Source organism: Nematostella vectensis, chromosome 1 (assembly GCF_932526225.1).
Source record: "Nematostella vectensis chromosome 1, jaNemVect1.1, whole genome shotgun sequence".
Classification (NCBI taxonomy): domain Eukaryota; kingdom Metazoa; phylum Cnidaria; class Anthozoa; order Actiniaria; family Edwardsiidae; genus Nematostella; species Nematostella vectensis.
This window is the reverse complement of record NC_064034.1, coordinates 12825649-13069441: the sequence shown is the minus strand read 5'-3', so window position 1 is coordinate 13069441 and position 243793 is coordinate 12825649. Positions and strand designations below refer to the sequence as shown.

Below are 243793 nucleotides of genomic sequence, written 5' to 3'. Positions count from 1 at the left end.
AATGGAACTCTCCGTGTTTTATCGGTGTGATGTCTTTAACAAACGTGTTCCTCCAAAAAGGACAGGAACAAAATAATGTAAAAAAGAATAACAAAATTACTTATGGAAATCCTCACACTTTGTGAAAGCCGTTATTTAATAGATACCTCTTTTCAAATGTAAACATTTTATAATGTGCTTTCTCATTCGTTTGAAACCATGTAATTAAGGGCCATTCTTATTTCACCTTCATCGTTACCTTCGATACAAAAAGGCGAATGATCTCTTCACCATTAGGTTACTCAAAATATGAAAACTGCATCAGGAGAGAGATATTCGCAAAGCACATCATGGCGTATGACCAGGAATTAAGGTGGAGTATTAATGATAAAGAAACTTTTATGGGATTTGCGCATAGCCCTGGAAACACTGGACATTTTAAACGATGTTATTTTAAACTATAATCGAGACAGTAAGCAGAAATGAGAAAACTTCATATAAGAACCACCATGTTAACTGAGGTAAATGTAAGTTAAACCAAATCCAAATAAGCTGTTTAAGCTCGCGATAAACGTTTTGTTTCCCTTCTAGCGTTTGTATTCGCAAATGGCGATGGCTTATTGCTCAGAAATAGTTGAAGCTCTGGATAGCGAGAAGAAATTCCTTCTGGTTAACATAACCATATACGATGAGGGAGAACGAGAGTTAAATATCACGTCTGTCCATGGTTTACTATGGCGCGGCCGTACCTGGGTCCAATTCGGGGTCAAACTGTCCCGTCTTATGGTTTAACTAGAAAGACTACAGACAAGCTGTAGAAAAACTAGATAGTCTGCGTAGGAGTGGTGTAGGCAAGGTAAAAATCAACACAAGGATAAAAAAGTTGAACGGCTCTGTGAAACAGAGTAGTCGCACTGATGCGAGCGTTAGCCCTTCGTCTAAGCAAAAAGACAAATGCGTGCAACGTACTTTTCAACCTTTTGTTGATTTATAGCTGGCCTCTATGTCAAATTATTAACGTCATATTTTTCTCCATTTTAAGAGATACTAAATACGTCCCTGCTTAAAAAAGAGCCTGCATTTTCAATTTCTCTTAATCGAAGACCTGAAGAGAAAGAAGAAGAGCTAAATACTGGTAAGCTTAAAAATAGTGTGAACGAGGCTCACGACGTCTTGGTTTTAACACCTCGATAACGAATTCATCGCAGTGTCAGCAAACTTAAGCACCATTCTCACAAATATCTAATAAAAGCATAACATTACTCCAAAATTCCCCTTGTATTTTTTTAGGATTTTCTCTACTACAAAATTTAATTGCAATCTTATTTCAATTTTCATTTACTATCACAGCTATTTTTCATTTTTTTATGACAACCAAGACGGCATAGAGTACTTTCACCAACAATCATCCCCCAAGCGCTATATTTGGCTTTGCCAAACGAAAACTCCTTAATTGGCTTTCGTAATACTTTAATTTAACTTAGAGATCAATGTAATTGTGTTTGTATCTTAAAAAATGCTAATGCGAAATTGGTAATAATAACCTTTGATCGCTCACGAGGTTTAATTTTCCCCTGATAAGAATACCCATACGAATGGAAATATAATCAATTATCCTATAGCAAATGGCGGCATTTAAAAGGCCTTCATTTTTATATTATATTTTTCGTTTAGATTATTGAAACGAGTAGGCAATTAAAGAATAGTCCTAAGGATTAATTATCACAGCGTTATACTGCATCCAGCTGGGAAAGACCTTTTCTATTTATCTGCTACTGTTCACTTGTATGATTACCAATAATCACTTATGGCTCCCTGATGTATGGATCCTCAATAGCCTTTTATAGGCCCGGAACTTGTGTTTGGTTTCCAATTACACACGCATCACCCACGGCGGCTAGAACTTCTCCGTTACCTTTTATTGAGCAGTGCTGTTTTGTTTCAGTGCTACTCTGTCTTCTTCCATCAAGAAGCGGGCTGATCTCGAGGGGTAAGGTGGTTCAATATCAATAATTGTCGTTGTTTATTTGTCGTTAGGATACGAAAATAAGGAAATGTAAAAACATATATCTTATTCTTGTACTTAAAAAAATTGTGCAGGAAAAAAATGTGATATTTGTATAGCGCATGTTTGATATCTTAATTTTTTTTATCGCAATCGACTTTAGGTAAATTAAACATAGTTCTAGCCTTTACATCATGACGAGGTCCGGCATGAATTTGCAAATGACCGTGTAAAGGCGATAATTAAAATTAGCGACATCTTGTGGACAAATACAACATTTAAAACTAGGTGGAGCCCACGCAATCAATAGACTAGACTATGCCTCGATCAGAATAAGTAAGGCCATATAGAATTCGCTTTCACATAAACAGTATGCAGCCGGTTTAATAGCCTCTATGGACATCAGGAATTGCCGTTATCAGCGATTTGACGTCGGAAATTAGAACGTTTGGCTGAAGTATTAACTATATGCGAATTCTATATATAAGGTGATGACGCGCTAGTTTTATGATTTCCTACAACCCTTGGGTCATCAGTAACTAAAATAGATTAACTATCTGCGGATTATATTAATGTCTAATAACTAGGAAAAAGTTGTTGATGCGCTTGTTTCATGATTTTCTACATCGAAACTTTGGGATATCACTAACTAAAATAACGTCTTGTAAGTATGAAATAGTTAGACCAAACCTATCTGCCATAAATCACGGCTGTCATCGATGATTTAAATTCTCTTAAAATATCTATATCACGGTATCGCCGACGGTGGCGGTCTGAGAGTGTAGAAAAAGATGATAGATGTGTGCTTTGGGCGAAATGAGATTTCCCCTGCTCTATAAAGACGATCTAAGAACATCACCCGAGTCCCATGCAGGAGCAGCAACATTATCCGCGGAAAATTACGAGCTTAAGCCCGTATGAATTTCATTTAAAATTTCATTCTTTGGTAGGAGGCATGTTTTTTTTACCCCACCCTCCCTGAAAGACTCGCCCTGGTAGATTCATTGCCTGTCAATTTCACTCGAGAACGATCAATATCGCGAAGTCGCAGCCCACTCTTTTGAAAAACACGAGAAGGTATATTTCATGGCGAAACAGACGCTTGCAAGGGCCAATGGGAAGGCGGAAGGCTGCGCACTTGCTAAGTAATCAATGTCAGGTTCCTGAATGTGCCATTTCTATAAGTTTTCCTACAGGTGCAAGGTTCCATGAAATTGGGCTTTGAGGATTTTGTAAGTAAGGCTTCTCACACTGGGCTATTTTCAAAAGGGTAAGTGGTTAGAGCCAAGGCGCCTTTGGATTTTGGCTGCTCAGGTTAAAATTCCTTCTCGATTGCTTTTCTAATTTTCTAAACTTCATTGTCGAAATTTGCGTATGTTATTTCCATTTCTATATCATTTCCTATCTTCTAAAAATACAGGCACTGAAATATCAGCATTTGACAGTCGGTCATCCCTTTTCGAACAGATGATACTTCATGTGTTTATTTGTTATTACGGCCTTGCTTCTACAAACTTTTTTTCAGTTTTCTCTTTTATCGCACGTATCGCCTATTTTTTTATTTTTCACGTTTCTAATTTAACCAAATTTTTTCAGTGTTTTCCATCATGTTATGTAAGGATTAATTCGCATATTGTCTTTATTGAATAACATATATTTTTAGCCAATTTCTTGCTCCGTTTTAGTCATCTTGTATTCAACAGTAAAATTATCAATTGGGAATTCTGCTTTGACACCTTCATATATTTTCTGAGCATATTTGCTGAACTCTAATTAATTTTCAAGGTTAGACAAATAAGCGTTTCTATATAAACTCGCAAAATGGTATTTACCCCTGAAAAATGCCTAAAGCAAGATAAAGTCCCAAAACTGTGCATCGCATACCCTTTATTTACAAACTCATAACATTATCTAAACATTCTTCATGATTAACATAACGGAAAGCTTTTTGCTTTAACTGATCTCTACTGCCTATATTATTGTACACAAATAAAGAAACAAACATGTTTTTATCTACAACAACACGACAATTGCAAACAATTTTTGAAACATTTGGTGGTAAACTCTTTATATATTTTTATCAACTTTAGAGCAAATTTTGGGCCTGAGAAGAAACTTTTTCTGTCGTATCTCGCGACCCTTGGAGACGTACATAAATATTTTCTTTTTTTGCTTAGTTGTGCTGGGATGGCTGGCTGATTTCTATGCTAATAAAACACAACAGCAAACACCACACCCAGCTACATTACAAGTTAGATATTTGTTTCCCCAAAGTTACCTTTCTTAACTGCTCCCTTAGTTTTATGGGCATTCGTTTTGTATCCTTTAACTATTTTCAAAAGCTTTTCTTTGTTAATTTTATCGATACTTATCTAATGTAACTGTTTACGCTGTCAGGTACTGTACAATCACTGCACGCTGTACACGTGGTCAGTACTTGTCAATCAAATCAACTACTCACTTTGCTATAAGTAGAACCATGCTGAAATCTTTTATCACTCTCGCACTTCATAAAGCCTATACTACTTGTTGGAATAAAGGTACGACCTCGGCAGACAGAAGTCCTCTTGCGTGTTGCTTTCTACATGGTGTCCCAAAAGTTCGTTCCTCTGCTTTTAATGCTTATATCACATGAACTAAGCTTTATTTCAAGCAAAATTTACACAAAGTGACTATCGTTCAAATAAATACACGTCGACAAAGTTTAATATCTGAATGCAATCCTTTATTTTTATCACATTTTCAGCCTGTGTGGCATGTGATGCGATAAGGTACGTAGTATAGACGGTTGATATATTTACATGCTTGTCTTAGGTCTTGTGACCCCATACAATGGCCCTTTTAATGTCTGGAATTTGAAAGAAATTTTTGGCGCTCCTCTGAAAAGAGGAATTCTTCCCTGTCTTCTGAATTGAGATGTTTAAACGCCTTAGCGGATTTGAGAAAAGCTGCCTGCTGTTTGCCTTGAACAGAGGTTTTTTACATCGTCCAGGAGCCCTCCATCCTTGGGTTTTCATTTACCCTCATACAGATTTCTTCCATCGAGGCCTTTTAAGCTGACTTACAAGCTGCCTTGTTGAATGACTTCTTTTGTATTTCGCTTTACTTAAACTTGTTGTGCAGCATCTTTGACCACCTTTGGTCTTCTTTGCTGAACCTCGAATGTATCTCCTCCTGCTGACCTTGTTAGCGAAAAAAATGCTCTAAATACTAAAAAAAAAGCTTGGGTATTTTAGAGCATAAGAATATACACAAAATTGGGCTAATGACTTTTATTGAGAAAAATTGCTAAAAAAAAAATCTAGGAAAATCCGAGTGCTGGGTAACCCAGCACTCGGATTTTCCTAGATTTTTTTTTTAGCAATTTTTCTCAATAAAAGTCATTAGCCCAATTTTGTGTATATTCTTATGCTCTAAAATACCCAAGCTTTTTTTTTAGTATTTAGAGCATTTTTTTCGCTAAGCAAGCTTAAAAGTCCAAATTAAATTTTGAAAAAAAAAACACCGAGATTTTGGCGGGAAAGGGAAAAAGGAATTAAATTTGAGCAAACAATAGTGTAGATGCTAGTTAGTAAGATGCTAGTTAACTAGAAGAACATTCCATTCAAATCATTGTTTAATCGAGTGTAATTTTTTTTTAAATCAAAGCCTGAAAGTAGAGGGACGAACTTTTGGGACACCCTGTGCATTTCCAAAGGTCGCAAACACGATAACAAGACCATGTCTCATTTTACAGGGTGTCCCTCTCAAGCTTTTTAAATTAAATAGGAACAAGAGACCATGATGTAAGAGAACGAATCCCCCGTATAAGGGTATGTTCCAAAGATGACGTCCGTGAAAGCTATTTTTAGAACAACCAGTTATTTTTAGATACGCCTCTGATTGGTTAGCGCTAACGTTTCCTAGCAACATGAGTCAAACGCGCAATCACATCATGAGCGATGTGAACCGGCAAAGGATGTTATGAACATTTTTTTGACAGAAAACCATATCCTTTTTTACTAACGCTGTGAAAATGATCTTCCATAGAGTACGCTGGATCCAATCAACCGTTTCTCGGACATTGAAATGCATAGAGTGCGTGATTTGAGGCTCGGGGAACAAATTCCCCAGTAAAAGTTTTCACGGCTGATTCGCAAATTATAAAACAACAATCAATCATAAATCTGTGTTTACAACACACAATTCTCTTCCAATTCCCTTTTAATGAAAAAGATACACCCAGAACATAATACCATTATATTCACACTATATTCACATTGTGGTTATTAAGACAGGTATTTCACAAATAAAAGATTTAAAGTCTCCAAAATGAAGTAATTAAATATTATTCCGGTGACAAGGGTTTCTTGATTGACATGATTTCTGAACATTTGCGTGAAGAATTGAAGTTCATTCATCTAAAAATATTGTAAATCAAAGAAAAATAAAGGCCTTCTTGTATTTAAATACATAACATAGACTGTGAATGCCTAGGTTTTGGTATTGAAGAGAAAAAGAACTTTTTAGGAGTCAGCCTGATGCATCTTGAATGAACTCCAAATTCGCCGTCTCCCCGACGTCTTCCCGTTCAATTATTTATATAACATTTAGATAACTTAACATTAGATAACTTAACAGATACCAGGACACCACCCTACGAGTACCATTGTAATCATGAGCTATGAGAAGCAGCTAAAAGGATAAAAACAGGTAGCGAACGAAGTCAAGAAGCGCAGAGGGAAAAAAATTGTGAAATGTACTAGCTCGCGGTGCCCATAACCAAATATGAGGCGATGAACCATATATGGATGCTATGATTGACAAGCTCGCGCAATCTAAAAACAGCTTTCATGGACGGCATCATGGGCCACGGGGATTCGTTCTCTTATATCATGGTCTCTTGATAGAAAACATAACCTGGAAAAGCTTGGAAGGCGTTTTCTTTTGTTTTGTATTATACAACTCGCATGAATGAGAATTAGCTGTTAGAGCTCTCTGATCGTAATTTAGATGCTATTAGACTTTATAGACCGTCTCTGATATTTGAGTGCTTTTCATAAACCGTTATTCACCCGTGGAACAAAGGCTAATAGTCAAAGCGTAGTAGTGAAGCACGACTGCCTTATAAAACCACTTTATCTAGCCGAAGGACTACGCTCGAAACGTCAGCAAAACTACTCTGTTTTTAAAGAACACTCCATTTAAGCCTTGTGTTATTTGCTTCCTTGAATATATGTGACATGATCTGGTTAATCTTTACTCGATTCCCAGACACTTTCCCAGTCACAGTCAGCGTTCCCGTAGAAGCATTTAAAAAAAGTGTAGGAATTTCATCTTTCATGTTTGCCCCGAAAAGAAAACAAACAGGGGATAATACAGTTTTCTTTGTCTTATTGGGGGGAACCCCACCCCTGAAAAGGGTTTTTTCACGTGCCAAGAATACGATAGAAGCAGCTATCAATTAGCAGCCGTATTGGATACGCAAAACTGACAATTGGGTTTAGATATAAAATACAACATCTGAGCCACAGAAACTAGAAACATATTATTTCGCATATAACAACCGTTGATATCCTTGTATCGATGCTAATTGAAGGTTGTGCATCAAAGGAAATGTCATCAATCGGCAGCGAAGTGGTGATATCGAATTGCGCTACCAGACTGTTATTGAAAAAAAATCAATTATGATTTATATCCTTTTTAGAATTATTTATTTTTTTGTTTATATTTATCTCAAGTAAGAGAAATTAATAATCAGAATCTATTTCTCAACAAAAGATATTTAAGGTGTAAACAAAGCCAAACAGATCTAACAACATTTCTAACATCATTTAATTAACGCACTCTAGCGACAACATAGCAAAATGAGCTCAGGCAAAGAAATGTAGTTTTTCGAAAGCTTGTCTGTAGTCTTTCTAGTCAGACCATATAGTCATGAGATTATGTAATGTTTGTTTTATTAACACTGCATTTGAAAAGAAAATGATAGCAGATAAGAGTGCGAGCGTTTTTCTGTCACTGGTGGGCATCAGATGTTACTCCACATGATGGTCGCGAACTTTACACTGAAATCAGGAAGAGATTGCTTAGGGAGAATGGACATAGTTGTGGCCAACATAATGCTATAAGGCAGGATGATCAGAAAGATATTTGCCAAGAACTACACCATGAAAACAATTTAGAATGGCTAAAACGGTTATTTTGGTTTCATGAGACAAACTTGAAATAATAAGTCAGACTTTTCTTCCCATATTTTAATCTTTTAATCTATTTTAAAAACCCATTTCTCTAATGTAACAACGAGAGCTCGACTGCGGGTGCCAGCGTCATTTGAGCCCCTAGCTATTGCGGTGCTCTTTAGCATTGATCAATTTTGACCTTGTTTCGTCTATGAGCCTAACTGGCAGTCCTGCTGTGGTGGGGAATTATGATCATCATTGGCCTAGGCGGTCCGATTGATTCCAAATCCACAGATGTCGAGTTTTTGCCACAAGATGTATTATGAGTTTGGGTGTAGATAACTAGTCTTATTAACATCAATTACTCGAATATACTAGATGAGGTCTCATGCATTTCAATTCCATGAAATTGTCGTGTTCAGTTGTTCAAGTCGTCATCACATAATTTTTAAATTAATAACTCAGTTGATGGGGGATAACAGCGCCATACTGACGATGTCAAATAATACGGAGAAACCACGATTTAAATTCAAGGTCGAGAGGGATTTCATACAAAAAGGGAGTAAGCATCAGTCAATTGTAGAAACTCTTTATCATATAGTGTTATCTCCGTCACTTTGTGATACCGTATATAGGTGTGATATATCGCCTATATTATCAAACTTCTAGCGGCTATTAATAATTAAGAACATTGAAGTGAATACTATGACACTTTCTTAAAAGCTTCCCATTATGAAATTGACTTTATTTTGAGTACTGATCCTTTTCTTGTTCAGCACTTCGCGATGTCTGAGATGAATGGCACAGAGCTGAGCATGGAAAAAAATGGAACTACGGGAAATGGCAGCTCCTTCAATCCTATATTCCCGCCGATGGCACGTGATTACACGTCCTTGACGTATCTCGTGCCCCTAATTCTACTCATCACTCTGGTGAACGGCTTGGTGTTCGTACTCTTTGCACTTCGCAAGCCTATCCGCACTCCCGCGAACTACCTACTGCTAAGTCTCGCAGTGTCGGACTTCCTAACAGGATTGGTGAACGTGCCACTGATAATCACGGTCATTATACCTGTGTATGGCCTCATGAGGGGCCTGATGCCCGCCATGCACACCTTTGTCAAGCTCACCGCCATTCTCACTTCATATCACATACTGGCCGTCACGGTGGAAAAGTATCTCGCAATTGTCAAACCTCTTCGCCATCACATCGCCAACCCAAGCAAAGCGTTCAAAGTGATCCTCGCGATCTGGCTCATCTCTTCACTGATCGCCGTGGCTCCAATCTCATGGATGCTGCTTCTGCCGCAAACTCTCGAAGCCCGATTGACGGGTATCAGGTTGCAGTTCGGCCACGATGTTTTCTGCTTCGTAGCCGTCTTCTTGATTCCCTACGTCATCATAACTTACTGCCAGACCGTCATGTTTCGCGCTGTATCCCGTAGCAACAACAAGGCTCTACTCGGTCGCACCAAGTCTTCCAGAAAAAGCGACAAATGGTCAAACGACCGAAAGTGCCTGGTTGTTTTCGCCATCATGGCGTTGCTCTTCGCCCTCTGCTGGCTGCCATGGTTTCTGCTTTCTTCGCTTGCTACGTTATCGGTGCTGTTCCCACAAGCCGGAATGGCTCCCAACGTCCCGATCACAGTGTTCATGAGCTTTCTTATAGTCCGTCTTCTGACGTCCGTGTTCAACCCTCTGCTGTACACGTTTTTCAAGCGCGATTTCATGCTCGCTCTCAAATCAGTCGTCACTCAGAAGAAGAATGTGAATGACACTCGCATTTTGTCCTGCTCAACCAACATTGTACAAAAGAACAATGCTGGGAAACGGAAATCATTCGGGATGAAGCCGAAGATCCGCGTCGTACGCGACGAGGTCTCTTCTACGGAGGACGGCAGGTATCTTGGTACCAATATTTAAAGACGAGGTCCCGGTATATGGAGGGTAAGATCACTCCTCTCGTAAATTTCGGCTTATAACTGATCCAGTGGTTCTTGGTAGGTCACTACATAGATCTTACTATACTTCACGCTGAATGGGATTTGTCGCGTCAGCAAAGTCGAGCAGGCGAAGGAAAATGGACAGTACCTTCCGTCCCTCAGACATTTATTTTCTTCAAACAAAGAGACCTTTCAATGTTTTTACTCAAAAAGGGGGTGGATATCCACCCAACCCATCCCTGTTTATCGATGTATAGCTCTGGCACCTACCGGTCCTGCAACTGCCATTCAAGGGACTAGACCTTTTGATATCTTAAGGGTGAAATTCCAAACCTAAAATTAAAACAACAAAACGAAAACAAAAAATCAGAAAAGCAAACAAAAAAGTCAAGTAGCCCACCGAGTGGCAGCAAAAAAAAAGTTATAACAAATAGTCAGCTACTTGTAAGTAGAAAGGTAAAGGCAGAAATGCTTTATGTGGCTATTTTACTGCAGTCTTCTATCATTTGCTGTCAAAAAGTGGACTAACAGAAGATAACAGAACGCTAAGCCAAACGATCCCAAAATACCTTTTACCATGTCTTTACAGCTCAGCTCCGAGCTCGTTTTTCAACCCGCAAATTGAATACTTCTGGCTAATGTTAATAATATGTTATTTTAGAACTTGAGTGTTTCTTGTAAAAGTTTGCTAAAAACGTGTAAAACATTCTCGGGGACCCAGGGCGTCGCGGAGATCGGGCACACAGGGAGCGCGCGAGAAAGAAAGTTTTCGCGCGCTCCCTGTGTGCCCGATCTCCGTGACGCCCTGGGTCCCCGAGGATGCATGTAAAAAAACCATTGTAAGATATCTCATTTTACGCATCGTATCGCTTTGATTCTTTTCCATCTCATTTTGCTGGTGTAAATTAAAATGTTAAGTAATTAATGCAATTTTAAGCGTTGTTACAATGTGAAAGTGAACGATTGTGTGAAAAGTATTTAACATTTATTCAAACTTCACTTTCACATTGTAAAAACCTGTTTAGTGTAACGAGCTCAATAGCCATAATCCAATGTAAAGATATGTGAACTTATTGAGATAGAGTGCAATGTAGCATAGTAATAAAAGCCAAATTAATAAATAAACGCTGAGCTACACCTGGCACAAGTCACGCGATGCGTTTCTTAATCATGTAGGGAGTGTTTGCCGATATTCGCAGTAAAATGGACCAAAGCCCGTTGCAGCCAAATTCGTTGTTGCGCGCGACCTCGGCGAATCAAAAATCCATGTCTCGTTTGGGAATAGCACGTAGTCAGACACAAGGTTGGGAGGTCTAGGGGTTGAAAATGCTAGTTAGGTGCTGGGGATCCGGAAATATACTTAGGTGCCAGAGATTAGGGGTATCTCCCGAAGTAGAAATTAGGAAATTGTGAAGCTCTGGTAGTCAGAATCGCCCAAATTATGCACATAAAAAAACACAAATAAACAAAAACAAAACAACAACGACACAACAAGAAATTCTCGTTACACAAGATGATTGAGCGGCTAACCTGGAAATAACAAGTACGTGCCGAACTAAGCAATTACTCAGAAATCTTTTAAGGTTAGGTTAGGTTAGGTTAGGTTAGGCTGCTCTAAGCTCATCACACAATGTGCCTGTTGAGGATAAATGTAAGCTAGACTGCGTTGCAAGCCTAAAGGGTAAAAGTGTTGATCGATTTGTCCGCGATCAAAAATGTCAAGGGGGAAGAGAAAATGCGAAGGAGCGCTTTCAGCCGAATAGGCGGCTTCCAGCCGTGATCCTCCACTGATGGGAAAAGATTATGGGCGCTCCACCGAAGCCACCACGGCTGAAAACCGAGAATAGCAGCGATCTGCCCCGAGCTTTTTACCGTACGCTTTTAGCAAGCACGGAGTCGACTACCAGTTTTTGGTGAGCCATATTTATACTCTGGTTACTGAACGGGACTATTTTGGTATTATTATTGATTCTTACTACCAGTTTTTAGTGAACTCTGGTTAACGAACACGACTATTTGGGTATTTTGATTTTAGCACGCAAAATGTAGCTGTTTGCACTATTCTTTTTAGCCTTGCATTTCAAATTAGAGCTTGCGCAAGCATCCTTTTAAGCGTTCAAAAGCAAGACTTTTCCGAATAGCCCCGAATGAAGGCCGGTAAGATTAATTTAGATTCACCTCAGAATTGGGTAAGAATCACGCAAAATTATAACTGCGCTAGTATGCAAGAATGCTAGTCCAACTGTTGGACGTAAACTGGTAGACGAAGCCTGTCAGAAGCTTGTTTTTCTTATTGCGAATTGGTCATCACCGGTACGAGGAATACACGTGGGTGAGCACACAGCACTATTGTTATACGATTAACGCCACGTGCCATACATCACATGACCTCCAACACGTGCCAAACACCGAGATGGCTTGATAAAGTTTATAGCGCGCTCAATTTGTTAAAAACAAAAAGGAAAATATGGAGAAAGTTGGTAAAAAAACGGACCTGAGAACCATTTGGAGTACTGTAGGCTTTGCTTGTTACAAGGTGGTCAATAAATTGGAATAATTTTATAAATGGAAAGAAATCCTCGGCGGACTCCCTTTTCGGTCGGGCAGAGAACGATCGTCTAACAGTTACTATGGCACCTTTGTTTAGGGACTCTAGCCAGCTAGCTTGAACTCAATGAGGTTACCGAGAGTTTAAGTGAGCGAGGCTCGGGAACTATGAACTTCTTGTATGAATAAGAATGATGTCTGTCGTCGCCTATTTTCACTAAACCTGAATTTGTTGACACTCCTACAACCTATGCGGTAAAAGTGATAGAGTAGCGGATAAAAGGATATGATGTATGCGTTGAGTCGTGGGTGTTGTTAGTCACAAAATACTTGTATATATCTCCAGTCAAAGGTTCTTATCTACTATCTTTTCTCTGACTATATTTCTAATCATCTGTCATTAGAAAAAGTCCAGATTTTTTTAAACAGCTTTATAAAAAAAGAGAAAAGAAAAGATGCGAAGACATGAGAAGCTAACAAGATCTCAAGTTCTTTTTTGATATGTTTGATTGCGATTGCATTATTCTATCTGTGGGATTAAAGAGGAAAGATTGCGATTCCGTCAATTATATTTTCATATTATCTTCTTCTATACAATTCTAGATTCTCAGAAGTGGAAAAATACCTAAGGCTACTGCTGCATGGCACCTAAAATACTGTAACCTACCTACCCGCATGCATAATAGCACTGTTAGACCCTAAGGGGTAAAATAGAAAAACCATGAAAATATATTGTATTACCCCGAAATACATTCATTGAGAAGAGCTTTAAAATACTGCTAAGACAATAAACCAAATTCAAGACCTCTTTTAAATCTCTTGATGAGAATTAAAGACCTTTAAGGAAAAGGATTTGCTGGTTTTAAGAGCGACGTACTAGAAGAGGGTCAAAACCACCGACTCACTTTCTTTTATGACTCGCGATTGGGCCACATGAATAAGCAGTTGTTATATTCAGTTATTGTAATGTTTATTTGAAATAAACTTCGCTTTAGACTTGCTTTTTCCGGATGCAAAAGAAACGGGCTGTTTTCTACAGTAGCCACCACGCGTGGCAAATTTTTAATCGGCCTGTAATATATTCTCAAGTATTTTTAACTAGACTTGAAAACGCTCGTAATCCATACTTTAGAGAGCATTAGGAGATTTCAATCTCTCTTTATGTTACACCGATTTCCTCAGAGTAAAATAAAACTTTCAGACTTGACAGTTGGAGACACTACAGGACATACTGAGGGGTGATAGGTGCATTGATTCGTGTAATCATATGTACGCCCCTTTGCCTTGTCGGGTATTTACCAATAGAGAAACTCATAACAAAACACAAGCCTGTATTAACGAGGCATAGCTAAGCCGTATTTGCATAGAACACCCGAACACAACAGAGTTGGCGGTGCGCTTCGGGGTTCTTGGGAATGATCGCAGGACAAAGTTGGAAAATACCTTGGATCGATTGTGTTTCTCTCTGATGTGATTACCCGAATACTTGATAATGACATCTTGGTGAAGTTTGAAAGTTTGTACAAGTTATTGGATTCAAATATGGTGTGTATAGCACGATATGTCATTCTGTGGATTACACTCACGCTGTGTACGACATTCATAGGGGCGAACGAGGAAGGTGAGTTTACACTCCAGACGGAGTCTATTTTCATGTTATTTTCTGCGTTAGAGTAAGGATTAAAGAACAAAGATGGCTATATATGGAATTGATATAGATTTTAAGAGCTCTTATTTTTATGACAAAAGGACAAAGGATCACAGCGTGGTGTGAATGACCTGTGGAGCACAAACGAGCTATTCCGGAGTGCCTTAGTGACAAGCCATGCCTTATTTATTCCTGCAATTAAACTTCTACTCTACTCCAATATAAACAACTACGAATTTCCATAAAGCAAAGACAACACGCAGATCTCGTGCTTTTACTTTGAAAACTTTTTAAAGGGGGGTATAGTAACAGTACATCCTGTTTCAGGATATACATTCAATATCGATGGAAGCTTGCCAATTGTGCGTAGATAGTTTTCCTTCCTTGTTCCTTTGTGCGACTAAATCCTACTGCCTATTTTGTCTTTAATCCAAGCAGGTGTTACAAGTTTAAATCAAGATAAAACGGAGCGCTTTTCTCTCTCCGTGACGTCACTAACAACATTATCTTCCTTCACAGGGAAGAAGAGTGTTACAAATGAGTCTGCGAGTTTAATATTTACGCGTGATAAAAACTCATTTCTATGTTTCATCAATTAGAAAATCTTTTAACCATACAAACTGGCCCGAGATTCATTCTATGGGAACATTTATTCTTAATCGATTTTTGGCATTGTTAGTTGTGTTTGGCTAACACTCGAGCATTGATTTTAGGAGTAATTTAGGGGCAGGAATAAATCATTCTTCATCCCAATCATACAGTAGCGGAAACAATTTCAGCATTTCTTTCTCTCGTTTCCGATAGCGCTCGCTCCATGCGCTCTCGTGTCGAAAACAAACAGCATTGGTTTTCCGTTTGATCCAAACAAATCAAAATTCTAAACTGAAACCTCCAGAGAAGCCATGTGCACGTGTCGATCCTTTCAAAGGCTTCGCAGCCTCAAACAAAGAATTTCTACTGACATCATTCGCGTCCGCCTTATGCTCGTCGGGTTGAACAACAACAACAACAAAAAAAAACGCACAGGAAATGTACGCCTTGTGCGAGTAAAAATACGAAGTATAATTTTGAATGATATTTGGCCTAACCTTATCATGATATTAAGCTCGGACTCAATGTGGGTTAATATTTTTGTATACTTTTTTGTTTTCCCGGCGTGCACTAAGCCATCTTTTGTACGCTTAATTGTTTAAAAGGACAGAAAAACCGCTCAGGCTAAGAAGTATGACTGGGCATCTTTAATTCTACGTAGTGATAAAAGGATCAATTAAACATTCACAAAACCGTCCGTGTGCTTTAATACCCCATGTTGCCAGATGGGGAAAACGGAGTCAGATGGCGACCTGTTTCCAGGTTTCCTTATCATTAGATAAAAAAAATCGAAGAGCCACCTTAACTCGAATGATTATCTTATTCGTTTCTATAACAAGTTGCATTTATGTCTCGGTTGCGTGTTAAACAATATTATAATAAATAAATGTAATGTATCAAAATCTAATCTTTTTTTCTAAATGTCCTTTCGATAGTGTCGGTGTAAAACATTAGTGTGTCATATGCTCTTTTCTTCTCGCTTACATTCTTTTGATGGGTGTATAAAAGCAAGTAAACATTCGACAAAGTTCTTGCTTTCTGCGCTTTTTTTCGACGTACATCATGTTTTTTTAATAGGGCAGCAGTGATTTCATTTATCGCAATTGAGTCTGTGATTTTTTTAGGGGGAGGTCAAGGGCTCTTATTTTGAGGGGCGAACATTCTTGGTCGCAGATGGGGGGCGCTTATTGGGGAGGGGGCGTTTATTTAAAGGAGGGCGCCTATTCGAATAATTACGGTATTTGATGATCCTTCAATAAGAGATCTCTCTCTTTTTGGCGGCAAGGGGGGGTACGCGCACCCCCCCCGCCCCCTATGAGTAGTAGTAGTAGAGGGTGTTGTAAAAAGATGCGATGGTCTTGCTATAATTCGAATCACATTCTGTATTAAGCGGGGATTAAGTCACGCAATGTTCGTGCCGTCAACGACGGCATCTCGTTAGAGGTATAACACTTAAAAGTGTGATATACTTACAAATTTTTTGGCCCTTCGAACAATTGGGGTAACGTTAAAAGTAGTAATTTGTTTTCACTATGCTAGTATGTTGAGAATAAACTTCTTTATATCCCAGTGATGAATTTTCACGCGCGCTCATTGGTCATCACGGGTAACGTGCACATTTTCACAGGACAAATATCAGTCGAAAACGTCCAGCCAAAGTGATATCTGTCCTGTAAACATTTTTGTGCAGTCAAAACTCGCTTTTTGTCTACCCAATAACTCCTTAAACAAACACCAAGGTTATCAAAACGCTATGAAGACACAGAAAGAATGTCTGATTTCTTTTATCCTCAAAATTTCAGTTGCCCTCGAAGCTTCGCTCCTTGGCCAACTGTTTACTTTTCGGACCCGATATCCCAGCCGCCAGAAGGGGTTTATTTACTAAATATTCCTAAAAAATTCATCATCCATCTGAGGCTTACAAACCTATCTAGATTGCTATCATCTAGGACAGAGTTCCAGCACATTTATATTATAGCACTCATCTTTATTTTATCTAGATTATGCATTAAAACGTCAAAACAAGAGGTTTACGTTCTATAAATTGTATAAATTTTTTTGTGAACAAAGACTCTTTTGTCCTCAGATTCCTGCATTTTCCACACCAATAGTACAAGTGGTAGCATTCGGAGCCCAAACTTCCCGCGGGATTACCCGCACAATGCCGAGTGCACGTGGACGATAACAGTCCCTCGCGGTCGCTACGTCAAACTCATGTTCGGTACGTTTGACGTGGAGACGTTTTACCATAAGGATGGCAGTGCCACTTGCATCGATCTCGTGGAGGTGAAAGATGGCGGGGACAAACACAAGCAGTTACTGGGTGAGATTAGAGTGTATAATATGATTTGCAACGAGAAGTTGCTGGTGGCTCGTAGTTCTTTATGATTTCAGTACGAACAGTGCGATAAGCGTAACTATAAGATGTTCCGAGTTTCCTACCTTTATATTGGTACCTACCGACATGACTTCGAAACTCGGTCATACTACCTATTTTGTTTCTTTGAGATTGTAGTGCTCAAAACCTAACATCCAGCTTTATAAAATAAACAAGCTTATTGTATGCTTTTCCAAACTAAGGAGGCGGGTATGGATCTAGACCAGGTCTTTTCTTGGATGTCCGAGCCCAAGGGCGTGTGCAGAGAAAAATGCATTATGGGATCAATTAAGTTAAATTCGCTCTGGTAATATGGCACTAGATCAAAATACACACAAAATCAACATTCTTCTTATCTACCAACGAATGACATGACGCGACGCAACACAAAATCAACATTCTTCTTATCTACCAACGAATGACATGACACGACGCTTCAAATAAGCCCATTTTACATCTAATAAGGCGGTAAATTTCTCTAAGTACTTAGTCAGTTACAGCAAACAAAATATCAAATGCGTATGATTGAAATTCGAGCTTTTCGTCCCTGAGCCCACAAATAGAACAAGGATGATCAGGGAAAATATATAAAATCTGGGTATGTGCATTTCGGCCTCACGCTTTTCTGTTTTGAAAATAAGTCCGAAATACAAGGAATCGATGGCCATTGTAAGAAATTGTGTCTTCTTTCTCTGTCTCGAATTACGCATTTTCCAGGTTTTTCCGTCATGTCCCAAAGAAGGGGTTAACCGAAGTCAAACTCATCCCGTCATATGAACAGGCTGGAGCCCTTATGGACACGCGCCTGGAGCCCTTACATCGTAGATAGAACTTGACAACCTACACGTATCGAGATGATAAATAATGATTAGGGACGCAAGAAAATGGTATACAAAGTCTATACCAAGTCTTGCCGTATGGTTTAATAAGTTTGGTCAGTTGCATGAGTTTGCGTTCTTTGTGTTCATACAGGAGCCTACTGCAACTCCAATCGACCTCCATACGCCATCATCTCAAGTAGCAACCAGATTCGAGTGTGGTTCAACAGCGACAGGACCGTCAGCAAAAAGGGGTTCAACGCGACCTTCACCAGCCACGAGGATAAAGGTGGGGCATTTAGTAATAAGGGGTTCAACGCGACCTTCACCAGCCACGAGGATAAAGGTGGGGCATTTAGTAATAAGGGGTTCAACGCGACCTTCACCAGCCACGAGGATAAAGGTGGGGCATTTAGTAATAAGGGGTTCAACGCGACCTTCACCAGCCATGAGGATAGTGGGGCATTTAGTAATAAGGGGTTCAACGCGACCTTCCCCAGCCACGAGGATAGTGGGGCATTTAGTAATAAGGGGTTCAACGCGACCTTCACCGACCACGAGGATAGTGGGGCATTTAGTAATAAGGGGTTCAACGCGACCTTCACCAGCCATGAGGATAGTGGGGCATTTAGTAATAAGGGGTTCAACGCGACCTTCCCCAGCCACGAGGATAGTGGGGCATTTAGTAATAAGGGGTTCAACGCGACCTTCACCGACCACGAGGATAGTGGGGCATTTAGTAATAAGGGGTTCAACGCGACCTTCACCAGCCACGAGGATAAAGGTGTGGCATTTAGTAATAAGGGGTTCAACGCGACCTTCACCGACCACGAGGATAGTTGGGAATTTAGTAATAAGGGGTTCAACGCGACCTTCCCCAGCCACGAGGATAGTGGGGCATTTAGTAATAAGGGGTTCAACGCGACCTTCACCGACCACGAGAATAGTGGGGAATTTAGTAATAAGGGGTTCAATGCGACCTTCACCAGCCACGAGGATAGTGGGGCATTTAGTAATAAGGGGTTCAATGCGACCTTCACCAGCCACGAGGATAGTGGGGAATTTAGTAATAAGGGGATCAACGCGACCTTCCCCAGCCACAAGGATAAAGGTGGGGTATTTAGTAATAAGGGGATCAACGCGACCTTCACCGGCCACGAGGATAGTGGGGCATTTAGTAATAAGGGGTTCAACGCGACCTTCACCAGCCACGAGGATAAAGGTGGGGCATTTAGTAATAAGGGGTTCAATGCGACCTTCACCGGCCACGAGGATAAAGGTGGGCATTTAGTAATAAGGGGTTCAACGCGACCTTCCCCAGCCACGAGGATAGTGGGGCATTTAGTAATAAGGGGTTCAACGCGACCTTCACCGACCACGAGAATAGTGGGGAATTTAGTAATAAGGGGTTCAATGCGACCTTCACCGACCACGAGGATAGTGGGGAATTTAGTAATAAGGAGATCAACGCGACCTGCACCAGCCACGAGGATAAAGGTGGGGTATTTAGTAATAAGGGGTTCAACGCGACCTTCACCGGCCACGAGGATAGTGGGGCATTTAGTAATAAGGGGTTCAACGCGACCTTCCCCAGCCACGAGGATAGTGGGGCATTTAGTAATAAGGGGTTCAACGCGACCTTCACCGACCACGAGGATAGTGGGGAATTTAGTAATAAGGGGTTCAATGCGACCTTCACCAGCCACGAGGATAGTGGGGCATTTAGTAATAAGGGGTTCAATGCGACCTTCACCAGCCACGAGGATAGTGGGGAATTTAGTAATAAGGGGATCAACGCGACCTTCCCCAGCCACAAGGATAAAGGTGGGGTATTTAGTAATAAGGGGATCAACGCGACCTTCACCGGCCACGAGGATAGTGGGGCATTTAGTAATAAGGGGTTCAACGCGACCTTCACCAGCCACGAGGATAAAGGTGGGGCATTTAGTAATAAGGGGTTCAATGCGACCTTCACTGGCCACGAGGATAGTGGGGCATTTAGTAATAAGGGGTTCAACGCGACCTTCCCCAGCCACGAGGATAGTGGGGCATTTAGTAATAAGGGGTTCAACGCGACCTTCACCGACCACGAGAATAGTGGGGAATTTAGTAATAAGGGGTTCAATGCGACCTTCACCGACCATGAGGATAGTGGGGAATTTAGTAATAAGGAGATCAACGCGACCTGCACCAGCCACGAGGATAAAGGTGGGGTATTTAGTAATAAGGGGTTCAACGCGACCTTCACCGGCCACGAGGATAGTGGGGCATTTAGTAATAAGGGGTTCAACGCGACCTTCATAAGCCACGAGAATAAAGGTGGGGCATTTAGTAATAAGGGGTTCAATGCGACCTTCACCGGCCACGAAGATAGTGGGGAATTTAGTAATAAGGGGTTCAACGCGACCTTCACCGACTACGAGGATAGTGGGGAATTTAGTAATAAGGGGATCAACGCGACCTTCACCAGCCACGAGGATAAAGGTGGGGGCATTTAGTAATAAGGGGCTCAACGCGACCTTCCCCAGCCACCTGGATAGTGGGGCATTTAGTAATAAGGGGCTCAACGTTAATTTTTTTTTAAATTAAAATTAATTTTATATTTTTAATGCTAACTTTTATGCTAATGTACAGCATGTGGCGGAGTACTGAAAGGCCCTCGGGGCGTGATGAAGTCACCCCGCTACATGGTGTCACCCTACCCCAACGACGCCAACTGTGAATGGGTGATCGAGGTTGAAGTGGGCAAGTTCATCAGGCTCAGCTTCGTCGATTTCGGGCTCGAAGTTCAGTGCGCACGATGTCTCTGTCCAGACACACTCGCTATCTGGGACGGCGCCCCAAACAACGAGACTTTGATTGGCAGGTATGCCACACCCACATACTTTGGGAACCGAGAGTATATCCAAACGCACTCTGTCCATGCCTAAACCCCCTAGCAAAAAACTTTGATTGGCAGTCTGGCAACATTCAAATACCCTAGCAACGAGAATTTGATTGACAGGTAAGGTACGCACACTGACCTTAGCAACCGTAAAGATCACCAAAAGCACGCAGTCCATGTCCAGAGCACTTTGGACGCACCCCTAGCAACGAGAATTCGATTGGCAGGTAGGTTACACACACTGACCTTAGCAATGGATACAAACAGCCCCCATTTAAAGAACTACTAAAGTCACTCCTGTCAAAATTCTTTGCAGCAATGAGTATGTCATCACCCATTCCAGTGGCGAGTAGTTTAATTTGGAGAAGAAAAAATAGCTACTGTCTGTAGTGTTACAAGTGTTTTTAGTGTTATGTCTTTAATTTAAGCCAAATTGAACATATGAATTGGAAGGTCGATGCATTTATGGTGATTATTTTGTTTTACAAAGCTACTGCCAAATGATTGAGCCAGCATTCCAATCTAAGAGTAACCGCCTTCGACTCAAGTTCGTCAGTGACCGCGAGGGCCGGCATCGCGGCTTCAAGGCCGAATATGCTACTTCTCTTACTCCTGGTAAGTAAAAAACAAGCTAGCTGTAGAATTTTGCTTATTAGACCTGCTTTACTGTCAAAGGATTTGTTTTCTGTGAATTAAATCAAAATTATATGCCTCTGCCATGTTCGTTGCATTGAGCATGGCAGAGGGAAGACTAAAGGCATTTTGTCTCGGAGACTTTCTATTGTTTCCATTTTATATCAGCCAGAGTACCTGAGTTTCCTTGCTATTCAAGGCTATGACCGTAACATGCCTACACACTAGACTGTTTCATTGAGGTTGTTGTCTCAAGCCGGTTTTCACGTGGTCTCACTCCCGCCACGTAGCAACTCGGCAGTTGGTCGAGGCCGAGTGGTATGATCACAATACACATAGCGTGGAAAGCTTTCCTCAAATAAGTTAATAATGTTTGTATTGCTTATCACAGGGTGTGGCTGGGACATCGAAGACTCCCCCAAGACAGCCATCACGTCACCTTACTACCCGTCCTTTTACCCTGCTGCCACGGAGTGCATTTGGCGTGTACGAGCCCCGCCCAACCAATACGTGTCCATACGGTTTGTTGAGTTCGTGGGTGTGAACGGGTCCACGCCCGCATGTCCTATGGACCACATCGAAATCCACGATGGGCACAAGACCACCTCTCCCTCTCTTGGTACGTATTAATGACTACCTCGTCACCCTCTTGGTACATATTACTGACCACCTCGTCACCCCGTCGTGGTATGTATTAATGACTACCTCGTCACCCTCTTGGTACGTATTAATGACCACCTCATCACCCCGTCGTGGTACGTATTAATGACTACCTCGTCACCCTCTTGGTACGTATTAATGACCATCTCGTCACCCTCTTGGTACGTATTAATGATCACCTCGTCACCGTCTCTTAATACGTACTAATGACCACCTCGTCACCCTCTCTCTGTACGTATTAATGACTACTTTGTCACGGTCTCTTGATACGTATTAATGACTACTTTGTCACGGTCTCTTGATACGTATTAATGACCACCTCGTCACCCTCTCTTGGTACGTAATAATGACCACCTCGTCACCCTCTTGGTACGTATTACTGACCACCTCGTCACCCTCTTAGTACGTATTAATGAATACCTTGTCACCGTCTCTTGATACGTATTAATGACCACCTGGTCACCCTCGTGGTAAGTATTACTGACCACCTCGTCACCCTCTTGGTACGTATTAATGACTACCTTGTCACCGTCTCTTGATACGCATTAATGACCACCTCGTCACCCCCTTGGTACGTATTACTGACCACCTCGTCACCCTCGTGGTACGTATTACTGACCACCTCGTCACCCTCTTGGTACGTATTAATGACTACATTGTCACCGTCTCTTGATACGTATTAATGACTACCTCGTCACCCCCTTGGTACGTATTAATGACCACCTCGTCACCCTCTTGGTACGTATTACTGACCACCTCGTCACCCTCTTGGTACGTATTAATGACTACATTGTCACCGTCTCTTGATACGTATTAATGACTACCTCGTCACCCTCTTGGTACGTATTAATGACCACCTCGTCACCCTCTCTTGGTACGTAATAATGACCGCCTCATCACCCCGTCGTGGTATGTATTAATGACTAACTCGTCACCCTCTTGGTACGTATTAATGACCACCTCGTCACCCTCTCTCGGTACGTATTAAGGACCATCTCGTAGTCTCTTAACGGGTTTTCTTCTTTAAGGTCGCTTTTGCAACTTCAAAGCACCTGAGGTCATCGTCTCAAGTGGCAACGAGATGACGGTTCGTTTTCAGTCTTCTCTCAGTGTATCTAATGGCAAGTTCACTGCATTATTCCTGACTCACTCAAGAGGTTAGAAACACGTCTCTATTTGAATTCTAAAATATACAGTGATTAAATGAGATTTGCAATGATCACACTGCTTCAAAATCACAGTCTTTAATAACTCATTTGATGCTGTAAACACCTATTTCAATTAACGTTGTCGGTGCAAATTGCGAATGGCAAATGCCAAACGGCAGTTCTACGGCCGAAAGGAGATTATGTGTATTTATTATTTGTGAAAATAAAGATGGTAAATAAACTCAAGCGATGACAGAACCATAAATTCATTACATTTATTGGGAAGCTGTATGTGTTATCGGTATGTTTTTTTTAATTTGGAATAAATATTTTAGGATTCATGGGTCCTTTTGGTCGTAGGACTGCCATTTGTCAATCGCTATTTGCCAATTGCACTGACGTTTTTTTAAAAAGGTGTATATTAATAAAATAAAACTTTTTTGTAAAACTTTTAGATACCCTTGCGTAGAAGTGTATAACAGATATCAATATGTCCTATCATTTTGTAATATACCATTATCAGCATTGCAGGATCGAGTAAATTCAAGTGAGTTTGTATTGAATATTTGCGGCACTAAAAGATTTTGTCTTTATGAAAGTTCTAAAGAATATTAAAGTCTGATACTCAATTTAAAAGCATGATTAAATTTATTTTATTCCTGATTATTAAGTAACTTAGTTACATAACCGATTGAAATGGATGCTTTGCGTGACTCGGTATTGGCCAGAAACCTAAAACTGCGGCCTGTTTGAAACTTAATAATCCAAGCTTATGATCTTTCAGAGTGTAACGCATCTCTTGGCTTGGCTGACGGGCGTATCAGCGACACTCAGCTCTCCGCCTCTTCATACTTTGCACGGAGGATAGGCATCAACCAGTTCTTCTACCACCTGCCGAGATTCGCACGTCTGGACGGAGAGTACGCTTGGTGCAGTCAGGTGATGCTGATGATGCTGATGGTGATGCTGATGATGACGGGAATGATGATGAAGATGATGTCGAAGTTGATACAAATGCTGATGATGACGGTGGTGATGATGCTACTGCTGATGATGACGGGGATGATATTGAAGCTGATGTTGAAGTTGATAAAAATGATGATGATGATGATGGTGACGGTGATGATGATGATTATTATTATGATGCTGCTGCTGATGATGACGATGATGACAAAGGTGACGACGATGATGACGATGATAATGGTGGTGATAAAGGAAGATGGGAATGCATATGGGTGTATGATTATTGCATTCTAATAGTAGGTTGTGGCTATGTCTTCAGAATCAAGGCTCTCAGATGTTTGGTGCGCGAGAGTACCTTCAAATTGATCTCTTAAACTTGACAAAGATCTCAGCTGTATCTACACAGGTAACACCAGCATGCCGCATCACATTTTCTTAGCATACTTTCAACCAAAAGCCGTTTATAGGCAATTCTAACTTGTTTTTTTCCGAGTAATATTGATTTAAACATGTTCAATGTTTCATGGATCCCCTGGACTATTATTGTTCATTCATTGCATACGTTTGGAGGCCAATATGCCAAATATTTATGTAAATCCGTACAAAACTACGTACAGATCATGTCAATGCCAAGCAACTGTATCGAGTGTCGATCAATTCTTTTTCATAATATGACGGCATATTTGCAAGAAAACTCCAAAATAAGCATCCACGAATGAAGTCCGATTCTTTTTTTTTTATAAAAAATAATCTAATTTACTCGCTTGTATGGACCGACTGAATTGGATTCTTTATAACTCGGTATTGCGTGGGTTCTTAAAATGGCGGCGCGATTGAACTTGTTTAATAAAGGCCAGTTGCTGCTTCATATCAATGTAGCTCAATGCCAAGCTTACTTTTGTTCTTGTAGGGTTACTGGGATTACGTGTCTAACAGAGAACATCTCGACTTCATCACCTCCTACAAGGTCGAGTACAGCTTTGATAGGTTGTACTGGATTTCCTATAGCAATGGAAGCAAAGACAGCATCGAGCGAGGCTATTCGGTAAGCAAAGGCGCTTTGTGCGGCAAAAAAGTTTGACGTTCCTCCAACCGGCGAATTCAGCAAAAGTATGAAGTGCTTTGGTATAGGTGCATACCTCACTGGGAAACGTTTGGACCGAATGCAGGTAGAAGCCGCACCAGAGGAGATAATCACAATAGATCTAGGCAGCTAATCAATCTACTTTCAGCAGGAATGCTGAATAACAAAAGGCAGATATAACGTGCTCTGGTCAGTCGAGTCGAAGGCAGAAATGGTGCTAAGGCAACCACTAAACGACTCATGTTTGACCATGAAACACAACTCTGATTGAAACCGTTGTTGATGTTGTTATTTTGGGAAAACTGGAGAAAAAAAAAACAGAGCAAAGAAAAGAACCAGCTACCAATTAACTTTCGGAACGTCAAAATTTCGTGATTTTGAGATGGCGATATTTCACGACACTTTCGCGATTTTAAGATAATAAAATCAAGCAAAAAAAGTAGAATTGAAATGTGCTGTAATCATCAAAATTGATACAATTTGTAACAAAAAGATGCGTTGGCTAACTTTAGTTTCATAAAAATCTATAAATACAAGTCCAACTCAACCCCTTACCGCCGTACTATATGTACACTAAGATGACTAAATAGACAAGGTGTTTCCATAAAGCTTATTAAACGGCCAATATTCCCCAAAGGCTTGATATGTACTCACTTAATTTTTGCGCATTTTCGCAACACTTTATATTTGCGAATCTTTTAAAATCGCGAAATTAAAGTGACGCGAAAATTAAGTGTAATTGGGTATGTCAACGCACGCCGGAACCGGGAATCGAACCCGGAACCCAGTGCTGAAAGGCAAAGGCATAACAGAGCGACGCTCTGCCAACTGCGCCACCAGTGGGGTAACCATACATAACAACTCGGGGCGTTAGATAGGCGCTCTTATTCCCTGACAACCATAGATGTCCATAGATATTTCACGACTGTGCACCATCTTCATACTAACGTTACACTGCTTTTTTCCCCCGGTCCCTTTACAGGAATTTAAAGGAAATTTCGACGCGCAGTCGATTGTGAAGAGAGCTTTGAATCCTCCGATAATCGCTAAGCTAATCCGTATCATCCCAACAAGCTATAACAGCACAATGTACCATATCTGTCTGAGAGCCGAAGTACACGGATGTCCCTACAACATAGGTAAGACAAACTTAGGACGACCCCTAGAATTTTCAGGGAAACAAACACAGAATTGTTGGTGTCAGCATGAAGCGTTTTTGCACGTGGCCTTCAAATTAGAAATATAGGCTGTGTGTACACGGAAGCAAAGTAGGATGTATATGGAAGCACGAAATTAGCTAGGAACACACCGGAATACGGATATTTCAACAGGGTCGCTAAATGACAGGACTGTTTCACAAAGTTAAAAAATGACTTAAGTATGCAAGCCAGGAATTTGATTCTTAATCATTTCCAAATCCCCTTTGCTTTGTGATTTGTGTAGATTGTGGCGGCACGATATCGATGAAGAAGCCGGGCAAAGTAGTGCTGCGAGGTCATCTGAGAAGGGAGACCGAATGCACGTGGGTATCTATACCCAGTCCACCAAGCATCCGCGGCCTTGTCTTGTTGCTGGACTTCACCAAGATGTTTGACGTCCCTTGCAGCATGGGATACGTGCAGATCGAGGTAAAAATCGCTATCATAAAAGTCATGCCACAATCATCACTTTCACCATCATTATCATCACTACCATCCTTATCGAATACGTGTAGATCGAGGTAAGTAACGTCATCATAAACGTCACCATAATCATCAATTCCGCCATCATTATCATCACTGTCACCCTCACCTTTTTCACCCCAACACAATCATTCACCCCAACACAATCATCACCTTTGCCTTCCTTTCTGTGAGTTGTCCGTCTTATTCTGTATGTCATGTATTGTTCAGGGTCAACATAAAATCGACAACAACAAATAGAAACCTTAATGAAAAGCGTTGTGATTAAACTTTCCAAGGCATCCTAAAAGGCCGTTCTTTTCTATATTGTGCTAGGAGGAAATAACGGGCAAATCTACAAGAATGTGTGATCAGAATTCGGAGGCGACGTACATCATGAGGGCGTCCCATCAGCTTGTCATGAAGGTCAAGCTCAAAGAAGGCACGGACAACATCGGCTTCGATATGATGTACAGCACCGAGTCGTTCGGTAAGACTGGCGAGCTGCTCTAATAAACATTAGATAGGGTTGCCTAATAAACATTAAATAGGGTTGCCTAATAAACATTAGATAGGGTTGCCTAATAAACATTAGATAGGGTTGCCTAATAAACACTAGATAGGGTTGCCACTGTGATCTCATGAGTTAACATGATGAAGAATACGCAGTTATTAATGCTGTGTTTACAATTTAGCGTCAACCTAGGTTCAGTTTGTGGTCAACTGAACCAGTTGTTATTCTTTGGTGGCTTCTGCTTACAAGATTCACTATAATTCAAGATGATCCACCTTGTCTGATGTTTTCTCTTAAGTTTAGTTTCGTTGAATTGTTTGTAGTACGTTAGGGACTCGCAGACCCTTGACTTGAAAACTAGTTTGTTGTAAAGTATTGTGTAAAATGTCCAGCAAAATGCGCGAATCTCAAAAACATGTGGCATTCTCATGACTATTGAGTAAACATTATTTGAGAAATGACTGACATCGGAAAGCGATAGCTGACAAGAACTATCAAGAGATTTCCCTGTAACCTCGGTTGAGGAGGCATGGTTGAGCTCAACCGAACCTAGGTTGTGGATCCTTTGTAATTGCCGTTACCCAATGTTTTTAAAATTTTGAATTGATTTGGTAACAAATAAACTACAATTTCCAAAAAGAATTTTATTTTTATCTCAAAAGAATCGCTAGTTACAAGGAAAGTTCGTTTTCCGTCGAATATAGACATAACACGAAAGGTGTCACAAATCCTTTAATCCTTTTAAGACACAGGATCCCACAACTAATTTGGTGCTCGTTATCCGGGAGTTTTCAAATCTGAGGTGACACAACACAGCGTTATTATAATTTTGGCGCCACTCTCGCGTACTTCTCAAACTATAATTCCTATAAGCATTTATTATCATACTGTGACTCCATCGACTTTTCCGAACTTCAACGTGGTAAAACCTAAAGCGAAATCTAACCGAAATCCGTGGCTATCAACCATCATATCTGGACAAAAATGGATCGTTCACGTGAAAGATTTTTAAATGAAGCGAATATCATTTTATCCTGAAAACCAGAGGCTCCGAGAGTTTTTCGAGCGAAGCGCCCCTAGCATACTGGGAAAAGCGGATATTCAGCCTCTAGAAGCCAGGGTGATATCATTTATCTCGTGGATCCAAAGAAGCGAGAGCATTTTCGATAACTTGGGGGGTTGCAGCACCACGTTTGTTTAGAGGCCTTAGCCATAGTGGCTTGCCTTCCCTTATTAAATCGAGGTTTCACGTTTTTTTTTTTGCTCACTCTCTTTGACGCATTTCATGTCTTTGCCATGGCTTCTTACTGGTTGCTATTTGTGATGAGCTACAACGCAGGCACGAAGAGTTCTCAGTGCTCATATTACGAGTTCCCTGTGAAAAATAGGAAGCCGTATCCCTCCAGCGGGGACTAGCTTGTCGGCGCTTGTGTTAATGGTGAAGAGGGTAGTGACAGATTGCCTCTTAATCCTCTTATCTTAACTTAGCTTTAGCGGCGAATAACTCTGCTATGAGTTTTGCTCCAATGTGCGTGCTTTAAGAAGCTATTGGCACAACACAATTTATCGTAAAGAGTTCATGTTTGAAACATTGTTTTAGTCGATAACTTAAAATTAATATCGTGTCTGCGATTTTTGAGAGTCCTTTCTTTTGCCAAATTATAAACTGTTATGTAACGAAGATCGGGTAGCAGAACGTCTAACGACTTTGAAAACCATTTCCTTTCGAACAAAACAACCAATCAAAATTCGCAGACACGATTTTGGTGTTTGTTATGTGCTTATTGATATTCTGCGTTTGAGCCGGTTTCACGTGGTAAACCTGTGGTCCTATAACTCGATATTTAAACACCACTTGTTTTATCAGTTTTCGGGGCCCGCTTCATACCGTATAAACAAATCACTAAATGTAGATATATGATAGTATTCTACATTTATGCAGCTTTAAAATAATATATTATTCGCAATATTTTGTTAAATATTCGCCCGTCAAGACGCATTCTACGAGAGCCGGTTGACGACCCTTTCCACTATCCTTAAGTGGATATTTGGAGCGTGTTCACACACACTTCAAATTTAACCTAGGTTTGGTAGTTACTCAACCTAGGTTCGACGTGTAAACACAGCATAAGAGTTATATGGAACGTATGGTACGTAATAGGAATGATCTCTTTTCAAAAGCTTGATAGTGTTGTTTCTCTAACTCATGAAAAACAACAGGAATAGCATACCATTTTTTGAGTATCATTTAGAACTATTTTCTATCTTTGGAAATGTCTAACTGAAAAATATCCGTTGTTTTATAGGTTGCGGTGATATCATCTATGTATCCGAAGACGGGACACTGGAGTCCCCACGGTACCCCTCCGAGTACGGAACGGACCACATGTGCACATGGGTCCTTTCCGCAAAGCCCGAGGCCAAGATCACCATAGAGTTCGAAGAATTCAGCCTACAGCCACCAAACAACGGCTCGAAATGCATTGACTTCCTGGAAATACGCGACGGTCAACTAGGTAATGTGAATAAGCTAGGGACAAGTGTTATGGTCATGTGGTACGTGCATACTTTCCCATTCAAACGCGCTTCTAGTGAAGTGTAAGGTCACGTAAGGTCACGTGGTGTAATCGCGTGAGTTACTGGCGGTTGAGTACTAAGGCTATTGCCGTTTTTAAAATTTGTTTACCTTAATCTATAGAGGGTTAGGCTAAGTTCAACGTCGTATATCCATGAGCCGTATTCTGGCAAATGCATTCAAATGAAAATTAAACAACCGACTTGAGTCATTTGCATGCATTGAATATGGCTCATGGATAATACGACTTAGCCTAAGACAGAAAAATGCAAGGAATTAAGTGTAGGTGCTTTACACGTTTACTCGGTTTATCATTCTGAACTTGTCAGGGTCGCGGAAAGATAGCGTTATTTACTAGTTACTACTTTCCAGACAGGGATACAGATTTTAAAGTATAACCATGTATTCTTTCTGTAGCCTCGTCTGCTTTGTTGGATACGTACTGTGGGACAAACACCCCGGCAAAGTTCACCTCCACAGCGAACTACATTCGGCTTACTTTCATGAGTGACAGAGACGTGACGGCCAAGGGATTCAAGCTCCTCTACACATACATCCCACCCATCGACGAGCAACCAAAAGGTGAGCTTCAACGCAAGGTATGGTAAGGCACCCTCAAGTTTTCCCAGAAGCATGTCTGTTCGAGCGTCGGTTTCCAAAGTAAGATCGCTATCGAGCACGTTCGGATGAGGTGTCGTGGTGCCAAGGCTACGTCCCTTGAAATAGGAATCCCGCGTAGTGACTATTCTATCGCGTGCTCTGGAAGGCCAAGGGTTATTTTTCCGAATTAATGCTGTTAACACGCATACAGATGGAGGTATTCTTCCCTGCATTAAATATTTCAAACTGCTAACATAGGGGTCTAATGTCGCGGTAAAATGAGAAAGAGAGTCCCCCCCTCCTTATTTCTGCCGCAACACAAATAACTTATTTAGGAAAGCTGGTGTGAATAATATGATAGTAGCCTTGTGGTAGTAAGTAGTAAAAATTTCCTTGCTTTGCAGATGATGAGGGAGAGGGAGAACGCGGGAAAAGCTCGACCAAGTCTTCTGCGTCAAGACGAGATCTACTTTACGTTTTGTTATGGCTACTTGCACTGGTATCACATTGTGCATGAAGACATAGAGGGTGTAAGAACGCACTTAGAATTGTAGCTGGTATAGCAAGAAAACAAGTGTCGCTTGTTATACAAGGAGCCACTGGACAAAAGAATGACATTTAAAGTGTGGTTTGGTTGGCAAGGAGACACTGGACAAAGGAAAGAGCTTTAAAACAACGCTTTGGTTTGCAAAATAGTGGAAGAAGAAAATATTTCTTTATAAAAAACACGAAACGCTATACAAAGGACATCATCAATATGATCAAATTAGTGGAGAAACTGCACCTTTGTAATAGATGCAACAAAAGACCTTTTGAGAAAAATATCATATATCGGTGTCCCATACAACTAACTTCATTTTGTACGAAAACCCTTTATACATAGAAACTTGTGATGCTGGAAAACATTTTCTCCAACAGAAGAAACCACGTTTAGGCTAACACCATTATTTTACCAGGGACGCGTGGACACGTGGAATCAAGCCCATAATATAACCAACAAGTCTGCTATGTAAAAAAAAGGTTTATTGTGATACTTTGTTCGGAGGATGATTTCTTTGTGCAAATATTTAACAGTTATAACGCCGAATAAGGCGAATTGAAAAGCGGTAGATTATACTAAAACCTTTTATACCTCAACGAATTAAAGCTTTTATATATTGAGATCAGATACGTATTATTTTTGTTTGCACTTGTGGTGACTGCATACCGTGCAATACGTTATTAGCTTTCATCTGTCAAAAATATTTATTTCATATCAAATTTTATAACATTATTTATGTACTATTCCTATACTTTACACATGAGACTTGGTATCGTATAGCATTTGATATTCCTGCCTCCCTTCTTATTCTGACCTGATTTGTGACGTCACTGCAATAAGTCCGGCTTAGAAATAGGTACTTGCACGTCAACTTGTTGCTTCCGGATGAGTGTCTGATGCTACATCTCCGTTCGTGGAACCCGCTGAAAGCAACAAGTATAAAATTATCAACATTTCGTGAAAATATGGATGAAGTTGACACAACGTGAAATGGGTTGGACGTTGACTTTTTTCACTTCAATGAAATGAAGTCTTTTAGGACGCTGTCTGAAATAAAGACAGCAGGAATAGTGGCCCTAAATTCTATAATCTATCCCTATTGCTCCTGAACTGGTCACAACCAGCCATCGGAAAGTCTGGCCTCTGGGTTAAAAATAACACTACAGAAAATGTAATTATTGCGTCAAATCTTAATAAACAAATAGAAAAACGATAAACATATATTGCAACAAAAAAAAGCAATTTAAACCAACTCGAAAGAAAAATTATTGCTATCCCATACCGGAATAGCACTAGACCACAAGAGAAACCTCAACTGTGACATCCAACAATAAAACCCAAATTTATTTCCCGCATGACGGAAAAACATGACGTGACGCTTCAAATAAGCCCATTCCACATCGAATAAGGCGGAGAATTTCTATGAGTACTTAGTAACTTATGGCAAACAAAATATCAAGTGCGACTTTATTTAAATTGATGCGACTTTTTGTAAAGTGTCATTAAAATTTGAGCTTTTCGTCCCTGAACTGATACACAGGGCAATGATGATCAAGGAAAAATTATCTTAAAAAGCCTAAATCTGGTTATGTGCACTTCGGCCTCACGTTATTTGTGTTTTGAAAATCATTCCGTAATACAAGGAACCTATAGCCATTGTAAGAAATTGTGTCTTCTCTCTCTATCTGGAATCCTGCGTTTTCCAGGTTTTTCCGTCATGTCCCCGGAGTACCAATTACCGTCACTTGCTGCCTTGCTGCCCTTCTCCTCTTTCTCCTCGCTGGCCGTCTTGTCCGCGCGGAAGAAGATCCTCGCGCTGTTTAGCGAGAAGTAGACGAGTTCAAACTCGCGCTGATAGGTGGAGAGTCGCTTTAACGTCAGGTTCATTGTTTGCTGAAGTTTCTCGTCCTTGACGCCCTTGGACAGCGCGGCACGGACATCATTCTACGCACAACATCGACACAAGAAAAGACAATTATGATAGACTACATTGGTTAAGGTACATATAAACTATAAATAAAAGCATCTGAAAATAAAATCATTTCATACCACATACGGAATAATAATGGACAAGGCGATAATCTCCTTGATTTTACATAGTAATTTTAGTGTACAGCTTTGTAAATATTCTGTAAAAAGCAATTCGATGCCGTTTGCCCAGCCTTGTAAAACATTTGGAATGCATATGGAGTTGAAACTGACATGGAACGTGATTCGAAAAGTGCAATTTTAACAGCTTCCAATAAAGATATTTCAAAGGGAACAGCACACATGGTAATTTCTCCTGGAAAAGAGAAGTAAAAGTCACCATGCTAATACCCCCGTCTACCCACCCCTGTAAAGCAATCCTGAATAGTGCAGAATATCTTACCTTCTCTTTGTTGTATTTTTCTTGCACTGATTGGAACCAGTGAAGAGAGTCAAACTCGTGGTATTGATCCAACAACTTGAGAATGTAAGCTACACCTGCAAAAACGTCAAAGAAACATGTTAATAACACATTCATGCTTGAACGAATGAAACTTTTATTGGAAATGTAATACCAAGTAGTACTGGATACTCAAATAGCTAGAGTCGCGGTAAATGGCTAGCAACTCGAATAGTTAGAGTCACGGTGCATGGATGGCAAATTGAATAGCCAGAATCACGGTACAAGGACTGGAACTCGAACAGATAGAGTCACGGTACAAGGGTTGGAGTTCGAATAGTTAGAGTTACGGTACATGGATGGCAGCTCAAATAGTAAAACTCATGGTACAAAGATTGGACCTCGAACAGCTAAAGTGATGGTCATGGGTTGGAACTCGAACAGCTAAAGATTAGAGGTACGCTAAAGTCTAGAGGTACAGCTACTCGGATAGCTAGTGTACAAGAGTTGGAACTCGAACATCTATAGTTTAGAGTTACATGGATGGCAACTCGAATAGCTCAGAGTCACGTTATAAGGATTATGAATTCACTATAAGTGAATCGTAGATCCGAGGAAAACTTCCTGGTACAGTACTCACCCATGACAAATCCGTCATCAGTGAATGCAGCACCGACCTTGTTCTTCTTGTTTAGCTTCTCTTTGCAACTCAACATGTATTCCACGAAATTCAGCGTCTAAAGGCACCAATTGGCAGTTAGGTAAGGCGTTACTTAAAGACCCTCTGATTTTCTTATTGCTCTAATCTAAAAGGCGCCACACCCACCCGACAACAATTTTGACTTACCAAAGGGGGGACGATGATATAAAAATTCCTGAGATGCATGTTCTTGACATCACGGAACTCAGGTGCAAATACGTCTACCAGGAGCTGACAAGGAAATACATCGTCCTTTAATATTTCAGGAATTTAAAGCATGTTAAAGTTAGGCTTCTTACCTTAAAGTATTCAGTCGCTCCAGCGAAGTTCTTTGCCAAGTTATCAATGGCTAAATCAAGAATTCTAGATATATGGATGGAAGAATTTTCGATTTAGTTTCAAATAAACCAGCTAGATCCTCTGCATATTACAGGTTCTTATAGAAGTCGTGCACATACTGTATTTCAAGTATTAGAACATCAAGTACAGCACATTGAAGGTTTTATATATGAAACATACATTTATGCTATGAGGCTACAGTTTGTGAAAACTAGATGTGGTTGAAACTTCTGTACTTGTGGACGAACTCTGTGTGGACGATACTGGTGGATTTCTTAACAAACTATCTTAGGCGGCAGATGTTGTAGTCATTCGCAGTTTTCTTTTTTTTTTTTTGCCTTCTTATTGTTTTGTAGAGGGGGGGGGGGGCTTATTTGGCGGATTGCGCTGATTGAAAGCTTGGCGTCAAAACAAGTATTTACGGTAACTAAGGGAGTGAAGGCTTACTCACTTTGCCGCTTGTTGGGCCTCGCCAGAAAGCTCCTCCTCCTTGACCAGTTCCTCAAACGAGACGATGTCCTCAAGATCGGGAACAAACCTTATGGCATTACTACAACAGTGCAGGCCTCCCGAGCGGATCATTCGGATGTAGCCCATGGCGTTACCTTTACACACCGAACCGATTAAATAGATTAAAGAGTAGAGTAGTAGTAACCCAGTAGTTTCACTGGGTTTACTCTTATAGTTTATAGTTTACTCTTATAGTGTCCGGGAATCTTGAATTCAGTTGAATAACCAAAACAACTATCCAAGTTTGAATATAGTAGTAACTGGATAATTCGACTATTCGTGGCACCCCTCCCATTTCTTAGGGGTGTCCCCTTAAGGACATTTCTTAGGGGTGTCCCCTTAAGGACGTGAGAGGGAGAGAGAGAGGGAGAGGGAGAGGGAGAGGGAGAGGGAGAGGGAGAGGGAGAGGGAGAGGGAGAGGGAGAGGGAGAGGGAGAGGGAGAGGGAGAGGGAGAGGGAGAGGGAGAGGGAGAGGGAGAGGGGGAGGGGGAAGGGGAGGGGGAGGGGGAGGGGGAGGGAGAGAGAGATTTGACTCACCGATCTGTCCAATCAGTATCCGGAACTGGTCGAGATACGTGAGACCGTCGGGGGACAGGCCCAGCTTACGGATGCCTTTGTTGAACTTCTCGGCACGCTCGAATGGGTACTTCTGGCTTAACTCTTCTTTCGCATCTTTAAAGAACCTGATGTCCTAGATAAGCATACACATAGTAATCAGCACAGGCGATAAAGGTAAAACACCAGGTAAAAACGACATCTTTGCTGGTAAAAAAAAATTAACGCATAGCATCATCGCGCACTATTCTGTGTCGCACGCCTATGTGTGCATTTTTACATGAATAAACTTCAAAATGTGATATTGTAAATTGGCATGCTTCAAAAAAAAAGTATAATAGCTCCTCAAAGGAATGTCGCGGAGGCATGTATACAATATAATAAAAAGACGGTGATGATGTTACGTGTCTTTTATATCCAAATCAAAAAGCCAATAACAGATTTTCACCACGCCTTACCTTGACAAGCCTGGCCTTGATGTGTTCGTCATAAAGAAACTGAGAAAAGATGAAAAACTTCTTCCTCAGGAACTGGTAGGTGAAGTTCACGGTGGTGTTCATGATCCCTGCGCCGTGAGTACGGATAGAGTTGGCGATGTTACGGATATTGATGGTATTCAGGTGCTTGTTGTTGGAAGCGCGCTCCACGAAGATCTAAAGAAGAATCAAACTTAGTATCAAAACAAGGAGAACAGTTTGGACTGACTCTCTAGAAACTTAATTGGCGCCGGACAGTAGAGGCACCGGGAGTTTTAAATACAGGCGAGCCCAGTTGACCTCTATTTTGCCAAGATTCTAATACAATTCGAGCTTTTAACTCAATTCGAGCTCTATTTAAACCGATGAGTTCCCTTTGCTTAATGACGTCAAATATTAAAAGACGATAACGATGATGGATGACGTCCGTGATGATACCATATTCAAGTTATAACCTATACCTATCACGGGCGATGACGCGATATTAAGGCTTAACAGGCCACGTGCCTGATGATGTGACCAGTTACCTGATCGGGATATTGTACAGATAGCGCGAGGCAAACACGTGGACGTCACGCATGCTTGGTGAAGTGACCAGTTACCTGATTGTTGAGGTTGTACAGATAGCGCGAGGCAAACACGTGGACGTCACGCATGCCTGGTGACGTGACCAGTTACATGATTGTTGAGGTTGTACAAGATAGCGCGAGACGAACACGTGGACGTCACGCATGCTTGGTGAGGTGACCAGTTACCTGATTGTTGAGGTTGTACAGATAGCGCGAGACTAACACGTGGACGTCACGCATGCTTGGTGAGGTGACCAGTTACCTGATTGTTGAGGTTGTACAGATAGCGCGAGACAAACACGTGGACGTCACGCATGCTTGGTGAGGTGACCAGTTACCTGATCGGGATATTGTACAGATAGCGCGACACGAACAAGTGGATGTCACGCATGCTTGGTGAGGTGACCAGTTACCTGAATGTTGAGGTTGTACAGATAGCGCAAGACGAACACGTGGACGTCACGCATGCTTGGTGAGGTGACCAGTTACCTGATTGTTGAGGTTGTACAAGATAGCGCAAGACGAACACGTGGACGTCACGCATGCTTTGTGAAGTGACCAGTTACCTGATTGTTGAGGTTGTACAAGATAGCGCGAGGCAAACACGTGGACGTCACGCATGCCTGGTGACGTGACCAGTTACCTGATTGTTGAGGTTGTACAGATAGCGCGAGACGAACACGTGGACGTCACGCATGCTTGGTGAGGTGACCAGTTACCTGATTGTTGAGGTTGTACAGATAGCGCGAGACGAACACGTGGATGTTACGCATGATCTCAAGGACGTCTAGTCCCTGTTCCAGTGTCTGGCTCGGCAAGTGGGCCTCTGTCATGTCGAGGTCGTACTTCTGTTTGGCCATGTTACGCATCTCCGCGTAGGTTTTCCAGTCATGCAGAGCAACAGTCGTCAGGTTATAGAACGTGGTGTCCAGATAATGGGTAACGTGAGCTGTGGGGATATCAGGTAGGGAACATACGTTTTGGATAAGTTTTAACACAAATATCTGTCCACATTGTGCCTCGTGGCACGTCTCCGAGACGCCCCCTCTTTTCAGCGGTTTTCAGCAGTTTCAATAAGCACCTCTTTCTTTGTCTCCTTATCTTTCCCTCTCAAAGGTTATATTACGTTTTCTCTCAGGCGCCCGCAGACAGTAGCTCGAGTGGTATGAATATTTTCTCGATCAAGCGCTTTCCAAATTATTGTTTCCTTTTTTCTTAGGAAATTAAGATTTTATTTACCTTTGATGTCAATGAAATTGTCGAAAAATCGGATTGGACGCAGTTTGAGAAAGTGTGAAAGATCCCTCATGCCAACCTGCGAGGAGGAAGGTTCAACGGCAAGTTGGAAAACAGGTGATAATTATTGATCGGCATGACATCCCTTAATCTAGGCCATCCCTAAGAAACGCAAACGCAGACGCCTACTGAATACAGTATTTTGTCGTGTAAATATGCCTTACCTTGAAGGGGTTGCGATCGTCAAGCTGCAAGTGCTGGTGGATGTGCAGTCGCAACTCAGTCTCGATATCACGACAAAGCGGGCGCAGAAAATGCTGCAATGAAAATGTCGTGCCACAAGCAAAGTAAAGCCATAAAGGGCGTCTTGAAAGGTAGATAGTTTTCCGGTGTTAGATTTAAAGAGACAAATAAGCGCTTATTCATCAAACATGTCTAGACCTAAGAAAATGTACTCCTCTTCACAAAATAGAAGGAGGGATTTTCCCTTCGACAAACATGGCAACTCTTCCCTCTCCTCTGTTTGAAGCAGGATGAGCCTTACCTCCTGAAGGGCTTCGTCGATCTCCTTCTCGAATGACTGGAGCATGACCTGTGGGGAGGCCTCATGCTTGACTTGCCGTAGAATGGGTACACAGTCTCGCAATGCACCCATCATGTACTGCAAATAATATCAGACTAAAAGTCAGTCTGTATGACTAGCATTGCTAAGCACTTATCCTGTACTGAGAATATAATATTCCAGTCATTAAGAGTAGTCTAGTAACGCATCCACGCAAAACCTGAAAAAGATATCCATGCAAAGATAAGTCATTCAGATGAGTCATTAGGGGCCCCCATACGACCATTACTTGTGCGATCTCTCTAATTATTTTAATTACTAATTAAATAAATACCGTAAATTATGGGTTCATGGTATGGGTTAAATCAAGGATCACGCCCAAGAAATATAACCGCTGGGCCGATCTTGCTGGACAACCAATAGAAGGGAAGACTTACATGAAGCCGGTGAACGTCAAGCGCGTTTTCGTACAGATCATCTAAATAGATCGGGAGTATTACCTAAAAGGTATGCGAATATACAGTAAGCAAGTACAATAAGAAAACAAACATTGATCAACGAAACGACAGGAAGGTGGTAACCCATCATTATAGCAAGGTGAAGGTGATGATAGAGGGTAATGAAATAAAATAATTATAGCACTTATACTAAGTTCAAACGTCGTATTATCCATGAGCAGTATTCAATGCAAATGCATGCAAATGAAGATCAAATAAACGACTCGATATATTTGCATGCATTTGCACTGAATAGGGCTCAAGGATAATACGACGTTTAAGCATAGCTTTAGAACATCTGCTCTACTAACGACTAACCCGATGCCAATGGATGAAGCCGCAGTCACTGGCTGCCTTGATCTTCGCGTTAAGGGAGCCTATGATGTCAAGCTTCTTCAAGACGTTATCCAGGTTGTTCATCTCGTCTTCTTTGAAAGCTTTCTGTGAAATCGAATTTAAACATGCCGTTGAATGGATTGAAAATTTCCAAAACGTGTTGACAAATTACGCTACCCGTCCTTAAGTACACACAGACCGATAATAAACGACCACAAACACAAAAAAAAATGCTGTGTTTGGTCGCGGATTCCCTCGAACCGCATAATAATTTTCAATCCATCGATTGGTGAGAAAGTCTGAAAAAAGAGCTGAAGTTTTGAGCAGCAGCCCATCGTTAGAGTCGTCAGAGGCGCAAAAAAAAAATTCTACCTCTTTTGATCTCATTTCCTTGGTCCCGTCTGCCTACGCAGAGCACCTAGTTCTACAACTTCTTTTTCTGATGGAATGAATGTGTAGTGGTTAATACGCCGGGCCATAAATTCCTAATTAACGTCAATACAGTATGTGTGTTCCACCTAATGGGAATAAATCCACTCACGGGAATGGGTTGATGGGATTTCAAAAGGATCTAATAAACTCACCATTTGTGTGCCTACATGAAGGCCAAGGTTAACTATTAGCCGGCGCTCTTTCGTGCCTGAGCGAGAGAGAAGGGTTAGCTGTTATGTAAGCACTAACTCGGAAAACGTGCACGTTGCCGAATGTACCTGGTCCGTTCAACGCAGTCTGGACCAGTACTAGAGCAGCTAACACATCCTGAAAAAAAAAAAGGTAAGACCTTAATGAACATGATCATCACCATATCATTACGAAAATTGCCGATAAAAATGTGGATACCTACCAGACGTTTATCGGTGTATTTCTTGTCTACATTGATACGTTTCTGAAAAACATGAAAATTAATTTTGTATGTTGCTTAAAAAAGCAACAGTTTCAATTTTCTGATGTCAATTTTCTGATAACCTTTTCAGTTTCAATGGCTGCATGTACTGCATTATACTAATGAACACATGTCAATCTGCTGTTTACCTTTGCAGTTTCGATGCTGCATAATATGATTGACACACGTCAATCTTCTGTTTACCTTTACGTTTCAGATCAAGGAATATCAAGTGCTTCATAATGTGATTGACACATGTCAATCTGCTTTTTACCTTTGCAGTTTCAATGGCTGATGGAACAAGGAATGTCAAATGCTTCATAATGTGATTGACACATGTCAATCTGCTGTTTACCTTTGCAGTTTCAATGGCCGACAGGGCAAGGAATGTCAAGTGCTGCATGATGTGATTGACACTCTCCGCTATCAGCATACTACGCCCATGGAAGGTGTGCTCAATCGCCTAGAACAGTGACAAAACACTGTATGAGCTCACATATAGCAGCATCCATGTCAAACAGTTTATCTGGGTATAATGGATACTAATTACATCCACCAACATGCAGTGTTGCTAGTACAGCCTTAGATCACCAGAACGAGAAAATGTTGACTAACACCTTGAAGGATACTGCATTATTTTATGGCAAAAAGCAAAGCATTACTTAGCCCAGCAATGTAAACGTTTTTTTTTCTTAACGATGTTTACAAGGAACACATACATACAATATTCATAACACATTTTCTCAATACAAAAGTGAATTGCATAACACAATCTAGGAATTTTGATGTCATCAATGAATAATGTACAATATCAGAAAACTAAAGTGAGTTTCAACGCGTAACAGACGAATCTTTGTATGTACTTTCCTGTGAACTACTGTACTATTGGCGATGCACACAGACATGAGCAACTCATGGTTAATATTTGCGATAAAACACATGTGAATTTGCTATGCACGATTGGATGCAGTCACATGTTCCAACTCACTTCTAGGTTTTGAGAGTACAGCATTTGCTGCAAATTAGACCCCTTCTCACCTTGAGCAATTCTGTGAGCCTGCATAGTGATAGGACAGCAGTCTTTGTCATGGGTTTGGACATGACGAGATGCATGTTCATCATTGTCCTCACAAGGTGACTTATGTTGTATGCATACAGAATGCCCTGCATAAATAATAATGATAAACTAGTGACTTATGTTGTATACATACAGAATGCTGTATGAATAATAATAATAAACTAGTTACTTATGTTGTATACATACAGAATGCCCTGCATGAATAATAATGATAAACTAGTGACTTATGTTGAATGCATACGGACTGCCCTGCAGGAATAATGATAAACTGACAAAAAAACAAGATAGAGTGTAGACTAGAGAAACAAAAGGTGCAGATATTTTTTAGGGGGGAGAGGAAGGGGTTCTTATTTCAAAATTCAATATCCAGGGGATTGCTCATTGGAGAGGGGGCACATTTTAAAGGAGAATGCTTATAATTAAATCATTATGGTATGCACAGTTTAGAAAGTTTTACATTGACCCAATTTTGCCGGCAATGTATGTAATACCCAAACGATGTAAAATGTTCTTGTTGAAAATGAAATGGGGTTGTATACCTGCACAAAGAGCATGCATCTAGTGTTGAGGTCTTCTACCAGTGAACCACCCTTATTCAAAGCTGATTCCATGTGCACCATCCAGGAACTGATTCTGATGTAGTACGCTTGTGCATCCCTGTAAAAAGAAAAACCATGAACACAAGACAAGAACAAATGTACTTTTTTTGTTTTTTGTCGTACTAACTTTGCAAGGTTCTGGTTACAGTTGCTGAGGTATGCCTCTCTGGATGCGTTCACAGCAGAAAGCTGCTTTCTGTCCATCGTTTTGTTTAGATGTGGAACCTTTCTTAGTAGAAACTCATTGGGGAAGAACATGATGTCACCAACCAAGTGGATGGCTGGTACCTAACATGAAACAGAACAAATCAATGTCCACTATTTACAACCTTTTTACTTTTGTAGGGTTCACTATAATTTTAAAATGACACTAGCATAAGCATGGCTGTAACAAGCAATAGTGATATGCTTTTGTATTTGATTCAATTTTTTTTTAATGATTTGTTAAAGTTTTATGCATTTCAATTTACTGACATTTTTATTTTGTATGCTATAGATCTCAGAACGCCACTAAACCATGTAATGTACTGTATACGGTAAGTCACCTTCTTATAGACTTCCCAAATCTGTTTGAAAAGCTTTTTATCCAGGCCTCTGTAGATCTGGAAATGCAGAATGAACAGCCCAAGCAATCCAACAAACCGCTGCCTTTGATCAACTTCACTGATTTCGCCTGCAAAACAACATAGTGTACTGTACTCAAACAATAGGGCACTGCATAAAGCTCATAACATAAAAAAAATTTAGTCAATTATTTGTTTCCATAACTTGGTTAAAGCTGAGCATGAAGCCTGATGTAAAGTAGCTACAGTATGTACAAAAGGTTTTATTCTTTAGGTCAATTAATGGAAAAAAATGCAAACACAATAAAATACAGCTGACCTGAAAGGTACATTTTCGACTTTGTTTACTTACCGAGTTTAGGTTCAAGTGTATAATAAATAGCTTTAATGTTGTATAGGAATTCCTCAGACAATTCTGGATTACGAGCAACTCGTGCAGGTCCATCATCAAACATTTGCTCCACACAATTCTGGACATCAACAACAGCATCAAATTTTGGTTTACAATTGACATAATTAAAATAAAAAACCTAGCATAAACAATATTTCATTGACAATATAATGTACATGTATATAATTACAATGCAGGATAAATTATATTTGATATCTGTGGACTGTTGAACAGGGTGATTATGTGAAATTGTATGTAGTGTTCAAACAGTACCAAGCTACTGTAGGGTTAAGAGTCGTATCAGGAATATATTTGATATGAATGAGCAGTGTACATTATTTGTGGGAGCATCTCCATTTGTTTTGATAAAATAATCTAGAAGGCTCAGGATAATTTTTCTTTCAAAACAACAATTCATTGAAATCTTGGATCAACGTCTGAACTCCATCACATGTAACATCACGGGTCAGGTAGTGACTACAGTATACTGATAACACGACTTCCACAAGTTTACAGGTACCTGCATAATTACTCCATCCAGAAGCTGACCTTCCAGACTCATCAAAAGCTTTTCAAATGGTCTGAGTTTATCCTCCTCAACCCCAAACATCCCAGTGTTGTTATATACCGACTTAACCATCCTGTCATAAAATATTTAAATTAAAAGATTGACACCAAACATGCTATCAGTACTCAGGCCCGTACCAAGGATTTTTCTTGCAAGGGACCTAATTTTTCCAGGATGGAGGGGGGGGAGGGGAAGGGGGAGGGGGGGAGATTTCTGATAAAAGTTTGACCACCCCTGAAAGAACATAAAGGGATTTGTTTATGCCATTTCCACAAGACGTTTGAATTTTAGAGTGCACATTTGCACGTACAGTATATTGCTAACTGGAAGTGGACTTTCCACAGTTGTGTACCCCCCCTGGGTATGGTCTCAGTACTTTGAAAACACTTCGTCAGAGGAATGTATTACTGAGTATTGTTTCGAATTTATCATCATCCGGTAAAAAGGTTCAATCTTTTAATGAGCAGAACTCCTGCATGGATTTTGGTGCGTGGAACCCACAGAGGTTCATGGACAAACTGAGTTGGTTCAGAATTCACTCAAAATTCACACAGAATCCACACACAGAATGTCAAAAACCTTTCAGTCTGTACTGTAGAAACAGCCTATTATTGACCTTGCAATAGCTCATTACAAAAAGTACTTAATACAAAAACCAAAGACATACTGTAGGCCTGATGATTGACACATCATTGGTGGGATTGCTCATACTGACAAGCTTTGCATAGCAAGCAAGTGGACCAGGGTTCAAACCCATGTCATGTCAACTTATCAGAGGTGTAAAAACCTCACTCTCTCTTGGTTTAGATTTCTGCAATAAATAACTGTTGTCTCATCATGCAAATCTAACTAACTAGCTTGTAAATTTTGGATCCTTGGAGGACCATTTAAGCAGTCACAGTCCATCTTCTCAGCTTCTGGGTGGCTCTAGCCTTTCTCATTGGATCTATGACTACTGCAATCAGTTTACCTTCTGTACAGTTTCCAGTGGTCTTTGAGAGTGTGACTGGCATCAAGTATTTCATCCAGGGTTATGAGAACTGTAAGTACTTTGCCAAGATGCTCAAAGACAGTCTGTGATACCATAAGATTATTAATATAAAGATGATAATAATGGTTATATCTTTAATCATAAGCATACATACATTCAGTACACATAATGTACATACTGTATACAGCAGACAAACAACTTTAACAGCATACAGTACAAACTTCACAAAGAAAAAAAGGGGCATATTGTATGTGCAGTGTTAATAGTGTCAGAATTGTTTTGAGGATAGTATGTAGGTGGTCAATATTTTTTTTATGAAACGAAAACCACTAGCTTGGTGAACAGAATTTACAATGAACTTTTTGGGTTCTATTGGCTCCACAATATCTCATCCCCACTTACAATTCTGAACAATTAAAAAAAATAGACTTTTAAAAGTATGTTCATGTGTAGAAAAATAAGACAAAACTTACAGTAAAGTGCACACCATTGACATCAATAACTTTTGGACCTCCCCTGTAATACAAAAATATAATGAACACCAACGCAACACACCTCAATATGAAATTGTGAAATATGAAGATATTCAGCCGCTACCCAACACATCACTCTATGACAACAATGTCAATCCCACCCCCCTCCTACTAAAACTCAAACTTAATTTTCCTGATGCCTTATGTTTAATCAACACTAACTGTCCTGGTTAAGGAGCTTACTTGTTGTGTAAAGACCCAAGTTGCTGAAGTACACTTTTGACAACATCATAGCAGCGTGTCACAAAGCTTGAAATTTCCTGATAAAGTTTTGGAAAAGTTTTCAGTATTAATTTTTTTCATGTTATGAATCTATACTCTAGAAGGACATACTGTATGTAATCTATATTCTTCTATTCATTACCTGTAATAAAGGAAGCATGCGGCCAAGCCTGACTTGTGCCTCTCCTTCTTCAAGTTCCTGCTCTGATCCTGGTTAGGTGAACACAGCATACAGTCAGATAATAATAGCTTTTACGAATAACAAAAAGTACTCACTTGAGTCAAACAGCAAATATACAGTACCTACAGTAAATGCATTTTGCAATGTATACGTACATTATCTTTCGTACAATACAGAATAATCTACCTGCTTCTTCATACAGGAGAAGGGGTGTGTAGAACTTAGTCACAGCCTGCAAAATAAAAACAGAGATAAATAAAGCACACTCTTTTTAATGATTTATAAACAATATAAACTTATTTTGGAACAGGCCTTAAAAATTGGGGTGTGCATTAGACAAGAACATACACATAATACATGTAGGCCCGTACCCAGGGGGGTGCAGGGGATGCGAACGCACCCTCCCCCACAACGGGCGAAAGTCAACTTTTGGTTTTCCATAGACATGCTATTTGTAGACAAAACTAAAAATCATAAGCTCTGGCATGTAGTCAAATTCGACAATAATAGAGAGAGATACTGTTGGAGGTTGTTAGATTTTTATCAGAGAACTCCCTCTCTCCCCCCGGAAAAAAACAGCTGGTCCACTTTTTCATATTTCACAACCCCCAGATAAAATCCTGGGTACGGGCCTGGCATGGGTGAATAATGGTAGGGCTGACTAGCACGTATACTGTACCTCATGGCAAAGCTCATCCATCTCCCCACATAATGCTGCAAACACTGTGATAACCTTGTTAAACACCTAAAAACATTAAAAAACATTATCAGCACTTAAATTATAAAGATATATTCAAATAGGAATGCTACAATGTTACAAACCTTATTATCTGTTTTTACAAGTTCCAGGATTCTAGTCTGCTCATAGGGAAGCACCTGGTAAAAGTTAATAAAGTTTTATTACCTCAAGAAAGGGGATCTTGGACTAAGCAAAATGGATGTATAAGCTTGTCAGTTGACAGCAAAACTGGGCAGCAGATACCTGTAGGCTGATTGGATCAAGCGTGAAGTCCCAAGAATCTCCAACAGAATCATCCAAAGCATCTTCAATGGCTTTCAGCTGGGATGCGTAATCTTCAAGAAACTTGCCATACTTTCGTAGCTGAGTTTCACTTACGATTTCTAGTGACAAATAGATGAGGTAGAGCTACAGACATTTTCAAATCTTTATGCAGGCTAGGGCTGTCAAAATGTACTGAAGTAGCTGAGGGCTGTCAAAAATGTACTGAAGTAGCTGAGGGCTGTCAAAAATGTACTGAAGTAGCTGAGGGCTGTCAAAAATGTACTGAAGTAGCTGAGGGCTGTCAAAAATGTACTGAAGTAGCTGAGGGCTGTCAGAAATGTACTGAAGTAGCTGAGGGCTGTCAAAATGTACTAAAGTAGCTGAGGGCTGTCAAAATGTACTAAAGTAGCTGAGGCTTGTCAAGATGTACTTAAGTAGCTGAGGGCTGTCAAAATGTACTAAAGTAGCTGAGGCTTGTCAAGATGTACTAAAGTAGCTGAGGGCTGTCAAAAATGTACTGAAGTAGCTGAGGGCTGTCAAAAATGTACTGAAGTAGCTGAGGGCTGTCAAAAATGTACTGAAGTAGCTGAGGGCTGTCAAAAATGTACTGAAGTAGCTGAGGGCTGTCAAAATGTACTAAAGTAGCTGAGGGCTGTCAAGATGTACTTAAGTAGTTGAGGGCTGTCAAAATGTACTTAAGTAGCTGAGGGCTGTCAAAATGTACTAAAGTAGTTGAGGGCTGTCAAAATGTACTGAAGTAGCTGAGGGCTGTCAAAATGTACTTAAGTAGCTGAGGGCTGTCAAAATGTACTAAAGTAGTTGAGGGCTGTCAAAATGTACTAAAGTAGCTGAGGGCTGTCAAGATGTACTTAAGTAGCTGAGGGCTGTCAAAATGTACTTAAGTAGCTGAGGGCTGTCAAAATGTACTAAAGTAGTTGAGGGCTGTCAAAATGTACTGAAGTAGTTGAGGGCTGTCAAAATGTACTAAAGTAGCTGAGGGCTGTCAAAATGTACTAAAGTAGCTGAGGGCTGTCAAAATGTACTAAAGTAGCTGAGGGCTGTCAAAATGTACTAAAGTAGCTGAGGGCTGTCAATATGTACTAAAGTAGCTGAGGGCTGTCAAAATGTACTAAAGTAGCTGAGGGATGTCAAAATGTACTAAAGTAGCTGAGGGCTGTCAAAATGTACTAAAGTAGCTGAGGGCTGTCAAAATGTACTAAAGTAGCTGAGGGCTGTCAATATGTACTAAAGTAGCTGAGGGCTGTCAAAATGTACTAAAGTAGCTGAGGGATGTCAAAATGTACTAAAGTAGCTGAGGGCTGTCAAAATGTACTAAAGTAGCTGAGGCTTGTCAAGATGTACTTAAGTAGCTGAGGGCTGTCAAAATGTACTGAAGTAGATGGTTCCTTAAAAAAGTAGCTAGTTGTGAGAGGCAGGATGGAGAAAACGCTTTTAGTATGGAGATTGATGCTATACTCTTAATGACAAACAACCAAACCAATATATATCACTGTGCTAAATAGAACCGTAATATGGTGATTATGAGAGCGAGGGGGAGGGGGGGGGGGGGGGGGGGTCCAGAGGAGGAAGGGATAATCATGTATGATTTTCTACTGTAATTTACACTGTTGCTCATAATACATCGTTGCCAAAATAGAAGAAAGATAATTATAACACATATTGTTAGGTAACGCGCATATTGTTGAAGTTAAAACTGAACCAACCAGACATCGCTGGCTGTCGAAGATCGGTAAAATAAACTGTTACCCAGGCCAGCCTTCTACTTTTACATAACAATCATGTCTGGGTTCCTGCAAAAGTTTATACTATAACATAAGAGATCGAAGCACGTGTGAACTTACTGAGCGAGCCATCGTCAAACGCATCCAAGTGCCAGCCACCGTCTTCCATCTTGTTTGGCACCTTCCGCTTAAAGTCACGTGAACATGGGTTCCCTGTGCTATCTGAAGCGTGACTCACGATCGCTGGTCTTCCTGTGTAATGTTAAAGAAACGCCTGGTGCAAACAAGACAATTTTATTACAACAGAACAAAGAACCGGTTTGGGACATCTTTTGTTTTTTTACAATTCAAACAAAAAGGACGAATCACCGTAGTTCATTAGATAAAGAAAATGAAGGGGGATATATAGAGAGATAAGGAAGACTCAAGAAGTTCTCCTCGTCAAAGATGATTTATCACCCGTCACTAATTTTCGTTCTACGTGTTGCTTTCCTTGCTGTGTAAAAGACTCCTAGAATGCATCCGAGCGTATTGGCGTTTGGATTAACGGCCAATTTATGTGCCTCTATATGCATCGTGTTCCTCAACAAGTGGATCTACGTCCATTACGGGTTTCCGAACATGACTCTGACTTGCATTCATTTTATCGTCACTTTTGCCGGGCTACAGACATGTGCCTTTTTTAAAGTGTTTCGTCCAAGGAAATTACCTTTTCTCAAGATGATCCCCCTGTCCTTGACGTTCTGCGGGTTTGTTGTGTTCACGAATCTCAGTCTTCAGAGTAACACTGTCGGTACCTACCAACTGTGCAAAGCACTTACTACGCCTGTGATCATTGGTATTCATACGTTGTTCTACAGAAAAGCCTACTCCACCAAGATTAAACTGACTGTTGTAAGTTCACTACATTATCATTTACTAAGATCCGAAACAAGGGTGTTGCCAGGGGGTGGCTTTAGCTCTTAAGCTCTTATTTGTATTAATAAGAATGTTGTTATTAACAAATAGATTTCTGATGGGACACCCCTCTCTCAACAGGAGTGACGGTGGGGAGTTAGGGGTGAGGGAATGATTCCCGGGGGGGGGGGGGGACTCTCCTCTCTCAACAGGAGTGACGGTGGGGAGTTAGGGGTGAGGGAATGATTCCTGGGGGGGGGGGGGGCTCTCCTCTCTCCAAAAAAGTAGACAGGGTAGCTCGTCCTATCTTTAAGGGTATAAAATTCTTACAAACTTCTGTCTCTTAGGGGGTGTTTGAGGATGTTTCTGATTCGGCTATCTTTTAGGGGTTTTCACACCCCGGGGAAGAGGATTTTTCCGAATTTTAGGGTATCTCATGCTTAATGGTGGCCCAACCACTCGAAATGTATTTTACAATTAACCACAAGTCAACTGATCGGTTGATACTTCCAGCTTTATTGTCAGTGACATAGAATACAGGATCCGTCAGCCAATTAAAACAGGCATTGTTTTTAATGCTCAAAGGGTTAAAAATTCCTTTGACCACACCCAATGTGCTATCTCTTAGGGGTAAGAATTGTTTTTGACCACGCCCTTTGTGCTATCCCTTATGAATAAAATTTATTTTGCTGTCGAGAATAAACGGTTTCCAAGAATCATGCAAAAAAATTTCCAAGCTAAAATAAATGGTTTCCAAGAAACAAGGAAATCATTTCCTAAATTGCAAATATATAACATAAAAGCAAAATGTGAAATAATAATGCAATCAGTAATAATGAAATAAACACTATTTCTACTTTCAGATCCCTATCACACTGGGTGTGTTTTTGAACTCTTACTATGATGTCAGGTTCAATATACAGGGCACGGTCTATGCTAGCCTCGGTGTTCTTGTTACTTCTCTTTATCAAGTTGTAAGTTTCTGTGGTTGTTGCTATCATTTGTGTCCATTTAATGGGAAATTCAAGCATTATTTGGCGTTTAGTGCGACATCTGTAAACAAGACACTTTATTTATTATGAATCAGATATTTATGAAAGCTTTAGCAATCTTTGCTATATTTTGTGATTTAATGTAGGATATGTGATATGATTGGTATAGATTGCATACCATCCAAATGTACAGTTGAAGTCCATTGCTTTGTGAAAACCTCCATGGCAAGAAAGCCTATCAAGAAATTATAAACAATATTATATTTTTTGTTTGCTTGTTTTAGTGGGTTGGAGCCAAGCAAAAGGAATTCCAAGTTAATTCGATGCAGCTTCTTTACTATCAGGTTTGTAATAATTCCTTCTTTTTATACTTTTACAATATAACATAGATAAGATAACAGTTTTGTATTTTCTATTGAAGAGCCAGTTGGTTTCACTAACCAGTGTTTTTTTTATATGGCCCAGGCTCCCTTGTCTGCCATTCTTCTGGGTTGTGTGGTGCCCATGTTTGAGCCAATCACAGGTCATGGAGGAGTCTTCTCATCTTGGCCACTTGAAGCAGTTGTAAGTTTGCTTCGATAGCAGAGCCCTATAGAACATGTATGGGGACTGGGGACTGTTTTCTTTTTTGTCTGTGAGAGGGAGGGGTGCTTATTACAAATGGGGGGGGGGCTTCATCAGAGAGGGAGCTTACTTCAATTTTTGTTCCAGTTTTTGGCATTTAGGTATTTTTTTGCCCCTTCTTGTCTCTACATAAAAAATGACATCTGGTATCCGTTTTATGTTGAATTACTTGTTCTCTTGGAGACATGTCACTTATGCTTTTAAAGCTTATTTGAAAATTTTGGCTCTATAGATATTGGAGCGTATCACAACATTCTAACAATAATGAACTTTTAGATAAAGAGAAGCAGAAAGAATCCTTGGTGTTTTGCAATATCCTGTTTGTGATTTTGTTGTGATCTCTAGCTTGCAGTACTAGCATCAGGAGCTGTTGCATTCAGTGTCAACCTCTCCATCTATTGGATTATTGGAAACACCTCCCCTGTGACGTATCCTTAAGCTTACTTAAGCTTAGTGTTGGGCAATGTCCCCTGCCCAATCTAGCTGGCTCTCTTTTGGGGTTATTGAAACAGTTTTATTTTTTAACACTGGGCATCCTTTGGAGCCAGAGAGGAACACTGGGTTGGTTCCATTGACCTGCTTACATACCCCAGCCCCAGTGAACCTCTGCCTTCACAAGTTAGAAAACAAAACATTTCAGAACAACTGAAATTGAGAGTTGGTTAGCTGGCTGCGGTGTCCCTGGGGGTATTATTGTACTAACATGTGCTCTAGACAGAGCTGAGGCAGGGGGGTGGAGCACTGGGGGCACGTGCCCCCCCCCCCCCAATATTTTGAAAAAAATATAAGGAAATGACCAGAAGGGCAAGGCTGTGCCCCTTAATATTTTCTTAACGTTTCTCCCCCCCCCCTCCCCAATATTTCGAGGCCTGCTAGAACAAAAACTGGTAGAAGAGGTGAATGGCGCTTTACTGTAAAAACTACACATGGCTTATTTATAGGACGTCTGCATCTGTTGGAAAAATATATTGAGCACAGTCCATGTCCATCTATGTGATTTTGATCTGTGCAAACAGTGCCAACATCAGCCAGCATTGCTGGTACAGTCTTGTTTGCCTCAGCCCACCCCCCAACATGGTATACAAACAGAGCTTGCATTATTTGGCCAGCATCTCGCCAGCAATGTTGACCATGTCTCCATAGGTTTTAGTTGTCCTATTTATGTGCGCATTTTCTTAACCCTCTCGATCAGATACAACATGGTGGGTCACTTGAAGTTCTGTATCACACTACTAGGTGGCTACTTCATCTTCCATGACCCGCTAAAGATGAACCAGATGATGGGCGTGGCCATCACGCTCGCCGGGATAATGACTTATACTCACTTCAAACTTGAGGAGCAAACCAAGCAGGTTTTGCCTACAACAGTGAAACCAACAGTTAAAATGTGAACAGAATTATTCTTATTTTATTCATATATACATCGCCATGTATAATATATGCTACATGAAAAAGATTGGCGTCCTACTTGGATTTTATTTAAATGGGCTTTTCAGTTACAGATTTACTTCTATTGATTCGGTGCAATTCTCTTACCGGAGAAGAGCGAGGAAGATTTCTGGAATGAAAGCTGTCAACACACTACATGCTTGTGACGTTTATCCTTTATATGTATCTCCTCGGGAACACTGTTTTTTTCTGACTTGCGAACCCATGGGTTTCCGAGGATTGTGCTCTCTATATTTGCTGTTTACTGGCAATGAAAACGAAGGTATCATGTACACAGAGTAGCAGGGATTTGCGGTCTATTTACAGGTTGATAGAAAGGAAGACACAAACACTAAAAGCTCTGTAGTTTTGTTTACTGACTTATTCCCCACACAATTATATACTGTAATGATTCGAAAAAGCGCCGGGGCGGCTATTCAATTTATCGGCTCTTTGGGGGAAGGGGTGCTAATAGGGAGGGTGGATTGCGAACTAAACTTTATTTGCGATAAAATTAAACTACAGTAAAAATGTTGTTTGACTTAATACAGTACATTCATGGTGGGGATTTTATTGTTTTTAAATCAACGCCTTTGTAATGTGAGAATTTCAATGCGGTGCTTTAATTTATTGGGACATTTTTAAGGGGGAGGGGAGAGGGTGCTTATTCCAAACCCAGGACGAAGGGGGGGGGGGGGGGGGGGCGCTTATTGGGGAGGGGGGGTATTTAAAGGAGAACGCCTATTCGAATCAATGCGGTACATTTATAATAGATCCACTGTAACTAACCTTGTGCTACCTGTTATCTATTTGATGAATAAGGGTGCAACCAGTAAAAGAAAGGCCATTTATCCTCCTCCAGGCGCATAACTTGGGCGCCATAAAAACACTCGCCAAATAGTGGGTAACCTCTTATTGAAGGATTGCCAAATGTTATACTTATTCCATATTGTTAACCATTACTACGCTCCCCCCCCCCCCCCCCCCCCCCAACCAGCAAATCCTGGATACGCGTCTTTCACTTAAAATCTCGTTTATCATAATTACTGCGTCACCCGAGAAAATTTTTATCGTCCTTTTAAATTTCCGCACGTGGAGACTTGTAGCCTTCTCAAGTTGTGAATGACGTGCAATTGGTTGACCCATGGCCTTGTAATGAAATCTGTTTTTCTGAACGTTTTACCTCATGTGACCAATATAACCTCTGTATCTAGTTGAAATAAGTGTTTGCCATCAGCGGTCCATACACTAAACAAGAAACACTTAGTTGTTGCTTGCTGTACCTGATTTCGAGATCTTGAAAATACCAATCTTCCCATTCAAGGTAAGAATTAAGGTAAGAAGCCTTCCCTCCGGACCAAAGCTTTTAGATGATTATATAACTCGATCACAGAAACAAAGATTCTCCTCGGAATGGGACCCTAATATTTTAGTGCAGTGATTTAGTCTTAGAGCTTGGATCTGATTTATTATTTCAAATAAGTATACACTATTTTAAAAGAGCGTCTAATGGACCGCTAAAGTTCGAAACTTTATTTTTAATTTTATGCAAAACAAAGAGACATGTTAGTATGTATATATTGTACAGGGTGGGATCAAAAAGCCCAAACTGTCGCGATCTCGTACCAGAACAATGAATACAATACACCAAAAACTGGAAATCGACTCTGCCAAATTTTCGTCTTTAATAAGACTTCTTCAGGGTAGACTGAACAGTCAGTCTTCAGGCAGTCTGCCCTGAAGAAGTCTTATTAAAGACGAAAATTTGGCAGAGTCGATTTCCAATTTTTGGTGTATTGTACAGGGTGAGGGTATGATATCCTAAACATACCCCGTATCCGCCTTTGAATTAGCTTTCCCAAGAAGGTGACCGCTCAAAGTGATTCTTACGTGTTCTCGTCTAGATGCCGCGACAGCTACTCCTGCTCTTTGCTGCTGCTGTTACCATAACAACAGTCACATGTCAACTAGGTAATAAAAAGTTAAAAACTGGAAGGGGCGCACCTAGTTCTGTAACCCCTGTGTATCTCAGCCAAATAATAAGGGCTCAGAGAAGAGCAAAATGGATCCGCTGCTTCTTTTAGTCAAAAGAATAGTGCCTCTCCCAACACATCCACATGACAAAACGACGATTAGATAAGGCCCATACCTTGTTCTAGTGTAATGATTACACGCTAGAAATTCTCTCTCATGGTGAAACTAAATTTCTTGTTTGGCGACAATTCTTAACATCAGGGAAAGTCAGAAAAAAAAATTTACTTATACTTTGCATATTTCTTGTGAAGGGGATTACTGTGAAGGCTGTTTAAAGGTGAAATGTGTGGTTGAGCCCAATCGAAAGCCGCCGACTCACAAAACATTACCCATCTCAGGTCACGTGACCCTGACTCAGAGGGTAAGTTATGTGTGAATGCGATGCTTTAAAGAGCCTTGTTCAGCCACGTTATTGTTTTCATTAAATATTGGAAGACGAATTATGTTATGAAATCTTAAAACAACTGTATGGAAACAATGAAAACAAAGTTTTATGCTTCATTTAGCAAACTTTATTTATTTTATTTATTTACTGAATTTCCATCAGTTATACTGGTGCGGAAGGCACAACAGAGCTAGGCTCCAAATCGAGTACCCACTTGAATGTATTGTAAGCACTCTCACTGGGGGTCGGACAATGCCAAACGGTTTATTGCGTCCCCAGTGGTTCTTTTACGTCCCCTGTCAGTCGTTGAAATTGAATGCTTTCTCGCATTTGGTATTGTGCTCTGTTTTGCTAGGATGACAAAATTACGGCTGACAGGACTCTAGTTAGCGTGTTGCTGTAAGCGTTCGAAAGCGTATTTTCGTGCAGTTATTTTTGTGTGGTTAGAGTTTTAATTGAGTATCCGGTAAAATGTAAACTGTGTATGTATCTTAGGGAATGCAAAGTGAACGGGCAAATAAATCATTAAATGTAAGGTGAAATTATTTATGGATTCACCTTCGTAGCCTTTTATGTTGTTTTTGTATGTGTTTTAATAGAATATACCCCGATTTGAATTTCATCCATTTCTCTACATCGATATCACTTATCAGTGATTTCGTCACGGTTGGTCACGCATTACTGACCGTGACGAATGACGACAGGTGAGGATGATGCAACAGCGTTCAATGGTTTCATCATGTTTTATGAATATAAATATTGCCTACTATTGTGAGTTATCCTTGTGGAAAGCAGAGTGGCGCAGTGGAAGCGTGCTGGGCCCATAACCCAGAGGTCCGAGGATCGAAACCTTGCTCTGCTAATTTTTTTTTTACTCTCTCTTAAAAAACCTTGCGGAATACTGGGCTGATAGACGGTCTTTGTAGACATTAAGTTGTTCAAGCAATTTAGGGTTTGCCTATAGTCGGGATGGCCAGTTTCAAAGTAATTTTCTCGCTCAAAAAACATGCTGGTTGTTTTATCTCGCGAGGACTCACCAAGGACCATTTGACATCCTATTATTGACTATACATATTCATGTAAGGAGTTTTGAATTATGATTTCATTTAAATTGTGTTAGCTACAAAAGAGCTAAAACCAGACCATACTCTCTTGGGTTTTAATACACGTACAGTTATGTCCAGCCGCTCACGGACACTTTTATAAAGTAGATGGACACTTTTCAAATCCCCGCTTTTAGAGTTCTAAATTTGTATTTATTTCAGGCAATGGGTCAGGCGACATTTATCAACGTTCGCCTGCGAGGAGTGCCCCCCTTAACCGTGCATGGGTTCCACATCCACAAGTCTGGAGACATTATTACCAAGGGTGAGTGTCGAAGAGTATGTGGGGGGGGGGGGGGAGGGGGAGCGTGTTTGTTGTACGCCACTAGGACCAGGAAGAGTGGGCTGGGAAGGGAAGGTTTGCAGAATGCTTCGCAGCGTTTTCAGGCAGGCGTCCCTCACTGCGAGGGAGGCTGTCTATGTTAGCGGTGCATACTTATAGCCCCAACCTTATGTCAATGTGTCACGTGTCACATACAGGGTGCCAAAGTGCTAAAGGACATTTCAATCCATACGGCAAAACACACGCCGGACCACGAAAAAGAGACCGGTAAATATGTGGTAAATCAACAAAGAATGTGGTAAATGTTATGTATTCCCTTGAAATGCCCTTTTTAATTATTCTCTTACGTCGTTTCTTGTTTTTGTGATCCTCTATGTCACGCGATCCTCTATGTCACGCTGTGCCCGATAGTGGTATTGCAGGCCCGTACCCACGAGGGGTGCAGGGGGTGCGAACGCACCCCCCCCCCCCCCCACAACGACCGAAAGTCCACTTTTAGTTCTCAATAGACGTGCTATTTGTAGACAAAACTAAAAATCATAAGCTAGACAATTCTGATATGTAGCCAAATCCGACAATTAACGTCCCGTGGAGATACTGCAAAGGCATAAAAAAGGTGATTATATTTTTATTAGAGAACTCCCTCCCTCCCACTTCCCCCATGGAAAAGTTAGGTCCACTTTTTCAGATTTCGCACCCCCCCCCCAAGAAAAATCCTGGGTACGGGCATGTATTGTATGCAAATTTCTCGGAATTTGCGGTTCCTTTTGTACTGAGTAAAAAACAAGGCGTCTAGCTACGAAGATTGGTCAGTTGGTGATATATTTAAGATTACCCAGAAAACCCTGGATAAATATGTATTTTCTTGGATCTCCCCCTTTTTCTTTACACACATACGTCGTTATTTTCGATAAATATTCAATTTTGAAAAGCTTATGACTGAGGTAAGCTGAAATCTTTATTACACGATATATCAAAAATTCCCAAGAGACCCTGGGGACGAAGTTGAAAATACCTAAGTAAATAAGTCACATGCTCTATATCCGGTCACTTCGGGTGTTGCCGTGTTACGACCATCAGATCCACTAACGTGGCACTGAGGGGGTCAATTAAAACGCCGGCAACCGCGCATAGACGAGTCTTTGTCCCCTATGCGACAAACGAGGTTTTGACTCCTGTTTCATTCTACTCTAGTCACGTGGGTGACCTTGGGAATGTGTGGTCTGATTACCATGGCAACGTAAGAACCTCATTTTTCGACCACATGGTTTCCCTGTATGGCCCTGACTCTGTGATTGGTCGATCCATCGTGGTACGTACGTAGTCAAGTATTCACTAGCAAATACAATAAGTGGCCGACCTTGAGGGGGGGGGGGGGGGGGGGGGGTGATGGACGTTTATGGGTGCGTTTATGGGTCCCTCCCTAAGAAGTCATATGGTCGGCCGCTAAGGTCTAGTCGAAGGCATATATGAACGCACCTTTGGCAAACGCCTTCCAATGCCTTTTTCAGGCGCGTACCCCGGATTGGCTGAGGGGGAATGCGCAGTCATAGGTATCCTATGGAAAAAGCATAGTATTTGACGATTCCTTCAAATGAAATGATCAACCTTTTGGACCCTGTGTACACGCCTGTGTCACACCACGGAACACAGCTTAAGGTTTGAATGTGTTAGCTTTTTTTGTGGAGAGAAAAGGGCTGGAAAAGAACCCTCGGCCCAATAAAGGCGAGAGTCAACAAACCTAACTCACTCACATCGAGGCGACCAGGAGTCGAGTCCATCGAGTCGACCAGGAGTCGAGTCCATCGAGTCGACCAGGAGTCGAGTCCATCGAGTCCATCGAGTCGACCAGGAGTCGAGTCCATCGAGTCGACCAGGAGTCGAGTCCATAGTCGACAAGGAGTCGAGTCCCAATGGCACAGGCACTTAAAAACGACTCGCTGCCAACTGCATCGCCCAGATTTGTCTAATGGCTCTGAGCTTATCTCTTTTTTAATATGTTTCGATAGCTCCACGCCGAACGAGACGATCTAGGGCGAGGGATTGGGGAATACCGCACTGGAAGCTTGGCAACCGGGAACGCGGGCGCACGTCTCGCGTGTTGTGTCATTGTACACGTCTAAACGACAGTTAGATTAGCACACGTCTAGACAGTCGACAGATATCAGTCATAAATCGCGCTTTGGTTGACGATAAAACAGCTGATACTACTGGCAGGGTATATCGTTCTTCAAAAAACCATTGAAGCGGGCTCCAGCATGTATCTCAGCTTCCCATGCGATCGTCACACTTCGTGATAAAACTTATTGGAAGTCTTTTGGAAAAAAAACCGTTGCCAAACGAAGTAAGCCTTGTATTGATTATCACAGCATTAAATAAAAAGCGCGGAGTACTTGCTATCATTTCCATGCTGGCTTAGATTATTTTTGTAAATACTTTTTATAATCAAGAAGCGCAAGAACCGTCAGGGTCACGTGACCTGAGATGGGTAATGTTTTGTTAGTCGGCGGCTTTCGATTTGGCTCAACCACACATTTCACCTTTAAACAGCCTCAACAGTAATCCCCTTCACAAGAAATATGCACAGTATGAGTAAATATTTTTTTCTGACTTTCCCTGATATTAAAAAGAATTAGTTTGTGAGGAAATGGGTAACTGAGAACACGAAGCGGGAAAAAAGATAAATAATACGGAAATGGTCCGTTCGAGGCATTGCCGGACCCTCCTATGAACACCTAAAACGACTTAAATTCGAAAGAAAACGACACAGAGACTTCTTGTAAGCCTTAATTATACACCAAAATCCACAACCAATTCTTTTTTTTTTTAAATATGTTTCTATGTCCATATTGACTTTAGTATCGAAGCGCTTTTAAACGAGGAGACCACTGAACTTGGGACGCCTGTGGTGCGATCATGGCCTTTGACGTCCACTATGGGATGTTTGTTACACCGGGCTCACAGAACGGGACCTCAATTTAACGTAATTATCCAACCCAAGATGGATACACTATATAAAGACTCCAGAAGGCCAAGTGTTTTTGCACCTGAAAAGTATTTTTTTTTTCGAATAAAACCCGAATATATTATATTTCCTTTTGAAAACTTATTTTTTTAACATATTATTCCTTTTTGTACCATTTAATAAGTTAAAACTAGTTTATTAACGTCCGTCGCTAGTTCGACCTTAGTTCCGGAAACATGAAATTAGTGAAAAAGTAATGTCCTACTTACTGCTTAGTGGCGAAGTGTAAATATTAAATCTTGTTTCCGTGGTGCTCTTAGGAGGGTTTGAACAACCGGTCTGCCAATCATGACAAAACAATTGACAAAAAAAAAAGCTTTTCCAAATATTGAAGGCTAAGACACTTTTAATCTGTCATATGCCGTTTTGTAAGGCGTGAAGACAGGATATCACAGTCAAGAAAGAAAGTCACCAAAAGTTCATTTATTCTATAGAGCAAAATGGCTAACAATACAAATAGCTCTTGGGAACATTGCTTCTTTATAACAGATTTTGAATTTAACAAATTATCAAACACCATTACATCGGTTTTGAACTGCGTGTCTGCGCCAGTTGCGCTGTTCGGGAACCTTGGCGTTTTGCTGGCGTTTTGTTTGAGCCGTCGCCTTCGTACGCCATCGAACTTACTGCTCGCTGGATTGGCCTTCTCCGACATGCTGACAGGATTTATCGTACAACCACTTGACATAGCGAACGCCCTCCAAGAAAACCTCTACGGGGAAACATCATGTAGTTTATACATGAGTTTTGAGCTATCGACATGGCTTCTGTTAATGAGTTCGTTTCTAACGTTGACAGCCATCAGCTGCGAGCGTTTTGCGGCTCTGACATTGCATCTAAGGTACCAGCAGATGTTTACAATGAAGCGTGCAGCAATGGCTCTCATAATGATATGGCTTATCAGTCTTTCACTAAACGTGATACGTCTCCTGCTCCTCGAGTCTTTATTCTGGTGTATCACCCTAACAACTGTTTCTATCTGTCTGGTCTTGATATTGCTCACGAATTATGTCCTTATCAAAGCAGTGCAAAGACATAGGAAACTCATTCGCAGCCATCAAGTTGTACAGCGTAATAAAACTCCTCGTAGTCGCGACGCGGCGGTTATTTATGTTTTTGCTGCGGTTCTCATCTGCTATATTCCAGACTTTGTAGTGATCATTCACACATTAATAACAGGGGGTACAGATTTAACCAAATTCGTCGCTAACATAGCAGAGTCGGTGACATTTCTGACGTCCTCAATTAACCCCGCCATCTACTGCTGGAGAATCGAGGAGATCCGCCGAGAGATTGCGCGACTTCTTGGAATTCGCGAGTCCCACCCTAGTTTCAAGAACCTAGGATCACGAAGTAGCAGGCACGACGAGGGAGCGATTAATGGGAGTGCGTGGTCAAATAGAACGGAGAATACAACGGTAAACTATAGTACAACCCCGAAAGAGCTTATCATCGACACAAGATGCTAATGTTGGGAGTCGCATATAACGAGCGCCGGGTTCCTAGAAAGCATGTTAACGCTAACCCAAGATAAATGCCCTTTTATCCAATCAAATGTCAAGATGGCCGTACCTATCCCATGGTTTGCGCTTACCTGCTTTCTTGGAACCGGCCCAAGGCATGCAAAGGTATGATTACCTTTGTAAAGGTAATCATAAAGGTAATCATACGATTTCTAGTTTTTTATTTGGAAATAATTTGCACGAGTAAGCTCAAATTGCACGAGCCGCTTCGGCGAGAAACCGTATGATTACCTTTTAATAATATAAAATGGCGAAATTTAATTATAGAAACAGTGACATTATTTGTTGACAAAAAATCAGGCGCGTAATATGTGATGGCCTTTTTTTTCTAATTGGTTCTTAGAAAGTACGAATGTAAATCGATAAACTTCAATCGATTGAATGACCGTTGTAGAAACGTTTTACAAATTTCAGTCGGAAAGAACACAGTCAATAAAATGCGTAAAATGCTGTTTTGAACAATCATTTCAGTTCATTGTATAGATCAACTAAGCAACGAAATACGCGGTATGTCAATACATTTTTTAAAATGATTTTAATTTCATTTTCGAATTTTTAAACAATCGTAACGCTATTTGTTCCGCTGTCGCATTTTCCGGATTTACAGAGAACAAACTGTATTTTGTAATTGTGCAAATCAAAAAGAAAACCCTACAACGATCGTGATATGTAGGATTAAGAACTCAAATGATGGCTATATACCTATATTGCACGACCTATGATCCTAACTGCCATTATTTAAGATCACCATCAGGACCAAGACTTGTACCGTGGGGGACACGACGATGCCCATCGAGATCGCGCCAACGGCTCCTTTCTCCTCTTCTGTAGGCGATAGCGGGGTGAAGCCCGTCGAATTGGTTTGTAGAACTGTAGTAATTGTTGTCATGTTGAGCTGCGAGGTGTTGGTGGGTGTTGTTTGTGTGGTAGTGGTTGCATGTGGCGAGCTAGTTAGAGGCATTGTGGTGGTGATAGCATCAGTCGGCGGCTCTTCGTCGTAAATGTCACACGCTGTGTCTTCTGCGCTAGAGCATTTCTTTGAGCACGACTTTCCCTTGCATTTGGCGTAGCACACCCCACCCAAACACGTCTGATCACAGAACCTGACTTCACCTGTGCATATCATGGTGCAATTAAAGCACCTCTGAAAGCACCGCTGGGCCGAGCATACAACCTTGGGGCACACCTTTTCGGGATTCACGCATTCTTGTGAACAGGATTGCTTTGCGTGACAGTTGAGAGAGCAAGAGCCGGTGTGACAGTTTTGAACGCAAGTGTCGACATTGGTACATTTCATATCTAGGCATTGCGTGACATTGCTTGTTATAGGACTCTTGCTGTCACACTGCTGCCTGCAAACTACAAAACAGAAACGTTTCCATCAGGGCCTTATTTACGCTTTGCTACATCCTTATGAAGCCATTAGGCTCATTATTGACAAATATTTTTATTAATACATGAAATATGCAGGGGGCGACATTTTTGACGATCTTTATTTTGTATTGTTATACTAATAAAATAAATAATTTTCTTATACAAGTGAAAGTGTAAAAAAAGATTAGAAGGACATCCCTATACTTTCTCCCTCTGTTTTTCAGCACTTTGGTGACTTAGTTTGGTTAAGTTTATCGTTTCTGACAGGTAGCCATAGTAATAGTGGATACCGTAAACTGATGAAAATGTTATTTTATATTTTATTTCTGTTTCATGACATTTATGGCGATGGTGACCGAACGGAGATAGAAGAATAGGACACGGGGTCCCTTACAAGCTTTAGTCTCCGGCGATCAGCGGACAGTACATACAAAACAAAGACGTAAAAATAGAAACAAATTGATAAATGGTAAAAAGCTAGCATGATCATGTTGACAGAAGATGACCCCTCTGCATATGGGACAGATAAGCGCTAGGTGCGGATATTGTCTGGGTCAAAGAAAAGTCGATGTGCAAGGAAAGCGTGCGTAAATAATCAGCTGAGATAAAAGAATTCGACATAGCTTTTATCTGAATCGGAAACGAAGAAAAACTACTTTTGGTCTTTCTAGTCTTCGCCCATGTATATGCTTCCTGTGTTCGACAACCCCCCATCCCCTTTCCCCACCCCACCCCTACTCCCTTATAAAGGATAGAAACGCTTTTGTCTTCTTGTTTTTATCTATATGGATAATGATACCAGCAGAGAAAGTGTTCGTTTGAGAACTTACTAAGGCTTTCTTCGTGAGATGGAGTCTCCCCAGAGCACAAACACTCTGCCTCTCCACAGCTCTGATCACATGTCCCTTGCAAGGTGTTTTCCAGCCCACCTTTACAGATCTGCGCACGCGCACATGACACAGTGACTAATACGATTAGCACGAGATCAATAGCTCCTCTTGCCATCCTTGAAAGAAAATACGTGACACATTGCTCCAATAACTGATACCGAATGAGAGGGATTCGGGCCCCAAGAGTCAGATCATGTTGGTTGCTTGACGCATATTGTCTATGGCTATATACAGTCGAGCACGGAGTCCACTATCTCAGCCCTATCCCCTACTGACTCATCTCTTGTCCCTTTCAACACTCATATTCTAGCGCGCATATCAGGCACGTAGCTAGGGGCACGCGTACCTTCTGACCGCCAAAATGCGATCTATCATATCGTTAGGGAAGGGTCATTATTTTACGGGGGGGGGGGGGGGGGGGGGCTGCTATGTTTAGTGCGAGGGTTGTTATTTTTTGAGCATCGATTTGTGGGAGGGCCTCATATTTGGATACAGGGTTTAGGGGAGGGCCTTATTTTTTGAACTGATCAATTTTTGTTCTGATCAATTCCCGAGCCTGCTAAAAGTCTGGAATTTCAAAAGTTTTCTGGTGAGAACCCCTGACCCCTACAAAATTAATAAACTAAAGTAATGCTCCTTCTGCTTTCACTTTCATGACTCGTTTGTCTGGCGTTGAAAACAATTATTCCCTAAAGTGTGGCCCCTACTATTTCCATCTTTTGCCGTGTTTTGGTTTTATTTACTTCCACTAATGAATTAACGAATTTCGATCCATGTCAAAGTCCCCCCTTCCTACTAACTATTCAGACACACACAATTTTAGTTTTTTTTTGTTTTGGGGGAGGGCCCTGATTTTTGGTCGCCTTTTGGGGGGAGGGTCACTATTTTTGTGCTTTAAATTGGAGAAGGGCTCGCAATACCAGAAAAAAATTCAACTTAGCAGCCCTCCCTCCCAAAAAAATAATGACCTTTCCCTTATTTAGGAGGTCCAATAACATCACACCATTTGGGATGATATCTATGCAAAACTCCTCGCCGCATCACCTCCCATACCATCAAGCCCTCAAGGAAATCGCGGAGCCTATAGACAGGCTCTGCAAATGCGTATGCTCCTCGATCGTCAAAAAATCCCAAAAAGACAGCGTTTTCCCTTATAAGTGTCCATTTTTGATTTGTGAAATGTTTATTCTGTTATTTCAAGTTCGTCCGTGTAATGTGATTTACTCCGTTTCTATCCTATTCTTTTTCTTTTTGCTCACATTAGCATGCAGTAACGGCCGGTCGATTAGAAAAAAGAGATTAGTTTATCAGTAGAAAGTAGCTTCTCTAACATTCCAGTCGAACATTTTTGCAGATACCACGATATAAATAGGTTTCCTCTGTTTGTAATAAACTTAAAAATGGATACCAACAATATACACAATATACATTATATTACATAATAACAATTTACCGGACTCAAACATGACGTCAAGCATTGAAATACCTTGCAAAACGGATATATCTACATTTGCTACAATTCACGGGAGGGAAAAAAATCAGGCCTTTGGAGAGCGGTAGGCAAAGACCATTATATCTCCGAGCATGAGTCGAAACGATAGACCCTGCTTTGCCTTTCACACGACAATGAATACCCCTGATAATGGCTTTTCTTACCTTTGACTTGTCCAATGTGAGAGCCTAAGGATTAAGGTACCGGTGAGGATAACGTTTGAATGGAACTCGGTGACCTAGATCAGAAGGGCCTGTATAGGCTTTATCACGGGTCCGTTATCGAGATATGCAGGGGGACGCCATCGAGATATGCTGGGGCATTATCATCATGGCATATACACGGCCCTTTTAGGGACGGGCTTTTATCTAGGTGTAAAAAAACCAAGAAAAAACATAAAAAAATGTGATTTCGATTACACAAAAAATAATACCCCAATAGAAAATTAGAAGAAAGCTGTTTAACATTTTCTGATAACGCACATTTATCCGAATCAGCCTTCTTCTCCCCCTGTTTCCTGTCAGATACCTGTATCGATATTATTGTTGTGGTTAAATATAATGACGGTCGTTGCGATGGTTACTGGTATGCTGTTCTAGAAGAGTTTATTCAAAGTTATCGGTATTTTTTTATCAGAACCAAAAACTGTATAACTGTCGCCAAACATGAAAATCTGCTAATCAGACAAGGGCGTGGTAAAACTAGTCTCAAACTAACTCTCTCGAGTGAAACGGCTGCTGCAGCTTTCCTTCCAAATAAATGTTAAAAAGAAATATATATGTTACATAGTCAGTAGTTTGATCGATGCATATTCAAGTGTCGCGTGCTGTATCACGTTTTTGTTTTCAGTAATCTTCGTATTGGAATTGATAACCTGCAGCTGTTTCAGATATCAAACAATGATCAGACAATCGTTATATATACTCGTTGATATTTGCATACCACGGAATTGTAAAGCATAAAAAATATATACTCTCTTCCAGGCGTATGCTTTCATTTTTCATGTGTATGCCACTTAAAAGTCCGCTTCATGCAGGCCGATTTGTTGGGCCGATTTTATGTGCGTTCATTTGGTGTCGGCCCGACATCGCATTAGCTTATTAGGGCGAGAGAGGGAAGTTCCATAGCTATCCCACGACAGGAGCGGGGGAAGGGGGGGGGGAGGGGGCGTAGGCAAACACTGTTAAGACTCCTGCATGTCTTGGTGGTACACTTTTGTTAGAAAGCACACGCACACGACTAATCAATATTAATAGGGGTGCAGCCTGGATTTGCTAAAGGAGTGGGGGGGAGGGGAGGGGAGGGCTCTGCATATTGTGCTGGATTTCAATTTTAGAATCAGGTTATTTTTATTTTCATGGTTTATGATACAATGCACTAGGAATATTTTGGCCAACTGTCATTTTCAAAAAATCAGTATTTGAATTGTTATAAATCAGAATATATTAATTATTTCGTTATTGCTACTACTTAAAAATACCTTTAAAAGTAATTCTAAATGATGATGATCACTATATTCTAATAAGAACCGTAATAAATGTTTGACTAATTTCAATGATTTGAATATGTTTAAAAAAATTAATGTAAAAACAAAATGGCACTATTAAAAGGTAGTATAATAATATGTACAGTCCCCTTTTTTCCATTTGAGAGAAGCAGGAGCAATACTCCAGCTATCAATAATGTTTCTGCCTAATACAAGCTGCATCTAGATGTTAACAAATCAGGAGAAGTTCCAGAATTCTTAAAAGACACGAGAATGTAACATATTTAAAATATGCTGAGTAAGGAAAGTTTATGACACCTATTAATATTTCTTTCAGTTGTTTCAGGCATGATACATTTAAAACAAAACAGGGCTGTATCGCCTATAGGGGCAGGGCTGTGCCTCCATGGTTGGGGGGTTTAGTAACTGGAAGTTATAAAAAATTGGTTAGATATTTAAGATCAATTTTGGGTTCAATGTAAAATGGTTTTACCCATCTACAGAAAAAGGTTAACCCCACTGAGTACAGTCACAAGCATAGCATAGCCAATCACAGAAGAGCCCGAGGCAGGTAATGTGTTGATAGTAGTAGTATTTGAGCCAGGACTTGGCGTTGGTTTACCAGCAATCACCTTACATGGCTTGCCTTGGAGGCCGTCATAACATTTGCTCTCGCATTTTGCACCCGCAGGACACACTGCATAACACACACCACCATGACAGGTCTGTAGGCAATTCTTTACACCAATTGCACATTCCATAGTGCACCCGTAGCACTCCTGAAGACAGGTTTCTGAGGAGCAGAAAACCTTGCTGCATTCCCTCCCTCTCACAGTACAGGCTTGGGTGCAGCTTTTTTTTGCAGTGCAGTTGAGAGAGCAGGAACCAATGTTGCAGAATTGTTGACAGTCTCCAATCTCCCGACACTTCATGTCATCACACTGTGTGACATTTGTAGTGTTTGGAGAGGAATTGCTACAAATTTGGTTACATCCTGGTTGGAAAAAAATAAGAAATACAATAAGTGGCTGCAGTGGGGCCTACAATAGGCTAAGTATCCTTTTATTTAACAATTAGACTACAAGTTTGAGTTTTCTATGAGTCAATAGATAGTCAACAAGGCGCGTATCGCTGAGTTGACTATTTGACTTATAGAAAACATGAACAAGTAGTATAATTGCTTTGGTATAAATCCACTCACATACTACCTTTGAATAACTGACGATTTTAATAATAATTTATGTTGTTTTTGTGAAAAATGCCGTTTTTTTTTTTCGCTACTCGCTATCTATCGCTCAATAGATAGTGAGTATGGGAACCAATCAAATTGCAGAATTTGTGAGTAGATTTATACTAAAAACAAAATATAATGTACTTACTAGTGAAATTATTGATATGGAATGGAGTCTCGCCAGAGCATAAGCACTGTTTGTCATCACATTCCTGGGAGCATATGCTTGAGTCTGCGTCATTCACAATACCTCCACTACATGAGTGAGTCACAGAGTATGGTACAAGCAGAACAATGACAAACAAGGCCAGAGCTAGCCACACAGAAAACCTCTCCATGTCTGGAAAAAAATATCATCCAAAATATTATTCATTATTGTTTATTATATTTTCTCTCTTATAGAATGCATCAAACAGCATATCTAACAGGCCTAATAATCTTCTATAACAATATGATTTAACTTTTTAACTCTTTTTCCTAGAGACAGTTTTTCTTTCTAATCTAAATAAGCTTGCTGCACAACTACTTGATAACATTTACAAAAACCTCCTGGAACAGCAACTCATTAGATTTGATACTTGGTGAATAAATAACACAGAATTCACAACTTTTTTCTGTGGACCTTTTTTCAGCAAAGGATTGTATTCTATTTTATTGGATAGTGTTTGGTTTTGGTAATTTTACTTTGCTCGATTGCAATATAAAAGGCAGCTTGATCTTTTGGAAATTATGACATAATTTAATTAAAGCTGAGTGTTCAAATGTGTTAGTAAAATCAAACCTAGTACTGACTCGTTTTTTTTTTTTTAATGTGAGGTAGTTGCCTATAGTTTGCATTCCGAGGTGTAGGGTAATTTGACTGCAGTTATCCCGAGAGCGTGGGGGCTTTTCTCTGTTTTGTACATGGTCAAAGTCTAATCCCCCATCCTTCCCTGGGACCATAGGGGTGGGGTTTAAATAGACTAGTTTAATACGTGTTACTAGCACTTTAATTAGGGATGCAAATCTACTGTAATTACAGGAAAGTTTAAAAGATTACTGGTGCGAAATGATCAGGGATCAATCCTGTGATCAACCAAGGCATACCTGTCAACCTTCAAAAATCTCAAGGCTTGAGAATTTCTTTTGGGGGGGATGGGTATATTTTTTGGGGGAGGGGTGGGTATACCCTCGCAGGCGTTTGCCGTACAGAAAGCTCTAGCGCACAAATCCACTTATAGATCTCACGAGGGTGTTAGATAAATTGCGCAAAATGTCGACTTTCTACAGAATATATTTTTTATCGGAAGCGATAAAATCGCTAAAAAAGCGGGTGATTTGGTGCTCGCGGGAGAGGATGTCCGAAATCTTGAAACTCCTGCGGCAGAGTTGACAGATATGCAAAGGGCATACAATGTATTCTAGTGAGTATATTCTATTTATATCTTGAATTATTGGGGAAAAGTTTGGTCTTTTGGCATAGTAGTTTACATTGTAACTGATTATATATAAACAAACTCTGCGGAAATCACTTAGTTAACTTAAGTTAGATTTTGTTCGATTACCGAACACAATCGAATCCAAACATTCGATTGCGTGTCTGATTCCGAGCACGCTGAGAAGGTATCCTAGGTAAACAGCATGAATCAATACAATAATAACCTTAGTCTTTCTCTAATCGATAAAAAAAGAAACGTCTAATAATCATAGGCAAATTTTGTTTCTTATTTACCTTATTAAACGCCTGGCGCTGGCTTTGGGAATGAAGTGGAATAAAACAGTCTGTGATCAGCGGTATTCCGCAAATTTGACTAGATGACAAATAGAGCGGCTGCTAAGTAGCTCAGGATCAGCCCCGTACCCAGGATTTTTCTTGGGGGGGGGGGGAGGGTAGGGGTGCGAAATCCGAAAAAGTGGATCTAATTTTTACGGGGGGGGGGGGGGGGGGGGGGATAGAGGGAGTTCCCTGATAAAAATCTGACCACCCCCGAAAAAACAAAAAAATGTTTTATAGTTTTTTTTGCTACAAATAACACGTTTATTGAGAACCGAAAGAGGACCTTCGGCCGTTGTGATGGGGGGGGATGCGTTCGCACCCCCTGCACCCCCCTGGGTACGGGTCTGCAGATCCATATAAGTAATACTTATTACACTGATAAATCGAATAAACGTAAAAAATCGAATAAAATCTTACCTACTCTATTCCAATTTATCATTATTCAATTTTATGTGTTCTCTCTTAGAATCGCCGTCAAAGGTAAGACATTCTAATTCGTATGTAAAATATATATAATATCGAGAAAATCTAATCTGACACAAATACAGTCGTTGTTGTTGATTTAACCTCGCAAGTGCTTCATCGAACTGTGCCTAAAAATTTGCGTATTTCCTTGACTACATACAATTACAATATTTGATTACTTGGTCGTGCACCACATAACCTAAACAAACACTGCTAATAACTGTAGGAAACTAGCGTTGCTTAACCCTTTTATTTAATTTCCCTGATACTTTCAATCTTGGCATATATCATAACATCCTATGCTTTGGGGTATCTTTTTATATTAGACCATATAAATTAACCTGCCTTCACAAAACATAACACAAAATAAAGAAAAACAAAGAGTGACTCTCTACTTTTGTTCTATGGTGCGTAACGCAGTCGTAGTCAAGGTGATCCAACAAATCACTGGTCTTCCTATTTCCCCTATTTGAACGAAGGCACTGTTGATCACTGGAACAAAGTGGTTTTACGTGCGACACACAATGCGAAATTTAGCTTCTAGAGGACACCGGAACAATTTTAAGTAGAATTGGGAAGCATAGAAAGAAGTATTATCTCATCTACCCTAATAGGAATCGATTATTTTTCTTGGAGATTGCAACGACCTCACTCCAGTCTCAAGTTCGATGATTTGAGCGTGTATACTGCACGTTGTAGGAAAGAACAAATTTATCTTTCAAAATTCGTTCTTCTGAGGGATATTGAAGACTAAGTTGAAATCATAAAGGATGTCAGACGCTATGGCAGTCGACAATGAGGGCCAATCTACTGAAAAACACACAGAAAATGAAGGTATTTTGATATTATGAAATGAGTTAAAGCGATTTGCACAGTAGACAGTCGGCATGCGGTCACAGGTTCAGCATTTTGAAATCAATGTACTTCCTTCGCAGGCAGGGAAAAATTTGCCATAGAAATCCCAGGATTGCCAAGAGAGAAAACAAAGATTATTGATATACTTGGCGATACTTTCGCTGAAAAAATGTCAGACGTTCGACCTAAAAGCTTATATGCAAATTGAGCTAGCAAAACAAATCGATAAATTTTACTAAAAATATAGGACCTACATCACGCCTAAATAGCTATTTGCTATAATAATGTTTTAATTGAGGTTAAGTCTTTTTTTGTTTTGGTTTCTTGAACATTATTTATTCTCAGGTACAAAAATAGTTACGCCGAAATAGTTAAGACCAAAATCATGGAATTTGAGAAATTAGAACTGTAGACAAAACAACATGTAACATGAAGCCATGCAGTAAGAACCGTTTCGGCTGTTCACCCCTGTAGCCTTTCAGCACCAGACGGCTGAGAAACAAAAAGTCTGCTTACGGGCCTATGGTGAAAGTTGGGGGGGGGGGGGGGGGGGAGGGGTGAGTGGTGGTTTCAGGTGGAGGTGGTTTGTGGTTTCAGATTTTAAATTATTAACAAATTTGTCCCCGGTTGCATATGTACCGCTTGAAACCCGTTGTTGGTTAACGTTCACGTTCATGCATAATATGCCCCCCTGCCCCTACCCTACCGCCCCTGTGGTTAGAAACCTTTTTCTCTTGTGTAAAAAATGTAAATGTAAAATGTAAGAGAAAAATATCAAATCTGGTATGGAATTTGTTCCCTGAATGATTTTGTTTCTTCTCAGGAGGCTTGATTTTTTTTTTTTTTGGGGGGGGGGGATTTTCTTGACAGCATCACATGGTCATAATGGTACGACACAGTTGTTTTGAGCATAATGGCAATATTTCAAGACACTCCATAATGGTCAAATTTTCGAAAATAATGTATCCGACCCTACAGTGGCACTTTGAAGTCGCACTTTGAAGTGAACAATGAGCCAAAAAAGTTTTTTCGTGGTTGGTAAGATTTTTATCAGAGATCCCCCCCCTGGAAAAATTAGGTCCACTTTTTCGGATTTCGCACACCCCCTCCAAGAAAAATCCTTGGTACGGGTGGAAGCCTATCTGTAGGCTTTGGATGCTGTTTTCTGCAAGAAAAAACCTGAAAAACCTGAAATCTTATCTTGTGGCCACCATCTTGGATTTGAGTGAAAAAAGATGTGAGGTGCCGGGGGGAGGGCCTCCTCACCCTACCCCTCTGGCACCTCTCATTTGTCCCACAAATCCAAGAAAACAGCATCCAAAGCCTACAGGTAGGCTACTAACTTGGAATGTCATCATTTGCCTGAGTCTTACAAATGGAGTCTATATTGGAGTTATTCATGTTTCCTTAAAAGTCTGTTTGATCAAACTTTTTGATGATACAAAGCTTTAATTTTAAATTCAGGCATGACTGTAAACTAGATGGAGTAAATATCTGTTTATAAGGGAGGGGGAGCTACTGAGGTGTTTATGTTTACCTCTGAATTGTCTTGCTATTTTGATAAAATTGCCTACAACAGCAACTCACTCATCACCGTGTTTTGATTTTACCGGGTATGTGGGTTTTTACCCGAGTCCAGTACCTGGACTCTCCCACATGCCTGAGTCTACCAGTACAGCACATTTAACCCTAAACATACACCCCCCCCCCCCTCAAAAAATGGCCCTTGTTTAGTATTTTTGAAGTATAAATAATAAAACCACGACTACAGTAGACAAATATATTTATTTTATCCCAGACATAATTTTGCTTGTTTAAGGGTAAAATCTACTAGTAGACAAAAACAAATCCCATACCCTCCATCTCATGTCTAAATAGATCATGCGGGGTACAGGTTATTGGCTTTTGCTTCAAGCAGTGCGCGCACAATACGAATTTCTCAAAGACGTCCCGCGAAGGTTTGGAGTAACCGAAACAATTTCACGTTTTATAAATAGTTTGTCGTATTTTTTGTGTGTTTGGTATTGTCAAGTATGTTTTATTTTGACTCCCTGTTGTTCCGTTGCTAAACAAGAAACAAACAATCCAACTATATATAGAGCATCTTGCGAAGTTCGTGAATATTCTTTGGTATTTATCACTAAAGGTAATGCTATGCCTTTTATGCCACCTGAAAATTCCAACGTTTATAGTTCAATTTCAATTTACGATAAACCTTATTGACTGAGTGCGGGCGCCGTGCGGAAACTTTTAAATCCGAAATGTTTTCCATTGTTTTTATTACTGTTCGCGTGATAATGTTTTCAGTTTCCTTGAAGGATAGAAATAGCAATATACTTTTTTGTCGTCTTGTTATTTTCTCCGGCGTCGCTTTGGTTCCCTTTGGTTTCAAACTTTTTCACAAAAAAAGCAAATATATTTTTTGCAATCACTTACTTATTAATTTAGGTTTTGTTATCAACAGGAAATTCAAATCAGGATTTGTCTGTCAGTGGAAATGAAACGGCGGAACAAATGGAGAAAAGCTTAAAAGAAGGGGAGGAAAGTGTAAAAGACACAAGCGCTAGCGAAGACCCTGTAGAAAATACAGACGGCATTAAAGAAAGTGAAATTGCAGCGCCCCAAGGCGCATGTGGAGAAGATACCGAAAAACCTAGTGAAAGTACCGGTGAAGCAGAGCAGAGTGAAGAGCCAAAAGATTCAACTGTGGATTCAAAAGCAACACCTGACAGCGAGGAAAATGCGACAAAAGAAACTAGTGATCAAGTAGATCCACAAGGTGATGCTGGGAGTGATGTAAAAGGAGAAAACACAGAGTCGGAAGGCGCTAAAGAGGCTGAACCAGTCGCAGAGAAAACTGAAACAAGTGCAACAGAAGAGGTGAAAGCGAGTGAGCAAGTATCTGAAAAGGAAAAGCCAGATAAGCCTGTTTTAGAGGCAGAAAAACCTGCTGAACTGGTCTCTGAACCAGATAAAACACCTGAACAGGACTCAGATAAACCAGCTGAGCAGGCTCCAGTTGAAGAAAAACCGGTTGAGCAGGAGGACTCGGAGCAAGATAAGGCAGAAAATCCTGCTGAACTGGTCTCTGAACCAAATAAAACGCCTGAACAGGACTCAGATAAACCAGCTGAGCAGGCTCCAGTTGAAGAAAAACCGGTTGAGCAGGAGGACTTGGAGCAAGATAAACCGGCTGAGCAAGACTCAGAGCCAGATAAACCGGCTGAACCAGAACCTGAGCCAGATAAACCGACTGAGCAGGCTCCAAAACCAGATACACCAGCTGAACAGGCTCAGGAATCAGACCCTACCCCAGATCAACTCGTAGACGCAAATAAGCCAGATGAAGAGACTTCTCAAGTTTCAGGGAAGGAAAAGCCTGAGGGACAAGAAAATCCTGTTGACTCTCAGCTAAGCGAACCTGCAGAGCAGGCACAAGAATCAGAAAAAGCCGATGATAAAAAATCCACAGAGCCTGCAGAACCTGTTGAACAAAGTCAAGATTCCGGAGTAGCTGAAGCAGAGAGCCCTGCTGAGCAAGATTCAGAGGAAGGCACACCCGGTATGAGTCCTCCGGTTGACGAGACGGATGGGAACAAAGTACACAGGAGTACTAGTAGCATCAGTGACGATGGGCATAAGAAGCGGAAACTGCAGTTAGAGATTGACCGACTAAAGGAGCAGGAATTGGAATACCAAAAGAAGATTCATGCTTTGCAAAAAGAGAACGTGCGACTGAAAAGCGGATCGCTGCAGAGTCAAGGTGAGCCCAGTAAAGATTTGTACCAATACGCGACTTGCACTAAGAAATCACGTGATTTTCAAGTCTGTGAATGCATTCCGTTAGCCTATCTTCCGGCTTTGTAGAATGGCATATTTGTAATTGTGTAACCAAGTAACAAAATACGGGTTGGCGAACTCGCGCAAGAATAAAAACAAAATTGACAGCTGTCACGCAACTGCGCGGACGAAAAATATAATTCTATGAAAATAAGCCTTTTTAACAAAGAAACATTTTGGTTGATTCGTTGAATAAGTTATTCTCTGATTCTCTGAAAAAGAAGTGGCTTTTGTTGTTGTTATTGCCGCCAAAAGCCGGAGCGCACGTGAATTTGCCATCCATTTGGATTAAAAAATCGTCACGTGATTTTTTAATGCAAGTCGCCAATTAGGGTAGGGTTGGGTTAAGCACGTGTTATAAGCGCCAGTATGTGAGTTCTGTTTATATACCAGCTGTGCTACTGTAGTTTAACTGGGTCCACAGGGACTTTAAACCTAAGTCGCATCGCACATAAGCCCCATCCTTAGAAAAGAGTTACACTGTTTTAACAATTTTCCGTCTCTATTTCTGTTCTAGAGTCGCTAGGTGCTGGAGGAAACTCCGATAATTACTGGCAGCAAAAACATAACGTGGTACAGAGGGATATGGAATCATGCGAGAGGAGGGTTAAAGATCTACAACTGAGACTCAAGCGGACGACCAAAGATAGCGAGATAAAGGATGAAAAACTCTCTTTCCTTGAAAAAGAAGTTGTGGATTTACAGCATAAGTTACGTGAAGAAGAAGGCAAAAGATCGACATTGGAGCAGACACTGAACAATAACAACAGCAGCAAAACGCGAACTGAAGAGAACTCTAAAGTGTGCGTTATTTTATAAAACAATATGTGCACGCGTTTTATAGAAATATTTTATTGAAACCCATTGTTGTCGACGCTAGACTATTGTGAAGAAGACGCGTGATGAGATGCGATCTTCTGCTATCTGCTGTATCGCATGCTGTTCGTATTATAACTTGTATTATTGGTTGAGTTCTAAGACCTGACAAAGGGACTTCTCAGATGTAAACTAGTCCACGGTGTAGAGGAGAAAATCTACCGCCAATTTTGGCCAACGTTGACCGTTGATAGATGACTTCTTTTCTGGTACAAGATTTCCGCACAAAAAGCCCATATCACCATGCAGTGGAACCCCGATAAGTCGAACTCGGCCATAACTTGAACTCTTTTTTAGAGATTTCTACCCGAATAACTCGAACCAGGAAAGTGCTCGAACTTAAGATCCATAGAGACTCTCTATTCATTCCTATTCGAATAATTCGAGCTACCCGCTGACTCTAATCGTTGTTCGTCCTCGTTGGGTTCAAGTTTTGCGGGGATTAATTATGTGTGATTCAGAAGTGTGGCGAATTAATAATAAATTAGTATTTATTTTGTTTAATTTACTGTTCTTGTTTTGTTGTTCTGTTAGATTAATTCAGAAATAAGTCTACTTTCTTTCTCCGCGAGCAACAGAAACCCAAGTACTCTTAAAACTAGAGAGCTAGGGCTCTATATAATTATAAAGAACACCCCATCACCCCTATGTAGCCATACCGTAAATAATCTAATAAACGCCCTCTATCTAAAGAACGCCTCCTATCTAATGAACCTCCTCACCCTAAGCTTACAAGTTTCTATTGAACGCCCCCCTCTATTAAACAACCCCCCACCCTCCCTCCCAGCTTGGAATCAAACGACATAGAAATTCCGGTAATATAAACCAACTTTAATTGCTTAATCTGAGCTGGCTTTTATACCGGGGCAGTGATTGCAAATGTCAAGAAACGCTTGCTACCAAGGTTTGTAAAATTGGTATAGTTTATAATAAACGCCCCTCTCTAATTAACGCCTTCTATCTATTGAACGCCCCCCCCCCCCTCCCCCTCGACTACCGCCCCCGGCGTTTATAAGGTAGTCTTTTGTATCATTGCGTGACGAAATCGCTTAGTGTGACGTCCTATGTAACGTAACTTAATTTACATTTTCCATATAAGGACTGGATGTTGTATGCATATTGCTCCCCTGCTGTGCGATCTAGCACATCGCTGTTCTATCGTATAGTTTTAGTGCGAAGAACTACTAAAACTAGACCTCGGCCCCTAAGGTAAGGCCCTATAAGTGAGAGATTAATTTTGAGTAAATTGATTCGGCTTTTTTCGTGCAAAGTAATGCCACGTTGCCTTGATTGAATCGATTAAATAATACGAGGCGTTTATGTGGTATACTATGCAGCTACACAGTAGAGAAGTAGAAGTTAGTAAGTAAAATTCAATTTATATTCCATTTGTCACTAGATTTGGCATACTTCCGTATTGCATCGCTTTAGCGACGTTGATTAGATGTACAGAGGCTTTGCGAAATGTAAACGTTATCGTAAGGCCCTTCGTGTGGATCTACTACCCGCAGGATTTAGGAAACAAATATTGCTCTAACCATTGCTATGCTAGTCGATAGGGCACTGAAAATGGTAAATAATTATTATCAATATAATCGGATTTTCTCAGAGTTCCATCTCAAACAAGCATGTGGTCTGTTGTGCTTTGGTTTGTTACCTCGAGCTCCGGAGTCTCGTTTCTCACCTGAGACACCGGGGGCATAAATGACGTAAGAATTCACTCAAAGATAAGAAGATACATGAAAACACGTGTTACGTCTTCATTTTCTTGTATGAACTAAAAAAATGACACGTCTTTATTCATGTATATCAATTATTCAACTTCTGAATAACCCATAAGAAGCAAAATAGCCTCCTTCCCACAAATGCTTCTCTTAGTAGCTGTTCTTATGCTTAGAACCCTTAAAACGATCATCCTTGGAGACCCAGGGCGACGCGGAGATCGGGCACACAGGGAGCGCGCGAGAAAGAAACCGATCTTTGCGATGCCCTGGGTCCCCCGAGGATGGAAGCGACAGTACGCGCGTACCCCAAAAATGCTAAACGACACGATAAGCCTTCCGAAAACTCGCCGGATACCTTATCTTTTGCGTGAGTAGCCAGGAAGGTGGGGGTAAATATTGTTTCCATTACGATTGTTTTTATTGATTTTTTAGGTTAATTACTCCATAATGACAAACAAAGGGGACCCGGACACAGATGGACGCGCCAATGCGCGTCGACTGTCACCTGCCCGTAACTTGATCGCGGGCTCAGTAAGCGGCATGCTCGGGTGCGCTGCCGGCCAGCCCCTAGACCTGCTCAAAGTCCGACTGCAGGCCATGAACCAGGTGAAACCTGGTGAAACCGCGCCCTTTAAAGGAGCTATGGACTGTTTTATGAAGACGGTTCGTCTTGAAGGCCTGCGTGGCCTGTATAAAGGAATGTTATCACCACTGCTTATGGCTACACCGTCCACAGCTCTTACATTCTACAGTCTTTCCGTGGGAAAAAGGATTCAGCTCTCTGACCCTTACCAGGAGCCAACGCTGGTCCAGTACGGGAACGCAGGACTTTTCTGTGGATTCTGTGTTTCGTTCCTGTTTGCCCCTGCGGAACGGATTAAATGTATTCTCCAAGTAGAAGCTGGTGCCTCGGGCTCCACGCAAAGTGGTCCATATGCAATAGTCAAGAGGATATACGCGGAAGAAGGCGTTAGAGGTATCTTTAGAGGCCTCCCGCCTACAATGATTAGGGATACCTTTGGAACTGGAGTATGGTACCTGACATATGAAGGGCTGCTGATGCTAATGAGATCCGAGGGAACGTCAAGGGATGACATTGGGACCCTTCAAATCGTATCTGCAGGAGGAATAGCAGGACTTGCATTATGGGGCCTTATGTTCCCTGTAGACATGCTGAAGACCCGTGTTCAAATAGCCCCTATGGGACGATATCCTAGAGGTGCTAGAGATGTCTTGAAGGAGGTCTTGTGCAATGAAGGACCAATGGCTCTCTATAAAGGCTATGTTCCAGGAATGATTAGAGCCGTTGTCACCCATTGCGGGTTGTTTATAGGGTACGAGTTCACGATGAAAGCGATGAATTACATAGAACCTTGAGGATTTTCGAATAGACGCAAATAGTAAATTCGTGACTGATATATCATCCTTGGTAACACCGGGCATCGAGGTCACAGGCGCGTGAGCGAGGCGTAACAAGGCCGTGGAGGGGGAGGGGGAGGGGGAGGGGGAGGGGGAGGGGGAGGGGGAGGGGGAGGGGGAGGGGGAGGGGGAGGGGGAGAAGAGCTCAATCCTTTTTTCTCACCCTCACCCTCCCCTCTCACCGCCTCGTTCTTGCGCCTCGTTACGTTGACCTCGGTTATGTTTTTTCTAACCACTCCGATTCTGACATAGAGCTCATACCTATTGAAAAAATAACAAACAACCGCGGCTCCATCCGCAACCGCAAAGCAAGAGAAGCCACACTGATAGCTGGTCGGTCGCCGGCAAAGGATGTTTCGGAAATCTTTTTGACCGAAAATACCTTCCTTTTTTACGAACGCTGTAAAAATGATCTTCCATAGAGTACGCTGGAACCAATCAACCGTTTCTGGGACATTGAAATGCATAAAGTGCGTGATTTTAGGCTCTGGGATCAACTTCCCCAGTAAAAGTTTTCACTGCTGATTCGCAAATTACTTATAACACAACAACACACAACACACAATTCTCTTCCAATTCCCTTTTAATGAAAAAGATACATCCAGAACTTAATACCATTATATTCACACAGATATTACAAATAAAAGATTTCAAGTCTTTATAATGAAGTAGATCTTATTCCAGTGACAAGGGTTTCTTGAGTGACATGATTTCTGAACATTTGCTTGAAAAATTGAAGTTCATTCATCTAAAAATGTTATAAATCAAAGAAAAATAAAGACCTTCTTGTATTAAAATACATAACATAGACTCTGAGAATGCCTAGGTATTCTATCTCACCGAATTGCAGAGAAAAAGAACTTTTTAGGAGTCTGCACGATGCATCTTGAATGAACTCCAAATTCACCGTCTCCCCGACGTCTTCCCGTTCAATTTATTTATATAACATTTAGATAACTGAACATTAGATAACTTAACAGATAACAGGACACCACCCCATGAGTAGCATTGTGATCATGAGCCCTGAAGAGAAGCTAAAAGGATAAAAACAGGTAGCGAACGAAGTAAAGAAGTGCAGAGGGAAAAAAATTGGTGTGAAATTGTACTAGCCCGTGGTGCCCATAACCAAATATGGCGCGACGAACCATGTATGGATGCTATGATTGACAAGCTCGCGCAATCTAAAAATAGCTTTTTTGGACGTTATCATGGGCCACGGGGATTCGTTCTCTTAAATCATGGTCTCTTGTCCTTACTCAATTACTATTTTTATCTTTTGTTAGTTAATCATCAAATGATTAACTAATGCCTAGTGCACACTAGCAACATAACAACATAACGACATGGGCACTCGCACTATGTTTAGCCAACGACATGGACATAATGACATAAAAGAAAAAACATGTTTTTTCTCTTATGTCGTTATGTCCATGTCGTTATGTCGAAGATAAGAGTGCGCGCGCCCATGTCGTTATGTCGATATGTTGCTAGTGTGCACTAGGCATAACAATCTTCAATTAATCATCAATGAACTTATACTCATTTATAACCTGAAGAAGGCAGGTATTGGCCTGCCGAAATATCGTTTTTAAAAAAAACAACTCTGCGTTGTTGTCGACTTTTTCTTTTAAAGGTTTTATTTTATAATCAGCTGTCCGACGCAGACCACAAGGTCCGACGCACACCAGCAGATAGAGGCTGTCCGGTGGTTTCTTTCTACGTTTTTGTAAAAAAAAAAAAAAAAAAAAAAAAATGACGTTCTTCTTCTTTTGTATTTCGGGACGTTGGAAGTGGTTTTTATTTGTGGGTTTTTAATTTTCGCGTGCTAAAGAAATTTGATTGCTATTTACTTTTGTTTTTAGCTTGTTAACGGTTGTTCTTTTTTATGAGGAATGTAAATTTGGCGCAAAAACACACCACACTAGAAATACACCTTGTGTGACGGAAGTGACTGAAGACTGCAGTTCGTGACACATGCCGACACGCCAACAAAACAAACCGGAAGGACGTGTGTTAGATATCACATTGACATTTGGGACTCTCCACCTTGTTAGCAACACACACAAGGAAATATCAGGGAAGCACACTCGAATTCCACGAATGTTACGATCATAATCAGCGGCAACAATGGCGAAGGGATTATGGCTCATTGCAGTCGCCCTAGTTTTGTGTACGGGAGGATTCGCGAAGGGATATTTAGACGTGATCAGACAGCAACGTGGTGATTTGTTCACGAATCCGCGCTGGTCGGTCGCGATGACCGAGAAGGGATGTTCAGGATACTCGCATTATGAAGCTTGTGAGAACTTCGATGGAAGACCTACCGGGGCTTACTGTTACTCAAACGAGAACTGTTGTAAACATTGTCAATGTTCGCTCGCAGCGCCTAATTTTCTCATAAATGAGCGACGCTGTGTAAGCGACTATAACTTCACCTCGCACCTCTTTCGGGGATCTAAAGGTAGGTTTGATATAAATAGAAGAAACAATACTTTGCGGAGTAGATATCCACTGGAAATCGGGTTTGGCCTTATAACATTGTAGGGTGGAACAAGGAACGAGCAATTTAAGACTGGACAGATCAGTCTTGGCCCTGTGTACACAAAATTACTCTCAAAAGCGCCTTGACGTTTTCAATTGCAAAGGTTGATCATTTACAAAGCAACGAAATCCCCCTTATGTTGATTTGAGTATAATATCTTAACAATAAGGGTTAAGATAGGCTAGTTTTGTCGAATAGGACATAGTTGTTTATCTTCAAGGCAATCAAACATCCCGTTTTGGGCTGTCTCGTTGTACGGTAAGATCTCGACAAACAGTCGAACAATGCTGAGCTTATCTTTGACTTTGATTTCATTTTGTTTATAGTCCTATCCTACAGATTTTACGATAATATAATTCCGCATTTTGTCAAGAAATAATTAGCTTTAATATGAGCATAAGGAACCCTGAGGAATTATTGACAGACAGCAGTTAAATGGCCCCTTGGGGGTCCAATCAAAGATCAAGAAGACTCTAAATTGACATCCACGATACCTTTATTTAGAAACTCGATAGGCAATAGACGTCTTTAAAGTTATCTATCTCTAATGTATTGATTATACTCATACCGGTAATGCTATTTTAACTTTTCAAGGGAGAGGTAATCCTTAAATTACTTCCATGTTGCCGGACATATCTGAGACCTTTTACCGGACATAAATATTGCATCACATGCGTTTTAGAATTTTGCGTAATCAATGAACCCGGTTCAGCCCAACGTGCTCATTATTCCCCGCGTTAGATGTTTTTTTAGGGGATTGTTCATATTCACTTTTACCACAATTATAGCTAAATGACAATGACAATGTCTCTCATTTTTTCTCGTATAGTTTTTTTTTATCTTACAGGATAAGATTAACTGGCTCATGCTCTGTATATTGCCAAGAGCACATAAAATACAGGGAAACCATCCGTACACAAAGTAATGCCCTGAATTACCGGGGTATCCTTATTAAACGAGTGTGAGTGATACAGAATGTAAAGTAACCAGAAAGTTTTCTTTTATCTGGATTTGACAACTATCCTCTGAGGTATCCTTAGCAGGCCGGTACGCATGATTTTTCTCGGGGGGGGGGGGGGGGGGGGGGGGTGCGAAATCCGAAAATTGGGTCTAATTGTTCTGTGTGTGTGTTAGGGGGGGGGGGGATAAAAAGGATTTCTTAGCCTTTGCATTGTCGGATTTTGCTACAATAAAGTCTGATGACATACCAGAGTGATCTAACTTTATAGTTTTGTCTACAAATAACACGTCTATCGAGAACCGAAAATGGACTTTAGGCCTTAGGCCTTAGGCCTTTTTCCACCTTTGTCAAAGGCACCTTTGCCAAGTAACTTGAATACGACACTTGTTAGCCTTGTATCTGCGCGAGGTCCAGTGTAACGCAATTGGAAAGGTGGACCGTTCACCGCCTTGAAGAAGGAAAGAATGAGGGCACATCCCTTTCATTTCTTTAATTTTTAGCTTCACCCTGACAAACAAACAAACAAACAAGAGTAGTACTGTATAAAACATATGGGCCAACTAAGACGAGGACAGCAAAGTGTGTTGTCACATTTTCATAATTTCAACTAAGTCAAACCTCATTATATCATTGGTCCCCAGGTTGCACTTTCAGACTTGTACCAGATGATTTCCACGACCCAGAATCCCGAACGTCCGAGCCGTGTGAATTCAATGACTTGAGCCTGCCTGTACTCAACACACAGACCAGCGGTAGCCATAAGATTGACATCTGCGATATATACACGTGGAGCGTATCAGAGTGCTCGGTGAAGACTGGGGCCTACTTCAGCAGGGCGGGTCGATGGGTGGACACGTGGGACGCGGGGACCAATCAAAACGTGTTCACTCTGTCGACGAGGAACAACTGGATGACTGTCATGTATCTTATGGTTAGTACTTAGGGTAGTCTTTGTAGTCTCTTTTACGGCGCGCGTCCCTTATAACATCGAGAGATGATGGTCATATATCTCCTGCTTAGCGCTCGACAAAATTTGTTTTAGTGCCAAAAAGTAGAGAGCCTTTATTACTTCCATTGTAGCGGGCAACACATTACGGACGTCTGGAAAGTTAGCATCCGTCACGGTGATAATGGGAGATACTTTTAAGTAATTTTTACTTCTCGCCGCTTGCCGTTATTGCGGGGTGTCTGTAAAGCGTGAGTTGACTGTGTCAGGGAGGTCCAAAAGTTGACGCCTTTCTAACATGTTATCTTGATATGGACACAAATGAAATTTATTTATTTCCATTTCTTACAGTGGAACAACAAACTCCCCACTCGTTACCATGGCTACCTAATGTCTCTTGACGTCAAGTGCAAGCGGAAGTTTAACAGGAGTACAATCTCTTCTTGCTTACTCTTTAAAACCAACGGCACTCAAAAAGGTAAAGATAAGTGAGATGCTTCTTGCTTCCTATAACAGGCACTCCTTACATTTTAAACCAATGGCACTCCAGAAGAAAAGACCAGTCAAGAGCAAAGCGTTACAGGTGTTACAATCATTTTAGAACTCCTCACATTTTAAACCAACGGCATTATAAGGTAATACGGAGCGGGTAACGAACAGTCTTACCTCCAATGGCATGCAAAGAGTCACAACTCAATCTATATGACAGACAGACTGTTACCAGTTAGAAAATTATTTAGTTACGAAGAAAGCATGACAGCGGAAGTGTTATTTGGTGTTATTTTGAATGCGACTCGGAGACGACGCCGCGTAATAAGGTGCGAGTCGGAGAGGACGCAGGCTTTGGTGCGACTTCAAGACGACTCGAATACGACCCGGGGTTAGGGTGCGACTTGAAGACGACTCGAAGACAACGCGGGGTTGGGTGCGACTTCAAGACGACTCGATGACGACGACGCGTTAGATGCGAGTCGAAGACGACGCAGGGTTTGGTGCGACTTGAAGACGACGCAGGGTTTAGTGCGACTTGAAGACGACGCGGGGTTGGGTGCGACTTGAAGACAACTCGAAGACGACGCCCAGTTAGGTGCGAGTCGAAGACGATGCACGGTTGGGTGCTACTCGAATACGACGCAGAACTAATAATGTCATCTGTCCTATAATACTAGAGGTGTTGCGATATTCATGTTTAAATATTCATCTAAAAAATTGTTTTCTTTTTCTTATACAGAAGCCCGTCCCACTACCCTCCCCCCGTTAAATGACACCATCGCTCCTGGATATGACGAGAAGACCCCCAGCGGAGACACGAGTCACTTGATTCTCATCATTGTACTCTCGCTAGTCTGTGTCTTATTCCTGCTCTTGTTAGTGGTACTCCTGTGTATTTTATATCGAAGAAGACTAGGGAGGAGGTAAGTCTTCTCTTTGTAGCATTTGAAAAAACAGACATACGTTTAGCTGAGTTTCTGGCTCTAAAATTATGCTGTCTGTATTTTAGGCAGTCTTATCGACCCAAGAGAAGACGGAAAGCACCAGGTAATCAATTACAGTGCGACGCGCGCTGCCGTGGCCGACAACGATCAAGGAGGGGTCAGAATATCTAAAGTGGAGGGGTGGGAGAAACAAAGATTTTTTCAAGGAGGTTATCAAAATAGAAAATGTTCAAGCTTTGAATTGTGTTATTACAGATGAGGGGGCTGTGTCAATTGAAGTGGCCCAAGAGCCGTCCTCGTCCAACCATGGGAACCTCGGGACAGTATACGACAGTATCAAGAGCCCAACAATACAAAGCCCGGACTATGCAACTCCAGACGAACCTGCTAATTATCAGGATCTGTTGCCAAGACAACCAGGAAGTCCCGGATATATGACACTTATGAGGACAGACTCAGAGGTAGGTCTTCTTGTTTTGTATAGCGACGTTAGCTAAGCGTAAGTCCTCCATCAGCACTATCGGTGCACCGCGTATTAGGGTCTCACAATGATGTAGGTGTGATGGCGGCTTTTTTTTTGTTCTGAGGTTTAATTGCTGTTTTTTGCTCTAGGGTTACCTGCTTCCAATTGATGCTTCTCCCCCCGCTGACATTTCACTTACAAGGCCCGAGTCAAGGGCGCCTCCGAGGTCCGAGTCAAGGTCGTCTTCAAGGCCCGAGTCGAGCGGGAGCTTAAGACCAGGGACGAGTACATCTTCCAAGTCCAAGTCTGGTACAACTTCAAGGCCCGAGTCTAGTGCGACTTCAATACCCAAGTTCAGCGCTACCTTAAGACCCGAGTCTAGCACGACTTCAGGATCCGATTCGAGCCCGACTTCGAAACCCGGGTCGAGCCCAAATTCAGGACCCGAGTCGAGCCCGAATTCAAGACCCGAGTCGAGCCCGGATTCAAGACCCGAGTCGAGCACGACGTCGAGACCCGAGTCGAGCATGACTTCAAGACCCGAGTCGAGCCCGAATTCAAGACCCGAGTCTAGTGCTCCCCTCAGTCCTCATGAATATCACGTGTTGGAAGAGCCATAGGTTCTAGACAAAAAGCCATACAAGAAGGCCACACAAAAACGCTTAGGCGACAAATTAAATAATTGTACTCCTACAGATCAAATTGGCGCCGGCCAGTAGAGGCACCGGAAGATTTAAATACAGGCGAGCCCAGTTGACATATATCTTGCCAAGATTATAATTCAATTCGAGCTTTTATAGCCAAATTCGTTTTTGCGCGACCTCCCAGAATCGAAAATTCTTTTCTTCGTTTGGGAACAGCGCGTAGTCAATCAAACCAAACAATCAAAACCAGACAAACCGCCCCCAAAGCTTGTGTCTGACTACGCGCTATTCCCAAACAAGACAAGGATTTTGAATTCGCCGAGGTCGCGCAACAACGAATACGGCTGTAACACAATCCGAGCTTTGTTTAAACCGCAGATCACATATTAAAAGACGATGACGATGATGGATGACGTCCGTGACGATACAATATTCAAGTTATACTTTATACCTATCACGGGCGATGACACGATATGTAGACCTACCAGGCCGCGTGCCTGATGATGTGATCGGTTACCTGATCGTGATATTGTACAGATAGCGCGAGACGAACACGTGGATGTCACGCATGCATGGTGAGGTGACCAGTTACCTGATTGTTGAGGTTGTACAGATAGCGCGAGACGAACACGTGGATGTCACGCATGCTTGGTGAGGTGACCAGTTACCTGATTGTTGAGGTTGTACAGATAGCGCGAGACGAACACGTGGATGTCACGCATGCATGGTGAGGTGACCAGTTACCTGATTGTTGAGGTTGTACAGAAAGCGTGAGACTAACACGTGGACGTCACGCATGCATGGTGAGGTGACCAGTTACCTGATTGTTGAGGTTGTACAGGTAGCGCGAGACGAACACGTGGACGTCACGATGACACGATGTCATCGCATGGTGAGGTGACCAGTTACCTGATTGTTGAGGTTGTACAGATAGCGCGAGACGAACACGTGGACGTCACGCATGCATGGTGAGGTGACCAGTTACCTGATTGTTGAGGTTGTACAGATTGCGCGAGACGAACACGTGGACGTCACGTCAGGTTATACAGATAGCGAGTATGGCTGGTACGAAATAGCGTGTGATATAAGACCTAGAGAAGGTGTTTATGAATAGCCTAGGTAGCCAGTGAGGAGTGCTTACTGTCGCCCCTTGTTTGGGCAAATCTAAAGGGCCCCAAAACCATAAGAAAAGCGATAAAAAGGCTTCCATTGAACCAGCAGAGTAAACAAGGAGAGGAACAATTTATGACATAAAAGATAGGGCATTACAAAAAATCTGCGATAATTTGGACCATTGGAAATTCACATTAAGTCAGCGATTTGCTTTGCCTCTGATCAACAATAGTTTTCTTCCGTTTGCGTTTGGTTGAGAAAAGTATGTTTGAAATTTTTAATTCAAACTCTGTCACTTAATTCACACCTAAAAATACTCCCAAAGATCTCATGGTTGCTAGAGACAAAGAATTTATTTGTGAGGTTTTGGTTATAATGTTTTGTTTCAAAGCAAAAATCACAATACTCAAACACCTTACTCGTACACCATACGCGGTAGATAAAAGGTCTTAAAAAGGGATAGAATATCCAATTCCGTGAATACTGGTCACTAAGGCATATCTCCGTGTTGCTTCGAATTTTTGCCAAAGGGGAGAGTGTTTTAAGGAATAAAGATGTTGCCATTGATCACAAAACGTGTCAAAATTATAAACACTTTAATAGGTTTACTTGTTTTGAAAACCTGTGCTAAGCTGTCAGTCTCCCTTGGTCCCTTGGTTTCCTGAAAGTTTATATATCGCCACGGTGTAGAATACTTGGTTACTAGGTTGACCGCGGTAGCCATCCCCAACTCCGTGGTTTTGCGCCACACTACCTGGGTAAACTACCACTGCCCACCTGTCCTTGCCGACTCCTTTGTTGAAGTCGTAGTCTGCAATATCATCGTACCAGTCCTAGGCGGGGAAACAACAGAAAGTAATTGGATATTGTATTAACACCACATTTGGTTCAGCTTAGTCTTGTAGATAGTCTGCTTGGTGGTGTTTACTCAATTTTAAGGCGATGCGCCGCCATCACTGGGAACGCGACTAAAAGTGCGCGAAAAACTTATTTTTTTCCAAATGATACTTAAGACTGCATAACAACCCCCCTACATCCACCCCTCACAGCGTATCCTGGGTACAAGCCTGGGATGGCCTTACCATGCGCATTCATAGAAGGTTAAAGGTCTGGCAATGTCTGCATTTTATTCTTGTTTAATACCGTCTGCCAAATAATTCAAGTTACTGGTAAAATCTATGATATTTGATTTCGCAATGCCCCTATTCCCTGCTTTTTTATAAGTATTACGCGCACGCATGTGCTTTTAATGTAAAAGAATGTTCACAGACCATTGGAACGGAAAAGAAAGCGTTTGAAAGCTCTTACCTTGACCATCTCTCCGCAGAGAACACATGCCGTGTCTTCCGGTCCCTTGCACTTACGGCTTGCCGGCTCGAAGTAAGCCAGGTCCTCCCGTGAGTGTCGAGGCATTCCTTCTCGAAGCCTGACATAAGTTTTTTATTCACCCGGTTTAATTTTTATCCGATAATGGCTTGTTCGTATGTAATGGTCGCATGTTATGGTCTACCTTGACTAGACGCCATATTGAAAATTACCCAGAAGACCCTGGGGACGAGGTTGGATTTTTGCAAAAGAAAAAAGAAATATGTAATTTTTACAAAAAAGTATTTGCATTCATGTATTATTGCTCATAGAAATGATAAATGCATAATGTTAGCTTTTAAAGTGTCATCTAGTGACATTTTTAGCAATAGCTTTGGGAGAGCAAAATTTACCCACCCCTCCCCCCAAATATCCGTGGTAATAAAACTCTAGCGTTGTTGTGAAACTTGTCACCTAAACAAACTGATAAAGTCAGTTAAAAACATATGAAACATTTACCTTTGTTTGTGTTATTAAAAGGAAATTTACATTAACTAAAACTATAGTATTAAGATTTTAATATACGACTGCGGGGGAAATACAGTGGTTGAGTCAGAAATTGGGGTCAACTTTACAGGACCCGAAACGATCCCCAAAAGTTTCCAAACTGATCCCGGGACCCGAAACGATCCCCAAGAGTCCCCGAAATGAACCCCAAGGAATTACAGTAATGGACAGCTAAAGGAATGTGTAAGGATTGGCTTTCAGTTTTAAAAACATATGAAACATTTAGCTTTGTTTGTGTTATTAAAAGGAAATTTACATTAACTAAAACTATAGTATTAAGATTTTCGACTTCGGGGGAAATACATATCATGAGATCATGCCGGGGTGTACGCACGACTACATGAAGAAATTCAAAACTCACATAATATTGCTTTCAACAAAAGCCACATCCTCTTAATATTTTGCATCGGTAGTAGAAGGGTTGTTCGAGTGTATTACTCAGTGTGCTTTTGTCATTCCATCTTCTCGGCCAAACCGGCTGCCTAAAATGTTTCGGTAAATATTCGCTCGTGTGAACAAGGATTTCTTGGTGAAATACATGTTTGGTTGTCAAATGAATATTAATTTTTAGGGGTGATGTTTACCGGAAATGAGATTTATAGTGTCATAGTCATGTGTCGGAACCGCAAAATGTTTAGAGTGTGATGGAAGGTCAAAAGTTTGGTTGATCTGAGCAAAGCTGTGCTATGTTTATGCTGTATTCCTTTCAGTAGCAATTTAAAGTTGTTTATTTGTTTTGGACTCTGTTTATGGGTTTAACGCCGGGCAATGTAATAAATAGAAGTATTGTGTTGGAATTTAATATTTTTAGATCACGTTGTTTAGAAATCGAGTCGCTGTTAACCCTTAATTATGCTTCAAGAATTGCAAGTATTTCTTCTGCTTTTTCTTTGTCCATTACCGCAATTCTTTGGGGTTGATTTCGAGGACACCTCGGTATCGTTTCGGTTCCGAGGATCAGTTGGGGTACTTTTGGGGATCATTTCGGGTCCTGGGATCGTTTCGGGTCATGGGATCATTTCGGGTCCTGTACAGATCTCCAAACTTACATAAACGCGCTTGAAAAATATTGCGAAGAATGGGGTCTAACCGTAAATCTCGATAAAATTAACATTATGATTTTTAATAATACAGGTAAATCTTTAAACAATCACCGTTTTAACTATAAAGGCCAGAGCTTAAAAAACGTAAATTCATATAAATATCTCGGACTACATTTCAGCGCGTTTGGGAATTTTACTCTTGCCAAAACAGAAATTAAAAAAATAGCCCTAAAAGCACTTTACAAACTAAGAAAGGAAATGGGCTATCACTTCAGGGACAATGTTAAACTAACAATAAAACTATTTGACACTTTGATATCTCCGATTCTTCTCTATGGTAGTGAGGTATGGGGTACAGAAAAAGATATAGGTGAAAAATAACCTATGGAAATAGTACACGTCAAATTCTGCAAGTGGCTCCTCGGAGTCTCAAAATTTTGTTCAAATAACGCGGTTAGGGCTGAACTTGGTAGATCTCCATTAAGAACAAAAGCAATATGCAGAAGCGTCAATTTTTGGCTAAACATAAATCATCCCGAGGAACCAAAGCTAGTTAACCAGATATACGAAGCCATAAAAATAAGTGATAACCCAGAATTTTGGCACCAGAAATTGAAACGAATTTTTCAACAAATAGGTGTCGGCGATATATGGCAACAGGTAAATGCGCAGAGCGGGGACTTGCCAATTAAATACATTTTATATATAATCAAACAAAGATTGGAAGACATTGAATTTCAAAAGTGGATATCAAACGTGAATAATTATAATAGAAATAAGCAAGGACAAAGTAATAAATTAAGAACGTATAGGAAATTTAAATCAAAATACATTATTGAAGATTATCTGAGCCAGGTTGTCAATCACAGCCATCGAATATCTTTAACCAAATTGAGACTAAGCAATCATCGCTTAGCTATTGAAACTGACCGATTTTCGAGGCCCTATAAGGTACCGGATGAACGAATTTGCGAAATTTGTAAAAATGGACAAATAGAAAATGAAGATCATTTCCTTCTTCCCTGCCCTTTGTATAAAGGAAAGAATTGACTAAAACCATAGAAGAAATAGAAAATGTAAAATTCACTAGAATGTCGGATGAAAGTACTTTTCATTTTCTTATTAATTATTCTGGTAGTAACGCCACAGTGCAAAGAAAAATCGCAAAGTTAATAAATGAATGCTTCGCCCCCCATGATCAATATCGCTGCCAAACTTGAAACACCGTACAATTATTTGTCTTTTTTATCTATAATATTATTTGGACGTCAATCAATATACAAGGACATTGTATACGATTCCAAATAAAATATCTGTCTGTCTGTCTGCCTAATTTTTCTGGGGGGTGGAGGGAGTGAGTTCTTGATAAAAATCTGAACCCCCACCCGAAAGAACAAAGGTGATTTTTTAGTGCCTTTGCACTATCTCCACGGGACGTTTATTGTCAATTTGGCTGCAAAAAAAGTCTGACTTATGGATTGATGACATACTTTATAGTCTATCGATATAGTCTATTGATGACATACTTCATAGTCTATCGTTGCGTTCTCATTTGGTGGGTGGCTTGCATTTAGAAAAAAATGTTAGCTGATCTATTTATTTCCTATGTAACAATGTATTTATTTATACATTCATGTATCTATTTACATTTGTTTGCAGCCCTGGCCGACAAACACCAGAATGATACATAATGATTAAATTGTTTTACATTTTCGGATGCGATGACTTCGTATCTAAGTAACAACTCTCATCACAGGACGAGAAGACAAATACCCAAAAGCAGTACATTCATAAGAGGCAGAAATGTCAAGAATTTTGAAAACTTCTCAGAAATGTCTAACTATTTTTTTATATTTCTTTAATTGATATTGTGTGCATTTTGTGGTAATTTATGTACACACACCGAGGTGTTTCACTTCTAAAGTCTCTAAAAATTATGATTGTTACTAATTAACTATATCTTGGCCATTTGGAATGGTAAATAAATACCCTATCACTCTTTGGAAGGAGAGCTTCTGTAGCATTAACGGAAAGCGTGTACACACTTTTTTACATAAGAACGTCTAAGTTTCAAATTTGGCCTTTTCATTTTCGGGGCATTAACATTAAAAATGTTCTCAAGGATCTAAACAAATAAAATAGACAAATGTCAATAACAATGATATTAAAGGTTGTTTTTGCGAACACAATTTGATTCTGCAATTAAAGCATATCACTGTTATTTTTAGCATGTTCTTAGAATATGGTGAAATCTCAGACTTTTTATTTAGAAAAGAGTGTATTTGTTTTGCAAACTGTATCACGCTTCGATAGGTCTGTACAACAAACATCTATTCATCTTACGCTATGCTCCCGATTATTATAGTCATTGGTCTTTTTTGCAAATTTTTTCTCTTTAGATCTTAAGAAGGGTTTCATCGCCATTGTAGCTGTTTTCTGCGTCAACAACTAGAAGCGGTTTGTCGTCGGTCAATCCAGAATAGAGACCAATGGCGTCCTCGTATTCCAGTTCAAGAAGATCGAACAGGTAAACGGGGAAACATAAAACAACGACAGAAAACAGTTCCATCACATGAAACAGGCTATTTAGTGATTCCATAGGATCCTTTACATTCTGTTTCGAAAAGATGACAAATGAAGTAAATACGACAGAGACAATAGTGATGGTGTGGACAACTGCATCGGTCGAATAACAGTAGCGATGAGATGTGATCAACGGTTTTGCGGCCGCCTCTTTGCGAACGTTTTCGATCACAATCATTATCAGTCGGTTGACCAGGATTGCGGCCGGAATAATGAACTGTAGTAAAAGAAACCACGGGGCATATGACGTGACCTTAATGAGGAATGTGTCGCTTTCTGGAGACAATAAACCTTCGTTGCAAAGACAACCCTCGCACACAAAGATGGGAACACCTGAGTCAATTGGATAAACAAGTGCCGGCGATAAAGTCGTGGTTGTGCAGGCAATAACTCCGAGAAGCGAGAGTACCACAGTCTTTTTAGTAATTTTCCTGCCATGCACGACTTCAAGGTGTTTGACGATCACGAGAGCAGTGATGTTGAACACGGCCATTGAGACAAGTACGACGATGAGGGTCGGTAACACGCTACACGAAAGAGCACTTCCGAACCGTGTCATTGTAGCAAGAATAATGAAAAAGTTTAAGAAGATGCATATGACTGACAATACTCCCTGGACGGCAATGAGATACATCATAGGACTGAGGACTGAGGACCAACGTTTACAAAAACATCGAGCAAGGAGGAATAAGTTGAGTATGATTCCAACGCCGAAGACGCAGAGATGAAGCAAGCCTGAAACCATCATTCCTTCTTGACGTGAAATCGTCGCCAGCAAACAACAGTGAATTAAGTGTAAGGCAAAAGCAAATCGCTTTCTTTACCGCGGTCTATTTTATGGGTTATGAGTTCTGTTATGAGTTTTCCAAAGACTTGAAATTATATTCTTTTTGGTGTGACTTCCCAGCCAATCAACTAGCGAGTAGAATAATAAAATATTCCACCTTAGTAGACGATTCTCGGATCGCTTCAGAATCACAAAGTTGCTTCAAAATCCATATCCCGATTTTCAAACTCAAATAACAAGAATTTAAAATAAGTGAAGCCAGAAAACGTGACGTCCAAACCGTGATGTTTGTTTTAATAATAACTATATTTACAAACTTGAAATTTATGCATTAGCGTGTGCGGTGCTCTGAATAATGTCATGCAGGTTGCTATGACACGAAACACGACACAAAGCGCCGCATGCGCAGAAATAAGAAGGGCTCTGGGAAAGAGATCGAGCCGGCTGCATCCCACAAATCAAATTCAAGGACTTTTTCAAGGACGTTTTGTAGAAATTCAATAATACCAGTAATTATACTAGTATATTAATACGATAGATTCATAGAGACAATATAGAGCAAACATATTTTTTCAAGTTTTACCAAAGTTTTTATAAATTCTACATAGTCTATTTTTAAAACGATATTCTAAAACACTTGCGCGTAATCTCGCTTTCTGGTTAGTTGTTAGTCATGGTAAATCATTGGATACGGGAAGACTTTCTCGCTAAACAAACAAGAAGTATCATAAGCCCGTACTAAACGATGAAGATCGTGACAGAAATAAATACGAAATACTTTTTCGTTATAGTTAAGGGATTGATTTCATGTGTGTTATGTTGGGATACGTAATTCAACGAGCAATAAAGACGAAAGTTGTTTCATTGACTGTCGTTGTTCTAGTGTTTTTGTAAAACAACGGCATGTTTATGTCGGCGGCGACTTCAATATGTCAGTTTACGCTCGCTCATAAACAAGCGCATCAAACAGATCCCACAAAAAAGATTCCCCTATATACTGAGCTTTAATTTGACATAAAGATCGTGGCAATCGGGGTTGAACTGTGAGAGTTATTGTCGTACGCGTGCAGAATAATCGGGTTCGGGTTCACCCAAGAATCAGGTTCATTCTAGTTGTTCCATGAAATATGCTCGCTCATAAACAAGCGCATCAAACATGTCTTCTGAAATATAGTCCAGTTTATCTGTGGTTTCAGGTGGAACTTATTGCAATAGAATTTCTCTCAACGGATTTTGAACAAGTGATACAACCTATTTAACATACTAAAAGTCCCCAAAGTTCCCGTGGAACATCCTGAAATTTATGATTTTCCATTTCGGAGCAAAACCACAGGGAACCCGCGTCGCTGAAAAACCCGGAAACTAAAAAATACACGTCTCAATCAGTACATTTGAAAGACCATTGGCCAAAGTTGATTAACTACCCAGTTTGGATATCAAAACAAAGCAAATTGCCCCTGTTTAAGATCTTTTCCAATATTTCCGTATTCCAAAAATCACAGGGTGCCCGCGTCGAAAACACTAAACAAATTGAAAATTATGAATCAGAAAATTTCAAAGGTCATTGGACAAAAATTACTAAAGACACAAATTCTAGTATCGAAATAAAGCAACTTGTCCATGTTTTATTTCTATTTTAAATATTTTCTCCACAAATGTATTTCTGCATTCTGGCGTCAGTGACTGAAATTAGTATAGAAAACAAACTTACATGTGACAGCAACTCAGTAGCTAGGGTTGACATGGCCTCTTGTCACCTCCCAGTGACTTCCAGGGTCCCTCAAGGAAGCCTAATATCCCCCTTCTATCCACAGACAAAGGCACACCGCTATATACTCAGACGACACAAAGCTATACTGAAGAATCTCTTCGATAATGGACTGTGCTGAAGCTCTTCAGGATGACCTGACAAGTCTAACAAGTGGAGCGACGAAACAAATGTAAACTTCAACGCTACCAAGTGTTAATTAGGTCTTGAAAGTCTCACTTAAGAAATCGCCCACACTGGTTGACTATCAGCTTGGCGCCACCAGTCTTCAGCACATCAACATTGAAAAAGATCTCGGGGGCACAATATCGAGCAATCTCACATAGGATATGATCACACCCACATTCTATTTGTGGTGTCCAAGGCACACCCACATTCTATTTGTGGTGTCCAAGGCCAACTGAATGCTTGGTCTGCTCAAGAGGACGTGTCCTAATTACAGATACAGGGTCAGGTGTACTCTATACCTGTCCCTGTCAAGTCGCAGCTATGTTTCGCCACTGAAGTCTGGTCCCCCGGCAGCGTAAGACTTAAAATATCCTCCTAGAAAGAGTTAAAAGGCGAGCCACCAGTTGAATTCTAAGACCCAAGATCGGGGACTTGAGCTATAGAAAGCGACTTCTGAAACTCGATCTACTACTTTTGAGAGGTGAAAGACCTAATCTTTTTTTAGTGTACCTAACTAGTGTAACTTCGAAATGACCTACCTGAATGTTCAAGCTTTTGTCACTTTTGTAAATCATAATCGTACTCGTAACCTGAACCCAAGCTTAACTTTATTTCCGGCTCTCAGAACAACTACGTTTCAATCATCTTATTTCAATCGTTTTTTAAAAGCCATAGGGATCTAGTATGTAACTTAAACTCAGTTCAATAAGTTCTCTGTCCTACTCGCGTTTATAAATATTTCCTGAAAAACCATTATCAGACCCTACTTGCCCATGTTTTCAACGTAGACTTTTCCTGTACATGGTCCATCGCACGGAACTATGGCTGCCACCACAGTTAGTTGTTATATTATTCTATTTTCAATTTGTTTATTTAGGGGTACGTCCTGCATGGGCTCCGTGCCCGTTTACGTATGACCCCATTGGTCACCTTTGTTGTCTAATAGAGCTATTGAAGACTATTCTAGTAATCAGTAACATTTTTTAGGTTTTACACCAGCCTAAAGAAAGCAAATGCAATTTAATTTGTGCATTCACCGCACCATTTCTAGCAGCGATCCGTGTGTTGGAGGCAAGTCTGTCCGCTCTGGACCATCCCCAAGGATCGCTGATAAATATAATGCGATACAAATGCTAATCGGATTGCAGCACCAGAAGATGAACCTGCAAGAATAATGGTCTAGACTGTAGTGCGACGTTTGGAGAGTGTAAAGGTCAGACTTGTCACAATTCTGGACTAATCGAGCTAGAGCTAGACGTTTAGTTTCATTAGAAGTGTAACTAGCTTTCTCTAGGCTGGTGTAAAACTTCAAGAAATTACAATAGTGTACCTGATTACCGCTGTATACATGTATTGAATAGGCTACCTACTGAGCTGATGTCATATATAAGTTTGTTTTCTAGACAAATTTCAGTCACTGACGAAAGTGCGAAGAATGCAGATGAAATACATTTGTGGAGAAAATATTTGAAATAGAAATAAAACATGGACAAGTTGCTTTATTTCGATACTAAAATTGTGTCTTTAATCATTTTTGTCCTGATTTTCTGATTCAGACTTGTATTTTCATTTTTTTCAGGGTTTTCGGCGCGGTTACCCTGTGGTTTATGGAATACAGAAATATTGGAAACAGATAATTTGCTTTCTTTCAATATCCAAACTGGGTATTTAATCAACTTTGACCAATGGCCTTTTAAATGTACTGATTGAGAAGTGTATTTTAATTTTTTTCCGTTTTAACGACGCGGGTACCCTGTGATTTTTTTCCGAAATGGAAAAATCACAAATTTCAGGATGTTCCACCAAAGGGATTTTTGGGGACTTTTAGTATGTTAACTAGGTTGTATCACTTGTTCAAAATCCGCTGAGAATAATTCTATTGCAATAAGTTCCACCTGGGCCATAAAAATTTCATAGATTGACTGGACTAATATGCCGGTTTTAGCTCGCTCCTTAACAAGCGCATCAAGTCCCCTGAAATATGACGGTGCTTTTGCTCGATCATAAGATTATGTCAGATTCCCCTATATGTGAGCTTTTATTTTTCATATGCTTGCCGCTTGCCGAAAAATCCGTTATAAGAATTTAAGAATTCGATTTGGGGCAGAGTTACCGGGCTATCAGGGGTATTGAGTGACCGGATACCATCAGAGGACATACCACGTGATTCGTGATTCACACAATCCTTGCAGGTTCAAGTTTGGTTCTCAACCTTTTTAGTAAATGTATTTTCCATCCTTACAATGGGACACTAAATGTAACGAAGACTGTTTTGAAGCTAAAGTTTCCAATTTTCGCTAATCTATGCGCGCTGCAAACACCGGTCACGCACCGCTGTTTTGATTTTCAAAAACTGTTTTCATTGTTGCAGAAAACTAATTGCCAATAGTTTTCCGTGGTATGTACTCAAATACACCACATATCAATATTTGGGTGACCTTAAAACTCGCTCGGACAATCTCTTGGAGGCCTGGGTCTAAGGGCTTTTCAAGATTTGTGTGATAAAGATTTGACCAAGCGATAAAGTTTTTTTGACACATTTTTGCCTCGAGTCTCAAATTTACAGAAATCAGCATTTTTCACCATGTTTTCTGGAGATCAGGGAGCGGGAAAACTTTGGCTCTTCTAAATATGGGCATCAATGCCCATATAAGGCAATGCATACGAAGGACACTATCCGTGGGGATTATGTTTGATATGGACATTCGTCATCTCATAATAAAAAATGTTGTGGAGTCACGAAATAGACAACCATTGGAACAGGGTGGTGAGAGTGTTTTCGTGATTCGTGTCTGTTTTGCATATTTTATGTGTATTTGTTTTGCAAACTGTATCACGCTTCGATAGGTCTGTACAACAAACATCTATTCATCTTAAGCTATGCTCCCGATTATTAGTCATTGGTCTTTTTTGCAAATTTTCTCTTTAGATCTTAAGAAGGGTTTCGTCGCCATTGTAGCTGTTTTCTGCGTCAACAATTAGAAGCGATTTGTCGTCCGTCATTCCAGAATAGAGACCAATGGCGTCCTCGTATTCCAGTTCAAGAAGATCGAACAGGTAAACGGGGAAACATAAAACAACGACAGAAAACAGTTCCATCACATGAAACAGGCTATTTAGTGATTCCATAGGATCCTTTACATTCTGTTTCGAAAAGATGGCAAATGAAGTAAATACGACAGAGACAATAGTGATGGTGTGGACAACTGCATCGGTCGAATAACAGTAGCGATGAGATATGATCAACGGTTTTGCGGCCACCTCTTTGCGAACGTTGTCGATCAGAATCATTATCAGTCGGTTGACCAGGATTGCGGCCGGAATAATGAACTGTAGTAAAAGAAACCACGGGGCATATGACGTGACATTAATGAGGAATGTGTCGATTTCTCGTGGCAATAAACCTTCGTTGCAAAGACAACCCTCGCACACAAAGATGGGAACACCTGAGTCAATTGGATAAACAAGTGCCGGCGATAAAATCGTGGTTGTGCAGGCAATAACTCCGAGAAGCGAGAGTACCACAGCCTTTTTAGTAATTTTCCTGCCATGCACAACTTCAAGGTGTTTGACGATCACGAGAGCAGTGAAGTTGAACACGGCCATTGAGACAAGTACGACGATGAGGGTCGGTAACACGCTACACGAAAGAGCACTTCCGAATCGTGTCATTGTAGTAAGAATAATGAAAAAGTTTAAGAAGATGCATATGACTGAAAATATTCCCTGGACGGCAATGAGATACATCATAGGACTGGGGACTGAGGACCAACGTTTACAAAAACATCGAGCAAGGAGGAATAAGTTGAGTATGATTCCAACGGCGAAGACGCAGAGATGAAGCAAGCCTGAAACCATCATTCCTTCTTGACGTGAAATCGTCGCTAGCAAACAACAGTGAATTAAGTGTAAGGCGAAAGCAAATCGCTTTCTTTACCGCGGTCTATTTTATGAGTTATAAGTTCTGTTATGAGTTTTCCAAAGACTTGAAATTATATTCTTTTTGGTGTGACTTCCCAGCCAATCAACTAGCGAGTAGAATAATGAAATGTTCCACTTGTAGACAATTCTCGGATCTTTCCAGAATCACGAAAGCTTAAAAATCCAAAAATCCCAATCCTCAAACACAAATAACAAAAAATGAAAATAAATGAAGCCAGAGAAGTTACGTGACGTTTAAACCGTGATGTTTGCTTTATCACAAACTAAACTTACAAATTTATGCATTAGCGTGCGCGTGCTGAAAAATACAGTAGCATGCAGGTCACAACACGACACCATCACCCGGCTGCATACATATTTTAAAATAGCATTAGTCCTGTGCGTTTGAACCCCGACCCCCTGGAATTTCCAATCCCCTCAATGGGAGGGGGAGGAGGGTGGGGGGAGGGATATTTTCTGGAACTACACATGTCTGCAAAATTTTCTCGCTCCCTTCGAAAAACTCTAGCCTTTGTTTTCCAGGGTATCCCACACGGATTCCTTAAAGGGGGGTGAATAGGGGTATGTAAATCCGCCGATCCGCAACATTTTCGGGGCAAATCCGTGGATCCGCAAATATTTTTAGATCCGCATGGTTTGACAGATAAACAATAGCATCGATTGAAAACCATTTAAAATCCGAAATTCGACCGTCAAAGCAGTCAAAATCCGAAATCCGTGCCCAAATTGTCAACAGATCCGTGATCCGCCGTATTTCCAAAATCCGCCAACCCGCTGAAATAATCATCAAAATCCGTAATCAGTGAGCATTTCGGGGCCGAATCCGCTGATCCGCGAACCTATTCACCCCACCCCCCCCCCCCCCAAAGTCCATATAAACTTTCAGAGTTGATAGCACTTTGTCAATTCTTTTATATTTTCATCTTCCAAATGTTATGTGGTTCGTATGTACCCTATAAAACATGCGTTCGCGCGAATAACTCAAATCTGTAATATTGAGGTATTTTGGTCAACCTCCGGAAAAAAAGGCCGTGAACTGAAAGGCCCGGGTCCAGTCATTTGTGACGTAGATCGCGCGCGCTAAACCGGTTCACGTCTTCATGTCTTCTTAGTTATTGCTGAAGAACGTTGCAACTTTTACCGCCATCTTTATATCTCCACCTGGTAGAAAAATAATTATTTAATTTCAGGAAACAAATCTGAAAAATTTAGCAGATATTTTTTAGTCTTTGTTTTTGTTTTTGCATTGTGCGCGCGCGCTGCATTCGCAATCAAGAATGGCGACACTCACGAGCGCGCGCTATTTTTGAAACCTATAACAAAACGATATTTTCTTTTTTCCATACAATTCTCGACTTTAAATTATTCTTCGCTTCATTGTTGGTAGCATTGCAATAGAAAACAATTCGCCAATATTTTGTGGTATTGCTATCTCTAAATTTTAAAGGATTTAAGGAAAATACGTTGTTTAAAGTTTTCCCGCCAAAACTTATTATTCACTCGATTCAATCTCCTTTCGCGTGGCCAGGAAAATTTTCAAAGATCTGTAGAAAATTCAAATTTCCGTTAGTGTTACAGGAAAAACCGTGTGTGTGATTCGAGCAAATCTACTTGACTGGTAATAACCCAGTACAGCTGGGCGTGGTAGTCAACGAGATCAAAGCCCTTACAGAAATCAGCAGATCTAGGACATAATATGTATATATATATATATACTATATAGAGAATACTACATGGAAAGTGCGCGCGTACGGTTTTTATTTCCGAGTTGTGCAGTATCAAAAAACGAACGAGTTTTTTTGAGTTTCTTTTATACAAAACGAGTGAATAAAAATTGTACAAAGCACTTTCCATACTGCATTTTGTTGATTAAATACATGCTGAGAAATTTATAATAAGCTTATTACACAGGCCCGTAGCTTGAAGGTCCGCTCAGAGCAAACAAAATTATATAACGTTTGGCTGGAGATATATCGTGCACATCAATATCTCTTTAAACTGACTATAAAAATCTTTTTATAATAATTAGTTTTATTATTATCGGCTATATATTAAAAAGTACCCTATTAATAATTTTACAAGATGGCTACGGGCCTGTTACATAACATTTTATTAGACTTGCCTGCAGAGGCTCCGAGGTTTGTGCTGTTCGACGGTTCAGTTGAAGACAGACGGAAACTTTCATTGAAATGAATCTGTCTCGCTAATGTCACGAAACTGTGGCTTATGTTACACAAGTAGTGCACTTTTTTAATCTATAAAAACTGGACATCTATGAAATAAATAAATTACTAAATGGAAAATGCTTGTACGATTTTTATGCACTTGTTGATGAGTTGGGAAGCCATTCAAGTGCAGTGAAAAAATAGCGTTCGTCCAATCAGAACCGCGAACGACATTTTTTCACGGTGAAAAAACATCGTTCGCGCCTCTGAGTTCTGAGACCAGTGAACGAACGAAAATGTACTAAATATGTTTTCAGTGAGTATTTCTCAGTATGTATAAAATAAATTATAGTATTAGATGCATGGTGCATGCTTTGTTGATTTGCCACTGACAGTTAAACTTACCTGACTTGAGTTTCAAGCCTTCTATGACTTTAGCGAGAGACGTAAACGTTTTTGGTCATGAATCATTCGATAACTTTAGACGGGTATATCATTTTGGACAGGAACAACAATATCAGCTGACTGTCTTGCCTTCGTTTCACTATTTAAAAATTTATTGCACACAACCATCAGTGAAATAGTCACGGTTGATTGTCAAATAGTGCTCTTATTCAATTCTCAAGGCAGAACATTGAGATAAACATTCAAAATCGAGGCAAATCCACATGAAAACATCAAAATCATTTTTTTAATCTCTACTACTGAGTATGATTTTGTTTGAAAATCAGCACGACAAACATTGAAATCTACGTAAACAAGAAATTAAGACTTTTCTGAGAAGGCATGTTAAGGTCCGATGCTGACAACAAAAATTTACACAAAATAGAAGTCCTAATCATTTATATTTCATTGAAATGTTACAGACTTTTTAATTTAAACCTGAAAACTCTGACAAAGATATCAACCTATGTATAATCACTATATATAATCATTAATTTGAATAGATACCAGGGGTAAAGCTCACGGGGGTGGGGGTGGGGGTGCAGGGTGCCAAAAGATGAGTAATTTCTTAGTAAAGATGTCAGATAGAATCCTTTTTACGATAACTCTGACTGTCCTCTCCCTAAAGCAAATCCTGGACATGCACCTGGAGGTCTAGAGTCCCTAATAGAACATCAATAAAGGAAAGGAATAAGTGCTCTCCTTTTTTGGGGATAATCAGGAAATCTGTCTTTGTACCATTTGTGATTATGCATTGCACGTGGAATGAAAGTACCACAACCAAACAGAAACCACACAAGACCTGCAGCAGACCAAGTGCATAGGGCCCATCCAAACCACTCTAGCATCTCCCCAAAATAGTTAGGACATGACACAAGTTCAAATGGACCACCCTTAGGCACAGCATACCCAGAGCTTTCATCAGGACGTAGCATACGCAGTTTGATGTCAGCATATCTATTAATGCAAAACCCAAGCAAGAATAAAGCTGCCCCTAAAATAAATCTAGGATCCATGTAATAATCGCCTACATAATTTGCAGAACCGAGCCAATCTGCATTCAGGTAGCTGTAGAAAAGATTAGGGAAAACGCCAGCCAGGGAAATACCAACGGGTGTCTTGGGAGAACTATACTTCATGACCCATGGATGGATGAAGCCTCGGTGCACATAGTGGCAAAGCCAGAAAGTGAAAAACACAATGTTAACATATCCTCTTTGTGTTCCATACAAAAAGAAGACAAGTGAGAAGAACACAACTCCAGGAGGTGCATCAGATAAGGTGTGAGCGACACGCTGGTGGACCATTGGGCCCCAGTTTCCACCTCCGTTTCCATGCCGACCATAGGGCGCAGGCTTGACCAACTGGGTTGCCATAGTTACCAGTGCAAGTAGAAGACCTATGCAGCATAAGCTGTAATGGACCCAGAAATGTGTCTGATCATCAGGAAATGCAGTCCATGGCAGTGGGGCAAACATTCTTGGCCTCTCAATGAGTGAAAAGAAAACCTGGTAATAGAATGGTTTGATAAGTGAACTCTAGCGACAGAATGTAGGACTGTAAGCGAATTCTCAGGTGGTTCACACTTGGATCAAACTCCTTATTTGCTGATCTGCATGATGAGTTGAGACACTATTGGATATGCTTCAAATATTACACTCACGAGGGGCCGGTTGCACAAAGCCTGGATAAGTCTTATCCACCGGTTAAATCCTTATCCAGACCTTTTCATAATCATGCCACTACATTCCTAAGAGAAACTTTTCTTAGGTGAGACATCCTCTTCATTTTTTTAATAGATCTTTTGTATCCCCCCCCCCCCCCTTCATTATGCTCTATATTGCCTCTGCTTGGTAATACATGCTCTGTAATTTATCTATCATAAGCTACCCTGAGGGGCCGACCCTCAGGGATGCAACAGGGATTAAAATATTGAAAAATTAATCTTTAAGATTTTTCCTTCGGGTGGGGATTTTTTTCAGTTCAAATGTCCCTTAGTTGGGATCTTTCATGAGTTGCAATCCCCCTGGTTTGCATTGACCTGCAAGAGGTGTAGCTAATCGGGGATGAATCATATGAGAGACAATGTTAACAAAGCCAACGTAGTTTATAAATTTACAGCAATTCACTCAGGAACTGGAATAATTTACGTGCATTCAGGATTAATCTCAGTTACGTTGATTTTTTCAATTAAGAAATTAAAGATCGGAAAGAAAAAAGAGGATCCCAAATGTTGCTTATTTGGCAGAAAGAAGAAACACGAACAGAAAGCCATTACAGTTTCCCCAACCAAAACTTGTATTGCAAAATCAAATTTGCCCAGTCCCAGGGGCAAAGTCTACCCCCATCCCCCTAATATCCCCTACATATCCCCAATAATAGGTGCATTTAGCCTTGGGTGGCTGTCATGGTCTTTTCAGCATCTAAACATGAATGGGTTATTGTTATTTGGATGGCTAGGGAATGTTTTTTAATGAAAATTCTCAAGGATATAATGTAAAGTATTACAAATAGTGATTTAACTTAATATGGCATTTTACATCAGTTTTTATCATAATTAAATGTGTTTTTGAATGGTAGAAAAAAGGGGACCAAAACAAATTGCAAATGCACATGCAATCCACAGGTATCCCAGTCAACCCTGCACGCATGGTCTAGTTTTAAAGCCTGTCGGACGTAAAAATCCCCCGAAAAAGGTGATGGTGGTAAAAAGCAATTCAAAAAAACATAGGTGATTCAGCTCTCTTCCCAAGAAACAAAGGTGATCTAGAAATACAAATTCCGAAAAAAGTAAACATTTCTAGGCCGACCCCGAAATCCGTAGGTGACCTTGCTTCCGAACAGATATTCGACCGAAAATGGTCGTTGGGTGCCCTTGAACACTCCTGCAATCCTCCACATTCAAATCTTTGCACTTCAAGCAGAGGAGATTTTTAATGCAAATCTAAGATATTATAAATCACATAAGAGACTCACCGAAAAATAGCCTCTGGATTTGTCACAATGCTGCTGATTTCGAATATCGCAGTACCCTCCTTGCCCTGTCTCGTCCGCCATCTCTCACTTACTTGGGCATTGTGGGTAACACAGGAAACCCGTCGTCTTGGGTATTTGTGATGTTGTACATAATTTACTATGGTTTTGGTGTATTGTTATTTGATCCATGTATTTTCCCTTCTTAACCAGTCCAGTATAAGTATTTATTATAACAATTTCAGTATAAGTATTTATTAATTGTCTTTTTCGATGCCCATCTTTTTTTCGGTAAGGCTACGGGTCTGCTGATGGGTTTCCTGTGTTATTATTGCTTGTACCGCATGGCATGGCGGGAAGGCCTTCAAGCGGGAAAATCGAAACGGTTGCAAATCCGAATACAAATTAGCATAAAAGCTACATTTTATCAGTATTACCCTTAAAAATACGTAATAAGAAGTGTTCCATGTAGTAAAAGAATACGACTTTTTCATTTCTTACACATTTTTGGGTGGTTATATTACGTAAAGTTCCAAGATGGCGGCGAGTAGGCTTCTACGAAGTCAAGTGAGTAAAATGATCAACAACAGTTTCTATCTTCCAATTTTTTCTCTCGAACTACCAATCCTGGTGATGGATAGTATTGGCTCTGTATTTATACCATAACATCTACCTTGGTATCATCTGAGAAGTGTCTTTAGATGAATGTAGCCAGTATGGCTGTTAAACATCATAAACTAAAGGTTGATTTCGATTTGTGATTATTTTATTGTCATCTGAACTCAGAATTCGAATAATTTAAGTTTATGTACCGATCAAACAATTGAAAAATGCTTTAAGTTAAATGGGTTTTATTCTAACATATACTGTTCTGAGCAATGACTTGTAATGAGTCTCCTGACTTTCTCTCTTCACATACTGTATTTTAATCTTTCTTGTCATCTTTTGCAGACTAAAACAACCCTGACGAATACACACAATGAGAAAGTTTTTGTGGGGAGGTAAACATATTGTCAATATTTATTATTATACTTAATAGTCATAAGATCAAGTTGATGGTAGAATGCCTCCATCTAAGCAAATTTCTACAACAACACTCATAAATCTTGTGCTATGATTGGTCTAGGGACCATGTGTTATAAGAGGACACACACATGCTTGGCGTCAGCATGCACGCACGCTCCCCAAAACTAGATTGTAACATAAGAAAACATTTTTTTTATATTTGTATAAAAAAAATGGATCTGAACTACGTCTCGTTGCATACTTTTTGTTCATGACATGCTGTAACGTCATATGTGCATCTATTAGAGGACAGACGCATGCAAAAATGAAATCTGTTTGTTAAACTGTTTGTGAACTCTATTTCAGGAGTGCCTAATAGTGATGAAATCTAATGATGTTTATTATTAACATTGTATTATATGTTGGTAGACGAACTGGACAAGTGTTCAGGGTAAAGGCTTCCAAAAATCCTGATGGTTTTGATAATATTGATGACTATTTTACAGATTCAGGTTTGTAATTTTGTTTTGATCTTGTATTTCTGTAAATTGTACCTCAGTCAACGTTTGCTGTATAATGTATTAGGTTCCTGTAGGGGGTGAAACAGGAACTGGGATTAAGTTTGCGGTTGTTGTGTCACAAGTAACTAGATTTTTACTTTCAGGAACAGAAATAGGAACATAATTGGCATAATTTAGCTACCAGCAAGAAATGGTTGAAAAACAAAAGTGGCCTGGAAAATGGGATCAAACCCCCCTTCAGGACCTTGATACATATATAAGAAGTTGTGTTTGTGTGTGTGTGTGGGGGGGGGGGGGGGGGGTAATAAAAAGAGGGTTTTGGTTTTCAGAGTTGCTGGGTTGACTATGATTTTTTCGTCAGTTAGGCTTGATTGATATGTTGCAGTGCTGAGTCTATTTATCTATTTGTATTGACACAAATACATCAGGCTCCTTTTTGATTCAGACTTTGAACTAAATGAGTCACACTTAATAGAGAAGTCGTAGTTTATTCGATTTGGAGTTTCTGTTGCACAAGATCAAAATGAATAAGGCATTTGATTCAGCACATTAATACCTCAAATCGGTGTTGGGCTTTTGCCATACAGTACAACTGGTGCAGCAATTCTCAGTACCATGCTGAGCTTTCTGGTGCTTAACTTAATTGATTTAAACTATTGATGGCTACAAAATAGGCCATTCTAGCTTTTAGTTTTTACGAGGATAACCATAGAAACCTACCTCAACTACCAGAATGCAGCGCTTGCTTTTTTAAGCTTACATTAAACAAAGCTCCTGCTGCATGCCGGTAGTTGAGGTACGTTCCCATGGTGAGTGCACGAATGGCCTATTCAAAGAATTAGATTTAGCATGGCATGAGTGCAAAATATGAATTAGACCTTATAGTACTTATTGCACATATGTAGAGAGAATGTTGGTGTTATAGTTTTAATATTTAATATTGATATTTTACTGTTTAGAGGCTCTGGAAGACTATGAAGAACCAGAAAATGTACCACCTAACCCATGTGATGAGATGCCATCTGCTGGGAATAAATCACAGATACAGAAGGGGCAATACATTGGCAGGTATGTACTGTATTACATATTTAACTACCATAAATGCTCTATTACGCCCCATTCTCTAGTAACCCCTCCCCCCTCCCCTCCAGAGCTAAAATGCTAATATTTTTACTTTTTATTATCTGAGATATTAAAAAGAAAATGTTGGCATAAACTGAAGCTTACATTTATAACTAGCCTAGCCTAGGGTTAATCACCTATGTATTCCATAGTATATTAGGTAGAGTAAAAGAGTATAGTATTTTAAGTGCCCCTAGCATCAAATTCAAGTAACTTGTTTTTAATATTTACTTATCCTGAGATGAAGAATAGGTCAAGAGTTGACATATGATATCAGAAAAAATCTTAAAAAGATACAAACGTTTAAAACTAGATCTTTCTTATCACAAGTTGACCCCATAAAACGAGCCTGTGCGCAGTGAGAACAGCAAGCGCTTGCATCAAGCTAAAATGTGCAAGAAATTTTTCTAAATAAAGGCTTTTTAGGGGATGTTGGCAATTAAAAATTATTCGAACATTCCTTCGTTGTGAAAGAAAAGGACTGGAAAAGAAAAAGGAAAAATAAAATAAAGAAAACGAAAAACAAAAAAGAATTGTATTCGAATTCAGACGCGCTATCCGTTGGGCCATTGAGGCAAACAGGAAACTACAGCGAAGGGGGTCGTTTTTTACAGTGTTGAGCATAGTGACTTACAATTATACAGATGATCATATTGAATAAGAAAAATAATGATATTGCTTTGGTAACAGGGTAAAACCTAAAAACCTAAAATAATAGAAAATGTGCCCTTCAGGATTCCTGAACCAACGAGGAATGCCTGGCGCTTTAAAAAAGTGGGGTCACTTTTCTCTTTATGGCTTGAAAATGCCATATTATTTACCGGCAAAACCCCATGAAAACCCGTCATATGGCAATAAAACTTGGTATGGTTTGTTTTCAAGACCTAAACTACTGATATACTGGTATAAACCCGGAAATTAAGAGTTTGATGCTACTGGGACTTTAAGACAGGCACCTCATTATGTTGATTGTTCAGTTGATTTTTTATGATTTATACAATACTGTTACTGTTTGCCGTGCAAAACAAGCTGAAGGCATAGTGGCCCACCCCTTTTGGCCCTGTTCAGAACACAGACACCAACAAGATGGTAAACGTTTACTCAATATTTCCAGGAGAACTGGTGCTCTCATTACTATCAATGCCAGAGTTAACAAGGATGGCTTCGCAAATGTTGATGACTTCTTTTCAGAATCAGGTAAGAAATGATACATTTTGAATTTGTGAAGGCTTATCTTTAAGCATGTCAGATGTGGAACCACGGGTGCCCTAGTGTGTGTTACCATGTCGGCCTCTCACTACTGTATCCAGCATTCAAATCCTGGCTCTACCTGGGGACCTTCCAAGATCATGCTGTGGTTTAAATTTGTGCGGTTTTCAGTCTCCTTGTATAAGGAAACTAAAGTGGGGCTCTGGTCTCTTCAAGGTGCACTACACTAACTTGATTTGAAGGGATGTTAAAGAATCACTAGGGACACAATAAACCCTCTGGTGATGACAATTAAAGTACTACACTATATAAACAGTAGTCTATTGTTTATACCTTTTTTATTTCCTATAGTTATTTCAAGTGGAGGAAGCTCATTTTCTGTGAAAGGTAGGATCTTAATCCACTTCCAGTAGTTTCGCAAAAGCAAACTACTCATACAGTTATAAATGCTTATCTGGAAGGGATAGCATGTAGACATGCCAACATTTAAGAATTGGTGTATGTACTGTAGAACATTGTATCACCTGTGTCTACATCTGTACAATACTGTAGCTGAAACCTGCCCTTGCGCAATGCCATTGGTTTGTAGGCCTAGGGTTGTTATACACTAAGAAGCTCCAATTTTGCAGCACCTCCCACATACTGTGTTTTCTGAGTAAACAAAGAGAATGTGTCACAAATATAAGAGCGCAAATCACAGTTCAGGGAATTTAGATAGGTTCTCCTTGTTTATGTAATAAGAATGTAGCAAACAAATGCCTCTCCTTCCATTTTAGAGAGTTATGAGCATTGTACGTGTTAGGGTTCATTTTCTAGTCAAGCAGAATTTACAGGTTATTCAGAAAAAAACAATCATGTTTACTCACATACTTTTCCCACACATCGTATGGTTGCAATTCACCACATCATATCCATATATAAACGATTAAAAATACAACTTTCAGATTAGAAAAATTGCTTTATGTTTCTATTGAAAATTAGCTCTTTTATTTAAATGATTGATTCATTGAACAGGAATTTCAGTCAGAGAGTCAGAGGCATTCCAGGTCTTGTATAAGAAGATCCACATTTTTATATAATTGCATTCTTTTCTGTTGAAACACCAATCACAGGGAAGCATAGAAACACACTAAGCTCCCTAGAAACACCCAGCCAAGAAGACGAAAACCTTGATGCTGCTGAAAACAACGCCCCATCACAGGCAGATGAGGTGACTCCTTTAGCACAGACACAGGCAGAATCCCCTAACCTAACAGGCACTGCTGTCAAATCTGGTGCCGCCAAGGAGCCCACCCCGCAGGTGCATGGTTCTAAGCGCAGGTTGTTTGGCTCCACTGACACCCCAAGCAATGAACTATCCAACCAGCAGACACTAAGGTGTGTAACGATGTAAATAGGGGACTTGCACTAAGAGATCACGTAACTATTTGGGTTTGAATTTGCTACCTAAAAAGGTCACGTGATTTCTTAGCGCAAGTCCCCTATTGTATATCAAAACGAGCTCAATCCATGAATGGATTTTAACCTAATTTGCACTCACACTAATTTTTTTCTATTTAGTGAGAACTCAAAGTTTCTTGAGGACACAGGAATTAAAGATGAAGGAAATGGTCCTCAAAGTAACGATAAAGGCAATGCTGCGTTCAATGTAACAGAGGTCACGCAACATAAAAAAGATAGCACCTCTTATGTTGACGTGACGGACGTTACCCAATGTCGCAGTGAAGACGACACTACTGATATTGACGTGACGGAAGTCACACAACAGCACAGCAAAGATAAAACTGTCGACATCGATGTTGCTGAAGTCGTGGAAAATCCGAGCGAAGAAGATGTTGATGTTGAAATAGATGCAACACATCATGATGCATCACATTGTGAGAATGATTTTGCAACACAGCCTGGTGGTGAGGACGTTAAGGTCGGTGAAACAATTGATATAGATGTCTTGGAGGTATCTCAGAACAGCGACCAGGAAAGCGATATAATAGACGTTGACGTGGCTGAAACTTTACCTATTGCTGGCTCAGCAATGGCATCATCGAAAACATCAACATACCCAGTAGAAGATGAAAGCGACGCAGATGATGAAATCGTTATCGCTAAAGATGAGGAATACGAGATAGAAATGGCAGCAGCAAAGATAAAAGGAAAGGGGAGAAAATCCAAACAAAGTGTCACCTTCACAGAAAGCAGCAAAGATGTGTCTGCTTTCGACGTGGAAGAGAGTACATTTGTTAGTCTTGGAAGCACCAAAAATAAAAGCAAATCCGTGACTTTGGGGGATACCCCCGATGCCGGGAGCTTCATGATCGACGAGAGCATTGTGTTAGAAGGAACTCGTCACAAAGATATGTCAACAGATTTCGAGTCATCGCACAACACGAAGGTTGAGAAAAGCCAACTGGAAGGCGGGAAGAAAGGTAGGAAGTCTGGAATCAAGAAGTCAAAGAGCGAGGTTAATGAGAGCAACACATCAAGAAAGTCCATTCGAGGTAACAAGTCACAAAATGTTTCTGCGGTTTCTGAAACTGATACCACTGAACCTGAAACAAGGACAAGAAGATCTACCCGCAATAACAAATTCAAAGATGAAACTGTACTTTCTGACAAGGCTGGAAAAGTTACAAGGAAGTCTACTCGCGGTACCAAGGCCGACAATGACCGTGTAGTCTCTGATACAGATTCACAACAAGCAAAAAGGCCTACACGCAATAACAAGAACACCAAAGATGACACGACAGTTCCTGATATAGATAAACAAGAAACCCGGTCTTCACGCCGGACAAAGGGTCATAATGACACTGTAGATTCTGATACAAATACACAGCAGAAAAGAAAATCCACCCGCAATACAAAGGTCGATAATAGGGCTGAAGTATCGGATAATAGTGCCCTGAATTCTACTACTGGAGCTGCTATAGGTAAGGGAAGGAAAAGTCAATCCGGCAGGTCACACGGAAGACGAGTTGAAGAGGATATTGAAGACGAGGAATTCGTCCAGGGCCATGAAACTGATATTGACGATGTGGCGACATCCGAAATGAGCAACACAACCTCGCAAATCCCCATAGATAATAAAGAAGGAAAGAAGCGAAATAAATCGACGACACCTCTTAATCAGTCTCGGAAGTCCAAGACTAACCAATCACGATATGGAAGTGACAACGATGAAACAACCGCTGGTAGGAGTGCTCGTGAAGATGCAAAAGGCAGGAGATCTCACAATCAAGCACCTAGCGAAAAGGACGCTGATGACTCTGTAGTAGAAGATGGCAACCCAAATTCCATTTCAACCACGGCTGTTGACCATGGCGTTGAGAACAAGAGCGGTAACGTTGAAAATTACAGTAGTAAAGATAAAGTTAAGGAGAAAAGTATGAATCACACAAGAAGCAGGCGTTCTAAGGGCTTGACACTAAGCCATGTAGAAGAAAACGATGGTACCAATCCTTTGGCAAGTGAAGACTGTCAACGTGAAGAGGCGTTAATTGGCGAGGAGGAAGGCGAGCCCTACAATAGCACACTGGGCACCGCTGCTAAACTACCTTTCTCGGTAGTACCGTCCATAGATGACAAAGATGTGAGCGTTGCCCAAGGAGGGAGGCTTGATAAAAGTAAGATAACGGTGATGGGGCAGGACACAATTGAGGCCGAAAATACATTGAATGAGAAAACTAAGAAAAGTGCCAAGGCGACTAAAAAGAAGACGGGAGCCAACTTTAGGGCTTCGCTGCGAAATGGCTCGTCTTATGGCGATGCAGTTGACTTTGAGATTATGTTACCAGATCAGGGTTATGCCGACACCTTAGATCCAGACGCCGACCAAGAATCTCCTGATGCTGCTTCATCATCTAACACAACTCAAAATAAGTCAAAAACACGAAAAGCACAATCTGATAAGGTTTTCGGACAAAGTAGCACCGATGAAGATGTATCTTCTTCGACCAGCAAAGAAGATAAAAGTGTGCTTAAAAGGGGGAGGCAGTCATCGAAAGGCACAACCGATGCTGGAGGCTCGGGCGGCTCTTCTCAGGAGGACACGGAGACAGACGTCAGCAACGTAAACGGCAATGGCAGAAAGCGTAAAACAAGGAAACGGAGAAACTTTGTGGTGCCGAAAGCATTGCGCCCAAAACGCAAACAGAGACATGATTCTAGTAAAGCTAACAGCGCCAGTGAAAGTGAAAGAGAAGACAAGAAAGATAAATCTTCAATAGGTGTTTCTGATAAAGCGTCAACAGTCAATGAAGACCCAGAAGGTGCGGGCAAATCTCACAGCAGTGAATCAGAAGCAGAAAGTAAGAGAAGCTCGAAGACCCGACCAAAGAAATCTTTAGCAGAAAGCGAGAGGGACCCGAGGAATCGTCAAAACAAATCGTTAGCAGGAAAGGAAGCTGTATCTAGCACTCCAGTTGGTAAAGAAAATGAGGGGAGAAAGACGCAAAAGTCAAAGAGGGATGCATCAGCTGTTTACAGCCCTTTTTTTAGTAAGTAAAAATAAGTGCTTTTAATATTTGCAGATATCCATCTTCCCAATTATTTCTTAAAACATTACTGGCTCTTGTAATATTTCCCTCCAACTCGTAGCCCTAATATAATCTTGATGATGCTTTAGCCGATGAACCGGCAGCTGAGATGGACCTACCCGCACAAGTAGGTGTCCCAGACGAGGACGAGGAGGTTATGTCTCATTCCAGCGAGGGACATAGTGTTGCGTCTCCTAGCTCAATTTTGACGCCAGCCCTGGCCATTCCACCGACTCCGGCCGTCAGGAAATCCATCTTGAAAAACAGCATTCCGGGATCTGCCCCATTAGGTATTTATATCCAACAATCTTGTTTTTAAAACCGTCCCTAGGACTGTTAAGTCCTGTGAAGAAGTCAGTCGAGAATTTCCTTGCAAAGTTGCAAAATGTTTAAATTTAAAACGCAATCTTAAGAAAAGCCCCTCACGAGGGCTAGCGTGAACCGCGCTCCGCAATAAACTGTGAATAGGTTCACCCTTATTAAAAGCGCCATAAGATCACGGCGTTTTTATTTTCGTCATAACCATCATTATTGTTGGCATTATTATAAATAGCTATTATGATGTATTTCTGGGTTCTTAGTACTTAAATGAGGTTGAAATAATTATCGTTGTACGTATCTTCACCAGATTCTAAAAAGAGGAGAGTGAGCATTGTAGAGAGACAAACTTCCAAAATAACCCGGGCAGAGGACAGCAGAATCCCATCAGCTACTAACGGCAGACGTAGCTCTGCCGTCAGCTTCGCCGCCACGCCCTCCTTCCACCTCTCCCCAGGTGGCATTAGCACGGAGGAAGAATCACTCAACCTGAACGGGCTCTCCTTCGTCACAGCCGGCAGTAACACCTTCCTTCTTGAAGACAACACCTTCACGCCTGGCATGAGCAGCACCAGGCTCAGCCTTCCTTCATCGTCCGGCTCAAGCTGCGGAGGCGATTCGAGGCTCGACACAGACCTCAGCCTGTCGGGTGAGGTGACTATCAGTAGTGCCAAGAGAAAGCAGCTGCTTCAGGAGGCTGAGGAAGGGCTGCGTCGTAGCAAGCGGACCAAGGTCCAGCCGCTAAAGTACTGGAAGAACGAGAGGATCAGATACGAGAGAAGACAGTCAGGTAAAGAAGGTTTCTAGAGAAGTGATTCTTTCAACTTTTTCTAAGGCATTAAAAACCTGGGCAAAATGCAAATCAAATCGGATTCTGACGACATTAAGTGGAGCCCTGAGAGCTAGTTCTTCCCACCATTTAAAACAGACTTCAAGTTACCTTGACATTAATTTTCAGTTATTTAAACTCGGACATCTAGACATCTGGGAAACAATAAATATGTGGTCGCGAAATTATGGACTAGTAAAAATGCGAAACTTTTCACTTCTAAGGCTGGTATGTTGATGGTATCGAAAGGCAGCCCACACCCAAAGTGCCAAAACGAAAGAAGTCTGCAAAAGGAAGAAGGCCAAGTGAGTACTGTCAATAATGGTGACAAATAAGTGCCTGTCATAGTATGGGCGTGGTCCTGACTTGTTGTGTTTTCCATAGAACCAAAGACATCGGGAGCAAACGTCCGGAGCAAGTCCATGGACGAGTCTTCTATGGTGAGCTTGGTGTTGGTTTTAGGCGTTCAAAGATTGCTTATCCTAGGCAACCTGAAAATAGTGTGACTAGTTCGAGAATTTGAAATGAGTGCTTATAGTCAAGGAAAAATGTAGAATGCTTAGCATGAAATCTTGTTTTCGGTTGCATTTTCTTAGCCTTTGTCCCAGCTAAAATTCACTGGCGATGTTGAGATGCAACTGACTGTCGGCTATATCAAAAAAAGCAATAATAGCAGTTAATTTGACACTTTTTTTCTCGCCTTTAGGAGGTTGTGCCTGAAGGCATGGTGGAGGAGGTCGACCCGATGGTTACAGTGGTGAACCCCGAGACTGGCGAGGAGGTTGTGATGGGTAAGACACTGCGATAACAGGGCGTCACTAGAGTCACGTCGTAATGATTTACTAGCACACACATAGCGAGTGCACTCGTCATTTATATACCAGATAGGGCTACCGAGCCTACACCGTCGAACCGAAATATTTGCACTCTTCCAATTTTTATTGTGTTTGTACTCAGCGAACATACTGTCAATGCTCGCTTGAACGCCCTTTGGCGCTTTCTGATTGGTGATTCCATATCACGACAGAGCTCTTGCACACGCCAGCCATGCTGAACTTCGTGAACCCTGCGCGACAACCTGCCACGCCCGATGACCCTATCGTCATTGACAAGTACATGTCACATAACGTGTTCGGCGCCGGTCAGCTGGAGTTGCGGGGGATGGCAGAGAAGACGAAGCAAAGTGTTCGCGGAGATACCATGGTGAGACAACACCTTGCAGAAATAACTGTACTAAATTTCAGGGGGGTTCTTAAGTATTTTGATATTTTTCCATTAGTTGGGGTCTCGGAAAAGAACTCACTAGGGGGACGCTATTTACAACAGTTATGATATATCTGCAGTGTGCACAAAAAAATAATATCGGCCAGCCGTTGCTTTCACGTCAAGGCTGATCACTAGACGAAGGAAACGTTTGCAAACTTCCTCACATCCAATTCCAACATGGCATACATACAGCACCAGCAGCTCTGGCTGTTTCCGTCGCAGTTTGCACGAGAATAACCAATGCTCTAAAAGAATACGCTATTTTCACATATTAAGCGACTCATAGTGGCTGTTTGACCGTTGTGCTTGTTGTTTCAGGTGTTTTTCTTGATGAAGGGCGCGGTGGAAGTGACCATCCACCAGACCAGCGCAGTCTTGTCTTCTGGATCCACTTTCTTTGTTCCTCAAGGTAAGATACAGCGGTACCGCTGAATAACGCATGCGCGTGGCAGGGCATAAACAAAGAGAACAATCTACGATTGTCTGTTTTCTGTTGCTTTAAGTGTAAATCTTAAAGCATAGTGTACATATGATGACTAATACGTCCGTAATAAAAGCCCGGTATTTGCTGCCGATGCCAAAATAAAGCTATTGCATGTGATCAGATACATAAATTCCAAAACAATGGAATTATTACCCTGTTTCAGGTCATTCTTACAGTATTAAAAACCTCCGAGACTCCGACGCGAAATTATGGTTCGTCCAAGTGAAAGGATAAGAAACGCAAGAGATTATTGATCTGGAGGGATTGAATGATACGCTATAAATACACCCTGTCCAAGGGTCTACACTGCCTGTATCAGTTTGCACGCCAGGAAGTGCCCGTTATCATTATGACATTTAGTGTTGTCTTCTGGAAATCTGTTTCCAAATGTTTGGACACAGTTGTAAATACAAATCAAGAGGGAACATAAAAGAATTGTAGATCATTTATAACATACCATGCAAATAGTAAAATGTAGTAAGAGATTCATAGTTTAAGATGTAGAGCACCAGGCGTGATATATTATGTCTCATGTATCAAGTCTTTTGGAAAAAGCGCGTATTCAATCAGACCATACAATCAACCCCCCCCCCCCCCCCTACACACACACAGATTCATTAACTACGCGCTATTCTCAATCGAGGCGAGGATTTTTTATGATTTGTCCAAAGAGAAGATGATACCACACAGCCCTAATATGATAGGCTTTCGGCCTTCGCGCACGCCACAGGACTCCCAAAATTCCAAAACAAGACATTTCCGAATGACCCCGAATGAAAGCCGATTAGTAGCAGCATAGCCTCCGCTGCAGGGTCTCTATTGGCCTTTCCCACAGGTAACCCCAGCACTCGGTATGCATTCTAGTACGCAAGAGAATTTTTTCATCACTACAAATTCTCTTGCGTACTAGAATACAAACCGAGTGCTTGGGTTACTTATGCCTTTCCTGGTGCTTTTACAGTAAGGAAACAGAAAGCGGGCCATGCTAAACAACTTTGAACAATCAGATTCGGCTTGAACACCAAACATTTTGAAAAAAGTTCAGCCAATGAGAAACGCCGGACGTTGTTTATTCGACCTCGTGTAGTCGACCGTAGCCAGACTGTCTGTCGGTTGAGCATGGGAACACCCTAACCTGATTGGCTGGACTTTTTGTCAAAATGTTTACGGTGAACCTTCAAGCACCATCAATATTAAGTGTGGGTTTGTCAAATCCCCACCGCTTGCCGCACCTGCATAAGGAAAGCGACCCGAGGATGGAACCTTGAGGGACACTGGAGTCTGTAACGTTTAAACTGTAGTGACTACCTTATGAGCCTATGTTATGACTCAAGGCCGTTGTTTTTAGAACAGGTGAGTACCAACATTGAAACTGCCATATAAGGCAGGGTCTTATTCCATATAAGGGCAATTGACGTAGAGGTTTCCATGGTAATGAATGCGCAAGTACCATCAAAGAGACTGCCATATAAAGCAGGTATACTTGGCATATAAGGGCAATTGACGTTGGAATGGTTATTTAAACATGCCAGGGATTTTTGGGTCGCAATGTTTTAGCCCTGTATCGAGAAACACTTGCCATAGTGAATACAGGGTATTTCTTTACTCCTTTCACGGATAAACGCTTATATTCAACCATGAGTCTCAGTAGGATGTTTTCAAAGCTGAAGGCGAGACGCGGCGAATCCAGCAGCGACGACGGCTGTCCGGGCAATCCGACGTCCATTCCATGCCCTCCTGCTGTCCGAGTTTATACCTCTGTGTCGCCCGGCATCGGCAGGATTATTCCAATCATCGCGGACAGCAAGGACATTGTGCTCTTCGATGTGGTTTACGAGAGCGATTACTACAATCGAGGGCCTGTCCAGTCGTACACGCCAGGGCAGCCACTTGCCTTCCCCCCGTATGGGAGGATGAAAGAAGCGAAAGCAAAGAATGCTACCGGTGGTAAAAAGCTTCGGGAGATGAAAAAAATGGCGGCGAGCGAGAATGGAGTCATCAAATAAGAAGAGGGTGGGGTATCACAATCAGCGATGGAAAACCTCAAAATTTAGGGACAAAAAAAGAACGCGGATTGATTAAGTAAAAGTTGTAAAAGATTGCCCGGCGATGAAAAAGTAAAACTACCCATGTATGTTTTATTGCCATTATTTTCAACTAGCGATGCGTGAAATTAGCTGTTATATGCAGTGAATAACGAAAGAAATTTGAATTTATTTCTGATGTTGTGTTTGTTTCAATTTAATTAATAAAATTTTATTTGTCATGATTTTTCTCGTTTTAAATTTGTACAACTTGTGATGAAATAAGTGGTGAGTGTAATAAAACATCGTTACATTTTAGTTACAAGCTCGCTGAAGTCGTCAAGAAGACAAGAAAGATATTTCGCAAAATATTGTTGTGTCATTTGGCTCTATTTCAAATGTACACGGTGAAACAGGTTAAAGGGGACCAGGGGGCGAGGCGGATTTTTTTCTGGATTACATAGATCTTTTCATTTTCTATCCTTTTATTTTCATTCAGTTTTTTTCTCAACAACATATTTGTCAAATGGGTCGCTGGGCGAATCTAGGAGTTCCAATACAGTGATTGGGTTCGAGCCATGAGAGGGGGCCGAATTCAATGTTATTTTATTTTTGTATTTCTTCTTTACAAGCAAAATCTCTTTGGATATGAAGAGCCGTCGGCCCTCCAAAATCGAGACTCTGACTCGAGATTCAGACTCTCCCCCTCCCCCTCTCGAATAGTATCCTAAAAATAAGTTAAACATTGATCGGGATCCCTGTTTTGTAGATGTCATATTTCAGATATTTCTATCATGGATACCGGTCAACACTATGCGGCTTGAAGGTAAGCTTGATGTAGCCCAAGTATAGCTTGGGATAATTGGATAAAAAAAGATAGCTTACTTATAGATGTGCGTATGTACCGCTTCAATTGGATACTAGACTACTCCCTACAAGAAATTGTTGTCGTTTATTTTTTACAGGGACGCTTTGCAACCCACATTCATTCGATGTAGTTAAATGTAGTTGAATATTTTATAATACAAATCGTAAAATCTATCGTTACCCCCGCTAACTCAAACTCGTATAACTCGAAATTCCGCATTCTGAACTTGTTTTTGTCTCAATACCGCATCCCGTATCAATGGTTTTTGTCTCAATACGTAGAATGGAGTTCCACTGGAGTTAGATGCCGTGGTCTCGTATTACGCCGTGCCGTAGCGTGTCACTACACAGAAATTCAATCAACTCCATTTGTCACGCATAACTAAACGTGATTTCTGTGCGATTGAAAGTGACTTTTTTGGCGTGCCGATGAAACGCTATCCAAACTCTCGGCAAAATTAACGGCATACGGCATATTCTTGCGACGGATAAAATGTCACACACACACACACACAATTTTTTTGACAAACTTTGACGCTGCCAAAGTCTATTCTGAAAATGCTAATTATTGAAATTTTTAGATGAAATTCCACGACAAAACTTGTCAATGACTTTTAGAATGGACTAAAATACAGCCTAGTGCAAACAGAAATACGTCTATGGATACGCCAACAAGTAAGTTTTTTAATATTACGCTATTATATATTATATATAGATATAGATATTATCTATATCTATATTATCTATATATAGATAATAAAAAGTAATGTATATTGATCATGGCGCTGGTGAACTCTCAGGCCGACTGTTGTGACATGCCGAAAAAAAAATTAAAAGTTAATCCATATCCTAAATTAAAACGTCTTCATACTTACTTAAGTATCGTCTCAGGCCAGTAACTAAATTACCATTTACGGATAATTACTAACATACTGTGAAAAGAGTAAACGCGGCTGGGGTTCAACTAATTTATTAAAATCTGCCACTGATCTAAATTACAAGTGAATTATTAATAATAATAAAATACGATAAAATGAATAAACCCCCACTTGGGAGGGTGGGTGTGGTAAAAAGCTAAGCGTGCTCTCAGTTGAATAGGACGGTGAACTGAGCAATCACATCACATGCTTGAGATTAAATATCGTATAACCTGGCATTACCAACATGCCATTCTGATTGGTGTACTAATTGATCTACGTTAATAGCGGAGCCAGCGCGGCCGTAGGCCGCGCGCGGAGCTCCATAGGTATAGAAATATGGTATAACTATGCGACTTGGTTTTGTGGTCATCGCGCGGGTACCCTGTGGTGTCACTCGCCAGCCAGCCAGCCAGCCAGCCGCGCAACTCCCAGGCCTCACTCGGCCCCGTAATGGCGGCTAAATTCAAGCACAGAGCAAGGGAAAAGTTCTTGTCATGCGTTGATTATTTGTTTTTGCCTCAAATTTTGTGACTTAAGGATAAAGTCAACTAGAGGAGATCTACTAACATTCATTCACGCCAAGATTTATGTAAGGATATGTCTGGCTTTTGCTAGTAAATTTAAGTAAGTAATAGTTCACATTAAAAAGCGAACAAAACCACAAGAAAGCGACAAAATTCAAGGTGAGTTTCAGACGACGATTTCTTTTGTCTATTGAGGATATGACAGTTATTGGGCTTTTTGTTGTCCTTTTTGTTTGCTTTGAGAATGAGCATAACACCTTTTGTTTTGACATTCTTTGTTCTATCTTTATTCTTGATTCTGTTGAAATATTTCATAAAGGCTAACCAATATCGTGTTTTATTTGTCATATACTGGTAAAGAAGACCGTTCTTGTCTTTATATCCTGTGCTCTTAGTCCTAAGAAGATACATATCCTTAGAAGATACAGCAACTTTTTCAACTTACAAGAGAAATTTTCCTTACCGAGGATAAAAACAAAACAAAATTCAACCCCTGTTGCCAATATGTATTGTTATTGTCTGCATCTTACATCTCATGTGTTTATTATTATTTTTTCAAATATTTGTGGAAATTAGTCAGATTTTAAATGTCTTGATGAAAAGATTGTTTTGAAAGAAATGTTACTCTTTTATGAACCAGGGACTACCTGAGGGCCAAGATGAATGCTTAAGACTGGAAGACATGAGAATTGAAAACCATGTCTTGAAAGACATGTCTGAAAGACAGTAGGGAGTTCTTATTCACTAGTCATTTGATACCCCCACACACATGGTCCCAGGAAAGGGTGGGGGATTAGACTTTAATAAAAGCCTGTTTCCAAGAGTCAAAAACAGTCAATACCACCACCCCTCTTGATATATTCTGGTTAAAAAGTAATCTAAAACCCCACACCCCTGACTTCCCCAGGACAATAAGGGAGGGGGCTCAAATGACTAGGGCATTACTATGTGATTCAGCAGTACACATTCAATAGTTTTTTTTTAGAACAAGATACTTATATTATATAAAACTAAAAACATAATTTTGCTTTTTAAATAATAATTCTGTAACGAAAACAGTTTTCTATTAACCTAAAGATAATGGGAAAGGGGATATTTTAGGAAAGTACTGAATATAATTATCACATTATTGTTATTATATTTTCTTTTCAAACATTTAAAGAAGAGTCATATTTCTTCCTTTCCTTCTCCATGTTGACTATTTTTATGCAATTGATGCTCTTTGCTATTTCCCCTCTACACCAAAAATAAATTAATAACAGATTTGATTTTTAAATTAGAAATTTTCATTTAGTACTTTCACTTATATCTTCTTTTTAGGATTTCCTTTCCTTTTCCATTACATTTATTTTAAAGGTTTAGATTTATTTCATTGGAATGGTTGGATCCAGGGTTTCTAAAAACACTAAAATATAATGCATTACTGGATGTATATTTGTAGATATTAATTCCCATGGGGATGGAAAATCACCACTTAAAATGGTACATTAAAACTTCAGTATTGCATCTTATCTAAAATTGTGTCTGACACTATATTCTATCTTTGAAATCCTGTTTCATCCATTACTTGTTCTTCGCAAGGACAAAGCTTGTCAGAATGTAGCTTTACAAATGTACATTAATGAAACTTTTATTAAGGAAAGGGTTTTTTTAGGGCAAGATACTTAAACTTTATAACACTAGCAACAACCTTGTTCTTTTTTCAATAATAGAATTCTGTTCACATAGCTTGGATAGCATAGACATGGCCTCTTTAGAGGCCTGTGGTGATGAAAGGGTTAAGATAATGGGAAAGGGGAAATGTCAAGAAATGCTCAATCAAATTATTTTCATTACTGTTATATTTTTATCAACAAACCTTTCAAGTTGAGTCAATTCCCTTTATATCTCCTCCCCCGTCAACTATTTTTTAGTCAATTGATATTCTTTCCTTCCTCTCTACCCCAAACATAGATCAATGAAAGGGTTTGGTTTGAAATAAGAAGTTAGCATTTTAGCACTGTCATTGATGCATTAGATGTTTTTTTTAGGATTTGCTTCCAAAATCAATTTGTTTTTTCTTCATTGCATTCATTTTGGAGTAGGCCACCAACAACAAGGCCACTATATGGTAAATGGTGGGTGCACCAATATGTAATGCATGAAAGGAGATATATTTTTGGATTTTAATTTCCAGACATTTTTCTGAATATTCTGTCCAATGAAGGAGAGAATCGCCACTAAATCAATACATAAAAATTACAGTATGGCATCTAAACAGTCTAAATATATTATTTCAAATCTGTGGAATGCTGTTACATCCATGACCTATTCTGCACAAGGGCAAAGCTTGTCGGAGTATTGTTTTGATTAAAAAAAATATATTTATAAACTTCTATGATGGGACATAAGAATTTACCATTAGACTCTTGACAACTTTGACAGCCATATTCACACCAGGAATTGTGTTTGTTAACTTTGATGTACTGCATAATTTAAATTATTGAATAAGGCCTGGATCCATTTGGTTGGTACAATAAATAAATCTCAGTAAAGAGCAGGATCCTAGATCCCCCAAAAATACCTCAATCAGTCAACACAGGTGTTCAATGCTGGCTCCGCTTTTAGGCAGTGCCTAAATCTATATTAATTACCCATTTTGACAGGTCAAAATTAACAAATTACTAACATACTGTGAAAAGAGTAAACGCGGCTGGGGTTCAACTAATTTATTAAAATCTGCCACTGATCTAAATTACAAGTGAATTATTAATAATAATAAAATACGATAAAATGAATAAACCCCAAACCCGAAAAAATAATAAACTAATTAAAAATATGAATAGAAAGAAATAAGAAACAAATATATTCATAGAAATAGAATGGCATGAAGAGTATTGACACGTATAACGATAACTGTGTTATTGCTTGTTGGCAAGCCTAGTTGTAATAGAATTGAGAATAGCAAGCTTTTTTCTACTTGATAGAGTTAAGTAGACTAAATATGCATCACTCTTCCAATCACCCTGCGCTTTGATGAATTCAGTCGGTGCCCCGCGATTAAACGCGAATGTAGCCCCGCCTTTGCGAAAGCTGCGCGACGAAAAATTGGAGGGATTCAGCCCTATGGCATAAACACATTTCTTAAGAAAAGAATTAAAGTGCGAAGCTAAAACTGGCGTCGTTTGGATGCCGCGAGGAATTACAAAACAGGGACTATTCGGCGCTGCAGGAACTATATCGAAATATCGCTTCAATGCGGAAACAGGGCAAAGTGGCGAACCTGGTATGGTTGGCAAAGGAATCTCTAAGATCCGCTCCTGAAATTGAAGTGTTTTAGTTCGATAAACCGACAATAGAGCACCAGAGGAAACAAAGACCACTTGATTGCGTCTAAGGAAAAGGTTTGCGGAACTTAACAAATCGCTTGCTTTGTATGGCAATAAATTGGAAATACGCAAGAACGAAAAAAAAAAACGACTAAAAACGCTGCATGCATGCATACATGAAATACATTGCGAGAATCAAAATTCTGAACACATTTTAGTAAAATCGTGATGGTTATCGGTAGAGTGTGAGACACCTGATCACCCATCATGCGCCGAAGTGCTTTCTGTGTCAACACACAATCGTATCCCTGCATAAACGATAAGTCGGCACCTAGCGAATTGTTAACGTGCTTCAAAATGTTGACATAATTAATCACCGAGCGATAACACGATAAGGAACGCGAAAGAAATACAAGGTACGCTAGATAAGTTTGCTTAGTCACCGGAAATGGCACTAACTGATAATAAGAACAAAAATGTATATACGCTTCAAGTTGACTTCACATGTTGCGTTTCGTGGACTCTTGAAAAGCGAAGCGCTGCACCTCATAAGCGTAATGGATGAGTTGCTGAGAACGATCTGAAAAATAAAATTTAAAATAAACCAAAGAAGATATGTATGAACTAAAAGGATACTTGAGACATAAAATATATTAAGACGCAGCTACGAAATCGAAATAACCATCTGGTATCTCAAGCTCGAACAAATTGTGGAGCTCGGCATACTCGTTAAACTGTGCGCGACAATTAAAGTCGGCATGGGAACGGCTCAGTTGATCTGCCACGAAATTAAGGCGACTGGGTACTAAGCGCGCGCATAAAGAAATATTATGAAGAGCTAAATAAAACCATAGCTCTCGGAGACATGTAACACTGAACTGGCTGAACTATTGTTATTAATGGCGTAAAGACAAGTGGTATTGTCCACGAAAAGTTCAATTGTAAGCCCTTGTAGCTTAGTAGCCCATAGCCTAACCGCCAGCACCACAGTTAACAGCTCCAACTCGTTGATATGTAGTTGCTTAGATAAAACCCTTGGTGGGAATGGGCAACGGAAATATTCCCCGAAACATACAGCCCCGCATCCGGTCAAACAAGCGTCAGAAGCAAATAATTCCGGATTTGCCACCGTGATGTTGGAAGGAATAACCGAAACACCATTGTAATGACGCAAAAGATATAACCACCAGTGGATGTCAGCACGTAGCTCATCATCAACGTGCAACTTGGAGTGACGTGAACTGATTGCGCGTAACGCATTAAGAAGACGACACATGTAAACTCGGCCTGAACGAATGCAAGAAGTAATAAATGACAGTTTGCCAAGAAGACGCTGAAGATCACGTTTAGAATAGAGTGTCCTAGTTAACCACTCATTTAACTCTCCCTGGGGTTCAGTCACCCGGAATTGTGGGACAGTCAAAGTCATGTCTAGGGTGTCAATTTCCACTCCCAAACAGGTCATACGATAGCATGGTAAGACGTCTTTAGCGGCTGATGCGGCAAGCCCGAGTTCGTCAAAAACAGAATTCATCCGGTTGAACTCATCCTGTGAAACGTCCGGCATTGCAGCACCATAAAAATCGTCAATGTAGACATCCACTAAAATGCCCATGGTGTTTAGAATGTAAACCACAGCTTTTGTAGTGCGCTGACAAGCCAAACTGGCCGTGCCGAGTCCAAACGGGAACGAAGTATGGAAGTAAAATTGATCGTTGATTTGGAATCCTAGATTGTGATAATCCGCGGGATCCACAGGGATCTGACGGAAGGCACGGCTCAAATCTTTTTTGAAAAAGTGACAACCACGACCGAGGCGATTAACAAAATCAACGAGCCTGTCGACTCCCGGCAGTTGTAATTGGTACTGATCGCCCAGATAGGAATCCTTTGGAATTCCATCATTAATAGAATGTCCCTCCGGAAAGCTGAGGTCATGTACAGCGCGGAGGTCTTCAGAATCGCGTTTAGGAACGCAAAGTAATGGCGAGATAATACATTCCGTATCAAAAGGATTGGACGCGAATGGCCCGCAAATAGAATTAAAATCAAGTTCTTTCTTTACATACAATTGTAAATAATTAATGTGCTGATTCGCTGAAGGATGATTTCTAAATGTAGACGTAGCATGATCACTACGAAAATTAATTGGCCAACCAAAACGTAAAAAATCGATTACAAGTCTGTCCTGATAATGTTCGAGATACGCGCTCCATTTATCAATCACGAAAGTGGAAGACACTGGGATTCGGGCACCACGAAAATTAGGAAGGTGAAAGGCGCGGACAGAGTTCGCCAATACCACGGCTGATAGTCAGTGGCGCTCGCCGCCGGGTACGACAACCGGACCAGTGTTAGGTATCGGGAATCGCCGCTTTGCACACGACAGCATAGAATGGTTGGCATCACAAACTCGGCAAAGGTGAACAGACTTGTAGGCTGGATCCGTTGGGGGACAAGAACATTTCCCCGTATGGTTCCAATCCTTGCAATAAAGCTCTTTTTTGGCCTTTGGCGCAGACGAGATCCCATTTCGCGGTGCCGATTGCGAAGCCGAACGCAAATCCGCGTGAGTGAATGCGATCTGCGCCCTATCGCGAATGACGGTGGCGTCATTCCAAGTGAGCCGCCCAGCCTCTATTGCGGAGCTGATAGAAAAATGGAAATTCCTGACACTGGACCAAGAATATGATGCTGCTTTCTCCATGAGCAGCTGGAGGTGTGCTAGAAGAGTGGGCCTTTCTGGCTCGCTCTTGATCTTAATACACTCCAGGAAACCCCCAACAAATTCCGAAATGTCGAGCTTGTCGTACTCGAGCGTACCTTTAGAAGTTGTGAAGAGGAATTCGTTGGGAAGGACTGCCCGATCGCGACGGAGCTTGCGAAGTGTCGCCAAGTTGGGCACATCGGTGAGGGGGCGTGCCGGCGTGGAACTCAAAACATCAGCCAAGGGTTCTACGGGCGCTGAAATGGGAGCGTTAAAACGAGCCAACTCCAGTTGCGCTTTGGTCAGCTCCAGCTGTAACTTCAGGTTCTCCTGCTTCGTGCGTTCCAGCTGGAGCTGCTGGGCCAGAGACGGGGCTTCTATGGCCTGGGGAGTTAGGAGGGGAGCTACTCGTTGTTGCGCTCCCGCGTGGGATGGTGAAACCGAAGGCAAAGACATTTGTAGCTCCTCGATTTGAGCCGAGAGATCAGCAATCTCTTGAGCAACATTAGATGTTTGTGATTTGGATTTGGACCGAGTCCTGTAGGATTTGGATGCCATTCCGGCGGATGAGTTCGGATTGATAAAAAGCTAAGCGTGCTCTCAGTTGAATAGGACGGTGAACTGAGCAATCACATCACATGCTTGAGATTAAATATCGTATAACCTGGCATTACCAACATGCCATTCTGATTGGTGTACTAATTGATCTACGTTAATAATTACCCATTTTGACAGGTCAAAATTAACAAATTCAGATTTTTTAGCTGATAACAAAAAGACTTCAAATTTATAATGTTGTTTATCTATTACTTTTATGTGTAGCTTTCTAGCCCCAAGTCCTAATATGTTTGGACGCTTTTTTAGTTCCTTTATTTCCAACAGAACATGACATGCACGCTGGTTTACGGCAAACATTCCACCATCTCACCACAAAACAACTCGCCGCCACCGATGTTCAACTCGCCATCGGTGGCTAGTTGGTTTGTAACGAAAAGTTAATTTAAGAATTGAAAATTTGATAAAGCAACAAGAAGTTAAAATAAACAAGTGTAGTTAGCGTTCTCGTTCGATAATAAGCGTTCTCGCTCGATAATAGACCCAAACATGAATATTTATCTATACTGAATCTGAATCTTTCAGCCTCACTGTATCTATGTGGCTATGGTGGCGCGTTTGCCCGATACCACCAGAGTGATCTAGAATGTCTTTTTTATCTAATTCGCTTATGGTTTATAGTTTTGTCCCCGAATTACACGCCTATTGAAAACCGGAAGTGTACTTCGCACCTCGGAAAACTTCCGCAAACTTCGAGTTCCATTCCCTAAGCGCCATCTCGGGCAACAAAGCCCTATTATAGCACAATCCGTTGTTGCGCGACTTTCCAGAACCCAAAAATCCTTTTTTTGTTTGGGAATAGCACTTAGTCAATCAAACCAAACAATCAAAACCAGACAAACCGCCCCCAAAGCTTGTGTCTGACTAGGCGCTATTCCCAAATGAGACATGGATTTTGGATTCATCAAGGTCGCGCAACAACGAATTTGGCTGTAAATACTACAATTGCTTGCAAAGCCATCACTTTTGATTAAAAACGTCCATTTATAAAAAAAAAACATCTCCATATGCTGCTTTTTTTTAAGGAAGCACTGTCATTCAAATCAAAGAGTACTCCCACGCTCAGAAAAGCGTCACCCTGGAATGGCGGGACATCAATGTACTGGTTCCCGTCGAAAGCGGAAAGGTCTATAGACATCTGTGCTGTAAGACTAGAGTTGGTCAGCAACCAAGATCAAAACAAATTCTCTTTAATGGTGGGTAAACTGCACAAACAACTCACACTATGCTGGGCCGTACCAGGGGGTGGAGTATTGTGCCTCCCAATATTTCGAAGCCTGCTACGGCACTGCTATGTAACGAAGTTTTTATGTTGAAGGTTGGGTGTATTGTCTACTGTAATAGCTTTACGTAACAAACACTGTCCGCTTGTCTTTTCTTTATTATCAGTTAGTGGCAAAGTCAACCCTGGTGAGCTTGTTGCAGTCATGGGGGCAAGGTGGGTCACATGATGGTGATGAGTTGGGTTACGTGATGGGGATGAGCTGGGTCACGTGATGGGGATGAGTTGGGTCACGTGATGGGGATGAGTTGGGTCACGTGATTGGGATGAGTTGGAATACGTGATGGGAATGAGTTGGGTCACGTGATGGGGATGAGGTGGGTCACGTGATGGGCATGAGATGTGTCACATGATGGCGATGAGGTGGGTCACATGATGGGCATGAGGTATGTCACATGGTGGGGATGAGGTGGGTCACGTGATGGGCATGAGGTATGTCACATGGTGGGGATGAGGTGGGTCACGTGATGGGCATGAGGTATGTCACATGGTAGGGATGAGGTGGGTCACGTGATGGCGATGAGGTGTGTCACATGATGGGGATGAGGTGGGTCACGTGATGGGGATGAGTTGGGTCATATGATGGGGATGAGATGTGTTATGATGGGGATGAGTTGGGTCATTTTTTGGGATTTGGTGTTTACCATTCTGAGGCTGAGATGGGTAAAAATATGGGGATGTGTTGTGTCACGTGATTGGGATGAGGTGAGTCATGTGATGGAGATAAGATGGGTCAAACTACTTGATTACGGTGATAAGTTGATTCACATAATTGAGATGAGGTGTGTCGCCTAGTGATGGGGACGAGGTTGGTCATATGATGGAATTGGAGTTGATCATATGTTAGGGATGAGGTCACTATAAGTATTGGTCCCTATTTCAGTGGATCTGGCAAGACGACATTGATAAACGTCCTCGCGCATCGTAACATCGGCAGTATGCACGTGAGTGGTGTGGTGAAGGCAAACAACAAGACTCTGGGTTTGGCCATCAACAGCATCTCCGCGTACATCCAGCAGGAAGATCTGTTTATCGGCACCCTCACTGTCAGGGAGCACCTCAAGTTCCAGGTGGGTTACACATTTCATACCGAAACGAGATCGAAAAAAAGTTCAGGTTTTTGAATATAGACTTTCCTTTTAGGCACTGCTACGAATTGATAAACATATCCCGGACAGGGAGAGAATGGAAAAAGTTGAAGAAGTTATCTCAGAGGTTAGATTCCTACCTTCACACTTTCTTTTTATCGCTTTCTGTTTTCATATTCTATTATTTTTCAGTTAGGGCTTGTGAAATGTGCTGATTCCTTGATAGGAACCCCAGGGCACAAGCGCGGGATATCTGGTGGGGAACAGAAGCGACTCAGCTTTGCCTCGGAGGTGAGAAAGATATTACGTGTGCTATATGATGTGATATGATTGTATATGATTTGATTGAAGGTATGTATCAGTAAAACGAAGTGGGCTATGTCAGGGGATGGAAGGGGCTATGTCAGGGGATAGAAGGCGATGGGGCTATGTCTAAAATGGAATGTTTGGGGCATGGAAGCTAAATTTTTATCAAGATGGCCTAGCAGTTAGCGCGTTGGCACAGCTCCTCAGTAACACAACCTGGCGATTAATAAAGTATCGACATATTTAAAGTAAAAAGCTCACCAGGTTGGTATTTGTTCAGCAGGTCGGTGGAATTTCGGACAAGACAGCTAGAATATTCCCGACATTTAAAAATGTCTATCCTGACTCAGATTAGAACCCCACTGCACTTAGGTTTGTTATATTGTAATAGTTTGTAAAGAACGCCCGTCGAGCCATCGAAATTTAACGTCCCGGGCGTTTATGAGATCATTTACGGTATTTTCGTTCGGGGAAAAGCTTCTCACCAGGTTAGAGAAAAATTGTACCAGGGGAGGGAAAACTCTGCCAGGAGGTCCGAAAAATCAGCAGGTATCGGGGAGGCAAAAGATCCCCACCAGGTCGGGTTTCGCCAGGTCAGTGATAGCGATAGTTTTTTGATAGTTTTTTGCCTCTCAGCTTTGAATCTTAATCCTGCATTCGGTTGTATTCCCGCGTTGACGAGGATTTTCTGGTTAGATTTTGACTGACCCATCTATTCTGTTCGCGGACGAGCCGACGTCCGGCTTGGATTCATTTATGGCGCAGAGTGTGGTGGCCACGCTACAGAAACTCGCGGCTCAGGGAAGGACTATCATCTGTACCATCCACCAGCCCTCTTCTGAAGTGTACAACATGTTCTCAAGGTCTGGTATAAGTTAACAGTTTGTTATAATCATCGCCATCAACACCATACCACAATCAACACCATTATCGTCATCAACATCATCGTCATCATAATTATTATCATTAATATATCAGTAGCACCAACAGGACCAACATCATCAACAACATCATCATCAACAACATTTTTATCACTATCAGCACGATCATCATAATCAACACCATGATCATTATAATCATTGTCATCATCATTAATATATCAGTAGCACCAACAGGGTCAACATCATCATCAACATCATCATCAACAACATTTTTATCACTATCAGCACGATCATCATAATCAACACCATGATCATTATCATCATTGTCATCATCATTAATATATCAGTAGCAGCAACAGGGTCAACATCATCATCAAAATCACCATCAACACCATCACCACAATCAAGACATCAACCCCATCATCATTATTATCATCATTATATTTCAATACCAGCAACAGGATCACCATCAACAACATCATCATCAACATCATCAACAACATCATCAGCAACATCACAACTAAACATCATCATTGATATATCAGCAGCAGAAAAAGGGTCATCATCAACAACACCATCATTATTATTATCAGCATAACCATCAACACCATCAACATCATTATCATCGACATCATCATTACCTTCATTATCGTTACCCTTATTATTATCATCATAACCACCGCATCACATAACCCGAATAATTGAATCGTTCTCATCATTTCACAGCTTGCTGTTAGTAGCAGAAGGTCGTACTGCATATTTCGGGCTCACACGTGATGTTATCCCACACTTCTCGAGGTAAATGACAGCTACTTATCCATGTGTCTTTATGTGTAGGTACGGATCCGTGTGTTTTTATGTGTAGGTACGGATCCGTGTGTTTTTATGTATAGGTACTAATCCGTGTGTCTTTATGCGTAGGTACTGATATCCGTGTGGCTTTATGTGTAGGTACTGATATCCGTGTGTCTTTATGTGTAGGTACTGATATCCGTGTGGCTTTATGTGTAGATACTGATATCCGCGTGTCTTTGTGTGTAGGTACTGATCCGTGTGTCTTTGTGTGTAGGTACTGATCCGTGTGTCTTTGTGTGTAGGTACTGATCCGTGTGTCTTTATGTGTAGGTACTGATCCGTGTGTCTTTGTGTGTAGGTACTGATCCGTGTGTCTTTGTGTGTAGGTACTGATCCGTGTGTCTTTGTGTGTAGGTACTGATATCCGTGTGTCTTTATGTGTAGGTACTGATCCGTGTGTCTTTATGTGTAGGTACTGATATCCGCGTGTCTTTATGTGTAGGTACTGATCCGTGTGTCTTTATGTGTAGGTACTGATATCCGTGTGTCTTTACGTGTAGGTACTGATATCCGTGTGTCTTTATGTGTAGGTACTGATCCGTGCGTCTTTATGTGTAGGTACTGATATCCGTGTGTCTTTATGTGTAGGTACTGATATCCGTGTGTCTTTATGTGTAGGTACTGATATCCGTGTGTCTTTATGTGTAGGTACTGATATCCGTGTGTCTTTATGTGTAGGTACTGATATCCGCGTGTCTTTGTGTGTAGGTACTGATCCGTGTGTCTTTGTGTGTAGGTACTGATCCGTGTGTCTTTGTGTGTAGGTACTGATCCGTGTGTCTTTGTGTGTAGGTACTGATATCCGTGTGTCTTTATGTGTAGGTACTGATATCCGTGTGTCTTTATGTGTAGGTACTGATATCCGTGTGTCTTTATGTGTAGGTACTGATATCCGTGTGTCTTTATGTGTAGGTACTGATATCCGCGTGTCTTTGTGTGTAGGTACTGATCCGTGTGTCTTTGTGTGTAGGTACTGATCCGTGTGTCTTTGTGTGTAGGTACTGATCCGTGTGTCTTTGTGTGTAGGTACTGATCCGTGTGTCTTTGTGTGTAGGTACTGATCCGTGTGTCTTTGTGTGTAGGTACTGATCCGTGTGTCTTTATGTGTAGCTACTGATATCCGCGTGTCTTTATGTGTAGGTACTGATATCCGTGTGGCTTTATGTGTAGCTACTGATATCCGCGTGTCTTTATGTGTAGGTACTGATATCCGTGTGGCTTTATGTGTAGGTACTGATATCCGCGTGTCTTTGTGTGTAGGTACTGATCCGTGTGTCTTTGTGTGTAGGTACTGATCCGTGTGTCTTTGTGTGTAGGTACTGATCCGTGTGTCTTTATGTGTAGGTACTGATCCGTGTGTCTTTGTGTGTAGGTACTGATCCGTGTGTCTTTGTGTGTAGGTACTGATCCGTGTGTCTTTGTGTGTAGGTACTGATCCGTGTGTCTTTATGTGTGATACTGATCCGTGTGTCTTTATGTGTAGGTACTGATATCCGCGTGTCTTTATGTGTAGCTACTGATCCGTGTGTCTTTATGTGTAGGAAATGATATCCGTGTGTCTTTGTGTGTAGGTACTGATATCCGTGTGTCTTTATGTGTAGGTACTGATCCGTGTGTCTTTATGTGTAGGTACTGATATCCGCGTGTCTTTATGTGTAGGTACTGATCCGTGTGTCTTTATGTGTAGGTACTGATATCCGTGTGTCTTTACGTGTAGGTACTGATATCCGTGTGTCTTTATGTGTAGGTACTGATCCGTGCGTCTTTATGTGTAGGTACTGATATCCGTGTGTCTTTATGTGTAGGTACTGATATCCGTGTGTCTTTATGTGTAGGTACTGATATCCGTGTGTCTTTATGTTTAGGTACTGATATCCGTGTGTCTTTATGTGTAGGTACTGATATCCGCGTGTCTTTGTGTGTAGGTACTGATCCGTGTGTCTTTGTGTGTAGGTACTGATCCGTGTGTCTTTGTGTGTAGGTACTGATCCGTGTGTCTTTGTGTGTAGGTACTGATCCGTGTGTCTTTGTGTGTAGGTACTGATCCGTGTGTCTTTATGTGTAGCTACTGATATCCGCGTGTCTTTATGTGTAGGTACTGATATCCGTGTGGCTTTATGTGTAGCTACTGATATCCGCGTGTCTTTATGTGTAGGTACTGATATCCGTGTGGCTTTATGTGTAGGTACTGATATCCGCGTGTCTTTGTGTGTAGGTACTGATCCGTGTGTCTTTGTGTGTAGGTACTGATCCGTGTGTCTTTGTGTGTAGGTACTGATCCGTGTGTCTTTGTGTGTAGGTACTGATCCGTGTGTCTTTGTGTGTAGGTACTGATCCGTGTGTCTTTGTGTGTAGGTACTGATCCGTGTGTCTTTGTGTGTAGGTACTGATCCGTGTGTCTTTATGTGTAGCTACTGATATCCGCGTGTCTTTATGTGTAGGTACTGATATCCGTGTGGCTTTATGTGTAGCTACTGATATCCGCGTGTCTTTATGTGTAGGTACTGATATCCGTGTGGCTTTATGTGTAGCTACTGATATCCGCGTGTCTTTATGTGTAGGTACTGATATCCGCGTGTCTTTATGTATAGGTACTGATCCGAGTGTCTTTATGTGTAGGTACTGATATATGTAGGTACTGATCTCTGTGCATCTTTGTCCAGCTTAGGGTACCCCTGCCCTCCAAACTACAATCCCGCCGACTACTTCGTGCACACTCTTGCTGTTGTTCCTGATGATCGTCAAAACTGCCTGGATAGAATTAAGGTTATTCTTATTTTAAAATTATCAAGTTATTACTTGTTATACAGTGTCTTAATTCACTGCTCTTGCAATACAATCCCGTTGTGATTTATATAGATAATAAACACAGACCCGTAGCCAGGGGGATCGGAGGGTTCGAGATAACCACCCAAATCGACTATGAGGTCAACTCAAACTATGACTCAAATGAAATAATGTTGAAGAACACTGTTAGCTAGAAAAAATCTAAGAAAAAATAGTTCGCTTAAAGCCGAAAGACCCTTGCTGCAGGCCTGAAATACGTATGAAACAGCAAAAACAGTTAAGCCCCACTTTTTAAGAAAAAATGAAGCTGCAAGAGAAAATACTCTTTTTGACAGACTATTTGTGATGCAACTACTAATCGAAACCCGGCAAACGTCCATGATTTAGAGGTGAGTGTAAGATTGCATTTCAATTAGCAACTGGCAGTCTGTAATAAATTATCTTATTCCTTTTAAGGACTCGTTTATGGAAGCTGAATGGTCACACGAACCGTAAGTTTAGTTAAGACGCGGCACAGCCACGCCTCTACTGGTCATTTCCTAATGATTGTTTAAAATTAAGCGTTTGGATATAGGGACCTAAAAGTAGGAAATCCTCCGTATATAATCCATTTTTCAAAAAAAAACTGTCCCTCTGTATTTATTTAGGAAAAATTTACGTTGTCTTGTTACATACTCTTGGCATTTTTTTTCAATGTTCTTAGTAGACGCGTGTTGCTGTTATATTATAATGGTAAATCTAATCTAGCTCATCACCAGATACAAGGCGTCGTGGTGGCGGCAATTCAAGACTGTCATGTGGCGAAGTTGGCTCAGCAACCGAAGAGATGTGCTTATGTTCAGAATACGAATTCTTCAGAGTATTGTAAGTACAAAAATAATGCCTCAATCATGCGGCCACCTATTTTAGAAGTGACCACCTCCTCTTGAAAGTCCCTAAATATCTGTTTTTATACCTCTTTAAGCAAAAACCTATTTCAAGCGCCTTCGCCAACCATTTCCCAGTCCTTGTTCCGACCGAAATTACTTCTGGCGCTTAATGTTAGCGTATCAGTGTATGGGTTCTCTTACCTACTGAAATGGGTTCGATTCTCGGTAGAGACATGGATAGAATTTTTTTGTTTCTCGGTCCTAAATGTGACTTATTGAACGTATGTGAGGTTACTAAAAGCTTGTGCTCCTCAGCTCCAGGGTTTGCCATTCTTAATGCGTATAAGGATTTTAAAATGTAAGAGCTTTGAGAGTAGAGGATAAAACAAGAGTACAAGGGTGCTCTAACCACGTTTACTTTTCCTATTACATTCAGAAAATTTCATTATCAGACAAGTCACTAATGTGATTTAGACGACAGAGTGTCACTATATCTTGCACCATCATATTTTTAGTCGCTTTCTGATGATAATCCGTATAAAGTGTTGGTCCCGATGATTGAGGTCCCGTAGGTTGGCACTTAATGGAGGTATACCACTGTACGGTAATAGCTGGTGCTTGTTTCTCTTGTCAGTTCATGGGGCTGCTTGCGGGATTGGTGTACTTACAGACAAACATCGACGCGGACAGTATTCAGAACATCTCTGGGGCTTTGTTTTTCTTAATCACGACGTTAGCCTTTTCTAGCCTTCAAGCTGTTTATTTTGTAAGTAGTCGATCGAACTGCGAGCATGTATAGCCTAAAATGGCCTGAGGTGCGAGAGAACTCCATCAACTAGGACCCAGGGTGACATGGAGACCGCGCGAACTCCCGCTGCCGCGTCGGCCTGGGTCCCAGAGGATAAGAGAGATTTTATAAGGCATTTCATTTGAGAAAATAAGGCCCTTACTCTGAACCACAAAGTCTAGCTAAATACATTGATTAGTATCGAATATAGCGCCAATAATCAAAGTTTCTAACTTGTTTTCTTGTAAATAGCAATCTGTTTACTCACGGCGGCCTGTCACGTGATATCTACGACATTGCTCGTCTCTATGACCATAAATGATGCTCTATCTGTTGTCTCTATCAGGTATTTCCTATTGAGCTTCCAGTTTTCCTGCGCGATCACAAAAACGGCATGTACAGGACGGACGTGTATTTCCTTTGCAAGACTTTGACCGAGGTTAGCTCACTTATTCAGCGCATCTATCGATTAAGGCTCTATTTCTAGCCTTCGCTTGGCTTTATCACAAAAACGAGCTGGAAATCGAGCCTACTATTGATAAGCATGGGTAAATGATTCTTTTTCCTTTTTGTATTTCAGTTGCCGATTTTCATCATTTCCCCATTCCTGATATCAGTGATACCCTATTGGATGATTGGTAAGTCAACGCCCTCTCCCCTCTCTATCATTAGCAGGAAGCGGGAAACCAATCGGAGACGTTACGTGCCCACGCACGTAAGGAACAATAACTGTTTAATTTTCTTTGCTACCCTTTTCCCTCTTCCCGTATATTATACAGCTGCCATTCTCCTTCTCCGCTCCCTTCTCTAGTAAGACTCAGCCTTGAATCTCTAATTTTTACCGTTGGCTAACTTGTGGTCCACACCACCTGTTATGTAGCCTCACTTTTGCCGTAAATGATTACTGTTATTCTGCGCAGGTCTCCAATCAGAGTTCACCCGGTTTCTCATCTGCTTTGTCGTTTTGATGCTTGTCACAAATACCGCCGTCTCTATAGGTCAGTAACCATAAATTGAGTTCTGTTGTTTTGTACGGATGTTGAAACCTGCGACAGAGTGAATGAATGAACGAATGAATGAATGTACCAAATTGTAGCAAATGGTACCTCAGTTGCGCATCCAGTTTTCGCAGGGTCATTCTTTAGTTCCTTTTCAGCCTTTCTAAGATAAAAGCTCTTGATTCTTTCAACTTATCAGGCAGATGAGCCGCAAAAACTTCTATGTAGGATTGTACAGGGTAGCCTCCAATCTCTCCTAACGAATCGCTTAGCGAATCGCGGCCCACAAAAAACTCATGACGTAACATCTTTGATAACAGACCGAAGTAAATCAAATCAAATGCGCTTTACATGACCTCGTTTGCTTGAGAGGTATACTACTACAGCTATTTCCGTTGTTGGAGTGGAAAGAATATGTTTGGCGTAAGGGTAATCGGTTCGACATGTTATTTTCCGTGCGTGTGTTTTCTTGTAGTTTTTATAACTTTTACCATGATGGACATGAGTCGTGATGGTCATCGTTTCAACATGTGTATCCATTTATACATGTTTTTCTCCTCTGTTTCTTGCAGGATATATGATCTCCACCATGATGAAATCAACGGCGGCAGCCGGTGCTATCGGTCCACCCATTCTTGTACCTTTCCTACTCTTTGGTGGATTCTTTTTAAAATCAACGTTAGTCAATACCAGGCTTAATACACTATAATTTATACTCGTAAGCGAATTATATGTACACATTTATACATGAAAAGGTCATATTCTACTCGAGAAGATAAATTTAAACCCTAAGGAATAACAGAATGGGTAGGGTCAATTTCAATTTTAACCACTTAGAGATATCAAAAAGGCGTGGTAACATATATTTTTAAGGCCCTAAGGGATAGCACTTGGGTACATTTTACACCCTAAAGAAAGGACGAGCATGTCCCTTTTAGAGGGACTTTCCCCGGAAATTATCCATAGGGATGGGGTTGGGGGTAGAGGGGGGGAGGTTACTGCTGATGCCTAAAAGGTTAAGTCTCGAGAACTGCAAACACTCTTCTGTAAATCAATTTTGTAGACTGACAGCCGGACTCGACAGAAGAAACTTAAGTTATTGTTTTATCTATTTACATTACTTTTGCTCGCATAAAGAATCAAAAGTATTCTCTGTTCTAGAAAAAGAAAAGAACAAAGCCTGTAAACAGTCGGTACGTTCTGGCGCCTTTTTTTATACAAACGCGTACATGACGTCAGAACTTTTGATTGACGGGAGAGTGGTTGACTGGGCGAGGTCTTTCAAAATTAATCCCTTTTACTATGGCTCTCTGCTACTTTTATCTTCATTAATAACATGCGCTCAAGCCATCAATCCACCATGGACATGACGGAAAAACCTGGAAAACGCGCAATTCCAGATAGAGAGAGATAACACAATTACTCACAATGGCTATAGGTTCCTTCTTCTACGGACTGATTTTCAAAACACAAATAGCGTGAGGCCGAAGTGCAAATTACCAGATTTTGGCTTTTTAAGATAATTTTTTCTTGATCATCATTGCCCTGTGCATCAGTTTATGGACGAAAAGCTCAAATTTCAATGACACTTGAAATGAATCTAAAAAAAGTCGAAATTCTTCGCCTTATTCGATGTGAAATGGGCTTATTTGAAGCGTCACGTCATGTTTTTCCGTCATGTCTCCACCATGTCACAAAATGTAGCGATGTCCTAAACCCCCAGAGTATTTACGCGAACTTTCTCTCCTCAGGTCCATACCAGTGTACTTTGTGTGGATAGAGTATACATCGTTTTTCAAGTACAGCTTTGAATTACTTAGTATCAATCAATGGCAAGGTCACGATTCGATAGGAGGTGAGACGATTGGAGGATTTAGTCATCTTTTGAAATAATCCCCCATATCTTTAAAGTAAAAAGGTCCGCAGAGACGTAGGTCAGCGCAACTTGTCGCAAGTCTAGCTACTTGACACAGCTTGCCCTTTGTTTTGTAACCCAACTGTTCAAATTTGGAATGCGTGTTTGCCAACTTTTTCTGTCACGTTTACTTACGTCTTGATTGGTCAAGGCTTGAGATTTAAAACCTGACATGTAGATATTTTAACAGTTTCGCGAATGTGTTTTAAATGCCATGAACAATGTAGACTTTTTCTAGCTTGTCAGATGTACGCGGGAAATAGGACGGCACCGGCCGCAGGGATTTGTTTTCCAGATGGAGATTCTATATTAGCGTTTCTCGGCCTCGATAAGGTATTCAGTGTATTGTGATACTTATGGTGATTGAGTTGATGATGATAATGGTAGTGATTATAGTAATGGTTGTAGTAATAGTGTTATCGGTGATGATGATGATGATGATGATAATGATGATGATGATGATGATGATGATGATGGTGATGGTGATGATGATGATGATGGTGATGGTGATGGTGATGGTGATGGTGGTGATGATGATGATGATGGTGATGATGATGATGATGATGATGATGGTGATGATATGTATTATGGCAGAGCGTGACATGCCTCGAAATATTTAGGGGGTGTATTTGTCCCTTGTACCGCACCCCGTGCTATGAAGCTCGTTTTGTAGGCGGATTGAAAAACAGTAAAAAGAGGCCCTTTCTAGCAGTGGTAGTAGATGTGAAGATGATTTAATTTACTATGTCTATTCCATTTTCAGGACATGTATGTCGTGGACTTTGTTGTTCTTATCGCATTGTCTGTTGGCTTCCGACTACTTGCGTTCATTCTGCTGTTACGAAGATCAAGCATGAAGCAATGATCCACTATGACTGAACGATTCTTGGGTCAATGCACTTGATTCTTTTTCATAAGAAAGTCTAATTTTCAGTTAAAATTGGGCCGGAGCATTTCAAGGCTAAAAATGTTCTAAAGGATGTTTTTGAATTCAAGTGTTGTAAAGATATATACGATAATAAATTTAATAATATACAATAATAAAGTACGAGTATTAGAAAGAAAATCACGAGAATTATTAATGACAACATAATTAAGGTTGTTATCATGAATGCAATTTGATTCTGCATTTTAAAACGTACCAGGCGAACAAAAAATTATTTGCTGCTATCTGCGTGAAGAGCACAACCAGCAATGATATTTTTTGTTATTGTTCAGCGGTGTCTTAGATCTATAACAAAAGTATTGTTTTATATAACATTTATTTACTGTTATTTCTAAAGCAAATTTACATAGTTTTTTAGATTTTAAACTTCAATCGATTAAAGGGGCCGCGTCATGGTACTGCGCATGTCTGGATTCAGTGTTTATTGTAGGCTTTGAATTGCCAACAAACAGTTGAACTTTAAGCTGACAATGCCTTGTTAAAATAACATGCAATATTTTATTGAAAACTATGACCGACCCTTGATCTACGACACCGTTCCTTAATCCACTACACCGACCCTTGATCTACGACACCGACCCTTGATCTACGACACCGATCCTTGATCTACGATACCGACCCTTGATCTACGACACCGACCCTTGATCTACGACACCCACCCTTGATCTACGACACCGATCCTTGATCTGCGACACCGACCCTTGATCTATGACACCGATCCTTGATCTACGACACCGACCCTTGATCTATAACACCGATCCTTGATCTACGACACCGATCCTTGATCTATGACACTGATCCTTGATCTACGACACCGACCCTTGATCTACGACACTGATCCTTGATCTACGACACTGATCCTTGATCTACGACACCGATCCTTGATCTACGACACTGATCCTCGATCTACGACACTGACCCTTGATCTATGACACCGACCCTTGATCTATGACACCGATCCTTGATCTACGACACCGATCCTTGATCTACGACACTGATCCTTGATCTACGACACCGATCCTTGATCTACGACACCGACCCTTCATCTACGACACCGACCCTTGATCTACGACACCGACTCTTTATCTACGACACCGACCCTTGATCTATGACACCGATCCTTGATCTACGGCACCCACCTTTGATCTATGACACCGACCCTTGATCTATGACACCGATCCTTGATCTACGGCACCCACCCTTGATCTACGACACTGATCCTTGATCTACGACACCGATCCTTGATCTACGACACTGATCCTTGATCTACGACACTGATCCTTGATCTACGACACTGACCATTGAAATACGATACAGACCCTTGATCTACGACACCGAACTTTGATCAGGGTTTTCTCCTGTATGTCAGACAACCCATGTTACATATCATATACATTGGTTATTGGTTACAATACATATTTTAAAATTACAATGTCCCCAAGAGGTGGACGACAAGTGGTGATTGGTCTCCTTTGGTCACGTGGTTACTGCCTCTGGCTGGTCCGTCTCAGTAACAGTAGGAAAGCCAGCAAGCGGAATCCGACGAGCAGTACGGTCAACGCGATGAAGTTGATAGCGTACATATCCTGAAAGTTAGGTAATATATGATACTTAACATATCAAACCATCAAACAACAAGGTTTACCTGTATGGCATTAAACAATAGGGCAAATAACACACCGCTTCCTCCCTCAACAACTCTAGAACCATACCACCATACCTGCACATTGACTCTTCCACCACATCCTGATCAGGCAAGACCCTCGCCATTCAATACAGAAATCTCACCTTAGAACAAGCGCTATGCACCGTAACAAAACCTGCATAGCGTTTATTGCTACTACGCCCGCGACTAACACTAGCGCAAGATCTTACCTTATCAACGTCAAAAAACTCGAGGACTTTTTCGCCATTTGGCAGACAAGGAGAAGTGTTATTTTTAAGCGGTACACAATCTGCAACAAAAAAAAATATTCAAATACCTTACAGGGCATTTACTATCCCATTTTCAATAACTACCTACTTTGCTTCCGAGGCTGGTGCAAGAAAGACGGTTAAAGGGCCGTGCAAATAGCGCAAAAATACCGCTCGCATAGCTAGCCCTACCTAGCTCGGCTTAACCCAAGCCAAAAAGGTGGACGAACTATTTCGTTATACTCTTAACGCTATTGCTAGCTGTGTTCACTAAAGGTGCGCTGTTTGCACTGGGCATAAGATACGATGAACCTTTTTTAGCCTTTCAGGTTCAGTTATGGAGCGTGCAGCTTCATGCATTGCACAGAAAGTTCGATTACAGATCTCTAGAAACTACATGAAAACACCGATTAAACGCTTTCGATTTGGTGAGATTGTGAAGTGCGTCAAAGGCATAAAAGAAAACGGCCGAAATTTGCTGCAAATGCAAAGTGTTCTTCGACAGTACACGAGTAAAAAATCTAAGAACTTTTCAAGAAAGTAAGTAAAAAAGGATGTGCTTGGTAGCCGAAAAGTTTTCCAAATACGATGCCATAATTCGGAGAGATCCAAAATGAAGATAATCCTGACCTAATCACCATGACAACGACTTACCACTTATGGGACCGTAGCCCACTTATGGGACCATAACCTACTTACCACTTATGGGACCATAGCCTACTTACCACTTATGGGACCGTAGCCTACTTACCACTCATGGGACCATAGCCTACTTACCACTTATGGGACCATAGCCTACTTACCACTTATGGGACCATAGCCTACTTAAAACTTATGGGACCATAGCCTACTTACCACTTATGGGACCATAGCCTACTTACCACTTATGGGACCATAGCCTACTTATCACTTATGGGACCGTAGCCTACTTATCACTTATGGGACCATAGCCTACTTACCACTTATGGGACCATAGCCTACTTACCACTTATTGGACCATAGCCTACTTACCACTTATGGGACCGTACCCTACTTACCACTTATGGTACCGTAGCCTTCCCATTGATTGATACTCAGCAGCTCAAAGCCGTACTTGAAAAACGACAAGTATGCGATCCAAATGAAGTAAACTGGAGTCGAGCTGAAAGGAAATACGCAAAAGCCAGAAAATTATCTAAATGACATGCCTGCTTTCGTCTTGGGTAACCCTCGGTCATCTCTATTCCTTTAGATTCAAAATCAAATGGTGACGCCATAAAAAAACTAGACGCGCACTCTTTCGACGCCTCGGACGAGGCTATTTTCTTGCAAGAATCAGCAATCAAGTGTCGCAGGCATCAAGACTAGCGAGGAAGATCTTTAAATGGAACACATTTCAGAATGTCAGACTTACAGACTTCGTGTGTTACCAACATGTCCAAAGTAAAAAACAATGGGGCAAAAATTGGGTGTAAGGAACGGTCCCGATTTATACGAGTGGCTAGGAAAAAGAAGTCGTGCCCGTATTGTATTTATGATAGCGATAGTTTACCAGGGGATACTTAATAAGGTAAAAAATGAAAGGACCTACTCTGCCCGGACGAAGAATCCTCCAAACAAGAGGAAGGGGATGAGGATCGGTGGCGCGATGGCGCTGGCCCCTGTCGTGGACCTCATCATGGTGGAGATGACGTACCCTGCACAAACAGCGCATTAGTACCAGCCGAATCCCTGGCGTTCTTACGCCATCCCTGTGGTCTTTCAAAGAGAGCAGGGCCCTGGGGTGAGGTCTTAATATCAACAGGAAACCCGTAAGAACTCCAGAGACTAGGCTGCATCATTACCTGAGAAAGGTACCTAAGAGGACTCGTCGCACCGTGAGTGGGTGTGATTGTCCCAAAGTAAAAGGCTTCGATTCAAATTGATTGTCATCGGTTTATTAGCCTTATATTGAATATGCAAATGTCATTATCCATACTCAGGGGCGGAGAAGTGGGGAAGGGGGGGGGGGGGGTTAGGTGGAGGGGTAGTTGGTGGTTTCCTGTAGGAGGGGTGGTGGTGGTTTCAAATTTTTAAAGAACGCGGGGAATAACCTAGGCTTTTATGCACAGGATTTGAAACTGTTCCAAATTTGTTCCCAGAGAAGTGGGAGGGCGATGCCTCCCCAATTTCAAAAGTTCGGGGGGGAGGGGGGTGGGAAGCCCCTCCCCTTCCGCCGACCCTGTTACTTAGCCTTTTAGCAATTTCAGTGATTAATCTATTTTTCAGGATTAATTACCCAAGGATACAGCTGCATTTGTGACAAGCATCAACACGAGGAAGCAGATTAGAAACCGGGTGAACTCTGAACGCAGGCCTGTTAGAAAATAAATATGTTTACAAAAATACGACAGAGATACTTTATGTAACCCATATTATGGAAACAAAAACGAGAACAAATCATTTCATTCCAAGTACATTCGAGTGAATGAATGGTCCAATCACCATGAAATAACTCACCTATCATCCAGTAAGGGATGACGCATAAGAGAAATGGAGAAAGAATGAAGATGGGAACCTAAATTTAATCAAAAATTTAAAATATCAAATTATAAAATCCAATTCTAAAATATTTTAACATTTCAATATTTTAATATTTAAAAATCATAAATACTTTTTGTAAGATTTTTTCAAACAATTCAATATAACCAACCTCAGCGAAAGTCTTACACAGGAAGTAGACATCCGCTCTATACATGGCATTTTGGTGGTCACGTAGGAAAACTGGCAGCTCATTTGGGAACACCTTAAAAAATGGAGACGATATCGTTTAGATATTCTGATATTTACATAGAGACACTACTGTTAATAAGCCAACCAATCACCTATCAAAAGATTTCCTGTGGTTGCGTAACTTACAAAGGTGATGGTCTGCAGACATGCGTTACTTACAAAGATGAAGGCCTGCAGACATGCGTTACTTACAAACGTGACGGCCTGCAGACATGCGTTACTTACAAACGTGACGGCCTGCAGACTTGTGTTACTTTCAAACGTGACGGTCTGCAGACATGCGTTACTTACAAACGTGACGGCCTGCAGACATGCGTTACTTACAAACGTGACAGCCTGCAGACATTCGTTGTTTACAAAGGTGGCGGCCTGCAGACATGCGTTACTTACAAACGTGACGGCCGGCAGACATGCGTTACTTACAAACGAGACGGCCTGCAGACTTGTGTTACTTTCAAACGTGACGGTCTGCAGACATGCGTTGTTTACAAACGTGACGGCCTGCAGACATGCGTTACTTACAAACGTGACGGCCTGCAGACTTGTGTTACTTACAAACGTGACAGCCTGCAGCCATGCGTTACTTACAAACGAGACGGCCTGCAGACATGCGTTACTTACAAACGTGACGGCCTGCAGACTTGTGTTACAAACTTGACGGCCTGCAGACATGCGTTACTTACAAAGGTGGCGGCCTGTAGACATGCGTTACTTACAAACGTGACGGCCTGCAGACTTGAGAAGGATAAGGTTACAATCATGAAGAACAAGGCGCCGGCAATATTGCTCACGCCGTCTATCTCTTTGACATCGGTATCCAGGTAGATCAATCCACAGAGCAGACCAATGATCTAAAAGTACAGTAAAAACAGCAAAATTCTAAAACTTATTTGGTATCTATAGAACACAAATGGTGGAAAATGTATTCGAGTTATACAAATATATTGAGCGATTTTATCATTCAAACATACTTTGTTAAAGTATCATATTGAAAAGTCTATTTGTAAGCCGTTGTGGCTCTGTCACGCAATCTCCCATTCGCAATCTCACTTCTCGCATTGCGTGACATAAGTGCGCCTGCTGCGAAGGAGACACTGGTGAATGTGGTGCAAAATAATACAGGGGCGAGAGCGGCAATCTTTTCATAAGTAATATATAAAAAAGGTGACGAATACGAAGTATTTCTAGGGAAAGGAGCAAATGACTCTTATTTCCATAAAGGTCTAACAAATATTAGCGTTTAGCGTTCGAAAACTGAGAATGGGGTTACTATGGTATCAACATTATACTTACAATGCTCTGCATTATCCTGATTCGAAACATCAGAACTTCCCTTTGGTTGCTGAGCCAGCTTCGCCACATGACAGCCCTGAACTGACGGCACCACGACGCCTTGTACCTAGATCCAAATGTACCACAAAGAGATTTGCTAAATAAACGGTGAATTAAGTGTTGATGGTGGTCTGTTCGTATTCCTTAACTTGCATGAACCACATGCTCATTCCAAGTTAAACAAATTTTTTTTTACTAGCGTTTAAGGAAGTATCAAACTTACTTTTTGTGAGAGATTGCTTTCTCTTCAGGTGCGAAAGAATCCTGTAAAAAAGAGAATTTTACTCATTATAAGAGTCCAGGGTCGTAGCAGAGGATAGGGCACTGTTGGAATATGCACACTTATATTTTCAAAAAATATAAGGAAATGACCAGTAGGGGCTTGGCTGTGCCCTCCTCCCCAAATATCCCAAATATTTTCAATGTTTCCAGATTGTTTGTGCCCACCCCCCCCCCCCCCCATCCAATATATTCTTTATTCTGTATTGTGCCCCTCCCCCAATCATGCGTGGCCTGCCACGGCTCTGAAGTCGAAAAATTATTCTAGGCATTACAATGCCAAATTTTTTCAAAAGGAAAGTAAAAACCATTTAGAAGCTAGTGGTCTTTTACGTACTGTTTGGGGACAGGGTGAGGTGATTTGATAAGGCGTCGCGCAGTGCACTGCTCTTCGCATGAAATCAAAGTTCCCATAGCCCTGGATGGTTTACAAGCGACTTTTTTTTAAGCACGACACAAACCAATACATCTTCTGGAAGCTGAGGCAAAGAGCTCGTTGATTTTCATTCTTTAACAACATAGCGAGCCAACATAGCTTTGATTTCACGCGAAATGTCCGGAACACTCATACTCGGAAACCAAGGGCGTCGAGAACGAGTCGGAATAAGGCGGCGAAGGGGAAGGGAGAAGATAAGGTTCCCAAGGATGCCACACACTGGCCATGACCGCGAAACCTGCTAATAAGCAAGTAAATCTTGATACTGTGTGTTGTACAGAGTCACAACTTGCACAGAAGTTTCAAAGCGTCCCAATCACCAAATTTTTAAGCTGTATATACTCTACCTACTCAGCATTTCTAACAGGAGCTTATTATACTTACATCTTCACACTTGTCATGGTGAATGATCTTTTGAGCGTCGTGTGCATTGCATATTGCCTGGAAAGATTATTAGAAGCAATGTTACAAAATAAATGCAACCCGAATAAAACATAGTCATATGTTTTTATTTCAGATGTCTATTGCTATTAGGCTTTACTGCGGTTTTTAATATTTTGCAAACTCTGGCCGACTTCGCCTTCTGGCTTCCGTCATTCAATATTTTTGACACGTTTTCATAGGCCAGCACCAGTAGTTTCAAATCACGCCACCTCTTTGCAAGGAATTAGCCAATCAAGTAGCACCAAATATGATACCGCTAATCTGAATGGCGGAGGCCAAAATGCGCTTTAGCAGTTTCAAATTACAAGAGAGTTCGCAGAATATAAAAAAATCGCAGCATGGTTCTCCAATAATGTTTTATTTAGATTTTTTACCTTAATTCTATCCAGGCAGTTTTGACGATCATCAGGAACAACAGCAAGGGTGTGCACGAAGTAGTCGGCGGGATTGTAGTTTGGAGGGCAGGGGTACCCTAGGCTGGACAAAGATGCACAGAGATCAGAACCTACATATATCAGTACCTACACGTAAAGACACGCGGATCAGTACCGACACATAAAGACACACGGATATCAGTACCTACACATAAAGACACACGGATCAGTACCTACACATAAAGACACACGGATCAGTACCTACACATAAAGACACACGGATATCAGTACCTACACATAAAGACACACGGATATCAGTACCTACACATAAAGACACGCGGATATCAGTAGCTACACATAAAGCCACACGGATATCAGTACCTACACATAAAGACACGCGGATATCAGTAGCTACACATAAAGACACACGGATCAGTACCTACACACAAAGACACACGGATCAGTACCTACACACAAAGACACACGGATCAGTACCTACACACAAAGACACACGGATCAGTACCTACACACAAAGACACACGGATCAGTACCTACACACAAAGACACGCGGATATCAGTACCTACACATAAAGCCACACGGATATCAGTACCTACACATAAAGACACACGGATATCAGTACCTACACATAAAGACACGCGGATCAGTACCTACACATAAAGACACACGGATATCAGTACCTACACACAAAGACACGCGGATCAGTACCTACACGCAAAGACACACGGGTCAGTACCTACACATAAAGACACACGGATATATGTACCTACACATAGAGACACACGGATCAGTACCTACACATAAAGACACACGGATATCAGTACCTACACATAAAGACACACGGATCAGTACCTACACATTAAGACACACGGATCAGTACCTACACATAAAGACACACGGATATCAGTACCTACACATAGAGACACACGGATTAGTACCTACACATAAAGACACACGGATCAGTACCTACACAAAGACACACGGATCAGTACCTACACATAAAGACACACGGATATCAGTACCTACACATAAAGACACACGGATCAGTACCTACACATAAAGACACACGAATCAGTACCTACACATAAAGACACACGGATCAGTACCTACATATAAAGACACACGGATCAGTACCTACACATAAAGACACACGGATCAGTACCTACACACAAAGACACACGGATCAGTACCTAAACACAAAGACACACGGATCAGTACCTACACACAAAGACACGCGGATATCAGTACCTACATATAAAAACACAAGTGCCAGCGTGGTCATTATTCTCTCCTTTACCTTGAAAAATGTTGAATAGCATCACGCGTGGCCCCAAAGTACGCAGTGCGGCCTTCTGCTATCAAAAGCAGACTGTGGAATAAGGCACGTGGCTGAGTTTGTATGATAATGATATGATAATGACGACAATTATTTTGATATTGTGATGCTTGTGGTGATGCTAATAATAATGACGACACATGGTAGTGTTGGTGATGATGATGAGATGTGAAGATGGTGATGGTGTTAATCATAATACCCATCTTGAGGATGACGGTGATGGTGTTGATGATAGTGATGATAATGATGTTGATTATGATATTGTTGTTGATGCTGTTGATTTTAATCCTGTTGCTGCTGCTTCTGATATATTGATAATGATGATGGTTGTGATGATGACGTTAATGATAATTATGACGATGATGTTGATGATGGTGATGGTGGTGTTGATTACAACAAACTGTTAACTTATACCAGACCTTGAGAACATGTTGTACACTTCAGAAGAGGGCTGGTGGATGGTACAGATGATAGTCCTTCCCTGAGCCGCGAGTTTCTGTAGCGTGGCCACCACACTCTGCGCCATAAATGAATCCAAGCCGGACGTCGGCTCGTCCGCAAACAGAATAGATGGTCCAGTTAAAATCTGATCAGGATGATGAAAGACAATATAAATCGGAATAGTTTTACCTGAGTATTTACAGTGAGCAGCATGGTATCGGTATGGTATTTATACAGTACATTACACATGTAACACCATTACACATGTCACATCATTACACATGTCACACCATTACACATGTCACATCATTACACATGTCAAAACATTACACATGTCATGCCATTACACATGTCATGCTATTACACATGTCACATCATTACACATGTCACACAATTACACGTGTCACATTACACATGTCACACCATTACACATGTCATGCCATTACACATGTCACTCCATTACACATGTCACATCATTACATGCCATTACACATGTCAAATCATTACACATGTCACACCATTACACATGTCACATCATTACACATGTCACAAAATTTTAATTTTGTTCAAAAACATGTCGCATCATTACACATGTCACATCATTACACATGTCACATCATTAGACATGTCACATCATTACACATGTCACAAAATTTTAATTTTGTTCAAAAACATGTCGCACCATTACACATGTCACATTACACATGTCACATCATTAGACATGTCACAGTATTACACATGTCACATTACACATGTCACACCATTACACATGTCACATTACACATGTCACATCATTACACATGTCACATTACACATGTCACATCATTACACATGTCACATTACACATGTCACATCATTACACATGTCACATCATTAAACATGTCATATCGTTATTACACATGTCACACCATTACACATATCACATCATTATATCAATTCCACTGTACCTCAGAAGCAAAGCTTAGGCGTTTCTGCTCTCCGCCAGAAATCCCGCGCACTCGACCTGGTGTACCAATCACCGTGTCTGCACACTTAAGAAGTCCTAGCTGAAAAGGACAGACGAGGGATATGCGATATGTAGTGACAAATTTGGTCACAAATGTTTCAGTAAAAGCACACCTCGAGCTGAATATGATAACAAACTTTAGAATTCACCAACTAGGTATATAACAAATCCTGCATTCTGATTGGCTGAGCTACTAATGGATGGTGAGCAGTGAAAAGGTCGGGAAATTGGCGGCTGGATCGCAGTTTGATTTTCTTTTTGTCAAAGTTTGACCATCTTGTGGGGGAATTCTTAAACAGTTAGTCCAATCGACCTCAAGGCCTAATTGCTAAATTTGCGATGGAGGAAGTGGCAGATAATTTAGTCACAAAGGACCTGGTTAAAGCTTACCTCGGTTAAAACCTCTTCCACTTTAAGCATTCTTTCCTTATCAGGAACGTGTCTATCCATTCGCAATAACGCCTAAAAGAAGCAAGAATGTATTTGATTTTAGATTTCCTTATTTTCGATGGTTTTATTGTAGTAATTAGTTCATTATACAGAAAAGCCAGTTATATGATAATTCAACTAGGTCTTGAGTCAATATGTTTTTAGTAATCTTAAAAGTGCAAATGCATTGGATTCTCTTTTATTTTGTATGATTACTTTAATAATATACATGTACAAATTAGGAAAGTCAAGTTTTTGTTTGAAACACGGTAAAACAGCGCGCGCTCTTGTCATAACTGGTGTGATTCGTCAACAGCGCGCGCGACGAGTTGTGAACAAAATGGAAAACTTTCGCATCGAAATTCTAACAATTTTCATGTCTTTGCTCGCATTTTCCTTCTAATGTTTGAATTGTTTTTATCAAAAAAGGATTAAAATCCGTGTAGAGTATTATACAGTATCTATCGTGTAAGAAAATACTAATTTTCGTGGATTTTGACTTTTAATGTAATTGCACTGGTATTACAACTTTCTGCACTGGTGTTACATGAAAATTGCACTGCTCACAGCCAATCAAAATCGGAAATTTGTGCATGTATATTATTATACCAGTATAGCATCAAAGAAAAGATAGCTGCCTCTTGGTACCTGGAACTTGAGGTGTTCCCTGACGGTGAGGGTGCCGATAAACAGATCTTCCTGCTGGATGTACGCGGAGATGCTGTTGATGGCCAAACCCAGAGTCTTGTTGTTTGCCTTCACCACACCACTCACGTGCATACTGCCGATGTTACGATGAGCGAGGACGTTTATCAATGTCGATTTGCCAGCTCCACTGAGAAGGGAAACAGTTGCCATTAGCTTCATTGCCTTGTAGCTTCCCTCCCCAGTCTTCCCCCTCCCCCCCAGGATTATATAGATAGACTCACCTTGCATCTATTTTAGCAAGCAGTGTTCCAGCGCCGCTCACCCCTCCCCCCCAGGATTATATAGAGACTCAACTTGCGTCTATTACAGCAAGCAGTGTTCCAGGCCTCTCCCCCCCCCCAGGATTATATAGATAGACTCACCTTGCATCTATTTCAGCAAGCAGTGTTCCAGCGCCGCTCACCCCTCCCCCCCCCCCCCCTTAGGATTATATAGAGAGACTCAACATGCACCTTTTTCAGCAAGCAGTGTTCCAGGGCTCACCCCCAACCCCCTCACCCCCACTCCCACCCCCAGGATTATAAAGATAGACTCACCTTGCACCCATGACAGCAAGTAGTGTCCCAGGGCTCACTTTACCAGTGACTAAAAGGGAAACGATAAAGGGTATTAGATGCAAAATAACCGATTAAATTAAAGATAACTATTAGAGACGACTACCAGTTTTTGTTCGCCTATATCTATCGGTACAAGTGTTCAAGAGCTCACCTGAGCGGTGACTAAAAAGGTAGCGAGCCACAGTTAGCCATCTCTCGGTACGAAATACAAAGATGTTTTGGCATCTTCTTTTCTGTATGGCAGACTTATGACGACTTTGAGATCGTATACCGCATTGATACCACTTTTCACACATAGGAACTATGGCATTATCATTTAAGCGTGCCGTCTATTTTATTCTAAAATCGTATCGATCTTATCGATAAAGCTTTTTTTCTACAAACTCGTATTTACCGTTGGAAAGGATCTGCTTTGATCGGGGTCCATCGTCCTCGCCTGATCTGCAGCAAAGGCGTTTACAGATGTTGCCTTTTTTTATGGGTACCGTCACGTTAATGTCCTGCCACTCTAGCGTGACGCGCTTGAAGTCTTCAGCGCCCTTTTTGATTGGCAATACGATGTCCCCTGGAAAAGGGGCAGCGAAAGTGTGATAACTATCAAAGTGACTTATCAGCTTTTATCCTTATGGGTAGGGGAGGGCCAGGGATAAATTGCTCAAAACTGGCCGGGGGTGATTTGGTGGGATTCACATGTTATGTATTTTGTTTGTAGAACTGTGTGGAAATGGGCCCTCTGTACATACCATTTTACTCTAGAAAGCCAAAAACATCTGGCATCTAGATTAATTGCATCCGTTTGCAATATCACGTAAATAAAAAGCAAAAAAAATAGTTAAGTGTTTTTTTTGCCCGCGTGCTATGTGCAATTTCAAATATTACGAACTTTGTACACGGCAACATTTACTGTAATTCGAATGTGCATTATATTTACACATGCAAATAGCAAAGTAATGAAGCATAACCAGCTTATTACTCAGAATAAACAATAAAATCTTAACCTTGCGAGAGCTCTATCCTTCGGCATAAATCAAAGAAAACTAGGAAGTCTTGTGTGCTTTGGCCACAACATTGAACTTGGCCACAACATTGAAATTTCATTGATATCAACAGAGTTTCGAGAATTCAAGTAAAGTGCTGACGGAAAGGATTTTTAACGTTTACATAACTTAAAGAGGGTTTATTGGCAATTGCAATAAAAGAGTTTTTCTAATTCCTAAATCCTTAACCAAAATCCCTCCAACACTAATTAAGCCGGAGTGTGTTTACCTAAAATGCCCATCTGTATCATAACTGTAAACAGCCAGGAGTAACTAATGTTTACTGATAAATACCACATCAAGACCTAACCGAGATCACGGCATACCTGTCGAGCTGTAGCCGTCGTTGATAGCCGCAGCATTGTTCAAGTCTGGCGGAGAGTCTTGTTGAACGTAGACAACAGATAGCCCCGATATGGGTATTTCTTCGGTGCCATCCTCGACTCTTATGTCCCCCATCTTCATTATTCCCTTATGTTTGTTATGTAAGATGTTGCTGCATTCTTGATCACTCAGTTGAAACGGACCCCTCTGGAGATAATATGACAATTTTCACTACATTATACCCCCCCCCCCTGAATTTGAGTAAAAACTATGTAAATTTGCTTTAGGAATGATAGTAAATAAATGTCAACATTAACAAATAATTATCATTGCAATTTCTTTGAGATTTCGCCAAATTGTAAGAATATTTTGAAGGAGACTGTCAATTAGATTCCCGAGTATGCAAATCCTGCTCCTGTACTCCATTTGTAGAGTTTGGACTCAATCGACGGTAAAACGTCTTTCAAGTACAAGTAAAAGTGGAGAGGAGATTTTGTGTACTCCTCCCCGAGTATTTGGGATGGAAGCACACCAAGGCAATGTAGGCTCGATACCGGCTGTATACCAGTAACAAAAATGGTTAAAAATTGTCGAAAATATTGGGGGAGGGGCACAGCCACGCCCCTTCTGGTCATTTCCTCATAGTTGTTGAAAATATTGGGGGGGGGAAGGGGGGCACATGCCCCCGATGCCCTGCTACGGCCCTGATTGGATAAAAGAGTTCCCAGCGTGAATGGTCCTGATTGGATAAAAGAGTTCCCAGCGTGAAATGTCAACACTTGTCATGCGATTGGAACCCAGAACACAGTTTTGCCTATTTATAGTATTCGTACATTTGTGTGTGTATTTAGCCAAATAGCTGCAACGGTGAGTGAAACCGACGGTAACTAAAATAAATTACTTTGAAATACTGTGATTCATTTCATGTATAAGGTACACTTTAGTGCTTTATTTAGTTCTATTTCACAAACAACACCGACTTCGGTAATATAATTTATTTAAATATTGATATAATTTTGAGGTACTGCCGCACTATGGAAGATGAAATACACCAGACTCGTACCCAGTCGCTGATCAATAAAAGAAATAGCTTCTGGAAGGAAAAAGAGGGTGGTTAGCGTCTGGGTACGAGTTTGGTATTACACGGTGTCATGAAGACTCTCTGCAGTCACCGAAGTCATCTTGGTAAATCAAATGTTTTGCAAAGTCAGTTGACCAGTTAGAGATTTAAATCAGTCAATTCAAATGTCGCAATGTTTTGTGTATTCTTTTCACGTCTCCATGTCTTGTACCCAGGGTGTTTTTACGTCGCCATGTTTTGTACCCTCAAGGACAGGGTGTTTTTACGTCGCCATGTCTTGTATCCGTGTCATTAGCTCCTCGTTGAGGAAGTCTTCTTGCTGAACTGATCCGCTGGCAGCGGCAATGTCGGCCATGATGGCAGCGTCCCATGCAAAGTTCACTACCGCTGCAGGAACCTAGTGCATAAAGAAGTTTATATTATAAAGAAACTCAGGAACCTCGCAAGAACAAGCAATTTGATTGGTTGAGAAACTCGGGATAAAATGCAATATACAGCTCCTAGGAGGTGGATATTTTTCTGCACCGCGACTCAAGCAAAATGACGGGTGTAACAGCCGATTTGCAAGTGTTTCCGAAAAGAAAATTGCTCTAAAGCTCGAGCCTTCGGCGCGCGGTAAATATTTCGCCAGTATCAACCTCAATGGAAGTGGTAGAATTGTGAAATATTTGGAAGAATTGTAATAAAAGAGTAGAGTTCAAACACTAAAAGAAAGAAAGAGAGTAGCACAAACTAATCCAATTGATGTTTAAACGATAATAAATGACATTGTTTCTTGCTATGTAGTTTTAATAGCTTTCTTTGTAACTATCATCAAAATGATGATTACTTACCAGCCCAAGTTCGCTGAAAGTCGCCTCCTCGTTCGTAAGTTGCCCTGTCGGCTCTGAGAGAACGAAAGGGAGCCAGTCGGACTTCAATGACTGACTAACAAACTCTCTCAAGTCCTTTAGCTTTTCTCGCGAGTAAAATGTCCCTGAAAATATCATAGATTGAATATGTTACTTGTCAAAGTGGGTAACAAAATAATTATTATGATTATCGTTGAATTAAATAATGTTCAAAGTGATTTAGTAACTTTATCGGAACATTATAGTGACAATATCAAAAATAAATTACTATCAGTAATCAGGGACCCGAACCCTGATAAGGATGATGTGGTATAACTAGAAAGACTACAGACAAGCTGTAGGAAAACTAGATGACGGTGAGGATATACTTGTACCCATCGTTGTGGGACTTCCACTTCTGCATATCCACCAGGTCCGCCTGCCACTGTTGGTCCTTCCCATTCACAATCACCCGCTGACGCGAGTAGTGGCGGACGTAAGGCTTGTGCCGAGTGTAGCTGGGTTGCCCTCGCAGCCACGCCGCGACGCGCTCCCTCCCCACCCCCTTGGCCCGCACAGCCCTGAAGAGTTTATCCACACCACCCAGGCTACCCGGCTGTTGGGGGTCATAGTAGATTTGTTGAAGGAGCTTGTCAAGGGCTTTTTGGCTCAGGGGTTTCTTCCTCTCTACCTTCCCCTCCTTCTTCGCCCCCTTCCCCAGTCGCGCTACCCTCGCTGCCGCCGCTTTCAGAACTCTCCCTCTCTTCGATCCAGCCCTGCCTTTCAACGCTTTTTTTGGCTTTCGGGGGCCCACCATCGAGCTGGGAGCCCTGGATGTTCAGACGACCCCCGCAGCACACGAACATGCACCGTAATCGCTCCAACGCGGTTCGGATGTTAAACCGCATGCGGAAAGGTTCCTCCCCGCAGCATCCCATGTCCAAACTGATACCCTCCCCTGCAGGGTAACCCTTATTTATAGCAAGGACGCCTGGACACAATTGAGGGTAGCCCCGTTATTTTATTCACAATCGAGAATTACAAAAGGTGGTGACCGTAAGGGTACGTACGCATTCCCCTTCTCACCCGCTTGTTGTACACCACTTTAAATGTTTTCTCCGTGGTTACAGTATGGAGAGTCTTTTTGAGGGTATCCCTTTGGATGGTGTGAGGGAGCTCCACCCGACGTACACCGCCAATGTCGTCCTCCAGCAGATCCAACATGGTGCCGAAATTCACCTTCTCCGAAGTGCGGAGGTTCAGGTGAAGTCCCTTGACCTTACACTCGGTCTTACCTGAGTAGGTGGTGTAGCCATAGCTTTTGGGCCCCGTGGAGGCAAAGTGATCGATGAAATCACCCCCAGCCAGCTCGCTGGTCAACTCACCCAGGTGGTCGCCCAAAGGGGGTTCCCACTCCCCCGGCCGTTGGGTGAAAATGACGCTGTCGGTGTCATGGTACAGACAGCGCTCCCCAAGCCGATACAGCAGCTTGTACAGCTCTAACCGGGCCCAACACGTGGTGACGGCGGCAACCACCACGCTAGTGTGAGGTTTGGCCCGCTGGAACTCCTCGCTCATCTTGTAGTGGACCTGTAGCATATCGTCGTTCACAATCAGCACGTCAGTCACCTCGATGTGGTCGTCGAGCAACAGCGCAAAGAAGTCCTTCGCCTCGTCCACGTACTGCGTCCGTCTAGGGTTGGTCTGCTCCCCGAACTTCCCCCACATGCAGTTGAGCGCCATCTTCGCCATGCTGCGTGCCCCGGCGTTCCTCTCGATCTTGGCCGGGTCCAAGACCACCCCCTCACGCCGCTCGTACTCGCTGACATACTGCTGTTTCTCCGCCTCGGTAACGCACCAGGCCGGCCACCCCGACGCCTCTTGCTTGTATTTGAGGAAAGTCTTTATGTACTCTTGAAAGAGGCAGTCCCACTGGTCCCAGTGCCACACCTCGTACACCTTGACCACGGTGTAGCCCTTGTCCAGCGCCTCGTGGATCTCAGGGTGGCACCAGGTACCGGTGAAAGCCCGCTCCTCATCCGTGTGGGTGCAAGACCCCTGCCACTCCAATTCGGCACACCTCGCGCACAACGGGAACATCAATTTAGAGTTGACACGCACGGGGAGGACGGGGAAAAAAAGATCCCGCGGTGGTAGCATACGGGCCTTCACCAACCCCTTGTACGCACGCAGGTCAGCAAAATCCTCGGTGACAATGGCGTCAGGGTGGCCCACGGGGTACTCGCACCGCGCGTTCACCCACGGGTACAGCGAGGTGAAGTCGTAGTAACGGATTTGCTCTTGCACCTCCAGGTCGGCCTTGTAGTGCAGATTAATGGCGTTCGTCCGTCCGCCGAAGAAGGCGTCGCGAGGGTTGAGAGGCTTGGCGTTCTCCACGTCGCCCACCAGCGCTCGCAGTTGCGGCTCGCTCTCCAGCCGCGCGTCGAACTCACACTCCCACACCTCCTCGTACCGATACCCTAAGGCGCGGACACGCAACTCAATGGCACGCGTGTGGTCTCGAAGCTCTCGCATTGTGGTACCCGTCACAGGGTTGAGAGTGTCGGGCTTGTAGCACGTCGAACACCCGTGGTAAAAACACCCCTGGTACTGGTAGACCGTGTTCGTGGCGTCAGCGTACCCGTCCACCTTAATCCCCCCAGGTAAGCGCTTCTCCCCCCGGTTCCCAGCGTGCTGAATAAACACCCCCTCACGCTGCTCCAGGTGCTTGAGCCACTGCAAACCTTTCAACGACTGCACATCACGCCCCCGATAGCCGCGCAGTGGGATGGACCCCACCGCCTCCTTCCCAAGGAAGCGCACCCGCAGCACCTTACTAGTCAACGAGGCAATGGTCATGGCCACCTTGAAAGGGTGAAGGTCAACAGCCTCCATGATCAACTTGTCGAACGCCACCACCGCCCTCTTCAGCACCTCCACATCTTGGTGACAGTACGCCGCCAACTCCTTCTGGAGGTCAAACACCACCCCTTGGGCGACCTGCTCCCGGTGCCACTCGGCGACCTCACGCGCCTCCTCGGCTTTCATCCCCTTTAGGTCGTAGTAAGAGAGGTCGGGCATAGGGCCCACGTAGTTTTGGTTCTCGGGGGTGTTGAAAAAGTGCGGGAACACACCCTTCTGGACAACGTCCTGGAAACCGAACGCTTTCGGCAGGGCCTTCAAAGCCATCTGAAAGAAGTTCAGCGTGCACTTCATCTCGATCTTGAGTGGAGGTACAGCCAGGTGCATCACCTTTCCGCCGGCGAAAATGACGCTGGGCTTGAAGCCATTCTTAAAAAGGTACTCCAGGATGAAGTACGAGTCGTACCCTTTGAAGTTGTGGGCCAGACACGTGTAGCCCTTGTTCTCCCCACCAAACAGCCAGCTGCAAAACGCGTCAAGTGTAGTGAAGCTGCGCAACCGTAACCCACAAGTGTCGCACTCCAAACGGTCCATGGGCCAGTCTTTACAAACGTCACAAATCTTTTGCACCCCCGCAAAATTCACCTCGTGCTGCGCCAAGGGCATCGCCTCAAAGTCGAAAATGATCAGCTTCGTCTCATCGGAACCCTGCGGTAGGACAGCCTCGCCCGTGGTGACGTAGCAACGGTGGTCGGACGGGGCCATCTCCTTGCACAACTGACACTTGGACTCCCCACACACGTGAGCACCGCCATCCCTCCGAGGTAGGTGGAGGTCGAGGAGCTTCTCGCACGTCCCGCACTTGTGGAAACGCTGACAGTACGACCACGACTTTGCCCTACTCGCGTCGAACCTCCCCTGATGGCCTCTACGCCTCACCTCCTTGTGGTTGTCGAAACACTTCCCCGTCCGAAAGTACCGGTTGCAATCCCCACAGTGCCTCCAGACCCACTTATGACCCTGGTCGGCCGGTGGTGCTGGCGGTGAGCAGTCCAACTCCCCACAACCATTGCAAATATTCACACAGGCATGACGCACGTTATTGTACCCCTTCTTGCAAGCCGTGCAAAAGTAGCTCCGCCCCAACACAGCTGTCATACTCTTGATGTAGTCGTAGTGCCCGCGGGCTAGGTAGAGGTACACCCGATGGAGCGGGTCAGGTAAGTCACCGCAAAAAATCACGGTGTTAGCGTGCTCCCGGGAAACGATGTTCAGCTCAATCTTGGACGCCGCCAAATGGCCCTGGAACCGCTTCGCCTCCGGGATACCGCAGGGGCCGAAAGGGACACCCGCCGCAAGGTGGAGAGCCCTAGCACGGTGGACTTGCATGGCGTTGTAGCGTCCCCTGTCCTTCCTTGTGTGATACAGTTTGCGAAAGTCTGGGTCCCCGGTCACACAGGCTACCCCCACCACGATAGCTTGGGCCATACACATATCGTCGACACTGTGTATTTGAATGACACTCCCCTTCTCCCGCCGCCACGTGTCCAAGTCCGCCGTGTACAGGGAACCGTTATTCCTGCCCCGTTTCCCCCCTCGTTTCCCCGCCCCTGCGGGCATTCGCGTGTGGATGACATGCACGTCAAACTCGCCGTCAAAGAGAAATTGCTGGTTGGACTGCAACACCGTCTCGATCTCCGCCACGGCACGCTGTGCGGTAATCTGGCTACGACGCTGGTAAGACATCGCTATAGGGTTTGTCAAACTGTCTGCCGAAAAGGTGACCCTAGCAAAATCGTGGTCGGCCAGCCCCTCGAGCACGTCGTCAAGCACCCGTTCCATCACCGCCTCGATATCGGCCAGCGCCTCCTCAACGGTACGCCGCTTAGGGAGGTCGACATTCAGCTTGTAGTCAGTGACACCCGTTTTCAACTTCGTAGAGGTTCTATCGAAGGTCTGTTTCAGCGCATAACTCACGTCACCACCACCACTACCCCCCTTGGGCGAGGAGCCGGACGAGGAGTCGGAGTCGGTCCGCCGCCGCTTGGCCCCACCCCCGAACTGCGCTGGCCACCCATCGGAATTGCTGTCGCACCCGCCAAGCAAGTCCTCAAACAACTCGTTATAAGAGGTAGGTCGAGGTGAGTCCTCCGCCAACGCGTCATAGAAAAAATCAGGGGGCAAACGAAAATCCTCGCCGACATCTTCTTCTTCTTCTTCTTCTTCTTCCAATTCTTCTTCTCCCCCCTCACTCGGATCAGGCAACAACTCTAACAAGCGCCCGAGCCACCCACTGTTACTACCATCGTCATCGAAAGACATAGTTTTTTAACCCGTCTAGGCCAACTGAAAACCGCTAGCCGAAAATCCGCTTTATATACATTATATACAGATAAGCTCGTGCTCGCACCTCGGGATACCGTCGACGTCAATGTCCCCCACAGCCTCTTTAACGATCTAAGCGTCTTCAGGACTGAAATAGAAACCACAACCTATTACTCCGTTTTTGTAGTCGATAGCTGCACCGCACTTGAGGTAGGCGCCAACCTCTTTGCTCACGGGCTTAACGTTTAACCCACAGAAACACTTCATAGGCTTCATAGCTACGATGGAAGGTGGCCTACCCCCACTGCACGCACCACCTATATACCTTTCGCGGAGATTGACGTCACCGAACGCCCCAGCCAATCCCGAACGCCGTCGCGCCTCACGCTTGACCACGCTCCGTAAGGGTTCCGCATACCAACGCTGCTATTGGCTTACGCCCGATTGCGCACAGCGTCCACCCCGGGGCTATTATGTCACCTCGTTCTCGTATTCACCTGATTGGTCCGCCGTTTTCGCTGACGTCATGCGCCCGCACATGCGCAGTGGGGCCCGAATGTCACCTGGCGCAGCCCTCATTACTACTGACTCGTTTATGGAAGCTGAATGGTCACACGAACCGTAAGTTTAGTTAAGACGCGGCACAGCCACGCCTCTACTGGTCATTTCCTAATGATTGTTTAAAATTAAGCGTTTGGATATAGGGACCTAAAAGTAGGAAATCCTCCGTATATAATCCATTTTTCAAAAAAAAACTGTCCCTCTGTATTTATTTAGGAAAAATTTACGTTGTCTTGTTACATACTCTTGGCATTTTTTTTTCAATGTTCTTAGTAGACGCGTGTTGCTGTTATATTATAATGGTAAATCTAATCTAGCTCATCACCAGATACAAGGCGTCGTGGTGGCGGCAATTCAAGACTGTCATGTGGCGAAGTTGGCTCAGCAACCGAAGAGATGTGCTTATGTTCAGAATACGAATTCTTCAGAGTATTGTGAGTACAAAAATAATGCCTCAATCATGCGGCCACCTATTTTTAGAAGTGACCACCTCCTCTTGAAAGTCCCTAAATATCTGTTTTTATACCTCTTTAAGCGAAAACCTATTTCAAGCGCCTTCGCCAACCATTTCCCAGTCCTTGTTCGAAATTACTTCTGGCTCTTAATGTTAGCGTATCAGTGTATGGGTTCTCTTACCTACTGAAATGGGTTCGATTCTCGGTAGAGACATGGATAGAATTTTTTTTGTTTCTTGGTCCTAAATGTGACTTATTGAACGTATGTGAGGTTACTAAAAGCTTGTGCTCCTCAGCTCCAGGGTTTGCCATTCTTAATGCGTATAAGGATTTTAAAATGTAAGAGCTTTGAGAGTAGAGGATAGAACAAGAGTACAAGGGTGCTCTAACCACGTTTACTTTTCCTATTACATTCAGAAAATTTCATTATCAGACAAGTCACTAATGTGATTTAGACGACAGAGTGTCACTATATCTTGCACCATATTTTTAGTCGCTTTCTGAAGATAATCCGTATAAAGTGTTGGTCCCGATGATTGAGGTCCCGTAGGTTGGCACTTAATGGAGGTATACCACTGTACGGTAATAGCTGGTGCTTGTTTCTCTTGTCAGTTCATGGGGCTGCTTGCGGGATTGGTGTACTTACAGACAAACATCGACGCGGACAGTATTCAGAACATCTCTGGGGCTTTGTTTTTCTTAATCACGACGTTAGCCTTTTCTAGCCTTCAAGCTGTTTATTTTGTAAGTAGTCGATCGAACTGCGAGCATGTATAGCCTAAGATGGCCTGAGGTGCGAGAGAACTCCATCAACTAGGACCCAGGGTGACATGGAGACCGCGCGAACTCCCGCTGCCGCGTCGGCCTGGGTCCCAGAGGATAAGATAGATTTTATAAAGCATTTCATTTGAGAAAATAAGGCCCTTACTCTGAACCACAAAGTCTAGCTAAATACATTGATTAGTATCGAATATAGCGCCAATAATCAAAGTTTCTAACTTGTTTTCTTGTAAATAGCAATCTGTTTACTCACGGCGGCCTGTCACGTGATATCTACGACATTGCTCGTCTCTATGACCATAAATGATGCTCTATCTGTTGTCTCTATCAGGTATTTCCTATTGAGCTTCCAGTTTTCCTGCGCGATCACAAAAACGGCATGTACAGGACGGACGTGTATTTCCTTTGCAAGACTTTGACCGAGGTTAGCTCACTTATTCAGCGCATCTATCGATTAAGGCTCTATTTCTAGCCTTCGCTTGGCTTTATCACAAAAACGAGCTGGAAATCGAGCCTACTATTGATAAGCATGGGTAAATGATTCTTTTTCCTTTTTGAATTTCAGTTGCCGATTTTCGTTATTTCCCCATTCCTGATATCAGTGATACCCTATTGGATGATTGGTAAGTCAACGCCCTCTCCCCTCTCTATCATTAGCAGGAAGCGGGAAACCAATCGGAGACGTTACGTGCCCACGCACGTGAAAATCTGAATTAGAAGAAATTGAAAAGGAACAATAACTGTTTAATTTTCATTGCTACCCTTTTCCCTCTTCTCGTATATTACACAGCTGCCATTCTCCTTCTCCGCTCCCTTCTCTAGTAAGACTCAGCCTTGAATCTCTTATTTTTACCGTTGGCTAACTTGTGGTCCACACCACCTGTTATGTAGCCTCACTTTGCCGTAAATGATTACTGTTATTCTGCGCAGGTCTCCGATCAGAGTTCACCCGGTTTCTCATCTGCTTTGTCGTTTTGATGCTTGTCACAAATACCGCCGTCTCTATAGGTCAGTAACCATAAATTGAGTTCTGTTGTTTTGTACGGATGTTAAAACCTGCGACAGAGTGAATGAACGAACGAACGAACGAATAAATGAATGTACCAAATTGTAGCAAATTGTAGCAAATGGTACCTCAGTTGCGCATCCAGTTTTCGCAGGGTCATTCTTTAGTTCCTTTTCAGCCTTTCTAAGTTTAAAGCTCTTGACATCATCACCTTGAGAACATGTTGTACACTTCAGAAGAGGGCTGGTGGATGGTACAGATGATAGTCCTTCCCTGAGCCGCGAGTTTCTGTAGCGTGGCCACCACACTCTGCGCCATAAATGAATCCAAGCCGGACGTCGGCTCGTCCGCGAACAGAATAGATGGTCCAGTTAAAATCTGATCAGGATGATGAAAGACAATATAAATCGGAATAGTTTTACCTGAGTATTAACAGAGAGCAGCATGGTATCGGTATGGTATTTATACAGTGCATTACACATGTAACACCATTACACATGTCACATCATTACACATGTCACACCATTACACATGTCACATCATTACACATGTCAAAACATTACACATGTCATGCCATTACACATGTCATGCTATTACACATGTCACATCATTGCACATGTCACATCATTACATGCCATTACACATGTCACATCATTACACATGTCACATCATTACACATGTCACATCAAAAACATGTCGCACCATTACACATGTCACATCATTACACATGTCACATCATTAAACATGTCATATCGTTATTACACATGTCACACCATTACACATATCACATCATTATATCAATTCCACTGTACCTCAGAAGCAAAGCTTAGGCGTTTCTGCTCTCCGCCAGAAATCCCGCGCACTCGACCTGGTGTACCAATCACCGTGTCTGCACACTTAAGAAGTCCTAGCTGAAAAGGACAGACGAGGGATATGCGATATGTAGTGACAAATTTGGTCACAAAGGTTTCAGTAAAAGCACACCTCGAGCTGAATATGATAACAAAATTTTAGAATTCACCAACTAGGTATATAACAAATCCTGCATTCTGATTGGCTGAGCTACTAATGGATGGTGAGTAGTGAAAAGGTCGGGAAATTGGCGGCTGGATCGCAGTTTGATTTTCTTTTTGTCAAAGTTTGACCATCTTGTGGGGGAATTCTTAAACAGTTAGTCCAATCGACCTCAAGGCCTAATTGCTAAATTTGCGATGGAGGAAGTGGCAGATAATTTAGTCACAAAGGACCTGGTTAAAGCTTACCTCGGTTATAACCTCTTCCACTTTAAGCATTCTTTCCTTATCAGGAACGTGTCTATCCTTTCGCAATAACGCCTAAAAGAAGCAAGAATGTATTTGATTTTAGATTTCCTTATTTTCGATGGTTTTATTGTAGTAATTAGTTCATTATACAGAAAAGCCAGATATATGATAATTCAACTAGGTCTTGAGTCAATATGTTTTTAGTAATCTTAAAAGTGCAAATGCATTGGATTCTCTTTTATTTTGTATGATTACTTTAATAATATACATGTACAAATTAGGAAAGTCAAGTTTTTGTTTGAAACACGGTAAAACAGCGCGCGCTCTTGTCATAACTGGTGTGATTAGTCAACAGCGCGCGTGACGAGTTGTGAACAAAATGGAAAACTTTCGCATCGAAATTCTAACAATTTTCATGTCTTTGCTCGCATTTTCCTTCTAATGTTTGAATTGTTTTTATCAAAAAAGGGTTAAAATTCGTGTAGAGTATTATACAGTATCTATCGTGTAAGAAAATACTAATTTTCGTGGATTTTGACTTTTAATGTAATTGCACTGGTATTACAACTTTCTGCACTGGTGTTACATGAAAATTGCACTGCTCTCAGCCAATCAAAATCGGAAATTTGTGCATGTATATTATTATACCAGTATAGCATCAAAAAAAAGATAGCTGCCTCTTGGTACCTGGAACTTGAGGTGTTCCCTGAACAGATCTTCCTGCTGGATGTACGCGGAGATGCTGTTGATGGCCAAACCCAGAGTCTTGTTGTTTGCCTTCACCACACCACTCACGTGCATACTGCCGATGTTACGATGAGCGAGGACGTTTATCAATGTCGATTTACCAGCTCCACTGAGAAGGAAAACAGTTGCCATTAGCTTCATTGCCTTGTAGCATCTTCCCTCCCCAGGTCTTCCCCCACCCAGGATTATATAGATAGACTCACCTTGCATCTATTTCAGCAAGCAGTGTTCCAGGCCTCTCCCCCCCCCCCCCCCACCCAGGATTATATAGATAGACTCACCTTGCATCTATTTCAGCAAGCAGTGTTCCAGCGCCGCTCACCCCTCCCCCCAAGGATTATATAGATAGACTCAACTTGCGTCTATTACAGCAAACAGTGTTCCAGGCCTCTCCTCCCCCCCCCCCCCAGGATTATATAGATAGACTCACCTTGAATCTATTTCAGCAAGCAGTGTTCCAGGCCTCTCCCCCCCCCCCCCACCCAGGATTATATAGATAGACTCACCTTGCATCTATTTCAGCAAGCAGTGTTCCAGCGCCGCTCACCCCTTCCCCCCCAGGATTATATAGAGACTCAACTTGCGTCTATTACAGCAAGCAGTGTTCCAGGCCTCTCCCCCCCCCCCCCCAGGATTATATAGATAGACCCACCTTGCACCTATTTTAGCAAGCAGTGTTCCAGCGCCGCTCCTTCCCCCCCCCCCCCCCCAGGATTATATATAGAGACTCAACATGCACCTTTTTCAGCAAGCAGTGTTCCAGGGCTCACCCCCATCCCCCTCACCCCCACTCCCACCCCCAGGATTATAAAGATAGACCCACCTTGCACCCATGACAGCAAGTAGTGTCCCAGGGCTCACTTTACCAGTGACTAAAAGGGAAACGATAAAGGGTATTAGAGGTTTGGATCAATAGATGCAAAATAACCGATTAAATTAAAGATAACTATTAGAGACGACTACCAGTTTTTGTTCGCCTATATCTATCGGTACAAGTGTTCAAGAGCTCACCTGAGCGGTGACTAAAAAGGTAGCGAGCCACAGTTATCCATCTCTCGGTACGAAATACAAAGATGTTTTGGCATCTTCTTTTCTGTATGGCAGACTTATGACGACTTTGAGATCGTATACCGCATTGATACCACTTTTCACACATAGGAACTTAGTAGCATTATCATTTAAGCGTGTCGTCTATTTTATTCTAAAATCGTATCGGTCTTATCGATAAAGCTTTTTTTCTACAAACTCGTATTTACCGTTGGAAAGGATCTGCTTTGATCGGGGTCCATCGTCCTCGCCTGATCTGCAGCAAAGGCGTTTACATATGTTGCCTTTTTTTATGGGTACCGTCACGTTAATATCCTGCCACTCTAGCGTGACGCGCTTGAAGTCTTCAGCGCCCTTTTTGATTGGCAATACGATGTCCCCTGGAAAAGGGGCAGCGAAAGTGTGATAACTATCAAAGTGACTTATCAGCTTTTATCCTTATGGGTAGGGGAGGGCCAGGGATAAATTGCTCAAAACTGGCCGGGGGTGATTGGGTGGGATGCACATGTTATGTATTTTTTTTGTAGAACTGTGTGGAAATGGGTCCTCTGTACATACCATTTTACTCTAGAAAGCCAAAAACATCTGGCATCTAGATTAATTGCATCCGTTTGCAATATCACGTAAATAAAAAGCAAAAAAATAGTTAAGTGTTTTTTTTGCCCGCGTGCTATGTGCAATTTCAAATATTACGAACTTTGTACACGGCAACATTTACTGTAATTCGAATGTGCATTATATTTACACATGCAAATAGCAAAGTAATGAAGCATAACCAGCTTATCACTCAGAATAAACAATAAAATCTTAACCTTGCGAGAGCTCTATCCTTCGGCATAAATCAAAGAAAACTAGGAAGTCTTGTGTGCTTTGGCCACAACATTGAACTTGGCCACAACATTGAAATTTCATTGATATCAACAGAGTTTCGAGAATTCAAGTAAAGTGCTGACGGAAAGGATTTTTAACGTTTACATAACTTAAAGAGGGTTTATTGGCAATTGCAATAAAAGAGTTTTCCTAAATCCTAAATCCTTAACCAAAATCCCTCCAACACTAATTTAAGCCGGAGTGTGTTTACCTAAAACGCCCATCTGTATCATAACTGTAAACAGCCAGGAGTAACTAATGTTTACTGATAAATACCACATCAAGACCTAACCGAGATCACGGCATACCTGTCGAGCTGTAGCCGTCGTTGATAGCCGCAGCATTGTTCAAGTCTGGCGGAGAGTCTTGTTGAACGTAGACAACAGATAGCCCCGATATGGGTATTTCTTCGGTGCCATCCTCGACTCTTATATCCCCCATCTTCATTATTCCCTTATGTTTGTTATGTAAGATGTTGCTGCATTCTTGATCACTCAGTTGAAACGGACCCCTCTGGAGATAATATGACAATTTTCACTACATTATACCCCCCCCCCCCTGAATTTGAGTAAAAACTATGTAAATTTGCTTTAGGAATGATAGTAAATAAATGTCAACATTAACAAATAATTATCATTGCAATTTCTTTGAGATTTCGCCAAATTGTAAGAATATTTTGAAGGAGACTGTCAATTAGATTCCCGAGTATGCAAATCCTGCTCCTGTACTCCATTTGTAGAGTTTGGACTCAATCGACGGTAAAACGTCTTTCAAGTACAAGTAAAAGTGGAGAGGAGATTTTGTGTACTCCTCCCCGAGTATTTGGGATGGAAGCACACCAAGGCAATGTAGGCTCGATACCGGCTGTATACCAGTAACAAAAATGGTTAAAAATTGTCGAAAATATTGGGGGAGGGGCACAGCCACGCCCCTTCTGGTCATTTCCTCATAGTTGTTGAAAATATTGGGGGGGGGAAGGGGGGCACATGCCCCCGATGCCCTGCTACGGCCCTGATTGGATAAAAGAGTTCCCAGCGTGAATGGTCCTGATTGGATAAAAGAGTTCCCAGCGTGAAATGTCAACACTTGTCATGCGATTGGAACCCAGAACACAGTTTTGCCTATTTATAGTATTCGTACATTTGTGTGTGTATTTAGCCAAATAGCTGCAACGGTGAGTGAAACCGACGGTAACTAAAATAAATTACTTTGAAATACTGTGATTCATTTCATGTATAAGGTACACTTTAGTGCTTTATTTAGTTCTATTTCACAAACAACACCGACTTCGGTAATATAATTTATTTAAATATTGATATAATTTTGAGGTACTGCCGCACTATGGAAGATGAAATACACCAGACTCGTACCCAGTCGCTGATCAATAAAAGAAATAGCTTCTGGAAGGAAAAAGAGGGTGGTTAGCGTCTGGGTACGAGTTTGGTATTACACGGTGTCATGAAGACTCTCTGCAGTCACCGAAGTCATCTTGGTAAATCAAATGTTTTGCAAAGTCAGTTGACCAGTTAGAGATTTAAATCAGTCAATTCAAATGTCGCAATGTTTTGTGTATTCTTTTCACGTCTCCATGTCTTGTACCCAGGGTGTTTTTACGTCGCCATGTTTTGTACCCTCAAGGACAGGGTGTTTTTACGTCGCCATGTCTTGTATCCGTGTCATTAGCTCCTCGTTGAGGAAGTCTTCTTGCTGAACTGATCCGCTGGCAGCGGCAATGTCGGCCATGATGGCAGCGTCCCATGCAAAGTTCACTACCGCTGCAGGAACCTAGTGCATAAAGAAGTTTATATTATAAAGAAACTCAGGAACCTCGCAAGAACAAGCAATTTGATTGGTTGAGAAACTCGGGATAAAATGCAATATACAGCTCCTAGGAGGTGGATATTTTTCTGCACCGCGACTCAAGCAAAATGACGGGTGTAACAGCCGATTTGCAAGTGTTTCCGAAAAGAAAATTGCTCTAAAGCTCGAGCCTTCGGCGCGCGGTAAATATTTCGCCAGTATCAACCTCAATGGAAGTGGTAGAATTGTGAAATATTTGGAAGAATTGTAATAAAAGAGTAGAGTTCAAACACTAAAAGAAAGAAAGAGAGTAGCACAAACTAATCCAATTAATGTTTAAACGATAATAAATGACATTGTTTCTTGCTATGTAGTTTTAATAGCTTTCTTTGTAACTATCATCAAAATGATGATTACTTACCAGCCCAAGTTCGCTGAAAGTCGCCTCCTCGTTCGTAAGTTGCCCTGTCGGCTCTGAGAGAACGAAAGGGAGCCAGTCGGACTTCAATGACTGACTAACAAACTCTCTCAAGTCCTTTAGCTTTTCTCGCGAGTAAAATGTCCCTGAAAATATCATAGATTGAATATGTTACTTGTCAAAGTGGGTAACAAAATAATTATTATGATTATCGTTGAATTAAATAATGTTCATAGTGATTTAGTAACTTTATCTGAACATTATAGTAACAATATAAAAAATAAATTACTATCAGTAATCAGGGAACCGAACCCTGATAAGGATGATGTGGTATAACTAGAAAGACTACAGAAAAGCAGTAGGAAAACTAGATGGTTTGCGTAGGCGTGGTGTAAACAAGTTACAAATCAGCACAACGTTGAAACAAAGTAGTTGCGCTGACGTTTTTCGCCGGAGCTGTTTTGCTACTTTTTCAACCTTGTGTTGATTTATGGCTTACCAGATAAAGATTATTCGATATTTCTTCATGGTATATAAGAGTTGTATGAGTGGATATATCTTTGTAATTCTACCTTGCAGAACAATTCCATCAGGGAACCGAACCCTGATAAGAGTGAATCGATATGTCTTCGTTGGTTTCTTGTCGGCCTCTCTCATCGCCTTTGTCCTTAGTTGAGCGTTCTTTTCTCGCTCCTCCAATCTGTTATACGATAAATTACAAGGTTCGGTTACTCTTGTGGATGTAGTTATTTTCTCCCTCCCCTAATCTGTTATACATTAAATTACAAGGTTCCGTAACTCTTGTGGATTTAGGGGGGGGGGGGGGGCGTTATTTTCTCGTTCCTCCAATCAGTTATACGATAAATTACAAAGTTCCGTAACTCTTGTGTCTTGTAGATGTAGGGGGGGGGGGGGGGGGGGCGTTCTTTTCTTGCTCCTCTAATCTGTTATACGATAAATTACAAGGTTCCGTAAATCTTGTGTCTTGTGGATGTAGGGGGGGGGGGGGGGGGGTGTTATTTTCTCGCTCCTCCAATCCGTTATACGTTAAATTACAAGGTTCCATAATTCTTGTGGATTTAGGGGGTGTTATTTTCTCGCTCCTCCAATCAGTTATACGATAAATTACAAGGTTCCGTAACTCTTGTGGATGTAGGGGGGGGGGGGGGGAGGGGGTTGCAGTCATAGAATAGAAATGACCAACTTTTTGGGTGCGAAGGGGAGAAGGGCACCCTATGCACCCCCCTTGGTACGTGTCTATAGGTTGATAATGCAGGTTAATGACCTTACTGTATTGCTAGTTAAAAGAACAGGACTTCTGAGACCTAATTCAGCCTAACAGATTATTTCATGATCACCATCTACAGCGGCAACAAATTTCAAATAGCAGTTTATACTTTTGAGCCATTGTGGCACTAAACTGAAGAAAAAGAAGTATTGTACATTCCCATTTTAAATTTTAAGATACATACTTCATTTGATATTCCCGCTTCACTTCCTCTGATGATAAGCTAAAGAACTCTTCGGGAAGTTCAAACTTCATTGCCTGAGATGATGGCTTGTAGACTGTGGCACGTCGATCCAATTTCATTTGTAATGGCTCAACAGATATTAATATTCCTTTGTACAAATCTAGTGTTTCAGTGTCCTTGCTTTTGTCTTCAGAGAGAACATAGAATTGTTCTTGTTTATCTGAATAATAAAGAAAACATTAAAAATAATTCAACTGTCAAGAATTTAGGCAATTATATTTTTCCAAATTGTTATTAGGTGTCAATTTTTTTTGCAGATTTAAGGCTATGTGCATAGATAACTTAATATCATATTAAACATGTTAATTCAAAATTTCACATGACATTCAGGTAAAAATATTTCGGATTGGCCAAAGTCAGCATTTTTTAAACAATACTTCAAATCAGCTACTATTGTACCTTCTACTGGAATTGTTGAAGACTCAAATCCACAAGCAACTAGAAACTCCACAGCGCCTTTTATTGTAAGAACCTTTTCCTAAAGAAAAAATCATTGAACATAAATTACTCAGAGTAAAGTCAAAATAAACTATAAATTTAAGACACGTCACCTGGAATATCCTATTGCTTTGCTTGATCTTTCTGAATTTTTCGTCACCAGGATTCTTGCAAATGTTATCTATGTACCTGAGGAAAAACATGATTATGTACTTAAGCCAACCCTACATAGGACTCTGACAAATACAATCTGGTTTCATGCACAAGTTCTCTGATGCGCAATTTCTAAAACAGAATTTTAAGACAACTTGTAATAGCCCTGTAGACTGTACTTGTTCTACAAGTTCATGCAGATGCCATCGCTTGTTTATTATTTTTTAGTACCCCACATGGCACCTGTTTCTGTTTGTTCTTATCCCTTTGGGTGACTTACTATTTTTTTGTTGTTCTCAATTTGTATATTATGATATATCAATTTTACAACATAAAGTTGTTAAACATACTGTAGTATAAACAGGCAAATGAGCAGTTATTCAACAGACGTTACATTTGGAACACATTTTTCAATTTTCATCTTGTAATATCTTCATTGCATTTAAGTGTTTGAATTATACTTGTGTTTTTTTAGTTAAGGCTAATTTTCTGTGGATGCTGGGCTGTTCTTATTTTTGGGACAATTTAAGGCTAAATATTTTATGTTCTTAACAATGTTAAGTGTATATAAGGATATAATACCCAATGAAATATTAGGAAGAGAATTACACTTACTGTATAATCAATAGCAATAATAAGGTTGTTACTATGAGCACAATTTGATTCTACATTTTAGAACGTATCAGGACTAAAAAAGATTTTTTTTCTGCTATCTGAGCCTCGCTAAGTTCTTAGCATGTTCTTAAAATTTGATTAAATCTCAGGCTGGACATTCTTATAAAAAAGTTCTTATAAAAAAAAGAGTGTATTAACCTTAGATGCCCATGTTGAAAAAATAAGTAAAAAACCTATATTTTCTGATTTTAAAATTGTATTTTTGTTAGCATTACAAACGTTACATCAGAAAAACAGCTTTTGTTAAAAACTTTTTTTTATATTGAAAACTCTGTGATTCTAAAATCATGGGGAAAATATCTTTCTAATAAATCTTATGTTAGATGTTACAGTAGATGTTTTCTATGTTAGGTTGACTTTCGAGAATGCACCCATAATTCTTAAACAATAAAGGAAAACGTTCTGTTACAGACGTTATGTTTTGTCACAGACGTTAAAATGTGTGAAAACGTAAATCTGTCATTAACTTTTTTTATAATATTATTGCATTTATATATCTTTTGACAACTTTCTCTTTTAGCTACTGGTAAATTTCCCTATATATCAGGCTTTTAAGAATGTTTTTATCCTTTTTTGATTTTATTATAAATTTTCAGCTTAAATTATCAATATTTTTTCTAATTACAGATTTTTTTGCATAGTTATCTCTTGAAGAAGTTAATCACTTATTTTTGTTTTTACATCTCACAACCAGTCTCATAAGATTAACATTTTATTTCATTTTAACATCCTAAAAAAAACGATCTAAATTCTGCTTTTTGTACAAATAATACCTTGTTTTGTAAGTAATCACATGTGTCTGTAACAAAACTAAGACCCCCAAATTAAATTTATTTTCTATGTGTATTTTTTTCTGTGTGATTTTTGAAATATCCATTTTTTTGTTTTTCATGTGAAATTGCTTATATATAAATATATATTATACACACCTGCACAGGATATCCACGCAAGCTTTGACTCTCTCTTTGTCTCTGTTGAGCGTCTGAATCATTTGAGCAGCTGAGCTGTGGGGATCTTCAGTATATTTCTGTAGTATCAAGCAAAAACAAGTAATCTTTTGAGTGTGTTGAATTAATAGCAGAAACCATATTATCTAAGACAACTAAATGCAAACGTTACTAGAGACTGGAAGACAAAGCAAAAAATCACTCTTCAACACATGTTTCTCTGTAATATCATGGTAATATGAACAGTTAATTGCATACATTTTCCAGGCACTCTATAAGGTGGACATCTCTGTCTTTGTACAAGAATGGCGATGCACAAAGTGGACAACACAGAAAGATTCCCTCTACAGACAAAAGAGAGGAGTCTTCCTTGTCAGCTGGAGGCTGCTGTGGAAAAACCAACACCATTGTACAACAGCTCAATCTTATGAAAAGGAAAAACTACATTGTCTTACGAAAAAAAAAACGTTAAAGAGATGATTTTCTATTTTAATCATTTGAAGAATGTTTAAGAGACAAAAAAGGGTAATTAGCCCCCTAAATCCCACTATCTTGAAATCCCACAATACCATATTACTGGTAACACTTCCAAGTCTTGAAGAAGTTGTTGCTTGTTGCTTGCCTAGCTCTTGTCTCGCTATACAACAAAATAAACAAATCATTATCATTGCCACTAATATTTTTTCTTTAAATTCAGAACAATACAGTATAACTCAATATAATGATCTTCACAGCAATAAAGGTAAACATAACATACTAGCAAGTAATAGCAAGTAATCAGGCCCCACCTCAAATAAGATGTTTATACTTCATCATATAATTTACATCTTAAGCTATTTTTGTGAGGGAACAGCTCCATCACCAGCCAGTGGCATACAGCATAGGGAGAACTACGGGTGGGATAGGTGGGCTATGCCTCCCCTTATTTTCAGAAATTTTGATTAAAATAATAGATGAAGAAGCAAAAGGAGATCCATAAAAGCCCCCATCCCCTTGTTGGGATTCCTGTATCCACCCCTGTACAGTATATGCAGTTCCTGCCCCTACTCATACTGTACATTTCAGGAGGGATTGACAGAGGGATGAAATTAATTGCAGGACTATTTAGCATATTGCAAAAACAAATAAAGTCCCTTTTCCTGATTGACTACCTTCTGCCTGGAGTTTCTTAAAATCTATAGCTGTAGCTGGCTCAGAAGAAGCACCATCCGGTCTAGACACCGCGCTGTTTTTCCAAGTTGCTTTGGCTGACTGTGGTTTCTTAGAGGCAGCTTTCTCGTGTTGAGCAAACCTTTCAAGAGCGGCTTGCCCCGCCCTCTGCGCACTTGGTGCTGGGGGTTCCCTACTCACAGGACCTGATGGCTCATGGGAAGTGGAAGGTCTGTCTTCTTTGCTTTCTGCTAACGTGTGGCCATCCCCAGCCTTGCGGAATTTGATTTCTAGCTTAGCTTTTTCAAAAAGCTTCTTCATGTTATCTTAATTCCAAGGTCTTTATCCAAATATTTTAACTCTGATGGGCTACTCGATCGGTGCTTGCTAAGACGTATAAGAAAATAACAAGCTGTTTAGGTGTGAATTTATATTAGTTTAAAATATGAGAAAGAATTAACTACATAATTGCACTGAAATCATTTTACGTTACTACCCCGACCTATCTAACGGGTTTAAGGGAAAACAAAATTAAATTTGGAAGCCGGAGCAGTAAAAAAATGTCGCGTTTTGCTTTTGGACAAGATATGCAATTCAAGCAGTTTTTCCCTCTAGTTTTCGCTCACTCTGGATTTACAAAATACCCAGCTGATCAACATTTCCGCACACAAATTTCTATACTCACAGGTCATCGATCAAAATTCCTTGGATAATGAGAGAAGCTGGATTAAAGATGGGAATTTCTACGAAATCTACATGACATTTTTGTGTTTGACTGTTTTGAAAATGCAGAATGGAAAGGAGAAGGACTAGGAACTGGTAAAATGAGCCCGCAGACATCTAGTCATCCATTAACCAGTAATACACATGCGCACACAGGAAACCCAACGAGAAAAAATATTTCAAAATGGCGGAAAATATGAGTTCCGAGCAACTCCTCGAGCAAGCGAAAAGCGTTTGGAGTATGCTTGATGACTTGTCCGAGACGGACCCCGAGGCATACAAGAGGTTCATTGACCAGCAAGTGAAGGGTGCCAAGGAAGACATGGAGCAATTGCAACCTCCTCAACCGAGCTTCTGCATCACCACATTCAAGGTAAAAGCCGTCTTATCTTACCACAGGTGGCCCAGGCAATGGTTGCTTGTTCTCAGCTCGGAATTCGGCTGTTCTGAGAGGGGACGAGTAAAGCGTTTTTTGTGTGAAATGTTGTCAATAAAATTGCCTTGATTTGATTTGATTGATTTGATAATGATGACCACTGTCATCATTATCATCATCGCAATCATTTTCTCCATAATCACCCTGAGCAAGACAAACATTTATACTTTGTTCATTTGGTAAAACAAATAATATTATTGTCGAAAATTATGCTTGAATTTCACGAATGTAATGTTTTATGGGAAATCACAAGAAATGGAATGAAGACAATAAATATTATCATTATCTTGGTGGTCAAACAAAAAAAATTATTGCATTGGCAAACATAATGAATTTGTTGACATTTACAACTCTATCTTACTTAATTGTTGTATTTTTTTCAGCTTCCAGAAGTCATACCATACAAGGTGTATATCAATGTCTGTAGCTGGGACAGGGTGCCGGCACCTGAGAGTGAGAAGGACCCGATTCCCATCATGACAGGCCAACTACAGGAACACCAGGAGAAAGGAAAGCCATATGCTACCATTGATGCAATATTTAACACCACAACCTTACAGCAGATAGAATACAAGCAAGACCACAGAAACTTGCTAGTCCACCTGGCATTAGATTACCTCGAGGCACATAAACAAATCTCTGTCTCCCGTAACTACAAGAATTTGAAAATCAAATACAAAGGAAACGCTGACGACCTTAAAAAGTACCTGTATCCTAGGGCGAAGGGTGGTAATGAGGAACCAAAGGGGATTGGTACTAATCCAGGAAATATATCAAAGGACTCTCTTCTTTCACAGCTTTCATCAATTGCAGTTTCTGAAACTGTTGAGGATCTAGGACTTAGTTTATTGGGAAATTCTAGCAAGCAAGGCAAGAGAAATCTTATCCAAGAGATTTCTTCATCTGCTGTGAGGTCGCAAGAGATTGTGCCAGTATATAATGTAGCTGTTAAGAATTCCAGTGAAGGCAGACCTCGCCGATTGGTTGTAACAGTTGAGTTGCCAGGAGTATTGTCTGTTGCAGATTGTGATCTGGAGATATCAGAGGTAAGATCGTGAAAAGAAACAGTAGTCTTTTTATTACCTGAAGAAATCATTTATCCTGAAATGGCTAGAGAGATGAGATTGGTGTTAACTCCTTCCAGCTTTAAAGCTGGATTACAGCTGGTGCCTCTACATATTTATCTAATACCACATTTGAAAACATATTGTTTCTGTATTTTAATTTTGACATTTTCCCCTTTTTCCCCCTATCATGCCAAGTTTACAAAGAAAGAAGATGGAAGATGACTTTTTGTTTGTATTTGTTGGAAGTCTCCTCATGTTTGCTGTGATTCAGTTTTTTATCTTGCGTGGGCCAACTGTCTGTGCACAATGTATGTTCCTGTTATGTTCTGTTTTTATTTATAAATAGGGTGTTTTTTATTGCAATCATCACCACCATTCAGGATACATTACTGGCTTAGGGCAGTCAGGGTTTTTTCTCTATAAAATAACACAGCTCCTTGCCTGCAAGGGGTTACTAGAGATATGGCGTTTAGCAAGGAAAGTTCTGTCTCAGTTTTTGTATTTTTGTTATGTAAAGTAATTCCATTTTCCTTGTATAGGTTGATCTGCAGCTGAGTGTCCCCTCTCTCTACAATTTGGAATTAAATTTCCCTGAGCCAGTAAAGGATGAGGAAACAAGTGCTACATTCAACAAATCCAAACACAAATTAACAATCAAAATTCCAACAAGAGTGGGAGACAGCTAACATCAACTCACAAATTTCTGACAGAATCCTGGCATTGATATTTAACTACAGTACTTTCGTTATTTTTTTTTTTTACTGTAATCAGTGATAACTTTTGGTTTCAGGGGAATCATTTTTGGATTAAATATGCAATTGTAACGATGTAAATTATGTGAAAGATTGGCAGTTTGCTGTGTAATTTGATTCATATTTATTTTGGAAACACATCATGTATACAATGTGTACATCGTCTCCTTCACTAGTCATAAAGCTTTTCCATGTCTTTATTTGGAAAATTATATGATACCAGGGGTACTCTAAAGTAGAAGTTGTGCCTGAAGAAATGTTTCAAGAATCAAAATTGTTTTTTCTCACCCACTTGAAATCGGCACTGATAGCCCCTCCCATCGCCCTGGTCTGATGTACTATAGCGGTGCCCAATGGTACCTGCCATTGCAGATTTCACTTGTTAGCAGATATTTACACTAGCCAACAAAAATATACTTCTGCACACAATTTAGGGTTATTCCAAGGCGCTCTAAAAACAACAGCCTTGTTTGAAAAAAATAGTAGTCACTTGTTAATGTACTGTAACCATCCTTCTGAACAGGTATTTAGTAGAAAATTATTGTTGGATGTCCTACAGATAGTCCCACTATTTTTAAACGACACCTCCCAAGGGTGTCTTCTGACGAGATGGTTTCCCTAATAAATAGATGTGCTTATGTGTTATTTGACAAGCTTTTGTTCTTCAGAAAAGCATTTTGCACCATGTTCCTGTGTGCTATAAATCCACTATTTACAGATATCCTAGGTGGGTTTGTAACCAGGATATTTGCCTAGGGGGAGAGGGGTGCACAACAGATACCATAAACTACAGTCTAATTTTGCTATTTGTCAAGATTACTTTCTTTGCATTTGAGGGGTTGGCCCAGCCTTACTAGAACAGGCGCGTACACAGGGGGGGAAACCCCCTTTGGTGGCCAAAAAGTGGGTTATTTTCTATTAAGGAATCTTCAAATACCTTCCATATAATATCTATGACTGCGCACTCCCCTCGGCCAGTCATGGGAAGACGCCTGTAGAAAGCGTCTGCTAGGGATCGTAATTCAGGGTTATAATAGGGGGAGTCCTTTTAATTGTTTTTTTCTTTGTATTTCGTTTCTTGTCTTTCACTAGCAGAAAGGTGTTGGCAATAATATGGCAATAGTTGTAACTGTATTACGCAAAGCCCACTATAAAACCTATCACAATCCATAAATCGTTCAAGTTTGTTTTCTTTTTACACTTCCTGACAAGGTTTCTAGGGCTACTATGTATAAGATTTACATGTCTAGACTCCTAAATTAAATATTAAATTGGTTGATATGCTGTACAACACAAAACAACTCTCACAGTCTCCAACAACTTATACGACGAAGACCACTTCAAGTGTTCTGTATAAAAATAAACAGTCCATGGACACACTACTTCTCATAGTTTTTGTTCATAATTATAACTGCTCCATTATTGAGTCAGTATTGTTTTGTTCTTCAGGGCCGTAGCAGGACACGTAAGATTGGGGGGGGGGGGGGGGGTGGCATAATATAGAAACAGAAAATATTGGGGGCACAGCCACGCCCTTCCTGATCATTTCCTTATATATATATTTTTTAATATTGGAGGGCACATGTGCCCCAGGGCCCCACCCCCTGCTACGGCGCTGTTCTTAAGGTTTGAATGTGTTCCTTCAGCTAAGGCCACGGAATAAGCCACTATGAAGGCTATTAAGGCAAAGCCTTTATGCTGAGAGACCCATGATTGTTGGCAAAGTTCTTGGCATGTTTTCTTTACATGAGCTGATCCATTTAGCGGATGTTTTAATCTTGCCTTATTTACACCACATGGTTAACACTTCAATAAGGTAACGCAACTCATTACGAACTCTCTCTGCAAACAGGCAGCACCTCATCGACATGGCACGGTTGGACTTTCTCGAGTCCCTGTCCCTTGGACTAGTGATTTTCCCCTATTGAATCACCTGCCCATCCTCTCAGCTGAGAACAAATGTCCGAAAATTGCGGCCTGTCCCATGAACTCTCCTCGAAGCAACCCTTCATAAGTGCATACATCCGGGCCGGACAACCATCCGGACAGGGAAGCATTTGCATGTTTCGGATACACTCAATGGCTTCCTGGTTGTTATACCCGGAATACGGCTGGCGACCGTAGCTGTATATTTCCCAGAGGACCACACCAAATGACCACACGTCGCTACGATGCGTGAAGTGTAGCGAGTTTAACGCTTCCGGTGGCATCCAGCGCACAGGTAGAAGAGAACTGCCGTGTACCCAGGAATAATCTGCCGGGTATCTACAGCTCCCGATCCCCAGGTTGGAGATCTTCACTATATTGTCCTCCGTGATAAAGCAGTTCCTCGCCGCAAGATCTCTATGAATGAAGTTATTTTCGGCTAAGTAAGCCATACCAGAAGCAACTTGAAGCGCAAAGTCCAAGAACAAGACCTCGTCCGGGTCGTGCATGCAGTCATCCCGCAGATCGTCCTGAAGTTGTGCGGGTGACGGGATGTGAAGGTTGAGGTACCTGTGCATATCCATATCCTCAAAATACTCAAAGACCATAAAGAGGGGCTCCTCCCCTGCAGACACACCCACTAAGCACAGGACGTTGATGTCCTGTAGGCCCATAAGCACGCTGATCTCATTTTTAAAGTTCTCCACGACTTGTGGAGGTACGTTCGGTTTGAGCCGCTTGATCGCCAGACGCACATCGGTATATTCGGTCTCGTTGCGCATTAGCGCGGCTTTGCAGACTTTCGCGAAGCCACCTTCTCCGAGGAGCTCAAGAAATTTCACTTTGCCTTGGTTCGCATCGTCGATCTGAGAAAACAAGAAGAGGTACATATTACCAAGCGGAGGAGAAAAGAAGCAGTAAGCTTTTATTTGACTATGCCACAGAACCCCAGAATAGATATCATAAGATTGGGGCTAAAAGGAAGGAGTCCGTTCTTCGCTCTTTCGGGTATTCGGTATTCGTTCATCGCCACCTCGGGCGTTCGGCGGTATAAGCATGTCTGGCAGCCCCAACAATTTTGCAATCTATATATCAGTCCTTTTTGCAAAGGTAATGGGGTGCCCCTTCCCCAATATCCATGGCAGTCCTACGGTACTAGCTACCGGTGCACAGCACGCCCATTGTTCTAATTTTGGCAAAGGCCCCTCTCGATTTCGCTTCCGTGATGAAGTTGGAGAGAAATAACCATTTCATAGGAGGTCGGTATACATCTAATCCGAGCATCGCTTTGAGCTTTGGTCGTTCAGACTCAGTAACAATAGGATTTTCTGTGACCACCAACAATGAAATCGAATGGCCAGTCTATGACCGGAGTAATATTATAAAAAGTATAGGGCACCTGTGACCTTAAATTTAACTGACAATTGAGTATTCTGCCGCTGCTACTTGGTAAACGACGTTTTGAACCAGAGGTCGCAAGAGGGGGAGAGGGCAGGCCATTACAGTTGGAATTATACATAGATCATGAAGAAATGCCCACCCGTCCTAAATACCAAGTAGGCCTGAGGCTACTACAGGGTGACCAGGTCATCCAGAAAGCGAAGACAAAAACTATATGCTGAAGCCAAGGTCTCAGACTATATTCAGGCCTCTCGAGACAAAATTCCTTTTAATAACAAAACAAAAGGGATCCTACCTCGGTGAAGACGCATGACTTGACGTCCACGAGGCTCTGCTTGAAGTCACTGCTTGGTTGCTGCAAGGTGCTCTGTGTGCTCTTAGATATGGACCCTGATGATGAGTGGTCCCTGTTCGGAAGGGTGCTGCGTCTGTGCTGCACCTTTAAGTAAACGATGATTGACACGAATGCTAATATCAGGACCGCCATGATCGCGCTGATCACGTAGATGGTGCGACCGACGGGCATCAAGGAGGGTGATTCGCGCAGAGCGCGTTGAGAGGCTGAAAGTGAAATCATCGTTAAAAACATCATCATCGTCAACATCATCATCGTCATCATCATTATTATCACCATCAGTATCATAATCACCATCATTATCATCATCGTCATCGTCATTGTCATAATCATCATCATCATTACCATCATCAATATTGACATAAACACCATCATCATCATCATTATTATCAGCATCATTATTATCATCATCATTATCATAACCACCATCATCGTCATCGTCATCATCATCATTATCATCATAACCATCATGACGCTGAATTACGGGCGCAGATACAACGTGGTCTAGTCGAAGGCATTTAAAGCTTGCATTATACTGCTGTCATACGACGCATGTCTGACCATGGAACACAGCTTTTGGTGGATGGATCATCATAAATAATCATCATCATCATAAATCATTATCACCCTTAAAATCATCATCTCTTTCATCCTTAACATCATTAACATCATCATCTTTATCCTTATCATCATTATCACTATACTCATCATCAACATCATCATCACCATCATCATCATCATCATCTCCTTCATCATCATCATCATCTCCATCATCATCATCGTCATCAACATCATCATCATATCCCTCACATCATCATTATCATCATCATCACTATCATCATCGTCGTCGTCGTCATCATCATCATTATCTTAATCAAATCATAATCTCCATCAACATTGTTATCAACATCATCATCATATCCATCATCATCATCGTCTTTAACATCATCATCATCTCCTTCATTATCATCCTCATCCTCATCATCATCATCATCGTCATCAACACCATCATCATCTCCTTTATCATTATCCTCACCATCATCATGATTTATAATTAATTATTGATCCTACTCACTTGCTTCGGAGCATTTAGGGATGACGCAGTACTCGTAAGTATTTTTGTCCACATAGCACCACGGGGCCTCGTGCTGGCCACGGGGGTTACGACAGAAGTTGTGCGACAGCTTGTACACGGGATCGTTGGATTTCCAGGATAAACAGGGCATTCCGTACTTCGTGACGTTCAGGCGGCCGATGTAGTCTTCACCGGTGCCGTTATAGCAGTACTGATCTGGAAGAAAGTAGTTGACAAGGGTTAAAATGGAAATTTATTATTGATGGAGATGACACTTTTGACTGTTGTTGGATCAATAACTGGTCCATTTACTGCATTGCCTTACACGGCTTTTACTCACCTTTACTCCTGTTCAAATACTCTACGCTCATCTTTTTGGGGTAGTCATAGCTTATAACAGAAGTCCCGGAATAATCTGTAAAATTAAACAGTTTTCAATAAAAGGGCCAAAAAGAATTGCAACCGATAAGTTGGTGAATGTGGTACTGACCTGCTATTCCTAAAGGTGAGCAGAATCTTTCATCCTTCGTGCCTTCTTCGGAGAGTTCTGAACAGTTCGGTAGCAGACCCTTTATATAGGGGTCACTCTTGGCTAGACTAAGCTCAACTGCACAAACGTCGTTATAAAGAGCAAAGCAGTCCTTTCTACAAAGTCGATATTTTGGTTCAGCGGTCTTCGGATCACACGTCAGGAAGAAATGATAGCAAAGCGCTCGAATGCCGTACTGTCGACATCGCGGGCTCATGGTGGCCAGGGCTCTGATCTGTGTTAGTGGTCTCGACAGTTTATCCTCCATATTTTTCTGAGAATCCTTTTGCTCTGCGAAGATACTTTTTCCTGCCAGGAACTCGGAGCACGTATCGCCTTGATATGCTTCACAAGCGGGATAAGTTTCTGGAGATGTTGGAACGAGCTGACCTTTACCTAATCAGAGTAAGGAAAAGTAAGCGTTAAACAAGGGACCATGTACAGGTATAAATAAAAATCTAAAAATTAATTGCAACTGGAGACGCTATCCCTTATAATATTTAGTAGAATAATACACTATGTCAAGGAATAGCAAAAGTGTGGTCGCTGGATAAAGGATACCAGTTGGGGTGAATTTCATATTCTAAGGGGAAGGTCTAGCATCGACCAACCTCCATCTTTAAGGCGGACTCACTTCTTTTAAGAAGTGCGCGCACCCCCCTTGTAGGCCAAAAAGTGGGTCATTTTTTATCATGGAATATCAGAATACTATGCTTTTTCCATATGATAGCTATGACTGCGCACCCCCCCCCCCCCCCTCTCCAGCTAATCCTGGTGAACAGTGAACATTAAGGGGGAGGGGGAAATACAAAAGTGGTGATCTCTACCCTAAGGCCTTCAACAAAAGCTGGGCACGCCCTGAGAAAAGATCACTCAGCAGTATGATTGTTATAAGAGAAGAAACGTCAACTGACCTGGGATTCCTAATGGAGAACAGAATTTCTGGTCCTTATCTTCGTCTTGTGATAGTTTTGAGCAGTTAGGCAACAGACCCTTGATGTAAGGGTCGTTCTTAGCGAGACTCAGCTCTACTGAGCAAACGTCATCATACAAAGCAAAGCAGTCCTTCCTGCAAAGCCGAAACTTTGGCTCAACGGTCTTCGGATCACAAGCTAGGAAGAAATGGTAGCACAGCGCTCGAATGCCGTATTGTCGACATCGCGGGCTCATAGAGCTGATCGCCCTGATCGCTTTTAATGGTTGCGACAGTTTGGATTCGATGTTGCCCTGGAAATACTTGTTATCTGCGTAGATGGTTTCTCCGGCGAGGAACTCGGAGCATATGTTGCCGCGGTAAACTTCGCAAGTAGGGAATGTTGTCGGAAGGGTAGGGATTGTTTGACTTTTACCTGAAATTGTAAAGTAAAAAAGAAAGATCTAATTAAAGGAGGGAAACAAGCGGTAAATAGCTAGAGGAAGTATGCACCAACCGGGCGACCCTATTGGATAACTAGAGGCGAATAACTAGAGGCGCCGGTGGATAACTATTTGAGAACGTATGCACCGAGCATACAGGGCGCTTCTGGTTGGTGATTAAAGGTGACAAATAAGCTCCGATGAACGGAGGACGGTGTAACGATGTAACAGTGTCCTAATAACTAGAGGTGAATGACTTCAAGTAAAAAAACTAGAGGTGAATAACTTAAGGTGAATAACTCGAGGTGAATAGCAAGCATGCACCCACTCAGGCAAAAGCACTACAGAGCAAATTGCGCCATCAAAGCTTGTAACTTACCTAATTTTTTTAAAGGAGAGCAGAATCCGTGATCCGTTGTCCCTTCGTCAGGTATTACGGAGCAGTTCGGCAATAGAGATAAATCTCGCATCGCGGGACTACCTTTTGCAACCTGTAGCTCTACCGCGCAAACATCATCGAACAGGGAAAGGCAATCCTTTTTACAGAGACGGTGCTTCCTGGTCCTCGTTTTGACGTCACAAGCCAGGAAGGCCTCAAAGCAGATGGCACGGATCCAGTATTTACGGCACTTGGAGCTCACATGTTTGGCACGCCGCAGAGTTGATATTATTCCGGAAAGTTTGCCTTCTATGATTCTCTGGTGATGGCGGGAAGTAGCGTATACGGGGCTGCCGTACATGAATTCCGCGCACACTTTGCCACGATAAGGCTCGCAGCGGGGAAACCTAAAGGGTAAAAGAAGCCGCGGTTTAGATGGATTTTCCATGTGGGGAGGACAGCGCGTTACTAAAAGTTAAACCAATGATATAGTCGACATGATTAATAAAATGAAAAGAGTAGAAAAATGCGAGAGAGCGTTTCTGGTGTTATTTCGGAAAACTTGGAAACAATCAATCATGCGGACCTAAATGAATACAATAAATACCCTAGTTATGTCTCTTAATATTGCTGCCTTTCTCTTTTTCACACTCGAATGAAGTAAACCGGAATATTTCTCACGCGCGTAGCTGTGCCTCTTCCCCCCTTAAAAGATCCTGGTTACGCGCTTCTTATTGCTAGTTTTTATTTTTGTTATAGACTTTTAAAGACTTACTTTTCTTTAACTTTCTTGGTAGGTTTTGTTGTAGATGTCGGTGGCTTTGCAGTGTACACTGTGTTGAAATTAAATAGAAAGTTATTACCCTAATGGTCCTAGTACAGAGGTTTATGGAACGCCACAGGTTATGTTAGGTCATGTCCTTGAAATATGGACAACCCTAATGGACCGTTTTTCAGACGATTAAATTTGAGCTCGAAATATGTTTACAGCCTTCTTGTAAATATTTGCAGCTTTTCTTACAAAACTAGCAAATTTTAAGCTTTTTAGACCAGTTTTGCTTCATGATTAATAGTAAAACGAACAAACGTTTTCAACACTCACACACTACACTCATACCTTTTTTCATAGTGGGCCTAGAGCTCGTTCCCAGAATGCTTAGCCAGCCTGCAGCGCGCACTTCTTGCCCATTGGCTCGCACGACACATGTGTAATTCCCAGCATCCTCTTGTCTCGCACGCTTGATTCGCAGTCTTGAACCCCATTTGAATCGGCGGATTTTGTACTTAGATGTCATTGGCTGGCCGTTCTTTAGCCACGTGATGTTGAATGGTATTTTCTTCCTGCTCAGTCTGCATTTGAGCGTGACCTGCATCCCGGCAATCATGGTGATATTCTCCACCTTCGCAGTGAAGCTAACAGCTGCAAGAAAAAAAACGACACTAAAAATAAGTACAGTGTCGCAAGAGCAAAATATCATTTGTTCTTAGACGTCTCACGATTTTTCGGCTGGTCATCGACTTAAAACGAGATAGCACATTTAAAAGTCTATTTCAATCATCCCGTATTTAGTCACTAAAAGGCCCCATGGAATCGTGGAGGTTGAAAGATTATCCATCTCTATCTAGTCTCCCTTCGTCTTTCGTGGCAGCCATTTTGAATAGGCCACAGAAATCCTACCGACACAAGCATTCTCGAGTACTCGATTAAGTCTCCAAAAGACCATTTAGAAAAAGGAAAACATGACTTACAAGTGAAAGAAAAATGGCTCTGGTTTTGTTACCTACTGTCCTCACCTTTCATAGTTACCCGGATGCAAGTCTTGTACTCGGGGGAGCCTGGGCCGGGTAACACGGAACAGTCAGGTAACATCTTTGCAAACCTCTGCTTGGCGTAGTGAAACTCCAGCTTGCACACTGTGTTCTGAAGGACCTCACAGTCATCTCTACAGAAGCGAATGGGTCGAGGCTTCTTCGAATCCTTGGCGCAAGGCGGAATGATGTAATTACACAAAGTGGGGATGACGTATTCTTTACATCTGTCCGTCACGTGACGGTTAAGGATACCAATCAGGGTCGCCACCTTATTTTCGACGTTTTGTTGTCTGTCCTTGACGTAGACATTTTTACCCTTGAGGTACTTGGAGCAAAATGTTCCCTTGTATGGTTCACACCTTACCCTGAATTGAACAGAGAAGATAAGGTTAATGGCCAATTTTTGATATATAAAGGATCTCACTTATTCCAAAACATCCCTAAGAACCTCAATGAACCTAAAACCTTTTTTTAGATTTTCAAAGAACCCGAAACGTTTCTAAGAGCCTGAATAAACCCGAAACCTTTCTAAGAACCTCAAAAACCAGAAACCTTTTTAGGAACCTTAATGAGCCAGGATTCTTTCTAAGAACTTCAGTCACCCGAATATTCTTTACAACGAGCTCCAGTCATTATGCACCTTTCTAAAACATGTTAACATTCTTAAGATTGTAGATTTACCAATGACAAACTAATATATACAAGTTGTCTTTGGCAACATAATGCGGCAAGTCTATACTAGAGACAAAGTGGTCTCAAATTTTGACAGGTATATCAATGTGAACAGCTGTGTCTTGGAACGATAGAGCTGTCGTTATCAGGTTGTGTTTTTGGTTTTAGCTAAGTCCCTTAGCTGGTTAGTGGGTTGCCTGAGGAGTCCCTTAGTTAGTTAGTGGGTTGCCTGTGGAGTCCCTTAGTTGGTCAGTGGGTTACGTGTGGAGTCCCTTTGTGGTCAGTGTTTTTTTTATTTATTTATTTTTATTTTTTTGGTGGTGGTGGTGTGTGTGTGTGTGTGTGTGTGTGGGGGGGGGGGGGTCATTTAGGATTTATCAAGCAGCGTGCTCAGAATCAATCGAGTTTTCTGACGTATGGAGATAACCTAAATCATGTACCCCGTAGCAGGCACTTGACTTGGAAACTCCACAGCAGATGAGCAAATGCGTAGGTGGGATGTCTGAGTGAGAGTGCACACATTGTCATTCAGACGCATTAAGAACAGAGCAAAATTAATTCTATGATTCACGCAGAGCTATTGAGCTTTCGTTTTTTCTCTCTAACTAATAATTCCTCTCAAAAACAAGAACAGAAATTTCGCGAAAATGAATATCCGGCTATATGACACTTTGACAGCAAAGAAAATTTATATTGCGGCTTCAAAAACGTTAAAAAATGACGCTGTCTAGTCTTATCCATTTGAAAGATTGACTTAAAGAAGAAAAAAAAGGTCGTAGCTTTGAAGGATATCAAGACACTTATTCGCGAGTGCATTAGACTAATTGTACAAACAAAGGAAAGAGCTGAAATTTAGAAGGGAGGAGTTGTCAGGTCAACATATCGGTCATGTTGACAGAGCAAAACCGTTCAAAATCCAAAGTACGTAAAAATGAATGGTATCTGAAGTGTTATCTAGTAAACAACTCCAGAAGCCCGCTAATCCACTGAAATTTAAACAATTAAAATATTTGTCTTTTTTCATCATTTGTGCTCGACAAGGGATCACCCTTAAAATCACTTACTTATAATGGGTTAATTGAGAAGTCGTTAAATTTTTCAGTGAAACGCCCGAAATTGACTAAAACATACACTGCGCACACAACCGGCGCCATATCGTGTCTGCCCAAACGTAAATAGCAGCAACATTCGGTCTGAATGTCGGAACCGTGCAAAGTGACATGTCTATTCCCTTGCCAAATACGAAAACCAATCATTTCCGTCAATCCAAGTCCAATAAAATCATTTAAGGCATTAAAAGAAAAGTAATAGTGAGAATTATATTTATGCTTTGAGCTGCGTAATTCATATGATAATAGCGAACTGTCGAGAGCCTCAGGGGGTGCTGGCGAAATTACAAAGATGGCTCCCATAGATAAGCCAACTGATATGAATAGAACATTCTATGATTGCGAAAACAATTCTTAAACCTAAAATCAATTAAGAAAACGCTAAATGAATAGGCTAGACTTAATTAATGCTATAGGGTGAAAATTAGTCCCCCGCTAAAGTTTATTAAGTGTTTTGAAATAAAGTTTGAAAAAGTATTTGCATTAATTCGACTTGACTTCTAAGGTAAGCTAAGTATTGGTAATTTGCAATCACTGTCTATTCTGTTTTGAAGGTCATATGTGATATACAAGTTATGTCAAGTTTTGAAAATCGCTAATGACATACGAACTGACTGCGTGTAAGATTCAAAAACATTCATCAAGCTTTATCACACAGCAAGGGCGATCTATCTCTGAGCTAATAACACAAGACACATGAGTTTGTATGCAACAATAAATTGAAAAACAATTCAGACAATTGAACGAAGGCCCCTTCCCGCCAACACAACCTAAATTGATGGTGGCAGTTCAACAATCTAAACACTCATACAAAAGAGAGATGGTTCATAGATTCCCTTTGTCAAAGAGGAGTTAGATAATAGTAATTATAGCTTTTCAACCATTTTTCTTTGTCAAAGATACCTAAATATATTAAATGCTAATTCCTTCTTTAATCCCCCTGAGGAGGTAGCATATCTCATTGAGCCATGCAAGACGTCCGGTTGAACTCACTCGGGCTGATATTGTTTAACTTTTTATCCAAGGATCAGACAAAAAATATAGCAGGAAGTTAGTAACCACAAGAAGATTCTCTATGTATGAAATTTGAAATAGTTCTCCTAATCCAGAAATCCTGAGATGGAAGGGTGCTGTGTAAATGTACATGCTGTAAAATAATTATTCAATTGAAGGACTACTCGGGTTTTGAGTTCTTGGCAAAGGAATTAGCCAAGACACGATAATATACTTTGTGTTTGCTTCCGATTTAATTCCGTGCATATCAACAAGCTACCAAGGGACGGCAGATTAAAGCGATACCCGATTTGGTTCTAGCAGTGAGGGAATGTTATTCATCCTTTCTGACTTTCCTATCTTCACCGCGTGCGTTTGCTCATTAACTCTCACATCTTGCTCTCAAACATTCTGTCAAATTCCAGGCAAATCATATTCCAGGGGTCTTTGATTAAAATCCAAAGGCATGTACTTCGGGCGCCACGCGCAAGTGCGTACTGCAAACAGAACTTGATTAAACTGATATCTAAGAGAATTATCCAAGGAAAAAGATTTGCACATTTAAGAATGTGTCTTAGGAATTATCCATAACTTTCAGTTGAGGACCCTTGCGGTGGTCTGAACAAAAATAGCAACTCGGCCATGAAAATAAACAGCAAACAAGGCCAGATGACATTTGATCGCCCATCAATCAGGGGAAGCGAAGAAATAACTTCGCGAAATCTTTTGTATTTATGTGTAAATTTAGCGAGTAAGCTTAACGAGCGCGCGTGTAGTATAGAGCCCTAATTGAAATTAACTTAAGGCAAAAATGCGCGGAACTTGGAACAAAGACAGATAAATAGCAAAATGGCTCGCATGCAAAGTGTCACACGCTTGACACTCGCAAGACATCGAGAGTTCGCCGTATCGCAGTGCGCACGTAGAGATCGGTTTCTACGAGCGCAAAAAAGCTCCTTTATCCTTGTTAAATCCCTAAACGGGCTACTGTAAACACACAGGTTCCATTATAACAACCATTAAAGTAATAAAGAAACAGGAAAGACCTTTCACGGCTGCTCTGTAATGTATTGAATGGACAAAACAGGCATACCCGCAAATCGGTTTAGGATTACATCTCTTCAAAGAGCGAGCTTTCTACCTAACATTCTGTTCTTGGCTTGCTCGGTATTGTTTAGATAGCCGTAGTTCTAGATCACAATCGCATAGAATTTCAAAATAAATGTACTTACCTATTTCTTGACCGATAGCGAGTCCGTCTTACGGCGTTTACTAAAAAGAGAAATGTACACCGTTAGTCTATTGGAAGAAACCCAACAACAACGTGGAAAGATTGGCGCTAGCCTACATCTATCCCTAAAAGCAAGCTTTGTACTTTATTCTGGGAATGAAATGGCGAGAGAATGTCATAAGACGAGCTAAACTCGAATAATTGTCCACTGTGAATGGTAAGGAGTAACCTCTGAATAACATAGTATAGGTATGGCATTATCAATGCTATGTAGTCGCGGTACTATCTAGCAGAATCCTTCGAGAAATTAGGATTTAGGCTGAGTTAGGATTATTCTGAAAGGGGCTTGGAGTATGTTGCGGTTGTGGTAAGGCGAGGAAACGATGTACAGTGCAGTGCACCAGTGTCAATCGTACGGTCAAATGGGAGTATGTAAGTAAACATACAGGAATCGACAGTGCGACTTTATCAAGTACTTAGCTTCCACACAACGCAGTACTCACGCTAAAATTCCCTGCTACTTACCAGCTAGTTCAAGCTCATTTACCACTAGCAGTACACACCACAAGGCAACCAGGGACTTCATCTAGGCGTCCGCAAGAGCCTGAAAACCAACAGACGGCCAAATCATACGGTGAACACGCTCACTCGCTCTCATATCATGGCATACATCAAGGTGCTCTTCAGTACACAAGAACCACAGGCCTGTGACGTCACTACCTCCTGTCCCCCTTCATTCTCCTGTTACTGCATGCGGAGCTAATTACCCAAATTATTTAATTAGATTGGTCAACATATAATTAAATTAGATCGTATTTCTGGGATTAGAAATGTTACTATTTAGTAAGCGCGGAAATTATTTTTGCAGTAAATTTGATTTTGTTTTGGTCCTTTCGAGTGCATTTCGTTTGTATGCTCTGCCTGATTGTGACTTGAAGTGGACAGGTTTTGAAACTTGACACTCAAATAAACACCTTATATACAAACAACTTGAAAGACATATTATGGCTCTAGTGGGCGCTCACACTCGATGAACATGAGAGGCGAGGTATTATGGCTTATGTTCAGAAAAGTGACAGCGTCTGCTATATAGCCGCACTGTTTGTGGACTACTACTGAACTTGCAATCACCCTAGTGCTTGCCCCTTCTTTGGAGATAGATGTTAGAGAGTCGGTACGTTTGGGGTCGTTTAATAGGATTAAAAGAAGTTTGTAAGCTAATTTTTTTTATGTTTTTTTCTTTTGTCAGAATTCACTTAGAAATGCTTGATTCCTTGTTGCCGCACTTAATGATGGTCTAGTCAACTGTGCCTTTTTATAACCCTTCGCGCTGATCTACACTACCTCCTTTGTTCAATTAAGTCACGATTAAGAGATCCCATATGCCAAATGGCTCATCTATGCCGCGCTCGAGGTCATTACGCCGAAGTGGAAGCCACGCAGGATCGTACGAGTGAAATTACATCCAAACCAACATCACCGAGGGTGGCATTTAACGACAAGCCGTCCACAAAGTACACCCAAAAGTACACATTCTCAAGGCATGACGTACAGTTGGCTCTAGCGAGTATTGGTCTATTACTCAAAGCGCAGAGTGATTTGATCAAGCTGGCATCCTCGCCAATATTACAGGAAGGGTTTTATTCCTAAAAACAAAACAGATGGCCGCCAAACGTGGTCGGTGATATCCCGGATCGAGTACTTGTAAAAGCAATCTCTTAAACGATCCGAGTACAACTAAATCATAAACAAACAAAGGAGTACTTAATTTGTTGTCGCAATCAATCGCGCGCGCATATAACCCGTTGCGTCAATCATAAGAGATTCGGTTTAGAATTAAAGCACTTGCTTCTGAATTAAGTTAGGGCCGCGTTAGAAAACCCACATTACACCAATCCGTCAGTACATTCGTCTGTGAACATCGTGAGTTATATCTGGAAAGGGCGCTAGTGCCCAAGATAGCCGCGAGCTTTCAACAAGTCCAGAACAAGACCCACTGTTCAGCGTCGACTAATAAGAACGCAGGAACTATGTCAGTTTGACTTAAATGACAAGAGAAGGCCAAGTGGAGGCAACCAGAGGCACCGCCTGTCATTGGCTCTCGCGCAAGACCCAAATCTGAACTCTCGAGCTTAGCAAAGCAGTTACGCGTCAAAAAAACAGTCACGAGGGAGAAAACGGATAGAATCAATACGCGCGTACACTCCATCAGCACCAATTCACCACATCTCCGCGTGTCTCGCGCAGTTCCCCGCACAACTCGGCGTGTTTCCTATTCTCTTATCTCTACATCAATCAACCTATGTTATAAAAGAAGCAAGCTACAGAGATAACACTAATTTAAAGTAGCTGTCTTTCTTCGTTTGGTCAGGAAATCACAGACTGCCGCCGCTGTGGCCCGTTCAGAAATTGAACGAAGATGGCCTAGTGGATTAATTCCTTCCTTTAGCTTAGATCTTTGGCGTTCACGATATTTCAAGGTTATCATGAAAATTCTTCGACAAAGATGTTTGATAACCGATTTTGTTCCAGAAAATGGTATAAAGACAACACGCGATCCTTTGTGGTCGATGAAAGAGTGTCATAGGTTTTTCCACAATGATAACAAACTAATTCTTTTCCAGAGGAAGGCTTAAAGATTTTTAAGCGCTATAAAAATGTCATTAAAAAGTTGAGAAATTCCTTGTATGTCTGCTTTGGATCTACTCTGTAAGATGGCTTGAATAGAAAGATAAGTGACTGTCTTTAAAAACCTAGAGAATCCGCTAGCAAAGCAAATCCCGACATCAAGATATGTTAAATACTGTTTTAACATCCTAAGAAAAATAATTGTTATAGGTGTTATTAATTTTTGGAATTGAAATAATTCGTCTGCTTCTTTCCTCGCTAAGTTTATAATTACCTTTTTTCGAGGAAAAGAAACGATGCGGTAATACTGGCTGATGTGTGAGGTGTTTCCGCTTGGCGCGCAACGTTTGGTTCGGCCTGTCGCACTGTTTATCCCACATCCACACAGAGCCCCTCGCACACAATACAAATCCGGAAGGTTTGAAAAACAATTAAATCAAGCCGGCGTCATCGCTGCCAATGTATAAAGATAATAGCTGTTATAATCAGAATGCAGCAAGTATATTACAAAAAGCTGATTATTTAGCTGTAAACAAAAGCATTTGCAGATGGGGATTTGATGAAACAATCAAATAGTTTATTACATTTGGCGCAAGGTTTGCTTTCATTTACAGAAATTCTTGCTCTTATTACCGGCAACGTCCTGAAATACGGATTTTTCTATTTGAATGGTAAACTCTTCTAGCCAGTCCGGGAATGTTATTATACCCGACGAACCGAATATTAGTTTTCGCTCTTGTATACCTTGTATAGCTACAAATGCTCTTTTTTCTATCTCAGAAAATCGTTAATCTCCTTTCGAACAGACTGAGCGTGGTAACACACTTTGGGCAATCCTTCATCCAAATACAACTCAAATTTCGTGCAAAGATCTGTGGCATTCTATCCTCATATTTCAATAGTCCAATTCAAACAAAAGGATTATAACTAAGTCCTTCCGAACACTGTTTATACTATGTTGACAAACTTTGCACTCGATTTTTAAGAGGTGAAAGAAGTTTTTGATGTTAACTTATATAAATCAAGGGACCATCTTAACTTTTTTTCAAGTTTATCTGAGGATTTATAGAAAATTAGGCCTTTATTTAAGGCTTTAGTCCCTCCTCAGTTTTTAAAGCATGAGGTACAAAGTACAAGTGATTAGTATAAAGTGTGTTAACACCTGAAAGGTGAAAGGCGTAAAAATACAAAATATTACTACGATCTAATTCAACAGTGAGTGAGAAATAACGTCAAATTGATTATAACTTCACAATCATCTAAACATCAGCATTTCAGAAAGAATCTAAAGGAAATGACATCATAATTTCAAAAAATAAACTATGCAAAAACAAACGGACCAATAGTTTTTTTAGGGGAGTGTGACATGATGATAAAACATTCCTTTGCCAAAAAATCAAAAATATCCTGAACTACGAATTAGCGTCATTATAACTGTTCCAATGTTTGTATAACTAGTGTTTTTTAAAGTGCAAAAATAATAACCAAAATCCACTACACACAGGAAGACCTCCGCCCCCTAACCGTCGAAGGGCGAGTAAGAGACGGAAGCATAACGTCATTCATCACCGAGCAAAGGTTGGGCGGCCTGAAGAGACCAGGAATGTGCTTTTTACGAGTTTGCAGTCGAGTAAGTTCTTTGCCTGTCACCACTGACTAGTGCCCAATCCCCCTTGACATACAGCGAAGTAAGAACAAGGAAAGCGGACCTTTTATTACAGTCTCCGGCGTAGCCGTTTCCTTGTGTCAGTCTAAGACTTTAGAGGAGGCTATAACTATCCTATTATTATAAACACAATCATGCAGAATACTCGTTTATGTTCTTGAGTCATAGTAATATATGAAATAATCAAACTGGTAGTTGAAACTGTCAATTTTAGTTCTATCGATACTTTTTCAATGCAGTCGATTTGGAAAAAAAGATAAATCAATTGACGAACTATTCTATTCTCTGAGTTGTATTTCCTCGTCCGAGTAGCCCCCCCCCCCCCCCCCCCCCCCCCCCATTCACCTGCGGCTAGAAGAGCGTTTCAAATAAATGTCCCGGTTTAGAACCACAGCCAACTGTGTACTATTATACGTGAGTGCTTGGTACCGCTAGCACCATCAGATGCCCCGCAAACACAGCACACATAGCCAATATTCCAGCGAGTCATCAACACACTGCAGGCTAGCTGTCACTTTGCATAGGAACTTTTAAGTACGTGGTTAAAACCACGCGTGGTTAGAAATGGTTTCCTGATAAAAGTGCAAATAGGTGCTTGAGACAAACCATCGAGCACCTGAATTATACCATGGGTGTGTCAGGGCACTTATAAACTCTCATAAACTCCTAGATCACGCTTTGTAGTATGCGCTATGACCAGCGAATGTTTAAAGACGCATTGTAGTTCATTCTAATTCATCGGGTAACACCCCTTTCAAAACATAGCCCCGTTGGCCTGTTGCTATTTTACCAAGACTTCCTGTGCCGCTAGAAACTCTGCTGGGATCCTACTCATTGCGGTTGGATCATTCACGAATAGATCGGTTCAAAGCCAAAAGACAAAGTAACAAAGCTGGATAGGAAGCAAACGGTATTGTGCATGAGTTCCTTTATGGAGCGTTAAGCAGAAAGAAAAAGGAGGAAATCACTAAACAGATAAAGGTTCTTTTAAAGCGGTTTCTTCAAGAGAATTCTTAAAACAATGCCTGGTTGCATTTTGTTGTTTACGTCTAATCGAAACCTTATTTCTCCTATTAAATATTATTTCCGTACGCTTCTTATACATTCGTTTGACGAATCACCATGAAAGTTTGCAAAAGGAAAACTAAAAGTTCCTCGAGTAAATCAAAACGACCTCTGAATATGACACATTTGTTAAAAAATATGTACAATTTCATCACTTCAAAGTGAAAAGCTCGATGCACAAGTGTGTACATGGTTCTAATGGTCAACGTCTACAACACTACTGAAACAGATCTAACAGCCCTGGCTGCTCACAAGTAGCCTTTTCATTCGTTCAGAGGCAGTGTTAATGAATAAAAGCCGAGCTGTTTGATAAGCCAAAGTGTTTGCGTGCAAAGCTTGCGCAAGCTGGTAGAGTCATTATGCTATAGCGCCAGCAAATCACACCAAACAGTCATCATATACTTCGCGTGTACCTCAACGAATGTTTGAAAAATCCCAGCTGCACAGCTAAGTCATCTTAAGGTTGTTGCACGAGTCTATTTCAAGTAGGTAAGGCTAAGTGCTGTTTGGGTCTGCAAAGTTTCAATATATGATGGAGTGCGTATATTCTATGATAACCGCTCGATAAGGGTTCACATGCTTGTTATCTTTACATCTAAAGGAGCTAAACTAAACAAACAATAAACAAAACACCCATAAAACACGTATAAACAAACTGAGATATCACGAGAGTGGTCCAAACCTTGGTATCGTTTTCTTAGTGATGCGACGCAAACGCAATGCAGAATGGATGAACGTATAGCTTGCTGGCACTAGCGTTCTAACATTACACAGTGGAATTTGCTAGGAGTATGGCAAACACATTACCTCAGTCAGTCCTTCGATACAGCTCCAATCAGCTCAGCTTCAAAGCGAACCGTTCGTTTCGGTTAATAACCCAGTAGAGTCGGTGAAATAGATACCCTTACTGGAGGCGATGCGAGGTCCGCAGGAATAAAATACTTTCCCGTCAACACACTGTTTGTTTAATGCGAGCTACTGCTGACATGCTATTTGTATTAATAAGTAATACTTAAAAATACTGAACGGGTGACATTACAGTCGGGGACGGCCAGTTTTGTCTGCAATCTGAGGAAAATTAGTGTTAAGGTATAGCCTGCGGTGGTGTTCACGCCGCGAAAGGGATTCTGTTTTGTCGCTGGTTCTTGCGGTTGGTTCTGATGCGTAAGAAGGGTGTGAAATGTAAACGGGAATCGCGGGACGTGACCCGTGAATTGCTGACTGTCAGCGCGCTCGTGGATGATTTCAACTCATACCTGAACCGTTAGGTCGCTCCAATGACTAGATTAGTGCTGTGTTCTGGCATATTCCAAGTAAAAAGTTAGAGTGAATGGTGTGCCTCACTTGCAGCAAGATATATGCCAGATCAGATTGGCTATATTTAGCGAACAACAAGCTTGACATACATCTCATTCAACTCTTCATCGCTCTAGTGATTTTCATCTACATTTAGTAGTAACAAAATCCTAATTATTAACGTTGGCAGTCACATACCATTGCATTGATAGAACTTAACTTGATTTCTGAGCAGCTAGATGTGGAGTACCTCATGTAATTGTTATGGGTCCTAATTTGGTATCGCCCAGTTAATCTCCGTTTCAACGTGGGCCATCGTAATGCAGAACACCAGGGCTGCTTCATCATGTCAAATCAAACCAGTGAAATTGCACATTAAGCTAAATCATATGTGTATAGTGATGGTCCCTGTGATGTCTGTAGACGCTATCCCATTCCAACCTCAAGGGTTATGTCGTTACATAGTTAACATCATTAAAAAGAGCAAGAAGGCAATCATTGCTGGATTAGTGAATACATTGCACAGGCGCTATCAGGTGCAGCCTTAAGGCTGATAAACTGTTCACCAAGAGGACTCGAAATATTTCTCATATAGCTAGCGGGAATTCTAACATAGAAGGGACGCATGGCAGTTATTTCGCTCCTTTGTTTCCCTGCTAGCTGTTACTAGAGATGATTTTAGCAATTATTCCATTATACAAGGATTATGAAGCCTAATTATATTGATTAGATCAGAAATTATTCCCTATCTCATGTTAGGAATATAACGCCCTCTTCACTTTTTCTCTTTCTGATAATTTCCGAGTCATTGCCTCCATATCTTGTGATAAAATTCTATCACTAGCCTCTCCTCCGTCCCTAAATCCAAAACAAACTGCCCCATGCACTGAGCAGTTGAGTTGGTTAGTGGCATAGCAAAAAAGGGAACCATATGCGATAGATCCCATTACAGTGTATGTTTACACTCGACTATTATGGTAGAGGCAAAGGCAGGAGAGAAAAGTTTTGATTCTTCCATCCACACAAATCCTAATCACTTTCTAACTTAATTACCACCCTATGCAAGGCAATGAGACCATGTATCACCAATTTAAATCCCCAGTATCATTTTCTCCGCGAAAAAGCAATTTTATTCTTCAACAGACGCATTCAAACACAATGCCACATCTGTGTCGTATCACACTCTTTAAGTTACAGTGATGAGAAGAAAATGTCCAATCGTGAATGGCCTAATCCCATCCCACTTCAACCTCCTCTACCTTCTTTAACAGCTTTTGTATTCTTCTAAAATGCCCTCGAGGACCCATTGACTTGCTGCCCTCAAGCAGCACCTTCTGTACATGCTCAAATGCTAGAACATCTTAGAGAAAAATGCTTGTTTTCTATGGCTGTTCATGGCCAAGTAAACCACCCCCATCCAACATGGCCCAGGATATGGCCTCTGAAGTTCTAGACCTTCAGGGGAAACCAGCACAGGGGAGATTATTTCCCAAAGCACCCCATTTTCTATCACACCTTGGAGCCCCACCCAACTCCCCTGTTATAACCACCAGGTAGCACGGTGCATGGGAGATGTAATAAGATTTAAGCAAGGCGCTGTGCTGTTATCGCGTTTTGGAGGACCCGATGAACGTATTGTCTGGGTCTTAGACTAGACCACGTGAAGCTCTTCCCCTACCACAAAAAGATGGGTGACATTGAAGGCGAAATATGGGGAGAAGGCGCGGCTGCAGAAAGGGATCCTGGGTCAAGTACACCAGATGAAGACACCACAATGTGGTGCGTATTATAGAGGATACCACGGAAAAGAACTTATGGTTAACATGCAATCGTTGAGATAAATATGCAACATGGCTGGAGGTGCGACACTGAGGGTACGCCCCCCCCTGCAATAATTTCAGAAATTATAAGGAAATGCCCGTGGCTGTGCCCCCAATTTGTTCTTAATGTTTCTGTATCGTGCCCGCCCTCTCCCCCAACCCTATTTTTCGAGGCCTTCTACAGCTCTGTGCAACCATAAAAAATAAGCTTTTGCCATACAAACTCATAGAGCGCAAAAATTAGGGTTATATTTCAAGCATTTTATTCACATCTTTTATTTACATTTCTTTTTACAAGACGCATGTGTTTAATAAAGCGCGCGATTGCATTTTTCTCTGTTAAGGCCGGTTTACACTAGCGCTTTTTATTTAATTTTGTCGCATCTGTTGCGGCGTTTTTTTTTTTTTGCAGTGATATCACACAGGTTTCCAACATCGCCGAACATCGAAAAACCGCCGAGATTGCATCACATTTACATTGGCGTTGCAACGCGCGAGTAAGAAAAAAAATCGCCACGACAGATGCTACAGAAATTGCATAAAAAATCGCAAATGTTAACCGGCCTTAATGATGTGAAATATCACGCCGTAAAACAGTCCCGAGGGAAATTTGAGAACAGGGAGCTCAAAACAGTAATCATATCGCGCCAAAACCACAATGGAATTGCGGTAGCGTTATAAACCTATTCTCACAAACGATAACACTTCACTGGCCTTCCGTTCCAGACACACCCAAACGGCTTCCCGCCGCAGTAACACTTAACTGGCTTCCCGTTGGCAAGTTGTTAATTTCTGTGGGCCCTCAAGCCTCGACGACAAGCGCGGTAATCCTGGCGCGTCTTACACTCCAAACACACACGCCCTCGATCAACTGTTCTATTCTTTTTGAAGAAGTGACCCCGACATATCTTTACGGGTTTAGATTATTGCTAAGTTGTTAATGACGTACATAGATGTGGTTTCTATACCCAGCGATGGTAATCGCAATTGTCTTGTTCGTGTCACTCGCGCAGACTGCTGTCAAACTAAGCTGAGCCAACGAGAAACCTGTTACGATACGACCCACCCGTGGATCTAGTGACACAAACACAATTCGGCATTTACACGCATCGCATGAAGATGCTTCCATAAGCCAGAAAGGAAAAAAAAACCCCAGGAAATTAGATATTGAAAAAGGGCGTTTCTTCTATCTGTCAAGAACAGACATGCATCCCTCAAGAAGATCTCACCTCATTTTAGTTTCCTTTTCGTTTCCCGCGATATTACCCTTCTTTCCTTTATTCTCTTTCCGTTTTCCTCGTGCTGTTTTATACCCCTGCCCCCGCCCCCTTTCTGATAAAGTTTGTATTTTAGTCTAACGACTCGATCATCTGTTCCACTGCCCCAGGTCCATTCGTTCAAGCGTCGATTACTTCTTGGTGGTGGTATATTCGATTAGGTACGCTGGGACGGCCTGCAGCGTAAAAACGCAGTCAGACGCGTATCACACGCTGTTACGTATTTGGTTTTTCATGCACCCTTATATTATATTGCAAAGACCATATTATTCAGAGCGAAAGAGGGCGAAATTACCTCAGCGGGTACCCATCCCTATGTATGGATAACGGGTGCTTTACCTGTAATGGGTCGAACACTACGTACTCTTGAATGCGTGAAATGGACGGCGCGGGAGAGGTGGGCCGACCGGGAGTCTGGGGACCACATAAAGATGTCAGGAGACTGCAGTTCATATCAATGAATGGCTGTTGTTTTTCTTGGTGGTCTTAAAGATCCTGGGGCGAGCGCGCGGAAAACCTGTGATAACCTAAAAAGTTGTCTGGGTATCTTTTACTGATTAGCGGCCAGTACAAATGAATTACAAGTAATTTTACGCGGAGATTCGCGACTTCCGCGCGAAAATCTGATTGAAGCGGATGAGAAACTGACCGAGCAAGTTTTACACAGCCCTAAGATCTTCACAAGTATCTGTGATTTGAGGGCTGGCCGCCTAATTTGGGTGGTCATATTAATGTTATTCTACTGTAAATATTTGACGACAATCTTACCAAGATGGAGTCATAACCAGCTGGGGGCAGAACCCTGAAACATGCGAATGATTTATCAGCATAATATGCAACTGTGTGAAGACAATTTGAGACAGTATCACGCAGTCGAGGACGATCCTCATTTCTACAAGTCCGGCTTATGGTTATCTTTGATTGGGTTTTCGGGAAGGGGATGGCCCCTCTAGCAAAAGAAATGAACGATATTCCAACAGATTTTTGGTACGGATGATAGAGAGTGCCTATCGCTATTCAATTTTTGCTTCCGCGGTCTATGCTTCTGGGTTGACTAACCTGCGTTTGTCCTGACGTGGTGTCATGTCTGTCGAGCCGAGCTTGACATTCGCAAGAAGCAGCTTGCCGGCCTGCCGGTGTGATGGAGGGTTTAGTGTAATAAGCAGAGGTAATAAACAGATAATGCGAGGCAAAGGCAAAGTGTAGAGGACTTACCAGATGATACGAGGGAAAGTGTAAAGCACTTACCAGATGATACGAGGGAACATATAAAGCACTTACCAGATGATACGAGGGAACGTGTAAAGCACTTACCAGATGATACGAGGGAAAGTGTAAAGGACTTACCAGATGATACGAGGGAAAGTGTAAAGCACTTACCAGATGATACGAGGGAAAGTGTAAAGCACTTACCAGATGATACGAGGGAAAGTGTAAAGCACTTACCAGATGATACGAGGGAAAGTGTAAAGCACTTGCCAGATGATACGAGGGAACGTGTAAAGCACTTACCAGATGATACGAGGGAACGTGTAAAGCACTTACCAGATGATACGAGGGAAAGTGTAAAGGACTTACCAGATGATGCGAGGGAAAGTGTAAAGCACTTACCAGATGATACGAGGGAACGTGTAAAGCACTTACCAGATGATACGAGGGAAAGTGTAAAGCACTTTCCAGATGATACGAGGGAAAGTGTAAAGCACTTACCAGATGATACGAGGGAAAGTGTAAAGGACTTACCAGATGATACGAGGGAAAGTGTAAAGCACTTACCAGATGATACGAGGGAACGTGTAAAGGACTTACCAGATGATACGAGGGAAAGTGTAAAGCACTTTCCAGATGATACGAGGGAAAGTGTAAAGCACTTACCACCGTGAATCGCGAGGCTTGTGCGGGATGCGTGGTGAAGTAAAGACCTCTCCCGTACAGTCCTGAGTTGAAGTCTTAAACAATCACATAGAGAGATGAGTCAATCACTTGTTTATGGTGGTGATGGTCATGGTCATGGTTGTAATGGTGCTGGTGGTGCTGGTGTCGATAATGATGATGATAATAGGTAGTGGTGAAGTTAAGGTGACTCTAGTGTCAATGATGTAGATGATGACTATAGTGATGAGGAAGGTGGTGATTGTTGATTATTATGACAACTATGGCAGTGGTGGTGATCGTGATGTTGACAATGGCAGTGGTCTTGATGATGATGATGCTGGTGGATGACAATAAAGTTGGTGACACAATGACAATGACATGGGAGATAAAGACGACAGTGATCATTGACATTGACACTACCATAGAGATGTAACCATAAAAAACACTGTTTCTAAAGGGTATCGTGCAAAAAAGTGTTAAAATTGGTAACTGGTATCCAAACACCAGCTCACTGTACCTCAGCGTTTTTTCTTACCTTCCTTGCTAAACCCTCGTGTGATAATGCGGTTAAGGCTATCTTCACAGGACCCCCCACAAAAGTAAAGCTGGTGACTTGTTGTGGCATCATTGACCCGCGCAGATCCTGCAGGAGACTCGAAGGTCGTGGCAAGTAAGGTCACATGGCTGGATTTAACCTGCAGGTTAAATCCAATCAGAACTGTGGGATGATTAACTAAAGGGTTCTGAGGAAGAGGGGCAACTCACAAATGATTACATCACCTGATGTAGAAACTGTTAGCACAACAAGATGAAAAAGCTGTTGAAGGCATGTCTGGTTTATGCTGAGTATAGTAACCTTTAGGTTACCTGTGTAATACTGGGTTGTGACTTTTGGGATACCTGTGTCATGCCAAGTATAGTGACATGTGGGTTACCTGTGTCATGCTGAGTATAGTAACTATTGGGTTACCTGTGTCATACCAAGTATAGTGACATGTGGGTTACCTGTGTCATGCCAAGTATAGTGACATGTGGGTTACCTGTGTCATGCCAAGTATAGAGACATGTGGGTTACCTGTGTCATGCTGAGTGTAGTGACATGTGGGTTTCCTGTGTCATGCCAAGTATAGTGACCTGTGGGTTACCTGTGTCATGCTGAGTATAGTGACATGTGGGTTACCTGTGTCATGCCAAGTATAGTAACATGTGGGTTACCTTTGTCATGCTGAGTATAGTTACTTTTGGGTTACCTGTGTCATGCTGAGTATAGTAACATGTGGGTTACCTGTGTCATGCTGAGTATAGTGACATGTGGGTTACCTGTGCCATGCTGAGTATAGTGACAGGTGGGTTACCTGTGTTATGTTGAGTACTGTGACATGTGGGTTACCTGTGTCACGCAAGTATAGTCTCATGTGGGTTACCTGTGTCATGCTGAGTATAGTAATATTTGGTATATTTGTGTCATGCCAAGTATAGTGACATGTGGGTTACCTGTGTTATGCTGAGTTCTGTGACATGTGGGTTACCTGTGTCATGCCAAGTATAGTGACATGTGGGTTACCTGTGTCATGCTGAGTATAGTAACTTTTGGGTTACCTGTGTCATGCCAAGTATAGTGACATGTGGGTTACCTGTGTCATGCTGAGTATAGTGACATGTGGGTTACCTGTGCCATGCTGAATATAGTGACATTTAGGTTATCTGTGTCATGGTAAGTATAGTGACGTGTGGTATACCTGTGTCATGGTGAGTATATAGTGACATGTGGGTTACCTGTGTTATGTTGAATACTGTGACATGTGGGTTACCTTTGTCATGCCAAGTACTGTCACATGTGGGTTACCTGTGTCATGCCAAGTATAGTCTCATGTGGGTTACCTGTGTCATACTGAGTATAGTGACATGTGGGTTACCTGTGTCATGACAAGTATAGTGACATGTGGGTTACCTGTGTTATGCTTAGTTCTGCTTGGACATGTAGGTTACCTGTGTTATGCCAAGTAGTGACATGTGGGTTACCTGTGTTATGTTGAGCACTGTGACGTCAGAGTAAAGGTGGGTGGACATCAGGCTGCGTCTTACATGCTGCATCACATGCTTCTCCTGCTGTGAGTGTACTAGTGAGCTCAGCAACTGCTCATCCTCTGGAAGATATGAGTGATTGACAGCTGTCATTACAGCCCCTCCTCTTTAAAAATTCACAGAGCAATACACCGATTTGTCCAGATCTAAGTAAAACTAATAACCTACGAAAGCAGATGCCTCTAGCAGCTAGCCACAAGTTATTTCTCGAGTGACATCTGCTTTCACAGGCTATAAGACAACAAGATTAAACATTTCCATCTTAATCTAGCCACCCCATCTAAAAATGCAGGGCATTGAAGTTAGATACAACAAGTGATCTCCAATTGCTGGCTGTGAATGGTGTATTTGTAAACATCCTTTTAAACCACATGCCATAGTACTGCACCTTTAGACACCTCAGAGAAATGCCCCTTTGAGATGGCCTGGTAGTCCAGTTGGTGTTCAGTCTCTCCATCATGATGCTTGCTCAGGATGCTTGCAAGTGACTCATAGAAGTTGTCTTCATCTAGAAGCAGAAAAGTTATATGTGTAACTCAATCATTTCCCTTGGTAGGAGGGCCATTATAAAACTGTAAAAGGTTATTATGCAACCTTCGAAGAGGAGAGAATGTGAGGAAGAGAAGATTAGTCATGTGGAGGTGATAAGCAATCATCAACACTCATTTCTTCATCTAATTTGTTTACTGCTTTTCTTTAAATACTCTTTCTGTATTTGATGTGGTAAAAGTCTTTGTGACTTTGGTATTTGTGGAATAATGAAAATGAGCAAAGTAACATTCACAGACACCCTTACCTTCACTATCGTCGCCAAATGACCATCCACTGTCAATATCTTTCGCTTTAAAATCCAGTAATTGCTTTTCTGTAGATTATGAACATATTGAAAAACTCATGATAGGGGAATTGAAAGGATAAGGGGGTGGCCGAAGGTGTATAGAAGTGATAAATATTAAATATAAGAGGGATTTACCAAGCTTATACTTCTCCTTGAGAAGCCTCTCTTTTGCACTTGTCAATATCTTGATGACATTGTCTTGAGTGTCAACCTGCAATCCATCAATACAACGATCAAGCTGTGTAAAGGTTGCAAAAAAGGAGATAAAACATTTATATCAGTAAATCTGCCTATATTGTGTCTTCGTTCCATGTGCACATATTGTGTACTTACCATGGCTTTCAGGGTCTTTATCTCATGTTTCATACGGACCATACAACTCATCTGGGCCTGGTAGGCTTCCAGGCTTTTCTCCCGCCTGGGACAGAGAATGCGTACAATGATCAAACAGTGCATGCCTTGGAAAAGGAGCAGATGAAAAAGCTCCCTCTACTTTTCTACTTTCTTCTACTCCCGCACAGCATATTCCGACCGGTACAGGGGGCTTATATGTGAAAATGCATACTCTCTTCCCATTGCACATGTTTCCCATCCTCTCAACCCCTTGTATCCTCTATCTCTCGGGGTTGTCACTGATTCTTACCACTTTTCCATTTCCTGGTCCATGGCTTTGATTTCAAAGTCACTTCGGAAGACACCAGAGATATCTGAACCTGAAATAAAAATGGAAGAAGGAGAAAGTTCCATAATGTCAGTAAAACATAAAATGCTGTTGTAACAAAGAGCTAATTTCTATGGCTTGAATAATGTCAATACTGGATGAAATCTAAGGTTTGGTGATTCTTTAAGAAAACACACGTTTTTTTATGTTTGAGGGGGGGGGGATAGGACTGCATGCAAGGAGGAACACTAAATACTGAATACCAGCCATCAAACCATCCATTGATAAAGGATGAGGAAACATTTGCTCCATCCCATGCATGATAATCCGTGTTTATCATTAGACACTTTGACCATTAAAATTTAAAAAATACCATTTTTACCTGTGAAGGGTGGCAAGTAGCACATTAATGTGCTGTTTATCCAGTGGTCTGCCAGTTCTCTAAAAAACACATGGAAATTTGTGTAAAAATGGGAAGGCACACCACACTTCACGGTTCATGCATGTGACAGTGCTAGATCAAATATCAAATATTTTATTTCAGGGGTGGCAGAAGGGGAGGGGCAGGGGGGGTTGCCAGCCCCCCCCCCCCCCCCCACACACACACTTTTGCGAGTGGATGTTTCTTTATATATGAACGTTTTTTTAATCAAGCGGAATATATGCAACCGAAAACAAATTTGTTGAAAAGTTTAAAATCCTGTGCATCAAAACCTAGGTTATTCCCCGCATTCTTATAGATAGCGCTTAAGAATTTGAAACCACCAACCACTCCTTCCCCTAAAACAACTACACACCCCTCCCCCAACTCCCCCCCCTTTATGGGACCACTCCGCTGCCCCTGTATTTTTTATAGCACAAATGAATATAACACATGATCAAATATACTTGACTTTACCAGCCTGTATTGGTACAGACAGCTCATATGCAGTACTTTTATGAAAGTGAGTTAGCGCATAAGCATTATAATTGAATTTGGTACAACGGGGACAGAAATTTTTATTATACTGCCCTATAGTTTAGTGAAAAGAAAGATGCCTCGTTATTTTCACACTCTTTGAAGATCAAAAGCTGACACTGGATTGACCTGTGCCCTTGAATTGCAAAGTGTTGTGTTGTGCGGGGATTCTACATTTAAATTTCTCTTGTGTGGACTTCAAGTCAAGTGCAGGGTGTCTGTCCAACCAGGTGGGGTAGGCTTGGGTAGTGGACGATGCCTTGTACAAACTCACGTGAATCTACTATTGAGCACAACATCATCTGAGAAGCCATTCTTTTTGAAGAATTCCACAGCATCATTGTCAGCATACACCGCAATACTGTCATATGAGCCCATGATTGTGGGGTCTTTAATGGTCTGGGAGAAGGCATGTAAACCATCAGAACACTCGTGGTTGAGGACAAGAAAGGAAGACATTGGTATCATTTTAGAATCAACATAAAGGGAACCCAAGAAATTACCCTCATAATATTTTTCCACAGAAAGGCAAATTAATCTGAAAATGGCTTGGAATATATTTGCAATTACTGACAGTAAATAAAACAACCCTTCTTCACCACAACTCTTGATAATGTACAAGACTGCACTTCTTAACTACATAAAAGTATGACTCTCAATGCAATGGCACACTTTTTCAAATGATTGTATCAAACTTTTAGTAAATGCTTGTTAGGCTCATTACTTCTATGAGTCGCTTGCCCAGGCCACATTTTCTGTATCTTTTTCTCATGGAGAGGAGACTCAATTGGACAACCTTTTCTCTTGGATTACTGGAAATACAAAAAGAAATGTCACAACATATAAATACAGTGTATGGGCCTTGAGGCTAAATTTTAATAATAATTAAGTTATCACCACCTTAAACTTAATATAATTATCATATAATTGAAACCATTTGTTTTGCAAAAGAGCATCTTGGATTAGTAAATTCTAAGCTTATAACATAATATCTTACCCTAAACACTTAATTTCTTTATTAAAGAATTGCATACCTGTAGCATCTCTCATAAGTAGCAGCCCCAATGAGAACAGACTCTATCCCCACTGTGTCTCTGTTGACTGAACAATACACAATTTTACAGCTGAAAATAAATAATGGCTATTTCTATAGCATCACATCATTAATAAGTCCAATAGAATATCTTATCAAGTCCCATGGCTTATCAAGCCCTTTGCCTTATCAAGTCCCATGGCTTATCAAGTCCTTTGCCTTATCAAGTCCCATGGCTTATCAAGTCCCTTGCCTTATCAAGTCCTTTGCCTCATCAAGTCCCTTGCCTTATAAAGATCCATGTCTTATCAAAATACCATTTTACCTATGCCTTGGTGAACTTGTCCCTTCCGTTCAAGTGCTGCAGCAATAAAATCATCCACTCCAGTAGAATAATCTTCTTCGTCATCGTCTTCTTCCTCAGACTCTACAGCTTCACCCTCAGAGTCACTGAATATTCCATCAAATTTGCCAGGCTCTACATCCTCCTCCTCCTTCTTTTTAGGTCTGCACAAGCTCACCCCACTATCTGAGGCTCCACTATCCACTGCACCAGAAATCAGCTTATCTGGTTCCTTTGTGTCTTTTTGTTCTGTAATTTGAGCAACAATGTCTTTCTCCTTTGGTGTGAGATCCTCCTCTTCATCCGCAGAGCTGTTTTCAGAACTGTTATCACTACTATCTGATTGTTTACTTTTCTCCTCAACATTGTGTATCTTATCATTTTCATCCAATTTTTCACTTTCTAAATCCTGATCTTCCCATCTGACATGTTTTTCAGTTAGAAAAGAGTTCTCTTCTTTTTCACTTAGAAAACTTGAAGCTACTGGTTCAGTTGTTTGGCCACCACTTTCAACTGCTGAATTTTCTTTCTGTCCATATTTTTCCTTCATCTCGTTAATTATATCTAAATAAGTGGAACAAGAACATCAGTATTTGTTAATAAACAGGCTTCATTTAAGAAACTTCTTAATTTCCTTAAGGATTTACACTTTATCAAAACATAAGTGTTGTGAGCTTGTACAGTATAAAGTTCCTAAATCTTGTTTAATTTCATTGTATACGATCACTCTTCTCAAACCCGGAATGTCTGACATGAAATACTCCTAAAATATTGTCCATTTTTTAGACATTGCATTAAGTATACTACCAATACCCCTACCTGTTATATCTTGCATCTGATTTAGATAAATATAATAGCTATAAAATATTATTGATGGTATCGTACGTACCACTGTAACTCCGGACCAAAATCAATGTTTTTGCCCATTTTGCGCACACAGTCGGGTACAATACTTCAGGCGTTATATCTGGGAGACAAACGTCATACAATCCGACAACGCTGTGCAGTAAATCCACGTTGGAAACCTAGAAAATAAATAAATTCCCCCCCTGGATACCGACAACAACCTAAACAAACTAAGACGCATGACAGCGCAAATAAAAGTCAAGCTGTATTAAAATCTTACTGACCTCTTGAAATCCAACAGTGCTACATGTTAGAAGTCTTCTGAATTCCACTATGTACGGCTGCACTTCGATTTTTCTGTTGTGTTTAGAGGAAAAGAAAGAAAATTTCGAAGGCAGCTTCCAGCAAATCGAATTGGCCGCCATTTTGTTTGTTGCAATGGTCCGCTAGCACCACAGGACCCCCATATATTTGTCAATAACAAAAAGATGATATATAAGATGTGAAGACTAATTCATAGTGCGAAATATTGTGTGACTTCCATATGTTTTTGAAATCTTAACTTTTTGTCGACGCTATTAGATTTGTAAAGTTTCGTTAGCCTTTTTGTATATATTTTGGACTACCTGTGGAGAAGAGCCGTACTTGAATACTATACGCATGCGTACTTGTCGTTCTTGTTGATGCCGCAATGGCGACCTTGTTGGTCGTTTTGAATGACCGAGAAAAAAAACACACCTGACGCACTGAACACACGAGAAAAAAGCAACTCAACGCAGCCAATGTATCTATAAGTAACCACAGATGGCTGAGATATTCCGATCCGCGCTGAGCTACATCAGCCAAACTGGCAAAGACAACGATTTTGTCGGCCAATTCGTTGAACTTGGGCCTTTAGAACTTAAGATCAAACGTGTTATCGCAGAGGGTACGCTACTACATTATACGAGAAGCATTTTATGGTGATGTTCACTTTTATTTGGCTGAGTACTTATAGTGTTGTCTTATGTAGGTGGTTATGGATTTGTGTTTGTGGCGCAAGATGGGAAAACAGGCAAAGAATACGCTTTAAAGGTACCGTAGAACTTTGTGCCAGTACGTAATGTATACACACTTGTTATTCTATTTACATGTGGGATTGCTCAGGGGAACCAAATAATCACATGGGACCTGCGACGTTGCCCTGTCTTGACTTATGATAACTGTTTTACCAATGTTCCCATGTTTGTTTTGGATTCACATAAGTTATGTTTGAAGTGGAATGCAATAAAAAATATTTAAGAATGTTGGATCATATTTTCTAAAGATAATGTGTGGATAACAAGCTTAATGGTTGTAATTAGATCTATCAAATGTCAAGTCATAATAACTACTCCTTCATTTGATGTGCCATTCTTTACGGCTGTCAACCAACTTGTACAATTAGTTTGTCTTCCCATCAATCACACTTCAATCAAACTTGGTAGATATTTAATTAAACTACTATATGTAATATGTTTCATTCCATTCCTAGACCATTACTCTCCTAGCCATTTAAAAAAACATATGCTCGATTTGCCATTTTTATTCCTTGCAACCCCTTTCATACCCCTTTATTTATAAAAACATACTAATGATTTTTGTTGTTTTTATTAATTGTTATTTTCAGAGGCTTATGGCTGGTGATGAAGCTGCCAACAAAAACATCCTTCAAGAGATAAACATGCTTGTATCCTGTTTTGCATTCATTTGTCATAGTCTGTAGGAAACTTGAGCAGTCATTTTCTGGGCAACAAACAGCTTTATACTTTCCTTATTTGAAAATATTTTACTCAAACCCAATTGAGAGACATACATATTTACCAGATGAATCCTACTAGCATTGCAATCCCAGAAATGCTATTTAACAACATTATGTTTTACTAGACAAATTCATATACAGTAAAAACTAAACAATAGCAATGATGGTTGTTTGTCAAAAGAGAGTCATGACCAGTAATAATCAATAATGTGTTTGACAAAGAAAGTCATAACCAATAATAAACAATATGGTGTTTCGCACATCAGGTGCTATGGTACATGTCAGCTACTCTTTTAGATTTAAATATATTTTTTTTCAAATACACAAACAAAGGCAAGTACAAAGCATACACCATATAATTGATTTTCCCTAACCTTGCTTAGAAGCGTTTGCGAGGGCATCCAAATGTGGTCCAGTTCTACTCTGCGGCATCATTAGGAGAGAAGGAGTCAGGCCACGGCATGACTGAATACTTAATTCTCACAGAGCTTTGTACAGGTATTGTAGACAGGGTATATCAAGTGGTGAATTCATTGTAGATTAAATCAACTGACTTGTTCAGACAGAATTGGAAATTGGATTATTCTAAGCTGTTTATATATATTTATATTGGCTTCCTGTTCGTATAATTGATTACTGTGTAACACTTCATTTGTTTTCATTCAAGGTGGGGAAATGATAAAAATTCTACAAGAGAGGGATGGTCAGCCATTTTCTCCTGATCAGATTCTCAGGATCTTTTATCAACTGTGCCGTGCTGTATCTCACATGCACAAGCAAAGTCCACCCATCATCCACAGAGATCTCAAGGTACACAAGTCTCACTAGGCATATAAAGAATACTACATGGAAAGTTTGCGCGTATGGTTTTTATTCACTAGTTGTGCAGTATCAAAAAACAAACAAGTGAGTGCAGCGAACGAGCAGGGTTTTTTTATACAAAACAAGGAGTGAATAAAAACTGTACAATGCACTTTCCGTGCTGTATTTTGTTTATTATATACATACTGAGAAATTTATAATAAGCTTATTACATAACATTTTATGAGACTTGGCTGCAGAGGCTCTGCAGTTTGTGCTGTTGGATGGTTCAGTTAAAGACAGACAGAAACTTACATTGAAATGAATTTGTCTCGCTGATCTCACACATAGGACTAGCTCATGTAACACAAGTAGTGCACTTTTTAATCTCTAAAATCTCAACATCTATGAAATAAATAAATTACTAAATGGAAAATGCTTCTACGGTTTTTATGCACATGTGGATGCGTTGGGATTGAAGCCATTCAAGTGCAGTAAAAAAAAATATTGTTCGTCCAATCAGAACCGTGAACGACTTTTCATGGTGAAAAAACATCGTTCACGCCTCTGATTTGTTGAGACCAGTGAATGGACTAACATTTACTGGATATGTTTTCAGTGAGTATTTCTCAGTATGTATATAATAAATTACAGTACGATATATTGTATGTTGATGTTTCACAACCTTCTCAGATGCATGCTTTATATCAGAAATTATTATTTTTTAGATTGAGAATATGTTGATAGGATCAAAAGGACAAATTAAACTTTGTGACTTTGGAAGTGCAACCACAGAACCTCTTACACCAGATGATTCTTGGACCGCTTTGAATAGAAGTTTAGCTGAAGATGAGGTTAGTTCTGCTGTTATATGCACTCCTTATACACCAGGGGAATCCTCCTTCTCTGTTTTCACTCTTTGTATAGTCCTTAAGGGTGTTAGGAATTTAGGTTATTATGCGACCTTGGTTGCTACATTGAAGCGTGCTCTTGCAATTTAGGTGGAAAAATAATTGCTTCCGGTTTGAAAATGGCGGGCTTTCCAAGGCACACACGCATTTGTTTACAAACTTTTCGCCAGCAAAAATGTTTTATTTTCCCCCCTTTTGCAACAAGATGTCTCGTTTGTTTTAAAGGGGTTAATATTTTTTTATACAATTTATCATGCTTATATGCTAAAATGCTGCCAACTGGGCCTAGCAAAAAAAAAGGAAAAGAAAAATAGTCTGGGCCACAGCGCATGCATTTAAAACAGCTTCCAGTCGCTTGAAAAAAGGTAAAATGGCACCCTAACTTTTAAAAATCATGACAATGTTTTTGTATGGAAATATTGTTTACCGTTATCTTGTTAAAACTGAGCCTAGAATAAGGTATACCGATCAAAATAAAAAACATAGTGTATGACCAAAATATCCCAATGGTTTGCACATTAATTGGTTAAAAAAAATGATTTGGTTTGTCGATGGTGGCTTGTGCCAAACTTTAAACAAAGTAAAACTATCTAGTAAAAATAAATGTTTTGGAGAAAAGTAAAACTTTTGACACAGCAGCGACTGCTTGGAGTCGACTTGCTATCTGGCTTCAATCTTGTACAGTCCCTAACTCCATATTGTCTCTTCATTTATGATGCACTCTTTTTACTTGATGTGAATCCCATTGCTGTCTATTTTCACATTTTGCATTGTCCTTAATCATATGATATATAATTTAGGCATGTATCCACTGTATAATCCTTAAATACTGTTGTGTTATTTTAATATTTTCCAGATACAAAGAAATACAACACCTATGTATAGGGCTCCAGAAATGGTTGATCTCTACAGTAATCTGCCAGTAACAGAGAAAGCAGACATTTGGGCATTAGGATGCGTCTTATTCTATTTATGCTTCATGGAGCATCCATTTGAAGACTCTGCTAAACTTAGAATCATCAATGCTAAATACACCATACCAGAAATGGACAGGGAATATACAATGTACCATGACTTAATAAGTAAGTAGCCTGCTATACCAGGATAATAATTGCCTTATTTTATTTAAGTTGTTTTCAAATAAAGTTAAACAAATGGTTTCTCATTGTCTGCACAATTACAAGAGTGCTAAACATCATATTTGTCCCAAAAGTACAGTACATGTATTAACACAAGAATAGATCCTGCAAATATTTTTTAATGATTATCATTTGATCCCTTGACAAATAAACCTGATTAGATTTGACATATCAACTTAGGTGAACTGAGGAGGTAGTGTGAGGTATTCCCAGTGTTCTTTATTGTGTTCTTTGCATTGAGTTGGACTTTGATCCCTCTAGATTCCACCCTTGTGGTTCATCCAGAGGACCGACCCTGCATAAGGGATATCCTAACACAACTAGAGGCTTTGGCTGCAGCTAGAAGCGTGGACCTTAAAGCACCTGTGGTAATGATCTCATTGCCTTAAAGAGAGCACACTGATTTCGTAGCTACCTACAGTAACTAAATGATAACAAATAAGTACTCTTTGCACTCAAACTCTAGAAACCATTCACTTTGATCGGTTCACTTTACACAGATGGACAAATCATTTCATGAAACAGGTATCATCATTTCACAATGTTAATTAAACAGATTAAGAGCTCATTTAAAATAATAGTTGAAAACCATTTCCCTAAACTTTACTGAAATTTCAAATGGGGCAAACTCCCTTTAAAACTATAACTGAATATTTGGTTAAGATACACGAAATTTCAGATTAGAAAAAAAATAATTTTTTGCCGAAATTTGTCAGATTTTAAATGCATTGCTTTCTGTCATACTATAAACAGTTTTGTTAGTTATGGATTGTCTGTTTGACATTCTCTTCCCAGAAAATTGTTCTCATACAAAGGACTTTTGTTTTTCAGGCTGAAGGCTTTAGCAGACCAGCATCACAGTGTAAGTATATATACCTATAATACCTATAGCCGAGTGAGTACATGGGTGCTTGGACCTGCCACTATATTGCTGTCAGGATAAAGCAATTATACTATGCCTGTTTTATATACTCGCAGCAGGCCCTATATCCCCAACTAGTGCACCCAGCAATAATAGCATACAGAGCACAAGTAACGCCAGCAACAGTGGAAACTCCGTCCTGTTGGGTGGCGTGATGAAGGGAGCAAACAGTCTTTTTAGCAACATTAAGGGGATCTCCAACAAAGCCTTCCAGTCTATGGCTGGGTGAGTCACAGTGTACTCGCTGACAATTTTGGTTACTTACAGTATAATAAATTATGGTTGACAAACTAATATTATGTTTGTTGAAACTGTTGAAACATAGTTTTGTTGAAAATACTTCCCTAATGTGATATATGATATAAGATATAAGATAAGGAAAATAAACCAGTCTGTATGTTTAATAAAATAAATATAGACTTAAATTTCTGGATTAATTATTGTGTTGTGATTCCTAGTATTCAGGCCCTAGAAACGTTCCTTATCTTGCTCATAATTACATACTATATAAAACCTTTGCCCTTTCTTTACTTTAGGTATGTGAAGAATGACCTTGATTTATCCTACATAACTTCAAGAATCATAGGTAAGAAACATGGTTATTTAATGCAGTTTTGAATATCCTGTGATGTCCCGACGACCATCGCCAATAGCTAAATTGCCTTCTAGCCTCCTTCATTTGAAACCCTTGAATCGTTTTCATTGGCTAGCACAGAAATGGCTTCATATCACTCCACCTCTCCATCTCCTTATTTCATTATAGTTTGAAATGATGGAAAGTGGCTTAGCAGTTTGAAATTGAAATTTGAAATTGACAAGAGTTCACAGAATATTAAAGATCATAGTGTGAAATACAGTAGATGCAGTAGAATACTGTAGATCTCATTTTTTGTTGTGTGCATCAGTTCTCTAATCCATGGATGTATGGAGTATGTCCTGTACAAAACACTATGCAACAAGATGTAGTCTAGTAATGTGAATTTTCTTATGACACCCTGTAAAATCATCTGAGGGTTATTGCAGGGCAGATGCACACAGAAAAGTCTGTTTATACAATGACAAAAGTGATTTAAGGTTTTGGTAAAGGTAGATTTGACAGCACTGTTTGTTTTTGTGGTTTTTGCAAAACCTGTATCAATAGTTTTTAAACTCTATAAATCGCATTCTAAGACGGCTGAAATGGGCCTTTGCTGTCTCCCGTGACCTGTTGACTGTGAATTCACGCCAAATCTTTGACGTTTCTAGCGTATTATTTTGAGGGGAGAACTCAAGCTTGTCGGGCGTAACCTCGCGCGACGGGTTTTAAGATATCGCCTTCAAATTTTCGGGATCTGATAGATAAGTATGCCATGTCATGAAGTGAAGATCGGTTTTATAGCACTTTTCGTGTCCAAATTTCGCCAGAAATGAGAGTTCCAACTTTGATTTGTGATATTTTGTTGTCAGTGTCAAATAACAAAAAGTCCTCACACACTTTGGCAGATCATCTATCTGTCATTGAGATGCCATTATGTGCAAGTGCATGCGCAATAACGCGAAGGTGCATTACGCTCTAGATTAAACTCCGTACTTTTGAGTTTGAGGCCTCAAAACCTGAACACGGAATTAGCTATTGCAAAAATAAACTTGCAGGAGATAATTCAATCTTTTATCTTTCATTTTAAATATAGTTTGTACATGTAGTGAAAATTGCACGTCGTTTACCTTTACCGAGACCTTAACAAAACAACATGCGCAATGATGTCATACATGCATGCATACGCAAAGTATCAACTTTTCCCAACTTGCCAGACCTTGAAGTATTCCTCTAGCGTTAATGAATAATGACTGATATTGACGCGAACCCCTGAACAGTTGAAGACCTTTATTAAAAAAAAAATATCACATGATGTCTTGATTGATCTGTCTATCCATTTGAACTTTATTTTATTCCAGTGATGTCTTTCCCTGCTGAAGGCATTGAATCAACATACAAGAATAACATAGATGATGTCCGAGAATTCCTTGAGGCCAAACATTATGAACAGTACTTTGTTGTTAACGTGTCACCAAGAAACTACAGAGCTGACAAACTAAGCACAAGGGTAAGGGCAATAAAGGGAAATAAGTTTGCTTTTATCACCTTTTTAAAAAGTTGAGAGGGCTTAAACCATTGCCTAGTATTTTTTTAAGGGTTGCAAATGTCACACATATTTTTCGGGGGCTGAACATCCATGTTCAAACCATCTATATGTGTTGCCTATCCTTGTTGTTTAGACCATCTGTAAGTTACTCACCAAGTCTCTATCTGTGTTCCAGGTTCTCCACCAGTGCTGGCCTGTAAACAGACTCCCTCCCCTAGAGAGCATAATTTCTTTGTGCCGGAAAATCTTTGTCTGGTTAAAGAAGGACAGCAGCCGTGTTATCGTTATCCACTGCATGGTATGTATGTAAGAGCCATTATAATCTCACAATCCCTGATATGCAATAACAAAAGCAAAAGCATGTAGCTTATGATAGGCATCTGTACTATTTTTATTAGTTGGTGCTCAGCATAGTATCTGCATTGCATGTGTGAAATGTGTATCCATGTTGATTGTATGTACTTACTAGTCTAACCCCCTTAGCAAATTTCTCCCTGTTTTGTTGTTGGCTGACCTATGTATATTATTCACACAGATCATATTTCCTCCCACCCTATTATTCCACGTGCCAACTTGTATTTCTTTATAAGATGGGCATTGTTATTTTTACCCTGTGCTGCTATCTGCAGGATGGTCGTGTCGCTTCTGGTGTGCTCGTTTCTGCATTCTTTGTGTTCTGTAAGCTTTTCAAGAACCCCAATGGGGCGGCTGACATGTTTAGCATTCGGCGGTGTGGCATCGGTCAAAAAGTGGCTCTTACACCTTCCCAAGAAAGGTAAGATCTCATTTGTAGTATATGGAAAACTTCTGATCTTGTAGCAGAAAGGGAATGCAAGGTTCATGACTTTTACAGAGCATAAGCAAATCTATTTGTCAAAATCATGTATGAAAACAGCTAATTCATAAAGGATAGGACATTACAAATTCTGAGAATTAAACGATTAACAATTATTTTTCAACTGTTTTCCTTTTCTTTCTTCTTAAGTGCTGAAACAAACCTCAAACAGGTTCTTCGTTTGCCTGAAAGGAAAGCGAGGTCTAACTTGATTCAAAGGATAATTGACAAATCTTTGAGTATTTTTGCACACAGGTATCTTCTGTACATCGCAGAACTTATCAACAATCCTTCAATGAAGCCACAGAAGAACTCCCTCTACATCAAGTCTGTGACGCTAAATCCAGTACCAGCATTCAACAAAGCCAGGTAACCAGTGCTCCCAGTCCCTGCATTCATCAAAGCTAGGCAGCCAATAAGTGCACATACAGATGTGCTACAATTGAAGACCATATTGTCTTATTTTGGAACTTCCTTTGAAGGAATGGCTGTCGCCCATTTATCGAGATGTACCAAGGAAACCAGAGGGTGCTTACGACTGTACAAGAGATTGAGAAAATGAGGTAGGGAGACGGGGAGTAGTGGCACTTACGGTGCCTTTAATGACACATTCTCGTACAACAGAGTCTTAGTGTTTTATCATTTTTGTTATTTCATATTGGCTGATGCACTGAGGCATCATTTAATGTAGCTGTAGAATATCATAGAAACCAAAAGGCTTTTTAAGAGATTTTTCAGATTGAGTACAACATTAATGGAGTAAATTTGGTAACGGTTAAGTATTCTGGGCAGGAAGAGAAAATTTATTCGAAACTAAACACAGATCCGTAATAAAAACGATTCCAATGTTTTCTTATAAAGGTTAAGACTATCTGCATCTCATTTTGTCTTTATTTCTAGGGAGTTCACCCTGAGCGATGGTAAGGTGACATTCCCGGTAAACCTGACCCTACAGGGTGACGTCACTATCATCGTGTATCACGGTCGCTCCACCCTGGGGGGCAAGGTACAGGGAAAGATGGCTTCCATGCGGGTTTTCCTGCTGCAGTTCCACACTGGGTTCATCAACCCAAACGCCACCAAGCTCAAATATTCCAGGTAAATACTTGCCTATTATACTATAGTTTAGGCTGCACCGTATCTAAAAAAATCAGGGAACCATTATGTTAAATGTTAGCTATGCAGCCTATACATGATTGCCGACGGCTCTGATCAAAGTTCCACATTTATGGGTCTATCCATATAAATAGTCTACACTTATGAACATGTGGGCTTAAAGTCGATGACTTCTTCGCGAGGCAACCAAATGGATGTTCTAAGCACCAACTGTGTCTATCTTTTGTTAAAGGGAAGAGCTTGACATTGCCAAGGAGGACGTGGTGAAATTTTCAAGTAGGTTTGCTATGACTTTGGACGTGACCATTGACACCGACCAGGCAGCCACCACCACACACACCTGGGATACCCTTAACCCGGCCAGGAATACACCAACCGTCTGCTTTACCAGCAAGGAGGAGTTCCTGGAGTGCCAGGAGGAGTTTGGTATGTTTGCCAGGTCTCATAAAATACAACTAGTTTAAAATTTTAGCTGCACTGATTGCAAAGTTTTTTGTAGTCATCCTTTTTCGAGCATGAAGCAGTGTACAAATGCAGAGATGCTACCCTTGATTGATAGAAGGAAAATATAAATGTCTTATTTATATGTGTTTGTTTGCCCTTCTTTCCTATGTCTATCTTCCTTATTACTACTAGAAAAAAAAATGCATTTTTTTTAGTGAATGCGGACGATCGCGAGTCATCGATAGTCTTCAACTCTGGACAGAACAGCCAATCAGAACCACTCTCCCAGTCCCCAGGAACAGACTCCCCCACTGAAACCACGGCAACAGAAGACACAGCTCCCCAAAGTAAACCTAAAGCGGGCGATATTTTCACGAATATAGATTGGCGCGATCAAGGCGCCATCCCCGAGACAAGACCATCAGCAAGTGACGACAGTGACGACGAGTTCACCCGAGAACTCTTGAATCTCCGTAGCACTAGCGACTCCCCCACTCCCGAAGAGGCTGCAGAAGCAGTTGAAGAAGACTTTTTCAATGAGCGGAATGGAAGTGGGAACGAGGAACTAGACTTATTTAACTTCCCAGCGAATTCGAACGGACTTCCTTCCAACGACCCCCAGGAAAGGTTCGACCCGTTTGCTGATTTCCAGTCCTCTGCACAGGGACAAGCACAGGCGGATTTACTAGATAGCAAGTCGAGTGGCGGGAATACCGTTCACGTAGACTTGTTGAATCTCGGGGGTCATTCGTCTAACGGTCCTAGTGCTGATACTAGGCCAGCTGAAGTTACGGGTATAGATCTGCTCAATCTCTCCCCTGGACCTAAAGACAGTCAGAACGTGGACTTGTTCAGTGGCACGGACAAACACAAGTCGGATATGGGGCACCGCAACAGGAGTTTGGATGATCTGTTAAGGTCGAGCTCGCACGAGGAAGACGACTTCTTCAGGCAGATTGGTAGCCGTAGTTCAGGATCCAGTCTAGAGAACCTCGCCTCGCCTGTACCTAAACACGCCAACTCTGCGGACGATGCCTTTAGTTCTGCAGGAACGAAAGATCACTTTGACCCGTTTGCTTCTCGTGGATCTCACAAGGCTCAGTTCGATTTGTTCGCATCTGATAGTTCAAGCTCTCAGAATCCTTCGGTTTTAGATGACGTATTCAAGACATCGTCAAACTCCGCGATGCATGGCGGCCCCGATCTTCTTGGCGAATGGGGAGGCTCGTTCCAGGCAGACTCGGCTTTAAAACCACAGCAAATTCCCTCGCCAGCTGCTACTCCGCCGCTGACCAGAAAAAATCAGGATAAACCAGATAAACTGGACCCGTTTGCAGGACTTGGGCATTTAGGAATGCACAAGTCTTCATCGGCTCCACAGTTTAAAGTAAAAGACAAGTCGCCTCAGATGCAACACAAAGCATTTGGTGGTGGGGCATCGTGGGGCAAGCCTCAGCAACAGCCAACATGGCAGAGCAGACAACAGCCACAGATGACAACACAGATGCCTCGGCAACCAGCACCGCAACAGCAACCAAAACAGCAACAACAACAGCGCTCCAAACCGAACTACGCGCCAACATTCAGCAAGGGTGGAAACTCCTCTAGTGTGTTCGGAGAGTATGGACTGAGAGGCTCACACAGTAAGCATGCGCATGTAGTTAGTGTTGTTGATGTTTATGTCGTTGTCGCTTTTATGTTGTTAATGGTTGTTGGTGATGATGATGTTGTGGATGATGTTGTTGTTGTTGTTTAATACTTTTTTGGTGTTTCTGAGGTTGGCTGGTCCTTGCCTTCAGAGTTGTTCATTTCCTTGTGTTGTGTCTTCGCAGTGCCAAAGCGTGTTGGACAAGATGAATTTAGCGATATCCTTGACGCGCACGGCTTCAAATCATCGAACGTGGAGAAGGGTCCCGAGACACTGGGTGCCATGGTCAAGCAGATAGCACGGGAGGAGGACCCAATCAAAGCCAAGGTGCGATCATCTACTTAGATAACAATAGGCAAGACTGTGGACGGTAAGCATCCACAACCTACAATGTGAAATATGGCCTTCATGCTCCAACTTTAGAATTCCACCCCGTACTTCGAAGTATTTCGATGTTCAAAGTGTCTGGCGTTATAAACCTCCCTTTTTATATGGGGTTCGTAATGAAGATATTTGCTGTTTGTTTCTTTTTCATTGAAGACGTATCTTTGTTTGCATAACGGGCGGCACATGAACAGTATGCTTTCTAAACAGGGCCAGATACTACATTGCCGTAGAATCCTCGGAAATGTAAGGGGAGGGGGGGTATTTTACGATTAAAACCCTGGAAGAACATAAGCTTAACAGATAGAGTTTTTATTGCTTGTCCCTACTATGGCCTTTATACCTATTGATGCCATACTAGTGGATTGATTACTTATCCTTATCCTTATCCTTATCCCGTGCCACGCCCTCTTAGGTTCGCGAGTGGGCCGATGGCAAGAGAAGCAACATCCGGGCTCTTCTGTGCTCACTGCAAAACGTGCTATGGGAGGAGGAAGACCGCTGGAACCCCGTGGGCATGCACCAGCTCGTACAACCCGACCAGGTAACCAGGCCAGCCCAGACAAACTCACAGAACTAGATACAGTTTTGCCTTAAGGGTGTACTGACATTAGTTGCTCAGTTACGACGTTGCTAGGCTAGTGGCGTTGAGCGCGCGCATATACATAACACGGAATTCGTCATTCAAAAGCTTTCCTGAAGTAAAAGAAACACAAAAAATATGCGTTTCAAGTTCCCCAAAATTGACTTTAAGTTGATCTCAGCCTTTTAGGGTTATGGTATTTCCCATATTTTGTAAAAACGAAGATTCAGCGAAGATTAAGTCAAGCGTACGTTTTTGAAGCCAAAGTTTTCAATTTTCACTACCTGCTCGCGCTGCAAAAACCGGTTGCAAACGCTCGCGCACACACTGAAAATCTTATTTCAAAGTAGCGCGCGCTGTATCAGAATTTTAAAATACTTTTTTAATTTCCATCATGACATGACGGATATCGTTCCTTTGAAGTGTTAATACCACGAAACACTATTGGAATTTGTTTTTTAACTTTCAATATCATCATGTGAGATATCGTGTCTGAGCAGGCCGAATGTGCACGCGCGGGCTTTGATTCACTTCCGGTTATGCGTTTTCTAAAAAAACCTTTTTTTTTTCGCCAAATTATTTCAAGACGCAATATTTTTTTCTGTATTCCTTTTTATTAAAATCTTTATATAGCCAAGCATGGATTTAGCGTTAATTTAACAGAAACTAAAATTATATCAAATAATCTGGATTTCAGGACCTTTGAGAAATCATACAAAAACAATTACTCAATCATTTCTAAAACGCATACTTGGCTTAATGCACACATCCCTCAAGCTTCATAAAACGTATTCAATATTTGTTTTCGAGCAATTTTACTTGAAATATTTGCTTTTATCTGTATCCATGACGTCACATTATGACGTCACGGGGTAACTTCATCATAATAGTCAGCATACTTTTGTTGGTCAACTTGGCAAATATCAGACCCTCATGACCCTTAAGGAATGATATCCCTACTTCAAAGAACGTTGTCAGGGCAAACGGCGAATGGTAAATGTCAAATGGCTGTTCTAAGAATGAAAGGTGCTTATTATTCGACAGAAAAAGGTTATGAAAAAACGTTGACAATTCTGTAGCAATGCGTTAATGACCTTACTGTTATCTTACGATTTATTCTTATTTTTCTGCATTTCATACATATTATATGTTTACTATATATTGAAACCCATGGTCCCTTTCGGTTGTAAACTGCCTTTTGCAAATTCCCATTTGATGTTTGCGCTGACGTTGTTTTTTTGTATTTTAAAAACTGTGCATATAAATATGATTTTTTTTGGAATAGGTGTATATAGATGTTTTTTAATATAGGTGTACAGTGTTTTGATGGTGTTCTCTTTGATGGTTTCTCATTCATGTTTGTTGATTAGGTAAAGAAAGCCTACAGAAAGGCTGTATTATGCGTTCATCCTGATAAGGTGAGTAAAGATATGAACTAGTGTCTTCTGATACTAAACAACAGTCATAGCATCCATTATGACAACCAAAATAACTAGCGGCGAGCGCAGAGACAACTGCATTGTTAAAAGAACTGTACCCAACACCTCGGAACAAAGAACGGGATAATAGAGACAAAAGACCTCCTCTGTAGAACAAATATAATAGTGAAAAAAGCATCTTCGGACTTACTGTATCAACGCAGTGACAACTCAAGAATATGCGCGCCACAACGAGTTTCTTATAAACACAGCAGAAATTAAGCACCATGTATGATTTCTGTTTGTTCATTTCTGTAGCTAACCGGCGAGCCCCACGAAGCTCTAGCCAGAGCAATTTTCATGGAACTCAATGAAGCGTGGTCGTTATTCGAGGAGTCTGGCTGCAAACCGCTATACTGAGACCACGTGACACCACTGGAGATCTCTGAACAATCACTGGTCAGAGGAACCCACGGAAAGGAGTAAAGATTCCCGACCCGGACGCGCAATGACCTTATGATTGATTTCTGTGCGACGCGCTAGCATGGCCACGAAGTTAACCAATTAAAACCAATAAGTATAATATATAGTATTATCTGACATTAACTGTCAAGCCAACCAACGGAAAACACTTGAGTGCATATCCGATCACGACAGAAATCCTCCTAGTTATGAAGTATGAATTTCGTGGTATTCAAAACTGTGAGCATGGTAAATTCGCGACTTTGTGCTAGTGGTCACGGTAGCGCGCGTCGCATGGAAATGAAACTTATAAGCTGACTTAAAATAAATAAGTAAGAAGATATTATATGGATAGATTTTGAAACAAGCTTAGATACTATGAAGCACCGTTTTATTTTATTTTTTGATTTCACGTCATCTTCAATGTTCAATTTATAATTATTCATCCATCCGGACTTAGCACAGCCGAAATGCTGTGGTAAGCATTAATGTCCCTTATCAACGATGCATTACATTGTATTCCTATATCATGTATAAGGGTTGGGTAGTAATTATTGAGTACCTTTGACAAGGACCTTCTATTAATTGTAGAATAGCAGTATTTTTAATGACGATAGTTCATAGATTAATCACACAAGTCTTGTTGAAAAATCCTAGAAAGGCATCCTAGAAGGGCATTCTAGGAGAGTGGGGGGATGGGAGGTTGAATAGATGGGTGGCTTTTACATACCACCACCCTCTTCCAAACATCATTAGGGACGTTACGCAGATAGAACGACGAGTACGACAGATCCGGTAGAAAACAATGGAAGATTAAAAGTACCAAACGTGAAATGCATTCTAGAATAGACCCTGTCTGATACATTTCAGTTATAGCCGTTGTCCTCCCAACAAAAACGTGAAATTTCTCACTTTTCAAGTTTCAGAGGGTCTAGCGAAGACGGATTCTCACTATAAAAAAGAGTGAATTACATAAACGCATTTTTTAAATCACGCTCGTCTTGCTGTCGTGCGTAAGGTTCTTATCCCGGAAAACTTCCATACTTTCGCCTTGAAGAACACTGGAAAAAAAATCATGGGTTTGCGTAGTTTAAAAAATAATTCACAGAATTTGGCTTATTATCAAAGGACGGGAATTTCAAGTGAGTATTAGTAGATTTTATTTTTGGAACAATTCCTTTTCAACTTTTCAATCATACACTTTTTGTGTGTCAGCTTCACACTAAGGCTTTTAGAAAAATGGAATATTTATTGCTGATGGGAGGGCAATTTAGGAATTATGTAAGTAAAAGTGATTAAGGTAATATCATCATACAAAGGTTTGGAAGTAATAAAATGTCCAGAATCATTAAAAAGAGCAAGTGAAATAGATGACATTGTGTCAAAATAGATGACATTGTGTCAATTGCTTATTGTCAATGAAATCTCTCGCGCGTATTTCGGCTTACACTTCCCACGAAATTCACTCCTCATTCCCAGACTCCCTCATACTTTGTTCTCGAAGACACCGTATTTCGCGCGCGCATTCGTATACATGCACCGCGCTCAAAAACAGTTACGTATTTGGTCTTTTCAAGAACTCAAAATTATTCCAATGCAAAACATTGATGTTTGTAGCGGCTAGTTTGGGTGTGTCGATTTTGAACTGATACGACAAGCATACAAAATTGGTTCTTTTTCCCGCATGTTTATTGTGTCATGATTAGCGTCTAATTAGCGTTCTGTAACAGAAGATGACACATTTCCCACCGTAATGCCGTATGCGAATCCGCTATGAATGGACCTCACCCCTCACCCCATCTTTCTGTGGGCGGGCACCATTCTCTGTTAACGCGGGTGCCTGGTCAACTACACAGCCTCCCTGTGGTGGTCTGTAATAGGATTGTCCCAGAGGAAGCGCGCACGGCGCTTAGAATCTTCTGCACCGCCATCCTATTTTAGCCGTGATCGCTTGCCTAGCCTTGTCCCTATTTTTTATTATCCCATCCTGTGCTGTCCTGGCTTGGGGATTAGCCATCGGACTGTTCTGCCTCGCTGCGTTTGGATGTTTTACATTATTTTGGATAAACCTTGGGCTGGTGTTGTGTTCACCTATCCTTATTCCGTACACTTGTATGAACGCAATGGTTGATGGCATTTACTTCCTTGCTCGAGTCTTTAAGGGTGACGCGGAATTGCCTCAGCTTCGGACTCTGTTCACGCACTGTCGCGAGTTTTTGATTAGTCCATGGGATTATCTGGAGGACGCAATTCACAAGTTTTTCGTTTATTTGCGTCGAATGCTGGTGGCATTTACGCCTGCTTGCCTGCAAGATCAACCCATCACTCATGAAAGGCGCAGACGTACCAACGAAAGATCCCAAACACGCGTGAAAGGTATACACTCCAATAATAGAGGCTCCGGAGATAGATCCGATATTACCAGAAATAACTATAATGATGATGGGAGAAGGTCCGTAAGAGAAGCTCGACCGAGAGTGATGCATAAGAAAAGTGATGTTAAACACAGAAGACATCGGGATATTATGACTCAAACTACTTTATGTAGTGGAGGTAAGCAGTCGAAGAGACCGTGCGTTATCGTTAAAATTCACAGTCTAATCATTTACAGGCCCATACCCAGGATTTTTCTTGGGGGGGGGGGGGAGGGGTGCGGCATCCGAAAGAGTGGACAAAATTTTTCCGTGGGGGAAGAACAAAGAGGGATTTTTTTTATAACTTGGCATTATCTCCACGGGACCTTCGGCGGTTGTGGCCTTTTGCATCCCCTGTACCCCCCCCCCCCCCCCCCTGGGTACCGGCCTGATTTATTTTTCATATTCACAACAAACAGATGTTTCCAATGCATTAGTAACCACAGACCTTACTCTAGAAGTGATCTAGATTTGCCTGCAACTACACCGTATCTCATAGCCAAGAAAGCACTGTGTCTGGCCCCCATTTTGTGTTGGATGTTAAGGATGGTGCAGTTTATAAATAACTATGCCATCTCTTCCAAGGCCTCAATTGTCTACCCGTAAGGATAATCATGATTTTGCTCTAAAAGGGCCGGTTCTATTAAACCCACGGATGTACCCCTGGATCTGCCACCGCTATCATACACATTGCTCCAATAAAACATATCTTTCTCTACAGTCCGCCTATCAGTTCAGCACGAGAGGCCTGGTGACGAGGGCCCTGGTGAGGCTCCCTCCACGCTGTCCTACCTCATACGCACTCTCGCTATGGCCCTCGATCCAGGCTTTCTTCTGCTTATTGTTCTACGCGCGGTATTGCGCTTTACTAAGCGTTGTGCACGCTTCTTGTTTTGGCTAGCTGACGAGTGTTCCTTGGGGATCATGGCTTGGGCCTTCCCAGGTGAGAACGTCCTAGACTATAAAATATTGCCAGAAGTTGTATTAGATTTTTTTTACGCTTTAGGGTCCTTTTTTCCCTTCATTCTGGAATGGGGATGTTTCTGGTAGAGAATGTTCAGAATAGCATTCGAGTCATTCTGCTACAGGTAGCAGAATGGGAGGAATGGCCTTCATTCCATTCCGGAATGGGAACGCGGGATAAACGAACGCGTGCTTTTTCTATTCTGATCATTCTCTCATTCCAGAATCAAGAGTAAACAAACGCGCCCTTAGATTGCAACCAATACTTCGTGAATAACATACTGTGTCATACCAATTACGGTATAAAATAAAACACGGAAAAAATGGCACAGTTATGCCAATAAAACTAATGTTCCGGTCACCCAATGACGTTACTTCGGATTGTTTCTATGAATGCCTGTAGGTTCCTATGAATTTTATTTACTCACAACGGTATTCTTATTTCCCTGCTAGCAGAGGCCTCTTTTCTCTGTATTTCGCTAATACAGAGAAAAGAGGCCTCTGCTAGCAGGGAATATTCTTATAGAATTGGCAGAATACCTTGGGATAGATATATCGACTTCAGTTCCACTCACACCACGCGAGGCACCTAAGAGCAATATCCCAAACCTTGGGGACGCCTTCAATATCGCCGTGCAAGAGAGCTCGTCCCAGCTCGGCGACGAAGACGTGATAAGGCACTGGGTACTTAGTCATGGAGATGTGGAACAAGGTTAGAGTCGCGAGTAACGTATATCAGGATAACAACGATACAAACGGAGTGTTCAACCCTCTGATTTTGTCCGGATTTTCTCGCAATTTGGTTGAAAAACCTGATTTCCACGCAATAACTTGATTGGGATACAGGGCCGTAGCAGGGGGCGGGGCACTGGGGGCACGTACCCCCCCCCCCCCCAATATTTTAAAAAAGTTATAAGGAAATTACAAGTAGGGGCGTGGCTGTGCCCCCATTGTTTTCTTAAAGTTTCTGTATCATCGTGCTCCCCCCCCCCCCCCAATAATCCGAGGCCTGCTACAGCTATGGGATAATATAAATTCGGGAGAGATGTGGGGGTATTCATAGATCCGACGCGCGCACGAATATCCAATCAGAAAGCAGCAAAGAGAAGCCAGCGAAGTGCAACCCAAATGTCCCACAAAAGTCCCTAAAATTGTACAACATGTCGGATGAGGTCTGTGAACCCTGCTCGGGTTTATCTAAAATATAGACGTTTATAGGGGTTTACCTGCGACTTGGGAAATAAAACACGGTCACCTAACATGATGGAAACTTGATTTGCTGTCCAAGCTTGGTGAAAATCTTGTAGAAAAGCATAGAAATAGATAGTTACAAGTTTGGTTGTTGAATGGAAACAGCACGAATCCAGCTCGAAATACAAAAATTTGCAAATGATAAGATAAAGCGGTGCTCTTTTCGGTAGTTACTATGTGTTTATGTGCTTTCTAAGCTATTTTTGTCAACTTGCAGTGATTTAAGTGCGGGGAAAAGTAGAAGAGAATGCCGAATTCGCTGTTTACACCTGACTTTTAACTACAAGTTTTATTGGCAAACGTCAAGATTCAAGTATAGCAAAAATACAAACGACGGTCTCATTCTTATATGATAATATCAAACACAAGTTCAATGGTAGGACTTACACTGTTCTTGTATGTGGTTTGTTTGCTTTTAATTTATTATTTTTCTTCGTAGAAATTGTACGTGTTTTTTTGCAATTTGAGTCCCAACTCGACACTAAATGTGGCCGGTCAAAGAAAACAGGACTAGCACTTTCCACGCTGACCGAAAAATGCTTATTTGCTTGTCCAAATTCGCAAAAAAAATATCTCCAACCAATCTTTTTTGGCGTCGATTGCCGACTTTTAGTGGGAAATTTGTGCGACCACGTGGCTGTTATTGCATCATCTCTTTCCTGATTGGCTATTCGTGCGCGCGTGATTGACATGTCGGATCTATGAATTGTTATGCAATTCTGAAGAAGACTCCAAGTGCAACCAACATATTTACTCCTGATAATTATCTCGTTGTCTTTTGAAGACTCCAGTGAAAATAAGCGTGAAAGTGAATGCCTTTGTTTTGAGCGTTTTTTTTTTTTTGGGGGGGGGGAGGCTCGCCCTACCTTTGTAAGGGGGGTGGATAGGGGGATGGGAGAGAAAGAGTCTGATTTCAATGGTGTACAAGTTGAACACTCTTTATGACTAAGAAAATGCGTGTGTTTCTGCATCTTCGGTGTCCGACTTAACAGATGAAAGACTTGTGGTATATGAGGAGCGAAACGCAGGACGCCTAGTTGGGCAACCAAGGACCAGGGAATGGGAGATCATGATGGACAATTTCTTCTCGTTGCTGTCGTTGGTCTTCTTTGGAGTTCTCATCCCGTTCTGGTTCTATCGCTCTATGGGGATAGTATTTCTGGCGATCCTTGGAGGACCGTGAAATCACCCGAGAAGATCGTCCTAAGAGAATGATGCCGGGACGATAACCTTGTAACCACATCCAAGCCTCAGTAATTAATATGATATCATTTTTTTTCTGCCTTGAATAAAGATTTTGATGTGATTAATGGCCTGTTATTGCATTTTGTCTGCTATCGCAAGAAGGGGCGGATGTGTTCCACAACCCCCCCCTCCCCCCCCCCCCCCGAATCCGCCATTGGCAAACGGGGCAAGTGGAAAATAGACCAGTCTGCGCTTCAAATGCTGTCAAGATTTTTGCTTACTATTCAATCATGAAAGCACCTCCCATGTCCGAGTACCAGTTTTAATCTCTCATACGAGAACATCCAAATGTAGGAGCATTTGGATGCCATCTGTGGGAAATTCCACTAGTATTTTAAGCCTAGTATTAACACAGACACACCGCGTACTGAATTGCAATTTTGGTGTGATGCATGATTAGTTTATCAAGTCGGTAATACCGTTATTTTTCTAGTCGCGTCAGTAGTTGCTCCCTTAGTTGACCTTTTGTTGTATTAAATACATGTTCACGTGCACGACAATTACACCGCTGCTATAGGATAGTCCCTCCGAGGAGACCGAAAGCGCCCAGATAAGCCTAAATATTTTTCACTCTAAGTCACAGCGAGCTGTGTGTGGCGTAACCGTATAAGACTGGGCTAGGAACTTGGTTATTGCCTCCCTATTAATGCGCGGGTGCCTCGGTGCCTGTGTGTTACACAGTTAGCTAGATAGCGGTGTTGGAGCCGAAATCTCCAGCCTAGCCGTAAAGCTTTAGCTGCCATACGGTGATTCAGCGGACGTCTGGATGTATGGTCTATTTTTTTCTCTTTGAGATCAAGTTCGACCCTCGGTTTTATTTACGCCATTTTTTTACCTTTTACTTTTTTCTTTTTTATTTCGCCATCGTTTTATCTCTTTTGGATTTGATTTTGATTTTGAGTGAACGCTAACATGTTTACTCTCCTGCGCAGAGCTTTCTGTGTCGCTCGTTTACTTTGCTCCAAGTAAACGAGCGATACTTGTTCGGACCCCAATGGATCCTTTCTGGGTTTCCTGTGGATAGCAGCTGCATCGCGGGCTCACCTTGGCGTGCTCAGTGCTCAACAAAATGGCGTCGGTTGAAACTCGTGTTGAATAGACAAAACGCGATTGATCTCGCTGTAGCATGGGACGAAGACGATCAAAACGTAAACCAGCGCCGACGAAACGAAAAGATCCTCTGGACGTGCAGTTCAATTGCCCGTTCTGTAACCACGAGAAATCATGCGAAGTAAAACTGTAAGTAAGGTGTGAACGTTATAGCCAAATTCGTTGTTGCGCGACCTGCCAGAATCCAAAATTTCTTTCTTCGTTTGGAAATAGCGCGTAGTCAATCAAAACCAGACAAACCGCTCCCAAAGCTTGTGTCTGACTACGCGCTATTCCCAAACGACACATGGGTTTTGAATTCGCCGAGTTCGCGCAACAACGAATTTGGCTGTAAGCTTATCTCACTCTATAGAATATTGTTTACGAAAGTTTTCTCGGAACAGATTTGCTAATGCTTTGTGAGAGGATATGATTAACAGTGTTCTATTTAGCCTTTACAATTTTCATGTCTGTACCGCAAGTATTGTTTTCCCAATAGCATGCGTCAAATATTTGACTTCTTATTGCCATTGATCATTTGATGTAAGTAACTTACTATTTTGTTATTTCCACAGTGACAGAGTGAAGAATATGGGTTACATATCATGCCGTGTATGCCTAGAAACGTATCAGAGTTCAATCACATGTATCCTTTAAAACATTTTTTAAAGTCTTTTTTAGTTTATTTAAAACAATTTTTACATTTACTAAATATAACTTGACTTACCTAGACTGAAATTTTTAATAGACTCCATCTTTTAAAAAAAGGTGAGATAAGGTTTACATTTTTTTTTTCGCTGGGTGTTTGTATGTAGAGAATTATTGAAAGATATGCAGGTAATAAATCTCCTTAGAGGCTGATGATGAAAGGTTATCTTTAAGTTAAACCTGTCTCACAATCTCAAACTAGATTGAACAATAATATAATTTTTGATTAGCCTAGTGTAGGGAAATGCAATTAATTTTTTGGTGTTCATTTGCAGAGGCACATCAAAGTATACCAAGCCAAAAATGCAGTAGTTTGAGTTTTCCTTAAATTTTTCCTTAGCATTTTTAGAAGTCTAATATTTTTTTGACCATGAGGTAATAAGTGCAAATTTGGACAGGCCCCCACATTTGTTTATAAACAACTTCTTTCCTTTGATTGTCAAAAAGGGTGACTACTATTTAAAAAGTAATACATCTACATGTATAATAGGCACCACATTTGAGATACAAGAAAATTATTAAGTATAGATGTAACCAGTATCTTTTTTACCAACTCTGAGCCCATTTCAAGACCCCTTCTAGCTATGTTTTACTGAAATCACTTTGCAGATTTAATGATAGCTGGGATCTACTTTATGATGGCACTACTTACTTCTATTGACACCTTTTCATGTAAACATATACAGTACAGTGAGTAATATATCCTTTGGCTTCCATTTATCACCTGACCTTACAGGCTTGTTGCTGTTCGATTGATAAGGTTTGAACTCCTGGTGGTATCTGTGGCAGAATATGAGAGGCATGCGGGGAGGTATCCACCCGACCCACTCCCCTATCCTTGTATCAGCCCATTGTGTCTCAGAGTCCACTTATTACTCATATTTATAGTAAAAGTGTGTAGCCAAAAGAGGTACCAGGTGTAAATGCTGACTAGATATCAGTCAGGCATTTACACTTATTGATGGAATATTTATATCTCAATCATAAGATCTTAGTCATTTGTGATCTTCTTTTCACAGTGAAGGCCATTGTGACTGGCACACAAAGAAAGAATTGTATGTGTCATACTTTGCATTCATTTTTTCTTAACTCACTTATCAGATTTGTCAGAACCTGTTGATGTCTACAGTGATTGGATCGATGCTTGTGAGTTAGCCAATCAGTGAAGAGGAGAAGTTCCATAACACTGATCTGTATGTAGACTAATGCTATAACAAGTGTATAACCCAGGATATCTAGTGTAGGCCAGGCCATTGCCATTATCATGTAAATAAATCTTCATATGAACATATTTTTGTGTGGCGTTTGCTCCTTAAGTTCTACTTATCATATTTCCTTTCTTACCACCGTCAGCAATGGACATCTCGAATAACCTTTTTAAAGTTTAAGAATTCCCCATATTTCTTCTCTCTCTGAAGGAAATATTTTTAAAGATACCATTCAAGTGTCAGTGTTTGTTGTGTCATATTCAGCATTCTGGTTCGAGATCACATCTACATGCATGGTTCATATTATGCTATTTAATAATTATCGTTTGTTTCTCATTTGGCTTTGTCATGAATTGTATTTTTGTTTTCCAACAAAGAAACTTTTTTAAAACAATCATTGATTGGAATTACCTACGATTTTATAATATTTTCTTTTATTATTCCTAGAAAAAGGATGTCTTTTTATCAACCAATTTAGAATTGTTCTGCTGATCAGCTTTTGCTATCAAGATTTGGATCCGCTTTATGCCTATTTTAACGTTTTTAAAGTGTGACGCTTGCTATCAAAGCCACCTTTAGCCTCCTCTCCAGGCATCTCGAGTGATTTTTGTACAATATTTTTATGAATTGGGCTTCCTGTGTTGAACCGTTACCGGAAGAGGTCTCTTTCTTGATCACGCCACAGGAAGCCCGAACTCGACAAAAGCCCCTTTTCCCAATAAAGGGTCCAAAACACCTGCGGCTAGCCACCTTGCATCTGTCAGAATCAGCCAAGTCTTAATTGACACGAACTGGGGGGATCCTAAAGTGCATTGGTGTGCATTGAAGCATCTGTTTGACAAGCTCGTTGGATAGTTAGGCTGATGCCAATCAGATAGTACGTTTATCGTAACCTCAATAGATTACTTCACAAAACTGTCAAGGTGGCCACGGTAGCGCGCGTCGCACTTTAATAGAGATATCTTCTGTTTTGTGTCTTTTGTGTTGATCGTCATGCATGGGGCTCTCTCTTGTTCCACGTCCTATCTTTGAGATTCGCATGACGATGGTACTTTTAAAATGTCTGCCAATCGCATTACTCTTGCAATCCTTCTTTTCATCGCAAACTTTAAGATATAATGTCAAGCAAGCTGATACGAAGTCTTCATCAATGTCACCAGTGGCTATTGTGCACTTGCGCATCACCAGTCAGCATTAGGAGAGCTGCTGGTATCAATAAATGAAAGAGAGTTTAACCTTATCATCGAATTTTCCAGTGCCCTGCTCGAAGTTAGTATTTGCCAATGGCTTACTCCTCTTGTGTTGTTTTACACTATAAACTTACAAACTCTTCTTGATTGTAAGACTGCCTGAGATGTTTGTTAACTTGTTTCGTTCACATGCGTCACCGTTGTCTTAATAGTGTATTCCGGTTCTAAAATAATACCATTCCTAATCGGAGGAAGAATAAAACCCTCGGGCTCCTCGCTCAATTTCTCCTGACAAGCCACGCAGTACACTCGAGACAGTCCAATAATAACAACACAGACTCCAAGCACGAAGAATGTAAGGAGATGAACGGTAACCAGAGTTTCAATATTGTCATGGTATTTTTCTACATGTGCTTTACATCCTGTAATCAAGAAAAGGCTTGCGAAGAGAGCTATTTCGTGTTTTAAAAAGCCCATGTTTTCTTCTATAGGATTTTGAAATGAAGGTACTTCTAGAGATGATGTCGCGTCGTATCATCCTTCACGCTGTCTCGACTCTGTATGCGTTACCTGGCCCTTCATCCGTAAAAGGGCGACTAATATTTACTTGTAACGTCTCGGTAGAAGCTTCTTTTGTGAAAGAACGCGTGCAGGCAATTAAAACCAACAAAACTTTCTTGTATGTAAAGATCCCTACCAATGCCAAACAGATCAAAGAAAACTGTTTAGAGGCAGCAGTAAAATAAAGTGTACGTTAAAGATTCGTCGGTCAGCCATTTTTTTTCATCGTACTAAATACCAAGTAAGGTTAGAAGGCACCCATTTTCATCGGCATGTGGGCGCTAATGTGATATTTAGGATTGAATCTAGTAAAAGACGTATAAAGTTTGTTTTCAGATGGCTATTTCGGAATGGTATCACACAATTTGTCTTTAAATGTAGAATTAAAACAATAATAAAGATGTGGCTGACTAGGGCACTTCAAATGAGGTTGTGTTCTGTGTATCGTAAACTCGAGGTTCCGCTTTTAAAGGGTAAGCTGCTCCCACCCCCGAGCTCAAGAACAACCAGTTATCAATCAGCCGTCAATGAGTCAACATGTCAGGATAATTGCTCTTAGCGCTAGATTCGAATATCATTCCTTTAAAATATTTCTATTTATATAAAATAGTACTGTACCAAGCTGTATGCGCTCTAAGATATGAGCATTTTCATCACAACGCGAATTTAAATTAACCAGTTGCGTTAGATTAAGGACAGTGCAAATAATTTTACACCGAAAAAGTGAGTGGGCAACAAATTACTAAATTATCTCCACTGTCTTTTTACCTGTGCAAAAATAGTTTTATTCCAACCGACTGAGGCTCAGAGATAAGCAATTTTACAGTAGACTTACAATTTGTAACGGCTAGTGATCCAGTGTTCTAATTATAATTGCAAAATCGAGGCCGGGGGTGGGGGGAGCTTTCCCTTTTATAGCGGAACCTCGTGTTTAAAACTGGATCATCGAAGATAGAGAGGAGAAGCGGTTTGAGCATTTTGAGACTACCGTTGGCAAGAGATCTCAGAATACTCACTCACACCGCAGTAGAGTAGTAATACCCATAAAAAATTTGATCGTTACTACAGTGTATTCTCAGTGTGCATTTTTTTTGGAAAAATATGTATTTGTATTTACAAAAAACCTTTTTTAATTGGTCTTTAGTGTCCCAATTTCATTGTTGTACGGTCACTTCGTTCGCGAGAGTAGATATTCACATTGTTTTCCACGCTTCAATGACAATAGCCAAAAGAAGACTGTTAGCGGTTTTGCCCGAAAAATATTATGGCGATATGCACACGATATGCCTTATTATCTAAGACTGAAAGATAGTTGTACGCAAAAATATAATAAAATTTCTCGGGTATGCTTTCTAGAGAATCTGTGGGTTACCTGTGGTTTGTCCACAGGATTTGTGACCCAAGCGCATTTGAATTTCTGACGTTTACGATGTAGAAAAACTTGGTTCGTATAGCAGGTGCCAAGGAGATATCAAGGGTACGAGTATAGAGACGTGTATAATATTCTCGTGCGAACAGGTTACATCTCTGAACTAGACTTCTTGACCTCGGGTTTTTCTCAAGACTGCTAATTCAAAAAGGCTGAAAATTATTCAACAGTTCTTTAAAAGAGATAACTTATATGCTCTACAGGCCCATATTTGCACTCATTTAACACACATTTAGCACGGGGATCAAAACTTTTATTGGTTAAAGATGTGTTTAATAATCACCATACGGGGAAATTTTGGATAAAAATTACTTTAAGTTGTTGACCTTAGAAAGTGTCAGCGCATAGAACCTGTTAAAATACAGCCAACTGTCCTTGAAATATCAACTTCGATCGCACCATGCCTGCACGTTTTCCTCTGCTTTCAGCTGTGAAGATTAAAGTTGTCTGTGTGATACATTGACAGACACAAACAAGTCGTTAGCACCTAGAATTTTTTCCTGTTGTTTTGGAAGCCTTTTCAATTGTACAGTGGTCACTATATTAAGCGACCATTATCGGGACCGGCACGGGTGGCCACTTAATAGAGGCTGACCGCTGAAATATTTGGGAACTTTATAGTGGCCACTTCATGGTGGTTGACCGTTAAATAGATAGGTCTCTCTTCTTATTCTGCTTATTTTCGCGCGTACTTAAATTCGCGATTTAAAAAAAAAGAGAGGTTCTAATTAAGTAACTATCGATCATGGTTCAGGAACAAGAACACTTTTCTATTATTGTAGAACTGACTTTTAAAAGGAACGTGTTGGTTTTGTCGAGGGCGGTAGGAACAGTGTTTGTTAGGCAAAAAATCACGTTTCGGCTAGCGCGTCGGGGACAGCTCGCCGCGTCGGGGACAGCTCGCCGCGTCGGGGACAGCTCGCCGCGTCGGGGACAGCTCGCCGCGTCGGGGACAGCTCGTCGGCCACGGTGTAGTAGCGGATGACCGGGTTTTCTAATCAAACACGGAGAGCGCGTCGCAAACTAGGCAAAATAGAGGGAAATTCGTGGTTTAATACCAGACTTAGCCTAACAAACATTATTTCTATCGCCCTTGTTTTGTTTCAAAATATGGTCCTGTTTCATAGCTGTTGGTTAACGCTAATTTGTTTTGTTAAAACGAAAAAATAAAGTCACTTGAACTTCAACTTCGCAAATGGAATCCCCTGCAAACACAATTTTTCAACCTCACCGTTGATTAACCTGCAAAAGCTTCATAACATCTCTATGTTGCCTCCAATCGCCTCCATTCAGTTACAATAGCGCTCGCTCGATTCGCAAGCAATTTCAGTCTCTCATTAACTCCGCTTTAAAATTTACAGCTCTAGTTTCACACATTGGACGTTAGGCATCGGAAGAAAAACGCCAAAAATACCTAGCGCCATTTTAAATCACCACCGGCTTTGCGACTCGTCATTATATTTAGTCTCCCCCCCCCCCCCACCTCAATCCTACCTGTGTTCAGGGTTCTAGTAATTATCATCTAATGAGAACTCGGGGATGGCTGAGCTGGCCCAAAAAGTATAGTATGTGTGTGAGGAGGGGGGGGGGGGGGGGGGGCAGAATTTAGAACGAAATGTTTGAACTGAATATATTTACTGCACTGGAGCCAAAAGTATGGACAGTTCCAAGGGCGGCAGGAACAAAGTTTTTTAGGTTAAATTCTGATAATAAACCACGAATTTTTCTCTAATTTGGCTGAAATGTGCCTTGTTTGTGACGCACTCTCCAAGTTGGATAAGAAAACCCGGTCAAACTACGTTGCATAATCTGAGCTACCACCCGTGGCGCGAACCGTTCCTACCGCCCTTGCAGTTCTAATGTCTTCGCATTTTCGCTCGAGGCCCCCCCACCAATGACCGAGTATCGACTTACTAATGCAGAGACACTCTACACTCTATGAGGCTTTCCATTTTGTTATGCTTTTATTTCGTACATAAGATTTTTTTCCTACATTCCTATTAAGTTCAGAGAGTTTATGTTTTGCTGAGACAGACAGAAACTTACATTGAAATGGATCTGTCTCGTTAAGGTCACGCATGATGAACTAAGATACAAATACAAATATGAGTGGCCAGGACCTCGTTTCTCAAAACACCCGAGAATTCTCTGGCCCGAAAACTTTATTTTGCATTTTTGCCCAAAATGTCGCATGTTTTCCTTTTTGTGAACCGCTTTCATGTTTTAGAACAGTTTGAACTTCCTTTGGTTCATATTTCAAATGATTACGCTCAATAGGGCTATTTTCGAAGTTTTGCTGAAGCCAAAAATTTACCCGAAAAGTCTCGGGTGACTGCGAATCTATAAATCTATAAAGAGTATCATCCTTTACATGAATCTTTGTGGTAAAATACGATGTTTGACGATATTTCAACACATTTAGATACCATAAACTTTATAGAAATTAGCCAGCTTTTCAAATTTAAGGAATAAATCGTTTTCGGGCCCGAGAATTCTCGGGTGTTTTTAGAAACAAGCCCCAGTGCTGGAAAACGCAAGACCAGTTCCAGTACCGCGCGGTTCAACCAGCCCTTTTGTTTTACCGGCGAACTGTTACATTTCGGTGAATGCTAAGAAAACTAGACCAAACTTGCCAGCACTGTCATATGAGTGTTTCGTGATGCCGACGTTGCCTATTTACCGAGTTAGGATACCAAGTTAGGATACCGAGCTGGATTTTCTAGTTGGATTTCCGAGTTGATTTTCGAGTTGGATTTCCTAGTTGGATTTTCGAGTTGGATTTCCTAGTTGGATTTTCGAGTTGGATTTCCGAGTTGGATTTTTGAGTCGGATTTTTTAAGAAGTGTCCAGCGGTCTCACGCATAAGTCCTCTTCGGTCTTCCAAGCATGGACTAAAGAAGCTTAAAAAAACTCAAGCCAAGAAATCATTTGTTACCTCGGAAAAAGAAAGAAGTAGAAGGCACATGTTTTCGCAAAGATCATGGACAGAGATCCAAAAAACTTTGGCAATTTGAAATCGCCATATATCCATGGAAGCTACTAAAATGATCATTTTAATATACACTTCCTAGTTAGTTTGAAATTGTTTAGCACTCTGAAATCTAAAAAAGTGGACCTAATTTTTCCGGGAGAGGGGGGGGGGGGGTAAGTTCTCTGATAAAATTCAACTCGGAAATCATCTTGAGATGCAACCCGAAATCCAACTCGAAAATCCAACTCGAAATCCTAAGTCGGAACTTAGTCACTCTCGATGAATCCGGAAACTATGGGAAATTATTAGAGCTGTCCATTCTTTTGGTTCCAGCGCTATAATGTATAGTGAGTTCTCCCTTTCAATCTGATACTGAGATTTGTCACGCGCATTTTCGCTTGCTGCCTATATTGAAACGCAAATTAAAGACTATTGTTTATTTCTGCGGTTATTATTTGTACTATTGACTCAGTAGTGAACTATGATTGGGTGATTGGAATTTGAATGACAGACAAACTGTTCTGCTGATTGGTTAGTATAGTAATCGCTTGTACACATGGCGATCAAATATTCACACTCGCAAAATAGATCAGCCCGACTTTCGCTCTCGAGTTCATTCTGCTAAACTTGCAGAAATAATTTTGCCTTATTTCACATATACACAGAGGCAACTATATTGCGTTCGGAAGGTCAAGACATATTAAAAAGGTAAAAAATGGAATGTTAAATTGGAAAATTTCGCCGCGTATTTAAAAAAGTTCCCATTTTCATTTCTAACAAGGTCTCAGTCATGAGGTTTACAACATGGTAAAAATATACCTGAAATTATCCTTTTTTAACCATTGCGCCATGAGAAAAGATATGTGGGGTATTTTAAATGATAATATACAAATCACAAAATGCCTAAACATCGACCTGTTTTTTCTAAGAGTTTGAGTTATTTCTTCAATTTCTACAGGAAATTTTTCTCTCCACGCTTCCCGCCTTCCCCGCTTGTTTGCTCTTTCCGAAAGGCAAAAGAACGCGAATGATAATAATTTCTTCTGTTTTTTAGTTTCTTAATTTTTATCTCTACAGGTGAACTTTCCTACCATTTCTCACGCGCTTGAAGCGTACTTAGAGAGGCTCATCACCATTAAAAAGTTGACTTTGGCTAGGTGAGAGAAAACACTAAAAGTAAACAGAACGATGCCTCCATCTGCAAACTTGGTTTAAATAGTTTGAAAAACTTTTGCGAAATTTGAAAAACCTCGGAAAGAGAAAAAAATGCTGTTCTTATCAAAAAGTAAAGTAAGAAATGCGTGTCCTACAGTATTATTTAAAAAAAATATAAATTTTCCCAAAGCCTACCGAAAGAAACTCAAATTTGATTTAATGTTTGATTTGTATTAATGTTGGGGAATAGAGAGGTTTTCAAAAACCCGTGAAATATAATTTCGTTTATTTAGAACTAATACACTGTAATGTCTTTGTTCTCTTATGTTCTGGCTTGACTATTACACTTTAAGAAATACTTTTTGTTGCATGGTATTTTGCAAAAAAATATGTTGTTGCACCATTGTTGAGCATTTTTTGCGATCTGTGACCAACGTTTCGATGGGAGGGGTCCTTATGCGGGGGGGGGGGGGGTAAGGGGGGATGAGTAAAGTGCCAAAAAATATTGGTATCATAGAATTTCAAGTGGGTTAATTTTCTCTTCACAGATGATCATCTGCAGAAATAATGGGATGCTAGAAGATACGTGGAGCTAACTGTGAGTTTTTTCTCAGAGAGCAGCTCTACCAAACAGCATATATTTTTCAAATATTTTTTATCCATTTATTGTCTTATTTGTTTAGAATTTAATCAATATAAACAATATTTATTATAATGAAAAAGGCGATAAAAGAATACTAAATTAAAACGAAATGCTAGTCATGCAGACTTGTTAGAGCTGTAACTTATTTCTGATTTTAAACTTGGCTAAGGGCTGGCAACATTTCTACTCAAAGAGAATAAAACTGTCATATGGTTGAAGATGTACCATATAACAGTTTGCTTTTTTATCAGGAGACTTGTATTCAAGACTCTTTTAAGCTATAGATTTTTATCTTTAACATAATAAGATAAAAATAGATACAAAATAAGATCCAGACTATAGAAAGCATTGCTTTTTATAAAGCAATTACAATCTAAAATAATATATCAAAATCATTGACTAGCAATGAGGGCCAGAGTATTATCTGAATCTGGGCCCTTGGGAGGGGGGAGGATTTATTTCGAATAGGTGAAGCCTGTCACATAATTTTTGGTTAAGTCCTTTTTGTATCACGAACAAATGGTTCGTTAGTTTGAGATTTTGGTAGTCTAGGCATTGCTGGTCTGCGTGGGAGGATTCAGTCTCCTGGAGGTATGCTTCCCCCTCTCCCCCTTTTGCTGATAACTTTATCATGTGATGCATGAGCCATATACTGATTACAGGTGATCTGTACTTTCAATACAACTAATGTACAGTTTTCCACATCGAGCATTGTTGGTGACCGCATCATATAACAACAGAAATTTATTGATCCATATAAATAAAACAATCAAGAAGCATTGAATATGAAAAGAAATACTATCATACTATAGATAGGATAGTTAAGCGATGTTTCATTTCTAGGAGCCCCCCTCTAATAAAGCTGTGTTGTTTGATGTCTCACCTGGATACTCAGGGGGGTAGTGTAGGTTTTTATGGGTTGAGCAGATGATTCGTCTGAGCAAAGGTGGTCCTCTAATACATACATCATACATATGTGTTAGCATAATGGGGAGGGGGGACTGGGGGGAGGTGGACTAAGCTACCTGCTAGGTTAAGCACAGCCTTTGCTCACCCAACACAGGCAGCCCATACCTGATAAAGAAATTCTGCAAAACGGAGTGTTCTAATATTTGTCTGATTTTGATCAGCTGCAAGTGTTGGAGGGACACATAAAATTGTCTGCACATGGGTTTATTGGGGTCAACTAGCATTTAGGCATAGAAGGCCACCTAAAGATTATCGGAAATTCCCTTTGGAATGGTTTGGACACGAAAATGCAATTTTCGGCTCGTATGCTTTGGGTTGTCTTCTTGGGGTTGGGGTTTTGAACGACTTTCATGAGACTTGAATTTGTGGCACACAAACCTATTTTGGAGCATAGGATATTTTTTCGCGTTGTCTGTAAACCTTAGAATAGAACGGGGATTTTGAACATGCCTTACACTATTAGTACCTTTAAAACTTTACCCTCACCACGCCCATACGACTTTCAAGTATTAGGTTTTAGTATTTAGGTGTGTATACTACAATTTCGAGTCCATGAATGCTAGTACTATAGTTAATAGTAAGTAAGTTCAGCATAACTTGCGACAATAGCCAATCCGATATTGTTGACTTCGATCCTTGGCTTTCGATTCTTTTTTGCGAGTTTGATTCATTTGCGACTTTTTTAAGATCTATTTTGGCCAAAAAGTAAAAAAAAAAGATTTGCGATTCATTTTTGGAAATAAAACAAAATTCAAAACATGAGAAATGGAATAGGCATGTAGCTTTATCCATAGTAGAACTGACAAATTGTCAGTTTATCGTAGTGTCCAACAAATGGTTGGCGCCATCGACAAAGGGCGTTTCCTCGTTCAAAAGCATTCAAGTTCTTAGAATCTTTTGCGAGTGAGCGTTCGTTGTTGACTGGTGAAGACGTCGACAGCCGCGGATCGATCACCGACGTAAAGCACGACACTGCAGACACAAGTAGAACTTTACTAGGCGTGGCAGGCTTCTAGGCTTAAAGTTTCGGCAATCATGATTTTGCTGCTATATGTCATGTCTGGATTGGATCTAAATCCAAATAATCGGGAAATACATATGTAAAAAAATAATAACTATTTCCCGATGTACGGGTGAAAAATATGTATTTGAACATGTTTATCACTCCAATTTCGAAGGGATATCGTCTGCGAGATTCCGATTACAAATCCCAAAGTTTTCGTTGCAACCATATCCTCTGCGCACCGGGATACCATTTTAGCTTTTTTTATTTTCTACAATACTTTTGGTCGTTTTTGGAATCTGTTTGAATTTGTCGCAATACCAATTTAGTAATATACCGAATTGTTCACAAATCTCTTAGTCACACTAAAAAGATCTGTAATTGTAGTTTTAAAATAATGTAAATTTTATCTGTCATCGTAACATTTGAAATTAATTGTAACATTGTGATTTTAATAAAGTTGTTTTTCCCACTTGAATTGTTCCATTACTTTTTCGCTTTTTATCTGGATCCTCCAACGCCCTTGAGGCCTCTTTTTTAATTCTAAACATTTTTGGAGACCATTTGGCCGAGTTCTCAGGCGGTAAGCCGCGTAAGCGGAGCCTTTATCTAAGTTAAATTGATATAAGAAAAAGTGGTAGCTGATATTGGTTATCCATCGATTCGAGTTTTTGCTGCACGCGGTTCTCAGTATTCGTCTATTTGTTGTCACCAAATCACATCGTTTGACACCCAAACTTGGTCGACGTCTTGTAGGTGTCAAGAGGGCGCAACGAGATGGTACCGTGATATATGATGTCATCGATGACGTAATTAAATGAATATTTCTGACGTCAAAACAAAGATACTCATATCTCTCACATCGTTTGACAATCAAAGTTGTTAGACGTCTTGTAGTAAGTCCAGCGAAATAAAATGAAAAATACCGCGAGACAACTAAACTTAGAAGATGTCATGTAGCAGATTTGGGTTTCAGGGTGCAACGGGATTGTCATTGGATTTGTGACATCATATATACGTCAGAACTAAATAAAACGTTATACTAAAATATATAGAATGAAAATTTGGAGTTTGACCTTTTTGGCTATCTTTCTGGTTGCTGCAAGACCTTTTTGGCCTTCTGTTTGGTTGCTCCAAGATCTTTTTGGCCATCTTTTTGGTTGCTCCAATACGTTTTTGGCCATCTTGGCTGCTGCAAGACTTTTTTTTGTCATCTTTTTTATAGCATTAAGACTTTTTTGTCCATCTTTCTGGTTGTTCCAAGACCTTTTTGGCCATCTTTGTGGTTGCTCCATGACCTTTTTGGTTGCTTCAATAACATTTTACCATCTTTCAGTTGGCTCGAGACCGTTTTCGCCACCATTTTGGTTGCTGCAAGACGTTTTTGAATATGTCTTTGGTTGCTGCAAGACTTTTTTGAATATGTCTTTGGTTGCTGCAAGATCTTTCTGATCTTTCTGACCATCATTTATTTTGCTCCAGTACCTTTTTGGACACTTTTATGCGGCTCCAAGTCCTTTTAAGTCATCTTTGTGGAAGCTTAAAGACCTTTTTGGATATCCTTCGGGTTGTTCCAAGACCTTTTTGGTCATCTTTTTGGCAGCTTCAAGACCTTTTTGGTTATGTCTTTGGTTGCTCCAAAAACTTTGTGGCCATCTTTTATGTTGCTTCAAGACCTTTCTTGCTTTTTTGCCATCTTTTTGGTTGCTCCAAGACCTTTTTAACCATGTTTTATGCTGCTCCAATATCTTTTTGGCCATCCTTCTGGTTGTTTTAATATACGTTTTTAGCCATCTTTTATGCTGCTTCAAGACTGTTTTTTTGTCATCTTTTTGATAGCATCAAGACCTTTTTGCCCATCTTTCTGGTTGTTTCAAGACGTTTTTGCCCATCTTTCTGGTTGTTCCAAGACCTTTTTGACCATCTTTTTGGTTGCTCCTAGACCAAGATTTGTTCGATCGATTTTTTGTGTGTTATCTTTTGGATTGCTACCAAGTTTTTGTTTCCTTTTTCATCATTACTTTGATCATTCAAATTTTGGCACGTCATTGCTGTGATCATACAAATTTTGGCACGTTTAACGGCGGAACCCCACATCGCAACGTTGTTCATATTTTATTTCCATATAAAGCTTTACAACCACTTGTGACGTTATCGATGGCGACACATCACGTGACTATCTCGTTAAAACCCCCCGACACTGTATGTCTGCTACATGACATCTACCAAGTCTGGTTGTCCGATGTTTCTTTTATGTGATTCTGGCCACCTTGGAGTGACCACCACTTCTTCTCTTCTCCATGGTGTGACCACCTCGTTGCACCAATGTCATCGACAAGTTAGCTTTTCAGACGATGGTTCCATCACGAGATGTTTATGTTTTTGATAATATTGTTCAACGTTTCTTATTTGTGACTTCATAGTCTACGACACGCATCAAATTACTATCTCAGTGCACCTCCCTTTGCACTTACGTGACATCTACCAAGTTTGGTTTTATACGATGCCGTTTGGTGACGGCCAAACACGTCAAAATTTGCAATTGCAGGAGGGACCTTTAGCTAATAACATTTTTTTATTGCTCATAAAGACATTTTGACAGTCAATCTTGAGATGCTCCCAAAACATTGACGTTGTTTCGTTTGCAAAGTTCCACTGCGTTTTATTAAGCATTTTGGCCTAACCATTAATCGCTTTTATATTTTCAGGCAGAAAATATGCTGCAATCTTGTCACTGTGATTATTTTGTTTCGTTTGGCTTACCCGTCCCAGACTCGAACTGGAACAAAATTGAGGTTTTACTCTGGTGGGATACTAAAAACGGTTTGGATCCCACAAGAGGTTTTTTCCTCGCCGAAAACAACACGAAATCTCAGTGGTGTAACAGAGCATGCGTGACCGTGTACAGGCCGCGTGGACTGGGTGCGATTCCCAGCTGAGGTGTTGTTAAAGGGCCAAAACATGTAGCTATTTTTTTGAATTTGATAATTTTTCTAGCCAACACGTTAAAGTTGCTTTGAGTTTAGGAATATTATTTCAAAAGTTGATCTACAACCAAATGATATAAATGTGGTGTTTTTTATAGCTTTATTGTGATTCTAATGAATCTGCCATTTCAATTCTATATTTGGCTTGTTTTATCTGGCTAT

The 243793-nt window shown here is 41.0% G+C and overlaps 27 protein-coding genes and 2 long non-coding RNA genes across 50 annotated transcripts; 17 read left to right on the top strand and 12 right to left on the bottom strand.

Annotated features, from left to right (window-relative positions):
• The first annotated feature begins 204 nt into the window (after window positions 1-204).
• Window positions 205-10421, top strand: LOC5515932 (trace amine-associated receptor 1). 5 transcript variants are annotated; one of them, XM_048730836.1, is made up of 3 exons: window positions 777-861; window positions 1077-1114; window positions 8922-10421. In XM_048730836.1, the coding sequence occupies exon 3, from the start codon at window positions 8931-8933 to the stop codon at window positions 10065-10067; it is 1137 nt and encodes a 378-aa protein (XP_048586793.1). In that variant the 5' UTR covers window positions 777-861; window positions 1077-1114; window positions 8922-8930; the 3' UTR covers window positions 10068-10421. The 5 variants fall into 5 exon arrangements, with proteins under 5 accessions (XP_001635979.1, XP_048586793.1, XP_032241633.1 ...); XM_032385742.2 differs by lacking the exons at window positions 777-861; window positions 1077-1114 and adding exons at window positions 1157-1969; window positions 8611-8707; XM_001635929.3 differs by lacking the exons at window positions 777-861; window positions 1077-1114 and adding an exon at window positions 205-352.
• A 1247-nt stretch (window positions 10422-11668) lies between these two features.
• Window positions 11669-31956, top strand: LOC5515879 (cubilin). 2 transcript variants are annotated; one of them, XM_048726091.1, is made up of 16 exons: window positions 11669-12000; window positions 16960-17196; window positions 18223-18357; window positions 20703-20934; window positions 21443-21567; window positions 21977-22204; window positions 23274-23402; window positions 24178-24332; window positions 24676-24762; window positions 25267-25401; window positions 26423-26579; window positions 26884-27068; window positions 27438-27591; window positions 29922-30131; window positions 30608-30772; window positions 31195-31956. In XM_048726091.1, exons 2-16 carry the CDS (start codon window positions 17088-17090, stop codon window positions 31305-31307), a joined length of 2319 nt encoding a protein of 772 aa, XP_048582048.1. In that variant the 5' UTR covers window positions 11669-12000; window positions 16960-17087; the 3' UTR covers window positions 31308-31956. The 2 variants fall into 2 exon arrangements, with proteins under 2 accessions (XP_048582048.1, XP_032241551.2); XM_032385660.2 differs by lacking the exon at window positions 11669-12000 and adding an exon at window positions 13954-14255.
• Window positions 31797-48459, bottom strand: LOC5515933 (WASH complex subunit 4). The gene is made up of 34 exons (XM_048726083.1): window positions 48354-48459; window positions 46471-46610; window positions 46311-46364; window positions 46168-46233; window positions 45675-45720; window positions 45450-45517; window positions 45269-45345; window positions 45026-45068; window positions 44532-44635; window positions 43514-43634; window positions 42955-43072; window positions 42585-42712; window positions 42167-42327; window positions 41980-42097; window positions 41401-41526; window positions 40718-40825; window positions 40324-40365; window positions 40190-40238; window positions 40064-40119; window positions 39462-39584; window positions 39084-39146; window positions 38629-38745; window positions 38309-38401; window positions 38088-38163; window positions 37568-37797; window positions 36262-36456; window positions 35786-35939; window positions 35190-35343; window positions 34699-34762; window positions 34547-34630; window positions 34340-34436; window positions 33703-33797; window positions 33071-33275; window positions 31797-32254 (listed from the first exon to the last, which is right to left on the bottom strand). The coding sequence occupies exons 1-34, from the start codon at window positions 48400-48402 to the stop codon at window positions 32199-32201; spliced, it is 3480 nt and encodes a 1159-aa protein (XP_048582040.1). The 5' UTR covers window positions 48403-48459; the 3' UTR covers window positions 31797-32198.
• Window positions 48460-48504: 45 nt separating this feature from the next.
• LOC5515880 (solute carrier family 35 member E3) lies at window positions 48505-52720 on the top strand. The gene is made up of 6 exons (XM_001635931.3): window positions 48505-49127; window positions 49994-50104; window positions 50407-50466; window positions 50588-50686; window positions 51092-51174; window positions 51939-52720. The coding sequence occupies exons 1-6, from the start codon at window positions 48750-48752 to the stop codon at window positions 52135-52137; spliced, it is 930 nt and encodes a 309-aa protein (XP_001635981.1). The 5' UTR covers window positions 48505-48749; the 3' UTR covers window positions 52138-52720.
• A 582-nt stretch (window positions 52721-53302) lies between these two features.
• On the top strand, window positions 53303-58376 carry LOC5515881 (superoxide dismutase [Cu-Zn]). Of its 3 annotated transcripts, none has more exons than XM_048728499.1 (7): window positions 53346-53498; window positions 54079-54145; window positions 54460-54569; window positions 55859-55961; window positions 56177-56246; window positions 57174-57291; window positions 57989-58376. In XM_048728499.1, exons 2-7 carry the CDS (start codon window positions 54079-54081, stop codon window positions 58100-58102), a joined length of 582 nt encoding a protein of 193 aa, XP_048584456.1. In that variant the 5' UTR covers window positions 53346-53498; the 3' UTR covers window positions 58103-58376. The 3 variants fall into 3 exon arrangements, with proteins under 3 accessions (XP_048584460.1, XP_048584456.1, XP_048584458.1); XM_048728501.1 differs by having other exon boundaries at window positions 53348-53510; XM_048728503.1 differs by lacking the exon at window positions 57174-57291 and having other exon boundaries at window positions 53303-53498.
• A 144-nt stretch (window positions 58377-58520) lies between these two features.
• Window positions 58521-60992, top strand: LOC5515934 (histamine H2 receptor). The gene has a single exon (XM_001635933.3). It carries the CDS (start codon window positions 59445-59447, stop codon window positions 60471-60473), a length of 1029 nt encoding a protein of 342 aa, XP_001635983.1. The 5' UTR covers window positions 58521-59444; the 3' UTR covers window positions 60474-60992.
• Window positions 60993-61045: 53 nt separating this feature from the next.
• Window positions 61046-64532, bottom strand: LOC5515935. Its single transcript, XM_032385678.2, has 3 exons — window positions 64448-64532; window positions 62732-62907; window positions 61046-61886 (listed from the first exon to the last, which is right to left on the bottom strand). Exons 2-3 carry the CDS (start codon window positions 62904-62906, stop codon window positions 61252-61254), a joined length of 810 nt encoding a protein of 269 aa, XP_032241569.1. The 5' UTR covers window position 62907; window positions 64448-64532; the 3' UTR covers window positions 61046-61251.
• Window positions 64533-65613: 1081 nt separating this feature from the next.
• Window positions 65614-68827, bottom strand: LOC5515882 (keratin-associated protein 10-4). Its single transcript, XM_001636001.3, has 3 exons — window positions 68712-68827; window positions 67149-67340; window positions 65614-66763 (listed from the first exon to the last, which is right to left on the bottom strand). The coding sequence occupies exons 2-3, from the start codon at window positions 67336-67338 to the stop codon at window positions 66267-66269; spliced, it is 687 nt and encodes a 228-aa protein (XP_001636051.1). The 5' UTR covers window positions 67339-67340; window positions 68712-68827; the 3' UTR covers window positions 65614-66266.
• Window positions 68828-69654: 827 nt separating this feature from the next.
• LOC116620114 (fibrous sheath CABYR-binding protein) lies at window positions 69655-75296 on the top strand. Of its 3 annotated transcripts, XM_048728913.1 has the most exons (4): window positions 69655-70055; window positions 72541-73071; window positions 73198-73839; window positions 74434-75296. In XM_048728913.1, exons 1-4 carry the CDS (start codon window positions 69992-69994, stop codon window positions 74733-74735), a joined length of 1539 nt encoding a protein of 512 aa, XP_048584870.1. In that variant the 5' UTR covers window positions 69655-69991; the 3' UTR covers window positions 74736-75296. The 3 variants fall into 3 exon arrangements, with proteins under 3 accessions (XP_048584870.1, XP_032241574.1, XP_032241573.1); XM_032385683.2 differs by having other exon boundaries at window positions 72525-73839; XM_032385682.2 differs by having other exon boundaries at window positions 69656-70055; window positions 72541-73839.
• Window positions 75297-75873: 577 nt separating this feature from the next.
• LOC5515936 (mitochondrial carnitine/acylcarnitine carrier protein) lies at window positions 75874-77917 on the top strand. The gene is made up of 2 exons (XM_001635934.3): window positions 75874-76001; window positions 76949-77917. The coding sequence occupies exon 2, from the start codon at window positions 76964-76966 to the stop codon at window positions 77891-77893; it is 930 nt and encodes a 309-aa protein (XP_001635984.1). The 5' UTR covers window positions 75874-76001; window positions 76949-76963; the 3' UTR covers window positions 77894-77917.
• A 2063-nt stretch (window positions 77918-79980) lies between these two features.
• LOC5515937 lies at window positions 79981-86615 on the top strand. Its single transcript, XM_001635935.3, has 7 exons — window positions 79981-80396; window positions 82080-82369; window positions 82736-82862; window positions 83616-83799; window positions 83886-83923; window positions 84076-84281; window positions 84433-86615. Exons 1-7 carry the CDS (start codon window positions 80063-80065, stop codon window positions 84901-84903), a joined length of 1650 nt encoding a protein of 549 aa, XP_001635985.1. The 5' UTR covers window positions 79981-80062; the 3' UTR covers window positions 84904-86615.
• A 6-nt stretch (window positions 86616-86621) lies between these two features.
• Window positions 86622-87583, bottom strand: LOC5515938. Its single transcript, XM_001636002.3, has 2 exons — window positions 87349-87583; window positions 86622-86873 (listed from the first exon to the last, which is right to left on the bottom strand). The coding sequence occupies exons 1-2, from the start codon at window positions 87451-87453 to the stop codon at window positions 86676-86678; spliced, it is 303 nt and encodes a 100-aa protein (XP_001636052.1). The 5' UTR covers window positions 87454-87583; the 3' UTR covers window positions 86622-86675.
• A 9432-nt stretch (window positions 87584-97015) lies between these two features.
• On the bottom strand, window positions 97016-98519 carry LOC5515883. The gene has a single exon (XM_001636003.3). The coding sequence runs from the start codon at window positions 98120-98122 to the stop codon at window positions 97187-97189; it is 936 nt and encodes a 311-aa protein (XP_001636053.1). The 5' UTR covers window positions 98123-98519; the 3' UTR covers window positions 97016-97186.
• Window positions 98520-101194: 2675 nt separating this feature from the next.
• Window positions 101195-103881, bottom strand: LOC5515884 (steroid 5-alpha-reductase DET2). The gene is made up of 2 exons (XM_032385662.2): window positions 103789-103881; window positions 101195-102320 (listed from the first exon to the last, which is right to left on the bottom strand). Exons 1-2 carry the CDS (start codon window positions 103867-103869, stop codon window positions 101487-101489), a joined length of 915 nt encoding a protein of 304 aa, XP_032241553.1. The 5' UTR covers window positions 103870-103881; the 3' UTR covers window positions 101195-101486.
• Window positions 103882-104135: 254 nt separating this feature from the next.
• On the top strand, window positions 104136-115553 carry LOC116620087 (centromere protein C). Its single transcript, XM_032385627.2, has 16 exons — window positions 104136-104352; window positions 104737-104786; window positions 105220-105302; window positions 106271-106379; window positions 107548-107630; window positions 107994-108029; window positions 108755-109019; window positions 109203-112132; window positions 112261-112461; window positions 112800-113279; window positions 113543-113623; window positions 113703-113758; window positions 114025-114109; window positions 114346-114521; window positions 114903-114993; window positions 115232-115553. Exons 1-16 carry the CDS (start codon window positions 104323-104325, stop codon window positions 115300-115302), a joined length of 4827 nt encoding a protein of 1608 aa, XP_032241518.1. The 5' UTR covers window positions 104136-104322; the 3' UTR covers window positions 115303-115553.
• Window positions 115554-117812: 2259 nt separating this feature from the next.
• LOC5515939 (protein white) lies at window positions 117813-138867 on the top strand. Of its 3 annotated transcripts, XM_048730827.1 has the most exons (21): window positions 117814-117918; window positions 118541-118634; window positions 127059-127229; window positions 127423-127471; window positions 128199-128385; window positions 128459-128530; window positions 128596-128694; window positions 129406-129572; window positions 130317-130388; window positions 133109-133211; window positions 133568-133621; window positions 133689-133723; window positions 133991-134096; window positions 134736-134867; window positions 135235-135327; window positions 135469-135526; window positions 135809-135886; window positions 136459-136564; window positions 137638-137741; window positions 138040-138134; window positions 138565-138867. In XM_048730827.1, the coding sequence occupies exons 2-21, from the start codon at window positions 118619-118621 to the stop codon at window positions 138664-138666; spliced, it is 1899 nt and encodes a 632-aa protein (XP_048586784.1). In that variant the 5' UTR covers window positions 117814-117918; window positions 118541-118618; the 3' UTR covers window positions 138667-138867. The 3 variants fall into 3 exon arrangements, with proteins under 3 accessions (XP_048586786.1, XP_048586784.1, XP_048586785.1); XM_048730829.1 differs by lacking the exon at window positions 134736-134867 and having other exon boundaries at window positions 117813-117918; XM_048730828.1 differs by lacking the exon at window positions 128459-128530.
• On the bottom strand, window positions 122097-126164 carry LOC116620090. The gene is made up of 2 exons (XM_032385632.2): window positions 125535-126164; window positions 122097-123291 (listed from the first exon to the last, which is right to left on the bottom strand). Exons 1-2 carry the CDS (start codon window positions 125974-125976, stop codon window positions 123212-123214), a joined length of 522 nt encoding a protein of 173 aa, XP_032241523.1. The 5' UTR covers window positions 125977-126164; the 3' UTR covers window positions 122097-123211.
• A 179-nt stretch (window positions 138868-139046) lies between the features above and the next one.
• Window positions 139047-166454, bottom strand: LOC5515885 (protein white). Of its 3 annotated transcripts, XM_048730825.1 has the most exons (21): window positions 166269-166453; window positions 165300-165470; window positions 164867-164915; window positions 164026-164152; window positions 150157-150216; window positions 149470-149541; window positions 149021-149119; window positions 148052-148218; window positions 147594-147665; window positions 146278-146380; window positions 145844-145900; window positions 144968-145008; window positions 144706-144811; window positions 144129-144263; window positions 143333-143425; window positions 143140-143197; window positions 142919-142996; window positions 142232-142337; window positions 141699-141802; window positions 140623-140702; window positions 139047-140333 (listed from the first exon to the last, which is right to left on the bottom strand). In XM_048730825.1, exons 1-21 carry the CDS (start codon window positions 166405-166407, stop codon window positions 140232-140234), a joined length of 2019 nt encoding a protein of 672 aa, XP_048586782.1. In that variant the 5' UTR covers window positions 166408-166453; the 3' UTR covers window positions 139047-140231. The 3 variants fall into 3 exon arrangements, with proteins under 3 accessions (XP_048586782.1, XP_048586783.1, XP_048586781.1); XM_048730826.1 differs by lacking the exons at window positions 148052-148218; window positions 149021-149119; window positions 149470-149541; window positions 150157-150216 and adding exons at window positions 162246-162412; window positions 162847-162945; window positions 163297-163368 and having other exon boundaries at window positions 163984-164152; window positions 166269-166454; XM_048730824.1 differs by lacking the exons at window positions 164026-164152; window positions 164867-164915; window positions 165300-165470; window positions 166269-166453 and adding exons at window positions 150753-150801; window positions 151168-151338; window positions 152137-152325 and having other exon boundaries at window positions 150157-150343.
• LOC116620088 lies at window positions 153055-159883 on the bottom strand. The gene is made up of 3 exons (XM_032385629.2): window positions 154441-159883; window positions 154049-154191; window positions 153055-153612 (listed from the first exon to the last, which is right to left on the bottom strand). The coding sequence occupies exon 1, from the start codon at window positions 159227-159229 to the stop codon at window positions 155084-155086; it is 4146 nt and encodes a 1381-aa protein (XP_032241520.2). The 5' UTR covers window positions 159230-159883; the 3' UTR covers window positions 153055-153612; window positions 154049-154191; window positions 154441-155083.
• Window positions 160106-161515, top strand: LOC116620091 (protein white). The gene is made up of 3 exons (XM_032385633.2): window positions 160106-160227; window positions 160861-160992; window positions 161360-161515. The coding sequence occupies exons 1-3, from the start codon at window positions 160159-160161 to the stop codon at window positions 161498-161500; spliced, it is 342 nt and encodes a 113-aa protein (XP_032241524.2). The 5' UTR covers window positions 160106-160158; the 3' UTR covers window positions 161501-161515.
• Window positions 166455-167187: 733 nt separating the features above from the next.
• LOC116620084 (UBX domain-containing protein 6-like) lies at window positions 167188-173901 on the bottom strand. 2 transcript variants are annotated; one of them, XM_048730821.1, is made up of 11 exons: window positions 173758-173901; window positions 173075-173459; window positions 172493-172560; window positions 172182-172310; window positions 171906-172003; window positions 170262-170337; window positions 170110-170188; window positions 169651-169870; window positions 168751-168878; window positions 168182-168324; window positions 167188-167745 (listed from the first exon to the last, which is right to left on the bottom strand). In XM_048730821.1, the coding sequence occupies exons 2-11, from the start codon at window positions 173391-173393 to the stop codon at window positions 167611-167613; spliced, it is 1395 nt and encodes a 464-aa protein (XP_048586778.1). In that variant the 5' UTR covers window positions 173394-173459; window positions 173758-173901; the 3' UTR covers window positions 167188-167610. The 2 variants fall into 2 exon arrangements, with proteins under 2 accessions (XP_048586778.1, XP_048586779.1); XM_048730822.1 differs by having other exon boundaries at window positions 172182-172307.
• A 46-nt stretch (window positions 173902-173947) lies between these two features.
• Window positions 173948-177432, top strand: LOC5515941 (PIH1 domain-containing protein 2). The gene is made up of 3 exons (XM_048730823.1): window positions 173948-174168; window positions 174615-175277; window positions 175838-177432. Exons 1-3 carry the CDS (start codon window positions 173980-173982, stop codon window positions 175982-175984), a joined length of 999 nt encoding a protein of 332 aa, XP_048586780.1. The 5' UTR covers window positions 173948-173979; the 3' UTR covers window positions 175985-177432.
• On the bottom strand, window positions 177223-195399 carry LOC5515942 (tyrosine-protein kinase transmembrane receptor ROR2). 3 transcript variants are annotated; one of them, XM_048730820.1, is made up of 14 exons: window positions 195055-195399; window positions 191791-191969; window positions 189414-189492; window positions 188890-188929; window positions 184866-185248; window positions 184189-184491; window positions 183847-183904; window positions 183072-183478; window positions 182251-182685; window positions 181298-181732; window positions 181148-181222; window positions 180808-181023; window positions 179673-179938; window positions 177223-178842 (listed from the first exon to the last, which is right to left on the bottom strand). In XM_048730820.1, the coding sequence occupies exons 3-14, from the start codon at window positions 189472-189474 to the stop codon at window positions 177958-177960; spliced, it is 3564 nt and encodes a 1187-aa protein (XP_048586777.1). In that variant the 5' UTR covers window positions 189475-189492; window positions 191791-191969; window positions 195055-195399; the 3' UTR covers window positions 177223-177957. The 3 variants fall into 3 exon arrangements, with proteins under 3 accessions (XP_048586777.1, XP_032241527.2, XP_032241529.2); XM_032385636.2 differs by lacking the exon at window positions 191791-191969; XM_032385638.2 differs by lacking the exons at window positions 191791-191969; window positions 195055-195399 and adding an exon at window positions 194661-194679.
• LOC116620096 lies at window positions 189115-191570 on the top strand. The gene is made up of 2 exons (XR_004296998.2): window positions 189115-190062; window positions 190138-191570. It is a non-coding gene; the product is annotated as an uncharacterized LOC116620096 (long non-coding RNA).
• Window positions 195400-197603: 2204 nt separating the features above from the next.
• On the bottom strand, window positions 197604-207796 carry LOC116620093. 4 transcript variants are annotated; one of them, XM_032385639.2, is made up of 19 exons: window positions 207564-207792; window positions 207323-207458; window positions 206416-206997; window positions 206092-206158; window positions 205782-205869; window positions 205332-205456; window positions 204482-204540; window positions 204082-204151; window positions 203772-203856; window positions 203574-203649; window positions 203397-203465; window positions 202989-203108; window positions 202538-202662; window positions 201051-201210; window positions 200516-200589; window positions 199700-199770; window positions 199409-199442; window positions 198980-199054; window positions 197604-198816 (listed from the first exon to the last, which is right to left on the bottom strand). In XM_032385639.2, the coding sequence occupies exons 1-19, from the start codon at window positions 207702-207704 to the stop codon at window positions 198772-198774; spliced, it is 2202 nt and encodes a 733-aa protein (XP_032241530.1). In that variant the 5' UTR covers window positions 207705-207792; the 3' UTR covers window positions 197604-198771. The 4 variants fall into 4 exon arrangements, with proteins under 4 accessions (XP_032241530.1, XP_032241532.1, XP_048582475.1 ...); XM_032385641.2 differs by having other exon boundaries at window positions 207323-207400; window positions 207564-207702; XM_048726518.1 differs by having other exon boundaries at window positions 207323-207482; window positions 207564-207699.
• Window positions 207797-207937: 141 nt separating this feature from the next.
• Window positions 207938-222683, top strand: LOC5515943 (cyclin-G-associated kinase). 2 transcript variants are annotated; one of them, XM_032385635.2, is made up of 23 exons: window positions 207938-208207; window positions 208292-208353; window positions 208928-208987; window positions 209443-209557; window positions 209727-209869; window positions 210589-210714; window positions 211628-211853; window positions 212172-212278; window positions 212742-212772; window positions 212892-213057; window positions 213369-213418; window positions 214768-214916; window positions 215131-215253; window positions 215585-215730; window positions 216046-216159; window positions 216273-216353; window positions 216691-216888; window positions 217139-217332; window positions 217566-218993; window positions 219183-219325; window positions 219798-219926; window positions 221336-221383; window positions 221702-222683. In XM_032385635.2, exons 1-23 carry the CDS (start codon window positions 208084-208086, stop codon window positions 221801-221803), a joined length of 4065 nt encoding a protein of 1354 aa, XP_032241526.2. In that variant the 5' UTR covers window positions 207938-208083; the 3' UTR covers window positions 221804-222683. The 2 variants fall into 2 exon arrangements, with proteins under 2 accessions (XP_032241526.2, XP_032241525.2); XM_032385634.2 differs by having other exon boundaries at window positions 212889-213057.
• Window positions 222684-223579: 896 nt separating this feature from the next.
• On the top strand, window positions 223580-227779 carry LOC116620094. 2 transcript variants are annotated; one of them, XM_032385644.2, is made up of 4 exons: window positions 223580-224398; window positions 225161-225202; window positions 225749-225934; window positions 227466-227779. In XM_032385644.2, the coding sequence occupies exons 1-4, from the start codon at window positions 223960-223962 to the stop codon at window positions 227654-227656; spliced, it is 858 nt and encodes a 285-aa protein (XP_032241535.2). In that variant the 5' UTR covers window positions 223580-223959; the 3' UTR covers window positions 227657-227779. The 2 variants fall into 2 exon arrangements, with proteins under 2 accessions (XP_032241535.2, XP_032241533.2); XM_032385642.2 differs by having other exon boundaries at window positions 224981-225202.
• A 980-nt stretch (window positions 227780-228759) lies between these two features.
• Window positions 228760-230806, top strand: LOC5515888 (transcription elongation factor 1 homolog). Its single transcript, XM_001635941.3, has 3 exons — window positions 228760-228957; window positions 229383-229453; window positions 230617-230806. Exons 1-3 carry the CDS (start codon window positions 228845-228847, stop codon window positions 230679-230681), a joined length of 249 nt encoding a protein of 82 aa, XP_001635991.1. The 5' UTR covers window positions 228760-228844; the 3' UTR covers window positions 230682-230806.
• A 7169-nt stretch (window positions 230807-237975) lies between these two features.
• LOC125565833 lies at window positions 237976-238795 on the top strand. Its single transcript, XR_007310846.1, has 2 exons — window positions 237976-238031; window positions 238578-238795. It is a non-coding gene; the product is annotated as an uncharacterized LOC125565833 (long non-coding RNA).
• The last annotated feature ends 4998 nt before the right edge of the window (window positions 238796-243793 follow it).

Coding starts and splice junctions, on each gene's coding strand:
- LOC5515932 (XM_001635929.3), top strand. CDS start 8,931: ATGTCTGAGATGAATGGCACAGAGCTGAGCATGGAAAAAAATGGAACT.
- LOC5515879 (XM_032385660.2), top strand. CDS start 14,177: ATGGTGTGTATAGCACGATATGTCATTCTGTGGATTACACTCACGCTG. Junction 17,197..18,222: donor CAAACACAAGCAGTTACTGG/GTGAGATTAGAG, acceptor GTGTTCATACAG/GAGCCTACTGCAACTCCAAT. Junction 24,763..25,266: donor TCTCAGCTGTATCTACACAG/GTAACACCAGCA, acceptor TTGTTCTTGTAG/GGTTACTGGGATTACGTGTC.
- LOC5515933 (XM_048726083.1), bottom strand. CDS start 48,402: ATGGAAGACGGTGGCTGGCACTTGGATGCGTTTGACGATGGCTCGCTC. Junction 45,346..45,449: donor GCATGCTTCCTTTATTACAG/GTAATGAATAGA, acceptor AAACTTTATCAG/GAAATTTCAAGCTTTGTGAC. Junction 34,437..34,546: donor ATATCATCGTCCCCCCTTTG/GTAAGTCAAAAT, acceptor TGGTGCCTTTAG/ACGCTGAATTTCGTGGAATA.
- LOC5515880 (XM_001635931.3), top strand. CDS start 48,750: ATGCATCCGAGCGTATTGGCGTTTGGATTAACGGCCAATTTATGTGCC. Junction 50,467..50,587: donor TGCAGCTTCTTTACTATCAG/GTTTGTAATAAT, acceptor TATATGGCCCAG/GCTCCCTTGTCTGCCATTCT. Junction 50,687..51,091: donor CTTGGCCACTTGAAGCAGTT/GTAAGTTTGCTT, acceptor TGTGATCTCTAG/CTTGCAGTACTAGCATCAGG.
- LOC5515881 (XM_048728499.1), top strand. CDS start 54,079: ATGCCGCGACAGCTACTCCTGCTCTTTGCTGCTGCTGTTACCATAACA. Junction 54,570..55,858: donor ACGTGACCCTGACTCAGAGG/GTAAGTTATGTG, acceptor TATTTATTTCAG/GCAATGGGTCAGGCGACATT. Junction 57,292..57,988: donor TGATTGGTCGATCCATCGTG/GTACGTACGTAG, acceptor ATGTTTCGATAG/CTCCACGCCGAACGAGACGA.
- LOC5515934 (XM_001635933.3), top strand. CDS start 59,445: ATGGCTAACAATACAAATAGCTCTTGGGAACATTGCTTCTTTATAACA.
- LOC5515935 (XM_032385678.2), bottom strand. CDS start 62,906: ATGGCAAGAGGAGCTATTGATCTCGTGCTAATCGTATTAGTCACTGTG. Junction 61,887..62,731: donor ATCTCACGAAGAAAGCCTTA/GTAAGTTCTCAA, acceptor TCTGTTTTGTAG/TTTGCAGGCAGCAGTGTGAC.
- LOC5515882 (XM_001636001.3), bottom strand. CDS start 67,338: ATGGAGAGGTTTTCTGTGTGGCTAGCTCTGGCCTTGTTTGTCATTGTT. Junction 66,764..67,148: donor CCATATCAATAATTTCACTA/GTAAGTACATTA, acceptor TTTTCCAACCAG/GATGTAACCAAATTTGTAGC.
- LOC116620114 (XM_032385682.2), top strand. CDS start 69,992: ATGTCAGACGCTATGGCAGTCGACAATGAGGGCCAATCTACTGAAAAA. Junction 70,056..72,540: donor AAAACACACAGAAAATGAAG/GTATTTTGATAT, acceptor TGTTATCAACAG/GAAATTCAAATCAGGATTTG. Junction 73,840..74,433: donor CGGATCGCTGCAGAGTCAAG/GTGAGCCCAGTA, acceptor TTTCTGTTCTAG/AGTCGCTAGGTGCTGGAGGA.
- LOC5515936 (XM_001635934.3), top strand. CDS start 76,964: ATGACAAACAAAGGGGACCCGGACACAGATGGACGCGCCAATGCGCGT.
- LOC5515937 (XM_001635935.3), top strand. CDS start 80,063: ATGGCGAAGGGATTATGGCTCATTGCAGTCGCCCTAGTTTTGTGTACG. Junction 80,397..82,079: donor CCTCTTTCGGGGATCTAAAG/GTAGGTTTGATA, acceptor ATTGGTCCCCAG/GTTGCACTTTCAGACTTGTA. Junction 82,370..82,735: donor TGACTGTCATGTATCTTATG/GTTAGTACTTAG, acceptor CATTTCTTACAG/TGGAACAACAAACTCCCCAC.
- LOC5515938 (XM_001636002.3), bottom strand. CDS start 87,453: ATGCCTCGACACTCACGGGAGGACCTGGCTTACTTCGAGCCGGCAAGC. Junction 86,874..87,348: donor TCTGCGGAGAGATGGTCAAG/GTAAGAGCTTTC, acceptor TTCCCCGCCTAG/GACTGGTACGATGATATTGC.
- LOC5515883 (XM_001636003.3), bottom strand. CDS start 98,122: ATGATGGTTTCAGGCTTGCTTCATCTCTGCGTCTTCGCCGTTGGAATC.
- LOC5515884 (XM_032385662.2), bottom strand. CDS start 103,869: ATGGCGGACGAGACAGGGCAAGGAGGGTACTGCGATATTCGAAATCAG. Junction 102,321..103,788: donor AATCCAGAGGCTATTTTTCG/GTGAGTCTCTTA, acceptor TTCTATTACCAG/GTTTTCTTTTCACTCATTGA.
- LOC116620087 (XM_032385627.2), top strand. CDS start 104,323: ATGGCGGCGAGTAGGCTTCTACGAAGTCAA. Junction 104,353..104,736: donor GTAGGCTTCTACGAAGTCAA/GTGAGTAAAATG, acceptor CATCTTTTGCAG/ACTAAAACAACCCTGACGAA. Junction 106,380..107,547: donor AAGGGGCAATACATTGGCAG/GTATGTACTGTA, acceptor CAATATTTCCAG/GAGAACTGGTGCTCTCATTA.
- LOC5515939 (XM_048730827.1), top strand. Junction 129,573..130,316: donor GTGTACAACATGTTCTCAAG/GTCTGGTATAAG, acceptor ATCATTTCACAG/CTTGCTGTTAGTAGCAGAAG. Junction 135,527..135,808: donor GATACCCTATTGGATGATTG/GTAAGTCAACGC, acceptor TATTCTGCGCAG/GTCTCCAATCAGAGTTCACC.
- LOC116620090 (XM_032385632.2), bottom strand. CDS start 125,976: ATGGCATCCAAATCCTACAGGACTCGGTCCAAATCCAAATCACAAACA. Junction 123,292..125,534: donor CCTCTTCACAACTTCTAAAG/GTACGCTCGAGT, acceptor TTTATTTTTCAG/ATCGTTCTCAGCAACTCATC.
- LOC116620088 (XM_032385629.2), bottom strand. CDS start 159,229: ATGTCTTTCGATGACGATGGTAGTAACAGTGGGTGGCTCGGGCGCTTG.
- LOC116620091 (XM_032385633.2), top strand. CDS start 160,159: ATGTGGCGAAGTTGGCTCAGCAACCGAAGAGATGTGCTTATGTTCAGA. Junction 160,228..160,860: donor TACGAATTCTTCAGAGTATT/GTGAGTACAAAA, acceptor TTCTCTTGTCAG/TTCATGGGGCTGCTTGCGGG. Junction 160,993..161,359: donor GCCTTCAAGCTGTTTATTTT/GTAAGTAGTCGA, acceptor TGTCTCTATCAG/GTATTTCCTATTGAGCTTCC.
- LOC5515885 (XM_048730825.1), bottom strand. CDS start 166,407: ATGAAGATGGGGGATATAAGAGTCGAGGATGGCACCGAAGAAATACCC. Junction 147,666..148,051: donor GTGTACAACATGTTCTCAAG/GTCTGGTATAAG, acceptor CTTATTCCACAG/TCTGCTTTTGATAGCAGAAG. Junction 141,803..142,231: donor GGATTCTTCGTCCGGGCAGA/GTAGGTCCTTTC, acceptor ATTTCCTTTCAG/CTCGACTCCAGTTTACTTCA.
- LOC116620084 (XM_048730821.1), bottom strand. CDS start 173,393: ATGAAGAAGCTTTTTGAAAAAGCTAAGCTAGAAATCAAATTCCGCAAG. Junction 170,338..171,905: donor TGCGTGGATATCCTGTGCAG/GTGTGTATAATA, acceptor GTTTTTCCTCAG/GTACATAGATAACATTTGCA. Junction 167,746..168,181: donor CTTTCAGCGAACTTGGGCTG/GTAAGTAATCAT, acceptor TTTATGCACTAG/GTTCCTGCAGCGGTAGTGAA.
- LOC5515941 (XM_048730823.1), top strand. CDS start 173,980: ATGGCGGAAAATATGAGTTCCGAGCAACTCCTCGAGCAAGCGAAAAGC. Junction 174,169..174,614: donor TCTGCATCACCACATTCAAG/GTAAAAGCCGTC, acceptor TATTTTTTTCAG/CTTCCAGAAGTCATACCATA. Junction 175,278..175,837: donor GTGATCTGGAGATATCAGAG/GTAAGATCGTGA, acceptor TTCCTTGTATAG/GTTGATCTGCAGCTGAGTGT.
- LOC5515942 (XM_048730820.1), bottom strand. CDS start 189,474: ATGAAGTCCCTGGTTGCCTTGTGGTGTGTACTGCTAGTGGTAAATGAG. Junction 179,939..180,807: donor CCCTAAATGCTCCGAAGCAA/GTGAGTAGGATC, acceptor TTTCACTTTCAG/CCTCTCAACGCGCTCTGCGC. Junction 178,843..179,672: donor AGTCATGCGTCTTCACCGAG/GTAGGATCCCTT, acceptor TTGTTTTCTCAG/ATCGACGATGCGAACCAAGG.
- LOC116620093 (XM_032385639.2), bottom strand. CDS start 207,704: ATGGCGGCCAATTCGATTTGCTGGAAGCTGCCTTCGAAATTTTCTTTC. Junction 203,857..204,081: donor GACCAGGAAATGGAAAAGTG/GTAAGAATCAGT, acceptor TCTCTGTCCCAG/GCGGGAGAAAAGCCTGGAAG. Junction 198,817..198,979: donor TAGTGTTCGACCCATTACAG/GTAAAGCACCCG, acceptor TTTACGCTGCAG/GCCGTCCCAGCGTACCTAAT.
- LOC5515943 (XM_032385634.2), top strand. CDS start 208,084: ATGGCTGAGATATTCCGATCCGCGCTGAGCTACATCAGCCAAACTGGC. Junction 210,715..211,627: donor GAAGTTTAGCTGAAGATGAG/GTTAGTTCTGCT, acceptor AATATTTTCCAG/ATACAAAGAAATACAACACC. Junction 213,419..214,767: donor CATAACTTCAAGAATCATAG/GTAAGAAACATG, acceptor ATTTTATTCCAG/TGATGTCTTTCCCTGCTGAA.
- LOC116620094 (XM_032385642.2), top strand. CDS start 223,960: ATGAACGCAATGGTTGATGGCATTTACTTCCTTGCTCGAGTCTTTAAG. Junction 225,203..225,748: donor CATGGCTTGGGCCTTCCCAG/GTGAGAACGTCC, acceptor ATATTCTTATAG/AATTGGCAGAATACCTTGGG. Junction 225,935..227,465: donor TCATGGAGATGTGGAACAAG/GTTAGAGTCGCG, acceptor CCGACTTAACAG/ATGAAAGACTTGTGGTATAT.
- LOC5515888 (XM_001635941.3), top strand. CDS start 228,845: ATGGGACGAAGACGATCAAAACGTAAACCAGCGCCGACGAAACGAAAA. Junction 228,958..229,382: donor AAATCATGCGAAGTAAAACT/GTAAGTAAGGTG, acceptor TTATTTCCACAG/TGACAGAGTGAAGAATATGG. Junction 229,454..230,616: donor GTATCAGAGTTCAATCACAT/GTATCCTTTAAA, acceptor CTCACTTATCAG/ATTTGTCAGAACCTGTTGAT.